This window comes from Pristiophorus japonicus, chromosome 1 (assembly GCF_044704955.1).
Source record: "Pristiophorus japonicus isolate sPriJap1 chromosome 1, sPriJap1.hap1, whole genome shotgun sequence".
Taxonomy (NCBI): Eukaryota; Metazoa; Chordata; class Chondrichthyes; family Pristiophoridae; genus Pristiophorus; species Pristiophorus japonicus.
In genome coordinates, this window is record NC_091977.1 from 164,348,249 (window position 1) to 164,636,606 (window position 288,358).

A 288,358-nucleotide genomic window follows, 5' to 3' on the forward strand; every position below is an offset into this window, starting at 1 on the left:
AAAGGCCGCCCCATCGTGGTCATTATCTGAGTCTTGCGGAGCAGAACTCGAGGCAAATTCGCCCTCCAGGGAGTTGGCCCCAGAGCTACCCTTTCCTCCGGCTTGGCTTTTGCCCACTCGTGCCCGGTGACTCACCACATGCAGATCCTGCCTCTATAATCCCTCTAAAGTACACGCAGTGCCATTTCCTGACAAGTCCCTGTGAATGTCAGATGCAGTGCCGGTGTGCCTTCTTCTCCTCCATCCCTCTCCTCCACAACCTCAGGGACAGGCTGGCCAAGTTGGATTCTTGAGTATCTCAAAGGAGAAAGGCACAAGGGTCGGATTGTTGTGAGTGGAAGGGGGGAAAGCAAGATATCCATGCATACAGCAGCTTGTAAGTGAGAAGAGATTGTGGATGAGGGGGAAGTGGGATGTGAGAAAGATTAAGTATGAGCATACCGTCATCATCAGCAATGTTTTCCACTTCTCCACTCACCACAGACTGTGTCACAGCCCCTCCAATGATGTCTAGCACTGCTTCCTACAGGTCTGTCAGGTTGTCAAGTCTTGCTTGGCCTCCACCCGTCTGTTGGTGTTCTCTCTGGTTATGAGCCACCTTGACATGCAAGAGAAAGGGAAGTGTGTCAATGAGTGTGGCGCAATGTGTTTGGGTGATGTGCCTGCCATGGTTGAATGCCATGCAGTGTGTGCAAGGTGTGAGATGTGGATGTGAGTATTGCTGCAGTGGTAAGTGTGTGAGGGTGTGGTGAAGCTATGATTGTGAGGTATGAGTGGTGGTAGCTAGAAATGGTTGGTAGGTGAGTGATGGGGATGTGGTGCATTGAGCCGTGTGTGAGGCTTGTGGTGCAAATGCATTTGCTGGTGCATTCACTCAATTTAACCTACTGTGTGATGTCATTAAACTTTTTGCGGCACTGGATCCAGTTCCTGGGGACAACACTCGTCTCAGTGACAGATTGAGCTATCCCCTCCCAGATCCTTCCTGTGTTCTTCCATGAAGACCTCCGGCCCCCCTGAAGGTAGAGGACGTCACAGTGTCATTGGACCTCAGGACCATAGCCTCCAGTGCCGCATCAGAAAATTGTCTAGCCCTTTCCCTCAGCTGTTGGGTCATGGTTCCTTTCAACTGACAATGTGATGCTTCTACAACAAAGCATCTGCCCTTTAAGCAGTGCAGAGAACCTAGACCAGACTTTATTGGTCAGTAGACTGCACCCGATATTCGTGCCCCCTGTAGAGCGCTAAGCCAAGCACTGATGTTACCGCTGAAATCATTATAATGAGCAGCATCAATTTTGCGTGCTGCCTGCACACTATGAATGGGCTCAGACAAATAGTGCTGGGCTATGCCCTTGCCTGCTTTTGGGCCGTAGGCAATTTCTATGGCTGGGTGAAGATTCTGGCCACTGCCCGCCCGATATCCAGGTTAATCATGTTACAATTTGCAAACATTACGTATTCTTCCACTACCACTCAAATTATCAGTAATGTAATTGTCCCCGACTAGATCATTTGCCAGCAGCAGACGAGAGATTAATTCCATGAACCTTAGTTTTCATTAAAAACCTTTCATGCAGACTTTTGTTAAATATCTCCTGAAAAATCCACTAGATAGTACTGTCCACTAGCTTCGTACCACTTCCAAGAATTCTAGCCGGTTTCTCACCTCAAACCTTTCATGGTCCATGTGCTTGAATGAACACTTGATAGTATTTTGTAAAATATGCATGAGTTTTTTCTCATTACAAATTCAATGATTTATAATTTTCTCATTAATTTTTTACTCTTGGAGTATTTGGATTATATTTGCTATCCTCCAGACTCGAGTAACTGAATGGCCTATTCCTGTTCCTATGTTCCTATCCTCCAGTGCTCGGATATGGATATCGCCTGTAATTTCCACAGGGCTTCACATGGTCGTCAATACTTCGACAGAAAATTGACAGAAATCTTGGGGAAAAATACGTAAATGGACCTTTACGCTGTTTCTCTGCGGTTTTTGCTGTTCTCTCACCAAGACCAGAGAATCTCGGGTGGGTAGGGAAATTCTAACCCCATGTGTCCAGTGTTCCTAACAATATTAGCCAAAGCCTTACTCATTTCTTTGAAGATTCTGGTCTCTTAAACTTCCAGTAGCTTCATACTACTGGACAATTTATAGACCTGTAGTACATTGGCAGAACATTTACCATCATATCAGACCCTTTCGTGTCTATGAGCACTTCTCTAAACTTTTAGTTTAAACAATTCCAACATTCCTATCAAGCATATTGCCGCTTGTTGCTCTCCCATAAGGTAAGCTGATTTATGTCACATCTTCATTTCTAACAATCAGCCAGCTTTTGTTATTGGGTTACATGACAAGAAAATACATACACTGGCATTTATGGTGGGTATATGGCACATGAGGACCCCTGCTGGGGACAGCTTGATCTACATTATTGATTATAATTTTTCTTTCAAAGTTTCCACCTAAAGATTAAGTGAAGGAGGGAGTAAATGGATAAAAGGTGGACAGGTTTCCTTCCTCACGATGTAAATTCATATGGTTACAAGGGGGAAGGTAGTGCTAGATCTAGTTAAGAATATCAAAATAGATCAGGTAGATAAGTTAAACGCGGGTAAGTATCTTGTGTGTAATGATCCAAACATGGTAAGATTTAAGGGCTGCAATTGCTCCTTTCGATAAAGCCTCTGACGGCCAGAAAGTGGCGGCCATGGGGCGGCGTGGAATAACCACTGACTCTCCGTGGAGGGGCCACCATTTTAGAAATTGCCCTTCCTCAGGAGCGGAGCGATATGCGGGACCGCTACGACCATTTTCCCGCGACCCCTTATCGACTGGCGGTGACCCCCTTGCAAAATTGTCCTAAAAATTGCCCCTTACCAAAAATTGCCCTGCAGGAGCTGCCCCATCGCTGGCCAGTGCCCTCCGGTGCACTCTGTGTGAAATGGCGGCACGGCCATCCTTAAAGGGGAGGGCGCACTGCCCTCTTGGGTGCCAGGCCATTGGCCCAGTCGAAGCCCTCCCTGGTGGCCCAGTAGACCTAACTGAAAATAACCAGCTGCGCTGATGATAGACAGCTGCGGACAACTCCGTCCCACCCCCACTTCTGCCCCGTTAGTGACGGCCAATCCGCTCTGCTCCCACTTCCACCCCCCCATTGATGATCCACTTCATTCTCCTCTGTCCCAAAGTAGCTGGGGCAACCTCCCTTCAGATCTCCATATTCATGTCCAAGCCTTTCTGGATGGCAAAGCTGTGAAAGGCACAGAATGCTACCACTATGCAGAAGACATGCTTGGGAGCATATTGCAGTGGGCCTCGTGATATGTTCAGTGAAACTCACTCTTCAAGTGCCTTATAGTTCTCTCTAAAACCTCTTGAGTTGAAAAATGGACTTAGATGTAGCGTTGTTCAACTTCTGTTCTTGTCATTTGCAGAGGGGCTATGATCCATGGAAACGAGGGGTAAGACTTATCCCCCAAAAGCCATTCAGACACTTGACTTTCTTCCATGAATAGATCAATTAGGCTGGAATTATTGAGTTCGTATAGAATATATCAATTGCCTGAAAATTTGGCAATCATGTGTAGAATTTTTTGGAGTTGGTCATGCATTATTTGAATATCAAGAAAGTGGAAGCATTTTCTGTTTAGAAAGTTCAAAGGTGTTTATTGAGGAGGCCACGGTGTTACAAGAGTGCCATCTATTGCGCACTAAACTTTATACAGCTCAGCAACTTGATAGAACTGTATGGCCCTAACACACAGTTGTCTTGCTGTATGAATTCCCCAAATCTTATGAATATGATGTCAGTAACCAGGCAAATGAATGCCCAGATAGCAGCCATGGTTATGATTATCTAGACAGCCACAGGCAGAGCTGTTTAGGCTGATGATCTTGGCTGCTGGTCTTCTTGCAAAAGCTGGCGCAACTTACCAGTACTCTCTTTCATGAACATCACTCTTCTCATACAGAGCTCCTCACTCAGATCTTCATAAGATCTGAGTGTCCTGTACACTTTTTCTGAAGGGTAATATCCAATGGAGCATATTCTCCTCACACGCTACCTCACTCTCCTCTCCTACATTCTGTTTCCCTCCTCCTCCTTCTCCATTAAAATCCCGATCAAAGGTATGGCCATTAGGAACATAGGAACACAGCAGTAAGCCATTTTGGCCCCTCAAGTGTGTTCCATCATTCATGACTGAGGTCATGACTGATCTGTGATCGAACTCCATATACCCATCTTTGCCCCATATCCCTTAATAACTTTGGTTAACAGAAATCTATCAATCTCAGATTTAAAATTAACAACTGACCCAGCATCAACTGCTATTTGTGGAAGAGAATTCCAAACTTTTACCACCCTTTGCATGTAGAAGTGTTTCCTAACTTCACTCCTGAAAGGCCTGACTATCCCCTAGTCCTAAATTCCCTAACCAGCGGAAATAGTTTCTCTCTATCTACCCTATCTGTTCCTCTTAATATCTTGAAATCTTCAATCAAATCACCCCTTAATCATCTAAATTCCAGAGATTACAACATTAGTTTGTTTAATCGCTCCTCGTAAATTAACCCTTGGAGTCCAGGTAGCATTCTAGTAAATCTACGCTGCACTCTCTCCAAGGTGTGGTGCCCAAAACTGCTCACAGTACTCCAGGTGTGGTCTAACCAGGGCTTTGTATAGCTGTAGCATGACTTCCAACCCCTTGTATTCTAGTCTTCAAGATATAAAGGCCAGCATTCCATTAGCCTTTTAGATTATTTTTTGACCCTGTCCATGACATTTTGGACCTCCACAGCTTCTAGCCTTTCACCTATGATCTATCCTTTTTAGGTCCAAAGTGGATGACCTCACACTTGCCTATATTGAAATTAATTTGCCACAGTTTAGTCCATTCAATTAATCTATCAAATATCTCTTTGTAATTTTATGTTTCCATTCATTGAATCTCAGATTGTTGAATCAGAATCTCTTAATTTGTAGTAAATCTCCAATTGGCCTTGTTATGTATTGTCCAGGTACGTTAAATGTATAAGTACAATGATGCGCCACAGAGGGCACTGTGGTGGGAGACCTGAAAGTACCTGCAAAACAGAGTATAAAAGGCTGCCCACCACACCTGAGAGGCACTCTGGAGTTACACAATAAAGGACTAAGGTCACAGCAGTTACTACAACACCAGACCGTGTGGAGTCAGTGATTTGAGTGCTACATACACCACATTGGCGACAAGGACACGGGCGAACTTCACACAACCATGGCTACTCTGGGCTCGCTAAAGGATTTTACGGTGGGCAATGATTGGGAGGCCTTTACGGAAAGGCTCGAGTACTACTTCATAGCAAACGACCTGACAGGGAACACGGATGCACTGAGAGAGAAGCATAAGGCAATATTGCTTTCCAGTTGTGGTGATGAGGTTTACTGTCTCGTCAGGGATTTGCTGGCACCCGCGAGCACCAGGGATAAGTCATATGAGGAGCTGATCGCACTCATTCGTGACCAACTGAAACCGAAGGAGAGCATCCTCACGGCCCGGCACAAATTCTACCACCACTGCAGACCTGAGGACCAGAATGTCACCAAATATGCTGCGGACCTTAGGAGACTTGCGGCGCCGTGTGATTTTGGCACACACCTTGACGACGCGTTGCGAGACGTCTTTGTTATGGGGATTGGCCATGACGGTCTCCTTCACAAGCTGCTATCCACTGAACCCACAGTCACCCTGAAGCAAGCCATCACCATCAGCAGGGCATTTATGACCTCGACGTGCAGGACCAAGCAAATGATCCACACAGTCTCGAACCCGGCAGGCACTGTCCACAGGACAGCGCCCGCCACGGACAAAATTGCAGAACGTGGCTCTGCCCAGGGCAGGGAGCTCAGACTTCGGGGCCTTGAAACTCAGAGTCCGCCGAGGGGGGCTAATCGAGTAGCACCATGCTGGCACTGCGGAGGAAGCCATGGGGCTCACCGGTGCAGGTTTGCGGAGTATACCTGCAATACCTGCCACACGAAAGGCCACCTTCAGTGTATGTGCAAAAGAAGCCTCACTCACCGTCTGGCTGAGGAGATGGTAGAGGATCCACCATCCAATGAGGAGCAGGCAGAAGAAGATGAGGCGTTGTTTGGACAGTATACGTGTACCGACAATTCGGCCCCAGTGATTATCGAAGTCAAGATCAACGGAGTCCCAGTGAGTATGGAAGTGGACACTGGATCGGGTCCGTATTTGATGAGTCAGAGAACTTTTGAGGAACTGGGTCAACCCAGCTGCACGACCCAAGCTGGTCCCGATCACGGTGAAGCTGCGTACCTACACCAGGGAACTGATACCTGTTCTTGGCAGAGCAGATGTGCAGGTAGCTCACGGGGACGAGACGCACGGTTTACCTTTGTGGGTCATTGCAGGCGATAGGCCGATGCTTCTCAGCAGGAGGTGGATGGGGAAGATCCATGGGAGCTGGGAAGACTTCATTCCTCCACAGGCTGCTGTTCCCCGGATTCCCAAAGAGCAGCACCGACCAAGCTGAGGAGAAAGAAGCCGTTCATCGGCAGTCTAAATCCCCACACAAATGACAGCAGCCCAGAAATCCTGACCTCAAGCAATCCTGCAGCCTCAGCCTCCACAGATGAGCCGACCCTGGAAGAGCAGGTGTTGATTGGGAAATCCATCGATGGACGACAAATCGGGGGGGCCCACGCGGAGAGAAAGTCGGGCGGCGGTCGCGGCTACGATGGAGGCTGGGATGGCAGCGGCCGGAACGGCAGGAGAGGAGGCTACAGCGGCGGCAGAGGCTACAGCGGCAGCAGGTATGACCCGGGAGAACGCGACAACTACTCGGGTGGGCACAAGAGCCTGAGCGCCAGATTAGGCAGCAGTTACGGCAGTTACGGAGGCCACAGGGACTATGACTGATCGAATCCACAGAACCATTTCTGCCACGATTCAAGATTCAATCATTCTTGGCCATTTTTCTTTTTTCTTCCTTCTTTACCCCTGCTAGTTTTTCCTAAAACGCCATGCCAGCGAGCTCAAGAGCAGCAGAGTTCAGCAGAACAAAGGCAAGCAGAGGAACTAAAATGGCGGTGCCCAGTGGAAGCCTCGTGGGAACCACAAGATGGTGTCTTAAAAGGGAAATGCACCCGGGAGCCTTAAAAGGGCCTTACACCGTTGGCAGTTCCCACAAAGAGACTTTTGTAAGGCAAGAGCGAGTCTAATTGAGTAATGTGATTTGTATGATGACATGATTTAGGATAAGAGTTAATATTTTGATGCTATATGGGTACTGTGTTTAAAATGATGGATATGAATGATTTACGAAAAGAGTTAATACCACGAGGTACAAGTAAAAGGGTTAAGGGGTCCGTGACTAACATGCCTAATGGACCAAGGTGATTTTCGATTTTACGTGATTCATGCAATGGTTCAGCGGCTGCAGATGAGCCGCTAAGGCGACTACTGAGAACAGAGGCAACGCACTAGTTGCGATACCCTGTCTCAGCGCAGTCCATTACCTCGGGCAAAAAGGGCAGCATACCGCCACCGTACCTCACCCAATGAGCTGGGATTAAATATATGTTCAATGTACCTGCAACCTTTTGACATAACATCTGTACCATGCAATATATGTATTATACAAATGTACTGTCCATGTACACCTGCTTTCTGTTGGAGGTTATACTTGTGACTTCATCACCCATGTAAGGACTGCTAATACCACATGCTTGCACCGGATCGCAAGCATAATCTCTACATGGGGGGGGGGGAAGAGGGAAGTGGATGGTCATGGACTCACACTCACAAATCAACCAGGACGAACAAGGCCGAGGTTACTGGCAATGGCTCTTGGAACTCGGGGGGGAGTGAGATGTTATGTATTGTCCAGGTACATTAAATGTATAAGTACAATGGTGTGCCACAGAGGGCGCTGTGGTGGGATACCTGAAAGTACCTGCAAGACAGAGTATAAAAGGCTGCCCACCACACCTGAGAGGCACTCTGGAGTTACACAAAAAAGGACTAAGGTCACAGCAGTTACTTCAACAGTGATTTGAGTGCTACATACACCACAGGCCTGACAGGCCTTCATTCTGTCAGATGCAGTCCACTTCTATATAAGAATTTTCTGTAAAAAGGTTTCCTAATTCAGCATTTGTAAATGCAGAAATCATTCTTAACAACTTCTACAGGCTGCCAACTGGAAGCACTTCCGCCCGTAGCAGCTGATGCTAGCAACTAGTATGCCTCATTTACTTTGTGGCTACTCACCCATGCTGCATTGGGAAAATAAATCAGAATTTTTATCAATGCTATCCCCACTCATTTCAATATATCACAGCTCCGTCATGAAGAGTCAGTCAGAGTACTAGGAAGCCCCATTCTGACTGGAAATGATGCCACTGCAAAAACAAAGTGGAAATTCAACATAACTGTGTCCCATCCCAATTCAGGCTGTGAATTTCGGCATGTTGCCGCCGACAGCGATGGCTAGTTTCGGCAAAAAATGGTGGCCACCTCGCTTCTGGCTCATCCTGCGGCAGCCAGCATTTTGGGCAGATTGGCAATGTAGCTGTTGCCTGCGCTCTCTAGAGAAATGGTAATGGGGCAGATCATGGCGCCAATCGGTGTGCAATGCTGATTTGACACATGACCTGCCATTTCCGGCATTGCCTCTCCTTTCAATGCTCTCTTCAAAGCACGCTGCATGAGTGACTCCACACCAGTGGTATTTGAAGGGATTATCAACAACTTGCAGGTGACTTGGCTTTTTGAGTTCTACTGGCTTCGTTTAAGTTTGTGCAACTGTTTGGAGCTTTCTAAAGTTATTTAAAGTTGCTGAGGTGACAGTGTGAGTGTTGCTGCAACTGGAGAAGGATTTGTTTGTGATTTAAAGAGTTCTGCTCACACCACCTGTTCCCAGTCATGCAGTCTCGACTTACAGTCCCTCTCGCGCTCGAGTATAACAGAGAGATGGAGCAGGAGCAGCAAAAAAGGCAAATGTTATGTATGCAATAAAGGTACAAACTGAGTACTGTTTAACTGAACAAGGTACAACCTAATTTCTGCAAAGTGCCTGACTCATAAAATGGCTGGCCTTTTATACCAGAGCAGCACCATGTGCGTGTTGCTCAGTGGCCTCCAACAATGACACCATCTTGTGGCTACAAACAGCATGTACATACATGATAATACCCTCCTCTGAGATCTTATCACAGTCTTTCACAGGTTGAGACGGTCCGATGCTTTACGCTCCCGGGTTGACAGTCTCAGTTCGATTCCAGCCTTAGCTGAATGTGCGGAGTCTGTTGTGGCTGGTGGCTGGATGACTGACTTGTTGGGGGTGGCAGTGGCCATGTCAGGAATTGCAAGTTCATTTTTATTGAACAAGTCGGTGATGGGAATTCCGGGTTCACTGATGACCTGTGAGTCCACTGAAGGCTGCTGGTAGGTTGGTTGGTCGTCGACAGTTTCTTCGTCCGACAGCTCTGGCTCGTCTGTGTGTCTCAGCTTTGTTTGTTCCATGTGTTTCCAGCAAGTTTGCCCATTCTTGAGCTTAATAACAAATATTCTGTTGTCCTCCTTGGCCATGACCGTGCCAGTGATCCAATTGGGACCCTGACCATAATTCAACGTATATACAGGATCATTAACAGAAATCTCGGGTGACACAGTTGTGCAATCATCGTACCCTTATTGACTCTGTCTTCTGTATTCAACATGATTACTTAAATCCGGGTGTATAAAAGATAACTTGGTCTTAAGACCTCTTTTTATCATGAGTTCAACAGGCGAGACCCCTGTGAGTGTGTGGGGTCTTGTCCTGTAACTCAGCAGTATGCAAGACAAGCGGGTCTGCAGTGACCCTTGGGTTACTCTCCTCATGCTTTGCTTGATAATTTGGACTGCACGTTCTGCTTGCCTGTTGGACGCAGGTTTGAACGGTGCTGACCTTACAAGTTTTATGCCGTTAAGTTTTACAAACTCCTGAAACTCCTGACTGGTGAAGCACGACCCATTGTCGCTCACCACTACGTCAGGGAGACCATGTGTTGTGGACATGACACTGAGCTTCTCTATAGTTGCCGTGGACGTACTGGATGACATGATTATGCATTTTATCTGTCATGTATGTAACCTCTATGTAACACCACTGCAATACTGTATATACTTAAGCAATGCACACCTTGACCAAAGTGGGTGAACTTGTGGGAGACACTCCTTACCTGGTCATCCAAGTATATAAAGGGAGGTCCCACACAGGGTCATCACTTCTTGGTCCTGTGAATAAAGATTCAGGTCATAGAGTGACCTTGTCCATAGAATGTGCCTCGTGTGGGTTTTGTGCCATTGAGTAAGGACTTTACATTGGCGACGAGAAACGGGCATCAGCGACCCACGAGAATGGCCACCGGTAGCACAGAGGAATGGCACTGTGTTGGTGAGGACTGGGACGATTTCATTGAGAGGCTCCAGCAAAGCTTTGTCACAAAAGAATGGCTGGGAGATGCAGCAGCCGACAAGAGAAGGGCACATCTGCTGACCAGCTGCGCACCTAAGACTTACGCGCTCATGAAGGACCTATTAGCACCCGAAAAGCCGATGGACAAAACCTTTGAAGAGCTCAGCAAACAAATCGGTGAGCACCTCAAACCGGCAAGCAGCATACACATGGCCCGACACAGATTCTATACCCACCGACGTCGTGAAGGACAGAGCATACCGGACTTCGTTGCGGACCTCCGGCATTTGGCCAGCCTCTGTAAATTCATAGATGCCTGCAGGGGGGAGATGTTAAGGGACTTCTTTATTGAGGGTATCGGTCATGCGGGGATTTTCCGAAAGTTAATTGAGACCAAGGACTTGACTTTAGAAGCGGTGGTGTTGATGGCTCAGACTTTCATGGCGGGGAAGGAGGAAACCAGAATATACGCGCGCAATTCTGCCTCCAACGCGGCGGGGAATCAGGAAGTCAATATCATAAACGTGACTCAGAGTCTCGCAGGCAGGTAAGGGCAGTTCGACACACCCTAGGCAGCAATCGACCCCAGAGCAGGTTTTCAACAGAGACAATGGCAGACTGAACGGACATTTACGCCATCACAGCGGACAATGCAGTCCGGGATGGGGCCATTGACAGCCACTAACAGGGTACTCAAGGGCAGTCAAAGGGACAATCAGCGAGGAATGCCTGACCATAGTCCCTTTGTTCACAACAATGGGAATCTCAGCTCATGCTGGAGGTGTGGGGGAAAACATTCTGCCAGGACTTGCAGGTTTCAACAATTTGTCTGCAGAAATTGAAACCTCAGTGGCCATTTAGCTCGAATGTGCAGGAAGCCTGTAACCAGGCTAATTTATGAGGTGGATGGACCAGAAGAGGGGTCTGTGATGCAGGATGACTCTTGGGACAAATCAATGGACACTGAAGTTCAGCGGGTTCATGTGGCAAACATTCACAGCTCATATACCAAAACGCCACCAATGATGATGAAGGTTTTATTAAACGGCATCCCCGTACGCATGGAGCTGGACACGGGGGCCAGCCAGTCAGTCATGAGCGTTCAACAATTCGAAAAGCTATGGCCACACAAAACCAGTAGACCCAAACTAGAACGCATTGAGACACAACTACGGACATATACCAAAGAAATCATTCCAGTACTAGGCAATTCAATGTTGGCGGTCACACACAATGGATCAGTGAACCGGCTGGTGCTCTGGATTGTCCCGGGCAATTGTTCCACACTGTTGGGAAGGAGCTGGTTAGCTGAGATGAACTGGAAATGGGGGGATGTGCACGCAATGTCATCTGTGAAGCGAAGCTCGTGCTCACAAGTCCGACAACAATTTGAGTCACTATTCCAACCTGGCGTCAGGACATTCAAAGGTACCAAAGTAGTGATACGCATCACCCCGGATACCAGACCAGTGCACCACAAAGCCAGAGCGGTGCCGTATGTGATGCGGGAGAAAATTGAGAGCGAATTAGACCGTTTTCTGAGAGAGGGCATCATCTCGCCCGTTCAATTCAACGACTGGGCGAGCCCCATCGTTCCCGTACTAAAGGGGAAGGTTCTGTCAGGATCTGTGGCGACAACAAGGCCACTATCAATCGGATGTCCCGACAAGACCAAAACCTGCTCCCGAGAGCAGAGTATCTTTTCGCCACGCTGGTAGGCGGCAAGCTGTTTACCAAGTTGGATCTCACTTCAGTCTACATGACCCAAGAACTGGCCGACGAATCTAAACTACTGACCACCATCACCACACACAAGGGACTGTTCGTTTACAACAGGTGCCCGTTTGGCATTCGATCAGCGGCCGCGATTTTTCAAAGAAACATGGATAGCCTGCTAAAATCCATTCCTGGAACAATCGTATTTCAGGACGGCATCCTCATCACGGGTCGTAACAACGAGGAACATCTCCACAACCTGGAGGAGGTGCTACGCCGACAGGATCGGGCAGGCCTGCGACTCAAGAAGTCTAAATGTGTGTTTTTGGCTCCTGAGGTTGAGTTCCTGGGCAGGAGGGTTGCTGCAGATGGGATTCGGCCTACCGAATCCAAAACAGAGGCGATTCGACGAGCGCCCAGGCTCGGCAACACATCGGAGTTGCGTTCATTTCTGGGACTCTTGAACTATTTCGGGAACTTTCTGCCGAACTTAAGCACATTGTTGGAGCTGCTTCACGTGCTCCTGCGTAAGGGTTGTGATTGATTTTGGGGGGACTGTCAAGAACGGGCTTTCAATCGGGCGCGGAACCTACTTTGTTCAAATAAGTTATTGACCCTGTACGACCTCTGTAAGAAATTGGTTCTGACATGTGATGCATCGTCCTATGGGGTCGGGTGCATGTTGCAGCAGAGTAATGCTGAGGGCCAACTATAAACTGTGGATTATGCTTCCAGGTCGCTCTCTCAAGCAGAATGGGGATATGGGATGGTTGAGAAGGAGAGAGGCGGGAGTCGAGAGAGGCAGCGGCTTATAAAAGGCTCAGCAGTCCGGGGAGCGTCGAGAGAGGCGGGAGTCGAGAGAGGCAGCGGCTTATAAAAGGCTCAGCAGTCCGGGGAGCGTCGAGAGAGGCGGGAGTCGAGAGAGGCAGCGGCTTATAAAAGGCTCAGCAGTCCGGGGAGCGTCGAGAGAGGCGGGAGTCGAGAGAGGCAGCGGCCTATAAAAGGCTCAGCAGTCCGGGGAGCGTCGAGAGAGGCGGGAGTCGAGAGAGGCAGCGGCCTATAAAAGGCTCAGCAGTCCGGGAAGCGTCGAGAGAGGCAGCGGCTTATAAAAGGCTCAGCAGTCCGGGGAGCGTCGAGAGAGGCGGGAGTCGAGAGAGGCAGCGGCCTATAAAAGGCTCAGCAGTCCGGGGAGCGTCGAGAGAGGCAGCGGCTTATAAAAGGCTCAGCAGTCCGGGGAGCGTCGAGAGAGGCGGGAGTCGAGAGAGGCAGCGGCTTATAAAAGGCTCAGCAGTCTGGGGAGCGTCGAGAGAGGCGGGAGTCGAGAGAGGCAGCGGCCTATAAAAGGCTCAGCAGTCCGGGGAGCGTCGAGAGAGGCGGGAGTCGAGAGAGGCAGCGGCCTATAAAAGGCTCAGCAGTCCGGGGAGTGTCGAGAGAGGCGGGAGTCGAGAGAGGCGTACCGGTGCAGCTCCAGCTGGGAGAGAAGGCAAAAAAGAAGTAGAAAGAAATCAAAAGGTGACGTCACAGCCAACGTGGTAAGTGATTGGCTGCTGATTGGTGAGTAGTTTTTCTTTTTCTTTATTAGTCAGTAACTTTTAACATTGTTGTCGGCAATTTAAGTGTATCTAAGGGTTAAGTCATGGCAGGACAGCTCGGTCACGTGATATGCTCCTCCTGTACCATGTGGGAACACGGGGACAACACCAGTGTCCCTGACGACTACATGTGCGGGAAGTGTGTCCACCTCCGGCTACTGACGGTCCGCGTTGCGGAGTTGGAGCTGAAGGTGGATTCACTCTGGAGCATCCACGATGCTGAGAATGACGTGATGATCACGTGTAGCGAGTTGGTCTTACTGCAGGAGAAGGGTTCACAGCCAGCGAGGGAATGGAAGACCAGCAGGAAGAGTAGTGCAAGGAAGGTAGTGCAGGGGTCCCCTGTGGTCATCCCACTGCAAAACAGATACACTGCTTTGAGTGCTGTTGAGGGGGATGACTCATCAGGAGTGGGCAGCAGCAGCCAAGTTCATGGCACCGTGGCTGGCTCTGTTGCACAGGAGGGCAGGAAAAAGAGTGGGCGAGCGATAGTGATAGGGGATTCAATTGTAAGGGGAATAGATAGGCGTTTCTGCGGCCGCAACCGAGACTCCAGGATGGTATGTTGCCTCCCTGGTGCAAGGGTCAAGGATGTCTCGGAGCGGGTGGAGGACATTCTAAAAAGGGAGGGAGAACAGCCAGTTGTCGTGGTGCACGTTGGTACCAATGACATAGGTAAAAAAAGGGATGAGTTCCTACGAAATGAATTTAAGGAGCTAGGAGCTAAATTAAAAAGTAGGACCTCAAAAGTAGTAATCTCGGGATTGCTACCAGTGCCACGTGCTAGTCAGAGTAGGAATCGCAGGATAGCTCAGATGAATACGTGGCTTGAGCAATGGTGCAGCAGGGAGGGATTCAAATTCCTGGGGCATTGGAACCGGTTCTGGGGGAGGTGGGACCAGTACAATCCGGACGGTCTGCACCTGGGCAGAATCGGAACCAATGTCCTCGGGGGAGTGTTTGCTAGTGCTGTTGGGGAGGAGTTAAACTAATATGGCAGGGGGATGGGAACCAATGCAGGGAGATAGAGGGAAACAAAAAGGAGGCAAAAACAAAAGACAGAAAGGAGATGAGGAAAAGTGGAGGGCAGAGAAACCCAAGGCAAAGAACAAAAAGGGCCATTGTACAGCAAAATTCTAAAAGGACAGAGGGTGTTAAAAAAACAAGCCTGAAGGCTTTGTGTCTTAATGCAAGGAGTATCCGCAATAAGGTGGATGAATTAACTGTGCAAATAGATGTTAACAAATATGATGTGATTGGGATTACGGAGACGTGGCTCCAGGATGAGCAGGGCTGGGAACTCAACATCCAGGGGTATTCAACATTCAGGAAGGATAGAATAAAAGGAAAAGGAGGTGGGGTAGCATTGCTGGTTAAGGAGGAGATTAAGGCAATAGTTAGGAAGGACATTAGCTTGGATGATGTGGAATCTATATGGGTAGAGCTGCAGAACACCAAAGGGCAAAAAACGTTAGTGGGAGTTGTGTACAGACCTCCAAACAGTAGTAGTGATGTTGGGGAGGGCATCAAACAGGAAATTAGGGGTGCGTGCAATAAAGGTGCAGCAGTTATAATGGGTGACTTTAATATGCACATAGATTGGGCTAACCAAACTGGAAGCAATACGGTGGAGGAGGATTTTCTGGAGTGCATAAGGGATGGTTTTTTAGACCAATATGTCGAGGAACCAACTAGGGGGGAGGCCATCTTAGACTGGGTGTTATGTAATGAGAAAGGATTAATTAGCAATCTCGTTGTGCGAGGCCCCTTGGGGAAGAGTGACCATAATATGGTGGAATTCTGCATTAGGATGGAGAATGAAACAGTTAATTCAGAGACCATGGTCCAGAACTTAAAGAAGGCTAACTTTGAAGGTATGAGGCGTGAATTGGCTGAGATGGATTGGCGAATGATACTTAAGGGGTTGACTGTGGATGGGCAATGGCAGACATTTAGAGACCGCATGGATGAACTACAACAATTGTACATTCCTGTCTGGCATAGAAATAAAAAAGGGAAGGTGGCTCAACCGTGGCTATCAAGGGAAATCAGGGATAGTATTAAAGCCAAGGAAGTGGCATACAAATTGGCCAGAAATAGCAGCGAACCTGGGGACTGGGAGAAATTTAGAACTCAGCAGAGGAGGACAAAGGGTTTGATTAGGGCAGGGAAAATGGAGTATGAGAAGAAGCTTGCAGGGAACATTAAGACGGATTGCAAAAGTTTCTATAGATATGTAAAGAGAAAAAGGTTAGTAAAGACAAATGTAGGTCCCCTGCAGTCAGAATCAGGGGAAGTCATAACGGGGAACAAAGAAATGGCGGACCAATTGAACAAGTACTTTGGTTCGGTATTCACGAAGGAGGACACGAACAACCTTCCGGTTATAAAAGGGGTCGGGGGGTCTAGTAAGGAGGAGGAACTGAGGGAAATCCTTATTAGCCGGGAAATTGTGTTGGGGAAATTGATGGGATTGAAGGCCGATAAATCCCCAGGGCCTGATGGACTGCATCCCAGAGTACTTAAGGAGGTGGCCTTGGAAATAGTGGATGCGTTGACAGTCATTTTCCAACATTCCATTGACTCTGGATCAGTTCCTATGGAGTGGAGGGTAGCCAATGTAACCCCACTTTTTAAAAAAGGAGGGAGAGAGAAAACAGGGAATTATAGACCGGTCAGCCTGACATCGGTAGTGGGTAAAATGATGGAATCAATTATTAAGGATGTCATAGCAGTGCATTTGGAAAGAGGTGACATGATAGGTCCAAGTCAGCATGGATTTGTGAAAGGGAAATCATGCTTGACAAATCTTCTGGAATTTTTTGAGGATGTTTCCAGTAGAGTGGATAAGGGAGAACCAGTTGATGTGGTATATTTGGACTTTCAGAAGGCGTTCGACAAGGTCCCACACAAGAGATTGATGTGCAAAGTTAGAGCACATGGGATTGGGGGTAGTGTACTGACATGGATTGAGAACTGGTTGTCAGACAGGAAGCAAAGAGTAGGAGTAAATGGGTACTTTTCAGAATGGCAGGCAGTGACTAGTGGGGTACCGCAAGGTTCTGTGCTGGGGCCCCAGCTGTTTACACTGTACATTAATGATTTAGATGAGGGGATTAAATGTAGTATCTCCAAATTTGCGGATGACACTAAGTTGGGTGGCAGTGTGAGCTGCGAGGAGGATGCTGTGAGGCTGCAGAGCGACTTGGATAGGTTAGGTGAGTGGGCAAATGCATGGCAGATGAAGTATAATGTGGATAAATGTGAGGTTATCCACTTTGGTGGTAAAAACAGAGAGACAGACTATTATCTGAATGGTGACAGATTAGGAAAAGGGGAGGTGCAAAGAGACCTGGGTGTCATGGTACATCAGTCATTGAAGGTTGGCATGCAGGTGCAGCAGGCGGTTAAGAAAGCAAATGGCATGTTGGCCTTCATAGCAAGGGGATTTGAGTACAGGGGCAGGGAGGTGTTGCTACAGTTGTACAGGGCATTGGTGAGGCCACACCTGGAGTATTGTGTACAGTTTTGGTCTCCTAACCTGAGGAAGGACATTCTTGCTATTGAGGGAGTGCAGCGAAGGTTCACCAGACTGATTCCCGGGATGGCGGGACTGACCTATCAAGAAAGACTGGATCAACTGGGCTTGTATTCACTGGAGTTCAGAAGAATGAGAGGGGACCTCATAGAAACATATAAAATTCTGACGGGGTTAGACAGGTTAGATGCAGGAAGAATGTTCCCAATGTTGGGGAAGTCCAGAACCAGGGGTCACAGTCTAAGGATAAGGGGTAAGCCATTTAGGACCGAGATGCGGAGGAACTTCTTCACCCAGAGAGTGGTGAACCTGTGGAATTCTCTACCACAGAAAGTTGTTGAGGCCAATTCACTAAATATATTCAAAAAGGAGTTAGATGAGGTCCTTACTGCTAGGGGGATCAAGGGGTATGGCGAGAAAGCAGGAATGGGGTACTGAAGTTGAATGTTCAGCCATGAACTCATTGAATGGCGGTGCAGGCTAGAAGGGCCGAATGGCCTACTCCTGCACCTATTTTCTATGTTTCTATGTTTCTATGAGGCACTCTCGTGTGACTGTGGTGTAAAAAAAAATGCATCAGTATCTTTTTGGCAGGAGGTTCAAATTAGAAACGGACCACAAGCTGTTAACATCCCTGTTGTCAGACAGCAAGGCTGTCAATGCCAACGCGTCAGCCTGCATACAGCGATGGGCTCTCATGCTGGCTGCTTATGACTACTCCATCAGGCACCGGCCCGGCACTGAAAATTGCGCTGATGCGCTCAGCAGGCTTCCACTGGCCACCACCGAGGGGGCAGTGGAATAAAGCGCTGAGATGGTCATGGATGGCTGTCGATGCCTTTGACAGTGCAGGCTCCCCCATCACAGCCCGCCAGATCAAAATCTGGACAAACAGTGACCCCCTCCTATCTCTGATTAAGAAATGTGTCCTGACTGGGGATTGGGCGCCCGCACACGGAACAGGCCCTGAGGAGGTCAGACCATTTCACAGGCAGATGGATGAGCTCTCCATCCAAGCTGACTGCCTACTATGGGGCAGCTGGGTAGTCATGCCCCAGAGGGGCAGGGAGGCATTCATCAGGGAACTCCACAGTGAGCATCCTGGCATCGTTCTGATGAAGGCCATTGCCCGGTCACATGTTTGGTGGCCGGGAATTGATTCAGACTGGGACACTGTGTTCGCAGGTGCACGACGTGTGCCCAGTTGGGTAATGCCCCCAGGGAGGCCCCGCCCAGCTCATGGCCCTGGCCCACCAGGCCATGGTCACGTATTCATGTAGACTACGTGGGCCCGTTCATGAGAAAAATGTTTCTCATTGTGGTAGATGCGTACTCGAAATGGATCGAGTGCATCATTTTAAATTCGTGCATGACATCCAACACTGTGGAGAATCTACGTGCGCTCTTTGCAACCCATGGTTTGCCGGACATCCTTGTTAGCGATAATGGCCCATGTTTCACGAGCTACGAATTCCGGGAGTTCATGTCGGGCAATGGCATCAACCATGTCAGGACAGCACCGTTCAAGCCGGCCTCCAATGGCCAGGCGGAACGTGCGGTCCAAATCATTAAACAAGGCATGCTCAGGATTCAAGGACCCTCCCTTCAATGCCGCCTATCGCGCCTCCTGCTGGCCTATAGGTCCCAACCGCACTCGCTCACGGGGGTCCCGCCCGCTGAGCCACTTATGAAACAAACACTCAAAACTCGGTTGTCCCTCATTCACCCAGTCCTGATCGACATAGTTGAGGGCAAGCACCAGTCCCAAAACGAGTACCGTGACTGTAACTCAAAGGGGAGATGTATAGAAATCAATGACCCCGTATTTGTCCGCAATCACGCTTTGGGGCCCAAATGGCTTGAGGGTACTGTAATAGACAAAGAGGGGAACAGGGTCATCATGGTTAAACTTAACAATTGGCAGATATGCCATAAGCATCTGGACCAAGTAAAAAAAAGGTTCAGCATAGAGACTGAGGAACCCGATGAAGATCATGAGATGGTGCTCACACCACCGCCATTGAACGAGCAACAAGAACATTCAGCAGCATGCACAGTCCCGTCGGTCAGCCCGGACAGGCCGGAATCACCACAGGTGACAGACACTCATGCCAAGGCTCAACAACCAGAGCCCCAACTGCGGCGCTCCACGAGGGAGCGTAGACCACCCGAAAGACTTAACCTATGATCCCAATAAGACTTTGGGGCGGGAGGGGAGGTGATGTCATGTATGTAACCTCTATGTAACACCACTGCAATACTGTATATACTTAAGCAATGCACACCTTGACCATAGGGGGTGAACTTGTGGGAGACACTCCTTACCTGGTCACCCAGGTATATAAAGGGAGGTCCCACGCAAGGTCATCACTTCTTGGTCCTGTGAATAAAGGCTCAGGTCATAGAGTGACCTTGTCCATAGAATGTGCCTCGTGTGGGTTTTGTGCCATTGAGTAAGGTCTTTACACTATCCACTTCGAATAAAAATCCACCACCACTAAAAACATTTTGCCCAGGAAGGGACCTGCAAAATCTACATGGATCCTGGACTAAGGTTTGGATGGCCATGACCACAGACTCAGTGGCAATTCCGCTGGTGCTTTGCTGAGCTGCATGCAGGTGTTGCGCTGATGCACACATGCTTCCAGCTCAGAATCAATTCCTGACCACCATACATGGGACCTGACGATGGCCTTCATCATCACTATACCAGGATGTGTGCTGTGGAAATCACGCACAAACTTCTCTCTCCCTTTCTTGGGCATTACAACTCGATTGCAATCTGCAATATGCAATCTGCTTGGATAGACAGTTCGTTCTTGCGACGAATATACGGTTTGGCCTCCTCGCACATTTGCTTAGGTATGGTAGACCAATCCCCTTTACCACCGATAATATCGGGTCCTGGATGGTACAGGTCTTAACTTGTTGAGCCGTGACAGGGGTACCCTCACTCTCAAAAGCATCCATGATTAACATTAAATCTGTCGGTTGTGACGTGTCCACCTCCAGTGTGGGCAACGGCAACCTGCTCAAAGCATCGGCACAATTCTCTGTGTCAGGTTTGTGGCGAATGACATAATCATGGGCAGATAATGTCAGTGCCCACCTTTGGATGCGGGATGAAGCGTTGGTATTGATACCTTTGCTCTCGGAAAACAATGAAATGAGCGGCTTGTGATCGGTCTCGCATTCAAATCTCAGACCGAACAGGTATTGATGCATCTCTTTAATACCATACACACACGCTAAAGCTTCTTTTTCTACCATACTGTAGGCTCTTTCTGCTTTAGACAAACTTTTGGATGCATACGCGACAGGTTGAAGTTTCCCCGACTCATTGGCTTCTTGTAACACGCAACCAATTCCATATGACAATGTGTCACAGGCCAATACTAAACATTTACATAGGTCATAATGTACCAGCAGCTTGTTCGAGCAAAGCAGATTGGTTGCTTTTTCGAAAGCTCTGTCTTGCAATGTGCCCCACATCCAGTTGTTGCCTTTTCTCAATAGCATGTGCAGTGGTTCAAGTAAGGTGATCAATTTAAATCGGAAGTTAACAAAGTAGTTGAGTAGACCCAGGAACGAACGCAGCTCCATCACGTTCTGTGACTTGGGTGCATTCTTGATGGCTTTGGTTTTCACGTCAGTAGGTCTGATGCCATCAGCAGCGATTTTCCTCCCGAGGAATTCGACCTCCGGTGCCATGAAGTCGCACTTCGAGCGTTTAAGTCTGAGTCCCACTCTATCCAAATGCAGTAGAACCTCTTCCAAGTTGTTCAGATGTTCCTTAGAGTCACGACCGGTGATCAGGATGTCATCTTGGAACACGACAGTTCTGGGAATGGACTTCAGTAGACTTTCCATATTCCTCTGGAATATTGCTGCAGCCGAGCGAATTCCAAACGGGCATCTGTGGTAAATAAACAATCCTTTTTGCGTGTTAATGCACGTAAGTCTCTTCAACGTCTCGACCAACTCCTGCTTCATATAGGCAAGTCCTGTTTTGTGAACAACTTCCCTCTGGCTAACGTCGCAAACAAGTCATCAGCCTTCAGTAACGGATACTGATCTTGTTTCGAAACCCTGTTGATCATAGCCTTGTAGTCTCCAGATTCTGACTGTGCCATCACCTTTCAGCACAGGAACAATGGGGCTGGCCCATTCATTAAATTCGACCGGTGATATGAATCCTTCACGCTGGAGTCTGTCCAGTTCAATGTCAACCTTTTCCCTCATCATATACAGCACCGCCCGAGTTTTCTGATGGACGGGTCTTGCATCTGAGTTCACGTGGATCTGCACCTTGGCTCCTGTGAAGTTGCTGATACCCGGTTTGAACAGCGAGGGGAGCTTGCTCAATACTTGGTCAGGTGTATCTGCCTCCGACGACAACGTCTTTATGTCGTTCCAGTCGCATCTGATTTTCTCCAACCAGCTCCTTCCAAGCAGGGTTGGGTCATTGCCTGGAACAATCCACAGCGATAACTCTTGAACCGCACCGTTATACGACACATTAATTTGTGCAATGCCAATCACCTTTATCAGTTCTTTGGTGTACATGCGCAGCTTAGCGTTAACAGGGCTCAGCATGGGCCTCACAGTCTTAGTATCCGACAGCTTATTAAATGCCCTCTCGTTCATGATCGATTGACTCGCCCGTGTCCCGTTCCATCGATACCAGTATCCCGTTAAAATTCACGTTAATCAAAATTGGTTTACCCTTGGTTATGAAAGAGTACAGGCCATACACTTCCTCCTTGGCATCTCGGTTTGCTAGTCTGACTCTCATCCTCCACGTGGTGTGTTGCAGCTCGCTTGTTCCTCTGCGGACACTTGCACTGGAGATGCCCCACTCTCAGAAAACCTTTGCAACTATATTGCTTAAATTGGCACTGCTGGTGCTGATGATTTCCCCCACAACGCCAACACAGAGCAGTCGGATACATTCCCGCTGGCGGACTTTGGGCAGCCACAGGTTCGCAAACGGATAGACCCTGCCATGTGCCGCTCTGCCGAACGCCGAATCAATCGCATTTACAGTACTTGCCGAGGTTCGGTTCTTCACCGATATTTGCTTTAAACTCCTGTCCGTCCTCATATATGATTGAGCAATCTGGATGGCCCTTTTTAAATCCAACTCCTCCACCGCCAGAAACTTGCGCAGGATCACCTCGTGGTTGATACCGATAACAAAGAAGTCCCGCAGTATGTCTGCCAACACCGTCCTGAACTTGCACCGCCGCGCTCTGGCCCTCCGATCGAACGTATGTATAAAACCTGTAGCTCAAGATGATGATGCCGTCATCTGCCTTGAGGTGCTCCCGTACCAATGTACACAACTCCTCGTACGTTTCCTCTGTTGGATCACTAGGTGTTAGATGTCTTAATTTCCAATGAAATACGATCTCCGGTTGTAGTTTTAATGTAATTTTATTCTGGCAGCAGCAACAAGCTTCTGGCTTTAAGCCAGGCCTTTGTCCTTCTGAGACCATATGGCCAAAATGACTGTACTTATAGCTGGTTCAATTTACAGAAAAGAACTCACCTTCTTTGACCTTATTGGCTCATTTGATAGTCTGTGAACCTTTTAATTGGCTCGCTACCCTAGGTCCTAAAATGTCAAGTTGATTGATGACTTAATGCAATGTGGTCTGTGTTTTCTCAAAAACCGCAGCCAGGCTGCAGAGCTTGAATTCTCTATCAATCCCCCCTTTGAATCTTTCACAAACTGAATCATAAAACATCAGCTATCACTGGTTAAACATTCTACAAAATAATTTCATACATGTTAATAGAGTTTCTTTCTAAAATTTGTTGATGTGTTTCGCCACATGTCCAGACTAGTAGCTTCAACACAAATTTACACCAACCCGAGTTCCATCGTGGCCACAATGGAAGTCTGGTTTTAGTAGGTTAATTAACCTTATTCCAATTTAATCCAAATCAATATCTTAATTCAACCAGTAAACAACCTTCACTGCAGCATAACATACCCCTGTGCCACATACAGATGGTCTGCTGGGACCTGCAAGGTGTCTCACATGCGGGACAGCAGCTACAGCCGCCTGGTTGCAACAACATTTAATCAACATAAACAAACAATATAAAAGTAAAATAATTACAACGACTAGAATTAAACCTTCCACCAATGAAGTTCCTATTGAACCTAGCCATTCAGTGGCTCCGCTCCACAAAGTGAATGATGGGGGTTGCTTAAGTTTTTCTACCTCCTTTTGGATATGCTCTGCTAAGTGGGTAATTTCTTCGGAGCTATCTGGGATATATGTGCAACACTCAGTTCCGAGTAGAGCGCAAGTACCTCCCTTTTCAGAATTCCAGGAGCAGTTATTATAATTCCCTTGCTACCCTACTATTTCCCTTTGGTGCAGAGGGTCGGCTAGTAAGAAGTGGGCCTATGCCTAGAATACCTACAATCAGTAATACAGTAAATTTATACATTTTGGCAAAAAGTAATTGTCCTTATTAGATTTCAGCTTCAGTTACGGGTGCTCGTTTAACGTGTGAAGCGTGGATCCAGGCTTTCTCTCCTTGGACTTTAACAGCTGCCTGGGTGGTCAATAACACTTGATAAGGTCCCTCCCACTTGGCACCCAAAGGTTTTTTATGCAACTTTTTCACATACACCCAGACTCTCGGGATGATGTCGTGTCCTCCTTCGGGTGGATTACCCCAAGCTGCCGATACCTGTCGGGAAACAGAACTAATAGCATTGGTTAGGTTCTGACAGTATGATAACAAAGTGTCACTCATTAAGTGAACATGAGCTTTCCTTAAATCGATAGTTCCTGGCAGCAGCATGGGTCTTCCTGTTATAATTTCAAATGGGCTTAGACCTGTAGTTCTGTTCGGGGTTGCCCTAATGCTACATGGCACTATTGGTAATGCCTGGGGCCATGGTGTTCCTTCTTGGTGATATTTGGCAAGCTGTTGTTTCAGAGTTCGATTCATTCGCTCGACCTGTCCTGATGATTGTGGATGATAAGGACAGTGTAAATCTCACGTAATGTTCAGTAACCTACAGACTTCTTGGCAGACAGCACCTGTGAAGTGTGTTCCCTGATCTGAGTCAATGCTACTCGGGACACCCATCAGGGAATGTAATCCTTACACAAGACCTTTGCAGTGTGATTGGCTGTGGCTCTTTTAGTTGGGACAGCTTCTACCCATCTAGAGAATCTGTCAACCATGACAAGAATGTTAGTGTATCCTTGGCATGAAGGAAGAGATATATAATCAACCTGCAGATGCTGGAATGGTCCGACAGGGTCAGGGGGCCTCAGTTGGGGCATTACTGTGATGGGTCCAGAATTATTTTTCTGGCAGACCACACAGCGGTCTACTACCAGCTGGGCATGTTTTTTAAATCCCCGACCCCACCAGCTTTTCTGGAGCCGTGCCGTCATCTGTTGTGAGGCCAAGTGTCCCCACGAGTGGATCTGTTGGGCTAAAAAAGCGTTTGTGGCGCGACTGACTTGTCGGTAACTCTTTGTCTCCAGACACCATCTTCACATAGCTTAATTCCTGCCTCAATCCATGTCCATTTTTCCTCTCTGGAGCACTTGCCTTGCATTGTTTGAAGGTCTCGTGTCAGAGTCCTGAGTGCTTTCAATCTGCACATCTGTGTTGGTTCTTCTGGGGGAACGCCCTGTGAGGCAGCATCTTTAGCTACCTGGTCGGCTAGGACATTTCCCTGTGCTTCTGAGGTATTTTCCTTGGTATGGGCCTTACACTTCAGGATGGACACTTCTTGAGGTAATTGTATGGCCTCTAGTAAGTCTCGGACTTCTTTTCCATTTCGGATAGGTGTACCAGCAGCAGTGAGGAATCCCCTTTTCCGCCACAACAGACCAAAGTCGTGAGCAACTCCAAAAGCATAACGTGAATCTGTGTAGACATTAGCTGTCTGTCTTTCTGCTATTCGACATGCTTCTGACAGGGCCCGTAACTCGGCCTGTTGTGCTGACGTTCCTGAGGGTAAACATTCTTTTGCCACTACCTCATATAAGGTTGTAACTGCCCATCCTGCTTTTCTGGTACCATTGTCAACAAAGGAGGAACCATCTGTAAACAGGATGAGGTCTGGGTTGTGCAGAGGCTCCTCTGCTGCTAAGGCTGCTTCTTCTGTTTCTTTTTAAATCTCCACGCAGTCATGCTCTTCACATTCTCCCCCATCTTGCTCCCTCGATTCTGACATCAGAAGCATAGTTGTGGGATTAACCGGGCTGGCCCGCACGATATGGAGATTAGGAGCTTCCAAAACTGCTATCCAGCGGGTCCATCTAGCTGCCGTCACCTGAGACATTCTATTCATAGACAGAAAAGCGTGTACAGTGTGGGGACACTTGACAACCAGCTTTATGTCGAGGACTAGACACGCAGTGATCATTACCGCTCAACATGTAGCTTCCATGGCCCTTAGGCAACTTCCCCATCTGAGGGCTACCGCATCCAGTTTTGCCGAATAATAGCCAATAGGCCTTTGCCGATCCCCATGCTCTTGTGTCAATATAGCTGTCATATATCCTTCTTTCTCATGGACAAACAGGGTAAATGGCTTACCACTGTCGGGGATTCCCAGAGCTGATGCCGAACACAAAGCCTTTTTCAAACTCAGGAAGGCCTCTTGCTGTTCCTTAGTGAGGATGATGGCTTCTTTAGAGGCACGTTTCCCCTTTAAGATATCATTCAATGGCTGAGCAAGCTGTGTGAAGGAGTCAATCCAATTTCTGTTAAAGTTACACAATCCCAAAAAAGACCTTAGTTCCTGAATAGTGGTGGGTTTTTTAGCAGCCTGAATGGCTGCAGTTCTATGCTGGGTAAGTTTTCTCTTTCCTTGTGAAATCTTTTGTCCCAGGTATACAACCTCTTCTTGGGATATTTGTGCTTTGTCGATGCTGGCTTTATGTCCTTTCAGCCAAAGGTGGTCCAGCAAAGTTTGTAAATCTTGTTCATGCTGTTCTTCCGTGTTTGAAGCTAGCAGGATATCGTCTACATATTGGATGACTGTGGATGACAGAGGAGGTAATTCTCGCAAATGGCTTTGTAAAGCCATGTGCAATACCGTAGGGCTGTTGTGGAAACCCTGCGGTAACCGGGTCCAAATATACTGTTGTCCTTGGACCGTGAAAGCAAACCACTGTCGAACCTCCGGTGCCAGAGGCACCAACCAAAATCTGTTGGCCATATCTATAACCGAGAAATATTTATGTTCTGGTTTGAGGGCATTAAAAATGGTGGAGGGATCTGCGACCAAAGGAGCTTTTTGATCAATACACTGGTTAGCTTTCCTATAATCGACAGTCAAACGCCAAGTCTCATTAGATTTCTGTACCAGCCACACAGGGCTATTGGAGGAGCTATGCATTTTAATAAGCACCCCTTGTTTCTCCAATTGCTGAATAACCGGTAAGATTCCCGCGATGGCAGTTGGACTGATGGGATACTGTTTAGTGCATGGAGGCTTGGTCCCGGTAAATGACACAGGCTCCATCTGGTATAGGCCACAATCCTTCTTATCTTTAGCCCATATCGGGTGTTCCTTCAATTCTTCTTTCTTCAAAGTTCTAATTGACCATGTCACCCGACCATTCTCGAAATGCAACGATGAATCTATTTGAATTAGAACGTCCATTCCCAAAAGGGGTTGATCTACTGGGCTTATCCAGACCGGCATGGTTAGTTCATGTGGACCCAGCCCTATAAGTACCAGTGTTGTCCTTTTAATTTCCATTTTATGGCCCCCAACTCCATAGGCTGTACGTGCCCTACCATCCAACGGCAAAAAGTCTCCATATTGTAGGGGTAAGCATGTTCATTCCGCCCCTGTGTCTAAAAGACAGTCCACATCCTTATCGCCCACCCTCACAGTTATATATAGCCCATCTCCCCTTTGTTGTATTAGTGGAGGTGGACCAGGGTGGGCTCGAATCGTTTTTTGCTCTCCCAAGTAACTCCTTCTGTTGTTGTATTGTCAGTCGCTTAAATGCTTCTATGAGGTCATTATCTTGTGACAAGCCTGGTTTGTTGGCTGAATTGTATCCCTGGCTGCGTCCTCTTCCCCGGCCGCGACCTTGCTGTTTTGCCCTGCACGTCTTAGCCCAGTGACCACCTTTCCCACAATAATGACATTTTCCGGGTAATTTTCCTAATAACTATTTATCGGAATCCTGGGATTTCCATCCCATAGCCTGTACAGCTCGGACTTTAGCTCCCATATCCCGATCTAATTGGTTACATTGATCCACCAATGCTGCAAAGGTAGTTCCTCTACCTTCCCAGTCCGGTAACACTACCTTAAGCATTTTGGACAGTTCTGGCTTTAGACCTGCCACAAAAGCTGCTTTCAGGGGTCCAAACACTTGTTCATCCATTTCCTCATCCGTATTATTCATACCCGAATGTTCTAGCCACGTGCATCTAAACTGTTCATCATACTCCAGGGCCTCCTCTGTTCCTTTCTGTTGGCAGGCTGCAATTTTTCCCCAGTCTGTCTTGGCTGGACTGAAGGCTTGCAGCCAGTGTTTAATCGCCTCCCATCCTGCATTTAATTCTTGCTCATCCTGCCCCAAAGCTTCTTCTACCTTTTCGTGCAATTTCTTCCGTGTTTTTGGCACCATTATGGTCAAAATTTGCACTCCGTCCCAGGGATGAAGTTGATATATATTTCTTAAGCGGTCCAATTGGTCCCACGTTTTCACTCCCCCTTTCTTTGGATTGGGCAATTCCTTGGACCATTTATCAATTTTCTCTGGGTCTGCCGGATCATGAAATAAGTCTTCTGCATACACCCTTTTCCTCGTTTTTTTGGTTCCGCCCTCATCCGCAGTCTCTTCTGATCTGACTACAACTCGTCTTTTTTTAAATGGGGCAAAGCGCACCGCTAATTCTTCATCCTCCGACCCTGTATCATCGGAGGACTCAGAATCCGTATCTATTCCTCGGTCGCGTCTTCGGGTTTGCGCTTTTAATTTATCCAAACATGGGTACCCTGGGAATTGACTGATACATTTTCCTTTTCCTATTACTGTCTTTTGACCTAATGATTTTTTCCATTCTTTAATTTCACCTTTAAGATCTTTAACTTCCGCTTCCGACTTTTCAAGTTCAAATCTTTTCTGTCGCAGCTGTGCACAAACAGCTTGCAATTGGTCCTTTGTACTGGTCAGTTCTCGATCATGTTGGGAACGCATTATAATTTCATTCCGCTTTCGGATCTGTCCCATAATGGCTAGGGACCATCTAGTTCACTCTTTATTTTTACATACGGGTCGTTTTTCCCCAGACCCTTTTAATCTCGTCCAAGGACCATTGTCCTTTGGAGGTTCCGTACTTTTGTTCGATCTTAATACAGGTTTTAGATAAGTTGAATTGTTGCTCTATGTATTCTTTCAACTGTTGGAGGATTTCATCTATCGAAACCTCAGGTGGTGCCCGCCCGCCTTTAACAGTTGTAGGCAATTCTTTGCTCTTATCTCCTGCTGCCATAATACTGATTTCTTTACTGGGGTCTCAAGTCGTAGGCTTTCCAGCCGATCAGTGGGTCGGTGATTAATTATCTAACACACCACCGAAGTTAGACGTCAATGGGACCTCGAGCCAACTACCAACCGGAGGGTTCACAAACCGGAGGCTTTCGGAATCGCGTAGAAGGAGAGGCGAATTTAGAGTTTTGACCGAGGACTTTTATAAAGAGGGGTCCTTACCTCAGTATGTAGGTCCGATGTCCAAAATTCAGTTTCTTCCCTCAGCGATCGTGTTCGTGACGCCAAAATTGTTAGATCTCTTAATTTCCAATGAAATACGAACTCCGGTTGTAGTTTTAATGTAATTTTATTCTGGCAGCAGCAACAAGCTTCTGGCTTTAAGCCAGGCCTTTGTCCTTCTGAGACCATATGGCCAAAATGGCTGTACTTATACCTGGTTCAATTTACAGAAAAGAACTCGCCTTCTTTGACCTTATTGGCTCATTTGATAGTCTGTGAACCTTTTAATTGGCTCGCTACCCTAGGTCCTAAAATGTCAAGTTGATTGATGACTTAATGCAATGTGGTCTGTGTTTTCTCAAAAACTGCAGCCAGGCTGCAGAGCTTGAATTCTCTATCACTAGGCATGAGTAGATTCTTTATCAGACCGTAGATCTTTGAACCGCACACAGTAAGGAACACGGCCCAGCGCCGATCTACATCGTCAATCCCCTTCATTTTGTTGGCCACAAAGTACTGGTTCAAATGGCTCACAAAGTCTGCCCAATCTTCTCCCTCCACGAATCACTCTAAAAATCCAATCATGCTCATTTTGCAAACAAAGGTTCTTGTATTCTCGTCGCCAAATGTTATGTATGCAAAAAAGGTACAAACTGAGAACTGTTTAACTGAACAAGATCCAACCTAGTTTCTGCTTTATTTAGGCCCAAAGTGCCTGACTCACAAAATGGCTGGCCTTTTATATCTGAGCAGCACCATGTGTGCGTGCTGCTCAGTAGCCTCCAACAATGACACCATCTGGTGGCTACAAACAACATGTACATACATGACAGCAAGCTGCTCACAGAGGGAGGAGGAAGAGGAGCAGGTGAGTTTTCAGCAGGTGGCCATACCCACCTAGGGTCTTCCGAGAGCACTTTTGCTACCTTCACCTAAGCCAGGAGCAGTGGATTAGGAGGCTCCGCTTCACCAAGGTGGTGATCACAGAACTCTGCCATTTCCTGCAGCCTCAGAGCATGGCGATGACGTCTCTGCCAGTGGCCCTCAAGTTCACAGTGGTCCTCAATTCTTTTGCCACCGGATCCCTCCAATCTGGATCAGGAGACATAGGTAGCACCTCCCAGTTTGTACGCATGAGGCCTTGCCAGAATATCGGGCTTCCTCATGGTGCAGGGCACCATTGATTGCACACGTGTGGCTTTCCGGACACCGCATATCAATCTTGAGATATTCTGTAACCGCAAAGGCTACCACTCATTTAATGTGCAGTTGTTGTGCAACCACGCCCAGCATATTATGAAGGAGAATGCCTGCTAATTTGGCAGCAGTCAAGGTGCCTTGATGCTGTGCCAGTCCGGTGTGCCAACAATCTTCCAGCCACCATGTCGAACCTGAGGGAGGCTGCTCGGAGTCAAAGGCTATCCACTCTACAACATAGGCAATCTCTCGAAATCGAGGAAGAGTTGCTTCCACACCATAAGTGAGTTCTCAGGTGAATGAACAGTCCAATATGGGAATTACAATCTCTGTCACAGATGGGACAGACAGTCGTTGAAGGAAAGAGTGAGTGGGGAGTTTAGTTTGCCGCACGCTCCTTCCGTTGCCTGCGTTTGATTTCTGCATGCTCTTGGCGACGAGACGCGAGGTGCTCAGCGCCCTCCCGGATGCTCTTCCTCCACTTATCCACTGTACACCTGGCTGATGACTCCCCTCTGCAACCCCACCACTCATGGCCAGCACTCATATCATGAGAGCCATGCTGCCACGAGGAACCTCATCGAAAAAACCATCTAAAGTAATGGTTTTGCAGCCTTGACCACTCTGAAGGAGCTCTCCAGTACACGCCGGAGTGAGTGTTCCATTTTGTGGTGGTCTGCTGCATCCTTCACAACTTGGCCATCATGAGGCCACAGGCCTTTCACATAGGATCCGTTACCACCTCAGGAGGAGGAAGAGGAAGAGGACGGGAGGAGCTAAGGGAGGAGTTAAGCAGCAGATCTCTGTTCCATACGGGCTGCCCATGAGCACCTCATCAGAATCCAATACCCGTTAATAAAACCCCAGATGCCTGTTGCTCACCATTTCCCCACCTTATCATCCCTCTGAAATGAGAGCCACCACAAAACAAATATTGCAAACTTCATTAATAAATTAATCAATGCAAAACTACATAACATCATCAAATAATCACCCTTGTGTATTCCCTTAGTGAGCGTCTTTCATATTCCTTTGCCTAGACTAGTGCTCCTACACTGTGCTACCCCAGTGGCTGCAGCATGGCTGTTGGAAGGCTGCTGATGTTCCATGGGAGTGACTACAGGTGGCCTTGCATGACGACCTCGAGCAGCTCTGGGCCTAGAAGGCTTGACTGTAGATTGCACCACCTTGACATGGGCAACAGCAGGTTGGGCTAGCTGACTGATAGGCAACAGCAAGGGCACTGGTGGACTGGCAGTGGTGGAGTAGGAATGCTGTCACCCTGAGAAAGGATAGCTGGTTCTTGCTCCACGGTGTTACTGCCACTCCCCACACTCGTAAACCCAGCCATGATGGCATCACTTTGTGCTTGCATGGCAGCAAGCTGAGCCTACATGAGCGCAAACTGAGCTTCCATTACACAGACTGCAATGGAAGCTGCGAGATTGCCCAACACTCCCAGCATCATGGTTGTGTCCACAAGTGCCCTAATGGAGTTGCCCATCATTTCCAGCCTGGAAATCATGGGCTCCAAGCTCCGTGCAAAACCCCATGCAATGTTGGAACCGGACTCCTCTATGCTCCTTGCCACTGACAAGGCTTGCCATTGTACCAAGCATGTCTGTGTGCATGCCCATCACCCTTCTTCTGAAGGCTCCCTCATCGAAGACATCATCTGAGTCCTGTGAAGCAGAACTCGTGCACGACCTCACCCTCCTGGCACCTTTCCCCCGGCCTGGCTGCAGCCCACTCATGCCCGGTGACTCACCATGTGCAGATCCCGTCTCTATACCACCCTCTAAATTCCACGCAGTGCCATTTTCTGAGCTGGTGCCTGGGAGTGACAGATCGAGTGACGGTGCCTCTTCTTCTCCTTCACTCTCCTCCTCCACAACATCGGGGACAGGCTGGGCTGCTGGCAGTTCTTGGTTATCTGAAAGGAGAAAGGCACAAAGGTTGGGCTGTGGTGAGGGGAGGGGAGTTGTTAAAGCAAGATGTGCATGCTTACACCATCAGCAGCTTGTAAGTGGGATGAGGGGGAAGTAGGATATGAGAAGGATTAGATATGAGCATACCATCAATGCATTCAACCTCGCCGCTCCTCCATGGCCTCAGTGACAGCCCCTCCAATAATCCCCAGCACCATCTCCTCTGGCTCAGTCAGGTTCTGAAGAAATGCTTCCCCCCTGCCCGTCTGCTGCTGATCACGTCTGCTGTGTGCCACCTTTGCCTGGAAGAGAAAGAGAAGTGTGTTAGTGAGCGTGGTGCAATGTATTTTGGTTGATGTGCCTATCATGGTTGAATAGGAACATGTGGGTGTGGGTATTGCAGCAGTGGTAAGTGTGTGAGGGTGAGGTGAAGCTATGATTGTGAGGTATCGGTCATGATTGCTAGAGATTGTTGGTAGGTGAGTGATGGGGGTGTGGTGCATTGAGCAGTGTGTGAAGCTAGTGGTGCAGTTGGTGGGATATGGCATTTGAAGATGCATTCACTCACCTTGAGCACTCGTGTGAGGTCATTAACCTTCATGCAGCAGTGGATCCAGGTCCTGGGGGCAACACACATGGCACTGATGGCTTATGCTATCTCCTCCCACTGCCTTCTGGATTGCTACCTAAAATACCTCCTGCCTCCAGTGCTGCATCTGAGAAACTCTGTGTCCTCTCTCTTCCCTGTTGGGCAATGGCTTCAGAGTGACAATGAATAAAGCATCTCCCCTTTAAGTAGTGCAGAGAGCAAAATGCAGTAGACTGCACCAGACATTGGTCCCCCTCTTGAGTGTGAAGCCAACCAGCAGCACGTTTAGCACTTAGCTCAGCGCTCCAATCATTATAATGAGCAGGCAGCACAAATTTTGCGTGCTGCCTGAACCACTTCAAAAGGGTGTGGGCAGATCGCGCTTCACACTCCCCATGCCTCCCATGCCCGTTTTTTTTAGCTTAATCGAATTTCATCCCCTTAGTGTCCAGAAAATGCCGATGCATCATTTCAGCATCACAGAATGGCGAGTAAATTTGAGACCTCTATGTTTATTAAAATTAGGTCCCATGCCAAATGTCATGATTTTTCTTGAGGCTCCACTCACAGGACATGCCTCACCCATATTAAATGAACACATTGGGAGCTCTGGGATCCGACCTGCTCAAATGAACCTCCGAAAGGCAGATTATTATTTGGGTTAAAAGCATGTGTTTTTTTCTGACTTGGGCCTCAATTTTCCTCTTTGCCGATTTTTGGTGCCCAGGAGGATTAACGGCCGATTTTTTTTGTGCCCGATTGCGCGGGAAAAAAAACGTTGGAACTTTCATCAAAGTAAAATGTAATTTTGGCGCTGCAGTACCTGAAGTTAAATCTAGGGGTGGAGTTTCAAGTCTGTGCCAAAAGCTGAGGTTACCAGGGGAACGAGAGACACACTGAGGGAGGTTGCCAGGGGAACGAGGGACACACTGAAGGCTTCACCGCCCACCTGCGAGTTGAAGTTCCACGGCCAGGGCTTGCAGCGACAGGGGAGCAGGGGAGCGGGGGTGCGGATTTGCCCGGGATTGCAGCAGGACTGGGGATAGGGGAGGGGCCATTCGGCCCGTGGTTGAAGCGGGACCAGGAGGGGGGGGCCAAACACCAGAACAAGTAAGTCATCTTTAACATAAAGAGATGCAAGGAATGTACTAAACATGATCATTATAAACTATATGAACAATACTAAACTGCAAAGAAACAGCTCCGATACAGACCTGAGCTCCGATTTCCTTAACTTAACGTAGGGTTTTTCTGAATGGTACTTAAGGCCACTCTGCGCCGTCCTTAAAAAATCGGTGTTGGGGAAAATCGCTTAAATGGCCAAAAACGGCCAAAAACGGCACGGAATCCAGTTTTCACCCAGACCTGCGCCAAAAAAATCTGCCGAACAAAAAATCCGGTGTTGACAGTTGCCGTCGGCCTAGAAACTTTGAGGAAAGTTACAAAATCAAGATTGCTCCAAAAAAAATCAACGGATGCCAAAAAAAACGGTGCCCACTGGCGGCGAAAACGTAGCCCTTTGAAATTACATTTTCCTGCATTAGTAGGTATTATTAAGTTGACTGCCACATTTTCACCTTTTTTTTCATAATTCTCGGTCATATTTGTCATTTAAATAGCAGCATACTAAGAGAAGAGGATGAGCATTCCTTTGTGGTCTCCCAGAGCAGTACAATGATTTAAAAAAGGAAGACATTCACTCATTATCTCACTCACTGCAACCAGATCAGAATGTGAAAATCAATTCATTGTCTCTCATTGTGCAGAGAGTCAGCTGTGATGCAGTTGCCATCAAAGCTACCTTCTAACCCTTATCCCTCAAAATGAACTATCACTCATTCTGATCCTGCCAAGTACCAGCTCCACTTTTCAGAGACTGGTGAAGATGTTGGGAGGATTGTTCATTACGTGAAAAACTCTTGTATCAGATCGTGACCGACAACTCTGGCAGCTAGTAGCTGAGTCCCACCTGCAGCTATCTCAGCATCCTCAATCTCTCATGTCTTCACCCTAAGAAAGCTGTGGGCCCTCCTCCTCTAGCAATTCCATGTTGCAACTGCTGTGCTTCTCCTGTGCTGTTGGTGACATCCAGGTGAGAAGGACAGACTATCTTCTGCCTGTTTGGCCCTCACATCTGGTTTTGGCATCCATACACTTATCCCCATGACTGATTGGCATGAAGGGGCCAATAATCCAAAGGCGATACCTGAGGCACCCAACATTCCTAATGTTGGTCAACTAATGTGAAAGGCACTAGGAGGCTGCGCACAAACTGTGAAAAAAGAAAATCAAGGCCCTGAAAAAATAAATTAAACAGGGGAATCCTCAATAATGTGGCTGGAGAGCCTGAGCTGTGCTTTATGGTCAGCCAGCCGACCTTGACCTCCTGGCACTCCTGGCGGTCAGGAACGATGTACCCAAAGCATCAGAAAAGTAATCACTTCAGCTGGCCTTTGATTTCCGGTGAGGTTAGTTCATTGATGCAAAAACAAAATACTGCGGATGCTGGAAATCTGAAATAAACACAGGAAATTCTGGAAATGCTCAAGCAGGTCAGGCAGCATCTGTGGAGAGAGAAACAGAGTTAACATTTCAGGTTGATGATCTTTTGTTAGAACTGGAAAAAGTTAAAGATTTTAAGTAAGGTTTTAAGCAAGTACAAAGGCAAGGAAAGGGGGAGTAAAGAACAAACGGGTTGGTTTGTGATATGGTGCAAGGCAGGAAAGATTAAATGACAAAAGAGATGATTGTGAATAGCAAATGGAGATGGAAATGACACAAGTAAAGAAACAAAAGATGGGTCCAGAGGAAGTGTAACTGGGAATAGCAGAATCATCAACAGCTGCTGTCCGAAAAATGGGAGCAGTGGTTATGATCTGAAATAGTTGAACTAAATGTTGAGTCCAGAAGGCTGGAAAGTGCCTTATCGACAGATGAGCTGCTATTCCTCGAGCTTACATTGAGCTTACATTGGAACAGTGTAAGAGGCCGAGGTCAGAGAGATGAGAGTGGGAATGGAGCAGAAAATTAAAGTGACAGGCGACCGGAAGCTCAGGGTTACACTTGCGGACTGAATGGAGGCGTCCTGCAAAGCGGTCACCCAATCTGTGTTTAGTCTCCCCAATGTAGAGGAGATCACATCGTGAGCAGCAAATACAGTATACTAAATTGAAAGTGGTACAAGTAAATCGCTGTTTCACCTGGAGGTCAATTCATTCCTGTGCAGGTGTACACAGCACCTGGGCAGCACCGTGCAGGGACTGAATCGTCAGTTTCAATGGCTCTGAGGAAAGAAAAAAATTTAAATAAAATGGCATTTCCCCAGACTCTGGCAATAACGTTTTTCTCTCCACCCCCACTCTCCTCTGTTGCATAGTCTATCTCTCTCTTCCCTCCTCCCCAAACAAAGTCTCTCTCAGAAGCAGCCCAAGGCTGACGAGGCAAGAACTATACCAATTAGTGCCCCCCCCCCACCGCACCCCCCAAAATACCCTTTGCCTAGAGATGTTACAGAAAGACTAAAGCACAGCAATCCACTAAGAACGATCAGTTTCTCTGACATCTTTGTAATGAGGAATTTATCCCTATAATGCTGCAATTGCACAGTTACAGAAACAAATATTCTGCTCTCAGTGAACTTGGGACCATCCATATGTCTTTTCTGATACAGACTGAGATTGAGAAGAAGTAATTATTTTCTGAACTGTGTTTTCATTTCAGTAAATAATTACTTCTTTGCAGCCTCCCTTCACATCAGGAAATTCTAATGGATGACACTGAAAGTACAAAGGACAGATTTATTTATTTTATGCAGCTGACAGCTCACGAGCATTTCTATAATGGTTTAATTTTCTCCACTCTCCGAAAGGCAGTCACTCATGCGGGGATACACTTCCAAGGTGCCATAAGCCCTCCTATACCTCATCCAGGTGACTACTTCTCATGCATGAGCCTAGAGAGACCTGATATTCTCGTCATTAGCTCCCCATGTGCACCAGTTCACAAAGAATAACGACTAGGAAGACACGGTCTGAGACTGTTAAGCTGGATCTCTGTCCCTGTTTGCAGATGGTGCACATTTCCAGCAAGTGTAAGTAGTTTGTGACCCTCCCTCCCCCAAAAAGGGAGAGTGCGAACTTTTGCAACATTGAAAATTTAGCCTCGGACTCTTTCCAGGCAGCATCCAGTGAGTCTGCGTTCACCGAGCCATCAAGCAAGTGTTTTGTACTTTATTTGCCAAAGGAAACAATTACATCATGGCCTAGAAATTTGATTGTGCCAATTTATCGGGACATGCACTGGATATGGCTGTTGGTGTTGCCCCAGGCAGCAACATAGTGGGGGGAAAATTGCAGTCAGAGGCTTCCTTCGGACGAACACCCCCGACCCAAAATGTTTTAATGAAAATACCTGGTGGTCATGGAGGCACGTTCAATTCCAGTCGGAGGCCTTCATTCGATGCACTGCGTACGGGGAGATGACTTCCCCGTATGTAGGGAAATGCTGGAGTCATGTGAGCCTGGACCACCAATCACTAGGTAGTATTCTCATTGATAAAAATGTGAGTTCCCATTACTATCAATGAGAAAACCCTCCAAAAACAAGAAACACAGCATAATAAATAAAAAAAAACTAACATATTTTAAATTAATTGAAATTAAATGTAATTAAATGTTTTAGAAAAAAATATTTTTTTTTTGGATTTTTTTAATGTGTTAAATGATGGGGTTAAAAATAAACTTACCTTAATGGACAAGGTTTTTAACATAAAAATGAATGATTAAATGTAATTTTTATATGTTTTAAAACTCTTATGCTGGCAAAAGTAGGCTATGCGACTGCTTTTACCAGGCATAAAATTTTGAAGGACATTTACTGGGCAAGCGGTGGGCAAATAGCCCAATCTCTCCTGCGCGAATGTCCTTCTCCCGGGGATGCGGAGGATCTGTACAGACCGAGCGTGGCCGGAATTTTCGGCACAATATTCATGCTGCCTGTTCATTATCACAACTCAGGCATGCAGCTAGCGTTATTGATTGGTTGCATGTCTGTTTGGGGAACTAAATATCGGGCATCTCCGATGCCACTTAAAAGCAGCCAACGTCTCTTAAAGAGGAGGAGCACACTTGCTGCAAACACCAGGAAAATACTGGGAAGAAGAGAAATCACTGTAGAAAGCACTAAGGGTACCAAGATGCTCTGATGCAGGCGGTGAATGCTATTCAAAATACAAACAATACTCCCCTGCCCCACTTCCCCTCACTCCTACAATAACTGTATCACAGTTTACTACATCTCCTCCTCATCCTACTCACACACTCATTATTGTAACCCTCACTTTCCTACAGCTCACATCTTACACACTGAATCTCAGGTAGTCTACCACGACAGGTGTATTCTCTAAACACCTCACAAGACTGTCACGAACACACTCCCTTCTTTCTTGAAGGAGACGGTCGCAGAAAACTTGAGACAGGAAGCTGCCACTGGAGAATGCCGAGCCTGATGGCTCATCATCTTCCCCTTAAGGAAAACATGCTGACCATCACGGGCAGGGGCAGAGTCATGGGCATGACAACCGGTGACGCTGGAAGAGTTGTGCAGGGTTTCTTCACATCTTATCCTCTTTTTCTCTTCTTACTTCTATCTCACCCCACACAGTCTGCATGATAAACTGAAGATGCTCTCTCTGCTCTCCCTTTACACTGAAAGCTAACCCTGTCCTTCTTTAATTTCTGGTGCTGAAAATGTGGAAATACTTCCCCTTTCAAGAAGAGCAGACCAGCCTTCCTGAAGATGCAATGTTACTCAATCTCACCCTCGCAAGCACCAGCGCATATACTAGCAGCATGTGTACATTAGAGGCTAGACTAGAGGAGGTGTCTTCAAATGTTGAATCATCAGCCACAGGTGTGTACGAGCTAGGGCACAGGGATAGGATGCCACGGGTACCAGTTTGCCGGAGGGCAAGATCACTTACTACCTCTGCTGAAGACAACTCAGATCATAGAATCATAGAAAGATACAGCACAGAAGGAGGCCATTCAGCCCATTGTGCCTGTGCCAGCTCTTTAAAAGAGTCATCCAATTAGTCTCACTTCCCTGCCCTTTCCCCATAGCCCTGCAAATTTTTCCCCTTCAAATATGTATTCAATTCCTGTTGAAAGTTATTATTAATCTGTTTCCACACCCTTTCAGATAGTGCATTTTAAGACTACAGCTTTTTTTTCGTCTCATTTTTCTGCTAATAACTGTGCTTGCATACTGTTCCAAAATGGCTGAAATTGGCTTGACCATTTTTAATGATCCAGAATGTTGTGCGAATTCAAAATACTTTCTCATAAGTTTTAACACCTCACAACTGCAAAATATTTGTCTGGGAACTGTGGAAAAATACTGTCCCGGGGATAAGAGAATGAAAGACCTATTCATCGTGAGAAATTGTCCCTTTGTTTCAATGCTAGACCATTGCATACACGGTGGACAGACATCCAGAAAAACAGTATAAAATGGCTGTAACATGTGAATGCTGCAGTCAAGAGAACTGGTAACCTGGTCAGTTGCCAAGAGAATCAGGGGGTTAAGTCTTACAATCGCTGACCACGGTCTGGTGTGAGTGTCTTTGTTTATTTTAATCACTCAGGGGATAGGCAGTTAAGAAGTATATTAATAGGGATAGGTTGGTGCAGGCTAATTGTGCATTTGATGCTATCGTAAGTTGCTTGTATTTCCTTTGATTATTTTAAGTAATGATAACCCCTGGATAAGGGTGAGAAAAAGAAACATCCTGAGTCTGTGTGTTGGTTTGTCTCACAAGTCTGAACTCTATAAAGTGTAGATAAATCTTACAGGCTAAAACCTGTCTTAATTGAAATAAGTCTTACAGTATTCCAGATCATACCAACTCATTGCGTAAAAAAAATTATCCTCATCTCAGCTCAGGTTCTTTTGCCAATTACCTTAAATCTGTGTCATCTGGTTACTGACCCTTCTGTCACTGAAAGCAATTTCTCCTTACTTACTTTATCAAAACCCTTCATGATTTTGAACACCTTTATGAACTCTTCTCTTAACCTTCTCTGATGTAAGGAGAACAACCCCAGCTTCTCGAGTCTTTCCACATAATTGAAGTCTTTCATCTCTGGTACCAGTCTAGTAAATCTCCTATGGTACCCTCTCTAAGACCGAGACATCCTTCCTAAAGTGTGATTCCCATAAGTGTCTCAATAATCCAGCTGCGGCCTAACTAATAATTTATAAAGGTTTAGCATAAATTTCTTGCTTTTAAGAACATAAGAACGTAAGAAATAGGAGCAAGAGTAGCCATATGTCCTGTTGAGCCTGCTCTACCATTCAATAAGATCATGGTTAAACATTTACTCCAATACCACTTTGCCCCCCTATCCCCAAATCCCTTGATTCTCTTAATCAATCAATCTATCAATCTCTATCTTGAATATACTCAACGACACAGCCCTCTGGGGTAGAGAATTCCAAAGATTCACAGCCCTCTGAATGAAGAAATTTCTCCTTATCTCAGTCCTAAATGGCTGACCCCCTTATTCTTAGAGTTAAGAGTAGACTTTCCACAAGGCCCTCACCACCGGATTGTGGCCCAGAAAATACCGCTAAGCTTCATGAGTTAACACCGGTGAAAGTTTCCACCAATTAGGTAATTAAAACCACCCGGCGAGCAAATGGTTCTTACACCAAGATTCTCTGTGGTTTCTGGGCGGTTACAGCCGAAAGTAGCGAGAACGGATGGTTCTTAAAATGTTTTTTAAATTTAATCCAAGGCTGCAGTTGGGCCTAGGGAGGGGGGAAAACTCAAAAAATATTTTTTCACTTAAACAAAAAATAAAAAGCTATAAAACATTCTCTAGACACTTTTTAATGCAATCACCGTTTCAGAATTAAAAAAAATAATTATAAAAAACTTTAACTTACCTTTCTTTACAGGGTACTCACCTACTGCCCTGTTTCAGGCAGCTTTTTGTGGGCGGTTTCCTTGGCGATTTGTACGGGTCCTCCGTTGAGGCCAGACTTAGATCCTGGCGGTTTTCTCAGCGGTGCATGTGGGCGGTTTGCTACCCGGCGTCTTTTCAAAATGTGGGCGGAACTTTTTAAAAAATAAAGAGGAAACTTTCGTCAAAAAACAGCTGTACTGAGAAAACTGCTGATAATGAAGACGAAAGTCTAGCCCTATGACCCCTAGTTCTAGACTCTCCAGCCAGAGGAAACAGCTTCTCAGCATCTGAACATAGGAGAATAGGAACAGGAGTAGGACATTTAGCCCTCGAGGCAGTTCTGCCATTCAATGAGATCATGGCTGATCTGTGACCTAACTACGTAGATCCACCTTTGGCACATATCCCTTAATATCTTTGGTTAACAAAAATCTATCAATCTCGGATTTAAAATTAACAATTGATCTTGCATCAATTGCCATTTGCGGAAGTAAGTTCCAAACTTCGACCATCCTTTATGTAGAAGTGTTTCCTAATTTCACTCCTGAAAAGTCTGGCTCTATTTTTTAGACTATGCCCCCTAGTCCTAGAATTCCCAACCAGCGGAAATAGTTTGGGGGTGAAATTGGGTATCGCCCCGTTTGGAGCATTAACTTTTAAAAGTTTTGAAAAATTAGTCCCACGCGCTAATCATTTCAACCTTTTAAAAAATTTGCCATTTGCGCCCCGAGAAGGAAGTTGTGCACTAACTCAAGAGTTCCATTTCCTTCCTGGAGCGCAATTGTCATCAGGCGAGGCGGTGAGTTGAGCAGCGTTGCACACTCGGCCATGCAGCATTGCTGAGTGAAAGACTCCTTATATCCATTAAAGGGGAGAGCCTTCGCTGCAGGTTTTGCAAAGGAACGAAACTTATCTTCTCAACGATCCCGCCCGATCAGTGCCGGGCTGATCGATTGCAGGAAGGAAGCCGCGAAAAAAGCTGAAAGAGAGAAAGTACGTTTTTTTTAACTTACATCAGCCATCTCGCCTTTGAGCATCGCCCCTGAAGCATCACCCCTGAAGCTGTCGGTGTTTTGGCCCGGCGATGCTGCTGGGGAAGGAATGATATTTCATGTCCAGGGCATTAACGGGGCGACGAGCACAGCGATGAAGTCATGATCTCCGGGTGAAGGAGATCGGGGCGCAACGCCATATCGTATGAGGATTTGGGAGAGAGCATTGCGGAGATTGCAGGGAGAAGGAGAGCAAAAGCTTTTTCTGATAAAGTCAATGAGGTGGAGACTCGGTGGGGCCAATAAACCCATAATGGGCATGGGAAACCGCCCCCCCGGATATACCAGCGAATATGGGGGGACATCGCCGAAGTGGTAATGACGTGAGAGAGCCAAACCGGTGCGCTGGAACAGTTTGGTGGCATCTGCAAGAGTAAGTATTAAATTTATAATTGTAATGATGCACTGACTCATTAATTAGAATGTAAATCTGCCGGATTATAATTAAGCTGGGTAATCTTGGGTAGCATCCCTGTTAAGATTTGGTTTGGGGTCGGAACCTGGGCCCCCAGGACTCTAACCCTGGGAGGGCAGGGCCCAGGACTCTAACCCTGGGAGGGCAGGGCCCAGGACTCTAACTCTGGGAGGGCAGGACCCAGGACTCTAACCCTGGGAGGGCAGGGCCCAGGACTCTAACCCTAGGAGGGTAGGGCCCAGAACTCCGGGAGGGCAGGGCCCGGGACTCTAACCCTGGGAGGTCAGGGCCCAGGACTCTAACCCTGGGAGGGCAGGGCCCAGGACTCTAACCCTGGGAGGGCAGGGCCCAGGACTCCTGGAGGGCAGGGCCCGGGACACTAACCCTGGGAGGGCAGGGCCCAGGACTCTTACCCTGGGAGGGCAGCGCTCAGGACTCTAACCCTGGGAGGGCAGGGCCCAGGACTCTAACCCTAGGAGGGCAGGGCCCAGGACTCCGGGAGGGCAGGGCCTGGGACTCTAACCCTGCGAGGGCAGGGCCCAGGACTCTAACTCTGGGAGGGCAGGGCCCAGGACTCTAACCCTGGGAGGGCAGGACCCAGGACTCTAACCCTGGGAGGTCAGGGCCCAGGACTCTAACCCTGGGAGGGCAGGGCCCAGGACTCTAACCCTGGGAGGGCAGGGCCCAGGACTCTTACCCTGGGAGGGCAGCGCTCAGGACTCTAACCCTGGGAGGGCAGGGCCCAGGACTCTAACCCTGGGAGGGCAGGGCCCAGGACTCTAACCCTGGGAGGTCAGGTGTCCCAGGAACTATTCCACGCAAATGTGCATTTGTAATCTTGCTGAGATGCATTAACCTGAATCGACAGTATTACTATTTAAATGCTTTGATTGAAAATAGGGTCAAAGGAATGACTGGAAACAGACAGACCGCAAACCTTCGGCATTTCTACTTCTTTAGTTTAGAAGGAGAATTATTAAATTATATCACTGCTTGTGTGCTGTGAGCAACTCTTTAATTTGAGCACCATCTCCTTTTTGGTTAGGTTCGTTGATGGGCACACGACTGAGCGCTGAGAGGGCCGCTCATTTTTGCCCAGACTGAGTCTCTCCAGCTGCTGTCAGTCACACAGTGACCCAGCCTGGACTGGGGGCGAGAACATAAGAAGCCTGCTCCGCCATTTAATATGATCATGGCTGATCCAATCATGGACTCAGGTACACTTCCCTGCCCGCTCCCCATAACCCCTTATTCGCTTATCAGTTAAGAAACTGTCTATCTCTGTCTTCAATTTATTCAATGTCCCAGCTTCCACAGCTCTCTGAGACAGCGAATTCCACAGAATAACAACCTTCTGAGAGAAGAAATTTCTCCTCATCTCAGTTTTAAATGGGCGGCCCCTTATTCTAAGATTATGCTCTCTAGTTCTAGTCTCCCCCATCAGTGGATACATCCTCTCTGCATCCACCATATCAAGCCCCCTCATACTCTTATATGTTTCAATAAGATCACCTCTCATTCTTCTGAATTTCAATGAGTAGAGGCCCAACCTACTCAACCTTTCCTCATAAGTCAACCCCCTCATCTCCGGAATCAACTGAGTGAACCTTCTCTGAACTGCCTCCAAAGCAAGTATATCCTTTCTTAAATATGGAAACCAAAACTGTACGCAGTATTCCAGGTGTGGCCTCACCAATACCCTGTACAACTGCAGCAAGGCTTCCCTACTTTTATTCTCCATCCCCTTTGGCCAAAATTCCATTGGTCTTCCTGATCACTTGCTGTACCTGCAAACCAACCTTTTGTGTTTCATGCACCAGGATCCCCAGGTCCCGCTGTACTACAGTACTTATCAATCTTTCTCCATTTAAATAATAACTTGCTCTTCGATTTTTTTCTGCTAAAGTGTATAATGTCACACTTTCCAACATTATGCTCCATCTGCCAAATTTTTGCCCACTCACTTAGCCTGTCTTTGTCCTTTTGCAGGTTTTTTGTGACCTCCTCATACATTGCTGCCCTGTCTCACTGTCTGCCCTGGAACACTTGGGACATTAGCTCCGGCCACTCGGAGGTCTCTGAGCAAAGCCTAGGGACACGGTGTCCCCTCCCCTCATGGTCCTGTCATTGCTGAGCTCACCAGCAGTCCTGATTCCAGCCCCACTCCCCCTCCCCCCTTGGGGACCTCGATCGATTGCAATAACCCGACTCCCTCCCCTCAGGTGACGAATGGCACGGCCCATGGATGGGGCCTTTCCTGGGGATTGTACGTGAGGGGATTGGTGTCATGTATTAGTTCCTAACCACGATCTTATTAAATTTCTTCTCTGAATGTAGCTGTTATAACCATGCATCAATTGCATACAAATGGTATTAGCATATAACGTTAACGATGAATAGCATGTGCGATGACTAATTGTGAATTACAATATCTATGTTTCCCTAATGGTACTTGGCAATTAGCTTATGCCATGCTCTTGTCAGGATTACAGAAGAAGGTATCTAAGAATCGGGTGGAGCAAAGGCAGACCGGAGGAGGGCCTGCAGATCTTTTTCATTTAACCGACCTGGAGGAGCGTGCCTCAGCCCTTGTAGGAGCACATAATCATTCTGCCACCCGTGGTGGTGCAGATCCTGTTGTTGCGCCATGTGAGTAATATATAAACCGGTGGTAATTTAAAGTAATTTAATGCCATTTGATTATAATATATGAATGATGTAATGTTATGCATGCAGCTTCTGTACTCTTCTGTATTCTCCTGTTAATTATATGTAACATCTCGTTCACACTTATTGCAGTAGTGTTGCTCCTCGTACATATGCCTGTGCAGCGCAAGCATTCTCCTATCTCTCCTTCTCTTCTACTAACCTCAATTATGTTTTCCAGCTCCACAGGCGCTCCAGGCGCAATGGTAGGCCCCTGGAACATTATCCCAGTTGCTGCAGGTCGTGCTGACCATGGGGGAAGAGGAAGATACAACCGAGGAGGATGATGAGCCTCAAGGGTCATCTGCAGTACATGCAGCCACGTCATCCTCAATGGGAGAAGTAGCGGGGCCAAACAGCTTGCAGCAAGGCACTCCGAGTCATCCAGTGCCCACGCCGACCCCACGGAGATTGGGTCGGCGAGATAGGCATCTTCAACGACAGGCAGATGTGAATGAAGATATGGTGTCTCTGTCGAGGGCAAGCATCGACATTGGTCGCGAGCTCCTCCAAGCGCTTGGTGGGTTGACCGGCAACATTGCCACACTGTCTGCTAGAATCTCTGAGGATATGGGACAGATTGTTGCGGCAATGCAGCGAACAGCCGACTCCATCGATGCCATGCGGCAGGCGATGGTTTCGGGATACGGCACTGCACCCTGAGGTGCCATACCACCAACAACTTCGACAGATGCAAGTCAGGAGGAAGCAGTTGCTTCTGACTGAGATGATATTTCTTCGGAAACATCTTCTCCTCGGCCCCCTGAATTGAATCTATCAATGTCACTGTTAAGTATGGAAGAACTCCACAAGACTGAGTACTGTGAGCTAAAACTGATGTGACCTTAGTCTCTTTAAAACAACTCCAGAGTGCCTAAGCAGCTTGGCAGACAACCGTTTATACTCCCTTGCACAAGGTGTGCAGGTGACCCTTGGACCTCCAACAGTTGCGTCCTCTGGTGGCAAGTCTAACACAGTTACAATGTTTACATACATAACATCACTCCCCCCCCAAGGTCTTTGATATAAATTATTTACAAGTTGAGATGATCCAGGGTCCTATGCTCCCTGGTTGATTGTCTGAGTTCAAACTCTGGCATGGGTGAGTTGGTCGGACCATTGCTGCACTGCGGCGCGGCTGGTCTAACAGGACTGTTGGGAATGGTGGGTTCATCCTCTTGATTGACAGTGAGGTCGATTGCTGGTTGGGTGTGTGTTGATGGATCGATGTTGATGATGTCCTCTTCAGGTTGTTCCTGGTTGTCGGTGAACCGCAGTTTGGTCTGATCCAAATGCTTTCTGCACCTTTGTCCATTCAATAGTTTGACTATAAACACTCTATTCCCCTCCTTGGCCAAGACAGTGCCAACGACCCATTTAGGACCATGACTGTAATTGAGGACAAACACAGGGTCGTTAACATCAATGTCACGCGATACAGCCGCGCGATTGTGGTACATGTTTTGCCAGTGACACCGGGTTTCCACATGATCATTTAGATCAAGGGAGAGCCTAGTTTTGAGTGCTCTCTTCATTAACAATTCTGCAGGGGGAGCCCCAGTGAGCGAGTGGGGTCGCGTCCGGTAGCTGAGTAGAACCTGAGATAAGCGGGTCTGCAAGGAACCTTCTGTCACGCGTTTCAAGCTCTGCTTGATAGTTTGGACTGCCTGTTCCGTTTGACCATTGGATGCGGGCTTAAATGGGGCAGACCTGACATGCTTGATGCCATTGCAGGTCATAAACTCGTTGAATTCCGAGCTGGTGAAACACGGTCCATTGTCACTGACAAGGACGTCGGGCAAGCTATGGGTGGTGATTATAGCCCGGAGGCTCTCAATGGTGGCAGTGGATGTGCTGGATGACATGATTACGCATTCAATCCATTTAGAGTAAGTGTCCACTGCAACTAAAAAAATCTTTCCGAGAAAGGGGCCAGCAAAATCTATGTGGATCCTGGACCATGGTTTGGAGGGCCATGACCACAGACTCACTGGAGCCTCCCTTGGTGCATTGCTCAATTGTGAGCATGTGTTGCACTTGTGTATGCATGACTCTAAGTCCAAGTCAATGTCGGGCCACCAAACATGTGATCTGGCTATAGCCTTCATCATGACTATGCCTGGGTGGGTATTGTGTAGGTCGCGTATAAACGTTTCCCTGCCTTTTTTTGGCAAAACCACGCGATTACCCCATGAGAGACAATCCAACTGGATGGACATTTCATTTTTGCGTCAGTGAAACGGCTTAATTTCATCTTGCATTTCCTCGGGAACGGCCAACCAGCTCCCATTGAGGAAGCAACTTTTTACAAGTGATAGCACTAGATCCTGATTGGTCCAGGTCCTGACCTGGCAAGCAGTGATGGGTGACCCCTCGCTCTCAAAAGCATCCATGACCAGAAGCAAGTCTGCAGGCTGCGCCATTTCCAGCTCGGTAGTGGGCAATGGTAGCCGACTGAGGGCATCAGCACAGTTCTCCGTGTCTGGTCTGTGGCGGATAACATAGCCATAGGTGGACAATGTTAGTGCCCATCTTTGGATGCGTGACAAAGCATTGATGTTTATACCTTTGCTTTCTGAAAACAGCGAAATGAGCAGTTTGTGGTCGGTTTCAAGCTCAAACCGAAGTCCAAATGCGTATTTGGTGCATTTTCTTAACCCCATATACACATGCTAATGCCTCTTTCTTGACCATAATATAGGCTCTCTCAGCCTTTGACAGACTTCCAGATGCGTATGCAACCGGTTGAAGTTTGCCCGATACATTGGTTTGCTGTAACACACAGCTGACCCCGTACAAAGTTGCATCACAAGCTAGCACTAATCGTTTACACGGGTCATACAGTACAAGTAACTTATCAGAACAAAGTAGGTTTCTGGCCTTCTCAAAGGCTGTCTCTTGAGATTTACCCCAAACCCAGTCACCCTTACGTAGCAACATGTATAACGGTTCCAGCAAAGTGCTTAACCTGGGTAGAAAGTTACCAAAGTAGTTGAGGAGTTCCAGGAACAAATGCAGCTCCGTCACATTCTGTGGTCTGGGTGCATTCTTGATGACCTCTGTCTTTGAGTCTGTGGGTCTGATGCCGTCTGCCGCAATCTTTCTCCCCAAAAATTCGACCTCTGACGCCAGGAAAACACATTTGGAGCATTTCAACCTAAGTCCCACTCTGTCTAGTCGACTTAGAACCTCGTGCACGTGTTCGGTGATGTCACGACCGGTGCTCAGGATGTCAACTTGAAACACAATGGTCGTGGAATTGATTTCAGCGGACTCTCCATGTTCCTCTGGAAGATGGCAGCAGCTGAGCGAATCCCAAAAGGGCACCTGTGGTATATAAACAATCCTTTGTGCGTGTTGATGCACGTCAATTTTTTCGAAGATTCAGCCAGCTCCTGTGTCATGTAGGCGGAGGTTAGGTCCAACTTGGTGAACGACTTCCCCTCCGCTAACGTTGTGAACAGGTCATCCGCCTTGGGCCTGGTCCTGTAGTGAGACTCAGTTAATGGTTACCTTGTAGTCTCTGCAGATTCTGACCATCACTTTTCAACACCGGAACAATCGGATTGGCCCACTTGTTGAACTCGACTGGCGATATGATTCCCTCTTGTTGAAGTCTGTCCAGTTCGATCTCGACTTTCTCCTTCATCATATATGGAACCGCTCGAGCCTTGTGATGAATGGGTCTTGCATCAGGGACTAGATGGATCTGCACCTTGGCGCCTGTGAAGTTGCCGATGCCTGGTTCAAATAGCGACGGAAACTTGCTCAGCACTTGGGCGCACGAGGCATCATCCACTGAAGATAGTGCTTTGATGTCGTCCCAGTTCCATCAAATCTTTCCCAGCCAGCTTCTGTTGAATAGCGTTGGGCCATCGCCTGGTACAATCCACAGTGATAAATCATGCACAGCTCCATCGTACGATACCTTAACTGCCGCGCTGCCAATGATTGGTATGAGCTCTTTGGTGTAGGTGCACAGCTTTGTCTGAATCGGGCTCAGTTTGGGCTTTTGTGCCTTGTTGCCCTACAGTTTCTCAAAAGCCTTATGGCTCATAATTGACTGACTCGCCCCCGTGTCCAACTCCATTGATACCGGAATACCGTTCAATTTGACTTTCAGCATGATAGGAGCGCTCTTGGTGGTGAAGGTGTGTATCCCACACACTTCTACCTCGGGTTGAGTTGCCTCTCTTGTTTGTTCTGCATGATCCACGCCAGATCGATCATCCTCTGCCGACTCTGCTACGTGGTGAGTTACAGCACTCTTGCACATTCGATGGAGGTGCCCCATTGTTTCGCAGCCTTTGCACACATAGTGCTTGAATTGACATTGATGGACTCAATGATTATCCCCGCAGCGCTAACATGGTGCTAATGGATTTGCATTCATGCCCGATGGCGGACTCAGACATGTAGACCCTGCCATTTGCAGTTCTGCCTGCTAGCGACGTTATTTTAAGCACAGTACTTGCCAGTGAGCTCCGACGCTGATAAGGTATCTGTCTGGTATTATCAGTCGTGAACATGAAAGTCTGGGCTATCGTGATAGCCTTGCTCAGGTGTAGGGATTCAGTGGAGAGCAGCTTGCGAAGAATGACCTCGTGGCCGAGGCCAAGCACAAAAAAGTCCTGCACCATTTCCCCCAAAAATCCAGCAAATTCACAAGTTCACGCAAGGCGTCCCAGGTCGGCGACATGACTTGCCACATCCTGGCCCTCAGAGCGGTAGTGCGTGTAGAAGCAATACCTGGCCATTATGATGCTCTCCTTCAGCTTGAGGTGGTTCCGAACCAGCATACATAACTCTGTTTATGTCTTCTCCGTTGGTTTCTCCAGTGCTAGTAGATTCTTGATGAGGCCGTATATTGTGGACCCACACATGGTGAGGAGAATCGCCCTGCGCTTGATCGCTTTATCGTCCCCATCCAGCTCGTTGGCCACGAAGTACTGGTCGAGACGCTCAATGAAGGCTTCCCAATCATCACCCTCTACAAATCTCTTTAAAATTCCAACGGCAGCCATGACTGCGTGAAAGTACATAATCTGTTACTCGTCACTAATTGTTAAGTATGGAAGAACTCCACAAGACTGAATAATGTGAGCTAAAACTGATGTGACCTTAGTCTCTTTAATACAACTCCAGAGTGCCAAAGCAGCATGGCAGACAACCTTTTATACTCCCTTGCATGAGGTGTGCAGGTGACCCTTGAGCTTCCAACAGTTACGCCCTCTGGTGGCAAGTCTTACACAGTTACAATGTTTACATACATCACAGTCACCACCCCCCCCACCCCCACCCCACTCCCCACAGTAGCAGTCCTCGAGGTACTCTACTGCAAGACGACTTGGTCCCATTACTCGAGGTGTAAGTGGGAAAGGGGGGATTATGATGAGGGGGGGGTAAAGGTGGAAGAGGGAAACATAGCCACAGGTAGGGAAGGGGGGCCCTAATCTATTTTAATTAAAATTGTTGCCTGTTCTTATTGTTATTAAAAATTTGTTGAATGTTGGGGGTGGTGGAAGGGTGTTTTTGTAGTGTTATCATTATTTAAAATTTATTGTTGGATTAAAAATGTTGTTGACTGTTGGGGTTAGGGGGTTGATGGGTGTTATAGTTTGTTTCTAATTTTTTTTGCATCAATTGTTAAATTATTAACATGTTTTATTGAACTTTACAATTGCTGTGCAGTGTCTTCTAATAACGTAAGATTAAACATCAATCCAAGGGTTGCAAACATTGGCCAGACCAGGGAAGGATGAAATGTAATGCACTGTAACTGTCACCAATGTAACTTCACGCAAAGTTTTCATTTATGAGCTGCTGATGCAACAGTCTTGCAGCTGCGTAACTACCACGGGGCTTTTCCAGTGGTGTGTGTGGGCGGCGGTGGGGTGGTGGGCATGGGATCATTGCCAGGCTGATTTTCCTCACCGAGGTCCTCGTCCTCCTCCTCCTCCTCGCCCTCCTCTTCCGTCTCCCCTATCTCCTGAGGTGGACCGGCAGTCCTATCTGGCAATTGTTGTCCTCTCCTGATAGCTAGGTTATGCAACATGCAGCACACCATAATGAACTCAGCGGCCTGCTCAGGGTGGTATTGTAGGTTGCCTCCTGAGTGGTCCAGGCATCTGAAGCGCCAATTGTCTTTTCAACGATATTGTGTGTGGCTATATGGCATTCGTTGTAGTGCTTCTCAGCTTCTGTCTGAGGCTTACGCAGGGGGGTCATGAGCCAGCTGGCACGGCCATATCCTCTATCCCCCAGCATCCAACCATGACCTTGTGGCTGACTCTTAAACAGGTCAGAGACAGTGCTCTCGCTTAAGATGTGCGCATCATGGATACTGCCTGGAAAATTTGCATTTACTGCCGTAAATATTTGCTTGTGATCGACAACGAGCTGTACATTCAGGGAGTGGAATCCCTTTCAGTTGCGAAACACCTCTGTATCCTGTAAAGGTGCTCGGAGGGCGATGTGCATACAGTCTATTGCCCCCTGCACCTTGGGGAAGTTTTCAATTCTCGAGAACCCCAAAGCCCTCTCATTCTATGTCTCTCTGGTCATAGAGAAGTTTATAAAGTCCATCCTGCATGCATAAAGGGCTTCAGTCACCTGTCGAATGCAGCAATGTGTGGCGTGCTGAGAGATGCAGCAAATGTCGCCAGCTGAGGCCTGAAGGGAGCCCGATGCATAGAAGGAAAGTGCCACAGTAACCTTAACCTCAACGGGCCATGAGGTCCTGATGGTGCTGGTAGGCTACAGATCTCCCTTAATTAGCCGGCATATCTCACTGATGACCTCCTTTCAGAAGCGCGGCTTTCTAACGCACGTGTTATCGGACAAGTTCAGGTATGATCGCTTATCCCTGTAAATGCATTGAGTGTAAGGTCTACTCCTTCTCAGCAGTCTGCCACCTTTTTGATTGGGGATGCTCTTCAATGAACCTTCTCCCATCTCTATTCTGCAGCATGTGAGTAGTCATCAATACTGATTGAGAAATTACAGACCCCATTACTATAAATGCCCTAATCTGTCTTCAAATATTCTTAAATGGTCCTCAACAAATACAATATAACCTTAAAATTGACCACAAAATGATTAGATGATTGGCAAGATCCTAAAACACTCTCAAAATCACTCAAGAATTACTTCAATGCTCCCTTCCACTTCAAGCAGCATTTTATTAAACTTCTTCCGATTTACAAAATGGTGTCCATACTGCTGGGTTGAGGTCAGGTGAGTGCAGCATTTCTTGAGTGTCTTTTTGGGCGAGCGATCATTTGGGCGCAGTATTGGCGAAATGCCGAAAGTAGCGCTCGGCGATAATCTGAGTGATATTTGGCCGCTAGTTTCCATTATAAATAGTATTCTGGTCCTTGCACGAGTGATGACGTCAGATTTTATTGTAAAAAATAGGCCGGATGATTCAGCTCATTCCTGTATGCCAAAAGTTGGGCCGGCGATAAATGGGCGATAATTGGCTGCTGGTTTCCACACGTGCCAGCGATCTGAAGGTCAGGAAGTGGCAAGCTACGTTGCCGAGCTAAGGCGTCTTGCAGGACAATGTGAGTTTGATGGCTACTGGGCATTGGCCACGAGACCATCCTGCGAAAACTTTTGACTGTAGAAACACTGACCCTCAGTAAGGCCATTGCGATAGCATAGGCGTTTATGTCCACCAGTGATAACACCAAACAAATCTCTCAGCACACAAGTGCTAGCAATGTTCATAAATTAACTGGAACTGTATTTGCGAGCAGAAATATACAGGGCAGAAACCACGAGTATGCAACTGCCAGCAGGCCTCAGGTGACCCAGATGACTCAGAGTGCGCAACAAAGGATGAATGCAAGGCAATTCACACCTTGTTGGCATTGTGGAGGCTTCCATTCAGCCTTTTCATGCCGCTTCAAAGGGTAAGTTTGCAAGAGCTGTGGAACAATGGGGCACCTCCAACGAGCTTGCAGACGAGCTGCAAGCTCTGCAAAACCTGCTAACCACCACGTGGCAGAGGAAGATCGGTCCATGGTACATCAAAGCAATTTCAAGCCTCAGAGAGAGGAGGCAGATGCTGAAGTACATGAGGTGCACACATTTTCGACAAAATGTCCACCTATAATGCTAAATGTAAAATTGAATGGCTTACCCGTAGCCATGGAACTGGACACTAACGCTAGCCAATCCATCATGAGTAAAAAGATGTTTGAGAGATTGTGGTGCAACAGGGCACTCAGACCAGCCCTGAGCCCCATCCACAGGAAACTGAGAACGTACACCAAAGAGCTTATCACTGTCCTGGGAAGCGCCATGGTCAAGGTCACCTACGAGGGCACGGTGCACGAACTGCCACTCTAGATTATCCCGGGCGATGGCCCCACACTGCTTGGAAGGAGCTGGCTAGGTAAAATCCGCTGGAACTGGGATGACATCCGAGCCCTATCACATGTCGATGAGGCCTCATGTACCCAGATTCTTAACAAATTTCCTTCCCTTTTTGAGCCAGGCATTGGAAACTTTTCCGGGGCGAAGGTGCGGATCCACTTGGTCCCAGAGGCACGACCCATTCACCACAAGGCGCGAGCGGTACCTCACATGATGAGGGAGAGAGTGGAAATCGAGCTGGACAGGCTGCAACGTGAGGGCATCATCGCCCCAGTAGAATTCAGCGAGTGGGCCAGCCCGATTGTTCCAGTACTCAAAAGTGATGGCACGGTCAGGATTTGCGGCGATTATAAAGTAACTATCAATCGTTTCTCGCTACAGGACCAATACCTGCTACCTAAGGCAGATGACCTATTTGCAACGCTGGCAGGACGTAAGACATTCACCAAGCCGACCTGACTTCGGCCTATATGACGCAGGAGTTGGAGGAGTCTTCGAAGGGCCTCACCTGCATCAACACGCACAAGGGACTGTTCATCTACAACAGATGCCCATTTGGAATTCGGTCGGCTGCAGCAATCTTCCAGAGAAACATGGAGAGCCTACTCAAGTCGATACCACACACAGTGGTTTTTTAGGACAATATATTGGTCACGGGTCGGAACACCGTCGAGCACCTACAAAATCCGGATGAGGTCCTCCAGCGGCTGGATCGCCTAAGGCAGCGGATGAAGAGGTTGAAATGCATCTTCATGGCAACAGAAGTGGAGTTCTTGGGGAGAAAGATCACAGCGAAGGCATTCGGCCCACAGACGCCAAGACAGAGGCTATCAGGAACGCACCCAGGCCACAGAACGTCACGGAGCTACGGTCGTTCCTGGGACTTCTCAACTATTTTGGTAACTTCCTACCATGGTTGGGCACCCTCTTAGAGCCCCGACATGTGTTATTGCGTAAAGGTGAGAACTGGGTATGGGGAAAAAAAACAAGTAATTGCCTTTGAGAAAGCCAAAAATATTTAATGCTCCAACAAGCTGCTTGTATTGTGGAACCCGTGTAAAAGACTTGTGCTAGCATGTGATGCATCGTCGTACGGAGTCGGGTGTGTATTACAATAAGCTAACGTTGCGGGGAAGTTGCAACCTGTCGTCTATGCCTCCAGGAGCTTGTCTAAGGCCGAGAGGGTCTACAGCATGATTGAAAAAGAGGCATTAGCGTGTGTGTTTTGGGGTAAAGAAAATGTATCAGTACCTGTTTGGCCTCAAATTTGAGCTGGAAACCGATCACAAGCCCCTCATATTCCTGTTCGCTGAAAACAACGGGATAAATACGAAAGCCTCAGCCTGCATACAAAGGTGAGCACTCGCGCTATCAGCATATAACTATACCATCCGCCACAGGCCAGGCACCGAGAACTGTGCAGATGTTCTCAGTCAGCTACCATTGCCCACCACTGGGGTGGAAATGGCACAGCCTGCAAACTTGTTGATGGTGGCACAGCCCACAGACTTGTTGATGGTCATGGAAGCGTTTGAAAATGATAAATCACCTGTCACGGCCCACCAGATTAGGACTTGGACCAGCCAAGATCCTCTGCTGTCCCTAGTAAAAAACTGTGTACTACATGGGAGCTGGGCCAGAAAGGATGAACTGTCCATTCAGGCAGACTGCCTGTTGTGGAGTAACCGCATAGTGCTACCAAAAAAGGGCAGGGAGACGTTCATCTCGGATCTCCACAGCACACACCCGGTATAGTAATGATGAAAGCGATAGCCAGATCCCACTTGTGGTGGCCCGGTTTCGACTCTGACTTTAGAGTCCTGTGTATGGCAGTGCAGCGTGTGTGCTCAGTTGAGCAATGCGCCCAGAGAGGACCACTAAGTTTGTGATTCTGGCCCTCCAGACCATGGTCAAGGATCCATGTCGACTATGCGGGCCCGTTTCTCGGTAAAATGTTCCTGGTGGTGGTGGTGGATGCTTTTTCAAAATCGATTGAATGTGAAATAATGTCGGGAAGCACCGCCGCCGCCACCTTTGAAAGCCTGAGGGCCATGTTTGCCATCCACGGCCTGCCTGACATACTGGTTAGTGACAACGGGCCATTTTTCACCAGTGCCGAATTTAAAGAATTTATGACCCGCAATGGGATCAAACATGTCACCTCGGCCCCGTTTAAACCGGCCTCCAATGGACAGGCAGAACGGGCAGTACAAACAATCAAACAGAGCCTTAAACAAGTCACAGAAGGCTCACTCCAAACCCACCTGTCCCAAGCACTGCTCAGCTACCGCACAAGACCCCACTCGCTCACAGGGGTGCCCCCGGCTGAGCTACTCATGAAAAGGACACTTAAAACCAGACTCTCGCTGGTTCACCCCAAACTGCATGATCAGGTAGAGAGCAGGCGGCAGCAACGAAATGTAAACAATGGTCGCGCCACTGTGTCACGGGAAATTGATCTGAATGACCCTGTGTATGTGCTAAACTATGGACATGGTCCCAAGTGGATCGCGGGCACGGTGATAGCTAAAGAAGGGAGTAAGGTGTTTGTCATCAAACTAGACAATGGACAAATTTGCAGAAAGCACCTGGACCAAATGAGGCTGCGGTTCACAGACTGCCCTGAAGAACCCACAGCAGACACCACATTTTTCGAGCCCACAACACATACCCAAAGGATCAACGACACCATCCTAGACCAGGATATCGAACCCATCACACCCAACAGCCCAGCAAGGCCAGGCCAGCGAGGGCACAGCCAACACACCAGAACAAACATTTGTACCGAGGCGGTCCACCAGGGAAAGAAAGGCTCCCGACCGCCTCATCTTGTAAATAGTTTTCACTTTGGCTTTGGCGGGGAGTGATGTTGTGTATCTGTAAAGCATGCACTCCCATGTTCCACCACCAGGGAGTGCATCCCCTGAAGTCCCAAGGGATCCCAGCATCCCTTGGGAGCACTATATATAAGCCGGCCCCTAAGGCCTGTTCCTCACTCTGGAGTATCTTAATAAAGACTGAGGTCACTATTACTTTAACCTCCCTGTGTGCAGTCTCATCTCTGTTAGGAACACAATACTTATGTTCTGATATATCGCCTACAGGAGACTGGAAGGAGCTGGTAGCATAGAAGTTGAGGGCAACTGTCACTTTCACTGCCACTGACAGCGAGGTCCTGGTGCCGATGTCAGCTTCGAGTTCTGTGTGCAGGATGTGGCAGAGCTCGGTGAGCACCTCCCTGCGGAACCGCAGCCTTCTTATGGACCGGTCCTCAGACATATCAAGGTAAGAATAATGCGCACGTTAAACCCTGCATCTGTACGGCCTCCTGTCCCGAGGTCTGGGGTCTCCCCTCTGGCCTGGACCCACATTGGCCTGATGCCGTCTCTGTAGCCGACGCCTTTGACGTCTTCGCCGCAGGACTAGGTGGTGTGCCATCCTGCCCCCATTAAGTTGCAGAAAGTAGCCGTGAAGTGCTAGTTGCCAATGGATCAGACCTGAAACCCACCAATGTTTGTGGAATGCTAGTTGTGAAGTTGAGTAGTCACAGCACGCCAACACCTACGCACTCTGCGAGGAGAGAACGCAGCAGTGACCGCAACCTCTGCGTCCCGGCTGCAACTACCTTCAAATACCGCCCCAGAAATTTTACCTCGACTTATGAACGGCAACTTTTGGTGGCATGTTCCCCGCCAGCCAGTAGGTGAGGCAGTAAAAATGAATTTGGCGAGATCAGCGCCAAGGACACGTTGCACACGTACTGACGGCAGGATTTCCATGGCAGTAGTTGGCGAGGCGGTATATCTTTGCGCCCTTGAAAAAGCAGAACCGAATTTCCCATCAGGCGGCACCCCCACCTAACGCCCAGCCGTTTACGTCCATTGCCTCCTCTCCCATGCGTTAACAGCTGGTGGTAGCAACTGAATTTCTACCCCTTAATACTATCCTCGATCTTGCTCTTAGTTCCCTCAGGTTCTGCTGCTCCTTCCTCTCTGCACTGATTCTGACGTAGCCCTGATGTCACTCTTTTAATTTCTGCCTGTGTTTAAGTTGGTCTCTGCCCCCGTTCCTTCTAGTCTTGGCCCTCCTCTGCCACCACGCTTTATATCTCGCACAACTCTCGCTCTTTCTGGTCTCGGGCCTCCTCCTCCACCGCACTTTATATTTCTCTCTGCTCGCTCAAATCTCCTCTGCCCCTGCGCTTTATATCTTGCTCTGATCTCGCTCACCTCCCGCTCCTTCTCACACATCAACACACATATATCTTCCAGCAAGGGTCACTGGATAACACAATTTATACACATGAATGGAAAATATCTGATTCTCCCTCCCCATCCCAAAGATGCACCGCTCCATTGTAGCACTCCCACATTTACCTTGGCTGAGGTCAGATAACAATAAAGACATGGGATCTCACCCAGTCTGTACAATTAATTCAGTTCCAAACCATGTCTCAGTGTTCTACCTGTTGAGAAGTACTTCTTTGATTTAATTTGCCTTGCTCAATGTGTAATCACTTATGGATTTCCCTTTCTGTCAGTATTTTTCACCAGTTTGAGTATGTAATTGAGAGACATGCCCTTAATAATCAGCATCTGGGAATGTAGATTTTCTGACTGATTACTCTCAATAAACATACATACTGATTAAAATTGGTTGTGGCCAGTTTTCAGGTCCATAACTAGCGGTATGCCAACAATGTATGACCCAACCAGGAGGCCTTGGGCCTTGGGTATCATTTCAATCATTTAGGCAAGCTGAGGACGCCTATCACACTTCCACAGGCAGCTATAAGGATTAATTTCATCCTGCATTTCCCTGGGAATGGCAGACCAATTTCCATTTAGGACACACCTTTTTACGCTTGACAGTACAGAATCCTGACTGGTTCAGGTCCTAATTTGGCGAGCCGTGATGGGTGACCCCTCGCTCTCGAAGGCAACCATGACCAGCAGCAAGTCTGTGGGCTGTGGCATTTCCACCCCGGTTGTGGGCAATGGTAGCCGGCTAAGCGCATCAGCACAGTTTTCAGTGCCTGGTCTGTGGCGGATGACATAATCAAGTGAATAATGTCAGTGCCAATCTTTGGATGCGAGACGAGACATTGGTGTTTATATCTTTGCTCTCAGAAAACAATGAAATGAGTAGCTTGTAGTCTGTTTCAAGCTCAAACCGAAGCCCAAACAGGTATTGGTGCATTTTCCTAACCTCATATACGCATGGTAAAGCCTCTTTCTCTACCATACTATAGGCTCTTTCAGCCTTAGACAGATTTCTGGATGTGTATGCAACTGGTTGGAGTTTGCCTGATACATTGGTTTGCTGGAACACACAACCCACCCCATATGATGAGGCGTCGCAGGCCAGCACTAACCACTTACACGGGTCATAGTGTACCAGTAATTTATTGGAACATTGCAGGTTCCTGGCCTTCTCAAAGACGCTGTCTTGAGATTTGCCCCAAACCCAGTCGTTACCCTTTCTCAACAACATGTGCAAGGGCTCTAGCAATGTGCTCAAACTATGTAGAAAGTTACTGAAATAGTTGAGAAGACCCAGGAACAAATGCAGCTCCGTCACACTCTGGGGTCTGGGTGCATTCTTGATGGCCTCTGTCTTCGAGTCTATAGGCCTGATGCCATCTGCTGCAATCTTTCTCCCCAGGAATTCGACTTCTGGTGCCATGAAAACGCACTTGGAGCATTTTAGCCTGAGTCCACTCTGTCCAGATGACAAAGAACCTCTTCCAGGTTGTGCAGGTGTTCGATGGCGTCGCGACCAGTGATCAGAATGCCATCTTGGAACACGACGGTTCTCGGGATGGACTTCTGCAAACTCTCCATGTTTCTCTGAAATATGGCTGTCGCCGAGCGAATTCCGAAAGGGTATCTGTGGTATTTAGACAGTCCTTTGTGCGTGTTGATGCACGTCAGTTTTTTTGAAGATTCGATCAGCTCCTGTGTCATGTAAGCAGAAGTCAGGTCCAATTTGGTGAACGACTTCCCCCCCCGCTAACGTTGCAAACAGGTCATCAGCCTTGGGTAACGGGTACTGATCCTGTATCAAGACCTGGTTGATTGTTACCTTGTAGTCGCAGCAGATCCTGACCGTGCCATCACTTTTCAACACCGGGACAATTGGACTGGCCCATTTGGTGAACTCGACTGGTGATATAATTCCTTCCTGTTGAAGTCTGTCAAGTTCGATCTCGACCTTCTCCCTCATCATGTACGGAACCGCTCAAACCTTGTGATGGACAGGTCTTGCATCCTAGGTGGATCTGCACCTTTGCTCCCGTGAAGTGCCGATGCCTGGTTCGAACAATGAGGGAAACTTGCTCAGCACTTGAGCACACGAAGCGTCATCCACTGATAATAAGGCTTTAATATCATTCCAGTTCCATTTAATTTTCTTAAGCCAACTCCTGCTGAGCAGTGTTGGGCCATTGCCTGGAACGATCCACAACGATAAATCATGCAGAGCTCCATCATACGATACCTTTACTGCTATGCTGCCAATGACTGGTATGAGCTCTTTGGTGTAGGTACGCAGCTTCGCATTGATTGGGCTCAGTTTGGGTCTTTTTGCCTTAGTGTCCCACAGCTTTTCGAAAGCCTTCTGGCTCATTATTGACTGACTCGCACCCGTGTCCAATTCCATGGATACTGGAACCCAATTTAATTTAACTTCCAGCATTATCGGAGGACTTTTGGTAAAAGAGTGCACCCCATACACTTCTTCGTCCTGTACCTCGGGTTGAGCTGCCTGTGCCGCTTGATCCACGCTGGATCGATTATCCTCAGCCACATGGTATGTCGCAGCACACCTGCTCGGTCCCGGACACATTCGCTGAAGGTGCCCCATTGTTGCACAGCCTTTGCACACGTATTGCTTGAATTGGCATTGATGGGCCCGATGATAGCCCCCGCAATGCCAACAAGGCGAGATTTGATTCACCCCTGATGGCGGACTTTAAGCAGTTACAGGACATACGAACGCGGACGAGTAAGCCCTGCCATGTGCAGCTCTGCCTGCTGACGATATTATTTTATGCACAGTACTTGCCAGTGAGTTTCGATGCTGGCAAGACATCTGTTTCGAGTTTTCTTCTGTGGACATGCATGCCTGGGCGATCGTGATGGCCCTGCTCAGGTCTAGAGATTCAGCAGCCAGAAGCTTTCGAAGGATGACCTCATGGCCAATGCCAAGCACGAAAAAGTCCCGCAGCATTTCCTCCAACACAGCTCTGAAGTTGCACGGCCCAGCGAGACGTCTCAGGTCGGTGACAAATTCCGCCACGTCCTGGCCCTCGGAGTGATTGTGTGTATAGAAACGATACCTCGCCATGATGATGCTTTCCTTCGGTTTAAAGTGGTTCCAAACCAGCGTACACAATTCATCATAAGTCTTATCCGTTGGTTGAGTCGGTGAGAGTAGATTCTTGATACGGCCATAAATTTTTGACCCACAGGAGGAGAACTGCCCTGCGCTTAATTGCGTTATCGGTTCCTTCCAATCCGTTGGCTACAAAGTACTGGTTGAGGCGATCAGTGAAATCCTCCCAGTCTTTCCCTTCCATGAATCTCTCCAAAATTCCAAAAGACATGGTTGCGTGAAAGTTTGTATTTTTAACTCATCGCCAATTGTTAAGTATCGAATAACTCCATGAGGCTAAGTACGGTGAGCTAGTTCAGGCATGACCTTACTCCAGTTTATTTAGTCTCAAAGTGAGGATTCAACATGGCTGCCAACATTATATACATGGCTTGCACGTGTCTGCCAGTGACCATTAGGACTCCCAACAGTTGCGCCCTCCGGTGGCAGGTAAAACCCAGTTAACATACCTAATATTTACAATCTATATTAACGACTTGGAAGAAGGGACGAAGTGTAATGTAGCCAAGTTTGCTGATGATACAAAGATGGGAGGAAAAGCAATGTGTGAGGAGGACACAAAAAATCTGCAAAAGGATATAGATAGGCTAAGTGAGTGGGCAAAAATTTGGCAGATTGAGTATAATGTTGGAAAGTGTGAGGTCATGCAATTTGGCTGAAAAAAAATCAAAGAGAAAGTTATTATTTAAATGGAGAAAGATTGCAAAGTGCTGCAGTACAGCGAGACCTGGGGGTACTTGTGCATGAAACACAAAAGGTTAGTATGCAGGTACAGCAAGTGATCAATGGAATGTTGGCCTTTATTGCAAAGAGGATGGAGTATAAAAGCAGAGAAGTCTTGCTACAGTTATACAGGGTATTGGTGAGGCCACACCTGGAATACTGCATGCAGTTTTGGCTTCCATATTTACGAAAGGATATACTTGCTTTGGAGGCAGTTCAGAGAAGGTTCACTCGGCTGATTCTGGGGATGAGGGGGTTGACTTATGAAGAAAGGTTGTGTAGGTTGGGCCTCTACTCATTGGAATTCAGAAGAATGAGAGGTGATCTTATCGAAATGTATAAGATTATGAGGGGGTTTGACAAGGTGGATGAAGAGAGGATGTTTCCACTGATAGGGGAGGCTAGAACTAGGGGGCATAATCTTAGAATAAGCGGCCGCCCATTTAAAACTGAGATGAGGAGAAATTTCTTCTCTGAGGGTTGTGGATCTGTGGAATTTGCTGCCTCAAAAAGCTGTGGAAGCTGGGACATTGGATAAATTTAAGACAGAAATAGACAGTTTCTTAAACAATAAGGGGATAAGGGGTTATGGGGAGCGAGCAGGGAAGTGGACCTGAGTCCATGATTGGATCAGCCATGATCGTATTAAATGGTGGAGCAGGCTCGAGGGGCCGTATGGCCTATTCCTGCTCCTATTTCTTATGTTATTATATAGGAAGTAGAGTGCAGCCTTAAACTGCGGGGAGAGTACACGCTTGATTAAGGGAGTAGGGGAGAAGAGTGCCACAGTGACCTGAGGTATAAGGAAGGAGAAAAATCATGCTCTAGTGAACTTGAGGAGTGGTGAAAAGTGTATCTCCATGTTATTGTGACAACCTTATAAATAACTTCAAACCAATTTTGCAACAACAATAACTTGTATTTAGAAAGCGTCTTTAATGTAGGAAAATGTCCAAGGCACTTCACAGGAGCATTATAAAACAAAATTTGAAACCAAGCCACATAAGCAGATATTAGGGCAGATGACCAAAAGCTTGATCAAATAGGTAGGTTTTAAGGAGCGTCTTAAAGAAGGAAAGAGAGGTAGAGAGGCGGAGAGGTTTAGAGAAGGAATTCCAGAGCCTTGGCAGCTGAAGACATGGCTACCAATGGTGGAGCAATTAAAATCTTGAATTCGCAAGAGGCCAGAAATAGAGGAGTGCAGATATCCGGGGGGTTGGGGATCTGAAGGAGATTACAGAGATAGGGAGGGGCACGGGCATGGAGGGGTTTTAAAACAAGGATGAGAATTTTAAAATCAAGGTGTTGCTTAACCCAGAGCCAATGTAGCTCAGTGAGTACATAGTGATGGGTGAATGTTAGGACACAGGCAGCAGAGATTTGGATCACCTCTAGGTTACGTAGGGTAGAATGTGAGAGGCCAGCCAGGGGTGTATTGTGTAGGAGGTGGTGTGGGGGTCAGGTTCACTTCTGACCTTCTGAGTGGTTCGAATCGCTCCCACTCCCTGGGTTCTAGACTTTGGATTTATTTGGGGATGTGACAAAATGCAGCAGACAACTGGTTTTGGTGCAAGAAACTTTGATTTTATTCAGGAAAGAAAAGTACAATGTCAAAATTTATCATCTCTAGACTAAGGAACACTTTATTACACATACAAAAGAGGATACAGAAAATAATACACCTCGACCTCCCAATGCCCAAATCTGACTAGGTTAAACTCTAGGGCAACAGGGATAATACTCACCAATCCTCTTATTGACAGTTAGCGGTGGTTCGCGGTTTCGGGGTTCGCTGGACTCTGTAGGTTCTGATTGCCGTACCCTGAACGTCGTGGAAGACTTCTTGCTGCGGAGTCTTCAGTTGGGTTGAGTCCACTGATGCGGTAAGGCGCGGTTTGGATTTATGGGGTGAGTACCCACTTTCTTCTTGTAGGAGTAGGGCTTTGGGTTACTTTCGGTAATGTTTTCACCCATTGTAAGCCAGGAATAGATTGTAGAGTGGAAAACTTTCGAATCTTCGGTTTCTTCCGAGGAGTTTCTTTCTTAGGATTTGTCAATCGTGGTGGTTCGATGTTACCACGTTGGCTGTTGCCGCGATGAGTTGGTGATGTCCGAAGTCACTGAGAACTGCTTTTCTCTGCCTTTTTGGTGATGTTCTTCCTTCTTCTTTGGTAGCAGAGCAGTGTAACCCAGGAGTGCTGTCGAGGCTGAAGATGCTGATGGAGCGGATAGTGCAGTGAAGGCTCTAGTTGCTCAGAAGGCTGATCAGAAGGCTCCTTAACCTGTAAAACAGGGCCTCAATTATACTTTGAGAGCCTTTCTAATCTGCGCGCCAAATCCAATTCTTTGTCTTAGTTTTGGTGGGCTTGATAATTCTGGTGGGTGTTGGCAGGCCCGTTAACGATAACTTGTTTAGGATGTGTCGATCTGTTGGATTCGAGTTGCAATTGTAAAAATTAGTTTTGGTGTTTACGTTGTCTGCCTAGACCTGGGTTTTCCATACAGCCTGGAAAAATGATTAACATTATGCATGTGCTGGATGGGTTTCATGCTTAGAGCTATAGCTGGCTATCTCTGGGTCAATTGTTGAAATGTTAATGTCTCCTCGGGAGCAGATTTTTGAGTTTACACAGTTCCCCAGACAGTTTGTTTAGCTCTAATATCCCAGACAGCTCCAGTACCCAACTTTTTCAGAGGTTGGTAGTCCCCTGGCTTTGCAGCCCTTTTCCCTTGCAGACCCATGCACCTTTTAAAATCCCAAAGTTCATCTTAAGCAAGTCCAAAATGATCCTTCCTTAGGGTTTCTTCACACAGAGGGGGATTCTTTGAATTTTGAGAAAACTTCGAGTTTTACAATTGGAATAGTCGAATCTAAAGGTAACAAAAGCATGGATGAGGATTTCAGCAGCAGATGAGCTGAGACAGGGGCAGAGTTGAGCAATGTTCCGGAGGTGAAATGAGGCGGTCTTAGTGATGGCGCGAATATTTATTGGAAGCTCAAGTCAGGGTCAAACACAACACCAAGGTTGTGAACGGTGTGGTTTAGCCTCAGACAGTTGCTATGGAGATGGATGGAGTTGGTGGCTAGGAATATAGTTTGTGGTCAGCTCCGAAGACAATGGCTTCTGTCCTCCCAATATTTAGTTGGAGGAAATTTCTGCTCATCCAGTACTGGATGTCGGACAAGCAGTTTGACAATTTAGAGACAGTGGAGGGGTTGAGAGAGGTGGTGGTTTTCATTTCACAACAGAAAGAATCAATACATATCTGCAAAAGCTTCAAATTCCTCCAGAAGAAATGAGGAAAAATACCTACAATTTTTTCATAAACCTCCCACTGCACAAGTTTTGGACTGTTGAGCATATCTGCAAATTAAACTATGCATGCTTGGCTGAACTTCCAGTGTAGCTATAAATCAAATGCCCATTATTTAAGGCTGTTTTAGAATTGACAGTTTCTTTGAAGCTGTTGGTCAGCTTTGCTAATTGTCACGGTTGTGCTCTTCAGAAATTGCAGCTAAGGCACATTGTTAGAATGAAGTAAAGGGAATTTCACTCTGCAACTGGCTTAGCTGTACCCAGTGTGACAGTGCTTGATATTGACAATTGTTTCCCAAATTAGAAAAGTTTGCATTCTCCAAAAGCAATATCCGTCACTTTAATGAGTGCACAATTTAAAAAAGTAAAAGATAAAAGAGCTTTTCAGCCTCAAAAAAGGAAACAAATTACTCCAGAGCTATATTCATGAAATATATCCAAGTAAATTTTACAATTTTGTGCTGTCAGTATGTGAGGTTAGAAGGCATCATCACATTTTCCATCCATAAAAGTAATGGAGGGAAAGTCCGACCGGAGCTCCACACCCAAATTCCTGGGATTGGATGTTCAGCTTTTTGCGATTTTGCCCGTTTCCGGGCGCAGAATGCAGCAAAATCAAAATTCTAGAGGCGGGTTAGCGTTAGCGTTTGCCAAATTAAACTTCATGAGGACCGTTAGCGCTAACTCTGGCGTTGCACCACAGAACTTGTGCGCCGGAGCCGAAAATTCCGGCCGTAAAAAACTTGACCGTTCTGCGCATGCGCAAATTTCCCCCCCCTCCCCCCAGCTTCTGGTCTGATCGCAAACACTAATGCAGGTGCAGCCGTGCGCAGGCGCAGTACACCCGGGGCTGAATCAGCCATTTTATTATTCGATTTTGATGATGGAGGAGGAGGACAGCAGGCAGACGATTTTCACAAGAGACTAACGAAGCTCTTGTGGGGCTATGGAGAGGAGATGTCTGGAACTACACAGGAGGGGTGGATCTGGACCCCTGCCATCGATTTTTAACAGAATCTGGAGGGAATTCGCTGAGGAGGTCTCTGCCTCAGACACAGCAATCAGGATTGGGAAGCAGCTGAAAAAAATGTTAATGATCTTTCGAGGGTCGTTAAAGTGAGTACAATTTTTATTGATGCAATCCTTTATTACTTAAATTATAAATCTGACACACTATTTGTTCTCATGCTGTTGCTCTCTCTCAGCACTCTGTGGGTTGCCTCCTAAAATGCATGACACATAGGTAGGCTTAGTGTGGCACCCTATTTGTCATGAATGATCATTACATATTATTAAGATTGCTTTCTGAGATCTCATAAGATGTTTCCGCACTTCGATGTCCTCCTGATGAACCACGTGCAACTTCCAAGGCCATTAAACAGAGATTGTATTACATTCAGACAGTATGCTATAAGTGCTTTGGTGGCTATCTGTCTGTGCCACAAGAGCAGATGGACCTTCTGGTAACCATTCCCATTTTCATCTTTGCAGGCAAAGAAGTCCCATAACTGCCACAAACAGGTGCGGACAAGCGATGGTCTGCCTCAGACTCTGCCACTTACAGACCTGGAGGAGCGAGTAGCAGGCTCATCGGCATCTCAGGTCAGGCAACTGCCACTGGGGCACTGAGCCCTGCTTAGATACTGAGAGTAAGTCCTGCATACTCCCTGGACTAGGGTTGGGGCAATGTGATGCAGTGTCTGTGGACTAGGGTTGGGGCAAAGTGATGCAGTGTCTATGGACTAGGGTTGGGGCAATGTGATGTAGTGTCTATGGACTAGGGTTGGGGCAATGTGATGCAGTGTCTGTGGACTAGGGTTGGGGCAAAGTGATGCAGTGTCTATGGACTAGGGTTGGGGCAATGTGATGTAGTGTCTATGGACTAGGGTTGGGGCAATGTGATGCAGTGTCTGTGGACTAGGGTTGGGGCAATGTGATGCAGTGTCGCTGGACTAGATATAATGGAATAGCGGCCTTTGTTATGTGACCTTCCTCATGTTCCAGATGACCAGCCACAGGCACCAAATCCCTCGGATCAACCCTCCACATCAGGCCATCATGTGGAGGAGGAGGAGGAAAAGCAGCCGACTCCGGAGCAAGTGCACTCTACACCTCTTTTTCCACTGGCAAGCACCTCGTCCGAGGATAATGTAACATTCCTGGGCTTTGAGATCTCCAAGACTCCTGGGACTAGTGGCATGCAGCAACACAGTTCTGGGGTCGAGTCCCTTATGCCATCTCTCCGGAGGGTGAATCAGCAAAGTCAGTCTACTGCCAGACAGGCAGACACAGAACAGGACATGGTGGGACTGTCCAGGGAGAGCATCACGCTCACCTGTCAGCTCCTTGATGTCCTGGGTAGGATTCCTGGGACCATCAAGAATCTCACTGCATCCATAACGGGGGTAGGGTCACAGATTGTCGGTGCGAGCCACGAAACCTGCAAGGCCATCACTGCCCACACAAGGCCGGTGGCCTCCACCAATCACACTGGCGTCCCAGAGAGCGTGGCGAGCAGCCTTTCCGAGTTCCCCAGTGTGATATCCATACACAGCCCCACATCACCTGTGACTGGCGACGCTGATAAAGAGGCTCGCCAGTCACAAGCCGGGCCATCCACATCACAAGTTCATCCAGTGTGTCACCAGGAGGCGTCTTCAATGTCTTTCTCCCCAACACAGCAGCGTTCTGGCAACATTGCTGCACGTTATCATGGGGCCACTTTGGGCACGAGGAGCAGGCGAGGGAGGGGGCTAAGGGTAAGGGGTGGAAAAGCCAGTGATAAAAGACATTGGGATAGGGGTGTTGGTTATAATGTTGTTGTTGTTGTTTAATCACACTGCTGGATGCAGATAATTTATGTTATTTTAGTAAAGTTTCAATGTTTGCAAATTATGTTAACAAAGTTATTAAAAATTTACAATGTTTCATAAATTCTTTTGTTCGCCTTAACCATTCCTTTGTGGTGTTTCATTTGCAGAATAAGAGGGGGAATAGTCAACATGGTAGTCAACAGGCAACGGTCAAACATGCCGTTCACTCCTCAAGCAAAGCATTCAATTATGAACTGCCGACAAAAGGCTTTTGCAGCGGTGAAATTTCCATGAAGTCTCCTCTGTGGTTGTGGTGGGGTGGTGGTGGCATGGGTTCCTCACCAGGCTCCTCCTCCTCCTCCACCGCCCCCCCCCAATCTCCTGAGGTGGTCCTGCAATCCCCATTAGCAAATCCTGTCCCCTCATGATGGTTAAGTTGTGTAGCATGCAGCACACTACAATGAACTCAGAGACCTGCTGAGGGGAGTATTGCAGACAGCCTCCAGAGTGGTTTAGGCATCGGAAACGCTGCTTGAGCACTCCAATTGTCTGTTCAATGATTTTGCGTGTGGCTGCATGGCTCTCATTATAGCGATGCTCGGCCTCTCTCTGAGGGTTCTGGGGGAGTATCATGAGCCAGGTGGCGAGGCCATAACCTTTGTCCCCCAGCATCCAGCTCTGGCCTTGTGGTTGACACTGGAACAAGCCTGAGACACTGCTCTCATGCAAGATGAAAGCATCATGGATGCTCCCTGGATATTGGGGATTGACTGCCATGATGCACTGAGTATGGACGCAGACGATCTATAGTTCATGGAGTGGAATCCCTTTCGGTTTCGGTAAACCTCTGGATTCTGTAAAGTGCTCGCAGGGTGATGTGCGTACAGTCAAAAGCACCCTGAACCTTGGGGAAGCTAGCAAATTGTCCAAAATCTACTGCACTCTCATTTTGGGCCTCCTTGGTCATTGGAAAGTTTATGAAGTCCATCTTCGTGTGCACAATGCAGTTGTCATCTGGCGAATGCAGCAATGTGTAGATGGAACATAGGTTGCCCGTAAGGCCTGAAAGGAGCCGGAGGCATAGAAGGCAAGTGCCGCAGTCACCTTCACCTCGACGGGCAATGCAGTCCTGGTGCCATTGGTAGGCTTTAGGTCTGTCTGTACGAGCTGGCATATCTCTGTCAGCACTTCTTTTCAGAAGCGCAGCCTTCTAATGAACTGTGCCTCACAGAGCTGCAGGTATAAGCGATGTTCCCTGTAAAGTCGTTGGGGGTAAGGCCTCCTCCCCTTACGTCAGCTACCTCTTCGATTATGTTAATTCCAAGGAAGAGGCATATAAATTGGCCATAAAAAGCAGCAAACCTGAGGACTGGGAGAAATTTAGAATTCAGCAGAGGAGGGCAAAGGGTTTAATTAGGAGGGGGATAATAGAGTATGAGAAGAAGCTTGCTGGGAACATAAAAATTGACTGCAAAAGCTTCTATAGATATGTGAAGAGAAAAGATTAGTGAAGACAAATGTAGGTCCCTTGCAATCAGATTGAGGTGAATTTATAATGGAGAACAAAGAAATGGCAGACCAGTTAAACAAATACTTTGGTTCTGTCTTCACGAAGGAAGACACAAATAACCTTCCGGAAATACTAAGGGACTGAGGGTCTAGTGAGAAGGAGGAACTGAAGGAAATCCTTAATAAGTGGGAAATTGTGTTAGGGAAATTGATGGGATTGAAGGCCAATAATTCCCCAGAGCCTGATAGTCTGCATCCCAGAGTACTTAAGGAAGTGGCCCTAGAAATAGTGGATGCATTGATGATCAATTTCCAACAGTCTATCGACTCTGGATCGGTTCCTATGGACTGGAGGGTAGCTAATGTAACACCACTTTTTAAGAAGGGAGGGAGAGAGAAGGCGGGTAATTATAGACCAGTTAGCCTGACATCAGTAGTGGAGAAAATGTTGGAATCAATCATTAAGGATGAAATAGCAGCACATTTGGAAAGCAGTGACGGGATCGGTCCAAGTCAGCATGGATTTATGAAACGGAAATCCTGCTTGACAAATCTTCTAGAATTTTTTGAGGATGCAACTGGTAGAGTGGACAAGGGAAAACCAGTGTATGTGGTGCATTTGGACTTTCAAAAGGCTTTTGACAAGGTCCCACACAAGAGATTGCTGTGCAAAATTAAAGCGCATGGTATTGGGGGTAATGTACTGACGTGGATAGAGAACTGGTTGGCAGACTGGAAGCAGAGAGTCGGGATAAATGGATCCTTTTCAGAATGGCAGGCAGTGACTAGTGGGGTGCCACAGGGCTCAGTGCTGGGACCCCAGCTATTTACAATATACATTAACGATTTGGATGAGGGAATTGAGTGTAATATCTCCAAGTTTGCAGATGACACTAAGCTGGGTGGCAGTGTGAGCTGTGAGGATGCTAAAAGGCTGCAGGATGACTTGGACAGGTTAGGTGAGTGGGCAAACGCGTGGCAGATGCAGTATAATGTGGATAAATGTGAGGTTATCCACTTTTGTGGCAAAAACACGAAGACAGAATATTATCTGAATGGCGGCAGATTAGGAAAAGGGGAGGTGCAACGAGACCTGGGTGTCATGGTATATCAGTCATTGAAAGTTGGCATGCAGGTACAGCAGGCGGTGAAGAAGGCAAATGGTATGTTGGCCTTCATAGCTAGGGGATTTGAGTATAGGAACAAGGAGGTCTTACTGTAGTTGTACAGGGCCTTGGTGAGGCCTCATCTGGAGTATTGTGTTCAGTTTTGGTCTCCTAATGTGAGGAAGGACGGTCTTGCTATTGAGGGAGTGCAACAAAGGTTCATCAGACTGATTCCCGGGATGGCAGGACTGACATATGAGGAGAAACTGGATCGACTGGGCCTGTATTCACTGGAGTTTAAAAGGATGAGAGGGGATCTCATAGAAACATATAAAATTCTGATGGGACTGGACAGGTTAGATGCAGGAAGAATGTTCCCGATGTTGGGGAAGTCCAGAACCAGGGGACATAGTCTAAGGATAAGGGGTAAGCCATTTAGGACCGAGATGAGGAGAAACTTCTTCACTCAGAGAGTTGTTAACCTGTGGAATTCCCTACTGCAGAGAGTTGTTGATGTCAGTTCATTGGATATATTCAAGAGGGAGTTAGATATGACCCTTATGGCTGAAGGGATCAAGGGGTATGGAGAGAAAGCAGGAAAGGGATACTGGGGTGAATGATCAGCCATGATCTTATTGAATGGTGGTGCAGGCTCGAAGGGCTGAATGGCCTACTCCTGCACCTATTTTCTATGTTTCTATGTTTCTATGTTGAAAATGATCCTCAATAAACCTTCTTGCAGCTTGACGCCGTATAAATATAGCAGCCAGGAATAATGGCTCCCAACATAGCATGGCCCCCATCTTTTAAAATATCCTTAAATGTCTTTTAAAACAAACTATAAACTCACATAAACTTCACAATTGAAAGTATGCAGTAACGCAGCGTTCTTCTCTCAATGCTTTTAATCATTCAGAACTTTGACTTTCTCCTCCGTTTACAAGATGGCGCCATTAGCGTCTGGTGCGCCAGGGGTGGTTTTTATTGGTGGGTTCTCGGGCGGACAATAAATCGGGCGATATCGCCGAATGTTCTGCCCAGAGTGCTAGTGCAGCAATGCACGATGACTTACATCAGCCAAACAGTGAAAACAGTGGGCAGGTGCTAAGTTTTAAAAAACCATTGCCAAAAGTTCTGCCCGGGCGCATAATCTTGTGCGCCATCCTTCCACGCCAAAAAAAATCATTTTTGTGCTCCGCCCAGGCACTAACGGGGTGCAAATTAGCTGAAAATCCAGCCCCTGGTATATATTCCCAATCTCTGATACTTCATGCGGGTCCAATTTTCAAAGGACAATACAAATGGGGCAAATGATTTACTCTACATCTGTAACAGACAGCATGCCAGAAAGACACTTGCAACATCGACCTCATTCATCTAAGGTCACCTGTGGCTAAGACCTTTGATGTTGAGAGTGAAATCATAGCTGATCCCAGAATAAAGCTACTATCGCTAGTAAGAAGAATCTGCTGCAGTGTTAACTGTGATACAGAGAGTTAAGTCCTGAAATTGGGCACCTTAACACCGGCTATTAATTCTGGTTTTGTGGAAAAAATGGCAGCTGCCTCATTCTGCCCACTTCCAGCGCAAGCCGCGCGGACGCCATATTGGTAAGGGCAAAAAAGAGGGGTCGTTTAGCTTCATCTGAAGCAGGTGTTAGTCCATTATTATATTCAAATAAGGGGCCTAATGCTTGCTTCTGCTCCCTCTTGAAATTTGGTTTGCTTCTGAGGCAGCCAATGCCAGCGATATTTACTCCAGTGAAAACAACTTTAAACGGCGCTGAATGAAAAAAAGGTAAGTATTTATCATTGTCATCTCCAACCTCACTCCCAATTTCAACTTCCAGGCCCTCTCTGACCTCCCCCTGATGCTGCAGCCAACCTTCCCCCGATGCTGGTCCCAAGTCCTGACCTACCCCCGATGCTGGCCATGAATACTGGTCTCCGCCCCTCGGCGCTGACTACGAGTCCTGATCTCCCCCGATCCTGGCCCCAACCTCCCCACAATCTTGGTCCTGACCTCGTCACCGATCCTGGCCCTGACCTCCTCTCCCCCGCCCCCCACACCCCCCAAATGCTGGCCCTGAGTCCCTACCTCTCCCAGAGTTTTTGCTGGGCTGAAGGCCACAATAATGATAATCAGCAGACAGCAACAAAACAACAGCGCTGCCTGTGATCTTTTTACGGGGGCTAGCAAACTCGCCCCGGGGTGGCACTGCCCTTTTTTGGGCCTTATTAGATTTCTAGGCCTTAATCTTGAACTGGCAGCTGAGGTGTATAAAGATCTTATACCAAAAGCAGTGTTGAAAAATACTTTCAGGACATTATGCTAACATGGTGTATCAGTGCATACTGTACAGTACATGGCACAGTGCTGAAATCACAGTGCTTGCTGTGGAGATGACAGAGCATTTCCCTGAAGGCAATTCCAGCAACAGAAACATTAGAAAATGTTTTTAACCTTGCAGCAATTAATATTGTAGAGACAGTTAGAAAACGTAGGCCAAAAATCCGCAATCTATTTAAAGGGAGCAGAAGTTCCTTTCATTGTGATCAGCCCATAATTGTCTTCCAAATCCTGAGGACAGGGGGCTAGACTTTCCATTTGCTACCATTACCACCTGTATCTCGGCGGTACTTGGGCAGTATGAACTTATCAAGGTTTCAAAACTGCCCGATTGCCACTGAGATCAAAAGCCGCTAGTTTTGGTTTTTTTTCCCTGGCGGTAGCAGTATTGGGAGATAATGAACGGTATACATCCTTCGTGTAAGGCCAGCTTCAGTTGCAACGGCCGTACTGCGCATGGGCGATTTTTTTCCCCGAGTTTCGGGGTTCAGGGGTCAGCACACACATGCCAGTTGAGGAAGGGAGGGGTAGAGAGAGAGGGGGAAAGGAGAACAAACAGCCTGTTGAGAATCCATTGAGAACTTATATTATAAACTTATATTGCATACTTACAGCTCTTGTGTGCTAAATAATATATTGCACACAAAACATTCTGTAGGGGATGGTCTCGGGGGTCAGGTTCACTTCTGGCCTTCTGAGCGATTCGAATCGCTCCCACTCCCTGGGTTCTAGATTTTGGATCTATTTGGGAATGTGACAAAGTGCAAGAGACAACTGGTTTTGGTGCAAGAAACTTCAATTTTATTAAGGTAAAGAAAGTACAATGTCAAAACACACAATCACTAGAATAAGGGACACTTTATCACACATTCAAAAGGAGTTACAGTAAATAATACACCTCCCACCTCCCAATGCCTAACTCTGACTAGGTTGAACTCCAGGGTAAACAGGGATTATGCTCACCAATCCTTTTATTGTCAGTTAACGGTGGTTCGCGGTTTCGGGGTTCGCTGGACTCTGTAGGTTCTGCTTGCCGTACCCCGAACGTCGTGGAAGACTTCTTGCTGCGTAGTCTTCAGTTGGGTGGTATCTGCTGATGCGGTAGGGCGCGTATTGGATTTATGGGGTGAGTACCCACTTTCTTCCGTCAGCAGTAGGTTTTAAAGTTCCTTTTAGGTAATGGTTCACCTGTTGGTAGCTAGGAACAGATTGTAGAGTGGAAACTTTCGAGTCTTCGCTTTCTTCTTGAGGAATTTTGTTCTTAGAATTTATTGATCGCGGTGGTTTCGATGTTGCCACATTGGCTGTGGTCAGTTGATGCCGCGATGGCGGTTTCGAAGTTACTGGGAACTGCTTTTCTCAGCCTTGATGATGTTCTTCCTTCTTCTTCGGTAGCAGAGCAGTGTGGCCCAGGAATGTCGTCGAGGCTGAAGATGTTAATGTTCAGAGAAGCTGCGTAGAAGGCTGTGTAGCCAGCTCTCTGGAAGGCTCCCTAAGGCTGCGGTTCCTTCAACCCGTAGACCAGGGCCCCAGTTATACTTTGGGAGTCGTTCTAATCTGCGCGCCAAATTAGCCCCGATTCTTTGTCTTAATTTTGGCGGGCTTGATATTTCTTTGTCATATTTTGGCGGGCTCCTTAATGGTAAACTGTTTCAGATGTGTCGATCTGTCAAATTCATTTTTGATTTGGGAGATTGAGTTTTGGTATTTAACATTGTCTGCCTAGGCCTGGGTTTTCCATGCGAGTTGGATGGGCTGTTAACATTATGCATGCGCTGGATGGGTTTCCTGGATGAGCTATGGCTGGCTATCTCTGGGTCGATTGTTGCTATGTTAATGTCTCCTAGGGAGAAGAGTTTTCGAGTTTACACAATTCTCCAGACAATTTGTTCAGCTTCAATACCCCAGATGGTTTCAATACACAAAGACTGGCTTCTATAGAGACTAGTTGTCCCTCAGTTTTGCAGTCCTTTTCCACACGGATCCAATATGCCTTTTAAAATCCCAAACTTGGTTAAAACTCATAGTTTCTTCCACATGCATTTTAGGATCCCAAACTTTCTGGCTGATAGTCCCAAATCGAATTTTCTTTCCAATGAGTCCAAACACTGGGGGGAGTTTTCCATGAATTTTGCAACCTTACAGTCCCCCCGTGATACTCTACATGCTAGAGTGTCATGTTAGGTGGGCAAAATTCCTGATTTCCGAGAGCCAACTTTCCCCTGTATTTACCTAGCTAAAACCTAAACATGCATACCTCCTTTGAAATGTAATGCAGTTTACAGGCAAATACAGTCATTCTAAGTATATTACAGCATAGAGGGGGTCCAACGCCCCTCCATTTCTCTGGTTTTACAGAAAATAAAGGTACATAGTCAAACACACTTTTTAGGTAAAATTCTTACAACACTCGACTTCTGCGTTTTTACAGCAGGTGAAATCAATACAAAACAAATCAGACATTATAATATGGTGTTACCCCTCCCTGTGCGTCCCCAAAGTTGGCCAGGGAGCATGCAGCACCCTTTGGTGCTGGACTCGATGGCCTCTGCCTTTCATTTGGCAAGTGAGACATCATAAGTAGAGGATAATTGCGAGTTGACAGACAACTAAAATATGGGAAGCTATTCTGACCCCGGCTGGGACTTCTATGTTTCTCAAAATGTCCCACCAAGGTGGAATTGTGATCTCCAGAATTTTCTTCCCTATCTCAAATGTTTTCTGTTCTAGAGTATAGAAATGTTTTTGTGAGATTACTACAGCTTCGAGTAGAGCGGTAAGATGTTCGGGTAGAGGGGGAATTGCATAGCCAAAATGTACAACATAATCCTGCAGGTTTGTGATGTTTTCACTCACAGTGAGTGAAACAGTGGAGGGTTCGGGAATGGGGACAATCCGTTCCTGGGCCGCTTGAACTTCTCCTTGGGTTTAAAGCAAAAACTGCTGTCACTTACCGGACACCAGAAGTGCTGTCCATGCTGGTAGTGGGGTGCACTGGTGGTGACACAATATGTCCCACCCCCTATGTATGTTACTTGTGGAGGAACATGGTCTTGTGCCATTACCTCCATGGTACAGTTAATAGGTTGTGCGCCAGCAGCTTTAAACCCACACTGTGACTTAGAATAGGCATTCAAGTGCTGGGGACGCAGTATTATGTGTGCACCCTGGCTCCGGCACCCGGAGAGGTCAGTACCCGTCATAGCGTGCTCCCACTTTATGACATACGGTGGGACTGATGTGAAACGAACATGTGCACCTCCTTGAATGACTCCAATGTTCTCCACCCTGTATATCGGTGCGGGTCGGGCTGTCCCACCCATGACCAGCATCCTTAGTACTATCCCAATGATAATGTGATTAGAACGCCCACAATCCACTGGGACGGAGTAGGCTTCAGAAGCTAGACGGAGCTGACACGGGCTTAATGAATTACTATACGGGTGGAGGGCTGCAAGGTGCTTGTTACTGATCCAGGAGGGGAGATAACCTTGTTTTAAATCCTCCAGGTTGTTGCGGCCCTCGCCCAACAACCATACCCCGTAGAGCACACACACCTCGTTCTGTGCAGTCTGGTCCGAAGCATTCCTATCCTCTCGTATGAGTGCATTCACTGTTTGTGCATGCCTTTCCAGCTCAGCAATAATCTCCTTTAAATGGACCATCATAGCCTGGTCCTCATGTAACTCTGAGCCCACCACTGTGTTTTCCTCTTTTAGGATCTTTCTTAATTGGTTCTTTAGACCATTTATTTGCATTTGCAGTTCTATATCGTCCAGTCTTTTTATCACATAAGACCCTGTATTATATGCAGTAATAATGTCGTTCAAGGTTCCCCTTCTAGCTCTACCCATGCCCATGGTGTCCCTAGGGTGTAGGGTGTATAAATCTGCTTTGTCTACATTGCCAAAATCTAATTCGTAAAATTTCTTGAACATTTCTCTGAGTAGGGCCTGGTATAGCTGTTCTGTTTCCGTCGGGCACCATGCAGGTAAGTGTACTTGGTAAGATTTAAAATTACTGAGGCTACTGCATAGTGTACACCCTGGTATAACATCTTTTTGGTCGGTACCAATACTAATCCGTTCCCTGGTCCCTTTCTATTATTGTTCGCATTGGCAGGGTCGTGAACAGGGGTTTCTTAATGTGTGCTATAAGTTCGGTGGCGTTAATTGGGAGTGGGGAGTGTGGGACCGCACATGCGTGTAGGCTGGAATCCCACCCCATCCCTTCCCCGTCATCTTGCCATTGCCTGGCGAAGGTGATTGATATGCCTGCGGGACAGATCTCCTCTGACCCCCACATGCAAACGTAAATTCCCTGTTCAGACTCCCACCACTTGTTCCAACACACCTTCACTCCTCCCCTTGTCCCCATGATGGTACGGTACGTGTCATTACCGAGTCTTTCCCAGTCAGATTCCTGGTCCCCCGCATCCTTGCTCAGCTTCCTGAGCCACCACCATCTACCCAGGGGAATCTGTCCTTTACAAGTCAAACACACATATATTTTCCTTCTGTGACACTGACCTGCACAGCAACGACCCGTATCCTGGGGCATGGAATGGAAGCTTCCCCATAGGTATAACCCTTCCTGGCTGGAGTAGCGAGTGGAATTAGACCCCATCCACCCTGGTCACCTTCCTTCGTGGGTGTAAACGGCGAGCTCTTCCACACCCGACGTACTGCCCCCTGCAGTTACAATCGGTGCTCTCTCTCCCGAGCACCCATAGATGAGGGATTCTTTCACGTCTCCTCAGCTACCACTGCTCATCCTTATCAAGGCGAGCAGGAACAGGACCCTTTTCATCTTGTTCTCCTTCCTGTAGGGGCACATAAAACAGGTTGTCCAGCCCTGAGAAAAGCTCTCTGGCTTGACAAAAGGTGATCGAGTTCCAATTTGGGCTCATTTCTTCTCGGAGAACACAATTAAGTCTTTAATGAACTGGCTGTCTTTTCCAGTTCTCGTAGGAACTGATGTCTGTTACCAACTTTTGTCCCATCTTACTCATCGTTCTTGTAGTGCCTCTTTTACTGCCTACAAGATGGGCTCTTTTCCTTTCCTCAAGAACTGTTAGCTGTGCTTCCTTCAAATACTACCAGGCCTATGTCATTAATTTGGCATCGGCTGGCATCCGGAACTCTTCCATTACATAGTTATACAAATGCTTTTATCTTATGTTACTTGTTTCACTACTTCCATACGCGTGGTTTCATTCGGTCGTGGTGACCCTAAAAAAAAACCTTACTCATAATCCTATGCTACACTTGATTCTTATCATCCTAATTATGTACATCTGCCACCCATCTCCGGGTAGCCAGGTTAACTCCTGTTCTGCTCGGGCCTCTGGGATTCCAGCGGGGCCGGTAGTAAGTTGGCCTGTACCGCAGAACCCGGAGTGTCGTGACTGGAGGTGGGTCTGGGTCCCACACTATTGGGGGACATCCCCTCTGGTGCTGCAGCACACCGCCCCTTTGGGGGTGGCTGCACAGTTAATTTCATTACCTGAGGGTTCTACCTGGTCGAGGCTGCAGGCTGGGGACTCCCAATTGGTGACTGGTCCACCACTATCTCTTCCGGGGGTCGCTCGTCACCCAAGACTACCTCCCGTGGGTCCCTGCTCACAGGCTGGTCCCTGATCCTAGGTACCCCTTTACGGCTGGTCTCTCTCCCGGGGCTGAACCACTTAAATTGGGACGCTGGTGACCACAGTGTCTTAGGCCATGGCGTGTGGAGAGTCCTTCTCAGGGTTCTGACTGCTAGGGGCTGTGTCCGAGTCCCAAATGATTGGGGGAATAGCTCCTCCAACAATACAGTCCACCGTTCCTCGAGGTGCAGTCTGTGAGTCTGCCATGTCCCCTGTGGGAATTCCACAGTCGGGGGCTGCTGGCTGAGGGTCCCTGTCTTTAGCACAGTTCCCTGTTCCTGGCTGTCCTTTACGCTTAGCTGCTATCCCGGGGTTGAAAAGTTTGCACTGGTTTATGTGGAACCACTTTGTATGGTGGGGCATTTTCATGGCATAGACCATGGGGCTTGCCTTGTCGACAATGTGGTACGGTCCCATGTACAGTGCCTCAAAAACCCCTACTCGAGCATAGTTCCGTACCATGACCTGGTCCCCTACCTCCCATTCGTGGTGTTTGCGGGGTTCTAGCAGCATTCGGTTGCTCCAATGCTGTTTTCCCATGTTGTTCGCAGCCTGCCAGTGAATCTGTTCAAACAGATTCCTGACAAAGCTGTCCCAGCCCACTTCCCTAAGCTGCCCTTCCATGAGTACCGGGGCTAATACATGGGTAGGGGTTCGCATGGCTCTGCCGGTCATGAGCTCGGACAGGGAGTACCCCGTGCTCTTTGACTGGCTGGCCCAGATCCCCATGAGGACCAGTGGTAGGACCTCTACCCACTTCTTGGGTGAATCCCCCGTCTCCTTACATAATCTTTCCTTTATAGTGCGGTTTAAACGCTCCACTGACCCGGATGACTGCGGGTTGTGGGCGACATGCCATTTCCCCTCGATGCTGAGCACCTTAAGGGTCTCCTGCATCACCTGCCCGGTGAAGTGACTCCCCTGGTCGGACTCCACGTACTGGGGTAGTCCCCATTGGGAGAACACCTCCCTTACCAGGATCCTAGCTGTCCCTAATGCAGTGGCTGTTCGGCATGGGAAGGCTTCCACCCATTTGGTGAACACATCCACCAATACTAGGCAGTACTTCTAGCCACCCTGGACAGTGGGTAGGGGCCAGATGTAATCGACCTGGATTGAATGCTAGGGTTCCTCTACCCTCCTGATATGTCCCATGGACACCTTTCTTTTCTGGGGGTTGGGGTTGTTGGCCGTGTACACCAGACAGCTGGCACAGAACTCGCAGACATCTTCCCTGAGTCGTGGCCACCACCCTGCCTGTTCCACCCGTTGCCAAGTGGTCTCAGGTCCGGGGTGTCCTGCTCCTGGACCCCCGTGGGCCAGCTGGAGGAATTCTCTCCGGTGTTGTTGCGGTACCACCCATTGCTCCCCCCTGAACAGCATGCCTTTTTTAATGACAATTGCTGCGGTGCCGTACGGGCCGTCTACCCTTTCCCCTTTTGCTAGCGTGTTCAGGACAGTTTTGAGGACGGGGTCTCGGGTCTGAACCGTTTTCAGATCCGGGGGCAATGCTACCCCTGCCCTTCCTGTCGTCCCAATCCTGCCCCTGACTGCTGCGATGGGGACTGGGTTGTACGGATCCCAGAGCTTGCCTGTGCGGGCACCCTGTTTGGCCAACATGTCAGCCTGCTGGTTTCCCTCGCTACGGGGTTCAGTGGTGGAATGTGCCTTCACTTTATGTATATAAACCTTCCCTTCCTCCCTCACAGCTGTCATGATCTGTTCCAGTAAAGGCTTAATTGCCAGGGGTCTCCCATCTGCAGATGTGTATCCGCGGTGGGACCAGATAGCCAGATACTCCATACACGAATTGCATGTGAACATACTGTCCGAGCAAATCGTGTATGGGGTGGGGAATTCTTCAGGGTGTGTGACCATGTACACCACTGCTGACAGTTAAGCATGCTGGGCATTCATAGTACTGGGGAGTTTAATCGCCAGGGCAATGCCTGCCTTTGGGTCATACACTCCGCAGCCTGTGAGTCGTTCACCCGCAGATACCATGCTTGAACCGTCCACATAGATCTCTCTGCCTGTGGGGTGTAACCCGGCCCGAAAGCCTATGTTAATTTCCCATACCCCTTCTACGCAACACCGGTGGGCTGTCCCTGGATAGATCATGTTGGCTATGAGCCTTGGCTCGCAGAGACCCTTTACCCTTAGGTCCATCTGAGAGAGGAGTAGGGTCCAACAAACAATGCGGGCACTGCTCACCATCCCATCCTTGATTCTCCCGTCCAGGAGCATTTGGGTGGGCGTATGGTGGGTAAGGAGTGTGATAGGGGACCCCCCTGTGAAGATCAGTGATCTTTTCACAGCTCAGTGAGTGGCTAGCAGGTTCCGCTCACAGTTGGAGTATCCCTTCTCCACGTCCATGAGTATCCTGAAGGAGTAGACCACTGGCCCCAGCCGGCCATGCCGCTCCTGGAGCAGCACTGCGCTCAGACTGTCTCCGCTGGCTGCTACCTCCAGGAAGAACACTTTTCCCCCATCAATGGCCCCTAGAGCTGGCGCATTCTGCAGGTCTTACTTAAGTTGAATAAATGCTGCCTCGCAACCTTTGTCCCAATCCCACTCCAGTCCCTTGTGTAGGAGTCGGGGCAGAGGGGCTGCTGTGGCTGCATAATCCTCAATGAAATCTCTGCAGCACCTGGTTAGCCCTAGAAAAGATCTTACTCCTGTTACTGTGTTGGGGGCTGGTAGCTTCTGCACTGCTTCCTTTCTAGCTTTGTCAATGGCTCTTTCCCCAGCACGCACAGCCAGTCCCAGGAATTTTACTTCTTTCTGGCCGATCTGTGCCTTCTTGAGATTCACTTTAAACCCTTCTTCTTTCAGCAGCTCCAGCAGCTCAGCCAGCAGTGGGCCATGCTCCTCTCCCTCATCGGTGAATAGGAGCAGGTCGTCCACATACTGTACCAACTGCTGGGATTTGCTGAAGTTCTTTAAACAGTTGGCCATACATTGGTGGAAAATACTGGGGCTGTTGTGGAAGCCCTGAGGGAGACAGTCCCAAGTGTATTGCTGCCCTTTAAAGGTAAAAGCAAACTTGTACAGATCTTCTCTTCGTACAGGGATGTACCAAAACCCATTGGAAATATCCAGCACTGAGAAGGTGGTCGCGGAGGCTGGGATACTTCCAATGAGGTCGGCGACGGCGGCAACGGTGGGTGCACAGGCGGGGATGTTACGGTTGAGTACTCGATAGTCCACCGTGGCTCTCCAGGGGTTGTCTGGTTTCTTAACCGACCACAATGGAGAGTTCACATGGGTAGCTATTGGTTTCAATACCCCCTGTTTAACCAGCGAACCCAAGGTTATTTCCATGTCTGCCTCCTCCTCCCTGGGGAAGTTATACTGTTTCTGCGGTCGGGTCATGAGGTCCCCATCTACGCTAACCTCGACCCCGTTTATCCTTCCACAGTCGTGTTTGTGAGTGGCAAATGCAGTAAGGTTTGCCCTCACATACTCTTAGTACTCGATCGGAGTGTTATTGACCAGTGATTCAAGGTCGTAACCCTCCTTTGGATTCATGGTGCACACTGTCCCTTTTCCCCATTTTTCTGGGATAACCACCACCTCGCTCTCCTGTCCCGTACATACTGCCCCCCAAAGACAGTGGTTTCTTAAATCCACTAGGATCCTATGGCCGAGAATGAGGTCAGTCCCCAGGATCCCTCTCCCTTCCTGTTCCCACTTCATCAGGGCACAAGTCCACTTGGTGTAGAGTGTTCCCAAACGAATAGAGAATGAGCCAGCCTGCTCGGCGCCTGTGAAACCCACCAAGCTGTAGGGGACCCCGCTAGACAGAGGTGAAGCGGCGGGGTTAGCTGCATAGACGAGGGTGCTTGAGGCACCGGTGTCCAGCAGGTAAGTGCCTTTCACCTTTTCCACTTCCATCTGAACGGTCGGTCTCCGCCACATATCGTACTCGAGGGAACACAGGTGAACAGGCTGTGCCTGTCCTAGTCACGGTTTTGGATGGGATGGGGCAGTTGGGATTTCATACCGGTGGCAGTGGCTACCCTCCCAGGGACATCGAGCATTGTTCGGAGCGCAGTCATGAATGTGTCAAATGTGTGGGGAGCGACTGGTTTCTTGGTCTCGGTCTTTTGGGCAGGGGCTGGAGAATTCTTCCCTGCGCTACTCTTCCATGGATTCCTACAATCCTTTCTCCAGTGCTCACGCTTTCCGCACCCAAAACAGGTACGTTTTGTATCGGAGGGGTTGCCCCTCTCGTAGCGCCATTCCCTCTTATCCTGACTAGGTCTGATCTCGTGGACCCTTCCCTTGGGTGGGTGCTCTTCCAATCCCTTCCGTTCCGGTAGGCTAGGTCAGTTGCCTGACCACTCCCTGCTTGGTGGCCTGGGGATCTCTTGGGTCAAACCAGGCCTCAGCCTTTGTTCTGATCCGTGGTGAACTGTTTGCCACCAGGCTTCAGAGCCAGCGGGCTCTTTCGTCCCGGGTTAGGTGATCCCGGTTGAGGTCCCCACCACAGGTGCTCTGGTACACAGGCCACAGTCTATCTGCGAAAGCCTGCAGGGTTTCCCCTGTGAGCTGCACTGTCTTCTCCACTCTGGAGAAGGGACTCCCGTCATTACAGCCCATGGTTTTGTAATGTCTGTAAGCTTGTAATGTTTGTAGCCATGTTAGAAAGCTTTGTGTACTGTGCTCTGTGAATGTATCACAGGCTTCAAGAATGTCTTCCTGGACAGCGGAACAGGTGCTCTGCCCCCTTTTGCTCTCGGCAGAGAGGGACTGGTACAGCTTTCCGTCCAGTGAGAGGAGGAGCATTTTTGCTATCTCGGCATCATCACACCTGTTAATATCCCCTGCCTGTTCCATATCCATAAAGTGGACTGAGGAGTCTCCCTTTGGAGTGAGCTTTCCCAGATGACTTATCATAGCCCTAAGCTGTTGGGGACTGTGGGGAACCACAAATTGACTTTCCAGGGGCCCCTGACCCCCAACACCGGTGGGCGGGCCGAACTTCTGTCGCCGGACCGGGCACATCGGCCCCAGCTCTGGCTCTTCCTGCTCTGGCTTATCCACCCCTCCCTGCTGCCAAACCGAGCTGAACCTCGGCGCCACAGGAGGTGGTGGTCCACAATCCCTGTACGCCCCACAACCCGTCCACCCCTCCTGCTGCCGAACCGGTATAGTCACCGGTGCCACAGGTGGTGGTTGAACAGTTTCCTCCTTCTCGTCCAGATTTACCTGGTTTGTACCCGGGCTTATTAGGCATACCATGCCTTTCGCCTTGGACAGAGCAAGGGGTAAACTTTTGATCCGTTGCTGGCAGGGACCGTGGTCTCCTGACTCAAACCCATCAGTGCTAGCTACTTTATACACTGCCTGTACATCTCTTAACTTCTCCTCCAGCACTTTTATTTGAAGGGTAAGGCGAGTATTTTCCTCCCGCAGTATCTTTTTATCACACTTAACCTCGGTAACCTGACACTGAAAATACTCCTGCCTGTTCTTGAATCGTTCCATTAGCTGCGCCTTTCCATGCTTCAGCTTAATGAGTTCTTCCCATAACCTTTCTCCTGCCATAGCCCTTTCATGTGATGTCTCTGCATATTCCCATATTCTTGGAGTTGAACCTGTCGCTGTAGACAGACCAACCAAATTGCCTTTTCTGCCGATTCTTTATGGTCCTAGCTTGCTGTCCACTGGGCCGCAGCGTCTCCCGGATGCTCAGCGTGCAACAGACCAAGCACCCATTCTTTAGTTACATTCACTTTCTTGTACACATAGGAGGAAATCCTCTCTTCCATCTTAATTCGTTTCTCCAATACAGCACTCTCTGCATCCCTTATACCAAAGTCCTGCCGCGGTCGCCATTCTGTAGGGGATGGTGTCTGGGGTAAGGTTCACCTCTGACCTTCTGAGTGTTTCGAATCGCTCCCACTCCCTGGGTTCTAGACTTTGGATTTATTTGGGGGATGTGACAAAGTGCATGAAACAACTGGTTTGGTGCAAAGAACTTCGATTTTATTAAGGACAAGAAAATACAATGTCAAACTTGTAATCATTCAAATAAAGAACGCTATATCACACATTCAAAGGGGTTACAGAAATAATACACCTCCCCCCTTCCCATGCCTAACTCTGGCTAGGTCAAACTCCAGGGCAAACAGGGACTATGCTCACCGATCCTTTGTTGTCAGTTGGCGGTGGTTAATGATTTTGGGGTTCGCTGTACTCTGTAGCTTCTGCTTGCCAGACCCCGAACGTCGTAGAAGACTTCTCACTGCGTAGTCTCCAGTTGGGTGGTGTCTGCTGATGCGGACGGGCGTGTATTGGTCTTATGGGGTGAGTACCCGCTTTCTTCCGTTAAAAATATGTTTTTAAGTCTGTTTAGGTACTGTTTCACCTGTTGGTAGCTAGGACTAGATTGTAGAATAGAAACTTTCTAATCTTTGGTTTCTTCTTTCGGATTTTGGAATTGGTCGATCGCGGTGCTTTCGGTGTTACCACATTGCTTGTGGTCAATTGTTACCAGGATGGCGATGTCCGAAGTTATTTGGGCTGCTTTCTGCCGTGACGGTGTTCTTCCTTCTTCTTTTCAGTAGCAGGGCAGTGTGGCTCCGGGAATGTCGTCGAGGCTGGAGAGGCTTGTTAAAACTGCTGCGGTGGTCTCTCTCTCCTTCTTGATGCTCTTTGATGCTTATGCACCTAATGCTGTGCCTCCGATGCCTAAAAACATTCATTAACCAGGGCCCCAGTAATACTTTGGGAGCTGTTCTAATCTTCGGGCCAAATCAGCCCCGATTTTTTGTTTAATTTTTGGCGCGCTTGATATCTCTGTCATATTTTGGCAGGCCCATTAATGTTAACCTGTCTCGGATGTGTCGATGCTTTAAATTTGTTTCTTGATCGGGAAAAATTAGCTTGGGTATTTGCAATGTCTGCCTAGGCCTGGGTTTTCCATGCGGGCTGGATGTGCCATTGTCATTATGTATGCGCTGGATGGGTTTCCTGCTCAGGGTGATGGCTGGCTATATCTGGTTTGATTGTTGCTATGTTAATGTCTCCCGGGGAGAAGGGTTTTCGAGTTTACACAATTCCCCAGGCAATTTGTTTTAGCTTCAGACAGCTTTAGCCCAGACAGTTTCAATACTCAAAACTGTTTTCTTTGAAAGATAGCTATCCTTTATTTCTTAGCCCTTTCCACACGGACCCAATCTACCTTGTAAAATTCCAAATTCAATTAAAACTCATAGTTTCTCCCATGTGCACTTCAGGATCTCAAACTTTCTGGTTGATAGTTCCAAATTAAATTTCCTTTCCAATGAGTCCAAACACTGGGGGGTTGGGTTCCCACGAATTTTGCAACCTACAACTTCTAAGCCTGAGCCACCATCCCATGGCTTCTACTTTATTCCACATCGTTTCTGGCCCTGGATGTCCAGCTCCTGGACCCCCATGCGCTAGTTGCAAGAATTCTTCCCTGCACTGCCCTGGCACGATCCAACTATCTCCCTTAAACAACATTCCCTGCTTTACTACTGTGTCTGCAGCTCCCAAAGGTCCCGCTACAGACTTCCCGTCTATCTTGTCCCTAATCGCTACTCTAAGATCTACATTCCGTAGGTGAGCCTGTTTTAAATCAAGCGGCAATGGTACTTCTTTGAGCTCCTCTCTGCCTGTTACGGCCATAATCTGTCCACAGTGATATGGATCCCAAGGTGTCCCTTCTCCTGCCCCTGTTTTGGCCAGTGTGTCTGCTTTTTCATTCCCTTTCCACTTGGGCTCTGTCTTAGAGTGTGCTTTGACCTTTTGGATGAAGTAATCCTTCTGGTCCCTACTCGTGATGTCCAAAATGACTTTTAACAAAGGAGCTGTCACCAACGGCTTTCTGTCTGAGGACTTAAACCCTCGCCTCGCCAAGCACATATGGCTAAATACACTGTACAGGAGTTACAAGTGAACATGGAATCCAGACATATCGCATAGGGAGTTGGGAATTCGTTAGGGCGTGTGACTATGTATGCTACAGACGCTGCGCACTTAAAGTGTTGGGGAGTTTTATGGCTTTTTCTATCACTGCCTCAGGATCGTAAATCCCACAGCCTGTTTTTCTCTCTCCTTTTATCACTGAATTAGACCCATCTACATAGATGTCCCTGCCTGTCGGGTGTTCTCCTGCTTTGAATCCCACCTCTACATCCCACACTCCTTCCACTGAACACACGTAAACTGCCCCCGGATAAACCAGGTTCGGGGCTAGCTTTGGTTCTCCTAGCCTTTCGACCTTCAGGTCTAACTGAGTAAGCAACAATGTCCAGCAGGCAATCCTGTTACTGCTCACTGTCCCATCTTTCATTCTACCATTGTAAAATTCAGCGAAAACATCGGCGTGAACTTTGGACTTATAAATTTTGAACTTTGCTGGAACATATTCACTTACAGCAAAACAGCTGACCTGGAGCTGGTCCAAACGTGTTTAAGTTGAATACATATCAAGTGGGTGGAAATGAGAATGACTGAATGCAGTAACATCATGGTTGATGAGCGCCTTTTGTCATGGAATTGGAACCCATCAGTGAGGCATTAAGTAAAGTGGCCGAGGTTTCAGGCCATTGAAAGACAAAGGAAAGCTATTTTGACCACAGACACATCGGAGCCACCCATCGAGGGACAGCCCAGTTTGACAAAGGGGCAGGCAAAGACTTGGTTTTGCTTTTCAGTTGGACAGCCTCAGGCGGGAAGGACAGTTGGATTTTAAGCAGTCTTGCAGGTATAAGAACGTCAGTTGGAAGTCATCTCTCGCTCTCTCCCCTCTTTGCCTGCTTGCAACACACAAGGACCGAGCACTCCAGCTGGAACGGAGAGAAGAAACCACCATTTACGAGCCAAGAGAGCCTTCGCTACTTCGACTGGGAGGCTGATCTTGAGACTGGACTTGAATACCACAGTTTGGTATGACGCAGAAAATATGCCTCATTGGGAGAAGCGAGTAAGCCAGAGGGGTAATTGGTGAGCATTTATCCCAGCCCACAGATCTTTAAGACCACCGCATAGTGTGAAAGGATGTCATGTGTCCCAACCAAGCTTTAGGGGTTTAGACGTGGGTACTTCAAGTTAGGGGCCTGTTTAGATAGGCCACACTGTATGTTGTACTGCATTTGTTTGTTTTACATGCCTGTGTGGTTTTACTGGGTGCAGGTGTGTGTTTTAACTTTAATAAAGCATTGCCGGTTGAGACCGAGGTATTTGTCCATGACTCATTCATCTGTTCCGTACAGTAATAATTCCCAGCATTAGAACTATTGTAAATTGGGGGTGCTTCGAAAACACCTACACCATCCAGTAACATTTGTGTCAGGGTGTGACAGGTCAGTAAAGTTACTGTAGCTAACCCTGTGAGCAACTGAAAATACTTTACTACCCAAAAAGTTGCTAACAGATGTCGCTCGCAGTTTGAAAAACTCTTTTCTACTTCAGTGAGAACCCGGGAGGCATAGGCCATCGGTCTCAGCTTGTCATGTCGCTCCTGGAGTAACACTGCACTCAAACTGTTCCCAGTCGCTGCTACCTCCAGACTAAAATCCTGGTCCCCATTTACTGCTCCCAATGCTGGTGCTGTCTATAACACCTCTTTTAACCGGATGAAAGTTTCCTGACAATTCTCACTCCATTCCCACTCTACTCCTTTCCTAAGAAGCCTCAACAAAGGAGCTGCCATGGCTGCCTATCCTTCTATAAATTCCCTGTAGTAACCTGTTATACCCAGGAAAGACCTTACTCCAGACACGTCCTTAGGAACAGATAGTTCCTGCTCTGCCTTTCTCTTAGCTCCATCTATGGCTCTCTCTCCTGCTCTAATGGTCAAACTGCACATCCTCTTGGCCTATTTGAGCTTTCTTGTGATTTACTTTGAGACCTGCTTCTTTCAACAAATGCAGTAACTTACTCAATAATGGTCCGTGGTCCTCCGCACTTTCGGAGAATAACAACAGGTCGACCACGTATTGGACCAACCGATCTGGCAGACTAAAACCATTTAGTGCCTCGGCCATACTCTGGTGAAAGTATGTGAAATCCTTGTGGAAGACATGTCCACGTATACTGCTGACCCTTAAAGGTAAAGACAAATTTATACTGGTCCCCCCATCTCAGGGAATGGACCAAAACCCGTTTGAAATGTCCAGCACGGTGAAAGTTGTAGCGGCTGCAGGGATAATCCCTATCAAATCCGCTACCACCACTACCGTGGGTGCACAGGCTGGAATATTCTTATTCAGGACTCGGCAATCTACCGTGGCCCTCTATGAGTTATCGGGCTTCTTTACTGGCCATAGGGGTGAGTTTACATGTGTGGCTATGGTCCTCAACACACCTTGATCCACCAAGGAATTTATAGCAGTTTCTAAATCCCTTTCTGCTTCCCGGGGAAAATTATACTGTTTCTGGGGCTGTGTCATCGGATCCTCATCTATCTTCACCTCTACCCCAGTTACTCTCCAGCAATCATGCTTGTGTATTGTGGATGTATCCATATTCTCCCGTACATACCCTTGATACCTGGCCGGAATGTTATCAACTAATCCTTCTGTAGTGTCTCTGCACTGTATTATAAAGTCACACGAGGCATATACTGCAGACAAGGTCACTCATGACTTGCACCTTTATTCCCAGGACCAAGGAGTGCTGAGCCTACCATGGAATCTCCCTTTAAGTACCTGGCTGACCAGGTGAGGAGTGTCTCCCACAAGTTCACCCCCTGTGGTCAAGGTGTGCATTACTCAGGTGTATACAGTGTACAGTATTGTTACATATTGGTTACAGTTATATGAAGGTTATAAACATATCATCACCTCCCCACTAATGTCTTTGGGTCAAAGATTGAGTCTTTCAGGCGGTCGACGCTCTCTCGTGGAGCGCCGCAGTTGTGGCTCTGGTGGTTGAGCCGTGGCATGTGTCTCTATAGCCTGAGTTGGTTCCGGCCTGTCCGGGCTGGCCGCAGGGACTGTGCATGCTGTTCACTGTCCTTGTTACTCATTCACTGGCAGTGGTGTGGTTGACATCCCATGGTCTTCTTCAGGTTCCTCAGTGTCCATGCTGAACCTTTTCTTTACCTGGTCCAGATGTTTGCGGCATATCTGCCCATTGTTTAGTCTGACCACTATGATCCTATTCCCCGCTTTGCTGATTACAGTGAACTCAAGCCACTTGGGTCCCAATGCGTGATTGAGAATGAATACAGGGTCATTGATTGCTGTGCATCTCCCTACTGAGTTGCGATCATGGCACTCGATTTGGGACTGGCGCTTGCCTTCAACAATGTCTGACAGAGCAGGATGAATGAGGGACAGCCGCGTTTTAAGCGTGCGTTTCATGAGTAGTTCCGCGGGCGGGACTCCCGTGAGCGAATGCGGGCGGGACCTATAGGCCAGCAGGAGGCACGATAGGCGGTACTGAAGGGAGGGTCCTTGAATCCGGAGCATGCCCTGTTTTATGATTTGAACCGTACATTCTGCCTGGCCATTGGAAGCCGGCTTGAATGGCGCTGTCCTGACGTGTTTGATACCATTACCCGACATAAACTCCTGGAAATCATAGCTAGTAAAGCACGGGCCATTGTCGCTAACTAAGATGTCTGGCAAGCCGTGGGTCGCAAATACCGTGCGCAGACTCTCCACAGTGGTGGATGTCGGGCACGAATTCAATATGATGCACTCGATACATTTCGAGTACGCATCAACAACAATCAGGAACATTTTTCCCATGAACGGGCCCGCGTAGTCTACATGAATGCGTGACCATGGCTTGGTGGGCCAGGGCCACGAGCTGAGGGGGGCCACCCTAGGGGCATTTCCCAGCTGAGCACACGTAGTGCACCTGCGAACACAGTGTTCCAGGTCTGAATCAATTCCCGGCCACCATACATGTGACCGGGCAATGGCCTTCATTAGCACGATGCCTGGGTGCTCGCTGTGGAGTTCCCTGATGAATGCTTCCCTTCCTTTCTGGGGCATGACTATTCGGCTGCCCCATAGTAGGCAGTCGGCTTGGATGGAGAGCTCATCCATCCGTCTGTGAAACGGTCTGACCTCCTCGGGGCCACTCCGTGTGCGGGCGCCCAATCCCCAGTTAGGACACATTTCTTTATCAGTGACAGGAAGGGATCTCTGTTGGTCCAGATTTTGATCTGGCGGGCTGTGATGGGGAAGCCTGCGGTGTTGAAAGCCTCAACAGCCATGACCATCTCCGCGCTTTGCTCCAACGCCCCCTCAGTGGTCGCCAGTGGGAGCCTGCTGAGCGCATCAGCGCAATTTTCGGTGCCTGGCCGGTGCCGTATGGTGTAATAATACGCAGCCAGTGTGAGTGCCCATCGCTGTATGCGAGCTGACACATTGGCATTGACAGCCTTGCTGTTGGACAACAGGGATGTTAACGGCTTGTGGTCCGTTTCTCATTTGAACCTTCTGCCAAAAAGGTACTGGTGCATCTTTTTTACCCCATTGACGCATGCGAGTGCTTCCTTTTCAACCATCCCATATCCCCTTTCTGCCTGGGAGAACGACCTGGAGGCATAGGCCACAGGTTGAAATTGGCCCTCATCAGTACTCTGCTGCAACATACACCCAACCCCATAGGATGATGCATCACACGTTAAAACCAGTTTCTTACAGGGCTCGTACAAGGTCAACAGCTTATTCGAACAAAGCAGGTTCCGCGCCCGATTGAAAGCCCGTTCTTGACAGTCCCACCAAAACCATTCGCAACCCTTACGCAAGAGCATGTGTAGTGGCTCCAACAATGTACTTAAGTTCGGCAATAAGTTCTCGAAATAGTTTAAGAGTCCCAGGAATGACCGCAACTCCGATGTGTTGCCAGGCCAGGGCGCATGACGGATCGCCTCCGTTTTGGATTCGGTAGGCCGGATTCTATCTGTGGCAACCCTCCTGCCCAAGAACTCGACCTCTGGGGCCAAAAACACACACTTGGGCTTCTTTAGTCGCAAGCCTACTTGGTCCAGTCGGCGTAGCACCTCCTCCAGGTTGTGGAGGTGTTCCTCGGTGTCTCGACCCATGATTAGGATGTCATCTTGGAATACGATTGTGCCAGGAATGGATTTAAGCAAGCTTTCCATGTTCCTCTGGAAGATAGCGGCCGCTGAATGAATGCCAAATGGACACCTGTTGTAAACAAATAGCCCCTTGTGCGTAGTGATGGTGGTTAGTAGCTTGGATTCTTCGGCCAGTTCCCGGGTCATGTAGGCTGAAGTGAGGTCCAACTTGGTGAACAGCTTGCCACCTGCCAGTGTGGCAAAAAGGTCCTCCGCTCTCGGAAGCGGGTATTGGTCCTGTAGTGACACTCGGTTGATGGTGGCTTGTAGTCACCACAAATCCTGACTGAGCCATCCGCTTTAAGGATAGGAACGATGGGGCTTGCCCAGTCACTGAATTCAACAGGCGATATTATGCCCTCTCTTAGCAGCGTGTCCAACTCACTCTCAGTTTTCTCACGCATCACATACGGCACGGCTCTGGCTTTGTGGTCCAGTGGTCTGGCGTCCGGGGTGATGTGTATCACTACTTTGGTGCCCTTGAAAGTCCCGACCCCAGGTTGAAATAGTGATTCGAATTCCTGTAGGACCTGTGAGCATGAACTTCGCTCCACAGATGAAATGGCGTGCACATCCCCCCATTTCGAGTTCATCTCGGCTAACCAGCTCCTCCCCAAAAGCGCGGGACCATTCCCCGGGACAATCCAGAGTGGCAGCCAGTTCTCTGATCCATTATGTGTGACCACCAAATTTGCACTGCCGAGCACTGGGATGATCTCTTTGGTGTACGTTCGTAATTGCGTCTCAATGCGTTCTAGTTTGGGTCTGCTAGCTTTGAGTGGCTATAGTCTTTCGAATTGTTGGACACTCATAAGTGACTGGCTAGCTCCTGTGTCCAGCTCCATGCGTACCAGGATGCCATTTAATAGAACTTTCATCATCATAGGCGGCGTTAGGTAAAAAAAGGGATGAGGTCCTACGAAACGAATTTAAGGAGCTAGGAGCTAAATTAAAAAGTAGGACCTCAAAAGTAGTAATCTCGGTATTGCTACCAGTGCCACGTGATAGTCAGAGTAGGAATCGCAGGATAGCGCAGATGAATACGTGGCTTGAGCAGTGGTGCAGCAGGGAGGGATTCAAATTCCTGGGGCATTGGAACCGGTTCTGGGGGAGGTGGGACCAGTACAAACCGGACGGTCTGCACCTGGGCAGGACCGGAACCAATGTCCTAGGGGGAGTGTTTGCTAGTGCTGTTGGGGAGGATTTAAACTAATATGGCAGGGGGATGGGAACCAATGCAGGGAGACAGAGGAAAACAAAAAGGAGGCAAAAGCAAAAGACAGAAAGGAGATGAGGAAAAGTGGAGGGCAGAGAAACCCAAGGCAAAGAACAAAAAGGGCCACTGTACAGCAAAATTCTAAAAGGACAAAGGGTGTTAAAAAAACAAGCCTGAAGGCTTTGTGTCTTAATGCAAGGAGTATCCGCAATAAGGTGGATGAATTAACTGTGCAAATAGATGTTAACAAATATGATGTGATTGGGATTACGGAGACGTGGCTCCAGGATGATCAGGGCTGGGAACTCAACATCCAGGGGTATTCAACATTCAGGAAAGATAGAATAAAAGGAAAAGGAGGTGGGGTAGCATTGCTGGTTGAGGAGCAAATTAAGGCAATAGTTAGGAAGGATATTAGCTTGGATGATGTGGAATCTATCTGGGTAGAGCTGCAGAATACCAAAGGGCAAAAAACGTTAGTGGGAGTTGTGTACAGACCTCCAAACAGTAGTAGTGATGTTGGGGAGGGCATCAAACATGAAATTAGGGGTGCGTGCAATAAAGGTGCAGCAGTTATAATGGGTGACTTTAATATGCACATAGATTGGGTTAACCAAACTGGAAGCAATACGGTGGAGGAGGATTTCCTGGAGTGCATAAGGGATGGTTTTTTAGACCAATATGTCGAGGAACCAACTAGGGGGGAGGCCATCTTAGACTGGGTGTTGTGTAATGAGAGAGGATTAATTAGCAATCTCGTTGTGCGAGGCCCCTTAGGGAAGAGTGACCATAATATGGTGGAATTCTGCATTAGGATGGAGAATGAAACAGTTAATTCAGAGACCATGGTCCAGAACTTAAAGATGGGTAACTTTGAAGGTATGAGGCGTGAATTGGCTAGGATAGATTGGTGAATGATACTGAAGGGGTTGACTGTGGATGGGCAGTGGCAGACATTTAGAGACCGCATGGATGAACTACAACAATTGTACATTCCTGTCTGGCGTAAAAATAAAAAAGGGAAGGTGGCTCAACCGTGGCTATCAAGGGAAATCAGGGATAGCATTAAAGCCAAGGAAGTGGCATACAAATTGGCCAGAAATAGCAGCGAACCCGGGGACTGGGAGAAATTTAGAACTCAGCAGAGGAGGACAAAAGGTTTGATTAGGGCAGGGAAAATGGAGTACGAGAAGAAGCTTGCAGGGAACATTAAGACGGATTGCAAAAGTTTCTATAGATATGTAAAGAGAAAAAGGTTAGTAAAGACAAACGTAGGTCCCCTGCAGTCAGAATCAGGGGAAGTCATAACGGGGAACAAAGAAATGGCGGACCAATTGAACAAGTACTTTGGTTCGGTATTCACTGAGGAGGACACAAACAACCTTCTGGATATAAAAGGGGTCGGAGGGTCTAGTAAGGAGGAGGAACTGAGGGAAATCCTTATTAGTCGGGAAATTGTGTTGGGGAAATTGATGGGATTGAAGGCCGATAAATCCCCAGGGCCTGATGGACTGCATCCCAGAGTACTTAAGGAGGTGGCCTTGGAAATAGTGGATGCATTGACAGTCATTTTCCAACATTCCATTGACTCTGGATCAGTTCCTATGGAGTGGAGGGTAGCCAATGTAACCCCACTTTTTAAAAAAGGAGGGAGAGAGAAAACAGGAAATTATAGACCGGTCAGCCTGACATCAGTAGTGGGTAAAATGATGGAATCAATTATTAAGGATGTCATAGCAGTGCATTTGGAAAGAGGTAATATGATAGGTCCAAGTCAGCATGGATTTGTGAAAGGGAAATCATGCTTGACAAATCTTCTGGAATTTTTTGAGGATGTTTCCAGTAGAGTGGACAAGGGAGAACCAGTTGATGTAGTATATTTGGACTTTCAGAAGGCTTTCGACAAGGTCCCACACAAGAGATTAATGTGCAAAGTTAAAGCACATGTGATTGGGGGTAGTGTGCTGACATGGATTGAGAACTGGTTGTCAGACAGGAAGCAAAGAGTAGGAGTAAATGGGGACTTTTCAGAATGGCAGGCAGTGACTAGTGGGGTACCGCAAGGTTCTGTGCTGGGGCCCCAGCTGTTTACACTGTACATTAATGATTTAGACGAGGGGATTAAATGTAGTATCTCCAAATTTGCGGATGACACTAAGTTGGGTGGCAGTGTGAGCTGCGAGGAGGATGCTATGAGGCTGCAGAGCGACTTGGATAGGTTAGGTGAGTGGGCAAATGCATGGCAGATGAAGTATAATGTGGATAAATGTGAGGTTATCCACTTTGGTGGTAAAAACAGAGAGACAGACTATTATCTGAATGGTGACAGATTAGGAAAAGGGGAGGTGCAAAGAGACCTGGGTGTCATGGTACATCAGTCATTGAAGGTTGGCATGCAGGTACAGCAGGCGGTTAAGAAAGCAAATGGCATGTTGGCCTTCATAGTGAGGGGATTTGAGTACAGGGGCAGGGAGGTGTTGCTACAGTTGTACAGGGCCTTGGTGAGGCCACACCTGGAGTATTTGTACAGTTTTGGTCTCCTAACTTGAGGAAGGACATTCTTGCTATTGAGGGAGTGCAGCGAAGGTTCACCAGACTGATTCCCGGGATGGCGGGACTGACCTATCAAGAAAGACTGGATCAACTGGGCTTGTATTTACTGGAGTTTAGAAGAATGAGAGGGGACCTCATAGAAACTTTTAAAATTCTGACGGGGTTAGACAGGTTAGATGCAGGAAGAATGTTCCCAATGTTGGGGAAGTCCAGAACCAGGGGACACAGTCTAAGGATAAGGGGGAAGCCATTTAGGACTGAGATGAGGAGGAATTTCTTCACCCAGAGAGTGGTGAACCTGTGGAATTCTCTACCACAGAAAGTTGTTGAGGCCAATTCACTAAATATATTCAAAAAGGAGTTAGATGAAGTCCTTACTACTAGGGGAATCAAGGGGTATGGTGAGAAAGCAGGAATGGGGTACTGAAGTTGCATGTTCAGCCATGAACTCATTGAATGGCGGTGCAGGCTCGAAGGGCCGAATGGCCTACTCCTGCACCTATTTTCTATGTCTATGTTTTCTATGTTTTCAGTGTATGAGCTGTGGATGTCTGCCACGTGAACCCGCTGAACTTCAGCGTCCATGGCTGTGCCCCAAGCATCCAACTGCCTTGCAGACTCTTCGTCTGGTTCCTCTGCCTCATAAACTAACCTCGCTACTGGTTTTCTGCATATTCTGGCCAAATGTCCCTTGAAATGGCAGTTTCTGCAGATAAATTGTTGAACCCTGCAGGTTTTCGCATTGTGTCTGCCCCCGCATCTCCAGCATGAGCTGAGATTGTTGTGGACAAAGGGACTGTTACCAGGCATTCCTCTCTGGTTGTCTCCTTGATTACTCCTGATCACTCTGTTGCTGTTTGTCAATGGTCCCATCCCGGGACGCATTGTCCCTTGTGATGGTGAGAATTGCCGATCCTCCTGCCATTGTCTCTGTTGCTGTCCCACCCTGGAATCTGTTGCTGCCTGGGCAGTGTCGAATTGTCCTTGCCTGCCTGCCTGGGCGGTGTCGAATTGCCCTTGCCTGCTTGCCTGGGCAGTGTCAAATTGCCCTTGCCTGCCTGCGGGGTTCTGTATCGCTTTTACATTAACTCCCTGGTTCATCGCCACATTGAAACCAGGGCTGTGTGCAAAATCCCTTAACATCTCTCCCCTGCAGGCATCTGTGAACTTACAGAAGCTGGCCAAACGCCGAAGGTCCGCAACGAAGTCCGGTATTTGTCCCTCCCGACGTCTGTGTGAATAGAATCGGTGTCAGGCCATGTGTACGCTGCTCGCTGGTTTGAGGTGCTCACCGATCAGTTTACTGAGCTCCTCAAAGGTTTTGTCCACCGGCTTCTCAGGTGCGAGCAGGTCTTTCATCAGCGCGTATGTCTTAGGCCCACAGCTGGTCAGTAGGTGCGCCCTTCGCTTGTCGGCTGCTGCCTCTTCCAGCCAGTCCCTCGTGACAAAGCTCTGCTGGAGCCTCTCAACGTAATTGTTCCAGTCCTCACCAACACAGTACCGTTCCTCTGTGCTACCAGTGGCCATTCTTGTGAGTCGCTGATTCCCGTTTCCCGTCGCCAAATGTAGTGTCTCTGCACTGTATTATAAAGTCACACGAGGCATATACTGCAGACAAGGTCACTCATGACCTGCACCTTTATTCCCAGGACCAAGGAGTGCTGAGCATGCGTGGAACCTCCCTTTAAGTACCTGGCTGACCAGGTGAGGAGTGTCTCCCACAAGTTCACCCCCTGTGGTCAAGGTGTGTATTTCACAGTTGTATACAGTGTACAATGTTGTTACATATTGGTTACAGTTATGTGAAGGTTACAAACATGACACCTTCTACATTATAACTCCCTTTCGGCTTCATCGTGCAGGTGCTGCCTTTGTCTGTACTGTCCCTGGGAATCACTACGATCTCGCCCATCCTATCGGCATCAACTGCCCCCCATAGACAATTGTTTTCCATATCCACTATGGCATGGTGTGCCCCGAGAACTCCCGAACCGGACTGTTCCCACTTCATTAAAATGCATTCCCATTTTGTTATGTTAGGTTCTAACTCTATGGTTAAGGGTTTCGACACTGCCCCAGCCTGTTCATTATCCGTAAAACCAGCCAGTGTAAATGGGACTCCGCACAACCACGGGGAAATAGTCAGATTCGGTGAGTGGACAACCGTGCTAGAGACTCCTGTATCTACTAAATACCTTCCAATAACTGTTTCCACCTTCACGTCCACACATGGCCTGCTCCACTCATCGTATATGAGCGGACACAGGTATTCTGACTGGGCTCAATGTCAAAGCGAGGGTGCCGACGCATTGGGTCCCTTTTTTCCCACTGCTGCGTCCAGCTTTCCTCCACCTGTGCCCATAACCTGCTGCAATGCGGCCACTACAATCTGTACTGGGTCATCGGCTACCTTCTTCTAACCTTTTTCTTCCCAAGCACCCTCGTACCCTGGCTTCCCTCCTTTAGAGAGCTTACAATCCTTGCTCCAGTGTCCCAACCTCCCACAGTTAAAACACTCTACTTTAGATCGACCCGCATTAAGAACATAAGAACATAAGAAATAGGAGCAGGAATAGGCCATACGGCCCCTCGAGCCTGCTCCGCCATTTAACATAATCATGGCTGATCCGATCATGGACTCAGGTCCACTTCCCTGCCCGCTCTCCATAACCCCTTATCCCCTTATCGTTTAAGAAACTGTCTATTTCTGTCTTAAATTTATTCAATGTCCCAGCTTCCACAGCTCTCTGAGGCAGTGAATTCCACAGATCCACAATCCTCTGAGAGAAGAAATTTCTCTTCATCTCAATTTGAAATGGGCAGCCCCTTGTTCTAAGATTATGCCCTCTAGTTTTAGTCTCCCCTATCAGTAGAAACATCCTCTCTGCATGCACCTTGTCAAGCCCCCGCATAATCTTATTAATTTCGATAAGATCACCTCTCATTCTTCTGAATTCCAATGAGTGGAGTCCCAACCTACTCAACCTTTCTTCATAAGTCAACCCCCTCATCCCCGGAATCAACCTAGTGAACCGTCTCTGAACTGCCTCCAAAGCAAGTATATCCTTCCTCCCACCCTGATGTCTCGCAATGTCTGCAGCTTGGACTTCAGCTTCTCAACTCGGAGCCAAAGTTCATCGAGCCGTAGACACTTACCGCAGATGTAGTCGCCCTGGACCAAAACGTCCAGAAGCTCCCACATATTGCAGCAGCAACACATCTCCTGTTTTCCCATTATTTTATTTAAGTAATTAGTTCAGTGTTAATCAAGTATTTACTCTATATAGTTTACTAAATTAGTTAAATAAATAAAGGTTATTGTTTAGTATTTAGTTTATTGCTGTGTCTGAGGCAGTGGGTAAGATGCACTCCGGCCAGCTGGCCCAGCCGAATGACGCGCACTCCGGGTCCCTTTGGCCAGCCGGCCCGGCCCAACGACACACTCCGGATCCAACGACGGTCTGTATCTGCCCTAGATCGCTAGCGGTGAACACTAACTTTTAAACAACTTGATTTACATTTTAGACTGTTTTTAATCAACTTTTAATCAACTCTTAATCTATTTATTAACCTTCAATCAACCTGTGTAACTTTTTTTTTAATAATTTGGAAATACTTTTAAACTCAAACTTTTAAAACAACTTGGAAACCTTTGGGGAAATTTTTAACCTTGGAAGAAACTCTCGAAAACATCCCTCAGAGCCCCACTGGGCAGCTGACCTTCCCAATGGCTGCCCCCCAAGCAAGCCTCAGGCCATCTACCATCAATGGCGCTACTCAGTGCCGAGCTTGCGCCAACACCTCGCCATAGGCAATTAGGCTTATACAGCAGTGCCTGGTCTCCAGTCGACTTGGGCCCCTTGACACTGGATCACTTGCTCAGCTAAGCCCATGTGGTTACCTGTGTGCAGCGGCCACCCCACGTTAAAAGAACTCACGCACAGGCATCTTCCGCTTCGTTAATATGAAGTTCGGGACCTGGAACGTCAGGACTCTCATGGACAATTCCAACAGCAACAAGCCGAAACACCACACTGCCATGGTTTCCCGGGAACTTAGATGTTTTGACATCGACATCGCCCCCCTAAGCGAGACCCAGTAGGCAGGGGAAGGCCAGCACAAGGAACATGGTGGAGGTTGCACCTTTTTCTGGAAAGGAAAACCAGAGGAAGAACACCGCCTCCATGGAGTCGGCTTCGCCGTCAAAAATGTACTGGTCGACCACCTCAAAGACTCCCCCCTGCGGGGTTAACGAACGCCTCATGACTCTTCGCCTTACCCTATCCTGGAACCAATGCGCTACAGTCATCAGTGCGCATGCCCCAACGAGACAACGGATGAAGTTAAAGAGGGTTTTTATTGCAACCTCGAGACAGCTCTTCGAATCTCAATGCCGCGAGCGTGAAGAGGTCAGGCGCAGGTAGCGGAAGGAGCGTGCGGCAAATCAGTCCCACCACCCCCTCCACCATCTGTGGCAGGGTCTGTGGCTCTTGTATTGGAATGTTCAGCCACCAAAGAACTCACTTTAGGAGTGGAAGCAAGTCTTCCTCGATTCCAAGGAACTGCCTATTTTGATGATGATGATGATCCTTTCGTAAACATGGAAACCAAAACTGCACGCAGTATTCCAGGTGTGGCCTCACCAATACCCTGTACAACTGTAGCAAGACTTCCCTGCCTTTATACTCCATCCCCTTTGCAATAAAGGCCAAGATACCATTGGCCTTCCTGATCACTTGCTGTACCTGCATACTATCCTTTTGTGTTTTATGCACCAGGACCCCCAGGTCCCGCTGTACTGCAGCACTTTGCAATCTTTCTCCATTTAAATAATAACTTGCTCTTTGATTTTTTTCTGCCAAAGTGCATGACCTCACACTTTCCAACATTATACTCCATCTGCCAAATTTTTGCCCACTCACTTAGCCTGTCTATGTCCTTTTGCAGATTTGTTGTGTCCTCCTCACACATTGCTTTTCCTCCCATCTTTGTATCGTCAGCAAACTTATCTCCCTCTTGTCTCCATTCTTTCTTTGGCCTAATCTCTCCTTTTACTTCTGCACCTTCCATTTTAGTTTCTCCCCCTCCCCTTACCTGGACTTAAAAGCGAGAGCTAATCTTCTCAACACTCCTGCCTCTGTATTCTGAAGATCATCTGGGTCAAACCATGCTTCGACCTTTGCTCTGAACCGTGGCAAACTGTTAGCCATTACGGTTCTCAGCCAATGGTTTCTGGGTTGCCCTATTGAGTCTGCCCGTACTAGATTTCCTCCAGTGGCCCTTAAATAAATAGGCCACAGTCTATCTGCAAACGTATAAGGTGATTCGTTTACTTACTGCCTCGTCTGTTTTACCTGCCAGAACAGACTACCCTGACTGTACACAAAGCTGCCATGATTTCCTCCTTTAAGCCCTGTGGGGTTCCTCCACCTAATTTGGTGGCTGTCGACAAGCTCTGATAAAGCTTCCCTTCCAGCGAGAGCAGTGTTAACTTCACTTTCTCCTCCTCGCTGCAGTTATGTATATCTGCTATCTGCTCTATATTGGCAAAATGAACGGAGGCATCACCTCCTTGCTTTAGCTTTACTACACCTGTCAGTATTTCCTGCAGCTTAAGCGGCGTGTATGGGATCACATAGTCACTTTGTAATGGTGCCGGACCACCATTTGGTTGGGGTGGGCAGAATTTCTGCTGTCTCAAGGGTCTCATCGGTTTCGGGGGTCCGGGTGCCTCGGGAACCGGCCGAAGCTCGCTATACTCGGCCTATCGTCTGACTCTTTCCCCTCTGGTTCCCAACCTTCCTCGCCTGTTCTGGGTGCCATGAGACAAGCGATCCATTTGGCCCTGTCTAACTCTGCCGTTAGCTGACGGATCTGTTTCTGCGTACCACATAGGCTATCTTGATTTTCCTGAGCTGTTCTTCCACCTCTTTGGCTCTTTCTAAGTGCCTTTCACTTTGTTCGTTGCAGGTTTTCTGCTGCTTTTTGCACTCGGTCACTTGGCACTGCAAATACTCTAAGTGATTACGCACCATTTCTTCCTTCATACCCTGGTCCTGCCTTTCTTTCTCGAAATTGCCTATCTCGCCTTTAAACTTTGAAGCTGGAATTAAAGAGTTCAACACGTTTTAGATGAGGAAGGCAAAAACACAATTTGCTGATGTGGCAGAATTAGCAGGTGCAACTGTAGGACAATGGTACAGTTCCTGTTATTCAGAGCTAAGGTCGTAGGCCTAGGCAGTGGCTCCTGTTGTATTCAGAACTTAGAAATAAATTCCTGTTAGTGGCAGGAGGCAGGATGCAGGAAACATATGTTCATATTTAAGGACGATGTGAATCAATTAACAAAGTTGAAATTAAACAATCTGTAACAAAGCGAAAAAAAATTGTCACACGGTAGAAAGACTGACCAATGATCATGTAAATAATGACTTTGCAAAGAATTCTGTATAAAAGAAGCAGCTCCTAAAGTGTTCGACGAGAACGGTTGGGAAGGCATCCAGTTAAGGAACTGGTGTAGACCGTGTCTCCCTTGATCAAGCAATTAAACAATTCTTTTCTCCACAACAGGCCTGTGTTGAGTGTCTTTGTCATACACCACATCAAATGGCATAGTCTGGCAGAATGCACCCGGGCAAAAGACAGACGGACCTTTGCAGACCATCAAGAGTGAGTATATTTTAAATACCACTCATAAATCCGATGTAATCTGCCGCGAAACGTGTCAGTCGCCTGGGCTGTCCGAACTTGTGAGAAAGGCTGTAATGGTGTAAAAGACTTGAGGATAGTTAAGAGGTCACAATAGTAATTATCAAAGTACGGTCGGCTTCGTAGGTTTGTAATTGCAGACCCTAGGTTCGAGGAAACCAGGTTAAAGGGGACAATGAACCGATAGAGGGGTAGACATACCAAAATTATATGGCGTGAAAAGATATGCTAGGTTAGGGGCTGGGAAGTCCGCTGAGTAGGTATTTTGCCGATAATGATAAAAAATTGATAGCTACTGTGTTAAAAGATGGTTGGGATCCCAAAGAAGACCCCGCAAAACAAAAATTATGGTGAGAGAAAGGCAAATAAACAGACGGTGAAAGCAGGTTTGATGGTGGTTAGTCAATGTTTGCAATATAAGGCCATGGTCAAGTCTCAATTAGAGGAATTGCACAAATTAAGAGTAGGAGACAGAGTGGGTAGTTCTAAGTAGAATATAACACCGACACAGAAGCTTCACCGCTTCTGGGGGAGGTGGGACCAGTAGAAACCGGATGGTCTGCATCTGGGCAGGACCAGAACCAATGTGCGAGGGGAAGTTTGCGAGTGCTGTTGGGGATGGTTTAAACTAATATGGCAGGAGGATGGGAATCTATGCAGGGAGACAGAGGGAAGTAAAATGGGGGCAAAAGCAAAAGATAGAAAAGAGAAAAGGAAAAGTGGAGGGCAGAGAAATCAAAGGCAAAAATCAAAAAGGGCCACATTACAACATAATTCTAAAAGGACAAAGAATTTTTTTTAAAAAGCCTGAAGGCTCTATGTCTCAATGCAAGGAGCATTCATAATAAGGTGAATGAATTAACTGAGCAGATAGCTGTTAACGGATATGATGTAATTGGGATTACGGAGACATGGCTCCAGGGTGACCAAGGCTGGGAACTCAACATCCAGAGGTATTCAACATTCAGGAAGGATAGACAGAAAGGAAAAGGAAATGGGGTAGGGTTGCTGGTTAAAGAGGAGATTAACGCAATAGTAAGGAAGGACATTAGCTTGGATGATGTGGAATCTGTATGGGTACACCAAAGGACAGAAAATGCTAGTGGGAGTTGTGTACAGACCACCAAACAGTAGCAGTGAGGTTGGGGATGACATCAAACAGGAAATTAGGGATGCGTCCAATAAAGGTATAGCAGTTAACATTTTAATCTGACTTTCTGACTTTAATCTACATATAGATTGGGCTAACCAAACTGGTAGCAATACGGTGGAGGAGGATTTCCTGGAGTGTATAAGAGATGGTTTCCCAGACCAATATGTGGAGGAACCAACTAGAGAGGTGGTCATCCTAGACTGGGTCTTGTGTAATGAGAGAGGATTAATTAGCAATCTTGTTGGTCGAGGCCCCTTGGGGAAGAGTGACCATAATATGGTAAAATTCTTCATTAAGATGGAGAGTGACACAGCTAATTCAGAGACTAGGGTCCTCAACTTAAAGAAAGGAAACTTCGATGGTTTGAGAGGTGAATTGGTTAGGATAGTCTGGCGAATGATACTTAAAGGGTTGACGGTGGATAGGCAATGGCAGACATTTAAAGATCACATGGATGAACTTCAACAATATTACACCCTGTCTGGCGTAAAAATAAAACGGGGAAGGTGACTCAACCATGACAAACAAGGGAAATTAGGGATAGTATTAAATCCAAGGAAGAGGCATATAAATTGGCCAGAAAAAGCAGCAAACCTGAGAACTGGGAGAAATATTTAATTCAGCAGAGGAGGACAAAGGGTTTCATTAGGAGGGGGAAAATATAGTATGATTAAGCTTGCAGGGAACATGTAAATTGACTGCAAAAGCTTCTATAGATATGTGAAGAGAAAAAGATTAGTGAAGGCAAATGTAGGTCCCTTGCAATCAGAATCAGGTGAATTTATAATGGGGAATAAAGAAATGGCAGACCAATTGAACAAATACTTTGGTTCTGTCTTCACGAAGGAAGACACAAATAACCTTCTGGAAATACTAGGGGACCAAGGGTCTAGTGAGAAGGAGGAACTGAAGGAAATCCTTATTAGTCAGGAAATTGTGTTAGGGAAATTGATGGGATTGAAGGCCGATAAATCCCGAGGGCCTGATAGTCTGCATCCCAGAGTATTAAAGAAGTGACCTTAGAAATAGTGGATGCATTGGTGGTCATTTTCCAACATTTTATACACTCTGGATCAGTACCTATGGATTGGAGGGTAGCTAATGTAATACCATTTTTTTAAAAAGGAGGGAGAGAGAAAACAGGGAATTATACACCGGTTAGCCTGACATCGGTAGTGGGGTAAATGTTGGAATCAATTATTAAAGATGTAATAGCAGCGCATTTGGAAAGCAGTGACAGGATCGGTCCAAGTCAGCATGGATTTATGAAAGGGAAATCATCCTTGACACATCTTCTAGAATTTTTTGAGGATATAACTAGTCGAGTAGACAAGTGAGAACCAGTGGATGTGGTGTATTTGGACTTTCAAAAGGCTTTTGAGAAGGTCCCACACAAGAGATTAGTGTTCAAAATTAAAGCACATGGTATTGGGGGTAATGTATTGATGTGGATAGAGAATTGGTTGGCAGACGGGAAGCAAAGAGTAGCAATAAATGGGTCCTTTTAAGAATGGCAGGCAGTGACTAGTGAGGTACCGCAAGGTTCAGTGTTGGGTCCCCAGCTATTTACAATATACATTAATGATTTAGATGAAAGAATTAAATGTAATATCTCCAAGTTTGCAGATGACACTAAGCTGGGTGGCAGTGTGAGCTGTGAGGAGGATGCTAAGAGGCTGCAGGGTGACTTGGACAGGTTAGGTGAGTGGGCAAATGCATGGCAGATGCAGTATAATGTGGATAAATGTGAGGTTATCCACTTTGGTGGCAAAAACAGGAAGGCAGAATATTATCTGAATGGTGACAGATTAGGAAAAGGGGAGGTGCACAGAGATCTGGGTGTCATGGTACATCAGTCATTGAAAGTTGGCATGCAGGTACAGCAGGCGGTGAAGAAGGCAAATGGCATGTTGGCCTTCATAGCAAGAGGATTTGAGTATAAGAGCAGGGAGGTCTTACTGCAGTTGTACAGGGCCTTGGTGAGGCCTCACTTTGAATATTGTGTACAGTTTTGGTCTCCTAATCTGAGGAAGGACATTCTTGCTATGGAGGGAGTACAGCGAAGGTTCACCAGACTGATTCCCGGGATGGCCGGACTGACATATGAAGAAAGACTGGATCAACTAGGCTTATATTCACTGGAATTTAGAACAATGAGAGGGTATCTCATAGAAACATAAAATTCTGACGGGATTGGACAGGTTAGATGCACAAAGAATGTTTCCGATGTTGGAGAAGTTAAGAACCAGGGGTCACAGTCTAAGGATAAGGGGTAAGCCAATTAGGACCGAGATGAGGAGAAACTTCTTCACCCAGAGAGTGGTGAACCTGTGGAATTCTCGACCACAGAAAGTTGTTGAGACCAGTTTGTTTGATATATTCAAAAGGGAGTTAGATGTGGCCCTTACAGCTAAAGGGATCAAGGGGTATGGAGAGAAAGCAGGAATGGGATATTGAAGTTGCATGATCAGCCATGATCATATTGAATGGTGGTGCAGGCTTGGCTGGGGGGGAAAATGGCCTACTCCTGCACCTATTTTCTATGTTTCTATGTTTCTATGTGCTGAGGAAGAGAAAGATAAGCTTTGTTGAATGAAAGTGGTTGCGTGGAAATTTTCTTGATTGTAGAATATTTGAGGTGGGAGTTAATGAATTTTCCAGTTGTCTGAAAGCCGGTCTTTTAAAAGAGAAATAGTGCATCTGTATCTTTGTTTTAGCTCCGCCCACTTTTCCGGGCAGTGAGCTGAAAGTTTTTATCCTTTGTAGTGTTGTCCTAGATGTGGGAAGTTTAAGAAAATGTGAAGAAGCTGAATTGTGTACCTAGAATTGAATGACACTTTAAGTTAGAAACACAGATGTGGATTTATTTTGATGATAAGTTACGGAGCTAGGAAATACACAAAAGATGGGTTTGTTTTACAAAAGATAAAACTTCAATTAACAATGTGTAGCTCATTTTAAATCAGTTAGAATCGTAAACAAAGTGTTGCCTTTTCAATTTGGTTATTGCAGGCCGAGACACCCAATTACTTGTGTAAAAAAAAACATGTAATCATTGATTACATTGGGTTGAAAGATAATAAATTTAGTCTATGAGTGAGATAAAGAAAGGAGAAGAGAGAGTGTAATTAAAAAGCCTGCATGGGTTTCTTGAGGCTACAGGCTGGGGAAGCTCCGCTCTTGTTTCCTTTTTGTAGGATCTTTTTTTAAATGACATGAAAGCTTCTAGCTTAGTAATAGAGATTTAAATAAAAAGATTTGCAGTACAGTATTTGAATTGGGATTTTGAGATATTCTTGCTAAACATTTTGGTTGTATTGGAAAATCTTGCGTTTGGAAACCTTTGCAAAATAAATAATACTAAACAGTTTTTTAAAAAAGATACTAAAAGTTTGGAAACAATCTAAAAATGCTATTTTCTCTGATGAGAGACAGAAATGCACGGGGACAGAATGAGACCCATAGCTTCCTATTCAGCCCAACAATCACCAGTAGCCGTGGGCTTGTCCAGATGCGTGGCTGCACTAGACTGTGCCACATGGGCAGTCAAGGTCAGCGAACCTGTCCTGATGACAGGCGAAATTGTCCTACACACCAAACACACTCTGGTAGAAATGATGAATACTGGAAAGCTCCGGGCCATGTCCAATGTCCGCCGAGCGAAATGGGAAGCCATTTTACTGCCCCACGATGAATCAATAAAGATAGTCAGAGACACCAGGGAAAATCCGGCAGAAGGAATCCTCACTAAGGGGGAGCCCCATGAGTGTAACGCATTAGAATGGGAAAATTCCCCAGGGAATGTAAGTGAGGTAGCTCTCGAAAACCCAGACCTCACATTGTATGTGGACGGATCACAATGATTCATCGACGGCCACCCATGTACGGGATGGGCGGTATTAAACCAACATCTTGAGGTAGTGATGCAGGGAGCGCTGGATGGAGGCCTTTCGGCCCAAGTAGCAGAATTAACCGCACTGATGGCCTTATTACTGGCAGAGGGAAAGACAGTGAATATATATACAGATAGCAGGTATGCCTTTGGGGTACTACATGGACTACATGGTAGCATGGGGAAGGAGAGGGTTTGTTACCCCTGGCGGCGAGGCCATCAAACACGATGAACATATAAAATTACTATTAGAAGCAGCCAGCAACCAGCTAAAGCATCAGTGATATAAAGGCCCATCAACGAGTAGTGGATGAAATACAGCGTGGAAATGAGGCTGCGGACAATGCCGCCCAAGAAGCAGCCACATCCGCAGACATAAAGATAGAGTCAGTCTGTAGCATGACCACAGAGGAGGACATAAACATAGTTAAACTGCACGCAGATACGAACGAAGAAGAAAGAGCAGAATGGGAGAGGAAGGGAGGATCACCTGGTATAGACTCCATGTGGAGAAAGGACGGAAAGGTTTTGGCCCCTTCCTGCATTCGGCAAATGATCATGGAGTTACACCATGGCATTAACCATGCCGGGCGTAACACCATGATATCCAATATCTCACGGGTTTGGTGGTGGCCGGGAATTGGGCGCGATGTTGCTAAACATTGTCAGCACTGCGTTACATGCGCCCAACATAATCTGGGAAAAGCGATAAAATGAAGGATGGCACACCAACCCCGCTCACAGGGACCATGGGAAAACATACAGATTGATTTTATGGGGCCCCTATTAAACTCCAGGGGCAGAAAGTACTGCTTGGTGATTATTGACCAGTTTACAAGGTGGGTGGAAGCATTTGCCACCTGCAATTGCACCGCAACCATGTTAGCCCGTATATTAGCAGAAGAGGTCATTCCTAGATGGGGGATTCCCATTCAGATAGATTAGGACCAAGAGACTCATTTCACAGGAAGGGTAATGAAGGAAACTTGTCAAATACTGAACATTTAACAGAAATTCCACATCCCCTATCATCCCCACAGTTCGGGAATGGAAGAAAGAATGAATAAAATCCTCAAAACCTCCCTGAGTAAAGCAATCCAGGGAACCGGACAGGCATGGCCGGAATCCTGCCCACCATATTGATGAGACTGTGTGCTACACAGAACCGCACAACAGGACTCACCCCTTACGAATTAATGACTGGATGAGCAATGAAACTCCCTGAGGGAATAGTTTTTGGAGGAGTAGAGTTAGAACCATTACGTGATAGAATTAGGAAGTATGTAACAGTCTCCCAGAGCTACAACTGGCTAAAGTCATTTTCAACTGTGTTTTCCTATTTTTTTCAAGTTATCTCAATACAAGCACCACCACCTTCTCAAGGGCAATTAGGGATGGACAATAAATGCTGGTCTTGCAAACGACACCCACATCCCATGCATGAATAAAATAAAAACCTACAAGGCAAAAATTCAATTTTTTCGCAACCTGAATTTATCTCTTCCATCAGTTGTCCCTCCATCCTTTGGAGATGTGCCTAAATATGATGTCTCCCTACAGCAGCATAGCTGAGATTGGGAACTCAGTGGACTGCATGAATCAAATTCCTGCCCGAAGTATCATTAACTTTTGCTTTTCCTCAGTTATTGTTCCCTCTCTTCAGAACTGTTGTCATTATCCTCATTTCAAAAAGCCCTCACCCTCGGTCCTCTCAAAATATCAACCCTTCTTCAAACTACCATTCTTCTCCAAGGTTGTCGTATACCTCATTGTCAGCCCTCTCTCCCATCACTCTTTTCCAATCCCACCCACATCCTGAGACTTCCACCAACAATATTCTATGTGACTACAATCAAAGAATATAGTATACCTCTGGGACATTGCCCATCTCAGTTACCTTCCAACCTATTCAATGGAGCCAGTATATCTCCTTCTGCCTTCTCCTCCTGCCCCATATCATCCACCTCTGTTTCCTCATTAATATGCAGCCCATCAACAACACCATCCATAAACAAGGGGTTTGTTTTGCTATTTATGTTAGTGACACACTCAACTTTAGCTCTCCACCACTACCCTCAAATCCATGACTCCTACAGTGTTGTTTGACTGTCAGATATTAAGTTCTAGACTAACCAGAACTTTCTCCAGTTCAAAATCACCAAAATAGAAGCCATCTGTTTTGGCTCCTTCCAGAAACTTTTCATTCTAAATGTTGATTCTATTTTGCTTCCTGGTTGCTCACTCAGACCAAACTCAAAGGCACACAATCTCAGTGTTCTGGTTGACCCTGAACTTCAGAACCTACTTCCACTTAATGGCCAAGGCCACCTACTTGCACTTCCATAGCATTGCTTATCTATATCGATACCTCACTCCTATTGCAACTGAAAACCTGAACTGCACCATTGTCACTTCAAGGCTCGATTTCTCCAAAATTCCTCTCGCTGTCCTCCTCATAAACTCTAACACATCCAGAGCTCTGCCACTCATATGTTATCCTGCACTATGTACAGCTCACCTATCTCCCATGTTCACACCAACCTCCATTCCTGGTAAAATCAATTTTAATATCTTTGTTCTCATTTTCAAATCCTTCCATGATCTTGCTCCATTCTACCTCTATAATTGCCTCCAGCCTTTCATCCCAGTATGCACTCTCTGCTCTTTGACCTCTGTTCTATTATATGCCCCTCTCACTAAGCTCAAATTACCAGTTACCACTCGGGAATTCTCTTCCTTAACTCCTTCACCTTCCCACCTCTCTGCACATCTTCAAAAGCATCCTTCGAATCCACCTATTCAACCGGTCCTTTCGTCACTTCCTGTTTGGGACATCCAATCTCCTGCAAAATAGCTTGGGATGTTTGTCATATGAAAGATGCTACAATAAATGTAAACAGTTGTGTTGTGTTCCATTATTTCATGGTGCTATATATTGGTGCTCCAAGACACTGCCCCACCATTTTACATTCAGAACTATAGACTCTTAACCTTGTGTCAGAGTCAGTGAACAACAGGAATGAATATGTGGATAAACCAACATGGTGTATTTCCTTTTGTTCTGTTTTTGTTGCTTTAACTAGAGTTTCTTTTAAAGAAAATACCCCAATACTAAAATTATTTTTACAAGTAAGACAAAAAAGCTGCTACATATGGATTATACTTGCTATTAAGAATGCATTATCTACTTACATTTCACAACAAGGCCAAACGGTAGGAGGAAATATGCTGGTATAGGTTATAATGAGTCACCTTACACCACTATTAACTGTAGTTGGTCCTATCCCTGCAATAGTATGTACTAGCTTATTAGTGACTATGCTAATGTATGTAGGAGGAGAACAAAACACTAAAATAGATGTACTATAAAACCATTTTTGTACTAGGTCCTAAACACACAAGGAATTATGCCTCAGTCACTGGCCCGTTGTGGAAATCTCTTGCTATGGCAACTAAGCACATGCGACTGCTATTCAGTTACCCAATTATTTTTCAGCCTCACTTCCTTAAATATGAAAAGAATGACAACAATTACCAGCTTTAAGAATGAAGTCTGACAATTTCTAACTCACAGATTTAAATTGGATCAGCCAGTTTAGATCTTCATTTTAAAGCACTGAACTACCCAGGTGAAACAATGTGACATATTAGCACCAACCTTCATCTGTTGTCTGTGACAGCAAATTGAATACTAGACTCTATTGGTGTCTCTTCTAGACCTCCTGCAACTAATCTTATATAGCCCTGAGAAAGAGCAGCATGTAAAAATGCATTTGCCCTGTTATTTGACCCTACATTCAACAAAGGCGCAACAGTTGATCATTAAAATGAGTTAGTTTTATTATTTCCATTCTCCAGGGATTGTTAGCACTGATAAACTTCCTCATTGTGTTGGAGATGTGATGAACAGCCCAAGGCTAACAGTTTGGACTAAAATTATATCAGTCCCTGAAAACAGCACTTTCAATGCAATTTTCTTTCTCTGAGGAGCAATGCTATAAACAGGAACAGAGCTGCCCTTTATTTCGCTAGTCCAGATGCTCTTTTATTTCTTAATATCAACATAAAAAGATTCAAGAAAAGTACAAGAATCCTCCCCTTATGGGGCCCAAGTTTCGGGCCGCACCTAGAACGGCGCAGCCCCGACCTGGATGCCTGTTTTTCATGCTCGAATGTGCGCCTAAAAAATACTTACAGATTCTCCAGCTCCCTGCAGGTCCTCTGGAGCTGGGCGCAGCGCAGCATGAGCTGTGAGGGGCGGAGCCAAATCCCTGCGCTGAAAACAGTGCCGGGACCTCTGCACAGGCGCGCTACAGTGGGAGGGGCCCGAAGCACGCAGCCTCTAGCCCTGGCCGAATGGCCTCAGTGGGGCGGCGTGGATCAAGCTGCACCTCCCACGCCCAGCTCCTGCTTCCTCCCTTCAACTGGCTCTCTCAAACAACCCCCCAGCTCCCGCTCCGACTCCCACCGACTCGACCCCCCCCGGCCCCCGCTCCCCCCCTCCCCCCCCCGCACACCCGACCCGACCCGACTCGACTCCCGCTCCGCTCCCGGGCCCGACTCCCACCCGGACCCCGCTCCCGCAACACCCCCCACCCCCCGCAACCCCCGCGGACCCGACCCACGCTCCCCCCCCGGACCCGACCCATGCCCCCCCCCCCGGACCCGACCCCCGCTCCCCTACCCCACACTCGACCCGACCCAACTCGGGGTACTGAAGTTGCATGTTCAGCCGTGAACTCATTGAATGGCGGTGCAGGCTCGAAGGGCCGAATAGCCTACTCCTGCATCTATTTTCTATGTTTCTATGTTTCCCACCCCCCCCCGGAGCCGACCCACACACCCCCCCCCCCCCCCCCCGGACCCGACCCGACCCCCGGCCACCTACCTTTAACTCCGGTGCAGGGGGCGGGCCCCGCCCGAAGTCTTGGACCTGGCCGGGCCCGTTCAGCCTCTCCTCTCCCCTCCTCTCCTCTCTCCTCTCCCCCTCCCTCTCCCCCTCCCTCCATTCACCCCCTCCCTCCCTCCCTCTTTCCTCCCTCTCCCCCCTCCTCCCCCTCCATCCCCCTCCTCCCTCTCCCCTCCTCCCTCTCCCCCCCTCCTCCCCCTCCACCCCGCCTCCTCCCCCTCCCCTAGCTGTCAGAAACACAGACACTGACAGATAGAGAGTGAGAGACACATAGATAGACAGAGAGATAGAGACACTGACAGAGACACACTGGAGGGGCCGTCCCAGCACGCTGTTGGAGGACTCCCGATGCTGCAGTCGGTAAGTAGAAAATGTTTTATTTATTGATTTTTTAATTTTTGTTATTTTTTATTAATTTTTTTTGATTGATTTATTGGTTGATTTATTGTATTTATCATTTATTATTGATGATGGTTCTTTATTTGTAAAACTGAAGTGTTTAATGTTTGTAAACTTCCCTTTCTCCCCCACCTCGTTCCCTACGCCTGATTTGTAACCTCCGCCTGATTTTCTAAGTGTAGGCAAGGTTTTTCTGAGCATACAAAAATCTACACTTACTCCATTCTAAGTTAGTTTGGAGTAAGTTTTCACTGCCTAAACTTTCAAAACGTGCATAAGTGGCCGGACACGCCCCCTTTTGAAAAAAAAAATATGTTCCAAACTGAAACTGTTCTAACTGACTAGAACTGGAGTAAACTAAATGCCGAGAATTGCAATTTCTAAGATACTCCATTCTAAACCAGCTGCTCCAAAAAAGCAGGAGCAACTCAGGCTGAAACTTGGCCCCATGGTATGTGTGGCAGGTTTGATCATGAATGTTATTACTAAGCATGAGAGAAATGCCTTAGGATCCTTCTAATAAGTCATCAGCACTAAAGTCAGAATCTGAATTTTTCAGATCTCACCATCAACAACCCCTGAAAAGCCCAAAACCATTACTGGATGCATTTACTCCTATATTAGAATCTCTCTCAAGCCCCTGCCTCCACAACCTATAACTATTCTTTCCCTCACAGGCACGAGGCAACTTTCTTATCTTTATCCAAGCCTTTCCCCAAGATAGCTCCAGCTACAGATGTCTTTGGTGATGGTGTCTACCTGTGGCAGCTTCCCTTAGCCTACAGGTTTATTAAAGTAGATTTACCCTGATAAGTCTGACTGTCCGGTTTTCAGATTCATGCTGCACACATGCATCAGCAGACAATTTCCTACTCTCGATGCCAATGTTAATACTGCTTCCCCTGTGGTACATGGCAGTCTATATCTGAATCTTCGGGGGTGAAATTGCCCCACGCCCTATTTGAAGGCGGTAACCTTCCGAGGCCAGGACATTTATCGCCCGGCCCAGAAGTTCCATGCCCGGCGCGGAATTCGGCCCTTCCGCCCCTCAACAGAGGCGGAGTGCTATCAGAGGCACTGCGCGTCTGTCGATGAGCGCTCCTAGGGCGGCAGCGCGGCGATGAGCACAGCATCCCGCTGGCATGTCAGCACTATGCTGATGCTCCGCATAGCGCTAATGCGGCAGATTGTGCCTCCCCTTCAATTAAAGGGGAGGGCTGCTGTGTGCTCTGCAGTCCCTTTGAAGGCTGCCACTGAGCCACCAAGGTCACCATCGACCGGGACAACAACCCGGCACCCATAACAGAGTGCCAGGCTGCAGGATGGCAGCCCGGTCGAGGCGAGGACTGTCATTGTTGGGCTGACAGAAGACTCGCCCGACAAAAAAATATGGCAGCCCATGGCGCAATGGCCTTCCCTTTAAGGGGCGCCCTAATGACAGATGTCCACCAGCTTTGCGCCCCGTGAAGTTGCTGGTGACATCGGCCAGCGTCACCCTCACTGCCTGCGGAGCAATTTCCCCCACAGAGCGTAAAGGAGTCGGCGCACATAGCGATAATGTTAGCGCTGTGCGTGCACCAGCCCGGGGCGCAAATCGCGGGGCACAGTACGAACAACACAATGCCTCCCAAACATCCGGGGCAATTTCCCTGGAGGCACCTCTTCCCCCAGGTGATAATCTCGCTGCGCCCCATTAGTGCCTCCCGGAAGCACTAATGGGCTCTAAAAAAGGGCAATTTTGCCCCCCTTTGACTTCCCTACACTACCCAGCTCACCTTCCAGTGTTGTGTGCAAGAATGAAAGTGACTCCCCATCACTGTAACTCTGTCCTTTTTAAAGCAGGCTGATTAAGATCTGTATCCTCATACAACTCAGAAGGAGCATTCAATGTGCTGGGTATGCACGTGATTAGCTAGGCCTCTATAGCCATCACCATTGCTACCCCTTGCTCAGGATCACTTGGTACTGCATCCTCAACATTACTGACTACATCTCCCCTAGTTACATGTTAGATCTGGTTTAGTGGTCGCACTCACGTCTTGAGTCAGATGAGTATGGGTTCAAGAAACACTCCAGAAATTTGAGCACATAATCCAGGCTGACACCATTGCAGTACTGAGGGAGCACCACACCCTTGGAGGTACTGCCTTTTGCCCTCTCAGGTGTATGTAAATGGTCCCATGGTAATTTTCAAAGAAAGAGAAGGGTATCCTAACCAACTAACTTCACTAAAATAGATTATATCATCATTAATCTCATTACTGTATCCATGTTGGCTTCCACATTTCCCTGCATTCTAACATTGATCATACTTCAAAAATAGTACTTAATTGGCTGTCAAGCACTTTGGGATGTGAAAGGAATTATATAAATGCAAGTTTCTTGTTTAATGCACTTTTCAATGCTGGGTCCTGTTTCAAGAGGGACTAGTGACCTGTTGTTGCGCAGGTGTGTTATGTTCTTTGGATGCAGCTGGTTGTTCATCAGGTTCTAGGGTTGCCAACTCTGGTTGGTTGTATTCCTGGAGGGTTCATCACATGACCACCTGCCTCCAAAGGGTCCATACGGAGTGTCTACAGACCCAGGAAGGAAGACTCTTACACCTGATAAAACAGGTGTAAGAGTCTTAAAACACACTTAAAACATAAAAAATAAATAAAAAATACACATTTTATTTTTAAAAACCCTGCCCAATGCGTTAAATTTATTTTAAATCATAATTTAAAAAACTTTTTAAAAACTTGGAATTTTTTTTTCTCTGAGATATTTACTAACTTTAATTTCAATTAATTTTAATTATGTGAGGTGTATTTTATTATTTTTTATGAAATGTGTTTAGTGTCTTTGTTTTTTTTCCCCATTAATAACAATGAGAACCATCAGGTTCTCCTTGTCCCATGGTGAGAGTAGATATTACACCTCTAGTAAGAACACACTTATCCATTTGGGTATTGTATTTTCATGAACTATTGCACAATCATTGTGCATGGTCACATTGATATATCATGTAAGTCATGAAAAATGATTAATATAATGTGCACTAATAATTCTGCGCTTCCCTCCAATCTCCACAATCCCAACACTTTCCAAATTGTTCTCCATGAGGAAATAAGCAAAAACATTTTCATTATGGAGCCATTTGATTAATGTGATGGGATCTACCAACTGTCCTATATTGTTATGTGCCAACTGAGACGCGATTTGGCCCATGGAGATTCTCGCGAATTATATTCTATCCCTTAATGGCAAGTGTAATTTAATTTGCACAAGCTTGATATGTTCTCTTCTAAAATATTTCCTTGCTAATTTGTTTTTCTGTATTGCTTTGTTCCTTCTTTGCATATTTTAGGGCTGTCCTTCTCCCACCAAAAATGTTCACGCATCTCTCGTCATGATTAAACTTTTTTTTTCTGTTGGGGATTCGGTCATTTTGAACAAAAATTGCACTCTCCACAGGTGGACTAATGAATTTTTCCAGATTTTGTACTGATTGAATAGCTCATTAGCTGCTTGAGAAGAAATTTTAGTTACAGGTCATCCATTTCAGTAAAAAAAAACAGCGTTTCTCCATTTTTTTTGTGAAAAGCGATTGTCGGGCCTAGAATTAAGTAGTTAAAATGGTGTTGGAGAGTCAGTCAACCTTGATGGATAAAGCTATTTAATTCTTAACTACTTTGCAATCATTTATGTTGTTAAGTTTATGACAATGATAAGACTAGCAGATACAAATGGTAAATATGTTTTCAACAATTATAAAATTGAAGACGGAATCATTTCCACTTGCTCAATCCACTTCTGTTACTTAGTTAAAATTTCACCTATTCAACCTAAGATGTCCACTGGTAATGACCAACATGAAGAGGATACACACCAGGGTCCATTGGATACAAGCTTCATCCAGTGACAGACCTGACTGAATAACAAATGTATGATAAAGTAATATGTAAATAATGTCTGCCTATAAATATAAAATTATTAACTCTAATATATGATGTGCGCTGTATATCTTATTTATTATCTTGGGTACAAAATAAAGTATCAATATAAAATATTTAGGATGCTTTGTTAAAAGTAAAAAAAAATAAAAGCAGGCTTATTTATTTAACTAATTTAATAAACTATATAGGGTAAATACTTGATTAACGCTAAACTAATTAATTAAATAATATAATGGGAAAACAGGAGATGTGTTGCTGCTGCAATATGTGGGAGCTTCTGGACATTTTGGTGCAGGGCGACTACATCTGCGCTAAGTGTCTGCGGCTCAACGAACTTCAGCTCCGAGTTGAGGAGCTGGAGTCCGAGCTACAGATTTTGCGACACATCAGGGATGGAGAAAGTTACCTGGACCTTTTGCCCCAGGAGACAGTCACACCCTCTAGATTAAATACTTTAGAATTGACACATGGTCAGGGACAGGAGGGTGTAACTGCGAGTGAAACAGGTAAGGGGATCCAGGAGGTAGTATTGCAGGAGCCTCAGTCCCTGCACTTGCCCAATAGATTTGAGGTTCTTGCAACCCTTGAGGACAAATGTGCAAACTGCGGGGTGGACGAGCAGACTGACCAAGGCACCGTAATGCAGAAAGCCAGTAAAGTTGGGGGAGTAAAGAGGCAGGTGGTTGTAGTAGGGGACAGTGTAGTTAGGGGGATAGATAGGGTTCTCTGCAGCCAAGAGCGTGCGTCCCGAAGGCTGTGTTGCCTACCCAGTGCCAGGGTAAAGGACATCTCCTCTGGACTGGAGAAAAACTTGGAATGGAAGGGGGAGGATCCAATTGTCGTGGTACACGTAGGTACCAATGACATAGGCAGGACTAAGAAATAGGTTCTGCTGAGAGAGTTTGAACAGCTAGGGACTAAATTGAAAAGCAGAACCACAAACGTAATAATCTCTGCATTATTAGCTGAGCCACAAGCAAATTGGCATAGGGTCAATAGAATCAGAGAGATGAATGCGTGGCTCAGAGGTCGGTGTGGGAGAAGTAGGTTTCGATTCGTGGGGCACACCGTGTCCAGTGCGCCAGTGCAGCCTTCAGCCACCTGAGGAAAAGAGTGTTTGAAAACCAGGCCCTTAAAACTGTCACCAAGCTCATTGTCTACAGGGCTGTAGTAATACCCGCCCTCCTGTATGGCTCAGAGACGTAGACCATGTACAGTAGACACCTCAAGTCGCTGGAGAAATACCACCAGCGATGTCTCCGCAAGTTCCTACAAATCCCCTGGGAGGACAGATACACAAACAATAGCGTCCTCGTCCAGGCCAACATCCCCAGCATTGAAGCACTGACCACACTTGATCAGCTCCGCTGGACAGACCACATAGTTCACATACCAGACACGAGACTCCCAAAGCAAGCGCTCTACTCGGAACTCCGTCCACGACAAACGAGCCAAAGGCAGGCAGAGGAAACATTACAAGGACACCCTCAAAGCCTCCCTGATAAAGTGCAACATCCCCACTGACACCTGGGAGTTCCTGGCCAAAGACTGCCCTAAGTGGAGGAAGTGCATCCGGGAGGGCGCTGAGCTCCTCGAGTATCATCGCAGAGAGCATGCAGAAATCAAGCGCAGGCAGCGGAAGGAGCGTGCGGCAAACCAGGCTCCCTGCCCACCCTTCCCCTCAACCACTGTCTGTCTCACCCATGACAGAGACTGTTGTTCTCATATTGGACTGTACAGCCACCTACGAACTCATGCTAAGAGTGGAAGCAAGTCTTCCTCGATTCCGAGGGACTGCCTATGATATGACTGGCACCAATACTCGGGAAAGAGAGAGCTGTTCCGTGGGGACGGACTACACCTGAACTATAGTGGGACCAGAGTTCTAGCGAACCGACTAACTGGGGAGGAAGATAGGGCTTTAAACTAAATAGGGGGGTGGAGAGGACGGTTGCAGTAGAGAGCAATCTAGAGAATGCAAAAGAGAAAAGAAAAGGAAGCAATGCAGGAAAGTGATTGTGGTAAGGATAACCAGATTATGTCAGAAAGGGACAGACCATACAAACAAAAGAGTGCATTAGCAAATAGGGTCCAGGTAAGAAAAAATAACAATAAGACAAATAGGACTATAGTACAAAATAATGTTAAGATGTCTAATAATCTTAAAAAGATAAATTTAAAAGCATTGTATCTGAATGCACGAAGCATATGTAATAAGGTAGACGAATTAACAACGCAAATAGATGTAAACGGATATAATATAGTTGCAATTACGGAGACATGGTTGCAGGGTAACCAGGGTTGGGAACTGAATATCCAAGGATATTCGATATTTAGTAAGGACAGGCAAAAAGGAAGAGGGGGTGGTGTGGCGTTGTTAGTAAAAGATGAAATCAGAACAATAGTGAGAAAGGATATTGGCTCAGAAAATCAAGATGTAGAATTAGTCTGGGTGAAGCTAAGGAGCACCAAGGAGCAGAAAACATTGGTAGGAATTGTCTATAGGCTTCCAAACAGTAGTGGTAGTGTAGGGGATGGCATCAAACAGGAAATTAGAGATGCATGTAGCAAGGGTACTACAGTAATCGTAGGTGACTTTTATCTACATATAGACTGGCCAAGCCAAATTAGTAATAATACTGTGGCAGATGAATTCCTGGAGTGTGTACGAGATGGTTTTTTAGACCAGTATGTTGAGGAGCCTACTAGGGAACAGGCTATCTTAGATTGGGTATTGTGTAATGAGAAGGGGTTAATTAACAGTCTTGTTGTGCGGGGTCCTTTAGGAAAGAGTGACCATAACATGATTGAATTTCTTATTAAGATGGAAAGTGAAATAGTCTAATCCGAAATTAGGGTCCTAAATCCAAACAAAGGAAACTACGAAGGTATGAGGAATGAATTGGCTATGATAGGTTGGGAAGATTCATTAAAAGGCATGACGGTGGATAGGAAATGGCTAATATTTAAGGAACGAATGCATAAATAGCAATAGTTATACATTCAATTCTAACGTATATACAGAAAAGGAAAAGTGCCCAACCATGGCTAACAAAATAAATTAAGGATAGTATTAGATCCAAAGAGGAGTTATACAAAGTTGCCAGAAAAAGTAGCAAGCCTGAGGATTGGGAGCAGTTTAGAATTCAGCAAAAAAGGACCAAGAGATTGATTGAGGGGAAAAATAGAGTATGAGAGTAAACTTGCAAGGAACATAAAAACCGACTGCAAAAGTTTCTACAAGTACGTAAAAAGAAAAAGATTAGTGAAGACAAATGTAGGTCCTTTACAGACAGAAACATGAGAATTTGTAATGGGGAACAAGGAAATGGCAGATCAATTAAATAAATACTTTGGTTCTGTCTTCACGGAAGAGGACATAAATAACATCCCAGAAATGCTAGGGAACCAAGGGTCTAGTGAGCAAGAGGAATTAAAGGAAATGATTATTAGTAAGAAAATAGTACTGGAGAAACTAATGGGACTGAAGGCAGATTATTCCCCAGAGCCTGATGATCTGCATCCCTGAGTACTAAAAGAGGTAGCCATGGAAATAGTAGATGCATTGGTTGTCATCTTCCAAAATTCTATAGATTATGGAACAGTTCCTGTAGATTGGTGGGTGGCAAATGTAACCCCACTATTTAAAAAAGGAGGGAGAGAGAAAACGGGGAACTACAGACCGGTTAGTCTAACATTAGTAGTAGGGAAAATGCTAGAGTCTATTATAAAGGATATGATAACGGCACACTTAGATAATATCAATGGAATTAAACAAAGTCAACATGGATTTATAAAAGGAAAATCATGTTTGACAAACCTACTGGAGTTTTTTGAGGATGTAACTGATAGAATAGATAAGGGAGAACCAGTGGATGTAGTGTATTTGGATTTTCAGAAGGTCTCTGATAAAGTCCCATATAAGAGATTAGTGTGCAAAATTAAAGCACATAGGATTGGGGGTAATGTATTGGCATGGATTGAAAATTGGTTAACTGACAGGAAACAGAGAGTAGGAATAAACGGGTCTTTTTCGGGATGGTGGACCATGACTAGTGGGGTACCATAGGGATCAATGCTTGGGCCCCAGCTATTCACAATATATATAAATGATTTGGATGAGGGGACCAAATGTAATATTTCCAAGTTTGCTGACGACACAAAACTAGGTGGGATTGTGAGCTGCGAGGAGGATGCAAAGACACTGCAAGGCGATTTAGATAGGTTGAGTGAGTGGGCAACACATGGCAGATGCAGTATAACGTGGATAAATGTGAAGTTATCCACTTTGGTAGGAAAAACATAAGGACAAAGTATTATTTAAATGGTGATGGCTTGGGAAGTGTCGATGTACAGAGGGACCTGGGTGTCCTTGTACACCAGTCATTGAAAGCAAACATGCAGGTGCAGCATGCAGTCAGGAAGGCAAATGGTATGTTGGCCTTCATTGCAAGGGGATTTGAGTACAGGAGCAAGGAAGTCTTACTAGAGTTATACAGGGCCATGGTGAGACCGCACCTGGAGTATTGTGTGCAGTTTTGGTTTCCTTACCTAAGAAAGGATATACTTGCCATAGAGGGAGTGCAGTGAAGTTCACCAGACTGATTCCTGGGATGGCAGCATTGTGGTAGGAGGAGAGATTGTGTCGACTAGACCTGTATTCACTAGAGTTTAGAAGAATGAGAGGGGATCTCATTGAAACGTATAAAATTCTGACTGGGTTGGATAGACGGGATGCGGGGAGGATGCTTTCCATGGCTGGGAAGTGTAGAACAAGGGGTCACAGTCTCAGGATACGGGGTAGGAAATTTAGGACCGAGATGAGGAGTCATTTTTTCATTCAAAGGGTGGTGAACCTGTGGAATTCTCTACCACAGAAGGCTGTGGAGGCCAAGTCACTGAATATATTTAAGAGGGAGATAGATAGATTTCGAGAAACAAAAGCATCAAGGGGTATGGGGAAAAGTGGTAATATGGTGTTGAAATAGAGGATCAGCCATGATCATATTGAATAGCGGTGCAGACTCGAAGGGCCGAATGGCCTACTACTGCTCCTATTTTCTATGTTTCTATGTTTATCGTGGATGAAGGTTATGTTATTTGGTAATCTCCTGACTTTATGGAGAAAGCAGCTGTTTTCTAATCTAAATCCTTATGGGGACGATTCCTGTGATATTTTTGCATGATAGGTCTGAGCAATCTACTTAATCAACCATTGCTTCAAGGAAGTTTCTCTTTGAGCACCACGGAAGATTGCATGAGCATTTATATCCATGACCATCACTCCCAAGTTCCTAATCTCTGCCACAATGCCAAGGAGAAGCACCAAGCAAAGTTACCCACAAAAGGAGAGGGCAACTGAAAGTAGAATTTCCATCTTGCTGCTCTTCTATGAATCATGACCACTCATTTCAGACCTGTATAGATACAAACCTGGGAGCAACATATAGTGGGGATACTTTGACTTTGGTCAATAGTGTAATAAGGGTGATATTGATTCAGTCACCTGTTACAGATCTCTCCTGATATTAATTTCTATTGGAGTCAATGGGGAGAGATGTAAAATGGGAGGCTGATTTGCTATCACCAATTTTAAACAATCGCACGGAGTCAAAATTACCCTCAAATGTGTGGTGCAGGGGAACCTAACTGCGGAATGGGAAAGATTTTCTTTTAAATATGGAGTGATAGCATAACAAAAGAATTCTGAAAGTCACCAATTTCTAATATATCAAAAAATAATTCAGCGTTCCTAACCTTGAATGTCACAAGGATCATATGTCTGAACTCACAGTGAACATAAATTTACGCTTTTTACAAGGTACTTTTAAATGTCTTCTCTAAATCATCCATAGCTTATTTCAATGGCTGTCACAGCTGACAGCAAATGTAAGGTACTGAAATGTCAGTTGATATTCTGTGGCATTTGAAACCTATCCGAAGACTGACACTAAACTCCATGTTATCAGTAGTACAGCTGTAAAGATATTTTAAGGATATGAATAATGATAATTTTACAGTAGCTTGCCATAAATCTTTATTGTTAAATAAAAGGCCAGGTAATTAGTAATTGTTATTGGTATGTATTTAACCCCTTGCCATCTGTATCACACGACCACCAGAGGGCCTACCTGTTGGAGTCCCAAGGGATCCCAGCATCTCTTGGGAGCACAGTATATAAGCAGGCCACCCACAAGGTACCGGCACTCTGGAATCTTATTAAAGGAGCTCATTGTACACAGTACTCAGTTTCACCCTTTATTGTGAACACATCAATTGGCGACAAGGTAACAAACAACTGCGCGAAAATGCAAAGAACAGTTGGTATCCTGGAGAAGTTCTCAGAAGGGGACAATTGGGATGCCTTCGATGAGAGACTCGACCAATACTTTGTGGCCAACGAGCTGGAAGGGGACGAGAACGCTGCCAAATGAAGGGCGATCCTCTTAATTGTCTGTGGGGCAACAACCTATGGCCTCATGTAGAATCTCCTAGCTCCGGCAAAACTAACAGCTACCTCCTATGAAGAATTGTGTACGCTGGTCCGGGAGCACCTAAATCCTAAGGAAAGCGTTTTGATGGCAAGATATCGGTTCTACACGTGTGAATGGTCGGAGGGCCAGGAAGTGGCGAACTATGTCGCCGAACTAAGGCACCTCGCAGGACATTGCGAATTTGAGGGATTCCTAGAACAAATGCTTAGAGACTTTTTTGTACTGGGCATTGGCCATGAGGTACTCCTTCTCAAACTGCTGACTGTTGAAACTAAGTAAAGCCATAATGATAGCCCAAGCATTTATGTCCACCAGCGACAACACCAAACAGATTTTGCAGAGTAAAGAAGTTTCGGCCAGTACTGTGCACAAAGTAACGTCATTTTCAAGCAGAAATATACATGGCAGAACGTACACACCGGCTGCTGCTGCCCGACCTCAGATGACCCAGAGTCCGCCATCAATCGTTAATGCGAGGCAGTTAACACCTTGTTGGCGCTGTGGAGATGATCATCGGCCCCATCAATGCTGCTTCAAGCACTATGCGTGCAACGGTTGCAGAACAGTGGGACACCTCCAGCGAATGTGCAGGCGAGCTGCAAACCCTGCAAACCCTGCAAACCGCCACATTGCAGAGGAAGATCGATCCACTGTGGATCAGGCTGAATTGGAGTCTCATACCGAGGAGGCAGAAGTGTACGGGGTACACACATTCACCACGAAATTTCCATCAATAATGTTAAAAGTTGAACTGAACGGAATTCCAGTATCTATGGAACTGGAAACGGGTGCGAGTCAGTCCATAATGAGTAAAAAGGCCTCCGACAGGCTGTGGAGCAACAAGACACACAGGCCCAAGCTCAGCCCTATTCACACCAAACTAAGGACTTACATCAAGGAACTGATCCCTGAAATTGACAATGCACAAGTCAAAGTCTCCTATGATGGAGCAGTACACAAACCCCCGCTGTGGATTGTGTCAAGGGATGGCCCCACATTGTTAGGCAGAAGCTGGCTGGGAAAAATCCGCTAGAACTGGGATGACACCCGAGCGCTTTCGTCCGTCGACAACGCCTCATATGCCCAGGTTCTGAGTAGGGTTTCCATCGTTGTTCGAGCCAGGCATTGGAAGCTTCTCAGGGGCAAAAGTGCAGATCCATTTGGTTCCGAGTAAGCGACCCATCCACCACAAGGTACGGACGGTACCGTATATGATGCATGAGAAAGTGGAAATTGAGCTGGACAGGCTGCAGCGAGAAGGCGGTGTAATTCAATGAGTGGGCCAGTCTGATTGTCCCGGTACTTAAAGAGGACGGCACAGTCAGAATTTGTGGGGCCTATAAAGTAACGATTAACCGTTTTTTGCTACAGGACCAGTACCCGCTACCCAAGGCAGACGACCTATTTGCGACCCTGGCTGGAGGAAAGACGTTCACCAAGCTGGACCTCACCTTGGCCTACATGACGCAGGAGCTGAAGGAGTCTTCGAAAGGCCTCACCTGCATCAACATGCACAAAGGTCTGTTCATCTATAACCAGTGCCCGTTCGGGATTTGGTCGGCCGCGGCAATCTTCCAATGGAACATGAAGAGCCTGCTAAAGTTGGTTCCTCGCACCGTGATTTTCCAGGACGACATACTGGTTACAGGTCGGGACACCATTGAGCACTTGAAGAAGCTGGAAGAGGTTCTTAGTCGGTTCGATCACGTGGGGCTCAGGTTGAAATGCTCGAAGTGTATTTTCCTGGCACAGGAGGTTGCGTTATTGGGAAGCAGAATTGTGGCAGACGGCATCAGTCCCACCAATGCCAAGACGGAGGCCATCAAGAACGTGACGGAGCTGCGGTCGTTCCTGGGACTCCTTAACTATTTTGGTAATTTCCTACCTGGGTTAAGCATCTTGCTGGGACCCCTACATGCTTTAATGCGCAAGGGAGATGACCGGGTCTGGAGGAATTCACAAGCGACTACCTTTAAGAAAGCCAGGAATCTGTTGTGTTCAAACAAACTGCTTGTCTTTTATAACCCTTGTAAACGATTAGTGCTGGCTTGCGATGTGTTGTCATACGGGGTCGGGTGTATGCTAACAAATCGGGGATTTTGCAACCGTTTACTTATGCGTCCAGGAGATTGTCCAAGGCCGAAAGGGCCAACAGCATGATTGAAAAAGAGGCTCTGCCATGCATTTACGGGGTTAAGAAAATGCACCAGTACTTATTTGGCCTCAAGTTTGAGCTTGAAATTGACCACAAGCTGCTCATATCGCTGTTCACTGAGAGCAAAGAGATTAACACCAATACCTCTGCCCGCATCCAAAGATGGGCGCTCACACTGTCGGCATACAACTTTGTAATCCACTACAGACAATTGTACATCCCTGTCTGTCATTAAAAATAAAAAAGGGAAGGTGGCTCAACTGTGGCTATCAAGAGAAATCAGGGATAGTATTAAAGCCAAGGAAGTGGCATACAAATTGGCCAGAAATAGCAGCGAACCCGGGGACTGGGAGAAATTTAGAACTCAGCAGAGGAGGACGAAGGGTTTGATTAGGGCAGGGAAAATAGAGTACGAGAGGAAGCTTGCAGGGAACATTAAGACGGATTGCAAAAGTTTCCATAGATATGTAAAGAGAAAAAGGTTAGTAAAGACAAACGTAGGTCCCTGCAGTCAGAATCAGGGGAAGTCATAACGGGGAACAAAGAAATGGCAGACCAATTGAACAAGTACTTTGGTTCGGTATTCACTAAGGAGGACACCAACAACCTTCCGGATATAAAAGGGGTCAGAGGGTCTAGTAAGAAGGAGGAACTGAGGGAAGTCCTTATTAGTCGGGAAATTGTGTTGGGGAAATTGATGGGATTGAAGGCTGATAAATCCCCAGGGCCTGATGGACTGCATCCCAGAGTACTTAAGGAGGTGGCCTTGGAAATAGCGGATGCATTGACGGTCATTTTCCAACATTCCATAGACTCTGGATCAGTTCCTATGGAATGGAGGGTAGCCAATGTAACCCCACTTTTTAAAAAAGGAGGGAGAGAGAAAACAGGGAATTATAGACCGGTCAGCCTGACATCGGTAGTGGGTAAAATGATGGAATCAATTATTAAGAATGTCATAGCAGCGCATCTGGAAAGAGGTGACATGATAGGTCCAAGTCAGCATGGATTTGTGAAAGGGAAATCATGCTTGACAAATCTTCTGGAATTTTTTGAGGATGTTTCCAGTAGAGTGGACAAGGGAGAACCAGTTGATGTGGTGTATTTGGACTTTCAGAAGGCTTTCGACAAGGTCCCACACAAGAGATTAATGTGCAAAGTTAAAGCACATGGGATTGGGGGTATTGTGCTGACGTGGATTGAAAACTGGTTGGCACACAGGAAGCAAAGAGTAGGAGTAAATGGCTACTTTTCAGAATGGCAGGCAGTGACTAGTGGGGTGCCGCAAGGTTCTGTGCTGGGGCCCCAGCTGTTTACATTGTACATTAATGATTTAGACGAGGGGATTAAATGTAGTATCTCCAAATTTGCGGATGACACTAAGTTGGGTGGCAGTGTGAGCTGCGAGGAGGATGCTATGAGGCTGCAGACTGACTTGGATAGGTTAGGTGAGTGGGCAAATGCATGGCAGATGAAGTATAATGTGGATAAATGTGAGGTTATCCACTTTGGTGGTAAAACAGAGAGACAGACTATTATCTGAATGGTGACAGATTAGGAAAAGAGGAGGTGCAACGAGACCTGGGTGTCATGATACATCAGTCATTGAAGGTTGGCATGCGGGTACAGCAGGCGGTTAAGAAAGCAAATGGCATGTTGGCCTTCATAGCGAGGGGATTTGAGTACAGGGGCAGGGAGGTGTTACTACAGTTGTACAGGGCCTTGGTGAGGCCACACCTGGAGTATTGTGTACCGTTTTGGTCTCCTAACTTGAGGAAGGACATTCTTGCTATTGAGGGAGTGCAGCGAAGGTTCACCAGACTGATTCCCGGGATGACAGGACTGACATATCAAGAAAGACTGGATCAACTGGGCTTGTATTCACTGGAGTTCAGAAGAATGAGAGGGAATCTCATAGAAACGTTTAAAATTCTGACGGGTTTAGACAGGTTAGATGCAGGAAGAATGTTCCCAATGTTGGGGAAGCCCAGAACCAGGAGTCGCCGTCTAAGGATAAGGGGGAAGCCATTTAGGACTAAGATGAGGAGAAACTTCTTCACCCAGAGAGTGGTGAACCTGTGGAATTCTCTACCACAGAAAGTTGTTGAGGCCAATTCACTAAATATATTCAAAAAGGAGTTAGATGTAGTCCTTACTACGAGGGGGATCAAGGGGTATGGCGAGAAAGCAGGAATGGGCTACTGAAGTTGCATGTCCAGCCATTAACTCATTGACGAAACGAATTTAAGGAGCTAGGAGCTAAATTAAAAAGTAGGACCTCAAAAGTAGTAATCTCGGGATTGCTACCAGTGCCACGTGCTAGTCAGAGTAGGAATCGCAGGATAGCGCAGATGAATATGTGGCTTGAGCAGTGGTGCAGCAGGGAGGGATTCAAATTCCTGGGGCATTGGAACCGGTTCTGGGGGAGGTGGGACCAGTACAAACCGGACGGTCTGCACCTGGGCAGGACCGGAACCAATGTCCTAGGGGGAGTGTTTGCTAGTGCTGTTGGGGAAGAGTTAAACTAATATGGGAGGGGGATGGGAACCAATGCAGGGAGACAGAGGGAGACAAAAAGGAGGCAAAAGCAAAAGACAAAAAGGAGATGAGGAAAAGTGGAGGGGGTATTATAAAAACAAACCTGAAGGCTTTGTGTCTTAATGCACGGAGTATCCGCAGTAAGGTGGATGAATTAACTGTGCAAATAGATGTTAACAAATATGATGTGATTGGGATTACGGAGTCGTGGCTCCAGGATGATCAGGGCTGGGAACTCAACATCCAGGGGTATTCAACATTCAGTATGGATGGAATAAAAGGAAAAGGAGGTGGGGTAGCATTGCTGGTTAAAGAGGAGATTAATGCAATAGTTAGGAAGGACATTAGCTTGGATGATGTGGAATCTATATGGGTAGAGCTGCAGAACACCAAAGGGCAAAAAACTTTAGTGGGAATTGTGTACAGACCTCCAAACAGTAGTAGTGATGTTGGGGAGGGTATCAAACAGGAAATTAGGGGTGCATGCAATAAAGGTGCAGCAGTTATAATGGGTGACTTTAATATGCACATAGATTGGGCGAGCCAAAGTGGAAGCAATACGGTGGAGGAGGATTTCCTGTAGTGCATAAGGGATGGTTTTCTCGACCAATATGTCGAGGAACCAACTAGGGGGGAGGCCATCTTAGACTGGGTGTTGTGTAATGAGAGAGGATTAATTAGCAATCTCATTGTGCGAGGCCCCTTGGGGAAGAGTGACCATAATATGGTGGAATTCTGCATTAGGATGGAGAATGAAACATTTAATTCAGAGACCATGGTCCAGAACTTAAAGAAGGGTAACTTTGAAGGTATGAGGCGTAAGTTAGCTAGGATAGATTGGTGAATGATACTGAAGGGGTTGACTGTGGATGGGCAATGGCAGACATGGATGAACTACAACAATTGTACATTCCTGTCTGGCGTAAAAATAAAAAAGGGAAGGTGGCTCAACCGTGGCTATCAAGGGAAATCAGGGATAGTATTAAAGCCAAGGAAGTGGCATACAAATTGGCCAGAAATAGCAGTGAACCCGGGGACTGGGAGAAATTTAGAACTCAGCAGAGGAGGACAAAGGGTTTGATTAGGGCAGGGAAAAAAGAGTACGAGAAGAAGCTTGCAGGGAACATTAAGGCGGATTGCAAAAGTTTCTATAGATATGTAAAGAGAAAAAGGTTAGTAAAGACAAACGTAGGTCCCTTGCAGTCAGAATCAGGGGAAGTCATAACGGGGAACAAAGAAATGGCAGACCAATTGAACAAGTACTTTGGTTCGGTATTCACTGAGGAGGACACCAACAACCTTCCGGATATAAAAGGGGTCAGAGGGTCGAGTAAGGAGGAGAAACTGAGGGAAATCTTTATTAGTCGGGAAATTGTGTTGGGGAAATTGATGGGATTGAAGGCCGATAAATCCCCAGGGCCTGATGGACTGCATCCCAGAGTACTTAAGGAGGTGGCCTTGGAAATAGCGGATGCATTGACGGTCATTTTCCAACATTCCATTGACTCTGGATCAGTTCCTATCAAGTGGAGGGTAGCCAATGTAACCCCACTTTTTAAAAAAGGAGGGAGAGAGAAAACAGGGAATTATAGACCGGTCAGCCTGACCTCAGTAGTGGGTAAAATGATGGAATCAATTATTAAGGATGTCATAGCAGTGCATTTGGAAAATGGTGACATGATAGGTCCAAGTCAGCATGGATTTGTGAAAGGGAAATCATGCTTGACAAATCTTCTGGAATTTTTTGAGGATGTTTCCAGTAGAGTGGACAAGGGAGAACCAGTTGATGTGGTATATTTGGACTTTCAGAAGGCTTTCGACAAGGTCCCACACAAGAGATTAATGTGCAAAGTTAAAGCACATGGGATTGGGGGTAGTGTGCTGACGTGGATTGAGAACCGGTTGTCAGACAGGAAGCAAAGAGTAGGAGTAAATGGCTACTTTTCAGAATGGCAGGCAGTGACTAGTGGGGTGCCGCAAGGTTCTGTGCTGGGGCCCCAGCTGTTTACATTGTACATTAATGATTTAGAAGAGGGGATTAAATGTAGTATCTCCAAATTTGCGGATGACACTAAGTTGGGTGGCAGTGTGAGCTGCGAGGAGGATGCTATGAGGCTGCAGAGTGACTTGGATAGGTTAGGTGAGTGGGCAAATGCATGGCAGATGAAGTATAATGTGGATAAATGTGAGGTTATCCATTTTGGTGGTAAAAACAGAGAGACAGACTATTATCTGAATGGTGACAGATTAGGAAAAGGGGAGGTGCAACGAGACTTGGGTGTCATGGTACATCAGTCATTGAAGGTTGGGATGCAGGTACAGCAGGCGGTTAAGAAAGCAAATGGCATGTTGGCCTTCATAGCGAGGGGATTTGAGTACAGGGGCAGGAAGGTGTTGCTACAGTTGTACAGGGCCTTGGTGAGGCCACACCTGGAGTATTATGTACAGTTTTGTTCTCCTAACTTGAGGAAGGACATTCTTGCTATTGAGGGAGTGCAGCGAAGATTCACCAGACTGATTCCTGGGATGGTGGGACTGACCTATCAAGAAAGACTGGATGAACTGGGCTTGTATTCACTGGAGTTCAGAAGAATGAGAGGGGACCTCATAGAAATGTTTAAAATTCTGACGGGGTTAGACAGGTTAGATGCAGGAAGAATGTTCCCAATGTTGGGGAAGTTCAGAACCAGGGGTCACAGTCTAAGGATAAGGGGTAAGCCATTTAGGACCGAGATGAGGAGAAACTTCTTCACCCAGAGAGTGGTGAACCTGTGGAATTCTCTACCACAGAAAGTAGTTGAGGCCAATTCACTAAATATATTCAAAAGGGAGTTAGATGAAGTCCTTACTACTCGGGGGATCAAGGGGTATGGCGAGAAAGCAGGAATGGGTACTGAAGTTGCATGTTCAGCCATGAACTCATTGAATGACGGTGCAGGCTAGAAGGGCTGAATGGCCTACTCCTGCACCTATTTTCTATGTTTCTATGTTTCTATGAATGGCGGTGCAGGCTCGAAGGGCCGAATGGCCTACTCTTGCACCTATTTTCTATGTTTCTATGTTTCTATGTCAGACCGGGCACAGAGAAATGCGCTGATGCGATCAGTCAGCTGCCATTGCCCACCACTGGGGTAGAAATAGCACAGCCTGCAGACTTGCTCATGGTAATGGATGCATTGGAAAATGAAAAGTCCCCCGTTACTGCCCGCCAGATCAGGACCTGGACCAGCCAGGATTCTTTCCTGTCCTTGGTAAAAAATTGTGTCCTCCATGGGAGCTGGTCCAGCGTCCCAGCAGAGATGCAGGAGGCAATTAAGCCGTTCCACAGGCGCAAAGACGAAATGTCCCTGCAGGCTGATTGTCTGTTGTGAGGCAATCACGTGGTCTTACCCAAGAAAGGCAGAGATACGTTCATTTGTGAACTGCACAGCACCCACCCAGGCATTGTAATGATGAAAGCCACAGCTAGATCCCATGAGTGGTGGCCCTGCATCGACTCAGATTTAGAGTCATGCGTGCGCCAGTGCAACACTTGCTCTCAGCTGAGCAATGCACCCAGAGAGGCACCGCTAAGTTTGTGGTTGTGGCCCTCCAAACCGTGGTCGAGGATCCATGTAGACTATGCAGGTCCATTTCTAGGCAAAATGTACTTGGTTGTCGTGGATGCTTACTCAAAATGGATTGAATGTGCAATAATGTCTGTAAGCACGTCCACGGCCATTATTGAAAGCCTGCGAGCCATGTTTGCCACACACAGCCTGCCTGATGTCCTAGTCAGCGACAATGGGTCATGTTTCACCAGTGCTGAATTCAAGGAATTCATGACCCGCAATGGGATCAAACACGTCACATTTGCCCCGTTCAAACCCGCATCCAACAGCCAGGCAGAACGGGCAGTTCAGACCATCAAGCAAAGCTTGGAACGCGTGTCAGAAGGCTCCCTGAAGACCCGAGTACTGCTCAGCTACCGCACCAGACCCCACTCACTCACTGGGGTTCCCCCAGCCAAGCTGTTCATGAAAAGGGCACTCAAAACAAGGCTCTCTCTTGTCCACCTTGATCTCCATGATCATGTGGAGGGCAGGCGGCATCAACAAAGTGTGTACCATGATCGCGCAAATTTGTCACCCGATGTTGAGGTCAAGGACTCTGTTTTTGTACTCAATTATGGACATGGTCCCAAATGACTCGCTGGACGGTCATAGCCAAAGAGGGGAGTAGAGTGTTTCAGGTCAAATTGGCCAATGGATTAACGTGCAGAAAACATTTGGACCAAATCAAATTGTGGTTCGCCAACAGCTACGAACAACCCAAAGAAGACACCACCAACTTTGACACTCCAACACACACACAAGTGGCAACTGACATTATGGTTGACCATGAAGCCGAACTCACTATCCCCAGCAGCCCGGCAAGGCCGGCTGCCCAATAACCCAGTGAAGAACTAATCAACTCACCCACAACCTTCGAATTACCCGCATTTGTACCGAGATGATCAACAAAGGAGCGAAAAGCCCCAGATCTTCTCACTTTGCAAATAAGTGTACGATTGACTAACCCCTTGCAACCTGTATTGCACTACCACCAGAGGGCCTACCTGTTGGGAGTCCCAAGGGATCTCAGCATCTCTTGGGAGCACGGTATATAAGCACTCACGAGGTACCGGCACTCTGGAATCTGATTAAAGGAGCTAAGGTCACACTTGCTCATTGTACACAGTACTTAGTTTCATCCTTTATTGTGAACATATCAGTTATTATTTTGCTAAAGCTGGATCAATTTCTTGTGAAATTTTACACTTATAAAAGTCAATAGAACACTTTCCCACGTTGGGCATCTAACTAGTTGAGTGACAAGGCTCCTTTAGAGAGAGCTTCATCCCATTAATCTGAACTGGACCTGAACAGAGATGAAAACGACAGTATACTTATAGTAACCAGAGTCAGTATGTCAATACAGCAATCACTATTGAGCAAATTGATTGACTTGTGACATTCTCGGTTTCCTGATACACAAATGGAGCAATGCCCAGCACAAAGTTCGATCAGTAACCCTGCACATTTCCATAGCCTTTAAAAATCATTGCGCCACATTTTCATTTGAAAATCTGACTTAGTGTGGCATTTCTGGAGAGCTGCTGAAATAAACACATGGGCCAAGAAATTGGATATTTTTAGATGCTTAATTAGTGTTGCGCCTCCACAGGCAGCATCCCCATGTTACACTGGTGAATATCAAGCCACTTGCCTCATCAACAATGGCCATAAGGTTAAGTCCTCGCCGGGGGTGTGGGGCATTGAGCGGCGATGGGGGAAGCGGACCGTAAATACTGTGGAGTCAAGTGAGCACTCCTGCTCCTCCTGGGACCACAGGAACTGTTTTTAAATTCCTTTTGGTGGCAGTTACTACTTAGGCCACAGCAACTGCTTAACAATCCTGAGTAGAGCAGGCCTGGTAGCTAATAAAAGATGGGGAGGCAGAAGAGGAGAGAGAAAGAGAGAGAGGCAGGGTCATGAGTACCGGTGGGTGCGATGGTGGTTCTGGGGAGTGCAGCCAGAGCCAAGTCCACGGCACCACGGGTGGCTCAGCTGAAAATAGATTCAGTAGGGAGGGGAGTAAAGCTGGAATTAGAAGGCAAAAATAAAGAAAGTGAGTTTGAAGGAAACAAGCAGGAAAAAAAGGGAAAAAAAACAAATTTAAAGGCACTTTGTCTAAATGCACGTAACATTAAAACAAATTGAGACAAATGGGTATGATCTGATAGCCATTACAGAGACGTGGATGCAAGGTGACCAGGACTGGGAACTAAATATTCATGGGTACTTAACAATCCGGAAGGACAGGCAGAAAGAAAAAGGAGGTGGAGTAGCTCTATTGATAAAGGATGGAATCACTGCAATAGAGAGAAATGATATTGGCTCAAATGATAAGGATGTTGAAACAGTTTTGGTGGAGATAAGGAATAATAAGGGGAAAAAGTCACTGGTGGGCATAATCTATAGGCCCCCTAACAGTAGCAACTCTGTTGGGTGGAGCATAAACCAGGAAATGGTGGGGGCTTGTAAAAAGGGAACAGCAATAATCATGGGTGATTTTAACCTCCATATTGATTGGCGAAATCAAATTGGTCAGGATAGCCTTGAGGAAGAGTTCATAGAGTGCATAAGGGGTGGATTCCTTGAGCAGTCTGTAACAGAACCAACCAGGGGGCAGGCTATCTTAGATCAAATCTTGTGTAATGAAACAGAATTAATAAACAATCTCCTAGTAAAGGATCCCCTTGGAATGAGTGATCATAGTATGATTGAATTTCAAATTCAGATGGAGGGTGAGAAAGTTGGATCCCTAACCAGCGTACTAAGCTTAAATAAAGGAGACTACAATGGTCTGAGGGAAAAGTTGGCTAAAGTGGACTGGGAAAATCGATTAAAGTGTAGGATGGTTGATGAACAGTGGTGTACATTTAAGGACATATTTCACAACTCTCATGAAAAATATATGAGGAGGAAAGGGTGTAAGAGAAAAGATAGCCATTCGTGGCTAACTAAAGTAATAAAAGACGGTATCCAATTAAAAACAAGGGTAGACAAAGTGGCCAAAACTAGTGGGAGGACAGAAGACTGGGAAGCTTTTAAAAGCCAGCAAAGAATGACTAAAAAAATGATTAAGAAAGGGAAGGTAGGCTATGAAAGTAAACGAGCACAAAATATAAAAACAGATAGCAAGAGTTTCTATAGGTATACAAAAAGGAAAAGAGTGGCTAAAGTAAATGTTGGTCCCTTAGAGGACGAGACCAGGGAATTAGTGATGGGGAACATGGAGATGGCAGAAACTCTGAACAAATATTTTGTATCGGTCTTTACGGTAGAGGACACTAACAATATTCCGACAGTGGATAGTCAAGGGGCTATAGGGGGGGAGGAACTTAACACAATCACAATCACTAAGGAGGTGGTACTCAGTAAGATAATGGGACTAAAGGCGGATAAATCCCCTGGACCAGATGGCTTGCATTCTAGGGTCTTAAGAGAAGTAGTGGCAGGGATAGTGGATGTATTGGTTGTAATTTACCAAAATTCCCTGGATTCTGGGGAGGCCGCAGCAGATTGGAAAACTGCAAATGTAACATCCCTGTTTAAAAAAGGAGGCAGACAAAAAGCAGGAAACTATAGACCAGTTAGCCTAACATCTGTGGTTGGGAAAATGTTGGAGTCTATTATTAAAGAAGCAGTAGCAGGACATTTGGAAAAGCAAAATTCAGTCAGGCAGAGTCAGCATGGATTTATGAAGGGGAAGTCATGTTTGACAAATTTGCTGGAATTCTTTGAGGATGTAATGAACAGGGTGGATAAAGGGGAACCAGTGAATGTGGTGTATTTGGGCTTCCAGAAGGCATTTGACGAGGTGCCACATAAAAGGTTACTGCACAAGATAAAAGTTCATGGGGTTGGGGGTAATATATTAGCATGGATAGAGGATTGGCTAACTAACAGAAAACAGAGAGTCGGGATAAATGGTTCATTTTCTGGTTGGCAACCAGTAACTAGTGGGGTGCCGCAGGGATCAGTGCTGGGACTCCAACTATTTACAATCTATATTAACGAATTGGAAGAAAGGACCGAGTGTAACATAGCCAAGTTTGCTGATGATACAAAGATGGTAGGAAAAGCAATGTGTGAGGAGGACACAAAAAATCTGCAAAAGGACATAGACAGGCTAAGTGATTGGGAAAAAATTTGGCAGATGGAGTAAAATGTTGAGATCATGCACTTTGGCAGAAATAAATCATAGAGCAAGTTATTATTTAAATGGAGAAAGTTTACAAAGTGCTGCAGTACAGCGGAACCTGGGGGTACTTGTGCATGAAACACAAAAGGATAGTCTGCAGGTACAGCAAGTGATCAGGAAGGCCAATGGAATCTTGGCCTTTATTGCAAAGGGTATGGAGTATAAAAGCAGGGAAGTCTTGCTACAGTTATACAGGGTATTGGTGAGGCCACACCTGGAATACTGCGTGCAGTTTTGGTTTCCATATTTACGAAAGGATATACCTGCTTTGGAGGCAGTTCGGAGAAGGTTCACTAGGTTGATTCCGGAGATGAGGGGGTTGACTTATGAGGAAAGGTTGAGTAGGTTGGGCCTCTACTCATTGGAATTCAGAAGAATGAGAGGTAATCTTATCGAAACATATAAGATTATGGGGGAGGCTTGAGAAGGTGGATGCAGAGAGGATGTTTCCACTGATGGGGGAGACTAGAACTAGAGGGCATAATCTTAGAAAAAGGGGCCGCCCATTTAAAACAGATGAGGAGAAATTTCTTCTCTGAGGGTTGTAAATCTGTGGAATTCGCTGCCACAGAGAGCTGTGGAAGCTGGGACACTAAATAAATTTAAGACAGAAATAGACAGTTTCTTAAACGATAAGGGGATAAGGGATTATGGGGAGCGGGCAGGGAAGTGGAGCTGAGTCCATGATCAGATCAGCCATGATCTTATTGAGTGGTGGAGCAGGCTCGAGGGGCCGTATGGCCTACTCCTGTTCCTATTTCTTATGGTCTTATGTTCTTATGTGTTCTTATGTTCTTATGTTATGTTCTTATGTTCTTATGAATTTCAGGTAGCTAGAGTGACCCAAAAGCTAATCATGAAACTACTTCCAGTAAGCAACACCTACCCTGACTTATTATCTTTCATCAACATATGATATCATACACAGTGAAAGTCCCACAACGAGAACTTTTTCTGTACCTTGGGGTAACTTGGGGTAGGAGGAGGCTGGTGTGGAGTATAAATTCAAGTATAGACTAGTTGGGCTGAATGGTCTTTTTCTGTGCTGTAGGCTCGTTATAACATTCATTTTGCCTGTGGTGCCAAGCATTTATACAGTTTCTCCCCAATAGTATTAAAACTACAAATGAAAGAGAAAAATAAAGATTTTAAATTTATTTCAGCACCTATGGAACAGTGAAGTGATTTGTTTCCAACACCCCTGATTTCCCTTGGTGATTGTACAAGACATTTTAAATCTAATTCTTAACCTTAAGCTGTTCCAAATTGCTCGGGGTGGAAGGAGCCACTGTGGTGGTAGGAAGAGGCAAATCAAAAAAGCCCGACTTTGTGGGACACTCAGAGGAGCAGTTTGGAGCGCAAGGCTAGAGCTGCGGGTAAATCAAAAAAAGCTAGTTACCGCAGCTGCAAAATCAACAATGGTCTTGAGAGGCCGATCAAACCAAAGTGGGTGACAAAATTAGATGTCATCAGAATGCAGGTAGATGATTGGTGGAATCTCTTCGGGCCTAGTGGAGGAGTTGGGACCCAGGAGCAGGAGCAAGAGATGCAGAGGATGGAAGCGGCGAGGTGCGGAGGTCAGAATCTGCATGGAGCGGAGGTCGGAAACAACGAGGAGCGGTGGTCGGAAGCAGCGTGGAGCGGAGATCGTAATTGGCATGGAGCGGAGGTCGGAAGCAGAGAGGAGAACACGGACGAGGCTCGGAGAAGCAGAGAGGTCAGAACTCCGAGATAGAGCAGCATGAAGACCAAGACCAAGGGAAGGCGCAGTACGGACCAATGGCGAGGCTGTGAGGTCGTAAGGCTCACATTGCGTACTACGAATTCCATGTAGAGAGAGCTCCTGTGGGAAGGAGGAAGGAAGGAGGACAGTAGGAGTATGTTTGAGTTTGTGTGTATGTATGGCACATGCGGCAGAGCATGGTCTCCAGTCGTCTTGGATCCCCTTGCCACTGGACTGAGACTTTGCTCCGCCAAGTCTGTGTGGTAGCTGGTGTGCAACGGCCACCCCACGTTAAAAGAATTTACGCGCAGGCATGTTCCACTGTTTAAAATGAGTTCATCAGTCATCTGAGTACTCATTTTTAGTGTGGAAGCAAGTCATCCTCGACCCCAAGGGACTGCCTATGATGATGATGATGAGAAAGTGGTGAGGTGCTGAAAGCCTGAGCTGGTCGTTGCCATGTTCTTATGGGTAGAGGGGCCTCAATATCCAGTTGGAATCATGTGCAACAAGGCTGTGTCTGCCAGTATCAACAACTCAGTTAAGATTGAAGTCTTGCCAATTATTAAGCAATTATTCTATCCTTACAGAGGACTGGTTGGAATGGAAGGATATGCGTTCCTCCTGAGACAGAACATCTCATGGGACCTTTCTGCTGCCATGCCACTAAAGCTGGGCACTGCAGCTGGAGGTTTTGTGGGCTGAATGATACCAGTCTGTAGGATGTCTCCAATGTGGATGTAACCCCTGCCATGTTCCTTCCAAATAACTGCCAAAGATTGACTCAAGCACACAGGTACCCAAGGTCTCCATGGTGGCAACCACAATGTGAGACAATGCTGATCTCCAATTGGTCACTCCCTGCTTTGGGGATCCCCTGCAGATAGCAGTGAAAATACCAGTCCACAGTAGTATACATTCATGCAAATCCAGCTAGCAGCACTGCACTGATGTCCAAGGTGCTGATGTGAGATGTTAGCACAGGCATCTTCCACCCTTCAAGATTTAGTTCGGACCTGGAATTTTAGGTCCTTCATTGAAACACCTATGAACTTTTTGACATGGAAGCAAGTCATCCTCGATTCGAGGGATTGCCTATGATGATGATGTCCAAGGTGCTGTGATGTCCAAGGTGTGCTAGGAGGAACGGCCACTCAGAGGATCATGAAGGGGCTGATTGCCACTTAAATTGCCTCCGAGCGCTCACAAAGAGGCTGCATGGTATGTTGGCGGCTAGCACTTGAACTAACGCTCTCTCCTAACAGAGACCAGATGATTGGGAGTAAATAAGTAGTTGCAGACAATTTCAAGAGCCACTTAAAGATATATCACCCTTTACTGTTCACTTGCTGTTGGGGCTTAAAGAGCACTTTTGAAACACATCAGGAGACTTACTGGGACACTTTGACAAGACTTCACCAACACTTATTTATTCTGGAAATTCTCTGAAGCCTTCACCTAAAAAGATTAAGGGGCGAATTTGTCCCACATTGGAGGCAGTAACCTTCCGGGGCCAGGACATTTATCACCCGGCCTGGAGCTTCTGCCCCTGGCATGGAATTCTGCCCATCAACGGAGGCGGAGCGCTATCGGAGGCACTTCACGTCCTCGGAGGAGTGCTCCCGGGGCGGTAGAGCAGCGCTGAGTCCAGCGGGGGCGCTCCGGAGCCCATCTCCCCAACGGCAACGTCAGCGCTATGCGGATGCTTTGCGTAGCGCTGACGCAGCAGAATGCCCCTCCCCATCAATTAAAAGAGAGGACCGCTGTGCACTCTGCAGTCCCTTTGGCAGCCGCCAGTGGGCCACCAGAGTCACCCTCGACCGGGCCGACAGCCCAAAACCAGGCCAAGCTGTAGCATGGCCGCCCAGCCGGGGCGAGGGCCGTCATTGTCAAGTCGACAGAAGAGTCGGCCAACAGAAAAATACGGCAGCCCACAGTGCAAACAGCCTACCCATGAAGGAGTGCCCCCGAAGATGATGCTGACATCAGCGGGCACCATCTTCGCCGCCCGCGGGACAATTTCCCCCACAGGGTGCAAAGGGGTTGGCGCAGAGCGGTGAGGGGGTCGGCACACATGGCGATTAGGTCATCGTCATTCATGTGCCAGCCTGGGGCGCAAATCACGGGGCACGGTATTAAGGACACAACACCCCCCAAACCTCCGGGGTATTTCCGCTGAGGCACTATTGACACCTTTACCCATGTGATTACCTCGTTTCGCCTCAGTAGCATCCCCGGATGTGCTATTGGGGTTATATAAAAAGGGAAATTTTGTCCCTGAAGTGTTGTGCGACTCTACCTTACTGCACACTTTATAAGAATCACCAGGTGAAAGGAAGTGCTTGGTCATCAGCATCTTGCCAGGGATCCTCCTTGGTCTGCAAGAGGAATGGGAGGAGGACTTAAGGCCAGGCAGAACAGCACCAGCTGCTGCAGGAGAGGGGGACAGGAGGGCTGGGTGAACTCACTCCTTCCCCATCCCCCACCCCCGTGGGTACGGGGCATCCTTTCTCTTCCGGATCTCCTCCACCACGACCTGCAGGGTCACGTCCGAGAACCTGTACACCCTGTCACTTGGTCCCTGAACCATCCTGAAACATGCCACTGTGTGTTAGCCAGAGCACTCCACACCTTAGGTAGAAGAGGGTACATGGAGCCCAAATAAATTGCTCCATGAAAAATGCATCTAATCAGCATTTAAATGCTAAACCTGCAGGGGTCTGCTTTAGCGCCTCCAGGCAAGTTCAGTTCCATTATTTGAAGGGGCTGCTCCTGAAATTCTGGCTGCACTTCAGTCCCACTCTCCTGATCTTTGGGCACCCTGTGCGGAGGGGAGCGGGTAGGTCCGAAGGCCTCCTCGTAGGACTGCTCCTGGGCACGGCCAAGGGTGCCATCAGCCGGTCCAGGCAGCGGGCGGTCGAGGGGGTCGTTCAACCTGACTGCCTGCCTCTCTTCCGCTCTTACATCCGGTCCAGGGTGTCCTTGGAGATGGAGCACGCGGTGTCCACCGGTACGCTCGCGGCCTTCCGCGAGAGGTGGGCACCGGAGGGACTGGAGTGCATCATCACGCCCGGCAACCAAATTTTAATTTGATTTTACGTTTTAAAGTTAATTTGTTTTAATTGCCGGTGCTTTTAGTGTCCCCTTCCCTTTTATAGGGGGCACTGGGGAAAAATTGTGATTTTAGTGCCCAAAAAAAAAAAACAAAAAAAAAAAGAAAAAACAAAAAAAAAACACAAAAAAAGGGGGAAAAAAAAAAAAAATGGGCCTTGTAAATGTCTGGAGTGTCACCCAGGTCGGGTGGCACAGTTTAATGTTTATGTTTTCGCAGGTAGACTCTAAAAGAGTTTCCAGGCAAGTTCAAATTATGTTAATCAATAATTAGCCTCAAAATTGCATGCTAAAACCAGACTTTCAAACAGGTGAGTCTTATTAGCACAGCACCCAATTAGCACCTGTTTTCACCCTTTCACCAAAATAACCCCATTAGTGTTTGCAGTTTTTTTTATCACCACAGCCTAGTATTTGCTCTGACATCCGTCCTCCTCGTACATCAAGTAGTGATCTGACCTCTGGCGCGGCGGAGGCATTCGGCCCGGGGTTGCAGCAGGACCAGGAGCGGGGGGCCAACACCAGAACAAGTAATCTTTAATGTAAAGAGATGAAAAAGGAACGTACTTTAACATGATCATAAACTATTTTTATGAGCAATACTAAACTACAAAGAAACAGCTCCATTACAGACCTGAGCTCCGATTTCCTGAACTTAATGTAGGGTTTTTCCTGATCGGTATTTAAGGCCACTCTGCGCCATCCTTTAAAAAAAAATCGGTGTTGGGGAAAATCGTTTAAATGGTCAAAAACGGCACGGAATCCAGTTTTCAACCAGATTGGCGCCAAAAAATCTTGCGTACAAAAAATCTGGCGAAGACAGTCGTCGCCGGCGTACAAACTTTGAGGAAAGTTGCAAATTCACGATTATTCCAAAAAAAAAGCGGTCGCCAACAAAACGGCGCCCAATGGTGGCGAAAATAGAGCCCAGTTTCTCTGCATCTACCCTTTGAAATTACTTCATTGTTTGAAACACTTCTCAACCTTCTAATCTCAAGAGAATACACGACAAATCAGGAAGCAATTTTTCACACACAACATAATGAAACTTACTGTCCCGGCCTCCCGTCATTCCCAGCAAATTCAGGCGGGAGTCGGTAATGAGACCTGGCCCTCATGTTGGTGGGTCAGGGCTAGCCTGTCGCTCACCCTACTGGCCCCACACTGACCTCTCATCCCGAGTTAAAATTGGGGCTTTAATGGCAAATTACCTAAAAGAGCAGAGGCTGATAATAAATGGACAAGGCTTTGTATTGAGTGCAGTGACTAGTAAAGATCCAAAAGGTAGAACAACAGTGCATTGCTAGTAATAAAGCATTTACTGGTGAAGCAAGATATGTGATCATGTGAGTACTGTAGAACAGATTGTTAGCATTGTTATTTTTATATATCTTCACATTCTTTCCTTGGAGAATAGAGGTAGGAGTCACAATGTGACAGACTGCAGTATGAACGGGCCTTCTATGGCCATAACTATCTTTATACCAGCTGATAAGGTGGTTAGTCCTATATGGCGGGAGAGTTTTTTGGACTCACACGACCCATACAATAAGAGAGAGCCACCCACACCCACCGAACGTGAGTAGCCCACTGGATATCCAGAATTCAGAGCCAGCACTCCTGTCTCCACTCATTGGGACTGTCAGGAGTTGGGTTAACGCTGTACCTGCTGACTCGAAGACAGAAATGCTACCACTAAGCCAAAGGCTCACTACATTGTTAGTATAAAGAGATCTGCATAATATTCTCTGTCAGAAATGAAATATATATCAAGTTGTTGCTGTTGTAAATAGGTTATGGTACAGGTTGAGCGTCCGAAATCCGGAGTTCCGAAATTCTGAATATTCCGGAATCCAGACACCAAGCCGATCCATAGCGGGGTCGTCTGGAAACCGGAAAATGTTCCAAAATCCGGTTTCCCTGGCCTTGGCCCGACCTGATCACCCCTGGCCTCGATCCGACCTGACCCGACCTCCCCCGGCCTTGGCACGACCCGACATCCCCCATCCATGGCCTCGGCCCGACCCAACTCCTCCCCGCCCCCCAGCCTTGGCCCGACCCGCCCTCCCTCCCTCTCTTTCCCCCCGCCCCCCCCTTTACCTCAGCCACCCTCCCTCCCCCTCCACTCCCTTATCCTCCTCCTTCCGTCGCTCCCCTCCCCGCCTTAGCCCAGGCAAAGATGTTCCGGAAATACCCGGAAACCGGGACAGCCTCAGTCCCGAGGATTCCGGGTCTCGGACAGCACACACAGGTGACTGATGAGTCCTATGCAGGATCCACAGACTCTGCCACAGGTGGGGCAGATGGGTGGGTGGAGTGCATGGCTTGTCGTACGCTCCTTCCGCTGTTTGTACTTAGCTTCCGCGTGCTCCCAACGAAGAGAGTAGAAGTGTTCGGCACCTTCTCGGATGCTTCTCCTCCACTTTGAGTGATCTTGGCCAGGGATTCCCAAGAGTCAGTGGGGATGTTACAATTTTCAAGGAAGTTTTGAGGATTGATGCTCACTACCCACTGTTTTAGTGCACTTAATGCTTACTATTGATGAACAAAATGAAACCCAAGAAAAAAATATTCCTTTTGTCAAGCTCAGCTTTGATCAGCCCCAGTGAACTGGACCACATTTCAGGTTTTGTAGTTTTATTGTCACTTTTGTGCTGATGAGCATCAACATGAAATAATTCCAGTTAGATCCACATCTAATGCCAGAATGCACTGAAACCCATCTTGGTGGCTGCCTTATTCCACTTGGGTAATTTTAATGTTAAAAAATAGGTTCTGGGGAATGGAGTTCTGCACATGTGTAAGGACATCTGCATAGAGCCCTTTCCAGCCAGGCAGAGTGCAAGTAACAATGGACTTTATAACCCTGGGATTGCCAGCTGCATTTTGCATTCCACATGTTATCATTCTGACTGCAGTTTAACTGCATTTTCCCCCATGATTTTCTTAACTTCCTCTCAATTTACAACTTTCTATAAAATGAGATTTACTAAAGGAAATCATGCACCAAGTAATGTCCTAAGTTCATAATAGCATTGGAACTGCCATGATCTCTGAGGAAATGTTACCATTGCCATCCTAATAGGGCCTCTGAAGATGTTTTGTGTGAGCATAGATAGTGGCATAATTACAGTGGTTGGCATTGATCCAGACTATTAACGCCCATCAAAGAATTAAAGACGACAAAGGGAAACCTGTAGATGATGGTATTTAATCATCAATAAAATAATTTAAATCACAATGTCCTGGAGTATCACATGAGAGGACATTGTACACAAGATAAAGTCAGAAGACAATAATGGGATGCAGAAAATTAGATAGCATTTATTAAGTTAAATCAGAATGCTTCCTTACCCACTCAGAATGATTTAAGGCCTGTATGCCATTCAATTCATTATAAACCTTACAATTTAAATAGCTTTTACTGCTGTCTGGTTGCCCCTGCTGTTGCTTTGATGTTGATATTATAAATTCAAAATTGTGAATACCCTAACAGTGATTAGAAAATGAGATTTTCTTTCACAGACTTTTTTTTTCTTTTGCTTCCTTCTCCTGCTTCACCTCTACCAGGCTGTTCACCAGGCTGTTCACCAGGCTGAGCTAAAACCCATTGCAGACGATACAATGTCCCTGATTGTGAGGTTGCACTGTAATGAACAGGCTGTTGATGAGTGACGTCCCTCTTCGCTGCCATCGCCCTCCTGCACCAGCTCGTGTAGTACCTTGCAGTGGTATGTCGCCACGCTGTCCATGGCCGCCGCTTGCCGCTCCTTTTATGGCCCCCACCCGCCACTGATGGTCTCTCACAGGTCGGGGCCGTAATCAAGGTCCAGGTCGGTGATTGGAGCATGGGCAGATACAGCAGAAGCAGCGAGGTCGGGGCGAAGGAGCGGCGAGAGATTGTAGAGTGACGTGACCGGGGCCCAGGAGAGGCGTGAGTTCAGGGCCAGATGAGGCGAAGGCCCAGAGGCAACACAGACCAGCCCAGACTGCGATATGTGTGCGCACTAGGTCCGTGCAGCAGAGCAGGTCTCCAGTCATCTTGGTTAAGCCTTGTCACCGGACCAAGACCTAGCTCTGTCAAGCCTGTGTGGTGGCTGGTGTGCAACGGCCACCACACGTTAAAAAAAATCCATGCACAGGCATCTTCCAGCCTTCAGGATGCAGTTCGGGACCTGGAATATTAGGTCCTTAATTGAAACACCTGTGAATTCATCCTTTTTTGGCATGGAAGCAAGTCATCCTCATTTTGAAGGACTGCCTATGATGATCATAGAACCATAGAGGTTTACAGTACAGAAAGGGGCCATTTCGGCACATCGTGTCCGTGCCGGCCAACAAGAGGCTATCCAGCCTAATCCCACTTTCCAGCTCTAGATCCGTAACTCTGAAGGTTACGGCACTTCAAGTGCATATTCAAGTACTTTTTAAATGTGGTGAGGGTTTCTGCCTCTATCACCCTTTCAGGCAGTGAGTTCCAGACCCCCACAACCCTCCATGTGAAGAAATTTCCCCTCAAATCCCCTCTAAACCTTCTACCAATTACATTAAATGTATGCCCCCTGGTTATGGACCCCTCTGCTAAGGGAAATGGGTCCTTTCTATCCACTATATCTAGGCCTTCATAATTTTATACGCCTCAATGAGGTCTCCCCTCGGCCTCCTCTGTTCCACTGAAAACAAACCCAGCCTATCCAATCTGTCCTCATAGCTAAGATTCTCCACTCCCGACAACATCCTCGTAAATCTCCTCTGTACCCTCTCCAGTGCAATCATGTCCTTCCTGTAATGCAGTGACCAGAACTGCACACAGTACTCCAGCTGTGGCCTAACCAGTGTTTTATACAGTTCAAGCATATCCCCCTGCTCATGTATTCTAAGCCTCGGCTAATAAAGGCAATTTAATTTGGGGGTCAATCTTTGCCCCTGTGAGCGGGTGCGGGGTTTGCTGCTGTGATTGGCGGGTGGACAATAGGTCAGTATATGAGGAATATGAGGTGGAGGAGTAGCGAGAGATTATGACGGAGCAGCAGTGGAAGATTGTGGCAGAGGTGCAGTGAATATTTGTGGCAGACGAGCAGCAAGAGATCGTGGCGGAAGTGCGGCAAATGAGGGTACGGTGCCCAGAAGAGCCAAGGGCCCAGGGGCAGCATGGGCCAGCCCACACTGCGATATGTGTGTGCACTAGGTCCGTGCAGCAGAGCAGGTCTCCAGTCATCCTGGTTAACCTTTGCCACTGGATAAAGGCCTAGCTTTGTCAAGCCCGTGTGGTAGCTAATGTGCAACGGTCACCACACGTTTAAAAAAAATCCATGCACAGGCATCATCCACCCCTTCAATTGGAGTTCAGGGCTGGAATATCAGGTCCTTCATTGAAACATCTGTGAACCCATGTGGAAACAAGTCATCCTCATTCGAGGGACCACCTATGATGATGATGTTAGGACTCCATCATCATCACCACCAATCATAAGAACATAACATAAGAAATAGGAGCAGGAGTAAGCCATGCGGCCCCTCAAGCCTGCTCCTCCATTTAATACAATCTTGGCTGATCCGATCATGGACTTGGGTCCACTTCCCTGTCCGCTCTCCCATAACCCCTTATCGGTTAAGAAATTGTCTATCTCTGTCTTAAATTTATTCAATGTCCCAGCTTCCACAGCTCTCTGAGGCTGCGATTCCACAAATTTACAACCCTCTGAGAAAAGAAATTTCTCCTCATCTTAGTTTTAAATGGCCCCTTATTCTAAGATTATGTCCTCTAGTTCTAGTCCCCCCAATGATGATGATGATGATGAGTTTACATTTCAGAGATCAAGAAGAGCAATTACTCAAGTCATTGTCCTAAACGTAACTAATTCCTTGCTTGGTGCTTTTCTTTTGCACCGCTCAATTTGACTGGTTTAAAATTGAAGATGTGTTGGTATTTCTTGTTGCACATTTGTCTTCCATTTGCCTTTATGTTTTATTTGTAATAATTCCAAATGTAAAGTAAGAAAGAGGAAATTAGATTTTGAATAAACTATTTGTCTGAAATTTCACAAAAGCTGATGAAACTATCCTTTGTGGGGTAGTTGTGGCTAATTATATATGCAGCAGCTTAAATCGTTAAATCCCCTGTATTTGTGTACCATTGGGCATGACACTTACAACTACTTTGCAATAATCAGCCCTGTTAATTGGGTTATTGTATCATCCCTCCAAGCCTTTCTGGCAATCTGGAATAATTAAAGATAAAGATTGACAGATAATACACAGAACTAGAAGAGAAGGTTTTGAATTAAGAACCCTCAAGTGAGACTTGAAGTTGGAAGAAACATTTTCCCTACAGTAGTGAATATGTAGAAGACTCCCAGCAAAAGCAGTTGAGACTGAGTCAATTGACTCCTTCAAAAATATAAATAACTGATTGGGAGTCAAATCTGATTGGTTATTGGAATGGCTATCAACTGAGATGATCAAACCCTCCAAGTGCCACAATGGTCTTCTGAAGCTGGGGCTATGGGAGGTGGATAGTTTCAGGGAGTAGAGGCAGCAAATCTAATGTATAATAAATTGATCTAAATGCTCATCCTCTGAATTATCACAGCACTGCAAAAGACGATTGAAGTCCATCTGGCCATTCCCAAAATTCAAAAATAAAATACCATACTCCACTTCTTATACACACGCCCTTTTACCAAAAAGCTGTGTACCTGCCTCTTGAATTTGCTGACATTACCAGTCCCCATTGTATCACTAGACAATCGGTTCCATGCAATCTGGGATGTCGTTAAATCTAAACTCTCTGTTCGCCTTCCTTTCTCTGAGCTTGAATCCATATCCACACACTGGTTTGAGCTTCTCTCTAACATTATTAGGGTTCCGTTTATTTATACCCCTTAAAATCTTAAAAGCTTTACTAAAGTCTCACCTCGGCCTTTATTTCTCCAGTGTAAACGGTCCTAATTTCCTGAATCCCTTTATAGTTCATGGGGCAGAGTTTCCGCTTTGAGCGTAATCGGCGATCCGGGTGCAATATGATTCTATTCTATAAATTGCGCTAGTTTTGAGGCTTTTATTTCTCAAGCTAGCGCTGAAACTTATTTGTATATCAGTGAATGCAAACTCTGCCAAGAACCAGAGCAATCGGGCAGCGTTTTAGAATGGAATTTTTTCATTAATTTTGCTTTAAAAAAATATTCCTTGGTACATTTAAGAGTGGTACCTTGGTGCCGTTTGATTAATACAGCTGAAAATGAGTTTATTACAAAAAATATGCATTTTAATCAGTGTCAATCCACCACCTGTGAGTAATCTGATTTAAATAACTGATAATTACTTAAAAATACAGAACCATTTGTTAGTTATATTGGGGTACAGTAATCAGTTTCATAGTAAATTTAAAAAAGATATATCTTTTTTTAATTTACTATGAAACTGCCTATTAGTGTCCTTGCATCCAAAAGAACCAGCTTAATTTTTTAGAGCCACCACAAAAGCCCACAAATGGGCACAATTAGCAGAACTCGTAATGGTAATTAATTTGATTTGGGGGTGTGGCCAGTTTTATGGGCGGGGCCAGCTTCCAGCTCAATGTTTTTTAAACCAGCGCAGCAGATCGCAGAAACTCGAGTTGCGCTGAACATAATTTCCACTTAAAATTCTGCAATCTTTTGCATTGGCTTCGCCGATTTTATTAGTTTAGTTGCCCCACTTCTCCCCCCCTCCCCCCGCCACCGCCCCCGCCGCAGACCCACTCCAAAACCAGGATGTCCCCACTGCAGTACGGTGACCAGAATTGTACTCTGACCTCCAGGTGGGTCTAAAATAGTCTTCCTTAGCCGTCAAGTTTATCCATGACACTGTATTAGTTTGTGTAATATATACACGGCATATTTGTCTTACTTCCATCAATGAAAGGGTTCCTCCATAGGTGAAGAGGGCATCAACAATAAGTATTAGTTACCAGGAAGGTGGAAAAATTATCTCCTGCTCTGACAAGTCATTGTAAGAATGTCTGATAAAATGTTATGTATACTTTGTAGACTAATAAATTAAAGATTTGTCATATGTATCTAAATGACCTTAAAGCATATAATGGCACTAAACCTTTGCTGTACTGTAACAATAAAAAAATAAAGAGCTGGTAAAGAAAGCACTGCTGCCCTCTGCTGGCTATACTAGGTATAATAGAACTGGAATTTATATTCTTGATCTTAACAGCCCCCACATCTGACAAGAAGAGATCAAGGAGTTAAAATAGGGGCGCTTGGGCCACATTCCCACCTGCTGTCATTTAAATCCCAGATTTTTGCAGGTGTCACAGATGCTCTCTACAGGCAGCCAAGGGCCTCATAATAAGAATATAAAAAAATAGGAGCAGGAGTAGGCCATAAGGCCCCTCGAGCCTGCTCTGCCACTTAATACGATCATGGCTGATCTGATCATGGACTCAGGTCCACTTCCCTGCCCGCTCCCCATAACCCCTTATTCCCTTATCGGTTAAGAAACTGTCAATCTCTGTCTTAAATGTATTCAATGTCCCAGCTTCCACAGCTCTCTGAGGCAGCGAATTCCACAGATTTACAACCCTCCTGAGAGAAGAAATTCCTCCTCATCTCAGTTTTAAATGGGCGGCCCCTTATTCTAAGATCATGCCCTCTAGTTCTAGTCTTCCCCCATCAATGGAAACATCCTCTCTGCATCCACCTTGTCAAGCCCTTTCATAATCTTATACGTTTCGATAAGATCACATCTCATTCTTCTGAACACCAATGAGTAGAGGCCCAACTTACTGAACCTTTCCTCATGTCAACCCCCTCATCTCCGGAATCAACCTAGTGAACCTTCTCTGAACTGCCTCCAAAGCAAATATATCCTTTCGTAAATATGGAAACCAAAACTGCACGCAATATTCCAGGTGTGGCCTCACCAATACCCTGTATAGCTGTAGCAAGACGTCTCTGCTTTTATACTCCACCCCCTTTGCAATAAAGGCAAAAATTTGCAAAAATCAGGATCCTATAATGCAATTAGGACCCCAACAGGATTTTAACCCCAGATTGTGCGTGTCGTGTTGAGTGCCGGTCCTTCCAGAGAAACTTGCCAGCAAGTAGGAGCGGGGCCAATAGATGCTTTAAAAAAAAATGTTTTGGATGGTTTCCTTGTGGGCCAGGAGCAGCTGGAAACCTTGGCCTCCCTCCAGTCCCGGGCACTCGCCACCCGACCACGATCATCTTCCAAACCACCCCTTATCTATTTAACTTAGTACCAAGGATCATTCCCTCAGGTCCCCAGCCTCCTGCCACACAAAAATCCTGCTGCTGTCCACAGGCCACCTTGTGATACCTGCTGTATTCCGATTGGAGTCCGGCCCCCTACGTGAAAATATGGCCCTGGAGTTAAAATCTCTCTGGGCCGCCTCATGTTGCAATCGCGCCCCGAGTTACAATCAGAGCTTATGTCTTTCTTGTTCACTTCACCTAATACTAATTAATTGCTTTTTAAATCGCTTCTTTACTGCCACAGGCACCTCTCCTTTCCAGGCCAAGGTGCCATGCTAATTGGCTCACTCCATTTCATATGCTGTGCAGAGATGAGAAACCGACCCATGATTCAAGCACCAGACTGCCAATACCACATAATCTCTTCTAGTTTAGCTTGATTTTGGCTTCCGAATAAAATATAATTACAAATATTGAAGGAGTACAGATGTGGCATCATTCATTAAATTGAATTTGTTGTGAATATTTAAATATACTGACTATTTTTCTGTTTTTACCAAATCAATATAACACACAAACTATTGCAATAGGGACAGAGTGATCATTGTTTTTTATTGTTCGAGTTAACTAAACATTTTAGATTAGTTACCTAAATTTACTTCCCAGTATTTTACATTTAAAGAAATGTTATTTGTGGGCATAAAAATGTAAAGAAAGCAGCATAAATATGTTATTGTGCATGAGTACTAGGATAGTATAACCAATGACAATCTTTATGTAAATAGCATGACCCTTTTTATGTATTGCAGTGTAATTCCCCGGCACTAATACGCACCTACGGGCTGACACTGATCTCAAATGGCTGACTCCACTTAGCCCTATTTTTAAAAACTCTCTGCTTCAGTTTTAAAGCTTCAGTTTAAAAGGTAACTCTCGACAGATCTGCTCTCTCAGGTGGATGTAAAAGATCCCATGGCACTATTTCGAAGAAGAGCAGGAGAGTTAACCCCGGTGTCCTGGTCAATATTTATCCCTCAATCAACATCACTAAAACAAATTATCTGGTCATTATCACGTTGCTGCTTGTGGGAGCTTGCTGTGTGTAAACTGCCTGCCGCGTATCCTACATTACAACAGTGACTACACTTCAAAAGTACTTCATTGGCCGTAAAGCACTTTGGGATGTCCGGTGGTCATGAAAGGTGCTATAGAAATGCATGTCTGTTTTTCTTTTATAACCCAGCAAAACACAAACATTATTTTTCAGTTAAGCACTCACTTCCTATCACATGAAGACTCTTTTTTTCAGTTTATAAAAGTTGTTTGAATATAGATACCATCCTTTCATCTCTATGACCTGAGTGTGACTCCAGCCTAGACTAATGATATGAAAGTATCATCTCACTGCTGCCAGTAAAACTCCTATATCAAATTATTGATCTTAACCCAGCACAACACTGTCCATTATTTGTCACAATCAAGTACTGAATTGTCAATATAAAAACCGAAAATACTAGAAATCTCAGTGGGTCAGGCAGCATCTGTGGAGAGAGAAACAGAGTTAACGTTTCAGGTCGATGACCCTTTGTCAGAATTGCCAGTTCTGATGAAGAGTCATCGACCTGAAATGTTAAATCTGTTTTTCTCTCTCTACAGATGCTGCCTGATCTGCTGAGATTTCCAGCATTTTCTGTTTTTATTTCCAATTCCGCAGTATTTTGCTTTTGTACTGAATTGCCAATCTCCTTCAAAGAGTCTACAAGCATGGCTGATGTGGGAATTGGAAAAGCTCACATTAAGTTCCATGGGAGATTCTTTTCTGAGGTTGGGATTACGGCATATTGCTGGGACAGAATGCAGAGAGCTTTTAATCTATAGCAAACTTTGCTCCAGTTCACATGGCATGCTTGATTCTAATACTGAGTGAAAAAGTGGAAAACGTATGCAATTCCCAGCATTGACAACGCTCATTGTAATGAACATAAAAATCTGTCCAGTATAATTGCACGTTAGAAAAAAATCCTTCTGCCACATGTAGAAGACATTGAAATTATAAAGCTAAAAGGGTCTGTTTTTTTCCAATCCGTCATATAATATTGAGACATCGTAGTAGACAATAATGAGGCAGTGATAAGCAAGCAATACAACTAAGATAAAAATGGATTTTGTTTCCCTTAACTCTGGCTGATTTTATTGTATATTAAGATCATAGGATTACACAGGATATACAGCACAGAAACACATCTTTCGGCTCGATCAGCTCATGCCGGCGTTTATGCTCCACTCGAGCCATTCCTCCCAAGTTTCCTCATCTAACTCTATCATAGCTCTCTATTCCCTTCTCCCTCATATGCTTGTCTAGCCTCCCCTTAAATGCATCTATACTATTAGCTTCAACCACTCCCTGTGGTAGCGAGTTCCACATTCTCACCACTCTCTGGGTAAAGAAGTTTCTGCTGAATTCCCTATAGGATTTCTTGGTGACTATCTTATATATTTGGCCTTTAGTTTTGTTCTTCCCCACAAGTGGAAATATTCTCTCTGTATCCACGCTATCAAAACCTTTCATAATTTTAAAGAACTTTTAGGTTAGCTTTCTCTCCAAGAGAAAAGAGACCCATCCTGTTAATCCTTTCCTAATATGTATACCCTCACACTTCTGGTATCATTCTTGTAAATCCTTTTGGCACCCTCTCCTCCAGTGTCTCTATATTCTTTTTATAATATGGCAACAAGAATTGTACACAGTACTCCAAGTGTGGTCTAACCAAGGACACGATACAAGTTTAGCATAACTTCCCTACTTTTCAATTCTATCCCTCTAGAAATAAACCCTAGTGCTTGGTTTGCTTTTATTATGGCCTTATTGACTTTTAGTGATTTGTGTATTTGTACTCCGATCCCTTTGCTATTCTAGCACGTTTAGATTCTTATTTTCCAAGCAGTATGTGATCTCCCTATTTTTCTTACCAAAATGTAATACCTCACATTTATCTGTGTTGAAATTAATTTGACAATTATATGTCCATTCTGCAAATGTATTACTGTCTTCTTGTAATTTGTGGCAGTCCTCAGTATTGACTAGCCCTCCCCCCCATGTGATGTCATCAGTAAATTTAGAAATTGTGCTTTTGATTCCAAAGTCCAAATCATTAATATAAATTGTGAACAACATTGGTCTCAGCACTGATGCTTGTGGATCATTCAGACAAAATGTTTTAGTCAACTAAATGTCTTTTTTCTCTGCCCTACTTTAGGAAGATGTCAATGTCAAGGAAAAGCAATGGGACTAAGTGGATAGCTCTTTCAGAGAGCTGGCATTGTCATAACAGGCCAAATGGCCGCCATTTGTGTTATAACATTTCATAATTCTATGTCATCTACTTGACAATTTCCAAAGCAAATTACTGAGAAAACCACATAATTAGAATTCCCATTTGCCTGATAGTGCTCCTTAAACCCTCTGGAAGCCTGTAATTCTGCCAAACCCAAATGCCTGCTCATTCTGGATGTCCCTGCTCACTGGGAACTTTATGAAGTCCATTCTGCAGGTGTACAGAGCCTTTGTGACATGCCGAATGCAACGATGTGTAGCGTATTGAGAGATGCTGCATAGGTCCCCTGCTGCTGCCTGGAAGGAGCCGGAGGCATAGAAGGCCAGTGCCACAGTCACTTACTCTGCAATGGGCAGCGCAGTCCTGTTGGCACTGGTAGGCTGTAGGTCAGCCTGTAGGAGATGGCATATCTCTGTCAGCACTTCCTTTCGGAAGCGTAGCCTTCTCACACACTGCTCCTCAGAGCTGGAGGTATGAGCACCCTCTGGGTAAAGAAGTTTCTGCTGAATTCCCTATTGGATTCCTTGATGACTATCTTATATATTTGGACTCTAGTTATGCTCTTCCCCACAAGTGGAAACACTCTCTCTGTGTCCACTCTATCAAAACATTTTGTAATTTAATAGATCTCTATTCGGTCACCCCTCAGCCTTCTCATTTCAAGAGAAAAGAAACCCAGCCTGTAATGCACACATTGGCCCTAAATTTGCGGTTGGAGGCTTCCCATGGGGAAATGCCTCCGATTCACAAATAAAATGCCACTTACCTGGTGATCTAGGAGGTACGGAGATTTGCGGTCCTGGAACTCTCTGGACCCAGGAAGAGGTCCACGTATCTCCAGGGCGCATGCAGTTCGCAAGCACCCCTGGGAGCATGTGGGCCAGCCCAACGAATGACAGAAGAGAATCCCCATTCATGTTTATGGGGATTTCGTATCTACAGAATCCCCATATGTATGAATGGGAATACCCCCAAAAAATACATCTATATATCAAAATGTTTGTTTTAAAACAATCACATATTTAAAATTAATTAAATGGCATTTAATTAAATAATTAAAAAAATTTAATGCTTTGTAAAATAAATGTACATATTTTAAAGGGGCTGAAATTAAACTTATGTATGAATAAAGAGTCTGACTAGATACTGTGAGCTCAAAGTAAAGTGTGGCCTTAGTCTTTTATTGCAGGTCTCCAGAGTGCCTCTCTAGCCTGTGAGGTCTCCTTAAGTACCAGTGCTCCCAAGGGATTGTAGGATCTGTTGGGACTCCAGGGGATGAGCCCTCTGGTGGCTACACCAGGTATATACAGGTTTACACATATATAACAACACTCTCCCCACCCCTCCCCCAAAGTCAATCGTGTAACTATTTACAAGGTGAGTCGATCTGGGGCCTTTCTTTCCCTGGTTGATCGTCTTGGTGCAAATGCTGGTTTTGGTGAATCGTTTGTTGGGCCCTCGCTGGGCTGCTGTGCAGCTGGCCTTGCTGGGCTGTCTGGTGTGGTGAGTCCTGCTGAGCTGCTGCAGGTGATGGGTTCTGCTTCAGGGTCAACTGCTGTGTCGGTTGCCATTGGTGTGTATGTTGGGGGTCAAAGAAGGTAGGGTCCAATGTGGGTTGGACCAAATCAAACTTAGATTTACGGACTATCATGAACAGGTAGAGAGCAGGTGACACATTTGCGCTATCATGATATGTACTTTGTTGAAGCCACCTGCTCTCTACCTGTTCAGGATAGTCCGTAAATCTGAGTTTGATTTGGTCCAAGTGTTTCCAGTGGGTGAGTCCATTTGAAAGTTTGACCTGAAACACCCTACTCCCCTCTTTGGCCACAACAGTGCCGGGAAGCCACTTAGGACCTTGTCTGTAGTTCAACACAAGTACAGGATCATTGATTTCAATTTCGCGTGACACATTTGCGCCATCATGATATGTACTTTGTTGAAGCCATCTGCTCTCTACCTGTTCATGTAAATCAGGGTGGACTAACGAGAGCCTTGTCTTAAGTGCCCTTTTCATGAGCAGTTCAACGGGTGGAATCCCAGTGAGCAAGTGGGGTCTCATGTGGTAGCTAAGCAGGACTCGGGATAGGCGAGTCTGCAGTGAGCCTTCAGTTACCCTCTTCAGTCTCTGCTTGATGGTTTGCACTGCTCTCTCTGCCTGACCATTGGATGCTGGTTTGAACAGGGCAGATGTAACATGTTTGATCCCATTACAGGTCATGAACTCTTTGAACTCGGCACTGGTGAAACATGGCCCATTGTCGCTCACAAGGACATCAGGCAGGCCGTGCGTGGCAAACATGGCCCACAGCCTTTCAGTGGTGGCAGCGGATGTGCTTGCCGACATTATCTCACATTCAATCCATTTGGAGTACGCATCTACAACCACAAGGAACATTTTACCCAAAAACGGGCCTGCATAGTCGATGTGGATCCTGGACCACGGTTTGGAGGGCCAAGACAATAAACTTAGTGGCGCCTCCCTAGGTGCATTGCTTAACTGCGAGCATATTACATTTGTGCACGCAGGAGTCTAAGTTCGCATCGATACCAGGCACCACACGTGGGATCTGGCTATTGCTTTCATCATTACAGTGCCTGGGTGAGTACTGTGGAGATCACTGATGAAAGTGTCCCTGCCCTTCTTGGGGACCACTACCCGATTACCCCACAGGAGGCAGTCTGCTGTATAAACATTTCATCTTTGCGCCGCTATTACAGCTTTATCTCTTCCTGTATTTCCACTGGGACACTGGACCAGCTCCCATGAAGCACACAATTTTTTTAGTAGGGACAGTAAGGGATCCTGGCTCATCCAGGTTCTAATCTGTCGGGCTGTGACGGGTGATTGCTCACTCTCCAATGCTTCCATAACCGTGATTAAATTTGTGGACTGTGCCATTTCCATCCCCTGTGGAGGGCAATGGCAGCCTACTGAGAGCATCGGCACAGTTTTCTGTGCCTGGCCTGTGGCGGATGGCGTAGTTATATGCGGACAACATGAGCGCCCATCTCTGGATGCGGGCCGATGCATTCATATTTATCCCCTTACTTTCGGAAAAAAGGGATATCAGTGGTATATGGTCAGTTTCCAATTCAAATTTGAGCCCAAACAGATATTGATGCATTTTCTTTACCCCATAAACACACGCTAACGCTTCTTTTTCAATCATGATGTAGGCTCTCTCAGCCTTAGACAGACTTCTGGATGCATAAGCAACCGGTTGCAATTTCCCAGATTCATTAGTTTGTTGCAAAAAACACCCGACCCCATACGACGATGCATCACATGCTAATACCAAACACTTACATGAATCATACAACACAAGCAATTTGTTTGAGCATAACAATGTTCTAGTTTTTACAAAGGCATTTTCTTGGCTTTTGCCCCATACATATTCGTCTCCTTTACGCAGTAAGGTGTGCAGTGGTTCGAACAGTGTGCTGAGACCCGGTAAGAAGTTACCAAAGTAGTTCAGGAGTCCTAGAACGCAGCTCCATCACGTTCTGTGGCCTTGGTGCGTTCACGATTGCCTCCGTCTTCGAATTGGTGGGCCTGATGCCGTCTGCCGCGATTCTTCTCCCCAGGAACTCCACTTCAGGCACCAGGAAAACGCACTTCAAGTGTTTTAACCTGAGCCCCGTGCGGTTGAATCGATTAAGAACCTCCTCCAGGTTCTGCAAGTCCCGACCTGTAACCAAGATGTCGTCCTGCAAGATCACCATGCACGGGACCGACTTCAGTAAGCTTTCCATGTTTCTCTGGAATATTGCCGCCACTGATCGAATTCCAAACGGGCATCTGTTGTAGATGAAGAGACCTTTGTGCATGTTGATGCAGTTGAGGCCCTTTGATGATTCGTCCAGCTCCTGCGTCATGTAGTTGGAGGTCAATTCCAGCTTCGTGAACAACTTTCCTCCCACCAGCGTGATAAAAAGGTCATCAGCCTTTGTAATGGGTATTGATTCTGCAGGGAGAAACGATTGATAGTTACTTTGTAATCACCACGGATTCTGATGGTGCTGTCTCTCTTGAGGAATTGAACAATTGGACTGGCCCACTCGTTGAATTCGATCGGCGAAATGATGCCCTCTCATTGCAGCCGGTCCAGCTCGATCTCTACTCTTTCTCTCATCATGTATGGTACTGCTCTTGCACCCCCAGAATTAGGTGAATCTGCACTTTTGCTCCTTGGAACTTCCTGATGCCTGGTTCTAACAGCGAAAGGACCTTGTTTAAGACCTGGGCACACGAAGTGTCGTCAGCGGACAAGAGCGCTCGGACATCGTCCCAGTTCCAGCGTATCTCTCCCAGCCAGCTCCTGCCGAGCAGCGTAGGACCATCGCCCAGTACCACCCAGAGTGAAAGCTTGTGCACCGCTCCATCGTAGGAGACCTTTACAGTAGCACTGCTGATTATGGGAATCAGTTCCTTTTGTGTAAGTTCTCAGTTTCGTGTGAATGGGAGTCAAGACTGGCCTTGAGGCCTTGCTGCACCATAATTTATCGAAAGTCTTTTTGCTTATAATAGACTGGCTCGTGCCCGTGTCCAGCGCCATTGAAACTGGGAGTCCGTTTAATTCAACCTTCAGCATTATCGGGGGACACTTTTTGTGGTAAATGTGTGCACCCCATATTCCTCGGTCTGAGGCTCTGGTTCGTCATGATCCGCCGTGGATCTGTCCTCCTCTGCAATATGGTGGTTTGCAGGATTAACAGGGTTTGCAGCTCACCTGCACATATGTTGGAGGTGTCCCATTGTTCCACAGCCCTTGTAAACGTACCCTTTGAAGCGGCATGAATGGAAATGATGATCACCCCCGCAGCGCCAACAAGGTGTTAATGGCCTTACATTCATCACCCTTGATGGTGGACTCTGAGACATCTGCGGACGTGCAGCTGCAGGCAAGTGGAGCCTGCCCTGTACATTGCGATTTGAAAACTACATCACTTTGCTCACAGTACTTGTAGCAGCACTCGTGTGCTGATAGATTTGCTTAGCCCAGGTGTTCATTGACAATACTATCACTATGGCTTAACTCAAGTTGGGGTCTCTACAGTCAAAAGTTTGCGAAGTATCACTTCATGGCCAATGCCAAGTATGAAAAAGCCTTAGCATGTGCTCCAAATGTCCTTCAAATTTGCAATGTCCTGCAAGGCGTCTTATCTCGGCAACATAACTCACCACTTCCTGGCCTTCAGACCTTTTGTAGGTGTAGAACCGATACCTCGCCATCAGAACGCTTTCCTTTGGGTTCAGATGCTCCCGGACCACTGTGCACAAATCATTGTATGATTTCTCTGTGGGTTTTGCTGGAGCAAGCAGATTTTTCATGAGGCCATACATTGGTGCCCCGCAGACGGTGAGGAGAATCGCCCTTCATTTAGCAGCGTTCGCTTCTCCTTCCAGCTCGTTGGCCACGAAGTATTAGTCGAGTCGCTCCACGATGGTTTCCCAATCATCTCCCTCTGAAATTTCTCCAGGATGCCCACTGTTCTCTGCATCGTTGGGTTCGTCATCTGTATCTCGTCACCAGTTGTTATGTATGAATAAAGACTCTGACTGGATACTGTGAGCTCAAAGTAAAAAGTGACCTTAGTCTTTTATTGCAGGTCTCCAGGGTGCCTCTACAACCTGTGAGGCCTCCTTAAGTACCTGTGCTCCCAAGGGATTGTGGGATCCCTTGGGACTCCAGGTGATGAGCCGTCTGGTGGCTACACAAGGTATATACAGGTTTACACACATATAACAAAACTGACCTTATTTCACAGGTATTTAAATGTATAAATGATTCAAACATTTTACTTTTATATTTTTTTAATTCATTGGGCTGGATTTTTGGCTCACTTGTTCCACTGTTAGCGCCCTGGATGGGCAGTAAAGGATGTTTCTAGGCGTAATGCCGGGCATCCAGCTTTTACCCCCTGGCCGGCAAATTCTGCTCATGGTTTGTGGCAGCGCAAAAATTACTGCCCTGCCCTCTAGTTTCACTGAGATCATGACATCAGTTGTCGTGCAATACTGCTAGCACCCGGATGCAAAATTAGGCTCTCACACCTCCTTAAACCTGTGGGAAAGCGGGTTGTGTAGAGGACACAGAGAGGCTGCAAAGAGATTTAGATAGGTTAAGCGAATGGGCTAAGGTTTGGCAGATGGAATACAATGTCGGAAAGTGTGAGGTCATCCACCTTGGGGAAAAAAAACAGTAAAAGGGAATATTATTTGAATGGTGAGAAATTACAACATGCTGCGGTGCAGAGGGACCTGGGGGTCCTTGTGCATGAATCCTAAAAAGTTAGTTTGCAGGTGCAGCAGGTAATCAGGAAGGCGAATGGAATGTTGGCCTTCATTGCGAGAGGAATGGAGTACAAAAGCAGGGAAGTCCTACTGCAACTGTATAGGGTATTGGTGAGGCCGCACCTGGAGTACTGCATGCAGTTTTGGTCACCTTACTTAAGGAAGGATATACTAGCTTTGGAGGGGGTACAGAGACGATTCACTAGGCTGATTCTGGAGATGAGGGGGTTACCTTATGATGATAGATTGAGTAGACTGAGTCTTTACTCATTGGAGTTCAGAAGGATGAGGGGTGATCTTATAGAAACATTTAAAATAATGAAAGGAATAGACAAGATAGAGGCAGAGAGGTTGTTTCCACTGGTCAGGGAGACTAGAACTAGGGGGCACAGCCTCAAAATACGGGGGAGCCAATTTAAAACCGAGTTGAGAAGGAATTTCTTCTCCCAGAGGGTTGTGAATCTGTGGAATTCTCTGCCCAAGGAAGCAGTTGAGGCTAGCTCATTGAATGTATTCAAATCACAGATAGGTAGATTTTTAACCAAAAAGGGAATTAAGGGTTATAGGGAGCGGGCGGGTAAGTGGAGCTGAGTCCACGGCCAGATCAGCCATGATCTTGTTGAATGGCGGAGCAGGCTCGAGGGGATAGATGGCCTATTCCTGTTCCTAATTCTTGTGTTTTTATGTTCTTATGTAAACACCCACCCTAGGAAACGTCTGAAAAACCAGGCATTCCCCGGGTCCAGCGCCGTATTTAAATGGAGGGATGAGGATCCTACATCGCAGGTCACATTGACTGCAATGGTTGTGCAAAGCACGCTGTGTGAAGCTTCGACTTGAAAATGGAAGTTTTATGTGCCATTACAGTGTCCTTACAATGTCAGTGAATTTAATGGGGGCATTACTAATTCACCAGTGTATCATGCTGCATGCTATTGCTGGGCGGCGTCAAGATAGAAGAAGGGCTCTTGGCCATGGTGGCCCACAGATGAGGAGATGCTGAAAACATCTGGGGTGGAGGGCTTATGCCCCACAGATTTACAGGCACCAACGCTCGTACCTCCAACTCTATGAGAAGCAGTCTGTGAGAAGGTCTGCGCTTTCGAAAGGAAGTGCTGACAGAGATATGCCAACTCCTACAGGCCGACCTGTAGCCTACCAGTACCAACAGAATTGCACTGCCCGTCACAGTGAAGGTGACTGTGGTGAAGGCCTTCTATGACTCTGGCTCCTTCCAGGCAGCAGCAGGAAACATATGCAGCATCTCTCAATACGCTGCATACGGCACAAAGGCTCTGTACGCCCGCAGAATGAACTTCATTAAGTTCCCAATGAGCAGGGACATCCAGAATGAGCAGGCATTTGGGTTTGGCAGAATCTCAGGCTTCCCGAGGGTTCAAGGTGCCATTGATTGCAGACACATGGCCTTCCAAGCACCATTGCATAACGCAGAGGTATTCCGAAACTGAACGGGATACCACTCCCTAAATGTCCAGCTGGTTTGCGACCACAGGGCGCGCGCATGATGCTTTCATCTTGCGTGAGAGCAGTGTCTCAGGAATGTTTCAGCGACAAAGGGAATGGTGCGGCTGGCTACTCGGGGACGAAGGATACGGCCTAGCCACCTGGCTCATGATTCCCCCCCCCCCCCCCACCCCTGCAACTCCACCACAGAAGCCGAGGAGCGCTAAAATGAGAGCCATGCAGCCATGCACAACACCATCAAACAAATAATTGGGGTGCTCAAGCAGCGTTTCTGATGACTGGCCACTCTGGAGGCAGCCTTTAATACTCGCCTCGACAGGTCTCCGAATTCATTGTTGTATGCTGTGTGCTGCTCAACTCGGCCATCATGAGGGGCCAGGCATTGCCAGTGGGGATTGCAGGCCTACCTCAAGAGGAGGAGGAGGAGGAAGATGACGAAGAGGAACCTGGCGAGGGCCCGAATGATCAGCCACACCATCCATGGGGGAGGCAGCATCCAGATGCTGCCGGATCAAGAGCCGCATGTCAGCAGCTCATAATGGACCGGTTTGCTTGAAAGGAGGAAGCTGAGGGATGCAGCCAAAACTGGCCCCACTATGTGCAACAATAAAGACACATCTCCGGTGAACTTTGGAATGATACACACGACACCAATGGCAAACGGTCAAAGTGAAAATTTACTCTCTCAAAGTAACAAACAGTGTCCCCATGCCCCCCAACAAAACAAAACAGTTTAATCAACGACCATCTGCTGCAAGGTTTCAAGAACAATGCATTTGATTACTTCAACTGAACTATTTACAAGTGTTCACAATGTTCTCGGACCCCTTAAATGGACTTGCCCTGAGCTTTACCACCCCTCCTCTTCATCCACCTCCTACACCTGCTGCTCCTCCTCAATGAGGTCCCAGTGGCTGCAGCAAGGCTGCTTGAAGGCTGCTGTATTGGTGAGCCAAACAGTGTGGATGGCCTAGGACAATACCATGGACCAGCTCTGGGCCTGGAAGGCCTGGTTATGGACTGCTGTACCTCAGCATCGGCGGAAGCAGTCTATAATGGCTTGGGTGTGGATTGCGTAAGGTGCATGATGGGAGAGTCAGTGGTGGGAGCTGGAATGCTGTCATTCTGAGGAAGGACAGCACCTTCCATTTCCTGGGGACCAGTGACACTCAGACAGGGCTAGGCCTCAGCATTCGGAGCCCGATGTGTCTCCACAATTTGCAGGCCTACTTCGGCACTGTCACTTCCCCATTGGATAGTGGGAAAGACAGAGATGGCAGCAGATAGTGACCACATGACATCACTAAGCAACAGCATAGCTTGTGCCTGCGATGCAATTGCTGCTGCAATATTATCCATGGCATGCACCACACACTCTGGAACACCACTGTCGCTGCTGGAGGCCACCTGCCACTGTGAGTGGGCAGGGATGGCCTCGCTGGAGTTCTCAGATGCACGGACAGTGCGTGAGGCCTGTTCCGCAACATTCACAGCAAGTTTGTCGATGCTCTGGGGGATCCTACCCAATGCACCCATGAGCTTGCGGTGCATTTCTGTGTTCTCCCTGGAGTGCCAATGAGTCCAGGTCAACATCTGCCTGTTCTTCAGCAGGACTAGAGTGTCGACTCACCCTCCGGGGAGCTGGCCTCCGAGCTTCCCCTCCCGCTCAGGGTTGCTGTAGGCCATTGGGGCCAGGAGCCTCAGAGTCCTCAAACCAGGGGAAATCGGCTTCGTCCCCAAATGTTGTGTCCGCAGACAGTGCGACTGTTGGACTGTGAGGTTCAGGCAGCACACTTTCATCCCCTCCCTCATTACAAATGGGTATGATTTGGTGGCCATTACAGAAACATGGTTGCAGGGTGGCCAAGACTGGGAATTAAACATACAGGGGTATCTGACGATTTGGAAAGATAGACAAGAAGGGAAAGGAGGTGGGGTAGCTCTGTTAATAAAGGATGATATCAGGGCAGTTGTGAGAGACGATATTGGCTCTATTGAACAAAATGTTGAATCATTGTGGGTGGAGATTAGAGATAGTAAGGGGAAAAAGTCACTGGTGGGCGTAGTTTATAGGCCCCCAAATAATAACTTCACGGTGGGGCGGGCAATAATCAAGGGAATAATGGAGGCATGTGAAAAAGGAACGGCAGTAATCATGGGGGATTTTAACCTACATATCGATTGGTCAACTCAAATCGCACGGGGTAGCCAGGAGAAATTCATAGAATGCATACGGGATTGTTTCTTAGAACATATGTTACAGAACCTACAAGGGAGCAAGCCATCTTAGATCTGGTCCTGTGTAATGAGACAGGAAAAATAAACGATCTCCGAGTAAAAGAACATCTCGGAATGAGTGATCACAGTATGGTTGAATTTGTAATACAGATTGAGGGTGAGGAAGTAGTGTCAGAAACGAGCGTACTATGCTTAAACAAAGGGGACTACAGTGGGATGAGGGCAGAATATCAAATAAAGGAGAGTATCAAATCAAAGACCAATGCGTATAAGGTGGCCAAGGTTAATGGGAAACTAGAAGATTGGGAAAATTTTAAACAACAGCAAAGAATGACTAAAAAAGCAATAAAGAAAGGAAAGATAGATTACGAAGGTAAACTTGCGCAAAACATAAAAACAGATAGTAAAAGCTTTTACAGATATATAAAACGGAAAAGAGTGACTAAAATAAATGTTGGTCCCTTAGAAGATGAGAAGGGGGATTTAATAATGGGAAATGTGGAAATGGCTGAGACTTTAAACAATTATTTTGCTTCAGTCTTCACAGTGGAAGACACAAAAACTATGCCATAGGAATGCTGGTCATAGGAATGTGGGAAGGGAGGACCTTGAGACAATCACTATCACTAGGGGGGTAGTGCTGGACAGGCTAATGGGACTCAAGGTAGACAAGTCCCCTGGTCCTGATGAAATGCATCCCAGGGTATTAAAAGAGATGGCGGAAGTTAGAGCAGATGCATTAGTTATAATCTACCAAAATTCTCTGGACTCTGGGGAGGTACCAGCGGATTGGAAAGCAGCTAATGTAATGCCTCTGTTTAAAAAAGGGGGCAGACAAAAGGCAGGTAACTATAGACCGGTTAGTTTAACATCTGTAGTGGGGAAAATGCTTGAAACTATCACTAAGGAAGAAATAGTGGGACATCTAGATAGGAATAGTACAATCAAGCAGACGCAGCATGGATTCATGAAGGGTAAATCATGTTTAACTAATTTACTGGAATTCTTTGAGGATATAACGAGCATGGTAGATAGAGGTGTACTAATGGATGTGGTGTATTTAGATTTCCAAAAGGTATTCGATAAGGTGCCACACAAAAGGTTACTGCAGAAGATAGAGGTACGCGGAGTCAGAGGAAATGTATTAGCATGGATAGAGAATTGGCTGGCGAACAGAAAGCAGAGAGTCGGGATAAATGGGTCCTTTTCGGGTTGGAAATCGGTGATTAGTGGTGTGCCACAGGGATCGGTGCTGGGACCACAACTGTTTACAATATACATAGATGACCTGGAAGAGGGGACAGAGTGTAGTGCAACAAAATTTGCAGATGACACAAAAATTAGTGGGAAAGCGGGTTGTGTAGAGGACACAGAGAGGCTGCAAAGAGATTTGGATAGGTTAAGCGAATGGGCTAAGGTTTGGCAGATGGAATACAATGTCAGAAAGTGTGAAGTCGTCCACCTTGGGGAAAAAAAACAGTAAAAGGGAATATTATTTGAATGGGGAGAAATTACAACATGCTGCGGTGCAGAGGGACCTGGGGGTCCTTGTGCATGAATCCCAAAAAGTTAGTTTGCAGGTGCAGCAGGTAATCAGGAAGGCGAATGGAATGTTGGCCTTCATTGCGAGAGGGATGGAGTACAAAAGCAGGGAGGTCCTGCTGCAACTGTATAGGGTATTGGTAAGGCCGCACCTGGAATACTGCGTGCAGTTTTGGTCACCTTACTTAAGGAAGGATATACTGGCTTTAGAGGGGGTACAGAGATGATTCACTAGGCTCATTCCGGAGTTGAGGGAATTACCTTATGATGATAGATTGAGTAGACTGGGTCTTTACTCGTTGGAGTTCAGAAGGATAAAGGGTGATCTTATAGAAACATTTAAAATAATGAAAAGGATAGACAAGATAGCGGCGGAGAGGTTGTTTCCACTGGTCGGGGAGACTAGAACTAGGGGGCACAGCCTAAAATACGGGGGAGCCAATTTAAAACCGAGTTGAGAAGGAATTTCTTCTCCCAGAGGGTTGTGAATCTGTGGAATTCTCTGCCCAAGGAAGCAGTTGAGGCTAGCTCATTGAATGTATTCAAGTCACAGATAGATAGATTTTTAACCAATAAGGGAATTAAGGGTTACGGGGAGCGGGCGGATAAGTGGAGCTGAGTCCACGGCCAGATCAGCCATGATCTTATTGAATGGCGGAGCAGGCTCGAGGGGCTAGATGGCCTACTCCTGTTCCTAATTCTTATGTTCTTATGTCTCCCCATGGCCAGATGTAGATGCCTCATGGGAAGACTGGCGCACTTGTAGCTGATCATCTGTCAGTAGAAAATAACAGACATGTGGTTAGCAGCAGGAGAGGGGGCAGGGTGATAGCAGGAAGGTGGCATTGGACATGTATATGTAAAGGGGCTAGGCCACTTCATATTAGGGGTCAATGAAATCACATCATTCGCATCTTCCATTTACATACCCTCACTACCTGAAGGGAGCTCAGCATCGCCCCTGGCCACTGTCTGAACTGGGGTGCCCATGAGGGCCGAGACTCGCTGTTCCACATCAGTGAGCTCCAGCATCTGCGGCTGTCTGCTTCCCATATGTCGTTGCTCCCGTCTGTTATGGGAGAATTTTGCCTCAAAGAACAATGAGAAGGGTTCAGTAAGGGTTCACCTCCTGTTGTGCCACATGTGCCTTCCATGGTTCAATAGCTGCTATTATGGGAAGAACAAGGGAGCAGGCTATCTTAGATCTACTACTGTGTAATGAGGCAGGATTAATAAATGATCTCATAGCAAAAGATCCTCTCGGAATGAGTGACCAAAATATGGTTGAATTTCAAATTCAGTGAGAGAAAGTTGGTTCATAAACCAGGGTTCTAAGCTTAAATAAAGGAGACTACAAAGGTATGAGAGCAGAGTTGGCTAAAGTGGACTGGGAAAATAGATTAAAGTATGGGATGGTTGATGAGCAGTGGCAGACATTTAAGGAGATATTTCATAACTCGCAATAAAAATATATCCCAATGAGAAGGAACGACTAAGAGAAGAGATAACCATCCGTGGCTAACTAAGGAAATAAGGAAGGGCATCAAATTGAAATCAAAGACATACGATGTGATGAAGACTATTGGGAGGCCAGAGGATTGGGAAATTTGTAAAAGCCAGCAGAGAACGACTAAAAAAGTGATTGAGAGGGAAGATAGATTATGAAAGTAAACTAGCACAAAATATAAAAACAGATAGTAAGAGTTTCTACAGGTACATAAAAAGGAAAAGAGTGGCTAAACTAAATATTGGTCCCCTGGAGGATGAGACTGGGGGATTAATAAAGGAGAACAGGGAAATGGCAGAGACATTGAACAAATATTTTGTATCGGTCTCCACGGTAGAAGACACTAAAAGCATCCCAATAATGGATAATCAAGGGGCTATAGGCAATCACTACCACTAATGAAGTAGTAGTAGGTAAAATAATGGGACTAACAGCGGATAAGTTCCCTGGACCTGATGGCTTGCATCCTCGGGTCTTAAGATAAGTGGCTGCAGAGATAGTGGATGCATTGGTTGTAATCTACCAAAATTCCCTGGATTCCAGGGTAGTCCCAACGGAATGGAAAACCGCAAATGTAACGCCCCTATTTTAAAAAAAGGAGGCAGACAAAAACCCGGAAACTATAGACCAGTTAGCCTAACATCTGTGGTTGGGAAAATGCTAGAGTCCATTCTTAAGGAAGCAATAACAGGACATTTGGAAAATCATAATTCAATCAAGCAGAGTCAGCATGGTTTTATTAAAGGGAAATCATGTTTGACAAATTTGCTGGAGTTCTTTGAGGATGTAACAAGCATGGTGGATAAGGGATAACCAGTGGATGTGGTGTATTTGGATTTCCAGAAGGCATTCGATAAAGTGCCACATAAGAGGTTACTGCACAAGATAAAAGCTCACGGTGTTGGGATTAATATATTAGCATGAATAGAGGATTGGCTAACGAACAGAAAACAGAGAGTTGGGATAAATGGATAATTTTCCGGTTGGTAAACAGTAACTTGTGGTGTGCCGCAGGGATCGGTGCTGAGTCCTCAACTATTTACAATCTATATTAATGACTCGGATGAAGGGACCGAGTGTAATGTAGCCAAGTTTGTTGATGATACAAAGATGGGTGGGAAAGCAAATTGTGAGGAGGACACAAAAATTCTGCAAAGGGATATAGACAGGCTAAGTGAGTGGGCAAAAAATTTGGCATATGGAGTAAAATGTGGGGAAATGTGAGGTTATCCACTTTGGCAGAAATAATAGCAAAGCAAATTAAAATTTAAATGGAGAAAAATTGCAAAGTGCTTCAGTACAGAGGTACCTGGGGGTCCTTGTGCATGAAACACAAAAAGTTAGTATGCAGGTACAGCAAGTAATCAGGAAGGCAAATGGAATGTTGGCCTTTATTGCAAGGGGATAGAGTATAAATGCAGAGAAGTCCTGCTACAACTGTACAGTGTATTGGTGAGGCCACACCTGGAGTACTGTGTACAGTTTTGGTCTCCGTATTTAGGGAAGGATATACTTGCATTGGAGGTCCCATTCTCTTGTCCTTTCCCAATTGTTTTTTTTCATATTTTTTTTCCTTTTTATGTATTTGTTCAGTTCCTTTTTAAAAGCTATTATGGATTCTACTTTCATCACTGTTGCTAATCTCATGCTTAACAAACCCGGTGAAAAGAATTCTGCTCGCCTCTCCCTTGGTCCTTATAGTGATGTTGTTAAATTTGTGTCCTCTTGCTGATAACTCGCCAACCATTGTAAATCGTTTTTTCTTATTAAAACCCCTCATAATTTTTAACATCTCCATCAGTTCTCCTCATATTCTTTCTTCTAATGAAAGCAACCTCTGTTTCTCATGACTGAAACCTCTAATTCTTGATATTATTTATTTAGGGTCCAAATTTGCCCAGGAGTTGCTGTTTTTTTTGGAGCAACCTGATTTTTCTGGAGTATCTTAAAAATCCCCATTCTGCACATTGAATTTGCGCCAGTGTAAGTGAGTTCATTAGGATTTTTTTTTGTTTCGTTTTTTTTTCCAAAAGGGGGCATTTCCAGCCACCTACGCCAGTTTGGGCCATTTAAGCCAGTTTGCATAGCTAATAGTTGCTCCACACTAACTTAGGCCAGCGTATGTGACCATTTGTGGCCGCACAGAAAACCCTTGCGGAGAATTAAGAAATCAGCGCAGGTAGGTACTTAATGACTTGACTAAAGAATGTGAAGAGTATCAAACAGCTGTACAGGACATATGACAAACTTCGCAAAGTTAATTTACTATACAACAGAAGCATTCATGGAAGCTTAAACTATAAAAATAAAAGAAGTAAAGAGACAAAACATATTTACATAATTTTTTCAAAATATGCAAATAAAAACACTCTCCCCCTCACCCTCCCCCCCGAATCAAAACTCTTACCCCCCCAACCCCCATCAAAACTCTTCCCCCCCCCGAGCAAAACTCTTCCCCCTCACCCCCCATCAAAACTCTCCTCCTCCACCCTCAATCGAAACTCTCCTCACTAAACAAAGCGCAACCATCAATAAATAAAAAATAAAACTCAAGTCCTACCTCTGTTATGTATGTAAACATTGTAACTGTGTAAGACTTGCCACCAGAGGGTGCAACTGTTGGAGGCCCAAGGGTCACCTGCACGCCTCGTGCAAAGGAGTATTAAAGATTGTCTGCCATGCTGCTTGGGCAATCGAGTTGTATTAAAGATACTAAGGTCACATCAGTTTTAGCTCACAGTACTCAGTCTTGTGGAGTTCTTCCATACTTAACAATTGGCGACGAGTAACAGATTACGAACTTTCACGCGGTCATGGCTGCCATTGGTATTTTAGAGAGATTTGTAGAGGGTGATGATTGGGAAGCCTTCATTGAGCGTCTCGACCAGTACTTCGTGGCCAACAAGCTGGATGGGGACGATAAAGCGATTAAGCGCAGGGCGATTCTCCTCACCGTGTGTGGGTCCACAACATACGGCCTCATCAAGAATCTACAAGCACAGGAGAAATCAATGGAGAAGACATATACAGAGTTCTGTTTGCTGGTTTGGAACCACCTCAAGCCAAAGGAGAGCATCTTAATGGCCAGGTATCGCTTCTACACGCACCACCGCTCCAAGGGTCAGGACGTGGCGAGTTATGTCGCAGACCTGAGAAGCCTTGCAGGAACTTGCGAATTTGCTGGATTTTTGGGGAAATGCTGCGGGACTTTTTTGTGCTTGGCATCGGCCACGAGGTCCTTCTTCGCAAGCAGCTGTCTGCTGAATCCCTAGACCTGAGCAAGGCCATCACGATAGCCCAGGCATTCATATCCACGAGCGATAATACCAGACAGATATCTTCCCAGCATCAAAGCTCACTGACAAGTACTGTGCATAAAATAACGCCGCTAGCCGGCAGAACTGCATATGGCAGGGCCTACACGTTTTCAGCTGCAAGACCTAGGATGACTCAGAGTCCGCTACCGATCGTGAATGCAAATCCATTAGCACTATGTTGGCGCTGCAGGGGTAATCATCGAGCCCATCAATATCGATTCAAGCACTACGTATGCAAAGGCTGCGAAACAATGGGGCACCTCCAGTGAACGTGTAAGAGTGCTGCGACTCACCACATGGCAGATTCGGCAGAGGATGATCAATCCGACGAGGATCACGCAGAACAAACAAGAGAGGCAACACAACCCGAGGAAGAAGTTTATGGGGTACACATCTTCACCACCAAGAACCCTCCTATCATGCTGAAAGTTAAATTGAATGGCATTCCAGTATCAATGGAGTTGGACACAGGGATGAGTCAGTCAATTATGAGCCAGAAGGCTTTTGAGAAACTGTGGGGCAACAAGGCACAAAGGCCCAAACTGAGCCCGATTCTGACAAAGCTGCGCACCTACACCAAAGAGCTCATACCAGTCATTGGCAGTGCGGCAGTTAAGGTATCGTACGATGGAGCTGTACATGATTTATCACTGTGGATTGTACCAGGCGATGGCCCAACGCTATTCGGCAGAAGCTGGCTGGGAAAGATTCGATGGAACTGGGACGACATCAAAACGCTATCTTCAGTGGACAATGCCTCGTGCGCACAAGTGTTGAGCAAGTTTCTGTCGCTATTTGAACCAGGCATTGGCAACTTCACAGGCGCCAAGGTGCAGAATCATCTAGTCCCGATGCAAGGCCCATTCATCGCAAGGCTCATGTGGTTCCATAAATGATGAGGGAGAAAGTCCAGATCGAACTGAACAGACTTCAATGAGAGGGAATCATATCGCCAGTCGAGTTCAACGAGTGAGCCAGTCCGATTGTTCCAGTTTTGAAAAGCGATGGCACGGTCAGAATCTGCGGAGACTACAAGGTAACGATCAACCGCATCTTGTTACAGGACCAGCACCCGCTACCCAAGGCAGATGACCTGTTCACAACATTAGCAGGGGGGAAGTCGTTCACCAAGTTGGACCTAACCTCCACTTACATGACACAGGAGCTGGCAGAATCTTTGAAAAGACTGACGTGCATCAATAGCACAAAGGACTGTTTATATATCACAGGTGCCCTTTTGGGATTCGCTCGGCTGCTGCCATCTTCCAGAGGAACATGGAGAGTCTGCTGAAATTGGTTCCGCGCACCGTTGTGTTTCAAGATGACATCCTGATCACCGGTCGCGACACCACCGAACATCTACACAACCTGGAAGAGGTTCTAAGTCGACTAGACAGATTTGGACTTAGGCTGAAACGCTCCAAGTGTGTTTTCCTGGTGCCAGAGGTCCAATTTTTGGGGAGAAAGATTGCGGCAGACGGCATCAGACCCACGGACTCAAAGACAGAGGCCATCAAGAATGCACCCAGACCACAGAATGTGACGGAGCTGCGTTTGTTCCTGGGACTCCTCAACTATTTTGGTAACTTTCTACCCGGGTTAAGCATTTTGCTGGAACCGTTGCACATGTTGCTACGTAAGGGTGACGGCTGGGTTTGGGGTAAATCTCAAGAGACAGCCTTTGAGAAGGCCAGAAACCTACTTTGTTCTAATAAGTTACTTGTACTGTATGACCCGTGTAAACGATTAGTGCTAGCTTGTGATGCATCTTCGTACGGGGTCGGCTGTGTGTTACAGCAAACCAATGTATCGGGAAAACTTCAACCAGTTGCATACGCGTCTAGAAGTCTGTCTAAGGCTGAGAGAGCCTATAGTATGGTCGAGAAAGAGGCGTTAGCATGTGTAGATGGGGTTAAGAAAATGCACCAATACCTATTTGAACTTCGGTTTGAGCTTGAAACAGATCACAAACTGCTCATTTCGCTGTTTTCAGAAAGCAAAGGTATAAACACCAATGCTTCGTCCCACATCCAAAGATGGGCACTAACATTGTCCGTCTATGGCTATGTTATCTGCCACAGACCAGGCACGGAGAACTGTGCCGATGCCCTCAGTCGGCTACCATTGCCCACTACCAGGGTTGAAATGGCACAGTCCGCAGACTTGTTCTGTTCATGGATGCTTTTGAGAGCGAGGGGTCACCCATCACTGCTCGCCAGATCAGAACCTGGACCAGCCAGGATCCTGTGCTATCACTTGTAAAAAGTTGCGTCCTCAATGGGAGCTGATCGGCCGTTCCCGGGGAAATGCAAGATGAAATTAAGCTGTTTCGCCGACGCAATGATGCAATGTCCATCCAGTCGGATTGTCTCTTATGGGGTAATCACGTGGTTTTGCCAAAAAAAGACAGGGAAATGTTTATACGCGACCTACACAATACCCACCCAGGCATTGTTATGATGAAGGCTATAGCCAGGTCGCATGTTTGGTGGCCCGGCATTGAGTCGGACTTAGAGTCATGCGTACACCAGTGCAACACGTGCTCACAATTGAGCAATGCACCAAGGGAGGCTCCATTGAGTCTGTGGTCATAGCCCTCCATACCGTGGTCCAGGATCCACGTAGATTTTGCTGGCCCCTTTCTCGGAAAGATGTTTTTAGTTGTAGTGGATGCTTACTCTAAATAGATTGAATGCGTAATCATGTCATCCAGCACACCCACTGCCACCATTGAAAGCCTCCGGGCCATGTTTGCCACCCATAGCTTGCCCGACATCCATGTCAGTGACAATGGACCATGTTTCACCAGCTCGGAATTCAATGAGTTTATGACCCGCAATGGCATCAAACATGTCAGGTCTGCCCCGTTTAAACCCACATCCAACAGTCACGCAGAACAGGCAGTCCAAACTATCAAGCAGAGCTTGAAACGCGTGACGGAAGGCTCCTTGCAGACCCGCTTATCTCGGGTTCTGCTCAGCTACCGGACACGACCCCACTCGCTCACTGGGGTTCCTCCTGCAGAATTGTTAATGAAGAGAGAACTCAAAACCAGGCTCTCCCTCGTCCACCTGGATCTAAATGATCATGTGGAAACCTGGCGTCACTGGCAAAACATGTACCACGATCGCGTGGTTGTATCGCTTGACATTGATGTTAACGATCCTGTGTTTGTCCTTAATTACGTTCATGGTCCTAAATGGGTCGCTGGCACTGTCTTGGCCAAGGAGGGGAATAGAGTGTTTATAGTCAAACTATTGAATGGACAAACGTGCAGAAAGCATTTGGATCAGACCAAACTGCGGTTCACCGACAACCAGGAACAACCTGAAGAGGACACCACCATCATCGATCCACCAACACACACCCAACCAGCAATCGACCTCGCTGTCAATCAAGAGGATGAACCCACCATTCCCAACAGTCCTGTCAGACCAGCCGCACCACACTGCAGCAATGGTCTGACCAACTCACCTATGGCAGAGTTTGAACTCAGATGATCAACTAGGGAGTGTAGGGCCCCGAATCATCTCAACTTGCATATAATTTGAAAAGACTTTGAGGGGGGGGGGGGTGGTGGCGGAGTGATGTTATGTATGTAAACATTGTAACTGTGTAAGACTTGCCACCAGAGGGCGCAACTGTTGGAGGCCCAAGGGTCACCTGCACACCTCATGCAAGGGAGTATAAAAGGTTGTCTGCCATGCTGCTTGGGCACTCTGGAGTTGTATTAAAGAGACTAAGGTCACATCAGTTTTAGCTCACAGTACTCAGTCTTGTGGAGTTCTTCCATACTTAACAACCTCAGCCCGGGAAGTCAGCGGGCCGGCCAGCCAGTGCGGGAGGTCACTCGGCCGGGGATAGATGCGGGACTCTCTCTATGGCGTGCAGCAGCCCGACACGCATTGTGATGCTATTCAGCCTGCGTTTGGGGTGGGACATCGGGTCCCACGCTGTAGAGGAGCTACAGCGCATGCGCGAAACCTCCAGTGCGCATGTGTTGAGCTGCCGGCACTCATTTGAGCGCAGTGCCTTAGCTCCACCCCCTAATTGAATTGCCACGCCGCGCCAAGCCATGGGAGAGGCCACAGAGCGGCCAGAATGCAGGGACAACTTTTTGGTGCCGTTTTTATCCTAGGAAGTCGCCGCACCTCAGGTGAGTGCACCAAAAATCAGCAGGGGCCAAATTTGAGCCCATAAAGTGTAAATTTTTACTCATCCACTGGAGGGTGCCATTGTCTATTATATGAAGTACTAAAGCTGTTGACAGTAACTGAGCCACAGAGTATCTGTATTGTATTCTTTCATATGATATGCAAGAAATGTCATGCTGCACTTTACAGTTGTAAGTTTTGTTTAAAGACAGCACTTTGAATGTAAAGTGCTTAGTACCAGACCACAAGATATATGGATAAGTGAGGTCATTCAGCTTATTCTAGCTCATCCATACAGAAACTACCTTCGCACAGCATCCAGTGTTTCTTAGATGATTCCAGGAATGTTGCCTTTATCCGTAGGTCCATCCCATTTATTGATCACTTTTTATCTCCAGGACCTGATGGTTTCTACCTCAGTGTAACAAAAGAAATAGTGAGGAAATTGTAGGTGCATTAGTCATCATCATTTTCCAAAGCTCTCTAGATTCAGGAATTGTGCCTTTTGATTGGAAATTTGCAAATGTCACTCTATTGTTTAAAAAGGGAGGATGGGAGGGAGAAACCAGATAACTACAGTGCTGTCAGTTTAACAGCAATCGGTACTGGAATCTTCATCAGAAGCAGAGTGACTAAGCACTTGGACAAGTATCAGTTAATCAAAGAGAGTTAGCATGGATTTGTGAAGGGTAGGTTATGTCTGACTAATCTGGTTAAGTTTTTTGAGAAGACATTAACATGGTGGATAGGGGATTGTTTATGGATGTTGTTTATATGGACTTCCAGCAACATTTGATAAGGTTAGCATTATATAATCTTACAGCATAGAAGGAGGTCATTCGGCCCATCAAAGCTGTGTCAGCTCTTTAAAAGAGTTATCCAATTAGTCCCACTCACCCGTAGCGCTGTAATTATTTCTTCACCAGCAACCCCCGCCCCCACCCCCGCCCCTCCCCCCCTCCCCACCGTCAAATCTAAGAATGTGTCTGGGGATTCCTGAGCTACCATATGAATCCACCCTTGTTGTAAAGCCTAAACAAACTCTCGCCAGCTAAGAACATAAGAACATAGGGCTAGATTTTACACTTTTGTGCAGATCGCCCAAAAATGAGCGTTATTTCCAGCATGGGCGGTAAACATGGGTTTTCAAATTGCCGGCTTGTCGCCCACTTTCAAACCCCCTAGTTTCCATTTTATAAAATGGGCGTTAGCGCGAGCGATCTGAAATGGGCGTTAGCATTAAATCTCTCTGACTTCGTGCCACAAAGTGTCGCTGTCCTTAGCAATGGCATGGCAACGCTTGATTCCCACGATTCAGGATGTCAAGGGTCATCATTACATGCGCATAAGAGGAGACAGAGAGAGAGGGAGCTGAGAGGGAGTGAAGGCGTGTGTGGGTCTGGTGTGGCTGCTTTGGGAGGAAGGAGGGAGAGTTTCGAGCTTTACAGCAAATTGGGCCAAAAAAATTAGCTGTTATCAGCCAGATATTTGCCCGACTTTGGTGCCTATAATAGAGGGAATGGAGGAGGTGACACACACGCTGTGAAAACTGACGCTGGCGAGAGCAATGAGGTGGGAGAGGAGCACATTGAAGGACGCAAAAGAGCGAGGAGATTCTCGGACAAGGCTAATGCCTCCCTCATGCAGGAGGTCGCGTCACGTTGACACAGGGAGGGCGTGGGAAGCCCACCCCAAAGGCTTACTAGAGGATATGGGCCGAGATAGCAGAGGTGGTCTCGTCGGCGACCAACGAGGTGCATGAGAACAACCAATGCCGAAAGCGCTGGAACGACCGCAAGAGTAAATATTACATTTATTTACATATACTTATGTCTTTATATAATTTGTTTCATAAGAGTCATGAGTGACTATCATCAGAAGTGAGGTCTTTCACTTTTACCGGGAATGTTGTACGCAAAGCCTGCGGTCACGGTGCACGTCTTTAGGTAAAGAATGATAATCATCTTCATAATCATGACTACATCTGTCGGTTATGTGTTGTATCAGTCTCTGTGACAGTACCTAGCAATGATATCATGCAATTATCTCATGCCATGTCGTCCTGTTACCTTTAAAAGAAGAAGCTATCAAGGAATAGGTCTGAGCAGAGGCGAACGGGTGGGGGGCCACCAGTCATCAGCGACATCACTGACATGGAGGAGCGGGTACTCGCACTCGTGGGGAGCAACCCCCGGGCAGCCACACAGGCAGCTGCAGACCCTGAAGTGATGCAACGTGAGTACACCATTGCATGATGTAAAGTCAATAGATGCCACACCCACTCATATCCGAATAATAATATATGATAGATGATTTCCAAAATTGTGCTATAAATAATGCTGGCCTCATGAGAATCATTGCAATGCAGAATGTGTTGATAGTCATGAAATGTGATGTCTGTGATGATGTTGATAGCGGTGGTGCTTTTGTCGTGCATATGCTGTGTGCAGCACTGGACTCATCTTGTCACCCTAGCACCCCCTTCTCCTCTAATAACCTCATTGTGTTTTGCAGCTCAGCTAGCAGTGCGTCACAAGGCAAGACCACAGAGGCCAGAAGGTGGCGGCGTGGGGCCGGACTCGCCGGATGATCCTACATCTGGTACTGAGGAGCTCCGATTCTCGCCCGTCAATCCGCTGGGTCTGTTCTCTACGGATGAGAGCGCGGACTTTGGGGAACCTGCATCGCCAGACTCCAGAAGGCATTCCACCCCAAGGCCATCTAGTGCTCCTCCGGCTATTCCCACCTCCACTCTGGCGGTACTGGGCCCTAACACCTCACCACAGGACACTCCATTTGTCCCCAGGACGCCGCCGACCCCGCGGAGATTTCATGGACGCGGCACGTCTGCTCCACGAGCGCAAGATGAGAGCGGAAAGATGCTATAGTTGTCCAGGAGGACTGTAGACATAGGTGAGCAGATCCTGCATGCATTGGGGGGCATATCCTGACAGCTGGCCAGACTCTCCGGCACCATGACGGAGTACGTTCCACGGATGGCGCAGGCCCTGGAGGCGATAGCCAGGAACACTCATGACACATGTCATGTATTCAACTGTCATTGTAATCCATGTATAAACTGACCTAAGTTGTATACCGTGAGAACATGCTAGGTGGTGAACTTGTGGCAGACACTCCTAACCTGGACTTTCAGGTATAAAAGGGGAAGTTCCACCCACCTTCATCACTTCAGTGCTGGAATAAAGGTAACTGGTCACAGAATGACCTTCTCTCAAGTATGGGCCTCGTGTGCATTTATACTGTATAGTAAGGACATATCATTGACGACGAGAAACGAGAAACACGCGAGCATGGCCACTAGCAGCACAGACAGGAGGTACTGTGTTGGTGATGATTGGGACGATTTTATTGAGAGACTACAGCAAAGTTTCGTCACTAAGGAATGGCTGGGACAGGATTCGGCCGACAAACGCAGGGCTCATCTCCTGACGGTTTGTGGATCCAGGACATACTCCCTGATGAAGGACCTTCTAGTGCCAGAGAAGCCAGCGGACAAGACTTTTGAAGAGCTCAGTAAGTTGATCGGGGAACACTTTAAACCGGCAAGCAGCATGCACATTGGCGAGAAGGGCAAAGCGTTCCAGACTTCGTGGCAGACCTCCGGTGACTGTCGAGCCTATGTAAGTTCTCAGATGCATGCAGAGCAGAGATACTGCGAGACTTTTTTATTGAGGGCATCGGGCACGATGGAGTTTTCAGGAAACTGATTGAGACCAAAGACTTGGTCCTGGAAACAGCGGCTTTGATGGCCCAGACATTCATCTCAGGGGAGGAAGAGACCAGAATGATGTTTGACAAAAATCTTGGTTTAAATGCAGCAAATGGACAGGGAGTCAACATTGTTAACGCGGCACACAGTTCTCCAGGCAGACAGGGGCAATCGTATATGTCCGAGCATGTAGTCGAACCCAAAGGGGGAATTCAACAGAGACAATGGCTAGCTGAACGGCGATTCATGCCATCGCAAGGGACAATGCGGCCAGTAATGGGGCCATCAACACCTGTCAATGATGCGTTTAAGGAGAGTTACAGAGATAGTCAGAGACGATCAACTGGTAATGGACCTTTTGTTTCCAACAACGGCTCATGTTGGAGGTGTGGAGGCAAACACCCAGCCAGAGCTTGCAAGTATCAGCAATATACCTGCAGAAATTGCAACGCCATGGTCACTTGGCACGTATGTGCAGGAAGCCTGCAGCCAGGTTGATGTACGAGGAGGACAGGCCCGATGTAAGCCCTACGAGGCCAAATGGACACTGGGGGAAATCGCTGGAAGCTGAAGTTCAGCGAGTTCATGTGGAGCACATATACAGTTCATATACCAGGACGCCACCGATAATGATGAAAGTGCTCCTCAATGGCATCCCAGTATCAATGGAGCTAGACACGAGGGCCAGCCAGTCCCTGATGAGTATCAAACAGTTCGACAAGTTGTGGGTGTCCAAGGCCAGGAGGCCAAAATTATTGCCGATTGACGCACAGCTGCAGACATACACAAAGGAGATCATTCCGGTGCTAGGCAGCGCCATGGTAGTCATGACCCACAAAGATTCGGAGAACAGGTTGCCACTCTGGACTGTCCCGGGGGACGGTCCCGCACTGCTGGGCAGGAGTTGGCTTGCTGTCATGAACTGGAAATGGGGCGATGTCAATGCAATTTCTTCTGTGGAGCGAATATCATGCTCACAGGTCCTGGACAAATTTGACTCACTATTTCAACCCGGCATTGGCACTTTCATGGGGACTAAGGTAATGATTCACATAAACCCGGTCGCCAGGCCAGCACACCATAAGCCCAGAGCGGTGCCATACGTGATGCGGGAAATGATAGAAGGCGAATTGGACCGCCTGCTGAGGGAAGGCATCATCTCGCCAGTCGAATTCAGTGACTGGGCGAGCCCGATTGTGTCGGTGCTCAAAGCAGATGGGTCGGTCAGGATATGTGGTGATTACAAGGCCACCATCAATCGGGTGGCACCCCAAGACCAATACCTGCTACCGAGAGCGGAGGACCTCTTTGCTACGCTATCCGGTGGCAAACCTTTTTCAAAATTGGACCTGATCTCAGCTTACATGACCCAGGAGCTGGCGAGTGAGTCGAAGAAGCTGATCACCATCACGACACACAAGGGGTTGTTTGATTACAACAGATGTCCATTCGGAATTCGCTCGGCCGCCGCGATCTTTCAACGAAACATGGAAAGTCTCCTCAAGTCGATTCCAAGGACGGTGGTTTTTCAGGACGACATCCTCATCATGGGTTGCGATACTGAAGAACACCTCCACAACCTGGAGGAGGTGCTACGCAGACTGGACCGGGTAGGTCTGCAACTGATAAAGGTGAAGTGTGACTTCCTAGCTCCAGAGGTAGAATTCCTGGGGATGAGGGTAGCAGCAGACGGGATCAGGCCTACTGCGTCCAAAATAGAAGCGATCCAGAGAGCACCCAGACCCCGTAACTCGAAGGAGCTGCGTTCGTTCCTGGGGCTCCTGAACTATTTTGGGAACTTTCTTCCCAAATTGAGCACGCTGTTAGAGCCGCTACACCTGCTCCTACAGAAAGGTCGCGAATGGGTGTGGGGGGACAGTCAGAAAAGTGATTTTGATAGAGCACGCAATTTGTTATAGCGTTAACAGATTGTTGGAGCATATGACCCATGTAAGAAACTTGTTTTAACGTGCGATGCGCCATCCTATGGGGTCGGGTGTGTGTTGCAGCATGTTAATGCCAAGGGTCAACTACAGCCAGTAGCTTATGCCTCCAGAAGTCTGTCCCAGGCAGAAAGGGGCTATGGGATGGTAGAAAAGGAAGCGCTTGCATGTGTATATGCAGTAAAAAAAATGCACCAGTACCTGTTTGGCAGGAAATGTGAGCCGGAGATGGATCACAAACCCCTTACGTCCCTTTTGGCCGACAACAAGGCCATGAATGCAAATGCGTCGGCCCACATACAGAGGCGGGCACTAACGTTAGCCACCTATGACTATACAATTCGGCACAGACCGGGCACTGAAAACTGCGCCAATGCACTTAGCAGGCTCCCACTAGCCACCACGGAGGGGGCAACCGAGCATGCTGCTGAGATGGTTATGGCTGTTGAAGCTTTCGGAAGCGAAGGCTTACCCATGACAGCCCGTCAGATTAAAGTCTGGACAAATAGAGACCCGCTACTGTCTTTCGTCAAGAAATGTGTCCTGAATGGGGACCGGGCAGCCACGTAAGGGGCATGCCCTGAGGAATTTATCCATTTCACAGGCGCAAGAATGAACTCTCGATTCAGGCCGATTGCCTACTATGGGGGAACCGAGTAGTCATGCCCCAGATGGGCAGAGAGGCGTTCATCCGAGAACTCCACAAGGAGCACCCGGAAATTGTCATGATGAAGGCAATTGCCAGATCACACGTTTGGTGGCCAGGGATAGATACAGACCTGGAACTTTGTGTTCGCAGGTGCAACACGTGTGCCCAGCTGGGCAATGCGCCCAGGGAAGCCCCCCTTAGCCCCTGGACCTGGCCCGCTAAGCCATGGTCACGCATCAATGTGGACTACGCAGGTCCCTTCATGGGAAAAATATTTTTGGTTGTCGTAAACGCCTACTCCAAATGGATCGAGTGTGACATTCTCAATTCAAGCACATCCTCTGCCACGGTAGAAAGTCTACGGGCAATGTTCGCCGCCCATGGTCTACCAGACGTCTTGGTCAGCGACAATGGCCCGTGCTTTACAAGCATTGAGTTCCAGGACTTCATGGCAGGAAATGGTAGCAACCATGTCAGAACGGCACCGTTCAAGCCGGCCTCAAATGGCCAGGCGGAACGAGCAGTGCAGATAATCAAACAGGGGATGCTCAGAATCCAAGGGGGTTCCCTACAAAGCCGCTTATCATGCCTCATGTTGGCCAATAAATCCCGACCACACTCACTCACAGGGGTTCCATCCGCAGAGCTGCTATTGAAAAGGACGCTCAAAACCAAGTTATCCCTCATACACCCCACCATGAAGGAAATTGTTGAGAGCAGGCGCCGGTCACAATGTGACTACCATGACGGGAATGCGAAGACGCGATGTATTGATGTCAACGACCCTGTCTTTGTCCTCAACTACGCTGCAGTGTCAAAATGGTTCGCAGGCACTGTGATTGCCAAAGAGGGGAATAGGATTCTGGTAGTTAAACTTACCAATGGACAAATCTGCCGCAAACACGTGGATCAAACAAAAAGAAGGTTCAGCAACCCCATAGAAGAAGCAGAGGAAGAACACGATGTAGAGTTCACTCCACCACAGGTGACCGAACACTGGAACCAAGTGGAGGAGAGCCCAGTCACTGTGGGCAGTCTGGACAGGCCTGAAGCACCGCAAACAGTCGACACTCAGGCCAGCACTCAACAACCGGAGCCCCAACTCAGGCGCTCTACAAGGGAGCGTAAACCACCAGAGAGACTTAACCTGTGATCCCAATAAGACTTTGGGGGGGGAGGTGATGTCATGCATTCAACTGTCATTGTAATCCATGTATAAACTGACCTAAGTTGTACACCATGAAAACACTGACCACTAGGTGGTGAACTCGTGGGAGACACTCCTAACCTGGACTTTCAGGTATTAAAGGGGAAGCTCCATCTACCTTCATCACTTCAGTGCTAGAATAACAGTTACTGGACACAGAGTGATCTTCTCTCAAGTATGGGCCTCATGTGCATTTGTACTGTATAGTAAGGACATATCAGCACAGGCCTCCCAGTGGTCCCGGAGCGCGGCACTCCACCCCTAGGCTTCGCACCCCCAGTGCCAATGACACATGAGACGCAGGAGCAAAATCGTGCTTCTGCATCCGATAATGTTGCCACCTCGGTACCTCCCACTCCCGTATCTGTGCAACCACCGGCTCTGCCTTCTTCCCCCCACAATGAGGCACCGCCTGAGGAGCTCCTTGGCCAGGCGGTGTGGAGCAAGGAGGGGAAGGGGTAGAGGTGTGGAGAAGAAGGGAAGGGGGGGAAGGAAAGTGAGGTGCATGTCTGCAGGTGATGGCTTTGTTATATCTCCATCTCGGTGTATGCAATTTGGTGTAAGGTATGGTGGGAGGGGGCCACCCTGTTGGTTTGCATTTGTATTCTGTGTTGCTGGACACGTTGACTATTTGATTAATGTCAATGTTCAAAAAAGTGGGGTAGGGGTGGGGTGTTTTTACTTATGATTTCAAGCCAATGGTCGTATCAAATGTTTTTTATTCAACATAATCTTGTTGCGCATTGTCTCAGATAGCTGGACCGTTACACACTGGTGATTCCTTAACATGAAAAGTTATAATTACACTTAACTTGAATCAAATTAAACTTTAAATGGCACCAAAGTGATGCCCACCATTGATGTCTGAGCTGCACACACACAGCAGTGTGTCAGCTTTGTCAATAACAGCAACGTTCTTTCTCGCAAATCGCTCATTTATGAGCTGCTGACGTAAGAGTCTTGCAGCTATGTAGCCACCACGGGCCCATTCCTGCGGTCTGGAGGGGAGGGTGAGCATGGTTGCATAGTCAGCCTGATTGTCTGGCCCAAGGTCAGCGTCCAGCCCCTCGTACTCTTCCTCTCTCTCTCCTGAGGTAGACTGTCAGTCCCTTCTGGCAATTCTTGTGCCCTCCTGATAGCCAGGTTGTGCAGCATGGAGCACAGGACCACAAATTGAGCTACCTGATCAGGATTGTATTGTAGCTCCCCTCCTGAGTGGTCTCTGCATCTAAAGCGCTGCTTAAGCACACTAATTGTTTTCTGGACCATATTATGTATGGCTCTGTGGCTCTCGTTCTATCGCTTCTCGCCCCGGTGTGGGTGTCACGCAGGGGAGTCATCAGCCAGGTGGCGAGGCCATATCGTTTGTCATCAAGCATCCAGCATTGACCTTGTAGCTGACTGGTAAACATGTCAGATACAGCGCTGTCACGCAGGATGTGAGCCTCATCGATGCTGCCCGGATATTTGGCATTCACTGCCATAATTATCTGGTGTGGTCGACAACTAGTTGGACCTTCAGGGAATTAAATCCTTTTCTGTTACGAAAAATCTCTGGGTCTTGAGAAGGTGCCCGCATGGCGGTATGCATACATTGTATTGCTCCCTGCACCTTGGTAAACTTAGCAATTCTGTAGAATGCTCCAGCCCTGTGAAGGGTGCAAAATTCATGAGAACCCCCCCCCCCCCACCCCCGCCCCAGTGTTTGGGCTCATTCAAAAGGAAATTTAATTTGGGACTTTTTACCAGAAAGTTTGAAATCCTAAAGTGCTTATGGAAGAAACTACGAACTTTAATCGAATTTTGGACTTTTACAAGACAAATTCAAGCCTGTGGGCAGGCCTAGGGAACTAAAGAAACCCACTTGATTATTGGAACTGTCTGGGCATTGAGACTGTTAAATTGTCTGGAGGAATGAACATTCGAAAACCCTTCTCCACAAGAGACATTTACATTACAACAATAACTCAGAGATGGCCAGCCATCAAACCAAACTGAGAAAAGCCATCTTCAACATGAATAAGAACAAAGGGCCCACTACAGCCTGTATGCAAAAAACTAAGCACAAAAGGACATTGCGATTACCAAGCTAATATTTCCATCAGGAAATAGATTTAGAAATGCAACCCACCCAAGACATATTAACTTTAACGAGCCCGCCAAAATATTACAAAGAGAAGTCAAGCCCGCCAAATTTAAACAAAGAATCCTGGACTGATTTGGCGTGAAGATTAGAACAGCTCAAACTGTATAACTGGCCCCCTGTTTCAACAGAGGGAATGACACACTTTGCCATACAACCGAGACCATGCTGATGTCATCAAGACAGTGAGAGAAACCAACGCAACAGTTGTAAACAAACTTCTCCAGCCTCGAAGTCCTAAAGTCCTGAAGGAAGGAAGAACATCACCGTAGTGGCAACAACTGACCACAGCCAATGTGGTACTAACAAAAAACCACCACGATCGACCAAGCTCGAAACAAAACTCCAACAGGAAGAAACCGAAGAATTGAAAGTTTCCACTCTACAATCTAAGCCCTGACTACCAACAGGTGAAAACATTACCTAAAGAGACTTTGAACCTAGTTCTAATGAAGAAAACCGGGTACTTACCCCATAGATCCAAAATGCACCTTACCGCATCAGCGGACTCAACCCAACTGAAGATTGCACAGTAAGAACTCTTCTCCGACATTCGGGATACGGCAAGCAGAACCTACAGATTTCAACGAACCCCAAAATTGCGAACTACCGCTAACTGGCTAGAAAGGATTGGTAAGCATAGTCCCTGCCTGCCCTGGAGTCTAACCTAGCTAGAATTAGGTATTGGGATGTGGGAGGAGTCATGTATCTTACGTTATTATATATAACTGTATCCTAACATGCTATATATGACTGTAATAAGATATGACCTGTAACCACCAGCGTACCTTACCACCAGGGGTGCACTTGCAAGAGACAGGTATATAAGGACAGGTCTCAGGCAAGTGCAGCATTCCAGAGCTGTGAAATAAAGGTGCAGGTCCAGAGTGACCTTGACTTCACTATATGCCTCGTGTGAATCTGTACTGAGGGGACAGGACTTTACAGTGGCGACGAGTTACGGGATTACAGAATCCACACAATGGCAAACAACGGATCAGATGAAAAGTACAATGCGGGAGACAATTGGGAGGACTTTATAGAAAGGCTCCAGCAAAGCTTTGTAACCAAAGACTGGTTAGGCGATGATAAGGCAGACAAGAGAAGAGCCCATCTCTTGACCAGCTGTGGCTCGAAAACATACGCTTTAATGAAGGATCTGTTGGCACCCGAGAAACCAGCAAGCAAGTCGTTTGAAGAATTGAGCACAATGGTAAGAGACCACCTGAAGCCAGCGAGCAGCCTACACATGGACAGACACAAGTTCTACAACTACAGATGCTGTGTGGGCCAGAGCATACCCGACTTCATGGCGGAACTTCGGAGGTTGGCTAGTTTATGTGAGTTCTCCGATGAACTGAGGAAAGAAATGCTGAGAGACTTTTTTATTGAAGGAATAGGCCACGCAGACATATTCCGAAAGCTCAAAGAGACCAAGAACCTGACCTTAGAGGCAGCAGCACTGGTTACACAGACATTCTTGATAGGGGAAGAAGAAACGAGGTTGATTTACAATGCAGGTACGACAACTAACGAAATATCAGAACAAAAAGTTCACAGCACTAAACAAGCTGCTACCCCCACACACAGACAAAACCGGGAGAACAGGCTCTCGACAGCAGGCAGAAGCCATCAAGGGCTACAGGAACGGCCGTTTACACCTCATCAACCCACAATGCAAGCAATCAACTACAAACTGAGAGAAGCTCAAGAGAGATCAGCCAGACGCAGCTGATTCTTTGGAAACACTTTGAACAATGGAACAGGTCTGTGCTGGAGGTGTGGTAGTGGGAACTCATCAAGGAGATGGCGATTTCAGCTGCTTTTGGCAGGAACTGTGAATATACAGGGCATTTGGCCTGCATGTTCAAAAAAAACGGCAGCTCGGTTGGTATACGAATCGGATGGGTCGGAAAGCGGACCAGAAGATGGTGGGGACAGTACCCGGGACACCGATGTACAGCGGGTCAACACGATCAATGGCCGCTGCTCCTACAACAGGACGCCTCCTATAATGATGCAGGTCCTACTCAACGGGATATCTGTCAACATGGAGCTGGATACGGGAGCGAGTCAATCTCTCATGGGCGCTCAACAATTTGAACAACTGTGGCCGCATAAAAGAGACAGACCAAAACTCACAAGGGTCGTCACCAAACTAAGGACCTATACCAAAGAAATCATAACAGTCTTCGGCAGCGCCATGCTCTCTGTCACACACAAAGGGACAGTGAACCGATTTCCCCTGTGGATTGTCCCCGGAGACCCCCCAGCACTGCTGGGGAGAAGCTGGCTGGCAAAACTAAACTGGAAATGGGATGATGTCCATGCCATGTCATTAGAGGAACGGACCTCCTGCTCAACAGTTATAAAGCGATTTGAACATCTCTTTCAGCCAGGTGTGGGCACTTTCAAAGGGGCCAAAGTCAAAATCTACATCACACAGGATGCTAGACCGGTCCATCACAAGGCCAGAGCTGTACCCTATGTGATGAGGGAGAAGATTGAACACGAACGAAACAGGCTTCTGCGGGAAGGCATTATATCACCTGTGGAATTTAGCGACTGGGCAAGTCCCATCGTCCCAGTCATGAAGCCTGATGGATCCGTACGAATCTGTGGGGACTACAAATCTACCATAAACAGAGTCTCCTGACAGGACCAGTACCCGCTGCCCAGACCGGAGGACTTATTTGCCACATTGGCTGGAGGTAAACTTTTCTCAAAATTAGACCTCACATCTGCATATATGACACAAGAATTGACCGAGGAATCCAGGCTACTCACCACCATCAACACACATCGAGGCCTTTTCATGTACAATCGATGCCCATTCGGCATCAGGTCGGCAGCTGCCATATTCCAGTGCAACATGGAGAGTCTGCTCAAGTCCATCCCAGGGACGGTTGTATTTCAAGCCGACATACTTATCACGGGCAGGGACACCGACTCCCATCTCCGTAATTTGGAGGAAGTACTAAAGCGGTTGGATCGGGTCGGCCTACGAGTCAAGAAATCCAAGTGTCTGTTTCTCGCACCCGAGGTTGAATTTTTGGGCAGAAGGATTGCCGCTGATGGAATCCGCCCAACAGAGTCCAAAACACAAGCAATTCGCCTGGCACCCAGGTCCCAGAATGTCTCAGAACTGCGCGCCTTTCTCGGGCTACTCAATTACTTTGGGAACATTATGCAGAACTTAAGCACGCTGCTGGAGCCTCTCCACGTGCTACTCAGGAAGGGGTGCGATTGGTTTTGGGAGGATGCCCAGGAACGCGCCTTCAATAAGGCACGCAACCTTCTGTGTTCCAACAGTGTTTTGACTTTCTTTGACCCAGGTAAAAAGCTAGTTCTCACATGCAATGCGTCAGCGTATGGGGTCGGGTGTGTTTTGCAACATGTCAATAGTGCGGGCAAATTACAACCTATAGCTTATGCCTCCAGGTCACTTTCGCGGGCGGAGCGCGGGTACGGAATGGTAGAGAAGGAGGCGCTTGCGTGCGTGTACGGTGTCAAAAAGATGCACCAATACCTTTTCGGGGCCAAGTTCGCGTTAGAAACCAACCACAAGCCCCTCACGTCCCTCCTATCCGAGAGCATGGCAATAAACACCAACGCCTCGGCGCGAATTCAACGGTGGGCACTCATGCTGGCGTCCTACGACTATACCATAAGGCACAGACAACTGTGCCGACGCGCTCAGCAGGCTACCCCTGGCGACCACGGAAGGGTCTGATGAACAGGACTGTGAGATAGTCATGGCAATCAATGCCTTTGAGTCCACAGGTTCACCCATGACGGCTCGCCAAATCAGAGCCTGGACGGCCAGCGACCCCACGTTATCCTTAGTAAAAAGATGTGTCCTAACCGGTGACTGGGCAGAGGCTCGCTATGCCTTCCCTGAGGAATTAAAACCCTTTCACAGGCGCATGCATGAGCTATCACTACAAGCAGACTGCCTGATGTGGGGCAGCCGAATAGTCATGCCTCTGTGAGGCAGAGAGGCATTTGTCCAGGAGCTCCACCGCGAGCACCCGGGGAGCATTCTCATGAAGGCCATAGCCAGGTCTCACATCTGGTGGCCTGGTATTGACGCGGACCTGGAGCTCTGCGTCCGAAGGTGCACCATTTGTGCCAACTCAATAATGCCCCCAGGGAGGCCCCCCTGAGCCCCTGGCCCTGGCCCACCAAACCGTGGTTGCAGGTGCACATAGACTATGTGGGCCCAATCATGGGCAAAATGTTCCTCGTAGTTGTAGATGCATTTTCTAAGTGGATCGAACGCACCATTTTAAACTCGAGCACAACCTCCACCACTGTGGAGAGCCTCGCAACCATGTTTGCAACGCACGGAATCCCTGACATATTGGTCAGTGACAATGGTCCGCGCTTCACCAGCGCACAATTCCAAGACTTTATAATTGACCACGGCATAAATCACATCAAGACGGCATCGTTCAAGCTGGCCTCCAATGGCCAGGTGATGAGAGCAGTGCAAATCATTAAACAAGGCATGCTTAAAATCCAAGGTCCCACGCTGCAGGGCCGCCTGTCGCGACTGCTGCTGGCATACAGATCTCGTCCGCACTCACTGACTGGGATCCCCCCCGCGCAACTGTTGATGAAAAGGACTTTAAAAACAAGGCTCTCATTAATCCTCCCAGACATGCACGAAATCGTTGAGGCAAAGCGCCGTAAGCTGACTGAGTACCATGACAGAAATTCGAGGGGAAGATGGAATGAGATAGGGGACAATGTGTTTGTACTAAACTATGGCAGGGGTCCCAAATGGCTTGCAGGGACAGTAACGGGCAAGGAAGGAAACAGGCTACTGGTAGTACAAATGGATCATGGCAAAACCTGCCGGAGGCATGTAGACCAAGTCAAAAGCAGATTTACCACCAACACTGCAGAACCAGAGGCAGACTACAATGTGGAACTCGCACCACACCTGGTGGACAGACAGAGGGAACAACCTGAGGAAAGAGCAATCCCAACAGACAGCCCAGGCGAGTCAACAACAATCACACCAATCGAAATAGACAGCCCAGGCGAGATACCAGCAACCACACCCAAAGAAAAACAGACACCAAGGCAAACAACTGAACCACAACTCAGACGCTCCACGCGAGAGCGTAGACCACCTGAGAGACTGAACCTATAAAGACAATAAGACCTTGGGGGAGGGTGATGTCATGTATCTTACATTATTATATATAACTGTATCCTAACATGCTATACATGGCTGTAATAAGATATGACCTGTAACCACCAGCATACCTTACCACCAGGGGTGCACTTGCAAGAGACAGGTATATAAGGACAGGTCTCAGGCAAGTGCAGCATTCCAGAGCTGTGAAATAAAGGTGCAGGTCCAGAGTGACCTTGACTTCACTATATGCCTCATGTGAATCTGTACTGAGGGGACAAGACTTTACAGGAGGTGTAATTTTTACTGTAACCTCCTTTGAATGTGTAATGTATTGTTCTTTATTAGAGTGATTATAAGTTTGACATTGTATTTTCTTGTCTGTAATAAAGTCAAAGTTCTTTTGCACCAAACCAGTTGTCCTTTGCACTTTATCACATCCCCCAAATAAATCCAGAGTCTAGAACTCAAGGGAGTTGGAGCAATTCAAACCGCTCAAGTAGGTCAGAGGTGAACCTGACCCCCGGGACCACTCCCTTACAAAATGGCAACCACAGCAGGACTCTGGTACAAGGGGTGTGATGCGGAGAGTGCTGGTTTGGGGCAAAGAACCAAGATAGAAGAGAGGATCTCCTCCTATATGTATAAGAAGGTCAATGTCACTAAAGAATAGGTGCTTGGTCTATTGCGCGCTGAGCGTCCAGCTGACGCTGCAGCCCAGTGGACAGCAAGCAAGGATCACAAAGAAGCAGTGGAGAAGGCAATTTGGTTGGTCTGTCTACAGTGACAGGTCCAACTCCTAGATAAAACCAATGAGACACAACAGGCAGAGTTATGGGAATGCACAGAGAACTATCAGGAAAGGGTTATGCCAGAAAAGAGGTTATGGGGAGAACTCCATAAGCTAAAACAGGAAAGGACCCAGATAATGAAAAGGTTTAAAAACAGTCAGGACTATTTTTAATGTCAGGTTACCGAGGCAAAAGATAATGAAAAGTCACTGCGGAAAGAAAGCACTCACCTCACCCTGCAAGTAAAAGAGCTCCAGGAAAAGTTAAAAGATGTGCAAGCAGCGTATAAAGTAGCTGGAACCAATGGGTTTGAATCGGGAGACCACGGTCCCTGCCAGCACAAATTAAAAGTTTAAACCTTGCTCTGTCCAAGGCTAAAGGCATGGTATGCCTAATAAGCCCGAGTACTCCCCAGGTAAACCTGGAAGAGAAGGAAGAAATTGTTCAGCCACGACCTGTGCAGCAGGAGGAAGGGAGGCGAGCCAGAACAGGAAGAGCCAGAACCAGGGCCAATGTGCCCGGTCCGCAACAGAAGTTTGGCTCGCCCACCATTGCCGGGGGTCCAGGACCCCTGGAAAGTCAGTTTGTGGTTCCCCACACTCCCCAACAGCTTAGGGCTATGATAAGCACTTGGGAAAGCTAACTCCAAAGGGAGACCCCTCAGTTCACTTTATGGAAGTGGAACAGGCAGGGGATATTAATGGGTGCGATGATGCAGAAATGGCAAAGATGCTCCTCCTATCCCGGGACAGCAAGCTGTCCCAGTCCCTCTCTACTCAGAGCTAAAGGGGACGGAGAACACTTGCCACCGTCCAGAAGGCCATTTTAGAAGCCATGGGCTGCAATGACGGGAGTCCCTTCTCCAGAGTGGAGAAAGCGGTGCAGCTCACTGCGGAAACTCCACAGGTGTTCGCAGACCGACTGTGGCCTGTGTACCAAAGCGCCTGTAGTGGGGACATAGACCCAGAAAACTTAAGCCCGGACGAGTTAGCCCACTGGCTCCATAGCCTAGTAACTAACAGTTTACCCCGAATACGAACCAAGGCTGAGGCCTGGTTCGACCCAAAAGATCCCCAAGCCACAGAATAGGGAGTGGTCAGACAACTGACCCTAGCTTACAGAAACGGCAGAGGGACGGAAGAATTCCCACAAAAGGGAAGGGCCCACGAAATCCAACCGAGCCAGGATAAGAGGGAATGGTGCCACAAGGGGGGCAACCCCTCCGATATAAAACATACCTGCTTTGGGTGCGGAAAAAATGGGCACTGGAGAAAAGATTATAGAAATCCTTGGAAGAGTAGCGCAGGAAAGAGTTCTCCAGCCGCGGCCAATAGGGCCGAGACAGATAAGCCAGTCCCTCCCCACTCATTCGATACTTTTTTAACCGCACTCCGAACCGTGTTAGATGGCCCTGGGAAGGTAGCCACCGCCACCGGTACCAAAGTCCCATCTGCCCCCTCCCAACCAAAACCGTGACGAGGATGATGCGTGGGGGAGACCAACCGTCCAAGTGGAAGTGGAAAAGGTGAAAGGGACTTACCTGCTGGACACCGGTGCCTCAAGCACCCTTGTCTATGCAGCTAACCTCGCCGCCTCACCTCTGTCTAACGGCATCCCCTACAGCTTGATGGGTTTCACAGGCACTGAACAGGCTGGCTCATTCTCCGTTCCGCTCTCCATTCATTTAGGAACACTCCACACTAAGTGGACTTGTGTCCTGATGAAGTGGGAGCAGGAAGGGAGAGGGATCCTGGGGGCTGACTTCATCCTAGGCCACGGGATCCTAGTGGATTTAAGAAACAACGATCTTTGGGGGTTAGTCTGTACGGGAAAACAGGGAAAAGGGACGGTGTGCACCATGAAGCCAAAGGAGGATTACGACCTTGAATCGCTGGTCAGTAACACTCCGATAGAATACCAAAAATATGTGAGGAAAAACTTTTGCCACTCACAAACACGACTGTGGGAGAATAAACGGGGTCGAAGTTAGCATAGATGGGGCCCCCATGACCCGACTGCAGAAACGGTACAACTTCAACAGGAAGGCGGAGGCAGACATGGAAACAGCCTTGGTTTCTCTGGTTAAACGGGGTATTGAGACCAATAGCTACCCATGTGAATTCTCCATTGTGGCTGATTAAGAAACTGGACAACTCCTGGAGAACCACGGTGGATTATCGAGTACTCAACCGTAACATCCTCGCCTGTGCACCCACCGTTGCTGCTGTCGCCGACATCATTGGTAGTATCCCAGCCTCCGCGACCACCTTCACAGTGCTGGATATTTCCAACGGGTTCTGGTCCATACCTTTAAGAAGGGAAGATCAGTACAAGTTTGCTTTTACCTTTAAAGGGCAGCAATACACTTGGAACTGTCTCCCTCAGGGCTTCCACAACAGCCCTAGTACTTTCCATCAGTGTATGGCCAACTGTTTAAAGAGCTTTAACAGACCCCAGCAGCTCGTACAGTATGTGGATGACCTGCTCCTATTCACTGACGATGGGGAGGAGCATGGCCCACTGCTGGCTGAACTGCTGGAGCTGCTGAAAGAAGAGGGATTTAAAGTAAACCACAAGAAGGCACAGATCGGCCTGAAGGAAGTAAAATTCCTGGGACAGGCTGTGCGCGCTGGGGAAAGGGCCATTGACAAAGCTAGAAGAAAAGCAGTGCAGAAGTTACCGCCCCCAACACAGTAACAGGAGTAAGATCTTTCCTAGGGCTAACCGGGTACTGCGGAGATTTCATTGAGGATTATGCAGTCACAGCAGCCCCTCTGCTCCGACTCCTACACAAGGGAGTGGAGTGGGAATGGGACAAAGGTTGCGAGTCAGCTTTTATCCAACTCAAGAAAGACCTGCAGACCGCGCCAGCTCTAGGGGCCATCGATGGGGGTAAAGAGTTTTTCCTGGAGGTAGCAGCCAGTGGGGACAGCCTGAGTGTAGTACTGCTCCAAGAACGGCACAGCCGGCTGAGACCAGTGGTCTACTCCTCCAGGATACTCACGGACATGGAGAAGGGATACTCCAATTGTGAGCGGCACCTCCTAGCCACTCACTGGGCTGTGAAAAGATCACTGATCTTCACAGGGGTTCCCCTATCACACTCCTTACCCACCATACACCCACCCAAATGCTCCTGGACGGGAGAATCAAGAACAGAACAGTGCGCAGTGCTCGCATTGCTCGCTGGACCCTGCTCCTCTCTCAAATGGACCTAAGGGTAAAGGTTCTCTGCAAGCCAAGACTCGCAGCCAACAAGATTTATCCAGGGACAGCCCACCGGTGTTCCATACAAGGGGTGTGGGAAATTAACATAGGCTTTCGGGCTGGCTTACACCCCACAGGCCGAGAGATCTATGTGGACGTTTCAAGCACGGTATCTGCGGGTGAACGACTCACAGGCTGCGAAGTTTATGACCCGAGGCAGGCATTGCCCTGGCGATTAAACTCCCCAGTACTATGAGCACCCAGCATGCTGAACTATCAGCGGTGATGTACATAGTCACACACCCCGAAGAATTCCCCACCCCATACACGATTTGCTCGGACAGTATGTTCACATGCAATTTGTGTACAGAGTACCTGGCTATTTGGTCCCGCCGCGGATACACATCCACAGACAGGAGAGCCCTGGCAATTAAGCCCCTACTGGAAAAGATCATGAAAGCCGTAGGGGAGGAAGGGAATATCTACATACATAAGTTGAAGGCACATTCCACCACAGAACCCTGTAGCGAGGGAAACCAGCAGGCTGACATGTTGGCCAAGCAAGGGGCTTGCACGGGCAAGTTCTGTGATCCGTACAACCCAGGCCCCATAGCAGCAGTCAGGGGCAGGATTGGGACAGCAGGGAAGGCAGGAATAGCTTTGCCCCCAGACCTAAAAACGGTTTAGACTCAAGACCCCGTCCTTAAAACTCTCCTGAACATGCAAGCTAAAGGGGAAAGGATAGACGGCCCATACGGCACCGCAGCAATTGCCATTAAAGAAGGCATGCTGTTCAGGGGGGAGCAATGGGTAGTACCGCAACAACACCGGAGAGAATTCCTCCAGCTGGCCCATGAGGGTCCAGGAGCAGGACACCCCAGACCTGAGACCACTTGGCAACGAGTGGAACAGGCAAGGTGGTGGCCAGGACTCAGGGAAGACGTCCGCGAGTTCTGTGCTAGCTGGCTGGTGTGCGCAGCCAACAACCCCGACCCCCAGAAAAGAAAGGTGTCGATGGGACATATCAGAAGGGTAGAGGAACCCTGGCAGTCGATCCAAATCAAATACATTGGGCCCGGACCCACTGCCCAGGGAGGCTACAAGTACTGCCTAGTATTGGTGGATGTATTCACCAAATGGATGGAAGCCTTCCCATGCCGAACAGCCACTGCCTGGGAACAGCTAGGATCCTAGTCAGAGAAGTGTTCTCCCAATGGGGACTACCACAATACGTGGAGTCACTTCACCAGGCAGGTGATGCAGGAGACCCTTAAGGTGCTCAGCATCAAAGGGAAATGGCATGTCGCCCACAACCCGCAGTCATCCGGGCCTGTGGAGCACTTAAACCGCACCATCAAAGAAAGGCTGCGCAAAGAGACAGGGGACTCACCCAATGGGTGGGTAGAGGTCCTACCACTGGTCCTCATGGGGATCCGGGCCAGCCAGTCAAAGAGCACGGGGTACTCCTAGTACGAGCTCATGACCGGCAGAGCCATGCGAACCCCCACCCATGTGTTAGCCTCGGTACTCACAGAAGGTCAGCTTAGTGAAGCGAGCCGGAACAGCTTTGTCAGGAATCTGTTCGAACACCTTAAACAGAGTCACTGGCAGGCTGCTAACAACATGGGAAAACAGCATCGGAGTAACCGACTGCTGCTAGAACCCCGCAAGCACCATGAGTGGGAAATCGGGGACCAGGTCACGGTGAGAAACTATGCTAGAGTACGGGTCTTTGAGGCATTGTACATGGGACCGTACCACATTGTCGACAAGGCAAGCCCCATGGTCTATCCCATAAAATTGCTCCGCCGTACAAAGTGGTTCCACATAAATCAGTGCAAATTTTTCAACTCAGGGGCAGCAGCTAAACGTAAGGGACAGCCAAAAACTGTAAACCGCACTAAAGACGGACCCCCAGCCAACAGCCCCCGACTGTGGAATTCCCACAGGGGACGTGGCAGACCCAGAAACTGTACCTAGGGGGCGGTGGAGTGTGTTACTGGAGGAGCTGTCCCCCAATCATTTGGGACTCGGATGCACCCCCAGCAGCCAGAGCCTTAAGAAGGACTCCCTGCACACCATGGCCAAAGGTACCGTGTTCACCAGCGCTCCAATTTGAATAGTTGAGCCCCGGGAGAGTGTCCAGCCGCAAAAGGGTACCTAAGATCAGAGACCAGCCCATGAGCAAGGATACCCAGCCGGTAGCCTCGGGCAACGAGGGACCCTCAGAAGAGATAGCGGTGGACCAGCCACCAAGTGGGAGTTCTCAGCCCGTAGCCCTCGACCAGGCAGAGCCCGCAGGGGAAGAAACAAACCAGGCAGCCATCTCCAAAGGAGCGGTGTGCTGTAGCACCTGAGGGGACGTTCCCCCAATAGTGTGGGATTCAAACCCACGTCCGGTCAGGACACTCCGGGTCCGGCAGTGCAAGCTGACCTACTTCCGGCCCCGTTGGACACCCGGAGGCAAAAGAAGAAAGAAAGAAGGCAGGAATTAACCTGGCCACCCGGAGATGGGTGGCAGATGTGCATATATAGTACAATATGAATTTAAGTATGTTTAGTGAGTAATTTAGAGTAGCGTAAAATTTGTCTGTGTAATAATATGTATATATGTACTAGTTACTGGGGTAAGGTAAAGAATCTACCTGTGCACCTACTAAAAGAGGCACAGGCCAGGAAACACCCAGGAGTAAGAAGAATCTACCGGTATAACTATTAAGGGAAGCACCAGTGAGATAACAAGCAAAACGGTTGTGAGATAAAAGTTAGAAGCTGACATCAGTCCACAAGGAACTGAATAAGTCAGCCAGTCAATTAAAGACTATATTATTGTCTGAAAAAAAGAGAGCCCTATCTGGAACTCGATCATCTTTGCCAAGCCAGAGAACTTTCTCAGGGCGAGACAACCTGTTTTATGTGCCTCTACAGGAAAGAGAACAGCGTGAGAAGGATCCTGTTCCTGCTCGCCTTGAAAAGGATGAGCAGCGGTGACTGAGGAAACGTGGAAGAATCCCTCATTTACGGGTGTTCAGGAGGAAGAGCACCGATCGTAACCACCAGGGGTGGCATCCCAGGCATGGAAGAACTCACCGATTACACCCACGAGGGAAGATGGCTACTCCAGCCAGGAAGATTTTACCTACGGGGAGGCCTCAATTCCATGCCCCCGGATACGGATCATCGCTGCCTGAGTCAGTGTTACAGAGGGAAAACGTGTATGTTTGACTTGCAAAGGAAACAATCCCCTGGGAAGATGGTGGCTCAGAAAACTCAGCAAGGACGCATGGGACCAGGAATCGGACTGGGAAAGACTCGGTAATGATACGTACCGCACCATCACGGAGAGACGGGGAGGAGTAAAAGTGTGTTGGGACAAATGGTGGGAATCCGAACAAAGAATTTATGTTTGCATGTGGGGATCAGAGTGTATTTGTCCCGCAGGCATATCGATCGCCTTTGCCAGGCAATGGCAAGATGAAGGGGAAGGGATGGGGTGGGATTCTAGCTACACGGGTGTGCGGTCCCACACTCCCCACTCCCAATTAACGCCACCGAACTAAGAGCACACATTAAGAAACCCCTGCCCACAACCCCGCCAATACACACAGTAATAGAAAGGTGTTCTACCACAACCAAGGGACCTGGGAATGGATTAGTATTGGTACTGACCGAAATGTGTTATACCAGGGGGTACATTATGCAGTAGCTTCAGTAATTTTAAACCTTACACAGGTTTCCTTTGGGCACCTGCAGGTGCCCAAAGGAAACAGAGCTGCTATACCATGCCCTACTTAGACAAATGTTCAAGAAATTTTACGAGTTAGACTTTGGAAATGGAGACAAAGCAGACCTATACACCCTAAACGCTAGGGACACCATGGGCTCAGGGAGACCTGGAAGGGGAATCATAAATGACGTTTTCACTGCCTACAATACAAGATCCTCTGTAATAAATAGCTTAGATGACAGAGCACTGCAAACACAGATAAACAGTTTAAAGAACCAATTGAGGAAAATCCTGAAACAAGAGAATACAGTAGTAGGTTCAGAACTACACGAGGACCAGGCTATGACTGTCCATTTAAAGGAAATTCAGGCTGAGCTGGAAAAACATGCACAGACAGTGAATGCACTCATACGGGAAGATAGAAACGCTTCGGACCAGGCTGCACAGAACGAGGTGTGCGTACTGTATGGGGCATGGTTGTTGGGCGAGGGCCGCAACAACCTGGAGGATTTAAAACAAGATTTAGTCCCCTCTTGGATCAAGAACAAGCACCTCGCAGCCCTCCACTCACACAGCAATTCACTAAGCCCGTGCCAGCTCCGCCTAGCCTCTGAACCCTACCCTGTCCCAGTAGACTGTGGGAAATCTAACCACACCATTATGTGGATAGTACTAAGGATGCCGGTCATGGGTGGGACAACCTGACCTGCACCGGTATACCGGGTGGAGAACATTGGAGTTATTCAGGGAGGTGCACACATTCGTTTCGCAGCGGTCCCACCCTATGTCATAAAGTGGGAACATGCTGTAACGGGTACTGACCTCTCCGGGTGCCGGAGCTGGGGTGCACACGTAATACCGTGTCCCCAGTACTTGAGTGCCCATTCAAAGTCACACTGTGGGTTTAAAGCTGCTGGTGCACAGCCTATTAACTGCACCATGAGGTAATGGCACAAGACCAGGTCCCTCCACAGGTAACATACATAGAGGGTGGGACATATTGTGTCACCACCAGTGCGCCCCACTACCAACATGGACACTTCTGGTGTCCGGTAAGTGACAGCAGTTTTTGCTTCAAACCTGAGGCATCAGTTCAAGTGGCCCATGAACGGATTGTCCCCATTCCTGAACCCTCCACTGTCCACCTCACTGTGAAGGAAAACATTACAAACCTGCAGGATTATGTTGTACATTTTGGCTATGCAGTTCCCCCTCTACCCGAACATCTTACTGCTCTGCTAAAAGGTGTAATTATCTCACAAAACCACTTCTACACTCTAGAACAGAAAACAATTGAGATAGAGAAAAAGATTCTCGAGATCACCATTCCGCCTTGGTGGGACCTTTTCAGAAATATCGAAGTCTCAGTCTGGATCCGAATCACTTCCCACATTTTATTTATCTGTCAACTCGTGATTATTCTTTACTTATGGTGTCTCACTTGCCGAGTGAAACACAGAAGCCATCAGGTCAGGCACCAAAGGGTGCTGTACGCTCCTTGGCCGAACTTGGGAATCGCGCAGGGAGAGGTGACACTATACTACTATGTTTAATATGTGTTTGATTTTACCTGCTTTAAACCACAAAATATCAAGTGTTGTGAGAGTGTTACTTAAAATGTGTTTGACTATGTACCATCATTTTACTGTGAAACCCGAGTAACCGAATTATAGTAATTGTATTCGCCTGTAAATTGCATTGCATTTCAACGGGGGATGCGCACTAATGTTTAGCTAGTATAAATATGGGGTCATAGGGAAGCTGATAAAGTCCATCCTACGCACATACAGTGCCTCCATGACCTGTCTAATGCAGCAATGTGTGGCATGCTGAGACAGAGGGGAAATGTCGCTCGTGGAGGCCTGAAAGGAACCGGATGCGTAGAACGACAGTGCCACGGTGACCTTGACCTCGACAGACAGTGATGTCCTGAAGGTGCTGGCAGGCTGCAGATCTGCCCTGATGAGCTGGCATATCTCACTGATAACCACTTTGTGGAAGCGCAGTCTCCAAAGGCAGGTGTTCTCGGATAAGTCGAGGTAAGACCACTTCTCCCTGTAAGTGCGGGGAGTGTATGGTCTGGACCTCCTCATCAGCCTGGCACATCTTAAATTAGGCACATAATACTGTGGATTAGACATTGTGCCATTTGCACTCTGCAACATCTGCGTTGTAATCGATGCAGGCTGAGAAATGGCTGGCCCCATTCCAATAAAAGTATAATGCCGATTGTTCACAAGCAATAACTTTCCCCACTAAGGCATCTTCAGTAAAACCCAATCATCCACAGTATGAAAAGATGTCTGTTCAGATGGTCACATCACCTGAGAAGAACTCCAGAGTCAATTCAAACTCCCCGAAGTTGAAGCGGCCTTTTCAATGAAGCGACCTGCGATTTACAAAATGGCGTACACACCGCTGTGATTAGTTCAGAACAGTTCAACTTTTTCAGAATGTTTTTTTTTGGCGAGCGATATTGTGGGTGAGATGTGTGCGAGGTGCTGAAAGTGACGCTGGGCGATATACTGGGCATTAGTTTCGGCAAACGTGCTCTTTACGACAAAAAAAGTGGGCGGTCGGTATTATTGAATCTCAGCGTTAATTACGTGCCGAAAGTAACGCTGGGCGATATTATGGGTGTGGGGTTCACCCATTCTGATGATTCCGCGGATGTTATTATTTTTTCTCGGCATTACGTACATGGCAAAAGTAACGCTCGGTGATAAGTGTCCAAGAAATGGGCGTCAGTTTTCATTTTGTGGCTAAATGGGCGACATATGGGCATTACACTTCATTTCAGCGTTAAAATGGATGCTAAGTGGCGTTATACATGCAAAAATAATGAAAAATCTAGCCCCTGAGCACTAGGAGCAGGAGTAGGCCATTCGGACCCACGAGCCTGCTCCACCATTCAATGAAATCATGGCCGGTCTTCTACCTCAGCACTTTCCTGCACTATCCCCATTCCCTTAATATTCAAAATTCTAGCAATTTTTGAAAGGCTCAAAATGTTCTACAAACAAAAGTAATTGATCCCAGAGGAATTTTCAACTAAGGGGCTGAGCTCCCTTGGAAGCATTTTTTAAAATATTTCCTCCTCCCTCTCCACCTTACCCAGACCTCTGTTTAGCTATCACAATGGCATAGTGCCACTCCAATCTTCCTAGCTATTATTGTAGTGGGTGTCATCGATGCACCCTTACAGGCATAGGCCACCTGCTTCAAGTATTTAAATGACGGCGCCCCGAGTAATTTGGGACAGGGTATGCATCAGACTCAAAGACAGATAGGAGTTTCTCTCTGCCTCACGTCCGTTCCCAGAGTGGGACTCCAGGAATTTCAGAACCTTTGTCTACTCCAAAGGAAAAATATGAAAGATGATTTTAATTTGCATGACAAGATTTTCGGACCAGTGTTATTTTAATACAGGTAGTAACCCATGGATTACAACAACACCAATCAGTTTACATTTATCTATAGAATGTTTGTGGCTTTTACTGCCATCATTCAAGTTTTTACTTGAAAGTCTCAGCCTCTCCCAAAAGCTGGATTTGATACTTTTGCCAATGGCTGTGATCTCTTTGATCTAATTTTGGATTGCACAGTTTAAGCATGAGCCCTGTGGTTAATTTCTGATGACTCAGTACAAGCAACTGTACTGATGGGATATTTTTCTTTACTTCCGAGCACTTTCTGTCCAATAGTGTTCTTTCAAATAATTTTGAAAAACTATAGGTCATACTGCAAAAGCTTTACTGAGATAAAATGTATATTAAGTGTTTTTAAAAATAACAACTGTTCATGAATGTTATGTATGTACGTAAACATTTCCAAGATGTAAGACTTGCCACTAGGGGGCACACCTGTAGGAGACCTAAGGGTCACCTGTGCACCCTGGGGCAAGCAGGTATAAAAGGTGATTCACCATGCTGCTTCTGCACTCTGGAGTCTGAATAAAGAGACCAAGGTCACAACAGTTTGAGCTTGCGATATAGTCCTGTGGATTTATTCTGAACATAACAATGAACATATTTGTATGTGTATATGAGGGTGACAAAATGAGAGTGTTCTGATGTCACGGAAGTTGTAGCTTGTAGAAATGGTCCCTTAGAAGATGAGAAGGGGGATTTAATAATGGGAAATGTGGAAATGGCTGAGACCTTAAACAATTATTTTGCTTCGGTCTTCACAGTGGAAGACACAAAAACCATACCAAAAATTGCTGGTCATGGGAATGTGGGAAGGGAGGACCTTGAGATAATCACTATCACTAGCGGGGTAGTGCTGGACAGGCTAATGGGATTCAAGGTAGACAAGTCCCCTGGTCCTGATGAAATGCATCCCAGGGTATTAAAAGAGATGGCGGAAGTTATAGCAGATGCATTCGTTATAATCTACCAAAATTCTCTGGACTCTGGGGAGGTACCAGCGGATTGGAAAGCAGCTAATGTAACGCCTCTGTTTAAAAAAGAGGGCAGACAAAAGGCAGGTAACTAACTATAGGCCGGTTAGTTTAACATCTGTAGTGGGGAAAATGCTTGAAGCTATCATTAAGGAAGAAATAGCAGGACATCTAGATAGGAATAGTGCAATCAAGCAGACGCAACATAGATTCATGAAGGGGAAATCATGTTTAACTAATTTACTGGAATTCTTTGAGGATATAACGAGCATGGTGGATAGAGGTGTACCGATGGATGTGGTGTATTTAGATTTCCAAAAGGCATTCGATAAGGTGCCACACAAAAGGTTACTGCAGAAGATAAAGGTACGCGGAGTCAGAGGAAATGTATTAACATGGATCGGAAAATGTGAGGTCATCCACCTAGGAAAAAAAAACAGTAAAAGGGAATATTATTTGAATGGGGAGAAATTACAACATGCTGCGATGCAGAGGGACCTGGGGGTCCTTGTGCATGAAACTCTTTTTGGAGAAATATTGGCCTGGGATAGCTCCCCTTCTCTTCTTTGAAATAATGTGATCTTTTACATCCACCTGAGAGAGTAGATGTAATAATGCCTCATCTGAAAGACAGCACCTCACTGGAGTGTCAGTCTAGATTTTTGTGCTTAACTACCTGGAGTAGGATTTGAACCCACAACCTTCTAACCCTGAAGCAAGTGTGTTACCCACTGAGCCACAGCTGACTATCCTTGTGCATGAATCCCAAAAAGTTAGTTTGCAGGTGCAGCAGGTAATCAGGAAGGCAAATGGAATGTTGGCCTTCATTGTGAGAGGGATGGAGTACAAAAGCAGGGAGGTCCTGCTGCAACTGTACAGGGTATTGGTGAGGCCGCACCTGGAGTACTGTGTGCAGTTTTGGTCACCTTACTTAAGGAATGATATACTAACTTTGGAGGGGGTACAGAGACGATTCACTAGGCTGATTCCGGAGATGAGGAGGTTACCTTATGAAGATAGATTGAGTAGACTGGGTCTTTACTCATTGGAGTTCAGAAGGATGAGGGGTGATCTTATAGAAACATTTAAAATAATGAAAGAGATAGACAAGATAGAGGCAGAGAGGTTGTTTCCACTGGTCGGGGAGACTAGAACTAGGGGGCACAGCCTCAAAATACGAGGGAGCCAATTTAAAACCGAGTTGAGAAGGAATTTCTTCTCCCAGAGGGTTGTGAATCTGTGGAATTCTCTGCCCAAGGAAGCTTGAGGCTAGCTCATTGAATGTATTCAAATCACAGATAGGTAGATTTTTAACCAATAAGGGAATTAAGGGTTACGGGGAGCGGGCGGGTAAGTGGAGCTGAGTCCACGGCCAGATCAGCCATGATCTTGTTGAGTGGCAGAGCAGGCTCGAGGGGCTAGATGGCCTACTCCTGTTCCTAATTCTTATGTTCTTATATTCTTATGTTCTTAAAATTCACACTTAAGTGAAGCTGCTGCACCCGCTCAAGATCCCAGTCCACAGGCCTCCTCTCCCTGCACCTCGCAGCGCATGTTCGTAGGAACTTCCGCATGAGTCACGTGGGCCTGGACACCCAATCACAGGTAAGTACTTTCTCATTCATAGTAGTCGGAGATTCATAAGTTACGTATCTCCTATTACTATGAATGAGAAAAACTCCAAAACGCACAAACACCACATAAAACATTTAAAAAACACCCCACACAATACTAATAGAAATTAAAGGTGTTGTGCATGTTTTTTAAAGAAAAAAAATTTGCCGATTTTTTTTTAAAGTTAGAGTCAGGGTTTAAAATAACATTACCTGAGTCGGCAGGGCTTTAACATAAATATGTTTTTTTATTTTATTTTAAACATGTTTTTTATAGGTTTTTAAACTCTTATGCCTGTAAAAGTAGGCTATGCGCCTGCTTTTATCAGGCGCAAGAGTTTTGAGGACATTTGCCGGGCACAATATGCGTAAATCCCGCAATTTTGCCCGTACAAATGTCTTCGGCTCCCGAGATGTCTACGATCTGTCAATCCCCAGCTTGACAGATCGGAAAAGCCGGTTTTCAGCACATGCACATTGCGCGCTGAAAACGGGCTTTTCCGATGCCTTCCCGGGTCCGTAGAAACTTCGTACGGGCCTGGGATGCTGGAATTTCTACCACAATATCTTTTTCCATTTTGGTTACTTGAATTATCAAAAAGCAAAACACCAGTTGAATTTTAGCACCAGCTAATTATCTCCAGCTGTGTTCTGTTGATAGCAAACGTAAATGCTAATTGTGTACACCTGTGTGATAGCAATTCTAATTCCTATAAGACAGCGAGAGACCAAGCAAAAACCACAATAGAAAAAAAAATAGGGGTGCAGTTTTTCCTCATTCTAACTTTTTTTAAAGTTGAATTTTGAAAGCAAACAAAGCCTGAGAGAAACAGATAGGAAAGGAGAGTATGAGGAGGATGGGGGGAGGACACATTTTCAGGGTGTAAGAACCTTTGACCTCACAGCACCCAAACCTTTGAAGAAAGGGATTGGGGGAAAATAAATGATGGATTATGGGTGAGATGAGTGATGGTGGACTGAGGGGCAGTGAAGGATAAAGTCTCAGTGGGTCATTCAAAGAGGAAAAGGTAGAGGTAGTAACAGGACGGAGTGAGTGGTAGGGAGGGGAATGGGAAAATGAAGGTGGCAAGGATACAATGGGAGGAAGATTTTGATGGGCAGCACACCATACTGCCCACTATCTACCATCTGTAAAGCAATAAGTCAAAAAGACAGAGGCGGTGGCGGATAGCATGCTGCGGGGTGGAGTCGGGTACATTCACGTCGAAGACAGAGTCTCGGAAATCTTCAAAGTGCTCCTTCCAGCAGGCATTGACTGCCTCTCTGTCCTTGATGAATACTTCTCTGTTCTTGGCCCACAGTGGGGTAGGACCTTGGGTACTTGGGCCATAGGTGGTCTTGACTGCATTGAAGAATCCACGCACATCATGGATAATGCAGATAATCTCACACTTTCCCACATTATACTCCATCTGCCAAATTTTTGCTCACTCACTAAACCTATCTATATCCCTTTGCAGACTCTTTGGGCTGGATTTTTGGTTCATTGCTGCTTCTATTTTCTCCGGGGCGGTAATGGCAGCAGAAAGCATTTCCGGGTGGGTGGCCAGTTTCCAGCGCCACACCGGGACATTCGGTGAAGGGGGCGCGGAGCCGTACCACCCAGGAGAGGCGAGCTGGTGTGCAATGCCCCTGATTGCGAACCTGGCTCAAAATTTGAGACTCGCCCGATCTGTAGTACCCCATAGCATGCCCTCGTGGGACCGCCTCTGAAAGCTTGTGGTCCGAGCTGTAGAGGCCGCAGTGAGGAAAAGAATGTCTACCTGAGGTAAGCGTGATTGCTTTTTTTTTTCCTTTAGTGATTCATGTGGATGTTGCGTCAGTAAAATATTGGGAATCTTTTTGGTGGGTTTTTTCAGATTTATTCTTTTCCACAGAAGCCTCTTTTAGGGCCCTCCGAGGCCGGCTGTATACCTGGGTATTTTCATTTGCTCAGTCAGCCTGGAGCCCTAAAAGAGGCGTGGAATACCTTCCTTAGCACTCCACTCCACACTCAAATTAGAGTTCCCATTATTATGAATGAGAACCCCCCCCCGCCCCGCCACACACAAAACACTAAAAAAATAGAAAAATACACTACATATTTAAGATTCATTTAAATTAAAGTTCTTATTAAAAATATATATTTTCCTGACTTTTTAAAAAGTTTTAAAAATTATGCCTTAAAATAAACTTGCTGTAGTGGGGAGGGTTTTTAACAATAAAATATGTTTTCATATGTGTTTATTTAATTTAATTTTAATGTTTATGTATTTTTTAAACACTTGTGCCTGTAAAAGTAGGCTATACGTCTGCCTTTTCAGGCGCAAGATTTTTGAGGACATTTGCCGGGCAAGATATGCGTAAATATTGCAATCTTGCCCTGCAAGTGTCCTCGCTCCCGATCTGCAGATCATCTGTCAAGCTCCAGCTCCATTGCACGCTGAAAACCGGCTTTTCCGATGCCTTTCCAGGTTTGTAGACACTCAGTACGGACCCAGGGAGGCCGGAATTTCCATGCCATTGTTAGGGAATTGAAATCCGCCAATAAAATGGTCATAATAGACATATTAATAGTCTCTGAAACATGTCTTACTTGACATAAATTAAGGTGAATTTTTAAAACTCTAGCAATACTAATATCTCACGTTCTTATTTCGTACAATGATAATGAGATAACATAATAATAAAAGCACTCTGTAAGTATATAATAAAATATTAATAAAATTATAGGTCAAGTATTCATCTTGTCAGATTATTACATTTCTAGGGACAAGACAAACAGCCCTGAGGTGGTCTTTTGTTTTTTCCTGACCCTGCTCAGTTGTCTCGAGTTTTTCTTTTTAATTCTGAGTGAATGATTTCTCTTTTGCATTCATGGAAAGCAAACCAATAACAAACACATCGGAGTAATGCCATTTCTTCTCAGTACACAATGTTTGTGAAGTTTACCAAACAATCAAAGTAGAACTACTCCATCACTTATCTGTAGACACATGCCTACACCTTGACTTCTCTTCTTTTTATTTTGCCTGTGTCATTTTGGTTCCCTGCTCTTTAGCTTTGACAAAAGTTGATAATCGGTTGAGATAACCATTAATGCTCTTAAAAGGCTTTCACAATTTTTTGTTCAGAGTGATTATTTGCAACAACTTTTTAGTTTCCTTCTACGCATGCGCGTCTTGGACTCCGACCCCATTTTTGCGCATGCGCACTCGATCTATTCGCGCATGCGCAGTGCAACATACAAGGAAGCTGGAAGTGGGGACGAACTACGAACCGCATGGAGCTCATTCCTGCTGGAGCTGCTACTAGGGCTTTTGGATTAGCTCCAGGACTTTTGCCTAAAATATCGCTGTGATTATCTACACAAATATTTTCGCGGCCTACTGTGGGAGAGAAAAAAATGGAGGTAGTGAGAGACTGGGGAAGGAGAGAGAGAGAGAGACTGGAGGGAGAGTGAGAGAGACTGGGGTAGAGAGAGAGAGAGACTGGGGAGAGAGAGAGAGAGAGAGAGAGAGAGAGAGACTGGGGAGAGAGAGAGTGGGAGAGAGACTGGGGGGAGAGTGAGAGAGAGACTGGAGGGAGAGTGAGAGAGACTGGGGTAGAGAGAGAGAGAGACTGGGGGGAGAGAGAGAGAGAGAGAGAGACTGGGGAGAGAGAGAGTGGGAGAGAGACTGGGGGAGAGCGAGAGAGAGACTGGGAGTAGAGTGAGAGAGACTGGGGAGAGATAGAGAGAGAGACTGGGGGGAGAGTGTGAGAGAGAGACTGGGGGAGAGTGAGAGAGAGACTGTGGGGAGAGTGAGAGAGAGACTGGGGGGAGAGTGAGAGAGACTGGGGGGAGAGTGAGAGAGAGAGACTGGGGTAGAGAGAGAGAGAGACTGGGGTAGAGAGAGAGAGAGACTGGGGGGAGAGAGAGCGAGAGAGAGACTGGGGGAGAGTGAGAGAGAGACTGGGAGTAGAGTGAGAGAGACTGGGGGGAGATAGAGAGAGAGACTGGGGGAGAGTGAGAGAGAGAGACTGGGGGGAGAGAGCAAGGGAGAGACACTGGGGGAAGAGCGAGAGAGAGACTGGGGGGAGAGAGAGAGAGACTGGGGGAGAGAGCGAGAGAGACTGGGGAGAGAGAGGGGACGGGGAGAGGGGATCGGAGGGGAGAGAGAGAGAGAGGGAACTTGGGGAAAATGGATTATATTCTTCCAACCCCACCCCATTTATACCCTTACCATGTTCTCCCTCTCCTCGCCCTATACCTGGTTGATTTCTCAGAAAGCTTGTTTGTGTATAACAAGTGATATCATTGGAATGGATGAAATCTGGAAGTAATGACACTGTCACTATTTATTTCATGCCCAATAAACCTGTTAACAATCTCTGACCCGCACACAATGCCCCATCTATGGCATGGCGGGGGTGGGGCAGGGGTGGGGGAGGGGGTAAGGTCACGAACTTGGGCTGGAATGGGGTAGGTGTAATCTAGAGCTCCACCTAGTGGACTACTGCTGCACTGAGTGGGCGACTGTGGTAATGCAACTGCTCTTGTCATCATCATCATCATCATCATCATAGGCAGTCCCTCGGAATCAAGGAAGACTTGTTTCCTCTCTTGAAGTGAGTTCTTTGGTGGCTGAACAGTCCAATATTAGAGCCACAGACTCTGTCACAGGTGAGACAGATAGTCGTTGAGGGAACTGGTGGGTTGGACTGTTCGCAGCACGCTCTTTCCGCTGCCTGCACTTGATTTCTGCATGCTCTCGGTGTTGAGACTCAAGGTGCTCAGCACCCTCTCGGATGCACTTCCTCCACTTAGGGCGGTCTTGGGCCAGGGACTCCCAGGTGTCAGTGGGGAAGCCACACATTATCAGGGAGGCTTTGAGGTTGTCCTTGTAATGTTTCCGCTGCCCACCTTTGGCTCATTTGCCGTGAAGGAGCTCTGCATAGAGCACTTGCTTTGGGAGTCTCGTGCCTGGCATGCGAACTATGTGGCCTGCCCAGCGGAGCTGATCGAGTGTGGTCAGTGCTTCAATGCTGGGGATGTCGGCCTGGTCGAGGACGCTAATGTTGGTGCGTCTGTCCTCCCAGGGGATTTGTAGGATCTTGCGGAGACTCTGGGAGGAGTTCCTCGGCCACGGGAAGAAGACGGTTGAGGAGGATTCTAGCGACGACTTTCCCAGTGGCTGATAGCAGGGAGATTCCTCTGTAGTTTCCGCAGTCGGACTTGTCCCTTTTTTTAAAGATGGTCACGATCACTGCATCGCTGAGATCACCCGGCATGCTCTCCTCCCTCCAGATGAGAGAGATGAGGTTGTGTATTCGCGCCAGCAGTGCCTCTCCGCCATACTTCAGTGCCTCAGCGGGGATTCCATCCGCTCCCGTAGCCTTGTTGTTCTTAAGCTGTCTTATGGATTTTTCTACCTCGTGCAGTGTTGGGGTCTTAGTGAGGTGATGGTGAGTGCTGCAGGATGGAGTAGAGAACACTCGAGTCAAATGCAGAGTCTCTATCGAGCAGATCTTCGAAGTGCTCCTTTCAGCAGGCCCTGACTGCCTCAGTGTCCTTGATGAGTGTTTCCCCATTCTTGGCCAGCATGGGGTGGGGCCTTGGGTGTTTGGCCCATAGGTGACCTTGACTGCGATGAAGAATTCTCGCATATCATAGAAACATAGAAACATAGAAACATAGAAAATAGGTGCAGGAGTAGGCCATTCGGCCCTTCTAGCCTGCACCGCCATTCAATGAATTCATGGCTGAACATGCAACTTCAGTACCCCATTCCTGCTTTCTCACCATACCCCTTGATTCCCCTAGTAGTAAGGACTTCATCTAACTCCTTTTTGAATATATTCAGTGAACTGGCCTCAACAACTTTCTGTGGTAGAGAATTCCACAGGTTCACCACTCTCTGGGTGAAGAAATTCCTCCTCATCTCGGTCCTAAATGGCTTACCCCTTATCCTTAGACTGTGTCCCCTGGTTCTGGACTTCCCCAACATTGGGAACATTCTTCCTGCATCTAACCTGTCTAACCCCATCAGAATTTTAAACATTTCTATGAGGTCCCCTCTCATTCTTCTGAACTCCAGTGAATACAAGCCCAGTTGATCCAGTCTTTCTTGATAGGTCAGTCCCGCCATCCCGGGAATCAGTCTGGTGAACCTTCGCTGCACTCCCTCAATAGCAAGAATGTTCTTCCTCAGGTTAGGAGACCAAAACTGTACACAATACTCCAGGTGTGGCCTCACCAAGGCCCTGTACAACTGTAGCAACACCTCCCTGCCCCTGTACTCAAATCCCCTCGCTATGAAGGCCAACATGCTATTTGCTTTCTTAACCGCCTGCTGTACCTGCATGCCAACCTTCAATGACTGATGTACCATGATTGTCGGCCAGCTGCTGTAACTCCTGTGCTTTCTTCATCCACCACCTGTTCTTTAGGTCCCGGGTTTTTTGTTGGACCTCAGCCTTGAGCCGTCTGTAATGCTGCTTTGCTGCTCCCGCGTTGGGTTGTTGTTTAAGACTCAGAAATGCCCTGCGCTTGCGATCTATTAGCTCTTGGATCTTCTGATCATTCTCATCAAACCAGTCCTGGTGTTTCCTGGTCGAGTGACCGAGCGTCTCTTTGCAGGCACTGGTTATGGAGGCCTGGAGGGCAGACCAAGAGCTGTGGGCATTCTGCGTCTCGGGGTTGTCAAGGCACGCCAGGTTAGATGTGAGGCACTGGCTGTATAGGGCTCTCTTAGCTGGGTCCTTAAGTGCTCCGGCATTGATTTTTTGTGGTACTGCTTCTGCTGCCCCCTCCACTTTGGGGCAATGTTGATGTCGATGATGGATCAGATTAGGCGGTGGTCCGTCCAGCAGTCATCAGCTCCTGTCATGGCGTGGGTGATGCGTACATCCTTGCGATCCCTGGCTCGGACGATGACATAGTCGAGCAGGTGCCAGTGCTTGGTGCGAGTGTGTTGCCACGATGCCTTGTATTTGTCCCTCTGGCGGGACAAGATGTTGGTGATGACAAGTTTGGGTTCTCGACATTTTGTCAGGAGTAGGGTACCGCTGGAGTTGGTTTTCCATACCCCCTCTCTGCCAATCATGCCACCCCAGAGGTCTGTGTCCTTGCCAACCCTGGCATTGAAGTCACCGAGGACGATCAGTTTGTCGCCCGCGGGAACGCGGGACAGGGATTTTTCAAGGTTGGAGTAAAAACCCTCTTTGGCCTCATCAATTGCATCGAGTGTCTGGGCGTACGCACTGATGACTGTGGCGCACTAGTTGCGGGATAGGGTGAGTTGAAGAGTCATGAGGCATTCATTAGGGGGAGTCTTTGAGGCGGTCAACCAGCTCATTTTTGATGGTGAAGCTGACTCCGTGGAGGCGGCGTTCTTCCTCTGGTTTCCCTTTCCAGAAGAAGGTGTAACCTCCACCTTGTTCCTTGAGCTGGTCTTCCCCTGCCCGCCGGGTGTCACTTAGGGCGGCGATATCGATATCAAAGCATCTAAGTTCCCGGGCGATTATGGCAGTGTGGCATTCTGGCCTGTCGCTGTTGTGGTTGTCCATTAGGGTCCTGACGTTCCAGGTCCCGAACTTCATGTTAACGGAGTGGAAGATGCCTGTGCGTGAGTTCTTTTAACGTGGGGTGGTCGTTGCACACCGGCTACCATACGGGCTTAGCTGAGCCAGGTCTTGATCCAGTGGCAAGGGGGTCCAAGACGTCTGGAGACCAGGCAGTGCTATATGGGCCTAGTTGTCTACGGCAAGATATTGGGCACAGGCTCGTGCTGGGTAGCGCCCTTGGTGATAGGTGGTCCGAGGCCTGGTTGAGGGTCAGTGGCCCACCGGGGTCAGGGTGGAAGGGCTAGGGGGGGTCACAGCCATGGTACTCACCACGTGTTGGAGGAGGAGAAGAGACCAGGTCACCAGTGGGGAAGTATGTAGTGTCTCATTCACAGAATAACAGGTGGAAATAGTCAACATGGTGGGATATAATGATGAAACGTGCCTTTCAGCCTTCATGCAAAGCGGTGAAGTATCAGCTGCTGACACAAGGCTCTTGCAATGGCGTAAAGTCCACAAGGCCTCCTCCCCCGTAGTCCTGCTGCTGTAAATACAATAAAAGTCACATGGTGTAATGTAGCCATCTTGTGTGTGTGTGCTTTAGTGATGTATTAAAGAATATATCACATTTGGCGACATAGGATCGGATTTCTGGATACCCCTGCTGAAATTTTTGATGGTGAATTATCCAGCCAACCCACAGAGTGACTTTGAGAAGATCGTTGTTTTGCAGCACAGCTAAAAATCCAAGGTAAATTACAAGCACACTTGGCTGAACTGAAGAGTCCAGATGGCTGCACCTATGGGAATAATAGGACGCTTGGGTGAGTTCCATTATGACCGAGAGACTTTCGGAGGGGCTGGACATTTTTTTCACCACAGTTACTTATTGTGGCCAGGTCTAGATAAAGATATAGAGTACATCATTCATCATCATCATCATCATCATAGGCAATCCCTCAGATTTGAGGATGACTTGCTTCCACTCTAAAAGTGAGTTCTCAGGTGGCTGAAGGGTCCAATGCGGGACCCACAGACTCTGTCACAGGTGGGGTAGATAGTGGTTGAAGGAAAGGGTGGGTGGGGAGCCTGGTTTGACGCACGCTCCTTCTGCTGTCTGCGCTTGGTGTCTGCTTGCTCTCGGCGATGAGACTCGAGGTGCTCAGCACCCTCCTGGAGACTCTTCCTCCACTTTGGGCGGTCTTGGGCCAGGGATTCCCAGGTGCCGGTGGGGATGTTGCACTTTATCAAGGAGGCTTTGAGGGTGTCCATGAAGCATTTCCTCTGCCCACCTGGGGCTCACTTGCCGTGACGAAGCTCCGAGTAGAGCGCTTGCTTTGCGAGTCTCATGTACATTAGTCAGTGTACAACATGTCAATCGGTAGGCAAGAAACCACCATCAATACTATTACAGCCATGGAAATGGTCTCCCAGGGTATGGCAAAGGTTACATATAGATTTTGCTGAGCTAGAAGGATAACAATTATTCATTGTGATTGATAGCCATTCGAAGTGGATAGAGGTGTTTCTGATGCGGAAAATAACAACAAGTAAAACATTAGTCATTTTGCGAAGATTGTTTTCTTCATATGCCCTCCCAGAAGAAATTGTGTCTGATAATGGGCCACAATTTTGTTCAGAAGAATTTGCATAGTTCATGAGTAGAAATGGTGTGAAACATACCAAAGATCCACCCAACCACACTGCTTCAAATGGTGTAGCAAAGCGCACAGTACAAATTGTAAAATGTGCTCTCATCAAACAAATGTTGGATCCAAATCCAAAGAAATGGCAGTTGTCATTGGATCATAAACTAGCAAACTTTCTAATTACTTATCCTAATACTCTTCATACAACTACTGGTAGAACACCAGCAGAGTTCTTTCTTAAACAACAGTCACGATCCAGCTTCTCATTGTTAATGCCAAACTTGGCACAGTCAGTAGAAGAGAAACAATAAAGACAGCAAGAGAATCATGATAGAGGTAGAGTAAGAAAGAGAAGTGTGAAATTGAATCATCACCATAAATGGTTAAAGTGGTTACGAGGAAGTGTAGTAAAGATATATGGCCCTCGCACATATTTGGTCAAGATGTTTGATCATGGACAGGTTAGGTTTGTTCACATTGATCATATTTTGCCTACAGATGTGGAAGGAATTGAAAGTTGGAATGATTTGATTATTTCTGATGAGTTAGAGAGTCTTGTTACAAGTAGAATACGAGTAGCACATCCTATATCAGATGTACTAGATCAAGTCCAAGAGAAAGACAGAATTTAAGTCTGAGTCCGAGTCAGGCAGACAAACAGTCAGAAGTTATAGAGAGTTCAAATGTATATCAAAGACATTCCTTGGAGAAAAAACTTTTCTCAGGCTCAGCCTGGAATGAATCTAAATTCGACACCAAGTTTGGAAAGTTCTGTCAAGAGCAAAGGTATCCTCTTCGAAACAGAAACCAGTGGTTAAGTTTGATTTGTAAATATGGCAAAATAAGTCCATATCTTTTGTTGTGTATAACCATGCAAGTTATGTATGATAATTATTTTGTTATGATTACTTCTTCATTAAGGAGAAAGTGTAATATAGAGCTCCACCTAGTGGACTACTATGGTAATGCAACTACTGCTGTAAATACAATAAAAGTCACATGATGTAATGGAGCCAGCCATCTTGTGTGTGTGCTTTAGTGATGTTGTCAAAAATATATCACAGCAGGAACTTGGGCTGGGGGTTCAGGAACTTGGGCTGGGATGGGGCAGGGATGTAAGCAGGACGGTTCTGATTGCACATTCCAGAGAAACTGCAGGGTGTGTCTTATCCACCAAGGGGACCAATCAGCAATCAGGTCATGAGATCAAGGGGACCCAATCAGAGCATTTTACTGTTGCAAATAAACGCATCAATTTTTGTCACCTTATTATGGCACGCCCTTTTAATTTTCTTCATCCTTTTTACTTTCTATTTTCTATTTGCACCACTGGTGTGTTCCTGCTTGAGTCTGAAATGCATCAGCTAAAGAGCTGACCTTGAAAAATTAGTGCAAACACTCCACATCTATTTGAATCTCCCTAAAACTTGCCGACAGGCATTTTGATTTTAACTTTACCAAATTAGAAAATCTAGGCTAAATAATAGATGCTGTTGGGATCATGGAGGTGTTATTTATGAAATGCAATTGGTTAGCGTGGAATAATATTGATTAATATGTTCGATTGATATTTTGGCATTTTGCTTGATTACCTTTGACAGTTATGTTTATCTATAGATGGTCACCTCTCTTGAGTGAGTAAAGGAATTTGGTAGAATCCATCATTGGACAAATTGCACATGGTTTAGGAAGAGGATGAACTTAATAGGCAAATGGCCTTTTCTCATTCTATTGAGCAGAATTTCTTTTTTTGCAGAGAAAAGGTTATTAACCCCATTTGATACCACTCAAAATGGAAACTGAGTACAATTTTCTGAAGCATAAATTCTTTGGGGATGACAAAATCATGTCAATCATACCTGTAATAATATTTATTTCACTTTTCTCAAGCAGCTAAATTAGCGCTTAACTGGTATAACTGATGGAAAGACTCCAGCTATGGAGTATGCCATACTTATGTACAATAGTTCCATGTAAACAAAGAAAATCAAGATTTACCCATAGGTCCTGCATTTCCAAATTAGGCTTATAGTAAACCTACTACAATGTATAATTGCCAATTGGCATTGAAACTGTTATTGGAATAGTCTGATTTTTCTTGAAGACCTTTATGTGAAATGAGATAAAAAATTGATTGAATTAAGCAATTTGAAAAGTAAGTGCTCATGTATAACCTTCGAGTACAAAACTAGTCCATATCAAGCAAATATGTGCCATTTCCCCTTCCCAATTCATTTCAACAGTGAGAAACTGAAAAATTTACAGAAGTAATAGCCAATCAAACTACAGGAAGATAGCTTCCCACTAGTTTAATTGGGAAATGTGTTGTCTAGTGGGCAACTGAGCTATACAGACCAAGAAGGGTATTGTTTAATCCTTGGTCTGTGCTGCATTAGCTTATCTCAGGTAGAGTGATAGAGGAGCCACTGCAGTTAGCCTCGGTGCTTTGAATTAGGAGAGTCAGGAAGGGAAAAAAAAATCAGTCATCTTGATAACATGGATAATATAACATGATAATATAAAATAAATGTCTACCACAGTAAGTTTTGAAACAATCACATAGCATAGGTCTGTTGCACACATGTTACTCTGAGTATCACAATATTAAAAAATCAAGAATTTAAGCCATAGGGATATCAAATACGAAGGGGGCGAAATTGCCCCTTTTTATAGCCCCATTAAGGCCACTGGGAGACGTTAAAAGGGCGCAATGGATTTATCGCCCGGACGAAGGAGTTGATAGCACCTCCCGGGTAATTACTCCAGAGGTTTGGGGGCGCTTTCCCAGTAGTGCTGCTTCCCGTGATTAGCACCCCGGGCTGGCACACATCCAGCGATGACATCATCGCCGTGGGCGTTGACCTCTTACCACACCACGCCGACCCCTTTGTGCTCCGTGGAGGAAATTGCCCCATGGGCCGTGAGATTGGCGCAGGCCGATGTTATACTCGATCGGGGCGTGAAACTGGCGGACTTACACTGATGGGGCGCCCCTTAAACGCCCTTTAACGCCCACGAGTCGCCATTTTATTTTGTCGGCTGGCTCTTGCGTCAGCCCGACAATGGTGGCCCTCGCATCGACTGGGCCGCCATCATGCTGTTTTGGGTGTAGGGCCGCTGGCCCGGTCGATCGCGTCCCTGGTGTCCCAGTGGCTGGCCACAAAAGGGCCTGCAGAGTGCGCAGAGTCCCTCCCCTTTAAATTAGACTGCGCTCCGCTTCCGTGGAGGGTCGCACATGACCAATTCCGTGCCGGGGTTAGGACTTCTGAGCCGGGCGCTAACAGCCCCAGCCCCGGAAGGTTACTGCCCCCCAATCAGGGCGAGGAGCAATTTCGCCTTCTAACTGTGGTTTTCTTTCTAGTAAAGGGTACTTTGTAACATTCTAATCTTGGATAGAAACACAGGTTTATTTATCCACACCTGTAACCATGAACATTACTCCATGTGGCAATTCGCATCTGGTTTACAAATTATAAAGCACCACATACCAGGCAGTAAAGCATCATTAACAAAGTAACAATCCTGTCGTTTAAATGGTGTATAACAAAATGAATATAACGTGGAAAGAAAGATAGGTTATTGTTTTTTAGATGCAGCATTCTACTGTTTTGAATAGTTATGATGATCCTGCAAGTGGCTTGGGAAAATTACCTGCTTCCCATTACCACCCTGCCTATCTTCATTCACTATAAACATTAACTTCTCATGGGCTGTCTTTGATCCAAGTGATTTTCCTATTGTTTATAAACTTCAAAAATGCAATTATTGAAAAAATGTGGTTGTGACTAGCCATCATCATGTTGGATGATTAGAAAACAGTAACTGAGAAAGTCATTGAATGTGAACTTAACTGCACGGAATACAATGAGCTCTGTGTAAATACACGGGGCTAATGAATGAAGAATTCCACCTTGCTTTCAACCGATGTGCTTTGGAAATGAATCTAGACTCAAAACAAGTGATTCAACCCAAATTAACCCAGTTCAATGGTCTCCTAATACTTTTTACTAGACTATTAATATTTTACAAATATTAATCATACTCTAGGTTTATGCAATGGGTATACAATCGCAACCCGATTTCACATTGGCCTTCATTGAGAAATTACAACATATAAGGAGAAGAATCTGATGGTGCAGAATTAAACTTCAATCGATCCATCGACGGCTAACTAATGAAGTAAAAGATGGGATCAAATTGAAAACAATGGCATACAATGCTGCCAAGATTAGTGGGAGGCCAGAGGATTGGGAAATTAATTAAAACCAGCAAAAGATGGATTACGAGAGCAAACTAGCAAGAAAGATAAAAATAGAGCTTCTACAGGTATAAGAAAGAAAAAGAATGGCTAAAGTAAACGTTGGTCCCTTAGAAGATGAGAGTAGGGAATTAATAATGAGGAACAGGGAAATGGCAGAGACTTTGAACGAGTATTTTGTATCGATCTTCACTGAAAGACACTAAAAACATCCCAAAAATAGATAATCAAGGGGCTATTGGGAGGGGGGAACTATCACTAAAGAAAAAGTATTCAGTAAAATAAATGGGACTAAAGGTGGTCAAGTCCCCTGGGCCTGATGGCCTGCATCCTAGGGTCTTACAAGAACTGGCTGCAGAGATAGTGGATGCATTGGTTGCAATCTTCCAACATTCCCTGGATTCTGGAGAGGTCCTAGCGGATTGGAAATCTATAAATGTAACACCCCTATTTAAAAAAGGAGGAATAAAGAAAGCAGGAAACTATAGACCAGTTAGCTTAACATCTGTCATTGGGAAAATGCTGGAGTCCTTTAATAAGAAAGCAGTAGCAGGACATTTGGAAAAGCATAATACAGTCAAGCAGAGTCAGCATAGTTTTATGAAAGGGAAATCATGTTTGATAAATTTGTGGAGCTCTTTGAGGATGCAACGAGCAGGGTGGATCCAGGGGAACCATTGGATATGGTGTATTTAGATTTCAAGAAGGCATTCGATAAGGTACCGCACAAAAGGTTACTGCACAAGGTAAGAGCTCATGGGGTGGGGGATAACATATCAGCATGGACAGAGGATTGGCTAACTAACAGAAAACAGAGAGTCTGGATAAATGGGTCATTTTCTGGTTGGCAAACAGTAACTAGTGGGGTGCCACAGGGATCAGTGGTGGAGTCTCAACTATTTACAATTTATATTAATGACTTGGATGAAGGGACCGAGTGTAATGTAGCCAAGTTTGCTGATGATAAAAAGATAGATGGGAAAGCAAGTTGTGAGGAGGACACAAAGAATCTGCAAAGGGATATGGACAGGCTAAGTGAGTCGGCAAACATTTGGCAGATGGAGAATAATGTGGGGAAGTGTGAGGTTATCCAATTTGGCAGGAAAAATAAAAAAGCAAATTATTAATTAAATGGAGAGCGATTACAAAATGCTACAGTACAGAAGGACCTGGGAATCCTTGTACATGAAACACAAAAAGTTAGTATGCAGATACAGCAAGTAATCAGGAAGGCAAATGGAATGTTGGCCTTTATTGCAAGGGGGATAGAGTATAAAAGCAGAGAAGTCCTGTTACAACTGTACAGGGTATCAGTGAGACCACACCTAGAATACTGCGTACAGTTTTGGTCTCCTTATTTAAGGAGGGATATATTTGCATTGGAGGCAGTTCAGAAGGTTCACTAGGTTAACTCCTGAGATGAAGGGGTATGACTTATGAAGAAAGGTTGAGCAGGTTGGGCCTATACTCATTGGAGTTTAGAAGAATGAGAGGTAATCTTATTGAAACATATAAGATACTGAGGGGGCTCGACAAGGTAGATGCAGAGAGAATATTTCCACTCGTGGGGGAATCTAGAACTAGTGGGCATAGTTTAGGAATAAAGGATCGCCCATTTAGAACTGCGATGAGGAGGAATTTATTTTCTCAGAGGGTTGTAAATCTGTGGAATTCTCTGCCCCAGAGAGCTGTGGAGGCCAGGTCATTGAATATATTTAAGGTGGAGATAGACAGATTTTTGAACGATAAGGGAGTGGGCAGGAAAGTGCACCTGAGCCGAAGATCAGATCAGCCATAATCTTATTAAATGGCGGAGCAGGCTCGATGGCCTACTCCTGCTCCTATTTCTTACATTCTTATTTTCTTATCCACTTCCAAATTCAATGTGGAGACTTAATGTCCCTTCTTTTCTTCTTAAGCAGTCCCTCGGAGTCGAGGATGACTTCCACACTAAAAATGAGTCCTCAGGTGACTGAAGAGTCCGATGCGTGACCTACAGTCTCTATCACAGGTGGGGCAGACGGTGGTTGGAGGAACGGGTGGGTGGGGTGCCTGGGTCGCCGCGCTCTCCTTCCGCTGTCGATGCTTGGCTTCAGCTTGCTCTCGGCGAAGAGACTCGAGGTGTTCAGCGCCTCCCAGGATGCTTTTCCTCCACTTTGGGCAGTCTTGGGCCAGGAATTCCCAGGTGTCGGTGGGGATGTTGCACTTTTTAAAGGAGGCTTTGAGGGTGTTCTTGAAGCATTTCCACATTTCTCCCCCTCCCCCACCCTCAGAGTAGGTTAGTTTTGAAGCTCGATAAAGCTGAAATAAATACTTGTCGCCATATGCAAGCACTCACCTTTAAGTGCATACATTAATGTATGAATCAATCAGCAAGTATGCCTGTAATTGTGTTAAACTGACAAATAATGGGTCAGAATTTGCTGGGAAAATTGCAGTGAGTTTTTAAAAATCTGTTCATAGGATGTGGGCATCGCTGGCAAAGCAAGCATTTATTGACCATCCCTAATTGCCCTTGAGAAGGAAATGGTGAGCTGCCTCTTGAACTGCTGCAGTCCTTGTGGTTAAGATACTTCCACAGTACTGTTAGGGAGGGAGTTCCAGGATTTTGACCCAGTGATGATGAAGGAACAGAGCTATACTTCTAAGTCAGGATGGTGTGTGACTTGAAGGGGAACTTGGAGGTGGTGGTGTTCCCTTGCGCCTGCTGACCTTGTCCTTCTAGCTGGTGGAGGTCACGGATTTGGGAGGTGTAGCAAAGAAGCCTTTCTCGAGTTGGCCTTCATTGGAGTTGAAGGCTAATGTGAAATCGGGTTGTGATTGTATGCCCATTGTATAAACCTATGCCGAAGAAGTTTTGACGAGTGCATCTTGTAGATGGTACACACTGCAGCCACAATACACTGGTGGTGAAAGGAGTGACTATTTAAGGTGATGGATGGGGTGCCAATCAAGAAGACTGCTTTATCCTGGATGGTGTCAAACTTCTAAGTGTTGTTGGAGCTGCACTCATCCAGGCAAGTGGAGAGTATTCCATCACACTCCTGACTTGTGCCTTGTAGATGGTGGAAAGGCAGTGAGACACTCGCCGCAGAATACCCAGCCTCTGACCAGCTCATGTTGCCACAGTATTTATGTGGCTGTCCAGTTAAGTTTCTGGTCAATGGTGACCCCCAAGATGTTGATGGGGAATTCAGTGATGATAATGCTATTGAATATCAAGGTGTGGTGGTTAGCTCACGGTTGTTGGAGATATTCAATGTCTGGCACTTATCTGGCACGAATGTTACTTGCCACTTATCAGCCCAAGCATGAATGTCATCCAGGTCGTGCTGCATGTGGACATGGACTGCTTCATTATCTGAGGAGTTGTGAATGGCACTGAACACTGTGCAGTCATCAGCGAACATCCCCACTTCTGACCTTATGATGGAGGAAAGGTAATTGATGAAGCAGCTGAAGGTGGTTGGGCCGAGGATACTGCCCTGAGGAACTCCTGCAGTGATGTCCTGGGGCTGTGATGATTGGCCTCCAACCACCACGACCATCTTCCTTTGTGCTAGGTATGACTCTAGCGGTTTCCCCCGATTCCCATTGCCTTTAGTTTTATAAGGGATCTTTGATGCCACATTCGGTCAAATGCTGCCTTGAGGTCAAGGGCAGTCACTTTCACCTCACCTCTGGAATTCAGCTCTTTTATCCATGTTTGGTCCAAGGCTGTAATGAAGTCTGGAGCTGAGTGGTCCTGGCGGAACCCAAACTGGGCATCAATGAGCAGGTTATTGGTGAGCAAGTGAAGCTTGATAGCATTGTTGACAACACCTTCCATCACTTTGCTGGTGATTGGGAGTAGACTGATGGGGCAGTAATTGGCCAGATTAGATTTGTCCTGCTTTTTGTGGACAGGGCATGCCTGGGCAGTTTTCCACATTGTCGGATAGATGCCAGTGTTGTAGCTGTACTGGAAAAGCTTGGCTAGAGATGTGGCTAGTTCTGGAGCACAAGTCTTCAGCACGACAGCCGGGATGTTGTCGGGGCCCATAGTTTTTGCTGAATCTAGTGCGCTCAGACATTTCTTGATATCACGTGGAGTGAATCGAATTGGCTGAAGACTGGCTTCTGTGATGGTGGGGACCTCAGAAGAAGGTTGATATGGATCATCCACTTGGCACTTGTGGCTGAAAATGGTTGCAAACACTTCAGCCTTGTCTTTTGTACTCACATGCTGGGCTCCGCCATCATTGAGGATGGGGATATTCATGAAACCTCCTCCTCCCATTAGTTGTTTAATGGTCCACCACCATTCACGACTGGATGTGGCAAGACTGCAGAGCTTTGATCTGATCCGTTGATTGTGGGATTGCTTAGCCCTGTCTGTAGCGTGCTGCTTCCGCTTTTTAGAATGCTTGTAATCCTGTGTTGCAGCTTCCCCAGGTTGGCACATCATTTTTAGGTACACCTGGTATGTTCTTGGCATGCTCTTCTACACTCCTCATTGAACTAGGGTTAGTCCCCTGGCTTGATGGTAATGGTAGAGTGAGGGATATGCCGGGCCATGAGGTTAGATATTGTGGTGGAATACAATTCTGCTGCTGCTGATGGCCCACAGCATCTCATGGATTCCCAGTTTTGAGCAGCTAAGTCTGTTCTGAATCTATCCCATTCAGCACAGTGGTAGTGCCACACAACACGATGGAGGTGTCCACAGAGTGAAGACGGTAGGTGGTAATCAGTTTCCTTGCCCATGCTTGGCCTAAAGCGACCAGACTTCATGGGGTCAGAGTCATTGTTGTGGACTCTCTGGGACACTCCATCCCGACTGTGTACCACTGTGCTGCCATCTCTGGTGGGTCTGTCCTGCCGGTGGCACAGGACATACCCAGGGATGGTGATGGAGGAGTCTGGCGGAAATGTATGATTCTGTATGACCATGTCAGGCTGTTGCTTGGCTAGTCTGTGGGACAGCTCTCCCAATTTTGACAACAATCCCCAGGTGAGGAGAACTTTGCAGGGTCGATTGGGCTGGGTGTCCCGTTGTTGTATCCTTAGCCGGTGCCGAGGTCAATGCTGGGTGGTCCATCCGGTTTTATTGTTCTTATTGTTTCTTGTAGCGGTTTAATACACATGCTGTTGTTAGTGTGTAAATCATCCAATAATTTTTGGCGAGGAAGAGATATTTTATGTGTTGTGAATCACCGCAAATTGCTGGACAATTTGTGCAGCTCCACCACGCGAAAATGGGAGCTCGCCATCAACCTCCCCAGGAGTTTCAAGAATTGCTGCATTTGCGCTTTAATTGCGAATGAAACTCGCATCAGAATGTTGGGCTGGTACTTAACAACACAAGGATCATTTTAATGACGAGATTTAAGCCCTAGCAATGTCATTCAACCTCTCCGGCCCAAAAAGGGAATAATTGAAACTGTGGAGTCTCATTCCTGTATTTGGTCATTACCACATTGTGTGTGGGACCTTGCTGTGCCCAAATGGGCTGCTGCATTTCCTACATTACAACAGTGACTACACTTCAAAAGTACTTCATTGGCTGTAAAGTGCTCTACTTTTCTCCTTCAGCAGAACCCCTGCTTATTTTACCTGTCTCAAAAATGTGTTTGTTAAAATAAATCTGCTTGCTGCAAGGTGAGTAGGAACTTGAATTCATAAAAATTAACTTTTAATTTGCTAAGGGGCATTACTTGAACTTTAACCAGAGGAAAGTAATCCCAAAAAAGAATAAAGTCCACATATGGTAATTCTGAGTAACTAGTCAAGAAGGTGGGAATTGGCTCAAACAAGCTGACTGAAGAGCAGATGTAATGACAAAGCAGTGAAAGAAACTATCGAGAGATTTATGTACTTGAAGAGGACTTATTTGCAGGGGTATTGGGGAAAAATGCTGGGATTTGGGACTAAATTGGACAGCTTTTTCAAAATGCTGGCATGGGTACAACGGTTCAAATGGCCTCCTTCTGTGCGGTAAGATTCAATCAAAAATAGAGTCATAATGATGCACAAACTTGCCAGAGCTCGGAGATAAGTCACACTTTCCACCCTACCCCCGCCCCCTCCAAGTTGTTCAGAAAGTAGGATTTTCAACACCTGAAAAAAACTTGGGTGGGGGAGAATAGTAACCATTTATAAGACAAAGCTTTCAACCTTTCAGAAAGAAAGCAAGGGAGATCTATTATTTTAATTTCATTTTGATTAAAACAAGTTAGGAAAATATAACACTCACCTGCAAATTCAGTGAACTTGATGACCCCACCACATTATCAGGTGTGTTCCATTTCTTTGCCTTAGATTCAGAGAACCAGATAACCTGTTCAAGGTACCACTAACCCTTCAAACCACATCCTAAGAAGCAGATGTGTGTTACTTCCCCGACAGTTAACTGATATTATTCATCGAAAATTAAACACAAAATGAAGTATAACTATTCTAAAGCTAGACACAGCTTGCAGACTTTGAATCATTCTGCCAGAGGCACACAGGCCCACATTAGATTCATAAAAATGAAAATCAGTACAGTGATTTATTTTTCAATTATAAAAACTTGGTATCAACTCTTGTGGTGTATTAGTGGCATTACTTGCAGTACATACACTGAGCGACTAGTGGTACGTTGGGGGTTTAGGTGTTGTAACTCACTATAACAAGCTGTGATGTTTTCCAGAAAAAGTTATCACTGATGTTACTACTTGTTGTTACCACAGATTGAGGTTTAGATCACTCCATCTTCACCTGTAGTGTATGCTTTGAATCCTGCTATAGCTTTCAGTCTCAATATAGGCTTTATTCTCATGAACCTGACAAGATCTCGGAGCAGGTGTGTTTTCTTATACTTTATTGGCATTGAGCTAGGGAAAAAACATTGAAAAAAACTTTAAAGACAGTTCTGATAAATACTTTGCATAATGTTTATGTTGTTTATCGTGCAGGAAAGGGAGACCACAGGAGGATACTGGGAAGGATAGATTGTTTAAAAAGCACAAGTTATGTAAGTATTGTATCTGATTTAACGGCTTTTCTGCTCCATATACATCTTATACTGGTCTTTGCAATACGCATCAACCAAAACGTTAAAAAATGAACCATTGGAAGTTGTTCGTGAATGAAATTGCTAACTAGTCTACTGTGAACATTAAAAAAAACTTGCAAATTATTATTGTAATCACTATAAAAAAACTATGGCCCAGAAATTCCCTACCTTACCACCATGTGTTTCCACTGCAATCCTGGCGAAAAATGACGGCCACCACTCTAACGCACTTCTCTGACGCGGGACTCGGCAGCCACCATTTTGGTCAGGGCCGTAGCGCTGTCCTGGAGATACAAATATGGGGAGCATGACATCAATCGGCGTGTAATGCCCACTTAATGTGAACTTGTGAACTTAATGTGAACTTATTGTGCTCTGTGAACTTGGACCTTAGCGCTGAGTTCAGCACTGGGTCCTAAGCTCACTCTGAAAAGCGAGTGTGCTGACAGACTGACAGACTGACAGAGATGCTGTCAGCACTTCTTAAAGGGTCACACACATCTTTCAGGTGAACTTGCATTTAAGCTTTTGGACTAGATTTTAAAAATTTTATTGAAGTAGTGGCTTGGTGCAATACATGTTTAAAGATTTTAAAGTGTGTGTGAGTACTGCTGGATGCTTGCAAGCCCTCGATGGTAATGGAAGGCCTCTGCGAAGACATAAAATGCTGCAAATACTCAGTAGGCAGCATCCATGGAGAGAAAAACAGAGTTCACATCTCAGGTCAAGATGCTGCATAAAGAGTCTGACTAGATACTGTGAGCTCAAAGTAAAGTGTAACCTTAGTCTTTTATTGCAGGTCTCCAGAGTGCCTCTCCACCCTGTGAGGCCTCCTTAAATACCTGTGCTCCCAGGGGATTGTGGGATCCCTTGGGACTCCTGACGATGAGCCCTCTTGTGGCTGTACAAGGTTTATACAAGTTTACATACATAACAACACTCCCCCACAAAGTCAACAGTGTAACTATTTACAAGGTGAGTCGATCTGGGACCTTTCTTTCCCTGGTTGATCGTCTCGGTGCAAATGCTGGTTTTGGTGAATCATTTATTGGGCCTTCGCTGGGCTGCTGTGCAGCTGACCTTGCTGAGCTGTCTGGTGTGGTGAGTCCTGCTGGATTGCTGCAGGTGATGGGTTCTGCTTCATGGCCAACCGCTTTGTCGGTTGCCACTGGTGTATGTGTTGGGGGGTCAAAGAAGGTATGGTCCAAAGCGGGTTGCTCTGGATAGTCCGTGAATCTGAGTTTGATTTGGTCCAAGTGTTTCCGGTGAATGAGTCCATTTGAAAGTTTGACCGGAAACACCATGCTCCCCTCTTTGGCCACAATAGTGCCGGCAAGCCATTTGGGACCTTGTCCATAATTCAATACAAATACAGGATCATTGATTTCAATTTTGCGTGACCCATTTGCGCTATCATGATATGTACTTTGTTGAAGCCGCCTGCTCTCTACCTGTTCATGTAGATCAGGGTGAACTAACAAGAGCATTGTCTTAAGTGCCCTTTTCATGAGCAGTTCAGTAGGTGGAATCCCAGTGAGCGAGTGGGGTCTCGTGCGGTAACTGAGCAGAACTCGGGATAGGTGAGTCTGCAGTGAGCCTTCAGTTACCCTCTTCAAGCCCTGCTTGATGGTTTGCACTGCTCTCTCTGCCTGACCATTGAACGCTTGTTTGAACGGGGCAGATGTAACATGCAAGGGGGGTGGGTTGTCTCTATGAGGGGGTCAGGTTCCCTTCTGACCAACTTGAGTGGTTCGAATCGCTCCCACTCCCTTGGGTTCTGTACTCTGGATTTATTTGTGGGGTGTGACAAAAGTGCAAAGGACACTGGTTTGATGCAAGAGAAACTTTGTTTTTATTACAGTTAGGGTAATACAAGCTTATTACTCTAGTGAGAGAATACAAGGCCAAACTTACAATCACTCTAATAAAGGACAATACAAGGAAAGGTACAAGGTCAAACTTAAAATCACTCTAATAAAGAACCATGCACCACACATTCAAAAGGGGTCACAGTAAATTATACCTCCCACCTCCCAATACCTAATTCTAGCTAGGTTGGACTCCAGGGCAGACAGGGACTATGCTTACCAATCCTTTTGATAGATTTTGTTTGAGTTTGGTCAATCGCGGTGGTTTTTCCGTTGATACCACATTGACTGTGGTCGGTCGCTGCCGCGATGGTGATGTTCTTCCTTCCTTCACGACTTCAGGACTTCGAAGCTGGAGAAGTTAGTTTACAACTGTCGCGTTGGTTTCTCTACTTGTCTTGATGACCTACTCGCAGTATAGCTCCTGGTGTAGTATGGCACTGAGGTAGTAGCAGCCTTGCAGCTACCTAGCAACCACCTCACCTCTGTTGAAAACAGGGTCCAGTTATACAATTTCAGTGTTCTAATCTTGGCGCCACATCTGTTCAAAATCCTTTGTATAATTTTGGCAGGCTTGGTTCTTCTTTGTAATATTTTGGCGGGCTCATTAAAAGTTGATGTGTTTTGGGTAAGTTGATGTTCGAAAACTGTTTCCTGATGGAAATATTAATTTGGAAATTGCAATGTCCTTTTGTGCTTAGTCTTTTGCATACAGGCTGTATTGGGCCTCTTTGTGATGTATATGCTGAAATGGTTGTCCAGACCCATGTTGATGGGTAGCTACCTCTGGGTGATTTTGTGATGTTAATGTCTCTTGTGGAGAAGGATTTTCGAATACTCATTCTTCCAGACAGGTTAACTTAGTCCTCACACCCAGGTAGCTTTACTTAATTAGACTGTCTCTGCTAGTTCCATAGGTCCGCCCACAGCCTTGAGTTTGTCTTTTAAAATCCAAAATTATATTAAAGTTCATAGTTTCTTCATAAGCACTTTAGAGTTCCAAACTTTTCGGTAGGTAGTCCCAAATTAAATTTCCTTTCAAATGAACCCAAACACAGGTGGGGCGGGGGGTTTGTGAATTTTGCATCCCTTCATTCCCCCGTTTATACTCCACACTCTTGAGTGTCAATCAAGTAAGCAAAATTCCTGCTCCTGAGAGTCAACGTTCCCTGCATTTACATTAAATCTAAACATTACCCTGCATCCCCCATTGAAATGCAAATGCAATTTACAGGCGAATACAGTCATTACAATTCGGTTGCAGTACAGAGGGGCTATGATGTCCCTCTTTTACTCAATTTTCACAGTAAAATAACAGTATACAATCAAACACAACTTTAAGTAAAATAAAACAAGGCACATTCTCAAGTAACATAAAGGTACATAGTCAAAATATTTTAATTAACCCTCTTACAACACTCGAGATTTTTGCGGTTTACAGCAGGTAAAATCAAACACAAATTAAACATGGCAGTATAGTGTCACCTCTCCCTGCGCGATTCCCAAGTTCGGCCAAGGAGTGTACAGCACCCTTTGGTGCCTGACCTGATGGCCTCTGCGTTTTACTCGGCAAGTGAGATACCATAAGTAAAATATAATCACGAGTTGACAGATAACTAAAGTATGGGAAGCGATTCGGATCCAGACAGGGACTTGTATATTTCTGAAAAGGTCCCACCAAGGCGGAATGGTGATCTCGAGAATCTTTTTCCCTATCTTAATTGTTTTCTGTTCTAGAGTATAGAAGTGTTTTTGTGAGATGATTACACCTTTTAGCAGAGCGGTAAGATGTTCGGGTAGAGGGGGAATTGCATAGCCAAAATGTACAACATAATCCTGCATGTTTGTAATGTTTTCCTTCACAGTGAGGTGGACAGTGGAGGGTTCAGGAATGGGGACAATCCATTCCTGGGCCACTTGAACTGATGCCTCAGGTTTGAAGCAAAAATTGCTGTCACTTGGGAATCGCGCAGGGAGGGGTGACACTATACTGCCATGTTTAATTTGTGTTTGATTTTACCTGCCAGAAGTGTCCATGTTGGTAGTGGGGTGCACTGGTGGTGACACAATATGTCCCACCCACTATGTATGCTACTTGTGGAGGGACCTGGTCTTGTGCCATTACCTCCATGGTACAGTTAATGGGCTGTGAGCCAGCAGCTTTAAACCCACACTGTGACTTTGAATGGGCACTCAAGTACTGGGGACACAGTATTACGTGTGCACCCCAGCTCCAGCACCCGGAGAGGTCAGTACCCGTTACAGCATGTTCCCACTTTATGACATAGGGTGGGACCGCTGCGAAATGAATGTGTGCACCTCCCTGAATAACTCCAATGTTTTCCACCCAGTATACCGGTGCAGGTCAGGTTGTCCCACCCATGACCGACATCCTTAATACTATTCCCATAATAGTGTGGTTAGATTTCCCACAGTCTACTGGGACAGGGTAGGCTTCAGAGGCTAGGCAGAGCTGGCACAGGCTTAGTGAATTGCTGTACGGGTGGAGGGCTGCGAGGTGCTTGTTCCTGATCCAAGAGGGGACTACACCTTGTTTTAAATCCTCCAGGTTGTTGCGGCCCTCGCCCAACAACCATGCCCCATATAGTACGCACACCTCGTTCTGTGCAGCCTGGTCTGAAGCGTTTCTATCCTCCCGTATGAGTGCATTCACTGTCTGTGCATGTTTTTCCAGCTCAGCCACATTTTCATTTAAATGGACAGTCATAGCCTGGTCCTCGTGTCGTTCTGATCCTACTACAGTGTTCTCCTGTTTCAGGATTTTTCTCAATTGGGACTTTAAACTGTTTATCTGTATTTGCAGTTCTATGTCATCTAGGCTATTTATTACAGAGGATGCTGTATTGTAGGTAGTGAAAACATCATTTATGATTCCCCTTCTAGGTCTCCCTGAGCCCATGGTGGCCTTAACATTTAGGGTGCATAGGTCTGCTTTGTCTACATTTCCAAAGTCTAACTCATAAAATTTCTTGAACAGGTCTCTAAGTAGGGCATAGTATAGCAGCTCTTTTTCCTTCGGACACCATACGGGCAGGTGCACCTCGGTAAGGTTTAAAATTACTGAAGCTACCGCATAATGTACCCCCTGGTATAACACCTTTTCGGTCGGTACCAATACTAATCCATTTCCAGGTCCCTTGGTGCTAGTAGGACACCTTTCTATTACTGTGCGTATTGGCGGGGTTGTGGGCAGGGGTTTCTTAATGTGTGCTCTTAGTTCGGTGGCGTTAATCTTGCCATTGCCTGGCGAAGGCGATCGATATGCCCGCGGGACAAATACTCTCTGATCCCCACATGCAAACATAAATTCCTTGTTCGGATTCCCACAATTTGTCCCAACACACTTTTACTCCTCCCCGTCTCCCCGTGATGGTGCGGTACGTATCATTACCGAGTCTTTTCCAGTCCGATTCTTGGTCCCATGCGTCCTTGCTGAGTTTTATGAGCCACCACCAACTTCCCAGGGGAATGTTCCCTCTGCAACTCAAACACACACGCTTTCCCTCTGTAACACTGACTCGGGCAGCGATGATCCGCATCCGGGGCATGGAAGTGAGGCCTCCCCGTAGGTAAAACCTTCCTGGCTGGAGTAGCGGGTAGAATTAGATCCCAGCCACCCTGGCCATCTTCCCTCATGGGCGTAAACACAAGTTATCCACGTCCCGGAGGCCACCACCGGTGATTACGATCAGTGCTCTTCCTCCTGAGCATCCGTAAATGAGGTATTCTTCCACGCCTCCTCGGTCGCCGCTGCTCATCGTTATCAGGGCGAGCAAGAACAGGATCCTTCTTATGCTGTCCTCTTTCCTGTAGGGGTACATAAACCAGATTGTCTAGCCCTGAGAACGTTCTCTGGCTGGACAAAGGTGACCGAGTTCCAATTTGGGCTCATAGTCTTTAATTGACTGACTGCCTTATTCGGTTCCTTGTGGACGGATTTCTGCTGTTTACTTTTATCTCATAGCCGGTTTGCTTTTATCTTACCAGTGCTTCTTTAATAGCTATACCAGCAGATTCTTCTTACTCCTGAGCATTACCCGGCCTGTGCCTCTTTTGATAGCTGCACAGATAGATTCTTTCCCTTACCCCAGTTAACTAATATATATCTACTTATCATTATACACAATCTTACACAACTTTAACTTATTATTAAACATTCTTAAATCCATATCGTACTATATATGTACATCTGCCACCCGTCTCCGGGTGGCCAGGTTAATTCTTGCCTTCTCTCTTTCTTCTTCTCCCAATTGGTGTCCAGCGAGGTTGGTGATAGGTCGGTTTGCACCGCCTAACCCTAAGTACCCTGACCGGACGTGGGTTTGAGTCCCACACTATCGGGGGAACGTCCCCTCCGGTGCTGCAGCACACCACTCCTTTGGGGGTGGCTGCCTGGTTCCTTTCTTCCCCTGGGGGTTCTGCCTGGTCGAGGGCTATGGGCTGGGGACTCTTACTTGGTGGCTGGTCCACCGCTATCTCTTCTGGGGGTCCCTTGTTGCCCGAAGCTACCGGCTGGGTGTCCCTGCTCGTGGGCTGGTCTTTGACCTTAGGTGCCCTTTTGTGGCTGACCCCTTTCCCGGAGCTGAACCATTCAAATTGGAGCGCCGGTGACCACGGTGTCTTTTGCCGTGGTGTGCGGAGAGTCCTTCTTAAGGCTCCGGCCGAGTCTCAAATGATTCGGGGGACAGCTCCTCCAGTAACACAGTCCACCGTCCCCTAGGTACAGTCTGTGGGTCTGCCACGTCCCCTGAGGGATTTACGCAGTCAGGGGCTGTTGGCTGGGGCGTCCCTCTCTTTAGTGCGGTTTACCGTTTTCGGCTGTCCCTTACATTTAGCTGCTGCCCCGGGGTTGAAAAGTTTGCACTGATTTATGTGGAACCACTTTGTTCGGTGGGGCAATTTTATGGCATAGACCATGGGGTTTGCCTTGTCGACAATATGATACGGTCCTATGTACAGTGCCTCAAAGACCCCTACTCTAGCGTAGTTCCTCACCATAACCTAGTCCCCTATCTCCCACTCGTGGTGCTTGCGAGGTTCTAGCAGCAGTCGGTTACTCCGATGATGGTTTCCCATGTTGTTAGCAGCCTGCCAGTCACTCTGTTTAAGGTGTTCAAACAGATTCCTGACAAAGCTGTCCTGGTTCGCTTCCCTAAGCTGACCTTCCATGAGTACTGGGGCTAACACATGGGTGGGGGTTCTCATGGGTCTGCCGGTCATGAGCTCGTACGGGGAGTACCCCGTGTTCTTTGACTGGCTGGCACGGACCCCCATGAGGACTAGTGGTGGGACCTCTACTCACCCTTTGGGTGAATCCCCTGTCTCTTTGCGCAGCCTTTCTTTGATGGTGCGGTTTAAACGCTCCACAGGCCCAGATGACTGCGGGTTGTGGGCGACATGCCATTTCCCTTTGATGCCAGGTACCTTGAGGGTCTCCTGCATCACCTGTCTGGTGAAGTGACTCCCTTGGTTGGACTCCACGTATTGTGGTAGTCCCCATCGGGAGAACACTTCTCTGACCAGGATCCTAGCTGTTCCCAGGGCAATGTCTGTTCGGCATGGGAAGACTTCCACCCACTTGGTAAATACATCCACCAATACGAGGCAGTACTTGTAACCTCCCTGGGCAGTGGGTAGGGGCCTGATGTAGTCGATTTGGATCAACTGCCAGGGTCCCTCGACCCTCCTGATAAGTCCTATCGACACCTTTCTTTTCTGGGGGTTGGGGTTGTTGACCGTATACACCAGACAGCTGGCACAGAACTCGCGGACGTCTTCCCTGAGTCCTGGCCACCACCCTGCCTGTTCCACTCGTTGCCAAGTGGTCTCAGGTCCGGGGTGTCCTGCTCCTGGACCCTCGTGAGCCAGCTGGAGGAATTCTCTCCGGTGCTGTTGAGGTACCACCCATTGCTCCCCCCTGAACAGCATGCCTTCTTTAATGGCAATTGCTGCGGTGCCGTACTGGCCGTTTCCCCTTTCCCCTTTTGCTAGCGTGTTCAGGACAGTTTTGAGGACGGGGTCTTGGGTCCGAACCGTTTTTAGGTCCAGGGACAAAGCTATCCCTGCCTTCCCTGCCGTCCTAATCCTGCCCCTGACCGCTGCAATGGGTTCTGGATTGTATGGATCCCAGAGCTTGCCAGTGCGGGCACCCTGCTTGGCTAACATGTCAGCCTGCTGGTTTCCCTTGCTACAGGGTTCTGTGGTGGAATGTGCCTTCACCTTATGTATGTAAATATTCCCTTCCTCCCCTACGGCTTTCATGATCTTTTCTAGTAGGGGCTTAATTGCCAGGGGTCTCCCATCTGCGGATGTGTATCTGCGGCGGGACCAGATAGCCAGGTACTCCATACATGAATTGCATGTGAACATACTGTCCGAGCAAATCGTGTATGGGGTAGGGAATTCTTCGGGGTGTGTGACTACGTACACCGTCACAGGCAGTTCAGCGTGCTGGGCACTCATAGTACTGGGGAGTTTAATCGCCAGGGCAATGCCTGTCTCGGGATCATAAACTCCACAGCCTGTGAGTCGTTCACCCGCAGATACCGTCCACATAGATCTCTCCGCCTGTGGGGTGTAACCCAGCCCAAAAGCCTATGTTAATTTCCCATACCCCTTCTACGGAACAACGGTGGGCTATCCCTGGATAAATCATGTTGGCTGCGAATCTTGGCTCGCAGAGACCCTTTACCCTTAGGTCCATTTGGGAGAGGAGCAGGGTCCAGCAAGCATTGCGGGCACTGCTCACTGTCTCGTCCTTGATTCTCCTGTCCAGGAGCATTTGGGTGTGCGTATGGTGGGTAAGGAGTGTGATAGGGGACCCCCCTGTGAAGATCAGTGATCTTTTCATAGCCCAGTGAGTGGCTGGGAGGTGTCTCTCACAGTTGAAGTATCCCTTTTCCACATCCGTGAGTATCCTGAAGGAGTAGACCCCTGGTCTCAGCCGGCCATGCCGCTCTTGGAGCAGTACTGCGCTCAGGCTGTCCCCACTGGCTGCTACCTCCAGGAAAAACTCTTTACCCCCAGAGCTGGTGCGGTCTGCAGGTCTTTCTTGAGTTGGATAAATGCTGCCTCGCAACCTTTGTCCCATTCCCACTCCACTCCCTTGTGTAGCAGTCGGAGCAGAGGGGCTGCTGTGGCTGCATAATCCTCAATGATATCTCTGCAGTACCCAGTTAGCCCTAGAAAAGATCTTACTCCTGTTACTGTATTGGAGGCGGGTAACTTCTGTATTGCTTCCCTTCGAGCTTTGTCAATGGCTCTTTCCCCAGCGCGCACAGCCAGTCCCAGGAATTTTACTTCCTTCAGGCCGATCTGTGCCTTCTTGTGGTTTACTTTAAATCCCTCTTCTTTCAGCAGCTCCAGCAGTTCAGCCAGCAGTGGGCCATGCTCCTCCCCATCGTCAGTGAATAGGAGGTCATCTACATACTGTACCAACTGCTGGGGTCTGCTGAAACACTTTAAACAGTTGGCCATACACTGATGGAAAATACTGGGGCTGTTGTGGAAGCCCTGAGGGAGACAGTTCCAAGTGTATTGCTGTCCTTTAAAGGTAAAAGCAAACTTGTACTGATCTTTCCTTCTTAAAGGTATGGACCAGAACCCGTTGGAAATATCCATGAAGGTGGTTGTGTAGGCTGGGATACTTCCAATGAGGTCAGCAATAGTAGCAACGGTGGGTCCACAGGCGGGGATGTTACGGTTGAGCACTCGATAGTCCACCGTGGCTCTCCAGGAGTTGTCCGGTTTCTTAACCGGCCACAATGGAGAGTTCACATGGGTAGCTATTGGTCTCAATACCCACTGTTGAACCAGCGAACCCAAGGCTGTTTCCATGTCTGCCTCCGCCTCCCAAGGGAAGTTGTACTGTTTCTGTGGTCGGGTCATGGGGTCCCCATCTATGCTAACTTCAACCCCGTTTATTCTCCCACAGTCGTGTTTGAGTGGCAAAAGCTGCAAGATTTTTCCTCACATATTCTTGGTATTCTATCGGAGTGTTACTGACCCGTGATTCAAGGTCGTAACCCTCCTTTGGTTTCATGGTATCCCTGTTTTCCCAGGATAACCATCACCTCACTTTCCTGTCCCGTACAGACTAACCCCCAAAGAGAGTTGTTTCTTAAATCCACCAGGATGAAGTCAGCCCCCAGGATCCCTCTCCCTTCCTGCTCCCACTTCATCAGGAGACAAGTCCACTTAGTATGGAGTGTACCTAAATGAATGAAAAGCGGAACGGAGAATGAGCCAGCCTGTTCAGTGCCTGTGAAACCCAACAAGCTGTAGGGGACCCCGTAAGACAGAGGTGAGGCAGTGGGGTTAGCTGCATAGACAAGGGTGCTTGAGGCACCGGTATCCAGCAGGTAAGTCCCTTTCACCTTTTCCACTTCCATCTGTACGGTTGGTTTCCTCCACGCATCATACTCGAGGGCACACGGGTGGACAGGCTGCACCTGTCCTCGTCACGGTTTTGGTTGGGAGGGGACAGATGGGATCTCGGTTCTGTGGCGGTGGCTACCTTTCCAGGGCCATCCAACATGGCTCGGAGCGCAGTTAAAAAGGTCTCAAACGAGTGGGGAGGGACTGGCTTATCTGTCTCGGTCTTTTGGGCAGGGGCTGGAGAATTCTTTCCTGCGCTATTCTTCCACGGATTTCTACAATCCTTTCTCCAGTGCCCACTCTTTCCGCACCCGAAGCAGGTACGTTTTGTATCGGAGAGGTTGCCCCCCTCGTGGCGCCTTTCCCTCTTATCTTGGTTAGGTCGGATTTCGTGAACCCTTCCCTTTTGTGGGTGCTCTTCTGTCCCTCTGCCGCTTCTATAAGCTAGGGTCAGTTGCCTAAGCACTCCCTGTTCTGTGGCTTCGGGATCTCTGGGGTCGAACCAAGCCTCAGCCTTAGTTCTTATTCTGGGTAAACTGTTAGCTACTAGGCTTCGGAGCCAGTGTGCTAATTCACCCGGGCTTAAGTTATCTCTGTCTATGTCCCCACTACAAGCGCTTTTGTACACCAGCCACAATCGATCTGTGAAAGCCTGTGGGGTTTCTCCTGTGAGCTGCACCATTTTCTCTACTCGAGAGAAGGGACTCCCATCATTGCAGCCCATAGCTTCTAAAATGTCCTTTTGGATGGCAGTAAGTGTTTTCTGCCCTATTTTGCTCTCAGTAGAGAGGGACTGGCACAGTTTGCTGTCTAGGGATAGGAGAAGCATCTTTGCCATTTCTGCATCATCGCACCCATTAATATCCCCTGCCTGTTCTACTTCCACAAAGTGAACCGAGGGGTCTCCCTTTTGAGTTAGCTTTCCCAGGTGGCTTATCATAACCCTAAGCTGGTGGGGAGTGTGGGGGACCTTGACCCCCGCAAAGGGTGGGCGGGCCAAACTTCTGTTGCCGGACTGGGCACATTGGCCCTGGTTCTGGCTCTCCCTGTTCTGGCTCGCCTCCCTCTCCTCCCTGCGGCCAAGCCGAGCTGAAACTTGGTGCTACAGGTGGTGGTGGTTCACTATCCCTGTCCGCCCCACAACTGATTTGCCCCTCCTGCTGCTGCACCGGTGCCACAGGTAGTGGCCGGGTAGTTTCCTCCTTCTCTTCCAGGTTTACCTGGGTGTACCCGGGCTTAATAGGCATACCATGTCTTTTGCCTTGGACAAAGCAAGGTTTAAACTTTTAATTTGTTGCTGGCAGGGTCCGTGGTCTTTATACGCTGTTTGCATATCTTTTAATCTTTCCTGGAGCTCGTTTACTTGTAGGGTGAGGCGAGTGCTTTCCTCTCTCAGTGATTTTTCATTACTTTTGGCCTCGGTAAGCTGACATTGAAAATAGTCCTGACTGTTTTTAAACCTTTCCATTATTTGGGTCCTTTCCTGTTTTAGTTTACGGAGTTCTCCTGATAATCTTTCTTCTGACATAACACTTTCCTGGTAGTTCTCTGCGCATTCCCATAACTCTGCCTGTAATGTTTCATTCATTCTATCTAGGAGTTGGACCTGTCGCTGTAGACAGACCAACCAAATTGCCTTCTCTACTACTTCCTTGTGATCTTCGCTTGCTGTCCACTGGGCTGCAGCATCAGCTGGACGTTCAGCGCGCAATAGACTAAGCACCCATTCTTTAGTGACATTCACTTTCTTATACACATAGGAGGAAATCCTCTCTTCCATTTTTGTTCTCCCCCCAAACCAGCACTCTCTACATCACACCCCTTGTACCAGAGTTCTGCCGTGGTCGCTATTTTGTAAGGGGGTGGTCTCTATGAGGGGGTCAGGTTCCCTTCTGACCAACTTGAGTAGTTCGAATCGCTCCCACTCCCTTGGGTTCTGTACTCTAGATTTATTTGGTGGGGGGTGACAAAAGTGCAGAGGACATTGGTTTGATGCAAAAGAAACTTTGTTTTTATTACAGTCAGGGTAATACAAAATTATTACTCTAATGAGAGACTACAAGGCCAAACTTACAATCACTCTAATAAAGGACAATACAAGGAAAGGTACAAGATCAATCTTATAATCACTCTAATAAAGAACAATACAAGGAAGGTACAAGGTCAAACTTACAATCACTCTAATAAAGGACAATACAAGGAAAGGTACAAGATCAATCTTATAATCACTCTAATAAAGAACAATACAAGGAAGGTACAAGGTCAAACTTATAATCACTATAATAAAAGACAATACAAGGAAAGGTACAAGGTCGAAATTAAAATCACTAATAAAGAACCATGCACTACACATTCAAAGGTTGCAGTAAATTATACCTCCCACCTCCCAATACCTAATTCTAGCTAGGTTAGACTCCAGGGCAGGCAGGGACTATGCTTACCAATCCTTTTGACAGGTTTTGTTCGAGTTTGGTCGATCGCAGCGGTTTTTCCGTTGATACCACATTGACTGTGGTCGGTCGCTGCCGCGATGGTGATGTTCTTCCTTCCTTCAGGACTTCAGGACTTCGAAGCTGGAGGTTAGTTTACAACTGTCACATTGGTTTCTTTCCTTGTCTTGATGACATATTCGCAGTATAGCGCCTGGTATATTATGGCACTGAGGTAGTAGCAGCCTTGTAGCTACCTAGCAACCACCTCACCTCTGTTGAAAACAGGGTCCAGTTATACAATTTCAGTGTTCTAATCTTGGCGCCACATCTGTTCAAAATCCTTTGTATAATTTTGGCGGGCTTGGTTCTTCTTTGTAATATTTTGGTGGGCTCATTAAAAGTTGATGTGCTTTGGGTAAGTTGATGTTCGAAAACTGTTTCCTGATGGAAATATTAATTTGGTAATTGCAATGTCCTTTTGTGCTTAGTCTTTCGCATACAGGCTGGATTGGGCCTCTTTGTGATGTATATGCTGAAATGGTTGTCCAGACCCATGTTAATGGGTAGCTACCTCTGGGTGATTTTGAGATGTTAATGTCTCTTGTGGAGAAGGATTTTCGAATACTCATTCTTCCAGACAGGTTAACTTAGTCCTCACACCCTGGTAGCTTCACTTAATTAGACTGTCTCTGCTAGTTCCGTGGGTCCGCCCACAGCCTTGAGTTTGTCTTTTAAAATCCAAAATTATATTAAAGTTCGTAGTTTCTTTCATAAGCACTTTAGAGTTCCAAACCTTTCGGTAGATAGTCCCAAATTAAATTTCCTTTCAAACGAGCACAAACACCGGGGGGGTTTCTTGTGAATTTTGCATCCCTTCAAACATGTTTGATCCCGTTGCAGGTCATGAACTCTTTGAACTAGGCACTGGTAAAACATGGCCCGTTGTTGCTCACAAGGACATCAGGTAGTCTGTGCGTGGCAAACTTGGCCCGCAGGCTTTCAGTGTTGGCAACGGACGTGCTTGCCAACATTATCTCACATTCAATCCATTTGGAGTATGCATCTACAACCACAAGGAACATTTTACCCAAAAATGGGCCTGCATATTCGACATGGGCCCTGGACCATGGTTTGGAGGGCCAAGACCATAAACTTAGTGGCGCCTCCATGGGTGCATTGCTTAACTACGAGCATGTGTTACATCTGTGCACGCAGGACTCCAGGTCCGCATCGATACTGGGTCACCACACGTGGGATCTGGCTATCGCTTTCATCATTACGATGCCTGGGTGGGTACTGCGAAGGTCACTGATGAAAGTGTCTCTGCCCTTCTTGGGGACCACTACCCGATTGCCCCACAGAAGGCAGTCTGCCTGTATAGACATTTCATCTTTGCGTCGCTGGTACGGCTTTATCTCTTCCTGCATTTCCACTGGGACTCTGGACCAGTTCCCGTGAAGCACACAATTTTTTATTAGGGACAGTAAGGAGTCCTGGCTCATCCAGGTTCTAATCTGTCAGACTGTAACGAGTCTGGCTCACTCTCAAATGCTTCCATAACCATGACTAAATCTGCGGGGTGAGCCATTTCCACCCCCTGTGGTGGGCAATGGCAGCCTACTGAGAGCATCGGCACAGTTTTCTGTGCCTGGCCTGTGGCGGATGGCGTAGTTCTATGCGGACAACGTGAGCGCCCATCTCTGGATGCGGGCCGATGCATTCGTATTTGTCCCCTTACTCTCGGAAAACAGGGATATTAGTGGCTTATGGTCCATTTCCAATTCAAATTTTAGCCCAAACAGATATTGATGCATTTTCTTTACCCCGTAGACACACGCTAACGCTTCTTTTTCAACCATACTCTAGGTTCTCTCGGCCTTAGACAGACTTCTGGATACATAAGCAACCGGTTGCAATTTCCCAGATTCATTAGCTGGTTGCAATACACACCCGACGCCATACGACGACGATGCTGGTACCAAACGCTTACATGGATCATACAACACAAGCAATTTGTTTGAGCATAACAATTTTCTCGTTTTTACAAAGGCATTTTCTTGGCTTTTGCTCCTTACCCATTCATCTCCTTTACGCAGTAAGGCGTGCAGTGGTTCTAACAGTGTGCTGAGACCCAGTAAGAAGTTACCAAAGTAGTTCAGGAGTCCCAGAAATGATCGCAGCTCCATCACGTTCTGTGGCCTCGATGCATTTTCGATTGCATCTGTCTTCACGTTGGTGGGCCTGATGCCGTCCGCCGTGATTCTTCTCTCCAGGAACTTCACTTCAGGCACCAGGAAAACGCATTTCAAGCATTTCAACCTGAGCCCCACACGGTTGAGTCGACTAAGAACCTCCTCCAGATTACGCAGATGCTCGACTGTGTCCCGACCTGTAACCAAGATGTCATCCTGGAAGACCACCGTGCGTGGGACCGACTCCAGTGAGCTTTCCATGTGTCTCTGGAATATCGCCGCAGCTGATCAAATTCCAAATGGGCATCTGTTATAAATGAAGAGACCTTTGTGCGTGTTGATGAAGGTGAAGCCTTTCGGTGAATCTTCCAGCTCCTGCGTCATGTAGGACAAGGTCAAGTCCAGCTTCGTGAATGTCTTTCCTCCCGCTAGCGTAGCAAAAAGGGTATTGATCCTGTAGGGAGAAACGATTGCTGGAATCTGTGGCGATTACAAAGTAACTGATGGTGCCGTCTCCCTTGAGGACTGGAACAATCGGACTGGCCACTCGTTGAATTCGATCGGCGAAATTATGCCCTCTCATTGCAGCTGGTCCAGCTCGATCTCTACCCTTTCGCTCATCATGTACGGTACTGCTCTTGCCCTATGATGGATGGGTCGCGCCCCCGGAATTAGGTGGATCTGCACTTTTGCTCCTTGGAACTTCCCGGTGCCTGGTTCGAACAGTGAAGGGAACTTGTTTAAGACCCTGGCACATGAAATGTCATCAGCGGACGAGAGCACTCGGATGTCATTCCAGTTCCTGCGTATCTTTCCCAGCCAGCTCCTGACGAGCAGCGTGGGACCATCACCCGGAACCACCCAGAGTGGTAGCTTGTGCACCGCTCCATCGTAGGAGACCCTTACAGTAGCATTGCCGATTATGGCAATCAGCTCCTTTGTGTAAGTTCCAGTTTCGTACGAATGAGAGTCAAAACTGGTCTTGAGGCCTTGCTGCACCACAATTTTTCGAAAGTCTTTTTGCTCACAATGGACTGGCTCGTGCCCGTGTCCAGCTCCATTGACACCGGGAGTCCATTTAATTCAACCTTCAGCATTATCGGGGGACATTTTGTGGTAAATGTGTGCACCCCATATACTTCTGCCTCCTCGGTCTGAGGCTCTGGTTCATTGTGATCCGCCGTGGATCTTTCCTCCTCTGCAACATGGTGGTTTGCAGGATTAACGGGTTTGCAGCTCGCCTGTACACTCGTTGGAGGTGTCCCATTGTTCCACAGCCCTTGCAAACGTACCCTTTGAAGCGGCATGAATGGAAATGATGATCACCCCCGCAGCGTCAACAAGGAGTTAGTGGCCTTGCATTCATCACCCTTGATGGTGGAGCTGAGACATCTGCGGCTGCAGGCATGTGGGGCTAGCCCTGTACATTCCGATTTGAAAACAACATCACTTTGTTCACAGTACTTGTAGCAGCACTCGTGTGCTGAGAGATTTGTTTAGTATTGTCACTGGTGGCAATGAACACCTGGGCTATCGTTATGGCCTTACTCAAGGTTGGGATCTCTACAGTCAAAAGTTTGCGAAGTATCACTTCATGGCCAATGCCAAGTACGAAAAAGGCTCTGAGCATGTGCTCCAAATGTCCTTCAAATTTGCAATGTCCTGCAAGGTGTCTTAGCTAGGCGACATAACTCGCCACTTCCTGGCCTTCAGACGTTTTGTAGGTGTAGAACCGGTACCTCACCATCAGAATGCTTTCCTTCAGGTTCAGATGCTCCCGGACCAGTGTGCACAAATCATCGTACGATTTCTCTGTGCGTTTTGCTGGAGCAAGCATATTTTTCATGAGGCCATACGTTGGTGCCCTGCAAACGGTGAGGAGAATCATTTGCCAGCTTTCGCTTCACCTGCCAGCTCATTGGCCACGAAGTATTAGTCGAGTTGCTCCACGAAAGTTTCCCAATCATCTCCCTCCAAGAATTTCTCCAGGATGCCCAATGTTCTCTGCATCGTTGGGTTCATCATCTGTATCTCGTCACCAGTTGTTATGTATGAATAAAGAGTCTGACTGGATACTGTGAGCTCAAAGTAAAGTGTGACCTTAATCTTTTATTTCAGGTCTCCAAAGTGCCTCTCCAGTCTGTGAGGCCTTTTTAAGTACCCGTGCTCCCAAGGGATTGTGGGATCCCTTGGAACTCCAGGGGATGAGCCCTCTGGTGGCTGTACAAGAGTTGTGTACAGACCTCCAAACAGTAGTAGTGATGTTCGGGAGGGCATCAAACAGGAAATTAGGGGTGCATGCAATAAAGGTGTAGCAGTTATAATGGGTGACTTTAATATGCACATAGATTGGGCTAACCAAACTGGAAGCAATACGGTGGAGGAGGATTTCCTGGAGTGCATAAGGGATGGTTTTTTAGACCAATATGTCGAGGAACCAACTAGGGGGGAGGCCATCTTAGACTGGGTGTTATGTAATGAGAGAGGATTAATTAGCAATCTCATTGTGCGAGGCCCCTTGGGGAAGAGTGACCATAATATGGTGGAATTCTGCATTAGGATGGAGAATGAAACAGTTAATTCAGAGACCATGGTCCAGAACTTAAAGAAGGCTAACTTTGAAGGTATGAGGCGTGAATTGGCTGGGATGGATTGGCGAATGATACTTAAGGGGTTGACTGTGGATGGGCAATGGCAGACATTTAGAGACCGCATGGATGAACTACAACAATTGTACATTCCTGTCTGGCATAAAAATAAAAAAGGGAAGGTGGCTCAACCGTGGCTATCAAGGGAAATCAGGGATAGTATTAAAGCCAAGGAAGTGGCATACAAATTGGCCAGAAATAGCAGCGAACCTGGGGACTGGGAGAAATTTAGAACTCAGCAGAGGAGGACAAAGGGTTTGATTAGGGCAGGGAAAATGGAGTATGAGAAGAAGCTTGCAGGGAACATTAAGACGGATTGCAAAACATTCCATAGATATGTAAAGAGAAAAAAGTTAGTAAAAACAAACGTAGGTCCCCTGCAGTCAGAATCAGGGGAAGTCATAACGGGGAACAAAGAAATGGCGGACCAATTGAACAAGTACTTTGGTTCGGTATTCACGAAGGAGGACACAAACAACCTTCCGGTTATAAAAGGGGTCGGGGGGTCTAGTAAGGAGGAGGAACTGAGGGAAATCCTTATTAGTCGGGAAATTGTGTTGGGGAAATTGATGGGACTGAAGGCCGATAAATCCCCAGGGCCTGATGGACTGCATCCCAGAGTACTTAAGGAGGTGGCCTTGGAAATAGTGGATGCATTGACAGTCATTTTCCAACATTCCATTGACTCTGGATCAGTTCCTATAGAGTGGAGGGTAGCCAATGTAACCCCACTTTTTAAAAAAGGAGGGAGAGAGAAAACAGGGAATAATAGACCGGTCAGCCTGACATCGGTAGTGGGTAAAATGATGGAATCAATTATTAAGGATGTCATCGCAGTGCATTTGGAAAGAGGTAACATGATAGGTCCAAGTCAGCACGGATTTGTGAAAGGGAAATCATGCTTGACAAATCTTCTGGAATTTTTTGAGGATGTTTCCAGTAGAGTGGACAAGGGAGAACCTGTTGATGTGGTGTATTTGGACTTTCAGAAGGCGTTTGACAAGGTCCCACACAAGAGATTGATGTGCAAAGTTGAGCACATGGGATTGGGGGTAGTGTGCTGACATGGATTGAGAACTGGTTGTCAGACAGGAAGCAAAGAGTAGGAGTAAATGGGTACTTTTCAGAATGTCAGGCAGTGACTAGTGGGGTACCGCAAGGTTCTGTGCTGGGGCCCCAGCTGTTTACACTGTACATTAATGATTTAGACGAGGGGCTTAAATGTAGTATCTCCAAATTTGCGGATGACACTAAGTTGGGTGGCAGTGTGAGCTGCGAGGAGGATGCTGTGAGGCTGCAGAGCGACTTGGATAGGTTAGGTGAGTGGGCAAATGCATGGCAGATGAAGTATAATGTGGATAAATGTGAGGTTATCCACTTTGGTGGTAAAAACAGAGAGACAGACTATTATCTGAATGGTGACAGATTAGGAAAAGGGGAGGTGCAACGAGACCTGGGTGTCATGGTACATCAGTCATTGAAGGTTGGCATGCAGGTGCAGCAGGCGGTTAAGAAAGCAAATGGCATGTTGGCCTTCATAGCAAGGGGATTTGAGTACAGGGGCAGGGAGGTGTTGCTACAGTTGTACAGGGCATTGGTGAGGCCACACCTGGAGTATTGTGTACAGTTTTGGTCTCCTAACCTGAGGAAGGACATTCTTGCTATTGAGGGAGTGCAGCGAAGGTTCACCAGACTGATTCCCGGGATGGCGGGACTGACCTATCAAGAAAGACTGGATCAACTGGGCTTGTATTCACTGGAGTTCAGAAGAATGAGAGGGGACCTCATAGGAACGTTTAAAATTCTGACGGGGTTAGACAGGTTAGATGCAGGAAGAATGTTCCCAATGTTGGGGAAGTCCAGAACCAGAGGTCACAGTCTAAGGATAAGGGGTAAGCCATTTAGGACCGAGATGCGGGGGAACTTCTTCACCCAGAGAGTGGTGAACCTGTGGAATTCTCTACCACAGAAAGTTGTTGAGGCCAATTCACTAAATATATTCAAAAAGGAGTTAGATGAGATCCTTACTACTCAGGGAATCAAGGGGTATGGCGAGAAAGCAGGAATGGGGTACTGAAGTTGAATGTTCAGCCATGAACTCATTGAATGGCGGTGCAGGCTAGAAGGGCTGAATGGCCTACTCCTGCACCTATTTTCTATGTTTCTATGTTTCTATGTTTCTATACAAGTTTACATACATAACATATAGCATCCACTCACAGAGGGAAGAGGAGGAAACAGAAGGAAGGATGCAACCCAGACAGCCCCTTTCTGTCCGGGATATCCGGGATGGAATCATCTGCCTGTGGTACCAGTGATCACAACCCCAAGTCCCCTTTCAACATTAGTCCCACACCTTACCCTCCCTCTGTTACTGACCATTATAGCATCTTCCTGGCCACAATGCTGAAATAAAAGCCACCACAAATAAACTTTCCAATCCAACTTTATCTAACCATCCAATATGATATCAAAAAATCAACTAATCACCCTTGTGCATTCCCTTAGGTGATATTTTTATGTGTCCCTTGCCTATTCTACTGAGGAGCTGGTGACTGGGAATGTGAAATCGAATGACGGTGTTTCTTCTTTTTCTTTTCGCTCTCTCTCGCTCTCTCTCGCTCTCTCTCGCTCTCCCTCTTCTCTCCCTCTTCTTAGTCAACCACTGGCTGGGCAGCCTGCATTTCTTGGGTGTGTGATATGAGGAAGGCACAAGGGTGGAGCATCTTGTATCCTTTCTGCCCTTGCCACTGGCCAAAAGCTCAACCATGCCCCTGCTGAGAATGGCCAGCACCGTCTCCTTCAAGGGGGTGAGGTGAGGCTAGGAATGGGAGATGTGCCTTGTGTTTGGTACAGATTATTGGTAAGTGAGTGATTGGGCAGGGAGAGGGGAGTTATGCATTGAGTAGTGTGTGTGGTTAGTGATTCAGTTGGTCGGAAATAGCTTTTGAAGATCCATTCACTGAACTTGACCTCCGGTCGGAGGTCATAAAGCTTCTTTGGGCACTGCAGCCAGGTGGTGGGGGCAACATTGCTGGCAATGACGTCCTCAGTGATGTAGTCCCACATCAATCTTTCTGGACAGCCTCCTGGCCCCTGTGCGTAGAGGATCACGCTTGCAGTGTTCACCCCCTGCACAAAGCTGGAGTGCTGTGTGCAGTTCCCTGGGTGCTCTTCCCTAGCATTTGTGTTAGTGCTGAAGCACTTTTCCCATTTTTTTTAGGTGCAGAAGGGAATTCAGCTTTAAGTACGGAAGACTTCCATTTGGGAATTCTTTTTAATGTTTTTTTTTAAAGACAGTAAGCGTTAAAAACTGCATTTTTTTCACTTAATTTTAATTTTTTATTAGTTCTAATAACATTGTCTCTTTAATTCATAGCCATTTTAATTTCCCACGATGCCCAGCAAACTCTATTGGCTCGCTTCCAGAGGCTGTTAGAAGCTGAAACGCCGCTTCAGGACAGGAATTTCGACTTCCAGGCCAGTGCTAATGCCACCAGGAGGGCTTTACACAGTAAGTTAGCACTAGACTAAAAATCTTTAGTCCCCAGAGCCAATTTTTCTCGGGTATTGCTGCATCCATTTTCAGAGGCCGTTAACCTATGTTACCAGTGATACCGGCAACTCTGGTGGCAGCCACGAATTTCTAGGCCCTAGTTTGCTGATAACATTTGAATTTGGCAGGAAGAGTTGATTGACTGAAGCCTGGTCACTTTAAATTAGCCTTCCCCACCTGATGTGTGAGAGTTAAAATTCCCCCTGTGGTCTTTAAAGACTGGGTGATCGTTACAAACATTTCTATCAGCAAGTCTAAACCACATTCTCAAGTTTGTGACACAAGTCTGAACTTGATATCTTTACCCAGTCAATTTTCTTATAAATTAGTAAATCTAAAATCTGTACTAAGTACTAAGTGCTGAGTACAGCAAGCGTTCACAGAATTCACAGTGACATGCTGATAATTATCATTTGGTTGAGCTTCTGGTGTGTGTTGAATACCAATAACTGTCACCAATGTGGTATGCGATGAAGTGGAGTTCACACAACCATCAGGAAAAGATGCCTGTATAATTCTGTGTGTGTGTGTATGTATTGCTGTCTTTTATAGAGACATATTAGTAAAGGAACTACAGAGAGGCTGCAAGTTGTGAAGATTGGACCTTTAAATCTTTTTATAATTGGTTTCAATCCTGTTTATGATGGAAGGAGTGCTCCACCTAACCTCCAACAGTAACATTTTTGTACATTTATTTTTTCATAGGATGTTAATCAGGCAAAATATTGTGAATTTAAAACGGACTTTAGTTCGCTGAATTTTTAAAAGAGTGTCTTTGCATTTATGAGAAAAATACAATACACAAATATTGTTTAGGGATATCTATATTTCTATAAGAGCTATCTGGTGTAGACAGTTTCCTATAGGGAAGTTGTTGCAAGTTAATCACATTAGAAATTTCTTCATGTTTTTGAGATTTAATGCATGCAAGATTGCGAGATTTATATTACAATCAAACTGTTTACATAAAAGTAAGCAAGCTGTTTAACATGGAAGTCTGGTGTCAAAAGCAAACAAAAGTATTAGAATGGCCAGGATACAGCTGTTTACAACTTATCTATCATAATGGTAAAATTAATTAATAACATGGTTTCTAACAGGAAATAACATATTTTATCTTATGTGTTGTAATCTGCCTTGAAGTCCCGGTAGAATGGTCTAGTAGGTATGGATGTTCGTATTTATATCACTGGTTCCTCATTTGACTACCTGTTTCCACATTGAAACAATGAGGAAGAGGCTCTGAAATTATTTAAATACAGTGTAAGTCAAATATTGTGTTGCTGGTTACTTGCTGTAGTCTTTTGCATCTGTGTAATTATAGATCAATTTTTCTATTTCTGCTGTGGAACCGTACCCACCAGAAGCACAGATCAAGAAATTATGTACAACCAGACCATGAATTTATGTCCATTCATTTTATGGATAGAAAATTACAAACTGTGGTTGCACAATTTCCTGACATGCACTTCTAGCGAGCACCGTTACATGCTAAGAATGCCGAGGCAGAAAATTTACCTTTTATTTTCCTTGTAAATAAATTCAACTTAACTTTAGCCTGAATTATATGGTCTGATAGCATGGTATTTTCTGCCTTTTGATGTTGACGGGGGAGTTTGATTGACAACCCATAGAATCTCTGGTGAAAAATATTACGGTAAAAGGGTATTGTTAATCCTGCAACATGCTGTTCCCATTCACATGAAACACAAGAAAGCAAGTTTCAGTGTACAAGAGAAGTGGTCTGTTTATGGAAACTGCGGACCTGAATTTCTTGGATTGGAGTGGATGTAAGGTCCATTTCCGCCTAGGGAGGACCCAAAATATGGGCTGAGACCCGGCTCCACCAGGATTTGGCCCCACTTAGACCAGACCTTTAAATTGCGGAGGCTGCTGGGGTGAAAGGTGAGGACAAGAGGAACCCTATCCTGGTTCTGGGAGGGAAGGGAAGAGGTGAGAACAGAAGTGCGGAAAATAGAACAGACACAATCAAGGACCATGTCAACCATGGTAGAGAGCCATCCTTGGTTGAGGAAAAAGGAAGAACACCTCCGTTCAGTCTGTAAGTGCGACCCCGAGCTTCCGGTCACCTGTCACTTTAATTCTCCATTCCACTCCTACTCTGACTTCTCCATCCTCGGCCTCTTACATTGTTCCAATGAAGCTCAACGCGAACTCGAGGAACAGCACCTCATCTTTCATTTAGGCACTTTACAGCCTTCTGGACTCAACATCGAGTTCAACAATTTCAAACCATAACCTCTGCCCCTATTGGGTTTTTTTTCTGTTTGTTTCTCTTTCCCATGGCAGCTGTTGATGATTCTGCCACCTCCATTTACACCCAATCTAGACTCATCTTTTGTTTCTTAACTTGTCCCATTACCAACTCCTTTTGCCTTGCATCATCATCCCTTTTGTCTCTTCTCTCTGCCTTCCACCCTATCACACACCTTCCCTTTTGTTCGTTCCTCCCCACCCTCCTTTCCCTGCCCCTACACTTGCTTAAAAACCTGTTGTATCTCTAACTTTTTCCAGTTCTGACGAAGGGTCATTGAGCTGAAATGTTAACTCTGTTTCTCTCTCCACAAATGCTGCCTGACCTGCTGAGTATTTCCAGCATTTTTGTTATTTATATAATATACAATATATTGGCAATGTTACTTTAAGAATAATTAAACTGGGATTATTGCTTCATATCTGCCTGTTAGACCAGTGATCTGCATTTTTTTCTTAAATACATAAGCAGACAGAACAATTTGGGTTCTCTCCCAACAGTTTACATTCAGGCTAATGATACAAGAAGCAGGCCAGGAAATTTCTGGAGCCGCGCTCCACTGGCACAACTGCAGCAGAGCAGAACCCTTGCCTGCTCTAGTCCCATACTGGAGACCTTTCTCCAATCCTGGGAATGGGGTCAATTGCATTTCTAGTGCCTGTAGGGGTACTTCAGTGTTGCTTTCCCCATCCTGACCTGATCTGCCTTTCTACAGTGGAATGGTACATTGCTGTGCTGCCTAACGTCCACCCGAGGGCCCAAATGGAACAAAGAATTTTTTTTTTAGTCTTTGGCCCCCACTGGAGTCACTCTGACACTCTAGTAAAAGTTTTGGGGCCTCAGAAAGCCTCAGAGAGGCTCAGGCTTTGTCGCAACTGTCATGAGTTCTGCTGAGGCCTTTCAAGGGCGTAAAGGAAGCAAGTCACAGGCAAAAGCTGGGAACTTTCTCTGACATGTCCCCTTGATGTGAGGGGAAAGGCAGAAGGTCTGTCCTCAGCACTTCCATCCATTTCTGCCACCTCCAGCGTAATCCCACCACCAATCACATCTTCCCCTCCCCTCCCCTCTCAGTATTCCGAAGGGCCCGCTCCCTCCGCGACACCCTAGTTCACTCCTCAGTCACACCCCCTCCCCTTCCCACAACACCTTCCCATGCAAGCGCAGGAGATGCAACTCCTGCCCTTTTAACTCCTCCCTTCCCACTGTCCAGGGCCCTAAATACTCCTTCCAGGTTAAACAGTGATTTACATGTACTTCTTTCAATTTAGTATACTGTATTCGCTGCTCATGATGTGGTCTCCTCTACATATGGGGAGACTAAATGTAGATTGGGAGACTGCTTTGCAGAACACCTCCGTTCAATCCGTAAGCGTGATCCCGAGCTTCCGGTCGCCTGTCACTTTTGTTTCTTAACCTGCTGAGTATTTCCAGCATTTTTTGTTTTTGCTTTTGTATTGAGTATTATAATCCGCTATACATCCCAAAATTGTGCATGGTGATTAAGTGGACAAATCAGCCCTGAAAATGTTGACTAGGCTGCTGACACGCAATTCCCACCCGCTAGCATGGTGCAGCATATGATTTGCTGTCCTTTAATGTTATAGTCAAAATCATAAGATTCCAGTCCAATTTCTCAATATACACTCCTGGAAGAGTACTGGGCTAGCACCGTTTTTTTTGCGCTAATCACAAATGGGCCAAATGCTTTTTGACGATCGGTAGAGTGGTAAAATTACGCCGTTTTCAAAAACTTTTGTGCGCCGAAACCTAATTTTTCGGTGGTTAAAAAAAAACACCCGTTCTGCGCATGCGCAAAAAAAATATTTTTTCTCCCCCCGTTTTTTTCTTCCGATCCTTCTGGCATCTTGCAGGTCATGTGCAGGATGCTGTGCAGTACACCCAGGACTGAATCAGCCATTTTTGAGAGGGGATTTAAACATCAGCAGACTTCAGCACAGTTCATCGCAGTTCATCAAAAATTAAAAATGCAGGGTGATTCAACAAGGAAGAGGGCCAGGAAGTTCACTCAAGATGCAAATGAGGCCCTCATCACTGCTGTAGAACGCAGATGGGGGGAGATCTCAAAGAAGGGTGGTGGAAAACTATACCCATCTGCTATAAAACGTGTGTGGAAAAGTGTGGCTGAGCAAGTTTCCTCAGTGGACTCTATCCAGAGGGACCATCCAGTGCAGGAAGAGGTGGAATGACCATTGCAGGGTCGTCAGAGTAAGTAATATTTTTATTTATGCATTCCAATTACTTAAATTGTAAATGTAATACATGTTGGTATCGCTAGGCTTAGTGTTGCATCTTATTTGCCATGAATAATCGTCACACATTATAAAGACTGCATTTTGACATCTTAAAAGGTGTTTCTGCATTTTGATGTTTTCCTGAGGAACCATGTGCATCTGCCAGGGCCATTAAACAGAGGAGTGTATTAAATGCACACTGTATGATATAAGTGCTTTGATGACTATCTGTGTGTGCCACAAGAACAGAAGGACCCCATGTTAAAAAACTTTTGCAGGGAAAGTTGTCCCACAACCGCGAGAGCAGCGTAAAAGAGGCAGCGGTCCTGCAAAACTGGTCTCACTCACCCACCTTGAAAGTCGCATGGCAGGTCTGCTGAGTGCCTTGCAGAGATCGACTACCTGTGGGGGGTGCTGACCCCACGTTGGAGAGTAAGGGTAAGTCCTGCAAAATCCACGGTCTGGTTTGGCTCAATGTTATGTACTGGCTGTGGACTAGGCTTCGGTTTATGCGATGTACTGATCTGCGAGCTAGGGTTCAATTAATGCAATGTACTGTCAGTCGTCGACATGTGATGCAGCAGTGGTGGTCCGTCAAATGAGTCTGCACTATGTGAGTCTACTGATGTCACCCTGCCCCCTCCCCTGCTGCTAACCAGTCATCTGTTGTTTTCTATTTTGCAGATTGTCATGTATCTTACATTATTATATATAACTGTATCCTAACATGCTATACATGACTGTAATGAGATATGACCTGTAACCACCAGCATACCTTACCACCAGGGGTGCACTTGCAAGAGACAGGTATATAAGGACAGGTCTCAGGCAAGTGCAGCATTCCAGAGCTGTGAAATAAAGGTGCAGGTCCAGAGTGACCTGGACTTCACTACATGCCTCGTGTTAATCTGTACTTAGGGTAGAGGACTTTACAGTGGCGATGAGTTACGGGATTACAGAATCCACAGAATGGCGAACAACGGATCAGATGAAAAGTACAATGCGGGAGACAATTGGGTGGACTTTATAGAAAGGCTCCAGCAAAGCTTTGTAACCAAAGACTGGTTAGGCGACGATAAGGCAGACAAGAGAAGAGCCCATCTCTTGACCAGCTGTGGCTCGAAAACATACGCTTTAATGAAGGATCTGTTGGCACCCGAGAAACCAGCAAGCAAGTCGTTTGAAGAATTGAGCACACTGGTAAGAGACCACCTGAAGCCAGCGAGCAGCCAACACATGGCCAGACACAGGTTCTACAACTACAGACGCTGTGTGGGCCAGAGCATACCGACTTCGTGGCGGAACTTCGGAGGTTGGCTAGTTTATGTGAGTTCTCCGATGAACTGAGGAGAGAAATGCTGAGAGATGTTTTCTTTGAAGGAATAGGCCACACAGGCATATTCCAAAAGCTCATAGATACCAAGAACCTGACCTTAGAGGCAGCAGCGCTGGTTGCACAGACATTCTTGGTAGGGGAAGAAGAAACGAGGTTGATTTACAATGCAGGTACGACAACTAACGAAATATCGGAACAAGAAGTTCACAGCACTAAACAAGCTGCTACCCCCACACACAGACAAAACCAGGAGAACAGGCTCTCGACAGCAGGCAGAAGCCATCAAGGGCCACAGGAACAGCTGTTCACACCTCATCAACCCACAATGCGAGCAATCAACTACAAACTGAGAGAAGCTCAAGAGAGATAGCCAGACGCAGCTCATTCTTTGGGAACACTTTGAACAATGGAACAGGTCTGTGCTGGAGGTGTGGGAGTGGGCACTCGTCAAGGGGATGTCGATTTCAACAGGCTGTTTGCAGAAATTGTGAATATACAGGGCATTTGGCCCGCATGTGCAAAAAAACGGCAGCTCGGCTGGTATACGAATCAGATGGGTCGGAAAGCGGACCAGAAGATGGTGGGGACAGTACCCGGGACACCGATGTACAGCGGGTCAACACGATCAATAGCCGCTGCTCCTACAACAGGACGCCTCCTATAATGATGAGGGTTCTACTCAATGGGATATCTGTCAACATGGAGCTGGATATGGGAGTGAGTCAATCTCTCATGGGCGCTCAACAATTTGAACAACTGTGGCCGCATAAAAGAGACAGACCAAAACTCACAAGGGTCGACACCAAACTAAGGACCTATACCAAAGAAATCATACCAGTCCTCGGCAGCGCCATGCTCTCTGTCACACACAAAGGGACAGTGAACCGACTTCCCCTGTGGATTGTCCCCGGAGACCCCCCAACACTGCTGGGGAGAAGCTGACTGGCAAAACTAAACTGGAAATGGGATGATGTCCATGCCATGTCATTAGAGGAACGGACCTCCTGCTCAACAGTTATAAAGCGATTTGAACATCTCTTTCAGCCAGGTGTGGGCACTTTCAAAGGGGCCAAAGTCAAAATTTACATCACACAGGACGCTAGACCGGTCCATCACAAGGCCAGAGCTGTACCCTATGTGATGAGGGAAAAGATTGAACACGAACTCGACAGGCTTCTGCGGGAAGGCATTATATCACCTGTGGAATTTAGCGACTGGGCAAGTCCCATCATCCCAGTCATGAAGCCTGATGGATCCGTACGAATCTTGGGGACTACAAATCTACCATAAACAGAGTCTCCCTACAGGACCAGTACCCGCTGCCCAGAGCGGAGGACTTATTTGCCACATTGGCTGGAGGTAAACTTTTCTCAAAATTAGACCTCACATCTGCATATATGACGCAAGAATTGACCGAGGAATCCAGGCTACTCACCAGCATCAACACACATCGAGGCCTTTTCATGTACAATCGATGCCCATTCGGCATCAGGTCGGCAGCTGCCATATTCCAGCGCAACATGGAGAGTCTGATCAAGTCCATCCCAGGGACAGTTGTATTTCAAGACGACATACTTATCACGGGCAGGGACACCGACTCCCATCTCCGTAATTTGGAGGAAGTACTAAAGCGGTTGGATCGGGTAGGCCTACTCGTCAAGAAATCCAAGTGCCTGTTTCTTGCACCCGAGGTTGAATTTTTGGGCAGAAGGATTGCCGCTGACGGAATCCGCCCAACAGAGTCCAAAACAGAAGCAATTCGCCTGGCACCCAGGCCCCGGAATGTTTCAGAACTGCGCGCCTTTCTCGGGCTACTCACATACTTTGGGAACTTTATGCAGAACTTGAGCACGCTGCTGGAGCCTCTCCACGTGCTACTCAGGAAGGGGTGCGATTGGTTTTCGGGGGACGCCCAGGAACGCGCCTTCAATAAGGCACGCAACCTTCTGTGTTCCAACAGTGTTTTGACTTTCTTTGACCCAGGTAAAAAGCTAGTTCTCACATGCAATGCGTCAGTGTATGTGGTCAGGTGCGTTTTGCAACATGTCAATAGTGCGAGCAAATTACAACCCATAGCTTATGCCTCCAGGTCACTTTCGCGGGCGGAGTGCGGGTACGGAATGGTAGAGAAGGAGACGCTCGCGTGCGTGTACGATGTCAAAAAGATGCACCAATACCTTTTCGGGGCCAAGTTCGCATTAGAAACTGACCACAAGCCCCTCACATTCCTCCTATCCGAGAGCAAGGCAATAAACACCAACGCTTCGGCGCGAATTCAACGGGGGCACTCATGCTGGCATCCTACGACTATACCATAAGCCACAGACCAGATACAGACAACTGTGCTGACGGACTCAGCAGGCTACCCCTGGCGACCACGGAAGGGTCTGACGAACAGGACTGTGAGATAGTCATGGCAATCAATGCCTTTAAGTCCACAGGTTCGCCCATGACGGCTCGCCAAATCAGAGCCTGGACGGCCAGCGACCCCACGTTATCCTTAGTAAAAAGATGTGTCCTAACCAGTGACTGGGCAGAGGCTCGCTATGCCTGTCCCGAGGAATTAAAACCCTTTCACAGGCGCATGCATGAGCTATCACTACAAGCAGACTGCCTGATGTGGGGCAGCCGAGTAGTAATGCCTCTGCGAGGCAGAGAGGCATTTATCCAGGAGCTCTACCGCGAGCACCCGGGGATCGTTCTCATGAAGGCCATAGCCAGATCCCACGTCTGGTGGCCTGGTATTGACGCAGACTTGGAACTCTGCGTCCGAAGGTGCACCATTTGTGCCCAACTCCACTGAGCCCCTGGCCCTGGCCTACCAAACCGTGGTCACGGGTGCACGTAGACTATGCGGGCCCATTCATGGGCAAAATGTTCCTTGTAGTTTTAGATGCATTTTCAAAGTTGATCGAATGCACCATTTTAAACTCGAGCACAACCTCCACCACTGTGGAGAGCCTCGCAACCATGTTTGCAACGCACGGAATCCCTGACATGTTGGTCAGTGACAATGGTCCGTGCTTCACCAGCGCAGAATTCCAAGACTTTATAATTGACAACGGCATAAATCACGTCAAGACGGCACCGTTCAAGCCGGCCTCCAACGGCCAGGCGGAGAGAGCAGTGCAAATCATTAAACAAGGCATGCTTAAAATCCAAGGTCCCATGCTGCAGGGTCGTCTGTCACGACTGCTGCTGGCATACAGATCTCGTCCGCACTCAGTGACTGGGATCCCCCCCGCGCAACTGTTGATGAAAAGGACTTTAAAAACAAGGCTCTCACTAATCCTCCCAGACATGCACGAAATCGTTGAGGCAAAGCGCCGTAAGCTGACTGAGTACCATGAAAGAAATTCGAGGGGGAGATGGAATGAGATTGGGGACAAAGTGTTTGTACTAAACTATGGCAGGGGTCCCAAATGGCTTGCAGGGACAGTGACAGGCAAGGAAGGAAACAAGCTACTGGTAGTACAAATGGACAATGGCAAAACCTGCCGGAGGCATGTAGACCAAGTCAAAAGCAGATTTACTACCAACACTGCGGAACCAGAGGCAGACTACAATGTGGAACTCGCACCACACCTGGTGGACAGACAGAGGGAACAACCTGAGGAAAGGGCAATCCCAACAGACAGCCCAGGCGAGTCAACAACAATCACACCAATCGAAACAGACAGCTCAGGCAAGATTCCAGCAACCACACCCAAAGAAAAACAGACACCAAGGCAAACAACTGAACCACAACTCAGACGCTCCACGTGAGAGCGTAGACCACCTGAAAGACTGAACCTATAAAGACAATAAGACCTTGGGGGAGGGTGATGTCATGTATCTTACATTATTATATACAACTGTATCCTAACATGCTATACATGACTGTAATAAGATATGACCTGTAACCACCAGCATACCTTACCACCAGGGGTGCACTTGTAAGAGACAGGTATATAAGGACAGGTCTCAGGAAAGTGCAGCATTCCAGAGCTGTGAAATAAAGGTGCAGGTCCAGAGTGACCTTGACTTCACTACATGCCTCGTGTGAATCTGTACTGAGGGGACAGGACTTTACACAGAAGTGGATTCCGAATCATGAAATGTAGCAGAGGAAGCCCCTAGCTCGACGGATGTCATGTTCGAGGACACAACCTCAGCCCTGCTGAGGAACCTCCACAGGAGGAGACGCAGGAGGAGGAACATGGTGAGGGTGGGTGTGGGGGAGCCCACACAGGCACTAATGACTTCAGCTGCAGGCAGCAGTTCATCAAAGGAGGACACCGTTACATTGCATGGTTATCCAGCATCCAAGGTCCCGGGTCCCAGTGGGTTGCAGCAAAGCACACCCAGGGCAGAAACCTGTCTGTCATCTGTGCAGAGGCTGAGTCGGCAAAGCCGCTCTGCCGAAAGGCAGGCAGACAAGCAAATGGATATGGTGGGATTGTCTGGGGAGAGCATCCAGCTCAGCCGACAGCTCCTTGAGGTCATGGGTGGGATCTCGGAAAACATTGCAGCACTATCTTCAAACATTAGGGAGGGTTTTTCGCAACTAGCAGCTGCAGCATGCGAGAACAGCGAGGTTGCCAATGCCCAGCAGCAATTGACGGTCTCGACTCATGGCACTCCAGTCCCCAGAGTCATGACACCCAGACTGAAAAACAAAGTCAGTGTTGAGGCTGAGCAACAGGCTAACCTCTCAGAAGCCGGGCCTTCCACAGCCCCAGCTTCTCCAGGCCTTCCATTGGCGTCTCCCATGCCTGTCCCCCAACAACAGCAGCGCCCTGTCCACGCTGCTAAAAAACATCTTGAGACCACCAGGGGTAGGGGTAGGGGTGTGGGCAATGCCAAGGCCAAGAGCAAGGGCAACAATGGACGGGGACGGGGAGGTGGGGTAAAGATGGCTGCAGCTGAAGGATGTTTGGTGCAGGGGTTGTTGTTTTGTTGGTTTTTTTATGTTGTTGTTTTGCTGTTATGCAAGTAAAGTTTACATTTCAAAAGTTTTACCATTCAAAAATGTTATTGAAGTTACTAAATTAATGTTTACAAAGTTTCATTAATGTACAACTGTACAAATGTTTAATAAATTTAAATTTATTTTTCACCTAAACCAAACTTGTGCAGTGTCTCATTCGCAGACTAACAGGGGGAAATAGTCAACATGGTGGGATAGAGTGGGCAGTCAATGATGAAACGTGCCATTCAGCCTTCATGCAAAGCATTCAATTATCAGCTGCTGAAGTAATGCTTTTACAGTGAGGAAAGCTCCACGAGGCTTCCTCCCCATTGTCATGGGGGTGGTGGTGGCATGGGTTCCTCATCCTCGTCCTCCTCATCCTCCTCATCCTCCTCATCCTCCTCCCCCCTTCTCTCCTGAGGTGATTCTGCAATCTCCAGTGGCAAATCCTGTTCCCTCATGATGGCTAAGTTATGTAGCATGCAGCACATCACAATGAAACATAGAAATAAAGAACGTAGGTGCAGGAGTAGGCCATTCAGCCCTTCGAGCCTGCACCACCATTCAATATGATCATGGTTGATCATTCACCTCAGTACCCCTTTCCTGCTTTCTCTCCATACCCCTTGATCCCTTTAGCCGTAAGGGCCACATCTAACTCCCTTTTGAACATATCTAATGAACTGGCCTCAACAACGTTCTGTGGTAGAGAATTCCACAGGTTCACAATTCTCTGAGTGAAGAAGTTTCTCCTCATCTCGGTCCTAAATGGCTAACCCCTTATCCTTAGACTGTGACCCCTGGTTCTGGACTTCCCCAACATCGGGAACGTTCTTCCTGCATCTAACCTGTCCAATCCCATCAGAATTTTATATGTTTCTATGAGATCCCCTCTCATTCTTCTAAATTCCAGTGAATATAAGCCTAGTCGATCCAGTCTTTCTTCATATGTCAGTCCTGCCATCCCGGGAATCAGTCTGGTGAACCTTCGCTGCACTCCCTCAATAGCAAGAATGTCCTTCCTCAGATTAGGAGACTAAAACTACACACAATATTCAAGGTGTGGCCTCACCAAGGCCCTGTACAACTGCAGTAAGACCTCCCTGCTCCTATACTCAAATCCCCTCGCTATGAAGGCCAGCATGCCATTTGAACTCAGAGACCTGCTGAGGGTAGTATTGCAGGGAGCCTCCAGAGTGGTCCAGGCATTGGAAGCGCTGCTTGAGCACTCCAATTGTCTTTTCAATGATGTTGCGTGTGGCTATATGGCTGTTATTGTAGTGATGCTCAGCTTCTGTCTGATGGTTCCGGAGGGGGGTCGCGAGCCAGGTGCCGAGCCCGTAACCAGAGCATCCAGCTCTGGCCTTCTGGCTGACGCTCAAACAGCTGTGAGACACTGCTCTCACGCAAGATGAAAGCATCATGGATGCTCCCTGGATATTGGGCATTGACTGCCATGATACACTGAGTATGGTCGCAGACGATCTGTACATTCCGCGAGTGGAATCCCTTTCAGTTTCAGTAAATCTCTGGATCCTGAAACGGTGATCGCAGGGCGATGTACCTACAGTCAATGACAGCCTGTACCTTCAGGAAGTCAGCAATTCATGCAAAGCTTAAAGCCCTCTCATTCTGTGCCTCCCTGGTCATTGGTAAGATTATGACGTCCTTCTTGCTTGCGTACAATGCAGCGGTCACCTGGTGAATGCAGCGATGTGTAGCAAACTGTGAGGTGGAGCATATATCCCCTGCTGATGCCTGAAAGGAGCCAGAGGCACAGAAGGCAAGTGTCACAGTCATCTTCACCTCGACAGGCAGTGCAGTCCTGTTCACACTTGTAGGCTGTATGGCTGCCTTTATAAGCTGGCATATCTCTGTCATCACCTCTTTTCAAAAGCACAGCCTTCTAACGCACTGTGCCTCAGATAGGTGCAGCTATGAACGTTATTCCCTGAAAACTCGTGCGGGGTAAGACTTCCCCCCCAAAAGTCTGTGAGCTCTTTGATTATGCTGATAATGCTGTTGAATAAACCTTCTTCCATGTCTCTGCTCCATAGAAAAAGCAGCCAGCAATAATGGCAGGGATAGCATATGCCCCATTCTTTTTAATGTCCTTAAATGTCCTTAAATGACCTTAAATGACCTTAAATGACCTTAAAAACAAAGTATAAAGTCACAAAATGCTCAAAGTGTAAAACGCAGCCTTCCCTCCAAATGATTTCATTCACTGAACTGAAGCTCGTTTTTCAAGATGGTGCTGCTGGCGCCGGTTTCCTCATGAATCCAACCTGGTGGGACCTGCATTTTTTGGGCATTTTTTTTTGCGGTATTTAAAAATTATGGTATTGGCTAATTTTTCAAAAATGGCAGTATCGAAGCATTTGACGCGGAGTGACATCACAAAAACGGTCCCAAAAAAAGGCAGACGGTATTTTTTAACGCCGGCGGTAAATCGTTGGCCAATATTGCAAAATGACGGTAAAAGTTTTTAGCGCCAAAAAACACTTTTACCACGAAAAAACAGGCACAATCCTGGCCAACTTCTAGCCCACAGTATTCAAAGTGAATCGTCGTTTTAGGCTTCAAATCTTAAAAGTGCCAATGTCTGGCAGAGAACTGGCAGAACATTTTCCGGGAAGCTTTTCCACTCCTCACCTTCTCCATATCCACCTAAAATCAAGTAGATAGAGAGAAACAATGTCTGCTGATTGGAGAATCTAGGATTAGGGGATTAGCCTAAAAATTAGAGCCAGGTCTTTCAGGAGTGAAGTTAGGAAACACATCGACATGCAAAGGTGGTAGAAATTTGGGACTCTCTTCTGCAAACAGCAGTTGATGTGAGCTCAATTGTTCCTTTTAATTGTGAGTGTTAAATTTCTATTAACCAAAAGTATTAAGTGATATGAGGCAAAGGCAGGTATATGGAGTTAGGTTATAGATCAGCCTCAACGGCGATTGGGCCTCTCCTTCTCCACTGATGTCCTGGCCTCTTCTTCTCCTCCAGCACGCAGTGAGCACAATGGCTGTGACCACCCTGACCTTCCACTCTGAACGCCAGTGGACCACTGACCCTCCCAATGCCTGCCCCCAACCAAGCCTCTCCACTCTCTGTCCTGTGACAGTTGGAGCTGGTGCTCTCCACTCTCCCGTCCTGTGACAGTTGGAACTGGTGCTCTCTACTCTCTGTCCTGTGACAGTTGGAGCTGGTGCTCTCTACTCTCTGTCCTGTGACAGTTGGAGCTGGTCCTCTCCACTCTCTGTCCTGTGACAGTTGGAGCTGGTGCTCTCTACTCTCTGTCCTATGACAGTTGGAACTGGTGCTCTCCACTCTCCCATCCTGTGACAGTTGGAACTGGTGCTCTCCACTCTCCCATTGGTGTGGGAGGGAGGGCTTTAGTTTCCTGAACAATTGGGACCGCTTCTGGGGAAGGTGGGACCTGTATAAGTCGGACAGGTTACAGCTCAACAGAGACGGGACCAATGTTCTCACGGATAGTTTTGATAGTACGGTTGAGAGGGCTTTAAACTAGCTTGGCAGGAGGATGGGAACCCAGGAGAGGGCTCTGAGCTGGTTAGAGTGGGTGAGAGCTCAGATGAACAGAACCCCAAGAAAGAATGCAAAAGGCACGAGGCAACAGAGCAGAGTAGCACTGGGGTAAATGTAAACCACAAGGTGATAGGAAGGGACAATATGTATGAATATAAAGGGGCTGCAGGAGGGGTCAAAACTAAAAATCATGGTTTAAAAACTAGTATTAAAACACTCTACCTAAACGCACACAGCATTCGAAATAAAGTAAATGAGTTGACGGCACAAATCATTACAAATGGGTATGATTTGGTGGCCATTACAGAAACCTGGTTGCAGGGTGGCCAAGACTGGGAATTAAACATACAGGGGTATCTGACAATTCAGAAAGATAGACAAGAATGGAAAGGAGGTGGGGTAGCTCTGTTAATAAAGGATGATATCAGGGCAGTTGTGAGAGACGATATTGGCTCTAATGAACAAAATGTTGAATCATTGTAGGTGGAGATTAGAGATAGTAAGGGGAAAAAGTCACTGGTGGGTGTAGTTTATAGGCCCCCAAATAATAACTTCACGGTGGGGCGGGCAACAATCAAGGGAATAATGGAGGCATATGAAAAAGGAACGGCAGTAATCATGGGGGATTTTAACCTACATATCGATTGGTCAAATCAAATCGCACAGGGCAGCCTTGAGGAGGAATTCATAGAATGCATACGGGATTGTTTCTTAGAACAGTATGTTACAGAACCTACAAGGGAGCAAGCTATCTTAGATCTGGTCTTGTGTAATGAGACAGGAATAATAAACGATCTCGGAATGAGTGATGACAGTATGGTTGAATTTGTAATACAGATTGAGGGTGAGGAAATAGTATCTCAAACGAGCGTACTATGCTTAAACAAAGGGGACTACAGTGGGATGAGGGCAGAGTTGGCTAAAGTAGACTGGGAACACAGACTAAACGGTGGCACAATTAAGGAACAGTGGAGGATTTTTAAGGAGCTCTTTCATAGTGCTCAACAAAAATATATTCCAGTGAAAAAGAAGGGCGGTAAGAGAAGGGGTAACCAGCTGTGGATAACCAAGGAAATAAAGGAGAGTATCAAATTAAAAACCAATGCGTATAAGGTGGCCAAGGTTAGTGGGAAACTCGAAGATTGGGAAAATTTTAAACGACAGCAAAGAATGACTAAGAAAGCAATAAAGAAGGGGAAGATAGATTACGAATGTAAACTTGCGCAAAACATAAAAACAGACAGTAAAAGCTTTTACCGATATATAAAACGGAAAAGAGTGACTAAAGTAAGTTTTGGTCCCTTAGAAGATGAGAAAGGGGATTTAATAATGGGAAATGTGGAAATGGCTGAGACCTTAAATAATTATTTTGCTTCAGTCTTCACAGTGGAAGACACAAAAACCATGCCAAAAATTGCTGGTCATGGGACTGTGGGAGGGGAGGACCTTGAGACAATCACTACCACTAGGGGGATAGTGCTGGACAGACTAATGGGACTCAAGGTAGACAAGTCCCCTAGTCCTGATGAAATGCATCCCAGGGTATTAAAAGAGATGGCGGAAGTTATAGCAGATGCATTTGTTATAATCTACCAAAATTCTCTGGACTCTGGGAAGGTGCCATCGGATTGGAAAGCAGCTAATGTAACGCCTCTGTTTAAAAAAGGGGGCAGACAAAAGGCAGGTAACTATAGGCCGGTTTGTTTAACATCTGTAGTGGGGAAAATGCTTGAAGCTATCATGAAGGAAGAAATAGCGGGACATCTAGATAGGAATAGTGCAATCAAGCAGACGCAACATGGATTCATGAAGGGGAAATCATGTGTAACTAATTTACTGGAATACTTTGACGATATTACAAGCATGGTGGATAGAGGTGTACCGATGGATGTGGCGTATTTAGATTTCCAAAAGAATTCGATAAGGTGCCACACAAAAGGTTACTGCAGAAGATAAAGGTACGCGGAGTCAGAGGAAATGTATTTGCATGGATCGATAATTGGTTGGCCAACAGAAAGCAGAGAGTCGGGATAAATGGGTCCTTTTCGGGTTGGAAATCGGTGGTTAGTGGTGTGCCACAGGGATCGGTGCTGGGACCACAACTGTTTACAATATACATAGATGACCTGGAAGAGGGGACAGAGTGTAGTGTAACAAAATTTGCAGATGACACAAAGATTAGTGGAAAAGCGGGTTGTGTCGAGGACACAGAGAGGCTGCAAAGAGATTTAGATAGATTAAGCGAATGGGCTAAGGTTTGGCAGATGGAATACAATGTCAGAAAATGTGAGGTCATCCACCTTGGGGAAAAAAACAGTAAAAGGGAATATTATTTGAATGGGGAGAAATTACAACATGCTGCAGTGCAGAGGGACCTGGGGGTCCTTGTGCATGAATCCCAAAAAGTTAGTTTGCAGGTGCAGCAGGTAATCAGGAAGGCGAATGGAATGTTGGCCTTCATTGCGAGAGGGATGGAGTACAAAAGCAGGGAGGTCCTGCTGCAACTGTATAGGGTATTGATGAGGCCGCACCTGGAGTACTGCGTGCAGTTTTGGTCACCTTACTTAAGGAAGGATATACTAGCTTTGGAAGGGGTACAGAGACGATTCACTAGGCTGATTCCAGAGATGAGGGGATTACCTTATGATGATAGATTGAGTAGACTGGGTCTTTACTCGTTGGAGTTCAGAAGGATGAGGGGTGATCTTATAGAAACATTTAAAATAGCGAAAGGGATATACAAGATAGAGGCAGAGAGGTTGTTTCCACTGGTTGGGGAGACTAGAACTAGGGGGGCACAGCCTCAAAATACGAGGGAGCCAATTTAAAACCGAGTTGAGAAGGAATTTCTTCTCCCAGAGGGTTGTGAATCTGTGGAATTCTCTGCCCAGGGAAGCAGTTGAGGCTAGCTCATTGAATGTATTCAAATCACAGGTAGATAGATTTTTAACCAATAAGGGAATTAAGGATTATGGGGAGCGGGCGGGTAAGTGAAGCTGAGTCCACGGCCAGATCAGCCATGATCTTGTTGAGTAGCAGAGCAGGCTCGAGGGGCTAGATCGCCTACTCCTGTTCCATGTTCTTATGTTCTTATGTTCTTATTAATATTGGGGAAGTTCAGAACCAGGGGTCACAGTCTAAGGATAAGGGGTAATCTACTTAGGACCGAAATGAGGAGAAACTTCTTCACCCAGAGAGTGGTGAACCTGTGGAATTCTCTACCACAGAAAGTTGTTGAGGCCAATTCACTAAATATATTCAAAAAGGAGTTAGATGTTGTCCTTACTACTAGGGGGATCAAGGGGTATGGTGAGAAAGCAGGAATGGGGTACTGAAGTTGCATGTTCAGCCTTGAAATCATTGAATGGTGGTGCAGGCTCGAAGGGCCGAATGGCCTACTCCTGCACCTATTTTCTAAGTATCTATGTTTCTAAGCCTCGGATCACCTACCATCTCAACGAAGGGCACTACTCAGCGCCGAACTTGCGGCCAACATCTCGCCGTAAGCAACTCGGCTCAAATAGCAGTGCCTGGTCTCCAATCATCTTGGACCCCCTTGCCACTGGACCAAGACCTTGCTCAGCTAAGCCCGTGTGGTAGCCTGTGTGCAACGGCCACCCCATGTTAAAAGAACTCATGCACAGGCATCTTCCATTCACATAACATGAAATTCGGGACCTGGAACATCAGGATCCTCATGATGAGATCAGCCATGATCTCATTGAATGGCAGAATAGGCTCGAGGGGCTAAATGGCCTAAGATGGGAGGAGGCTCTAATGGAGCACAAATGCTGGCATGGACTGGTTGGACCGAATCGCCTGTTTCTGTGGCGAATATCTTATGTAATCCTATGTAATAGCCTACTCCTGTTCCTATGTTCCCATGCTCCTGCACACTTTCTGGCATGTATTCTGTCAGTGTTGGGAAGTGGGTTCTGAATAGGTTGGATGTGGTATCATCTTGAAAGGTTTCAGCATGACCTAGAAACATAGGGCCCAAGTTTTGGCTGGAGTTCCGCCTAGTTTTTTGGAGCAACTAGTTTAGTTTGGAGTATCTTAGAAATCGCAATTCTCGGCATTTAGTTTGCTCCAGTTCTAGTGAATTAGTTTAGTTTCATTTTAGTTCAGGTTTTTTTTCAAAAGGGGGCGTTACCAGCCACTTATGCCTGTTTTTCAAGTTTAGGCACTGAAAAGTTACTCCAAACTAACTTAGAACGGAGTAAGTGTCGACTTTTGTACACTCAGAAAAACCTTGCATACACATTAGAATTAGGCGCAGGTAGCCAGAGATAGGGGGGAAGGGGAGGGAAGTTAGAGGGAATTTAGGAGATTTTCTAAAGCATTAAACACTTCACTCTTACCCATAAAGAGCTATCATCAATAATAAATGATAAATAAATCAATAAATCGACCAATAAATCAATCAATCAAAAAATTAAAAAATTAAAAATAAAAAATATAAAAATATAAAAATCAATGAATAACTAAAAAATTTAAAGTTTCTACTCACCTACTGCAGCACCTATCCATTCAGGAGCACCGGGAGCCCTCCAACAGCCTGCCAAAGAGCTGGTCAGGCGGGTCCCGCTGCGGAGGAGGTGTTCAGGCAGGCTCCACCGCCAAAGAGCTGCTGGTCAGGCGGCGCCCCATCACCGAGGAGGTGTTCAGGCGGGGCTCGCCACTGGGGAGTAGTCCGGGCGGGCCCGCCACTGGGGAGAAGTTCGGGTGGACCCCGCCGCCGAAGAGCTGCTGGTCAGGCGGGCCACTTGGCCCGGGATAGGGGCGGCGAATATCGCGACATCCCTTCAGCCAGGGATAGGGTCGCTCGGAGACAGGACACGCTGGGAGGGCCAGGAGCTACTGCGTACACGCGCAGACTCCACTGCGCACGCGCGCAACTGCCAGCACTCTTTTCGGCGCAGGGCTGTTGCTCCGCCCCCAGCTGCCTGTGCTGAGCCACACCGACTGCTAAACAGGCCTGCTGAACATCGAGAATTGCGAGGTAAGTTTTAGGCGTGCTTTTAATTCTACAAAATAGGCGGGCCTCTCGGAGGTGCGCCATTCTGCAGGACTGCCGAAACTTGGGCCCTATGGAACAGGAGTCGACAATTCAGCCATTGAATTAGATCATGGTTGATCCGAACCTCAACTCCATTTACTTGTCTTTGTTCCATATCATTTGATATTCTTGCCTAACAAAATCTATCAATTTTGGTCTTAAAAATCAATTGACTCAGAATCCACAGTCTTTTGAGGAGATAATTGCAGATTTCCTCTATCCCTTGTGTGAAAAAGTGCTTGCTGATTTCACTCCTAAATGGCCTAGCTCTAATTTTAAAATTGTGATCTGGACAAGGTTGCAGCTGAGGAATTAAGGATTAATCTCCTAGACAATGCTGGGAGTAACCTAGGAGAAAAGTCGTAGTCACTTTAAAACAAATTGTGTGTTTTTTCATTTTCTTTGAACACTTTCCTTTATTAGTTATAAAATATTAGATATGGGGTAAAAAGGCTGTTTGATTGGGTGGGACAGTTAGAGGTAGGAGGTCATGCAATTAAACATTCAGGAAAACATGAACCAGAGTTGGTAAGCCTAGTTGCAGGTTGGAGCCCAAGGCTTCTATAGCAGCAGTTTCAACAATGAAAAGACTCGGCTGAATTTTCTGGTCGCTTGCACCTCAGTTAGTGCCCCAAAGGGGCGATAAATGACTTTTCAGGGCGTAACGGTGGGCATACAGCTTTTACCGCCCAACCGGCATTTTCGACTAATGGTTTGTGGCGGTGCAAAAACTTATCGCCCGCCCCCAAGTTTCAGTGAGCTCATGACGTCAATCCTCGTGCAACGTTTCACTACCGCCCCGGATATAAAATTTGGCCCGAACACCTACCCCAGGAAACGTTTGAAAAAACAGCCATTCCCAGGGTGCAGCAGACAGTATTGGCAGCGTATTTAAATGGAGGGATGAGGCTCCTACATCGCACGTCATATTTACTGCAACGGTTGCGCACAGCATGCTGTGTGAAGCTCCGGCTTGAAAACGGCACTTTTATCTGCCAGTACAGTGCCCTTACAACTTCAGTGAGAGAATTTAATGGAGACATTACTACTTTGACAGCGTATCATGCTCCATGCTATTGCCAAGCGGTGTCAAGCTAGAAGAAGGGCTTTTGGCCATGTTGGCCCATGGATGAGGAGAGGCTGAAGACGTCTCGAGAGGGGGGCTTACCCCCCCCACAGGTTTACAGGCACCAACACTCATACCTCAACAGGTATCCAAATTCATTGTGGTGTGCTGCATCTTGCACAACTTGGCCATCATGAGGGGTCAGGCATTGCCAGTGGGGATTGTATGCCCACCTCAGGAGGAGGAGGACGGCAAAGAGGAGCCTAGCGAGGCCCCCATTGGATAGCCACCCCATCCACAGGGGAGGCAGCTCTAAATGGAGGAAACTGAGTGATGGAGCTAATACTGGACACGCTATGTGCCCCCATTAAGGCACATCTCCAGTGAACATTGGAATCATACACAAGACACCAATGGCAAAGGATGAATTATAAAATTACTGTAACAAAGTAACAAAAACTCCCCCCACCAAAATAAAGCAATACAATAGACAACGTTATGTTCCAGGGCACTGAATAACAATGAAATTCCTTAAGTCAGCAAAACTTTTTAACTCCGCAATTGTCGGCTAGGGCGCAAAAAGTTCCTTGTGTAACGCCTGATTTTGCACCCCACCAATCATGGGACCTCATTTTTTGCTGACATTTGCAGATGAGGGGGTAAACTTTTTCCCGGTGGTATCAGACCCACCCTGTCACCATTGCCGCCCCAAAATCTCAAAAGCTGAAAATCCAGCCCCTTTAAGGTGTTAATCACTTCTGTTACTGAGGGTTCGGCTCAGATGGTCATGGAGCTGCCATGCACTCCATGATGGACTGCAGCATCAAGAAGCCTTCCACTATAACTGCACAGAAATAAACGTTGAACTCTCCCACAGTTGTCATTGCACCTTGTGGGGTGCATTGGACAGCCACAAAAGACTCAAGAACACGATAGTACTCAGATAACAATCTTCTATTAGAAACATAGAAACATAGAAAATAGGTGCAGGAGTAGGTCATTCAGCCCTTCGAGCCTGCAACGCCATTCAATAAGATCATGGCTGATCATTCCCTCAGTACCCTTTCCTGTTTTCTCTCCATACCCTTTTATATCTTTAGCCGTAAGGGCCATATCTAACTCCCTCTTGAATATATCCAATGACCTGGCATCAACAACTCTCCACAGGTTAACAACTCTCTGAGTGAAGAAGTTTCTCCTCATCTCAGTCCTAAATGGCCTACTCCTTATCCTAAGATGATGTCCCCTGGTTCTGGACTTCCCCAACATCGGGAACATTCCTCCCGCATCTAACCTGTCCAGTCATAGAAACATAGAAACATAGAAAATAGGTGCAGGAGTAGGTCATTCAGCCCTTCGAGCCTGCAACGCCATTCAATAAGATCATGGCTGATCATTCCCTCAGTACCCTTTCCTGTTTTCTCTCCATACCCTTTTATATCTTTAGCCGTAAGGGCCATATCTAACTCCCTCTTGAATATATCCAATGACCTGGCATCAACAACTCTCCACAGGTTAACAACTCTCTGAGTGAAGAAGTTTCTCCTCATCTCAGTCCTAAATGGCCTACTCCTTATCCTAAGATGATGTCCCCTGGTTCTGGACTTCCCCAACATCGGGAACATTCCTCCCGCATCTAACCTGTCCAGTCATAGAAACATAGAAACATAGAAAATAGGTGCAGGAGTAGGCCATTCGGTCCTTCGAGCCTGCACCGCCATTCAATGAGTTCATGACTGAACATGCAACTTCAGTACCCCATTCTTGCTTTCTCGCCATACCTCTTGATTCCCTTAGTAGGAAGGACTACATCTAACTCCTTTTTGAATATATTTAGTGAATTGGCCTCAACAACTTTCTATGGTAGAGAATTCCACAGGTTCACCACTCTCTGAGTGAAGAAGTTTCTCCTCATCTCAGTCCTAAATGGATTACCCATTATCTTTAGACTGTGACCCCTGGTTCTTGACTTCCCCAACATTGGGAACATTCTTCCTGCAACTAACCTGTCTAAACCCGTCAGAATTTTGAATATTTCTTTGAGATCCCCTCTCACTCTTCTGAACTCCAGTGAATACAAGCCCAGTTGATCCAGTCTTTCTTGATATGTCAGTCCCGCCATCCCGGGAATCAGTCTAGTGAACCTTGGCTGCACTCCCTCAATAGCAAGAATGTCCTTCCTCAAGTTAGGAGACGAAAACTGTACACAATACTCCAGCTGTGGCCTCACCAAGGCCCTGTACAACTGTAGTAACACATCCCTGCCCCTGTTCTCAAATCCCCTCACTATGAAGGCCAACATGCCATTTGCTTTCTTAACCGCCTGCTGTACCTGCATGCCAACCTTCAATGACTGATGTACCATGACACCCAGGTCTCGTTGCACCTCCTCTTTTCCTAATCTATCACCATTCAGATAATCATCTGTCTCTCTGTTTTTACCACCAAAGTGGATAACCTCACATTTATCCACATTATACTTCATCTGCCATGCATTTGCCCACTCACCTAATCTATCCAAGTCACTCTGCAGCCTCATAGCATCCCCCTTGCAGCTCACACTGCCACCCAACTTAGTGTCATCCACAAATTTGGAGGTACTACATTTAATCCCCTCATCTAAATCATTAATGTACAATGTAAACAGCTGGGGCCCCAGCACAGAACCTTGCGGTACCCCACTAGTCACTGCCTGCCATTCTGAAAAGTACCCATTTTCTCCTACTCTTTGCTTCCTGTCTGCCAACCAGTTCTCAATCCACATCAGCACTACCCCCAATCCCATGTGCTTTAACTTTGCACATTAATCTCTTGTGTGAGACTGTGTCGAAAGCCTTTTCAAAGTCCAAATACACCACATCAACTGGTTCTCCCTTATCCACTCTACTGGAAACATCCTCAAAAAATTCCAGAAGATTTGTCAAGCATGATTTCCCTTTCACAAATCCATGCTGACTTGGAGCTATCATGTCATATCTTTCCAACTGCGCTGCTATGACATCCTTAATAGTTGATTCCATCATTTTACCCACTACCAATGTCAGGCTGACCGGTCTATAATTCCCTGTTTTCTCTCTCCCTCCCTTTTTAAAAAGTGGGGTTACATTGGCTACCCTCCACTCCATAGGAACTGATCCAGAGTCAATGGAATGTTGGAAAATGACTGTCAATGCATCCGCTATTTCCAAGGCCACCTCCTTAAGTACTCTGGGATGCAGTCCATCAGGCCCTGGGGATTTATCGGCCTTCAATCCCATCAATTCCCCCAACACAATTTCCCGACTAATAAGGATTTCCCTCAGTTCATCCTTCTTACTAGATCCTCTGACCCCTTTTATATCCGGTAGGTTGTTTGTGTTCTCCTTAGTGAATACCGAACCAAAGTACTTGTTCAATTGGTCTGCCATTTCTTTGTTCCCCATTATGACTTCCCCTGATTCTGACTGCAGGGGACCTACGTTTGTCTTTACTAACCTTTTTCTCTTTACATATCTATAGAAGCTTTTGCAGTCCATTTTAATGTTCCCTGCAAGCTTCCTCTCGTACTCTATTTCCCCTGCCCTAATCAAACCCTTTGTCCTCCTCTGCTGAGTTCTAAATTTCTCCCAGTCCCCGGGTTCGCTGCTATTTCTGGCCAATTTGTATGACACTTCCTTGGCTTTAATACTATCCCTGATTTCCTTTGATAGCCACGGTTGAGCCATCTTCCCTTTTTTATTTTTACGCCAGATAGGGATGTACAATTTCTGTAGTTCATCCATGCGGTCTCTAAATGTCTGCCATTGCCCATCCACTGCCAACCTCTTAAGTATCATTCGCCAATCTATCCCAGCCAATTCACGCGTCATACCTTCAAAGTTACCCTTCTTTGAGTTCTGGACCATGGTCTCTGAATTAATTTTTTCCTTCTCCATCCTAATGTAGAATTCCACCATATTATGATCACTCTTCCCCAAGGGGCCTCGCACAACGAGATTGCTAATTAATCCTCTCTCATTACACAACACCCAGTCGAAGATGGCCTCCCCCCTAGTTGGTTCCTCGACATATTGGTCTAGAAACCATCCCTTATGCACTCCAGGAAATCCTCCTTCACCGTATTGTTTTTAGTTTGGTTAGCCCAATCTATATGCATATTAAAGTCACCCATGATAACTGCTGCACCTTTATTGCATGCTCACCTAATTTCCTGTTTGATGCCCTCCCCAACATCACTACTACTGTTTGGAGGTCTGTACACAACTCCCACTAGCGTTTTTTCCGCTTTGGTATTCCGTAGCTCCACCCATACCGATTCCACGTCATCCAAGCTAATGTCTTTCCTTACAATTGCATTAATTTCCTCTTTAACCAGCAACGCCACCCCGTCTCCTTTTCCTTTCTGTCTATCCTTCCGAAATGTTGAATATCCTTGGATGTTGAGTTCCCAGCCTTGGTCACCCTGGAGCCATGTCTCCGTGATGCCAACCACATCGTATCCGTTAACTGCTATCTGCACAGTTAATTCGTCCACCTTATTCCGAATACTCCTCGCATTGAGGCACAGAGCCTTCAGGCTTGCCTTTTTAACACACTTTGAACCTTTAGAATTTTGCTGTAAAGTGGCCCTTTTTGTTTTTTGCCTTGGGTTTCTCTGCCCTCCACTTTTACTCATCTCCTTTCTGTCTCTTGCTTCTGTCTCCATTTTGTTTCCCTCTGTCTCCCTGCATAGGTTCCCATCCCCCTGCCAGAATCTTATACGTTTCTATGAGATCCCCTCTCATCCTTCTAAACTCCAGTGAATAAAGGCTCAGTTGATCCAGTCTCTCCTCATATGTCAGTCCAGCCATCCCTGGAATCAGTTTGCTGAACCTTTGCTGCACTCCCTCAATAGCAAGAACATCCTTCCTCAGATTAGGAGACCAAAACTCAACACAATATTCCAGGTGAGGCCTCACCAAGGCCGTGTTCAACTGCAGTAAGACCTCCCTGTTCCTATACTCAAATCCCCTAGCTATGAAGGCTAACATACCATTTGCCTTCTTCACCGCCTGCTGTACCTGCATGCCAACTTTCAATGATTGATGAACCATAATGCACAGGTCTCGTTGCACCTCCCCTTTTCCTAATCTGCCGCCATTCAGATAATATTCTGCCTTCATGTTTTTGCCCCCAAAATGGATAACCTCACATTTATCCACATTACACTGCATCTGCCATGCATTTGCCCACTCACCTAACCTGTCCAAGTCACCCTGCAGCCTCTTCGCGTCCTCCTCACAGCTCACACCGCCACCCAGTTTAGTGTCATCTGCAAACTTGGAGATATTACACTCAATTCCTTCACCTAAATCGTTAATGTATATTGTATAGAGCTGGGGTCCCAGCACTGAGCCCTGCGGCACTCCACTAGTCACTGCCTGCCATTCTGAAAAGGACCCATTTATCCTGACTCTCTGCTTCCTGTCTGCCAACCAGTTCTCTGTCCACATCAGTACATTACCCCCGATATCATGTGCTTTGATTTTGCACACCAATCTCTCGTGCGGGACCTTGTCAAAAGCCTTTTGAAAGTCCAAATACACCACATCCACTGGTTCTCCCTTGTCCACTCTGCTAGTTACATCCTCAAAAAATTCCAGAAGATTTGTCAAGCATGACTTCCCTTTCATAAATCCATGCTGACTTGGACCGATCCTGTCACTGCTTTCCAAATGCGCTGCTATTTCATACTTAATGATTGATTCCAACATTTTCCCCACTACTGATGTCAGGCTAATCGGTCTATAATTACCCGTTTTCTCTCTCCCTCCTTTCTTAAAAAGTAGTGTTACATTAGCTACCCTCCAGTCCATAGGAACTGATCTAGAGTCGATAGACTGTTGGAAAATGATCACCAATGCATCCACTATTTCTAGGCCACTTCCCTAAGTACTCTGGGATGCAGACTTTCAGGCCCCGGAGATTTATCAGCCTTCAATCCCATCAATTTCCCTAACACAATTTCCCGCCTAGTAAGGATACCCTTCAGTTCCTCCTTCTCACTAGACCCACTGTCCCCTAGTACATCCGGAAAGTTATTTGTGTCTTTCTTCGTGAAGACAGAATCGAAGTACTTGTTCAATTGGTCTGCCATTTCTTTGTTCCCCATTATAAATTCACCTGAATCCGACTGCAAGGGACCTATGTTTATCTTCACTAATCTTTTTCTCTTCACATATCTGTAGAAGCTTTTGCAGTCAGTTTTTATGTTCCCTGCAAGCTTCCTCTCGTACTCTATTTTCCCCCTCTTAATTAAACCCTTAGTACTCCTTTGTTGAATTCTAAATTTCTCCCAGTCCTCAGGCTTGTTGCTTTTTCTCACCAATGTATATGCCTCTTCCTTGGTTTTAACACTATCCTTAATTTCCCTTGTTACCCACGGTTGAGCCACCTTCCTCATTTTATTTTTACTCCAGACAGGGATGTACAATTGCTGAAGTTCATCCATGTGATCTTTAAATGTTTGCCATTGCTTATACACTGTCAACCCTTTGAGGATCCTTTGCCAGTCTAGTCTAGCCAATTCACGCCTCATACCGTCGAAGTTACCTTTTCTTAAGTTCAGGACCCTAGTTTCCGAATTAACTGTGGCACTCTCCATCTTAATAAAGAATTCTACCATATTATGGTCACTCTTCCCCAAGGGGCCTCATACAACAAGATTGCTAATTAGTCCCTTGAAAGCAGAACCTCCTGATGTCCAAATCCCTGGGCTCTGCAGCTGAGGAAGGGCACTAGCTGGCCCACCAAGTAGCAGGTTTCTACATTTCAACTGTGATCTTCCACTTTCTCCTCCTCACTCTGTGCTTCACTTGCTGCAGCCTCCTCAAACTATCTAGATTCCCTGAGGTGGATGTGCCTGTGCCTGTGCCAGTGCTTGCAACAGATGGATTGAATGATGTAGCCTGCTGAGAGGTGTTGACTTCTTCTGTGCCCCGGAACCTGTGGTTGGCTACTTGGGGTTCCATACTGAAACAAAAGAGACTTTTTCAAATATAACTTGCTGTGTGCTATAATGTGGAACTTGAATATCTGCCTGAGGGCCAGCGAGTGAGTGGGTAGGAGAGAAGAAAGAGCATGAGAATACTACTAGCCCTGAGTTTGAGGTGTCTTCAACTTCACCATTCTGCAAGTAGATAGGCAGTGTGGAAATGTTGGAAGTGTCATAAAGTGACATTCGAGTATCCATGCTGCAGACCTTCTGCTAGAAGAACAGTTTGGGTGAAGTCCTTTTAAGATGTCAGTGTGCCAAGGACTTCAGGTATAAGTTGCTGCATCTACGGCATGCATGGTAAACAGTTAGTGTTATAACACCTTTATGGCATGCATACCATGCCCAGCTATTTGGTATAAAGCAATGATGGATAACCATAACTTCGCTGATTCTTTTTCAAGTCTACAAACTTTTTTCACATTTACAGTACCTCTGCGTGCTGGACACAGCATTGATATAGTGTTGCCTCCTCCTAGGCACATCAAATTACTCTCCTATAGCAAGAATGCCCAGGAATGCCAAACAAGTTAACGCACCATGCCCTGCTTCTTCAAGGAGCTTCACTTGTTTCTATTCCATGCTATTACTTTAGCACACTATGAAATGCTGAACAAGTGTTAGTTAACTTTTCTCACCCACAAACACACACCTTTTCAAAGACCAGCAGCAATGTTTGATATTCCACCTCCAAAACAGCCCTCAACTGTTAGTCTATTAAATGCTAGACCTCACTCTGAATGCCTCATGAGGTCTGACCTCAGAAGATTCATCATAGTTACAAGGTGGGTAAATGGAGTTAAGCTACAGATCAGTCATGATCTAATTGAATGGCGAAACAGGCTCAAAGGGCTGAATGGTCTGTTCCTATGTTCTTAGGTGGACTGAAGATCTTCTCATGAAACTGTTAAATAAAAAGGAAATTGTAAGGATAGCCACCAACAATGTGTTAGATTTGCCATACCAGTCTCTGTGTCTACAGTCTCTGTTTGTCAGTGACCATGGGTTTCTGAATAAGTGTGAGACATGATAAGTTCAGCTGTATTAATATTTCCTCAAGAATGTCTATAGTAAGATTGTATAAGTATGGATTTGATTGTTCTTACCTTTGTGCCCTAGTTCTATGTGTGTCAATCTGTACATCAAAATACAACTTTTATTTTTGTTTTCTCTTGTTCCTGTGTCCGATAACTCTGAAGTTTTGTGTTCATTCTGTTGAGTGATGAAAATCTTTTACTGAGTACAATATCTAACCCACAGATGAGGCTAGTCTATTTACACTGCATTTGGTCCCCTCACGTTTAAATATTTTACACCATTTCCAAAATCTTTCCTTTTAAACTATTTTCAAAGAGAATGGGTATTTCTGAAAATGTATTTTTTTAGTTATTGAGAGTGCGTCTAAGGTAAATATAAAACGAAGAGATTTTACTGCTCGCTCCTTTGTTTATAGCTATTCAAAGTATAGGTCATTGTAATAGATCCACGGCAGCTTCATGCCCACCAGCAAGCTGTTTGCTTTAAAATAAAATTAAAAGCTTCATAGAAAGTAAAAAGGGAGAAAAAGGTCCTTTGGTGCCTATGGGGCAGATTGGCAGCCCGGAGGTGGCAACTATGCATGTAGGCGGACAGATGTGATACGGCTATACAACAGGCCGAAAGCGATCACCACAGCGGGGGAAAGGAGGTCAGAGACTCAGAAAGTAGTTGTGAAAGTCTTATGACAACCACTATACAGACATAGTTAAAGCCACCGTCATCTGGTAATCGTGAATCCAATTTTGATGAATTCTACACGAAGCTGTGTACCTACTATAGATTTGTTTAATGTTTGCAATGTGCATTGAATATCAACCATATGTGTCAGAGTTCAAAACATAGTCGGAATTAAATAAATGGTCAGAATCTAAGATGTAACTGAGAAAACTAGATCGTTATTAACTGTGTATACTAGTCTGCACAGTATAACCTGACATACATACTAAGCCAACATAAAAAGACACATGCACCCTCTAATTTTTGTCAGTATTTAGGTGTCATTTTAGCAAGTTCCATCAAATTATTTCAATCCTTTGAAAAGAGATAACAAATATTTTAGAATTATGGTCTCTGGTAGCTCGTTGAAACATATACATGTCAGTTGATTAAAGCGATTATATTTTCCATTCACCACACATTTGTAAGAAAAGCAAATTAAATAAATCTATATATGCAAAAGGTTTTGTGCATTATAAATTTACCAATATTTTCCCTTTAAATATTAGAAATATGTCCAGTAAGTACAGTAAGTAAACTACTCCAAAACTAAAAGTTTGCATTCCTAATCACTATCCAGCAAGTTGGCAACCCTTGACAGCAATCTGTATGTGTGAGGAATATACTCCGGTATCCAAGTCAATTAGCCCACCGACACTAAGTCTGCAGGCTCATGTGTAAAGAATAACCACTGAGAGGCACTTCAGTGCCACTGCCAACCGTTGAACAGCACTCTAAAGCCTTCTTCAGGTGATTAGGAATATGGCAGGTAATTGAAAGAAAATAATAAAATAGTAATTGTCAAACTTCATGCTGCCAATGGGAGCCTTACCCTCCAGGAGCACTTACAGAAATTTGGGCAGGTACTGCATTTGATTCCCAAACTGTTAATTTAAATGGCTGCAAAATTATGTGCTGTGTGCACCTGAATTTCAAATAGTGTTCCTGGCAGGCAAAGCTCCCCATCAGCAGCATAACGTTGGAAAATTACCCACCCTCTTTTATTAGCATTCTTGTATTACAACCAGAGAGATTTTTTAGTAATTTCCTGCCTCTCTTATCCCACAAACTTCAGCTTCTATACTTACATCATTCTCATGGGTAAGTTCTTGGCTCCTTATGGCCTCACGAGTATCTTCACCAATGTTCCCTGTAATTTGTTTTCGAGCTGCGAGGCCCATTCAAAATACCATGCATTCGCGGTTTTTCTATTCGCAAGTTACATGGGACCCAGAAGTGCTGCATGGACACAGAGCTTACAGTGAACATTGATCTTACTGACCCTAATATCTAGGTACATTTTGGTAATATGATCAGGATAATGAACCGGAAACCTTTCTTTAAAATTTTCTTTGCCTACAGGATCTAGTCTGTGCCTCCCCAAAATCTTTTCCACATTTTGAAAAGTTGCAGAGCATCACAACATCAAGCCTTGTTTAGACTTTAACTATCAATAAAATTAATTGAACAATAGATGAAGAATGTCCAAAATAATGTCCCAGATTCCTCCATCACCATCCCTGGATATGTCCTGTCCCACCGGCACACAGACCTAACTGAGGTGGTGGCACAGTGGTATACAGTCGGGAAGGAGTGGCCCTGGGAGTCCTCAATATTGACTCCGGACCCCATGAAGCCTCATGGCTTCAGGACAAGCATGAGTAAGGAAACCTCCTGCTGATTACCACCTACCGCCCTGATGAATTAGTAGTGCTCCATGTTGAACACCACTTGGAAGAAGCACTGAGGGTAGCAAGGGCACAGAATGTACTCTGGTGGGGGACTTCAATGTCCATCTCCAAGAGTGGCTCGGTAGCACCACTACTGACCGAGCTGGCTGAGTCCTGAAGAACATAACTGCTAGACTGGGCCTGCAGCAGGTGGTGAGAGAACCAACATGAGAGAAAAACTGACTTGGAAACATAGAAACACAGAAAATAGGTGCGGGAGTAGGCCATTCGGCCTTCGAGCCTGCACCACCATTCAATAAGATCATGACTGATCATTCCCTCAGTATCCCTTTCCTGCTTTCTCTCCATACGCCTTGATCCCTTTAGCTGTAAGGGCCATATCCAACTCCCTCTTGAATATATCCAATGAATTGGCATCAACAACTCTCTGCAGCAGGGAATTCCACAAGTTAACAACTCTCTGAGTGAAGAACTTTCTCCTCATCTCAGTCCTAAATGGCCTACCCCTTATCCTAAGACTGTGTCCCCTGGTTCTGGACTTTCCCAACATCGGGTACATTGTTCCCGCATCTAACCTGTCCAGTCCCGTCAGAATCTTATACGTTTCTATGAGATCCCCTCTCATCCTTCTCAACTCAAGTATATAAAGGCCCAGTTGATCCAGTCTCTCCTCATATGTCAGTCCAGCCATCCCCGGAATCCCTCTGGTGAACCTTCGCTGCACTCCCTCAATAGCAAGAATGTCCTTCCTCAGATTAGGAGACCAAAACTGAACACAATATTCCAGGTAAGTCTCACCAAGGCCCAGTACAACTGCAGTAAGACCTCTCTTGACCTCATCCTCACCTATTATGTATGTAAACATTACCAATGTGTAAGACTTGCCACCAGGGGGCACACCTGTGGGAGACCCAAGGGTCACCTGCACACCCTGGGCAAGCAGGTATAAAAGGCAGTCTACCATACTGCCTCCTCACGCTGGAGTTACATTAAAGAGACCAAGGTCACAACAGTTTGAGCTTAAGATATACAGTCTCGTGAAGTTGTCCTAAATGTAACATCACCAATCTACCTCTCGCAGATGCATCTGTCCATGACAGCAGTGATCACCGCACAGTTATTGTGGAGATGAAGTCCCAACTTCAAACTGAAGACACCCTCCATCATGTTGTGTGGCACGAATACCGTGCTAAATGCAATGGATTCAGAACAGATCTAGCAGCTCAAAATTGGGCATCCATGAGGCTCTGAGGGCCATCAGCAGCACAGAATTGTTATCCACCACAATCTGAAACCTCATGACCCGGCATATCCCTCACTCTACCATTAACATCAAGCCAGGGGACCAATCCTGGTTCAATGAGGATGCAAAAGAGCATGGCAGGAGCAGCACCAGGCATACCTAACAATGAAGTACCGATCTGGGGAAGCTGCAACACAGGACTACTTGCCTGTTAAATACAGAGATAGAAAGAGAGCTGAAGTTGCACTTAAAGACTTCAAAGTGATGGCAGAAGGAGAAGAATCATCTGAGGGATTTGCAATGACTAAGGTCCCAAGATTCACAGAAGCTGCAACGTAGTTCATACTGGCAGAGATAAGGTCACGAAGACCATGAACTAGAACCTCCACTTTTGTGCTTATCGCCCAAAAATGGGAATTATTTCCAGCGTGGGCATTAAAAACGGGTTTTCAGATCGCCGGCTTCTCGCCCATTCTCAAAACACCTAGTTTCCATTTTTGAAAATGAGCGTTACCGCGAGTGATATGAAATGGGCGGCAGCATAAACTTTTTTGACCTTCTGCTGTAAAGTGTGATCATCCTTAGCAATGGCATGGCAACGCTCAATTCCCACGATTCAGGAGGTCAAGGGTCATCATGACATGGGCAGAAGAGGAGACAGAGAGAGAGGGAGCTCTGAGCCACTGAAAGCGTGTGTGGCTGTGGTGTGTGCTTGTCTGGCTGATGTGGGAGGCATGACAGAGATTCACCAGCAGCAAAAAGCCTACTAAGCACCAAGAACATAGTTGACACCGAGTTTTTGTCCAACAAATAAAATATAACATGGAAGGGATGGAGCTGGTAGCCAGGAACACTGGTGGCAGAGGGCTCCCAGTGGTCCCCGAGCACGGCACTCCACCCCTCGGTTCCGCACCACCACTGCGAATGACAGATGAGAGCAAGGACCAAGATCCTACTTCTGCATCAGAGAATGTTGCCCCCTCGGCACCCACCCCCCATCCCCGTATCCGTGCAACGACCGATTCTGCCTTCATCCCCCCCCCAATGAGGCACCGCCTGAGGAGCTCCTCAGCCAGGCGCCATGGAGTGAGGAGGGGAAGGGGTAGATGTGGGGAGAAGAAGGGGAGAGGGGAAGGAAAGTGAGGTGTATATCCGCAAGTGATGGCTGTGTTATATCTCCATCTGGGTGTATGCAATTTGTTGTAATGTATGGGGGCTGGGGACCACTCTCCTGCTTTGTCTTTGTATTTTGTGTTGCTGGACATGTTGAACATGTGATTTATGTCAATGGTGGAAAAAGTGGGGTGTGGGCAGGGGTTGGGTGTTATTGGCTGTGATACTTATGATTTCAGACCAATGTTGGTATTAAATTTTTGTTATTGAACATAACATTGTCGCGCATTGTCTCAGATAGCTGGACCATTACACACTGTTGATTCCTTACCATGAAAGGGTTTAATACAACTTAACATTAATCAACGTAAACTTTAACTGGCACCAAGGTGATGGGCACCATTGATGTCCGAGCTGCACACACACAACAGTGTGTCAGCGTTGTCACTCACATCAACGCTCTTTCTGGCAAATCTTTCAGATATCAGCTCCTCACGTAAGAGTGGGATTTAACAAATGCCAGCCACATCGCTGGCGTTTGTTCCGCTTAGTTCCACTTTTTGTGGGCGGTTTTTTGAGCGAGCGATATTGTGGATGGTATGTGTGCGAGGTGGTGAAATTGACGATGGGCGAACTCCATGGCCGCTAGTTTGGGTAAATATGCTGTTCACGACAAAAAACAATGAGCGGCCGTTAATATTGAATCTCGCCGTTAATTCGTGTAGAAAGTGACGCTGGGCGATATTATGGGCGTTGATGTCGCCCATTCTGTTGATTCCGCCCAAAAAAAGTGGGCGGGCGGTAATATTTTTTCCCGCCGTTAAGCACATGGAGAAAGTAACGCTCGGCGATAAGTTTCTGAAAAGTGCCCGTCAGTTTCCATTTTGTGACAAAATGGGCAATATATGGGCATTATATGTCATTTCAGCGGAAGATTACCGCCTCCAAACTGGGCACAGGGCGATTTCACCCCCTCGGTCTCTTACTCTCAGCTGTCGAAAAAGAGTCATCAGCCGTGGCTGAAGTGGTTACCCCTGGTATCCTAACAGCTACCCTATCACATTTCTCTGGCTGATCAGTGCAGGTATCCTGATTTGCCTGAAACAAGATGAATCATGGCTACTCCCCAGGTAACATGCATCGACATACATAATGTGGTGGCTACCATCACTCGCTATGGGCCAAAACACATTAAGTCAAAATCTAAATGGAAAAAATAAAACAAAAGCATGAATTTAATTAATCTTAGGAAGTGTAAGGTCATCCGCTTTGGACGTAAGATCAATGGAATGTTAGCCTTTATCTCAAAGGGTTTGGAATACAAAGGGATGGAAGATATGTTATAGTTATATAAAGCTTTTATTAGGCTCCATTTAGACTACTGCATTCAGTTCTCTGCAGTGCATCTCAGGAAGGAAATATTTTCCTTGGAGGGGATGCAGCACAGATTTACCAAACTGATACCAGATCTGAAAGGGTTAAATTATGAGAACAGGTTGCAGAATAGACGATTATGAGTGATTTAATTGAGGTATTTAAGATGATTAAAGAAGTTGATAGGGTAGACGGAGAGAAATTATTTCCTCTGTTGTGAAAGTCAGAACAAGAGGCCATAACTTTACAATTAGAGCTAGGTCGTTCAGGGGTGCTGTCAGAAAGCACTTCTTCCTGCAAAGGATAGTGGAAATCTGGAACGCTCTGTCCCAAATTGATGTTAAGGCTAGGTCAATTGAAAATTTCAAAACTGAGTGATAGATTTTTGTGAGGCAAAGTTATTAATAGTTACAGAACCAAGGTGGGTAGATGGAGTTAAGATACAGATTAGCTATAATCTAATCAAATGGTGGAACAAGGTCGAGAAGTTGAATGGCCTAGTCCTATTCCTATGCTCATATGTTCCTTATTTTGACAGATAATTAGGAATGTCATAATGATAAAAGAGGCACCCTTCCTAGGTTGGACTTGGACAGTGTTGTCAAGATGATTTGTCGAGGTGATGCAGAGTAGTTATATATCCCATCTGCCTTGCTTTACACCTGATCTAGCTATACTTGGTTATTAGTGGGTGTGTAATGGAAAAGTGTTGCAGTGCCAACAATTGTCACCATTTTAAAATGTAGTTTTTTTAATTCATATTCAATACACCATAATGTAACAGGGTTTAAAAATATTGCATATCCCACCATAATTGAACAAATACAAGTTAAATAGGTACCCTGCACAAGAATAAATAATATAAACAACAACTTCTTTATTTAGTGCACATCGCATCAATATGCCTCAAAGTACTTATGAGAAATTAATGTTTGGATTGCAGTGACATGCAGGCAAATACTGGAAAACATTAATTGAATGGTTGCTTTGGACCATCTATTATATCATGTAGAGTAGATCTTATTCATGGTTTCCCCTGCCAGCAGCACACATTGGGAATTAGGGCACGGAGTTCAGCAGGCCTACAGGAATTTCCGTCTATTAAAATTAAATAGTTTTACAGGCTCTTCCAGTGCCTATTAGACAGATTGGCAGCCTGGAGGTGGCAACTTTGTGTGTAGCAGACAGCTGTGACATGACTATAAAACAGGTCTAAAATGATTGCCACAGCAGGTAAAAAGCTCAGAAGTAGTTGTAAAAGTCCTGTGATGACCAATCACTTAAAATGAATAGGCAGAAAATCCCACGAAAGCAGCTAAGCTGTGTGGATGACTTCCCAAATGCACAGCTGGTGGACAAAACTTTCTGGCAGAAGTATTGAAGACAAAAATTTACCCTTTAAGTATGAATTTCAAGAATTTTTTCAGGTATTTACATTTGTGATCAACTGCTTAATTTCTAGTTCAGTGAGAAAACACAGGTTGAAAATAGGAGAATTTCCCGGGGGGTCAGCAGGTGCAATCGGTGGCGGGTTGGCTGGGAAAAAATGTTTTTGACAGTGGGTCAGGAACCTGCTAGCAACGCGCCTTTCCCAAATGTCGGGTCTGTCAGCACTGAGCAAACCCGACACGCAGCAGTGGGGGAGGCAATTCAGGTCATTACAACCTTGTTAACAGAGAATTAACAACAATTTTGAGCTCACCTTTAGAATTTACCAGCTCGCCATCGGGGTCCGCACTGCTCAGGAATCATGTCAGGTAAGCAAGGCGGGAGTTGAATGTCCATGGAAAGGTCTCATTACTTGACAGCCTTAAATGTGTTATAAAAGCTCCCATCTCACAGCTGTTCACTTTCCAAGCTCAGAAGCTGTTGCTTATGACATTTGGAAGACAGGTTGATCTTTATGCAGGTTGCAAATGTTTGGAGCAAACTCTCTATCCAGTGTCACCTCATTGGAACAATCTCTCTCGCCATTGATAGATCGCTTTGTCACCTCAAGTTCACTTGCCATCTATTCTATCAGCATGGGTATAGTTTATACTCTCTCACCTTAGTCCTCAGAATCTGACCACGATCAGCCACAACACCAGCATCAGCAGGCACACCAGCAACACCAACAACAGCAAGCTTCTCCACTATCAACTGATGCTGCACAGGACACAGGACATCAGTACCTGACCATATTGCTGCTCAGAATGCCAGGGATGGCCTCACCATGGCCAGATTGACTTCACTTGAGGCTGCCACATGATGCGCCAGGTTGGTACCACTCCACACCAACAACATAAAGCATCCCTGCAATGCTCAAGCCATTCCTTTCACATTCATCAGCATTTCGGGGGTACCGTTATGTCTCACCATTCACTGCAACTCACTAAGCCACTTCCAAAGATGCACACAAACCTGTCCAAGAACACAAAGTGTTGAAAATAAAGATTGCAATGTTTAACAGCACATTAACTGAAACTTCACATGAACATTAGCTAATACGCACAAGTACCTACCCTTGTGTGTTGTTAGTTGGCACGATTGGAGTAGGATGAGGGTGAGTGTGAGGGGTGGGTAGTGAGATGGGAACTGATAATGTAGATAGAAAGGGATGGGTGCAAGGTCTCAGAGCGGGTGCAGGACATTCTGAAAAGGGAGGGAGAACAGCCAGTTGTCGTGGTGCACATTGGTACCAACGATATAGGTAAAAAACGGGATGCGGTCCTAAGAGACGAATTTAAGGAGCGAGGAGCTAAATTAAAAAGTAGGACCTCAAAAGTAGTAATCTCGGGATTGCTACCAGTGCCACGTGCTAGTCAGAGTAGGAATCGCAGGATAGCTCAGATGAATATGTGGCTTGAGCAGTGGTGCAGCAGGGAGGGATTCAAATTCCTGGGGCATTGGAACCGATTCTGGGGGAGGTGGGACCAGTACAAACCAGACGGTCTGCACCTTGGCAGGACCAGAACCAATGTCCTAGGGGGAGTGTTTGCTAGTGCTGCTGTGGAGGAGTTAAACTAATATGGCAGGGGGATGGGAACCAATGCAGGGAGACAGAGGGAAACAAAATGGTGACAGAAGCAAAAGACAGAAAGGAGATGAGTAAAAGGGGAGGGCAGAGAAACCCAAGGCAAAAAACAAAAAGGGCCACTTTACAGCAAAATTCTAAAGGGTCAAAGTGTATTAAAAAGGCAAGCCTGAAGGCTCTGTGCCTCAATGCGAGGAGTATTTGGAATAAGGTGGACAAATTAACTGTGGAGATAGCAGTTAACGGATACGATGTGGTTGGCATCACGGAGACATGGCTCCAGGGTGACCAAGGCTGGGAACTCAACATCCAAGGGTATTCAACATTTAGCAAAGATAGACAGAAAGGAAAAGGAGGCGGGGTGGCATTGCTGGTTAAAGAGGAAATTAATGCAATTGTAAGGAAAGACATTAGCTTGGATGATGTGGAATCGATATGGCTGGAGCTACGGAATACCAAAGGGGAGAAAACGCTAGTAGGAGTTGTGTACAGACCACCAAACAGTAGTAGTGATGTTGGGGAGGGCATCAAAAAAGAAAATTAGGGGTGCATGCAATAAAGGTGCAGCAGTTATCACGGATGACTTTAATATGCATATAGATTGGGCTAACCAAACTGGAAACAATACAGTGGAGGAGGATTTCCTGGAGTGCATAAGGGATGGTTTTCTCGACCAATATGTCGAGGAACTAACTCGGGGGGAGGCCATCTTCGACTGGGTGTTGTGTAACGAGAGAGGATTAATTAGCAATCTCGTTGTGCAAGGCCCCTTGGGGAAGAGTGACCATAATATGATGGAATTCTACATTCGGATGGAGAAGGAAACAGTTAATTCAGAGACCATGGTCCAGAACTTAAAGAAGGGTAACTTTGAAGGTATGAGGCGTGAATTGGCTAGGATAGATTGGCGAATGATACTTAAGGGGTTGACAGTGGATGGGCAATGGCAGACATTTAGAGACCGCATGGATAAACTACAAAAATTGTACATCCATTTCTGGCGTAAAAATAAAAAAGGGAAGATGGCTCAACCGTGGCTATCAAAGGAAATCAGGGATAGTATTAAAGCCAAGGAAGTGTCATACAAATTGGCCAGAAATAGCAGCGAACCCAGGGACTGGGAGAAATTTAGAACTCAGCAGAGGAGAACAAAGGGTTTGATTAGGGCAGGGAAAATAGAGTACGAGAGGAAGCTTGCAGGGAACATTAAAATGGACTGCAAAAGCTTCTATAGATATGTAAAGAGGAAAAGGTTAGTAAAGACAAACGTAGGTTCCCTGCAGTCAGAATCAGGGGAAGTCATAATGGGGAACAAAGAAATGGCAGACCAATTGAACAAGTACTTTGGTTCGGTATTCACGAAGGAGGACACAAACAACCTTCCGGATATAAAAGGGGTCAGAGGGTCGAGTAAGAAGGAGGAACTGAGGGAAGTCCTTATTAGTCGGGAAATTGTATTGGGGAAATTGATGGGATTGAAGGCCGATAAATCCCCAGGGCCTGATGGTCTGCATCCCAGAGTACTTAAGGAGATGGCCTTGGAAATAGCGGGTGCATTGACAGTCATTTTCCAACATTCCATAGACTCTGGATCAGTTCCTATGGAGTGGAGGGTAGCCAATGTAACCCCACTTTTTAAAAAAGGAGGGAGAGAGAAAACAGGGAATTATAGACCGGTCAGCCTGACCTCAGTAGTGGGTAAAATGATGGAATCAATTATTAAGGATGTCAAAGCAGCGCATTTGGAAAGAGGTGACATGATAGGTCCAAGTCAGCATGGATTTGTGAAAGGGAAATCATGCTTGACAAATCTTCTGGAATTTTTTGAGGATGTTTCCAGTAGAGTGGACAAGGGAGAACCAGTTGATGTGGTGTATTTGGACTTTCAGAAGGCTTTCGACAAGATCCCACACAAGAGATTAATGTGCAAAGTTAAAGCACATGGGATTGGGGGTAGTGTGCTGATGTGGATTGAGAACTGGTTGGCAGACAGGAAGCAAAGAGGAGGAGTAAATGGGTACTTTTCAGAATGGCAGGCAGTGACTAGTGGGGTACCGCAAGGTTCTGAGCTGGGGCCCCAGCTGTTTACATTGTACATTAATGATTTAGACGAGGGGATTAAATGTAGTATCTCCAAACCTGCGGATGACACTAAGTTGGGTGGCAGTGTGAGCTGCGAGGAGGATGCTATGAGGCTGCAGAGTGACTTGGATAGGTTGGTGAGTGGGCAAATGCATGGCAGATGAAGTATAATGTGGATAAACGTGAGGTTATCCAATTCGGTGGTAAAAACAGAGAGACAGACTATTATCTGAATGGTGTGAGATTCGGAAAAGGGGAGGTGCAATGCGACCTGGGTGTCATGGTACATCAGTCATTGAAGGTTGGCATTCAGGTACAGCAGGTGGTTAAGAAGGCAAATGGCATGTTGGCTTTCATAGCGAGGGGATTTGAGTACAGGGGCAGGGATGTGTTACTGCAGTTGTACAGGGCCTTGGTAAGGCCACACCTGGAGTATTGTGTACAGTTTTGGTCTCCTAACTTGAGGAAGGACATTCTTGCTATTGAGGGAGTGCAGCGAAGGTTCACCAGACTGATTCCCGGGATGGCGGGACTGACATATCAAGAAAGACTGGATCAACTGGGCTTGTTGGTCCCTTAGAAGATGAGAAGGGGGATTTAATAATGGGAAATGTGGAAATGGCTGAGACCTTAAACAATTATTTTGCTTCGGTCTTCACAGTGGAAGACACAGAAACCATGCCAGAAATTGCTGGTCACAGGAATGTGGGAAGGGAGGACCTGGAGACAATCACTATCACTTAGGGGGTAGTGCTGGACAGGCTAATTGGACTCAAGGTAGACAAGTCCCCTGGTCCTGATGAAATGCATCCCAGGGTATTAAAAGAGATGCATTCGTTATAATCTACCAAAATTCTCTGGACCCTGGGGAGGTACCAGCGGATTGGAAAGCAGCTAATGTAACGCCTCTGTTTAAAAAAGGGGGCAGACAAAAGGCAGGTAACTCTAGGCCAGTTAGTTTAACATCTGTAGTGGGGAAAATGCTTGAAACTATCATTAAGGAAGAAATAGCGGGTTATCTAGATAGGAATAATGCAATCAAGCAGACGCAGCATGGATTCATGAAGAGGAAATCATGTTTAACTAATTTACTGGAATTCTTTGAGGATATAACGAGCATGGTGGATAGAGGTGTACCGATGGATGTGGTATATTTAGATTTTCAAAAGGCATTCGATAAGGTGCCACACAAAAGGTTACTGCAGAAGATAAAGGTACGCGGAGTCAGAGGAAATGTATTAGCATGGATAGAGAATTGGCTGGCGAACAGAAAGCAGAGAGTCGGGATAAATGGGTCCTTTTCGAGTTGGAAATCGGTGGTTAGTGGTGTGCCACAGGGATCGGTGCTGGGACCACAACTGTTTACAATATACATAGATGACCTGGAAGAGGGGACAGAGTGTAGTGTAACAAAAGTTGCAGATGACACAAAGATTAGTGGAAAAGCGGGTTGTGTAGAGGACACAGAGAGGCTGCAAAGAGATTTAGATAGGTTAAGCGAATGGGCTCAGGTTTGACAGTTGGAATACAATGTCGGAAAGTGTGAGGTCATCCACCTTGGGAAAAAAAACAAAAAAAGGAAATACTATTTGAATGGGGAGAAATTACAACATGCTGCGATGCAGAGGGACCTGGGGGTCCTTGTGCATGAATCCCAAAAAGTTAGTTTGCAGGTGCAGCAGGTAATCAGGAAGGCGAATGGAATGTTGGCCTTCATTGCGAGAGGGATGGAGTACAAAAGCAGGGAGGTCCTTCTGCAACTGTATAGGTTATTGGTGAGGCCGCATCTGGAGTACTGCGTGCAGGTTTGGTCGCCTTACTTAAGGAAGGATATACTGGCTTTGGAGGGGGTACAGAGACGATTCACTAGGTTGATTCCGGAGATGAGGAGGTTACCATATGATGATAGATTGAGTAGACTGGGTCTTTACTCATTGGAGTTCAGAAGGATGAGGGATGATCTTATAGAAACATTTAAAATAATGAAAGGGATAGACAAGATAGAGGCAGAGAGGTTGTTTCCACTGGTCGGGGAGACTAGAACTAGGGGGCACAGCCTCAAAATACGGGGGAGCCAATTTAAAACCGAGTTGAGAAGGAATTTCTTCTCCCAGAGGGTTGTGAATCTGTGGAATTCTCTGCCCAAGGAAGCAGTTGAGGCTAGCTCATTGAATATATTCAAGTCACAGATAGATAGATTTTTAACCAATAAGGGAATTAAGGGTTATGGGGAGCGGGCGTGTAAGTGGAGCTGAGTCCACGGCCAGATCAGCCATGATCTTGTTGAATGGTGGAGCAGGCTCGAGGGGCTAGATGGCCTACTCCTGTTCCTAATTCTTATGTTCTTATGTTCTTATGTATTTACTGGAGTTCAGAAGAATGAGAGGGGATCTCATAATAACGTTTAAAATTCTGACGGGTTTAGACAGGTTAGATGCAGGAAGAATGTTCCCAATGTTGGGGAAATCCAGAACCAGGGGTCACAGTCTAAGGATAAGGTGTAAGCCATTTAGGACCGAGATGAGGAGAAACTTCTTCAGCCAGAGAGTGGTGAACCTGTGGCATTCTCTACCACAGAAAGTTGTTGAAGCCAATTCACTAAATGTATTCAAAAAGGAGTTAGATGTAGTCCTTGCTACTAGGGGGATCAAGAGGTATGGCGAGAAAGCAGGAATGGGGTACTGAAGTTGCATGTTCAGCCATAAACTCATTGAATAGCGGTGCAGGCTCGAAGGGCCAAATAGCCTACTCCTGCACCTATTTTCTATGTCTATGTTTCTATGTAAGTTGCTGTGAGTAAGGATGTGCAGGAGTAGGGTAGGGAAGGCAGAGTGATGGGTATGTGATGAGTTGCACAGCAGGATGAGGTTGAGTGTGGATTTGCAGTAACATTTCGTGATCTATTAAGATCATTGAAAGGCTTGCGCCACTGCAGCCAAGTCCTCCTGACAACATCCCTGCTTGTGGCCTCCTGTGCAATGTGTAACCAGGCTGCATTGATCTCCTGGGGTGGACTCTTCCGCCCATTGGAAGGGAAAAGAACCGCCCTATGTGCTGTGACTCCCTCCATAAGCATATGGAGGGTGTCAAGGGAGAGCCTGGGTGCAGCCGAGCACCTCTGTGCAGTGATTGTCAGTGTTTGCAGCACCTCAATGCTGTAGAACACTGACAGCACAAATGTCAAACAAATTTGCGCATGGTCCCTTTAAGGAAACTAGCTGATGATGCGTCATCAACTGACGCCATCAGACCCACTTCCATCAATTGGCTGGGAACCTCGTTGGGCGGGTTTAACAAGCCCAATCAGGGGAAAGTCATGTCGGAGGCCGGGATGGCACCAGCAATGAGGCCACAACCCACCTCCGACCTCGTCTACTACGGACCCACCGAGGTCGGGGAAATCGCGGCCAAAGAGTGTGTGACAGAAAGAGACAGAGGCAGATTAATTAGTTACAATTTAGTTTTATTTTGTTCGATCTAATATTAATCATTGTCTTCAATTTCTCAGTCTTTCCTCAGTTGTAAAATAACTTGCACTTTTGCTTCAAAAAAATAGAAATAATCTTTTCAGATCAACAAAGGCTGGGAAATTGGAGTAGTGGAGCCATTAGCGGCGGAGTTAAGGTAGGTTCTGAAGAAAAAATGGGGGCCGCCTCGCTTCCTTCCGCTTCCGCACGGTTCATGGCAGCTGCCATTTTGTGCAGGTCGACAGCACTGCCGTTGCTGGCTCTCGCTTCACATTTAAATGATCGAGATTATGACGTGCAACGCTGAATTGATGCATCATCTGGGATTTTGGGCATCGTTGCTCTTAGTAATGCCCTCTCCAAACTACCCACAGAAGAAAGTGCATGCAGCAGTACAACGGAACTGCTGCCAGCGTTTCTTAAAGGGACACACACAACTTTCGGGTTCATTTTTAAATTATTACTTTTGAACTGGTTCCTTAACATTTTATTACAGTAGTGGCTTGGTGCAATACATGTAAAAAGTTGTTAAAGTGTGCAGGGAGTGCTGCTGGATGTTTGCAAGGCTTTGGCTGGTAAAGGAAGGCCTCTGATAAGACCACTTTTTGCTCCCAGTCCCGGGGCTCTAGTTGTTGTCCCCCTTATATCAATCACCCCCACCCCATCCCAATATTCAGGGGTATAGGCCCCAACCTCAGTCTAACCCCTCGGGTAGGCCCTACCTCCAGCATTATCAGTCAGGTACACCTGATGAAATAAATGTTTTGAAATTGTCCTCTAGCTTTTATTCAAATAATTTTGAACAACATATTAACAGAATTTACTAATAGATGAAAAAAATCTCAACTTACTGAAAGGCACTGTTACATCCTGGGAAAATAGAGACACTGCACATGTTCAAACTGCACAATCCAAATTCAGCTAACAATGTCATAGCTCTGGACAAAAAGAGCAAACTCTAAGTCAAAGCTTTTAGGAGAGGCTGAGGCCTTCAAATAAATCTTTAATGAAAATACTAAACGACATGAAGGACCATTCAATGGCTAGTTTAATCGTGTTATTTTGAAATATATATACAACTAGATTTTCCACGTTTTTTGCATGCTTAACGCCCACTTAACGCCCATTTTACTGCTGAAATTACATATAATGCCCATATATCGCCCATTTAGCCACAAAATGGAAACAAACAGGCATTTTTCGGAAACTTATCGCCGAGCGTTACTTTCCCCATGTGCGTAACGCCGGGAAAAAATAATGCCGCCTGCCCACTTCTTTGGGGCAGAATCATCAGAATGGGTGAAACCAATGCCCATAATATCGCCCAGCGTTAGTTTCCGCACAGAATTAACGCCGAGCTTCAATAATACCGACCGGCCACTTTTTTTTGTCATAAAGATCACATTTGCCGAAACTAACGCCCAGGAGATCGCCCAGTGTCACTTTCACCACCTTGCACACATATCGCCCACAATATCGCTCAGCCAAAAAAACGCCTGGAAAAAATGAAACTGTTCTGAATTAAAGCCAGCGGTGTGGCTGCCATTTTTAAAATCACAGGTCGCTTCATTCAAAAGGCTGCTTCAACTTTGGGAGAGTTTGTATTGACTCTGGAGTTCTTCTCAGGTGAAGTGACCATCTCAACAGACATATTTTCAGACCCTGGACTATTGGGGGTTTACTGTATGTGTATTTTAGTGTGGAAATTATTGATTCTGATCAATCACTATTATACTTTCATTGCAATAGGATCAGCCATTTCTCAGCCTGCATCGAATCATATGCAGGTGCTGCAGGGTGCAGATAGCTCAACGTGTGATGCGCATCATTATGTGCCCAATTTAAGATGTGCAAGAATGAGGAGGAGGGCCAGACCATACACAACCCGTACGTACAGGGAAAAGAGGTCTTACCTCGATGTGTCCGAGCACACCTGCCTTCGGAGACTGCGCTTCCACAAGGTGGTGATCAATGAAATATGTGAGCTCATCAAGCCACATATGCAGCCTGTCATCAGGACATCAGTGTCAGTCGAGGTCAAGGTCACCGCGGCACTGTCTTTCTACGAGTCGAGTTCCTTTTGGGCC

At 46.6% G+C, this 288,358-nt stretch overlaps 1 long non-coding RNA gene across 1 annotated transcript; it reads left to right on the forward strand.

Annotated features, from left to right (window-relative positions):
- The first annotated feature begins 33,839 nt into the window (after positions 1–33,839).
- Positions 33,840–143,715, forward strand: LOC139235085 (uncharacterized). The gene is made up of 3 exons (XR_011588418.1): positions 33,840–33,879; positions 101,568–101,666; positions 143,376–143,715. It is a non-coding gene; the product is annotated as an uncharacterized lncRNA (long non-coding RNA).
- The last annotated feature ends 144,643 nt before the right edge of the window (positions 143,716–288,358 follow it).